This window comes from Saccopteryx bilineata, chromosome 5 (assembly GCF_036850765.1).
Source record: "Saccopteryx bilineata isolate mSacBil1 chromosome 5, mSacBil1_pri_phased_curated, whole genome shotgun sequence".
NCBI classification, from domain to species: domain Eukaryota; kingdom Metazoa; phylum Chordata; class Mammalia; order Chiroptera; family Emballonuridae; genus Saccopteryx; species Saccopteryx bilineata.
Window position 1 is genome coordinate 18,312,996 of NC_089494.1, and position 275,233 is coordinate 18,588,228.

The window sequence follows — 275,233 nt, forward strand, 5'->3', positions numbered from 1 at the left end:
AAGAGGTGTGAAGAGGAGCAGGAAGCATCAACTAGTAGTAGTTGGCTTCTCATATGTGCCTTAACCAGGCAAGCCTGGGGTTTTGAACCAGTGACCTCAGCATTCCAGGTTGACGCTTTACCCACTGCACCACCACAGGTCAGGCCATACTCATTCATTCTATGAGCATTTGTTCAGCAGCACATCCAATGTTCAAGGACGTACATGTGTGCTTATAAAAATGTGTGTAGAGATGAAGCAGACTTATGGTGTGTAAGTATCAAGGGCAAAGAGACGAGCATGAGACTGTTTAAGACACCCAGCTGGGCCTGACCAGACGGTGGCGCAGTGGATAGAGCATCGAATTGGGATGCGGAAGACCCAGGTTCGAGACCCCGAGGTTGCCAGCTTGAGCGGGGGTCCCCAAACTACAGCCCGCGGGCCACATGCGGCCCCCTGAGGCCATTTATCTGGCCCCGGCCGCACTTCCGGAAGGGGAACCTCTTTCACTGGTGGTCAGTGAGAGGAGCACATTGACCATCTCATTAGCCAAAAGCAGGCCCATAGTGCCCATTGAAATACTGGTCAGTTTGTTGATTTAAATTTACTTGTTCTTTATTTTAAATATTGTATTTGTTCCCGTTTTGTTTTTTTTACTTTAGAATAAGATATGTGCAGCCTGACCAGGCAGTGGCGCCGTGGATAGAGCATTGGACTGGGATGCAGAGGACCCAGGTTCGAGACCCTGAGGTCGCCAGATTGAGTGCGGGCTCATCTGGTTTGAGCAAAAAGCCCACCAGCTTGAACCCAAGGTTGCTGGTTCCAGCAAGGGGTTACTCGGTCTGCTGAAGGCCCGTGGCCAAGGCACATATAAGAAAGCAATCAATTAACAACTAAGGTGTTGCAACGCGCAATGAAAAACTAATGATTGATGCTTCTCATCTCTCTCCGTTCCTGTCTGTCCCTGTCTATCCCTCTCTCTCTCTGAAAAAAAAGAAAAGAAAAAAGAAAAAAATAAGATATGTGCAGTGTGCATAGGGATTTGTTCATAGGTGTTTTTTTTTATAGTCTGGCCCTCCAACGGTCTGAGAGACAGTGAACTGGCCCCCTGTGTAAAAAGTTTGAGGACCCCTGGGTTTGAGCAAAAGCTCACCAGCTTGGACCCAAGGTCACTGGCTTGAGCAAGGGGTTTCTCAGTCTGCTGAAGGCCTGCGGTCAAGGCACATATAAGAAAGCAATCAATGAACAACTAAGGTGTCGCAACGAAAAACTGATGATTGATGCTTCTCATCTCTCTCCGTTCCTATCTGTCTGTCCCTGTCTATCCCTCTCTCTGACTCTCTCTCTGTCTCTGAGAAAAAAAAAAGACACCCACCTGGGGAAGGGAGGTATGAGATTTTTATAAGGGTCAATGAAGAGGCAGCTGAAACAGAAACCAAGACTGAGGAAAGAGGAGCGAGTTAGGAGAGGAATAGAGGATTGCAAAGGACTTTATTATGGCCCTAAACTTCATGGTGAGAAACTGAGGCCCAGGAAAGTTTAGGCAATGTGCTGGACTCCCTTATCAGCAGCAGAGACAACCAGGGCCTTGCACTCTCCCAAGCACTGTTTGCTCTGCTTTGGAAAGATTATAGAGTAGGGCTCTGAAACAGTGGATGACAGTAAGGCAGCTGAGGGCATAGGGCACAGCCCTGTACCTGACCTCTGTGGGATCCTTTTCTAGTGAGGTGTATCTCAGTCAAGGCACAGAGTAAATTAACAGTGTGAAATGATGTGATTTTAAGTGTGCTGAGATCTGGCTGCCTCTCATAGCTCCCCAAACACCCCTCAACTGCCTAATATTCTACCATTAGTGTTTATTTATAGCTAAAACTTTAGTTCCATTAAAATGAAATCCTCCTTAGTGATTACCATAAATGCCAGGATAGTGGTTACTTTGGGGAAGAGGTAAGAGTTGTGATGGGATAAGGCACAGAGCTGGCTTCTGAAATAGCTGGCCAAGTTCTACATCCAGTTCTGAGTGCTAAAAAAGGTCTTCACTTTATTTATTTATTTATTTTTTTCATTTTTCCGAAGCTGGAAACGGGGAGGCAGTCAGACAGACTCTCGCATGTGCCCGACCGGGATCCACCTGGCATGCCCACCAGGGGGCGATGCTCTGCCAATCTGGGGCATTGCTCTGCTGCAACCAGAGCCATTCTAGTGCCTGAGGCAGAGGCCACAGAGCCATCCCCAGCACCCGGGCCATCTTTGCTCCAATGGAGCCTCACTGCAGGAGGGGAAGAGAGAGACAGAGAGGAAGGAGAGGGGGAGGCGTGGAGAAGCAAATGGGCGCCTCTCCTGTGTGCCCTTGCCGGGAATCGAACCTGGGACTCCTGCACGCCAGGCCGACGCTCTACTGCTGAGCCAACCAGCCAGGGCCGGTCTTCACTTTATAATAACTTACTAAGTTATACATTTTCTTTATGTAGTTTTCTATGTTTGTGCTATATTTAAAAAAAAAGGGTTTCAATTTTTTGCAATTGGTAATTTCTGAAGTCTTCCTTTTTTTTAAACAATTCACACCTAGGTTGAGTTTATCATACTTTACCGAGAGCAGGTTTTGATAAAAAAAAAAGGCGTATACAAAGAGAGGAGGAAGAAGAGGGAGGCCACCATGGGGAATAGAAATATTAGGGAGATCAATATTTAAACTGTGCTGATTTCAAATTAAAAAAAAAATTTTAAAGATTTTATTTATTCATTTTAGCCTGATCAGGCAGTGGCACAGTGGATAGAGCATCGAACTGGGATGCAGAGGACCCAGGTTCAAAATCCCGAGGTCACTGGCTTGAGCACGGGCTCATCCAGCTTGAGCATCGGCTCACCTGCTTGAGCACAGGGTCACTGGCTTGAGCATGGGATCACCAGATCCCCATCATCACTGGTTTGAGCCCAAAGATTGCTGGCTTGAAGCCCAAGGTCACTGGCTTGAGCAAGGGGTCACTCATTCTGCTGTAGCCCCCCCCCCCCCGTCAAGGCACATATGAGAAAGCAATCAATGAACACCTAGAAAACCGCAATGAAGAATTGATACTTCTCCTCTCTCTCCCTTCCTGTCTGTCCCTATCTGTCCTTCTCTCTGTAAAATAAATTTTTAAAAAAGATTTTATTCATTTTAGAGAGGAGAAAGACAGAGAGAGAGAAGGGGGGAGGAGCAGGAAGCATCAACTCCCATAAGTGCCTTGACCAGGCAAGCCCAGGGTTTCGAACCGGCGACCTCAGTGTTACAGGTCAATGCTTTATCCACTCCACCACCACAGGTCAGGCTGATTTCAGGTTTTAATTGAGACCGTGTTTTTCATGCTTGTCTCACTCTCCCATTTCTACTTCCTCAATGTCATCATGTCCTTATTTTTCCATGCTTCACCTTCACATTCCACACTCTTCTTCAACACTCTAGGATTATATATGGTTTACCTCTTTCTGAGTTACTAAAGCATTACCTAATTGCTGCCCAACTTCCTTACCTTCTGGGTGTTTTTTGAGTATTCTCATTCATTCTGGAGTTTCTGGGACAGTACAGATCTCAAATATTCCGTTTCAGTATCCTCATAAACAGTGTTCCCAGATCATGTGTTCTGATTTTGGGCGCAGGCATCTGGAGACCTTCATAGAATAACTCCAAAGAATGGCTTAAAAACATGTCCTTGCAGGATGCTCTTTAGATCAGGAAGGGAGAAGACAGATGGGACAGATGGCCCCAGGCACAGGAACTGTCCATCTGGTTTGGTTGTTTCTACTTCCATAATGATCCTGCCCCTTCCCCCACTGTTGTCTATTATTAACAGATGCAGAAACCTGATCCGCAGCAGCAGCACGGGGACTTTCTGGGAACCATGCCCAGTAATGGCCCAGAAGCCTTAAATTGAAAGAAAGGTTCAGCTGGCAGATGAAGACCTAAAATCTACACTCTCACGCTGCCACCCAGACAAGCCTAGACCCTACCTCTGACCACCAGGAGAGATAACCTAACATTTTTTGGAGGAACAGTAAGGATAGGGAATAAGAGATAAGTTTCCCAGCACATTCAGTCAAACTACTCACACTTCTGAAATAAAGCCCATCCTCAGTGGTCAAAAGGCAACACAAAATATTAATACTAAATTTCATTTAAAAAACAATCAGTGAGACTACCTATAGAATTATAGCAGCATGTATAACTTCAAAAGAACAGAAAATGAACCACAGACTAAGATAATAGAAGATAAAATAAAAAATAAAAACTGTGTAACATTCCATAAGGGACCTATCAGAAAAGGTCGTAAAACAAAATACAAGTGTGTGCTATTTGTAAGACTCATGTATACAAAAAAGTATCACTAAAAGGTTGAAAGTTAAAGGACCATATCTAGGAATGGGAGGACTCAATTATGTTCTTATTCAAGATCGCCTTGGCTGTTTTGGCACTCTGCCTTTCCATACTAATTATAGAATCAGCTTGTCAGTTTTCACAAAAATAAACTTGCCAGGATTTTACTTAGTTGAGTTTAACCAGATCATTTTGAGAATGACATCCTTTTACACTACTGTGTATTGACAGTTGATTTTTGTTTGTTTTTGTTTTTTTTGTGGCAGAGACAGAATCAGAGAGAGGGACAGATAGGGACATACAGACAGGAAGGGAGAGATGAGAAACATCAATTCTTCGTCCTTAGTTGTTCATTGATTGATTTCTCATATGTGCCTTGACTGGGCGGGGGGGGGGGGGGGGCTACAGCAGATCGAGTGACCCCTTGCTCTAGCCAGCGACCTTGGGCTCAAGCTGGTGAGCCTTGCTCAAACCAGATGAGCCCGCGCTCAAGCTGGTGACCTCGGTCGGGGTCTTGAACCTCGGTCTTCCACATCCCAGCCCGACGCTCTATCCACTGCGCCACTGTCTGGTCAGGCGACAGTTGATTTTTATATACTGACTTTACAAAATTCAATTCTAAGAGACTGTAGATTCTTTTAGATTACTGTATTTATGTACACAATCATGTTGTATTTTTTCCCCTTTATAATCTTATCTTAGCTCACTGGCTGGGAGCAGTATAATGATAAATGGAGGTGTGATAGCAACATCTTTATTTCATCCCTCATCTCATGTAGAATGATTTAAATATTTTACCAAAAATGACTTCAATGAGGGTTATTGTAGTGATTCTTGGGGGGGCACTTTTGATTAGATTAAGGATGTGCCCTTTTATTCCTGGTTTTCCAAGTTGTTTTTTTTTTGTTTGTTTTTTTTTTTTTTTTGCATTTTTCAGAAGCTGGAAACAGGGAGAGGCAGTCAGACAGACTCCCGCATGCGCCCGACCGGGATCCACCTGGCACGCCCACCAGGGGGCGATGCTCTGCCCATCCAGGGCATCACTCTGTTGCGACCAGAGCTGGTCTAGCGCCTGAGGCAGAGGCCACAGAGCCATCCCCAGCGCCCGGGCCATTTTTGCTCCAATGGAGCCTTGGCTGTGGGAGGGGAAGAGAGAGACAGAGAGGAAGGCTCGGCGGAGGGGTGGAAAAGCAAATGGGCGCTTCTCCTGTGTGCCCTGGCCGGGAATCGAACCCGGGTCCTCCGCACGCTAGGCCGACGCTCTACCGCTGAGCCAACCGGCCAGGGCCTCCAAGTTGTTTTTTTAAAATCATGAATAGGTATTGAATTTTATGTTCTTTTCTGCATTATCAGCGGTTCTCAACCTGTGGGTTGCAACCTCGGTGGGGTCGCCTAAAGCCATCGGAAAATACATAATGCATATCAGGTATTTACATTCTGAATCATAACTATAGCAAAATTACAGTTATGAAGTAGCCACCAAAATTATTTTTTGGTTTGGGGTCACCGCAACATGAGGAACTGTATTGCGGGGTCACAGCATTAGAAAGGTTGAGAACCACTGATCTAGATGATTGTGTGATTTCCCCTCATATTGATTATGTGGTGGATGACACTGGTTAATTTTCAAGTACTGAATCTTGCATTTTTGTAGTAAACCCAAGTTAAACATGATACTTTATTTTTATATAATGCTAGATATGATTTGCTTATTTTGTCTAGGGATTTTCTATCTACATTCATGGGAGTCTGGCCCCTGGCTTTCCTTTTGATATCCTTGACAGCTTTTGGTGGCTAGGTTAAGTAACTGAGTGTTCCCTTTTTCTAGTCTCTGGAAATTTGAGATTGGTGACTATGAGAATGTCCCTTTCCATTTCTAACATTGTTGATGTTATTTTTTCCTGATCAGTTTACTAAGGGTTTTTCAGTTTTATTGATGTTTGCAGAGGAATGCTATTTGGCTTTGTTGATTTTTTTTTCTTTTTTCTTTTTGTATTTTTCTGAAGCTGGAAAGGGGGAGAGACAGACTCCCGCATGCGCCCGACCAGGATCCACCCGGCACGCCCACCAGGGGCGACGCTCTGCCCACCAGGGGGCGATGCTCTGCCCCTCCCGGGCGTCGCTCTGCCAAGACCAGAGCCACTCTAGTGCCTGGGCAGAGGCCAAGGAGCCATCCCCAGCGCCCGGGCCATCTTTGCCCCAATGGAGCCTTGGCTGCGGGAGGGGAAGAGAGAGACAGAGAGGAAGAAGGGGGTGGGGGTGGAGAAGCAAACGGGCGCTTCTCCTATGTGCCCTGGCTGGGAATCGAACCCGGGTCCCCCGCACTCCAGGCCGACACTCCACCGCTGAGCCAACTGGCCAGGGCCTGGCTTTGTTGATTTTATTGTACATTTGTTTTCTAAGTCACTGACATGTTTTGGTATCCTTCCTTCCTTTTTGAATTTGCTATTCTTTTCCAGTTTCTTGACGTGAAAACCTAAATCATTGACTTAGCTTTCTTTTTATGGTGTGAATTTAAGGTAATGTATCTAAGTACTGCTTTACCTGTATACAAGTTTTGACATGGCATATCTACATCATTCAATTAAATTTTTTTCCCCTAATTTCCTTTGTTATTTCTTCTGTGATCCAGAGGTTATTTAGAATTGTACTACCTGTTTGTTTTTATTTACAGAGACAGAGGGAGAGTCAGAGAGAGGGATAGATAGGGACAGACAGATAGGAACAGAGAGATGAGAAGCATCAATCATTAGTTTTTCATTGCGACACCTTAGTTGTTCATTGATTGCTTTCTCATATGTGCCTTTACCGTGGGGCTGCAGCAGACCGAGTAACCCCTTGCTCGAGCCAGCAACCTTGGGTCCAAGCTGGTGAGCTCTGCTCGAACCAGATAAGCCCTCGCTCAAGCTGGCAACCTCGGAGTCTCGAACCTGGGTCCTCCGCATCCCAGTCTGATGCTCTATCCACTGCACCACCGCCTGGTCAGGCTGTACTACCTGTTTTTATTTAAAAATTTTAACTACCTGTTTTTAAATTTATTTTTATAGTTTAGGATTATGCATTTAAAATTTTTACTGAATTTTATGGGTTGACATTGGTTAATAAAATTATAAAAGGTTCAGGTGTACAATTTATATCATCTGTATATTGTACTGTGAATTCACCACCCCAAGTCAAATTTAACTTCCATCACCATTTATCCCCCTAAACCTTACTCTTCTATTTCCTTTCAGCCCTCTCCCCCTCTGGTATATTTTATTTTCAATTCCAGTTTACATGAATTATCCTGTATTAGTTTCAGATATAGTGGTTAGAAAAATTATGTAACTTAGAGTGGTCCTGCTGCTTAAAGTACCCATCCGCCTGGCCCCATACATATCACGTTATTGACTATATTCCTTATACTGCAATCTATATCTTTGAGGCTATTCTCTAACTACCAATTTGTACTGCTTAATTCCCTCCATCTTTTACATGCAGCCCCCCAACCCTATTCCTCTGAAAACTGTCAGTCTGTACTCTGTATCCGAGTCTGTTTCTGTTCCTTAGTCCTCATACAAGTGAAATCATATGGTATTTGTCTTTCTCTGTCCACCTTATTTTGTACTACCTATCTGTTAAACAGTTAGGATGTTCTGTTTTTTTTCCTAGCTTAATCTCATGTGTTCAGTTCAGAAAACATTCTATTACATTAAATTGAGCTTGCCTGATGGTACAGTTAATGATCAATTTGGGTAAAATGCTTCCAGTTTAATTAAAGAGTATATATATTGTTGATTGGATGACAATTAAGGTAGGTTTGCTGTGTTGTTCAACTAATGCTATATCTGCATTTGAAATAAGTATATTAAAATATTTTTAAAAATTAAGTTCCACATTCAGGAAAGAAGTATCGTTAACATTCTATGGTATCCTATTGCAGATGTGTTTCTTGGGCTTTTTGATAGTAATAATTTTGTATATCTCCCCTCTTTCCCAGCCACTGAGCAGCAAGAATAGTGAGCAAGGAAATCGTATATGGATAGTAAGGAAGGCATGCTCTGAAGGCTACCAATGCCTCCCTCTCCTTGCCCTGTTCCACCACTGAACCAGTCACAAGCCCTCTAAAGCCTTGGGAAAAGAAGGCGGAAACAGAGGCTGGCTCTGTCCCACTGAGAGTCCACAAATAGGCATAAAAACTCTGGAGATGTTCTCTAAGGCTTGAATCCCAGAAGAAAATGAATATTAAAGTAAATACCAATACTAAGTTCTGGGCAATACAGCCAGGAGGAAAGTTCTATTCCAGCAGGAGATATTTTATCAAATAAAAAGTAGCAATCCCAGTCTCCCAAACAGCTTTTCCACGTCAGCAGACTCTCCCAAATGACCTATCCACAAAGGAACCATTACTGCCTGCCCTCTTGGCAGGGCAGTGAACTTGTGTAGGTGGACAGAGGGTAGAGGCAGGGGTGACAATGATCACCTGTCCATCTATAGTGACAAAATAAAATATTCAGTTTAAAGAAAAAAATGTTTTTATAAAAACAGAAGCATGTTTTATTTCAATCCTGTTGAGGGAAAGGGATGAAAAACACAAAATGAGGGGAAGGGTCGGTCTCTTTATACACACATAACATTAGGATCAACTACAAGGAATAATACCCATTTCCATCCCTCCCCTGAAACTCTTTATGTGGGGTCCAAGGCCAGCTGAAAATAGATGGAACAAGAATTAAGACACTATCGGCACAGTAATATGCCCAATGCACCGCGAGATGGAGAGAAGAGAATTTCCTATGGGCCTCAGCTGCTTCCCCAGTGGAGGGGGAGTAAGAAAACTTTGGCTCAGCAGGAAGGTGGTTGGCAAAAACCAGGGTTACCCTAGCTGAACTCTCCAGATACAAACTATGGGCTGAAGGGAGTCAAGACATCTATCCAGTCCATGCTTTTTCTGTTTCTCCAGGACCTCTTCTCTTCAGGCTTAAGATTACTAAGAGCTGGCTATGTTCTCTTCAGTTTGGAAGGCAGGGGAATAAGTGCTTAGCCTACCCTTCCTACATCTAGGCTACTTAATTACAACTTCTTGGCTCTAAAGAGACAGAAGCCAACTAACAAGGCCGGCTCCCTTTGTGAAAGTCGGCTTGAAAGAGCCCTTGTGTTGGCAAAACTGCCTCTGCAAAGATTTCTCTGAGCTTGCCTCTTATAGACCCCTCAAACTTGTTCAGAGACACCAACTGTGTAAATGTGAACAGGATATACTTGGTCTCTCTCTAGAATTCGATTAATAATCCCATCTGTGATTGGAGATGGCGATAAGAGAGAGCAGGTGTTGGTAGAAGGAAGGACTGGATTGTGAACAGAGTCACCTAAAGCTCCAGGAAGGGGGATCCTCTAACACAATATGAACAGTGAAAAATCTTTTAGTGGCAACCCTGTAATTCCCATAGACCAAAAGGGAATGTGTCAAAAGAAAAAGAAAAACAAAGACTGAGTGGACTAAGAGGACTCAGTCCTCTATCTTAAATCTGAATAAAATTAATTCAGCTAATACTGCTTCAAGTACAATCATGAAGACAGCTGGAGCTGCAGAAATTCAAACTATAACAAATAGGACCAAGTAGCCTATCATCTTAATCCCAGGCACCTCCCTTTTAAAAGTCTTCCAGAAAATATCTTTGAGGACTTGAATTGAAGGTGAGATCCAACGCCGTCTCTCCTCCCTCAATACAATACCCTGCAGGACAGCCTGATGAATTAAGACGTCTGTTTTAAGTTTAACTGGAGGAAAATGAAAAGGGGGAAAGCACTGAGATTTGAAAAAGCTAGCAGCTGAAGCCAAAAACAGGGTTAAGGTCTTCGTGGCATCCAGAACGAAGGGTAGAAGACCGGGAAGGGAAAGAGGCTCCTGCTGTCCTTTGGCATTGTCCCTTTCCCCTGTCTCCCATTCCTCCCAACAGTTCATGCAGCTATTGGCCTGCTAGAGGGGGTGTAATGCCCAGACCAACTTTTTATTGAGCTTATGCAGCTAACAGACTTGTAAACAGTGCCAGTCGACAAAGTTTTGCTGAGTATTACAGCTTGTGTCCACTAAACACATCTCTCTCTATCATTAAACAACAAAAAACACCAAAGTAAACAAATATTGAGAGAGAAAGAAGAGACACATCTTGAGTCTTCCAGGAAGGCAAAATAAAAAATGCCACATGGCTTGGTCCCAGGCGTTCACCATGCCTAGACTGCTGCCATCACCACTGCCTCCTCTCCCTGCCAGCGGCTAGGTAGAGGTGGGGGAGAAGGGTTGTCTTGGGCATGCTGCAAATACAGCATTTGCTGGTGTTGACACCCTTCTGGGGCTGTGGTGGCAGACTGCTGTCAGAAGCCCATTTCCTGGGAGTAGCAGGAGGAGCCCAGGTCCTCAAGGCAGCCTGAAATGGCAGCTCACACGCCTCAGTTGGGGTACCTTGCCCCTTTTCTCCAGTGCAGTTCAGCAGTGAAGTTGTCTATTCCTGGTCAGCAATAAAACCTGAGCTGTTTTCCTTGAAGGTTCCCCCTTCCTTCCCCAACCTGTGGGGTCCTGGGAGGGTCGGGGAGGATCACTGAGGGGGCAGGGGGATACCCCGGGGATCGGTGACCTGGCCCTCTTGCAGGTTCTTCACCAGTTGTGCAAGCCAGCGTTTCGTTGTGGTGTCATCTTTTAGCACCTGGGCAAAGGTCGTGTCCTTCAGCTGGTCAGGGAGACACTGCCTGAGTGCTTCACGTGCCCTACATCAGAAACAAACAGACCAACCAGGGAGACCAACAAATAAACCCACAGGGGACAGGGAAGAGTTCCCTTCTTAGACATAAATATACAGAATCCTGGGAATCTATGGCTCTTGTCAAATTACTTCTAAAAACCATTAAAATTCTTTAAAGCTTCTATTAGGCAAGGCACAGGCTTAGAGATCTCCAGGACCTGTAGTCTGCACACATTTTCAGAGATGCCCCAATATAGAACTTCATGACAAAGGAAAATGGAAGAAAATGGTACAATAGTTCAATTCAAACTACTTTCTGATTTATTATAGTAAATATTGCCAATATACTCATATCAGAAATATATGGGTTATATCGTAAATGAAACATTTCCAAAATCAGTACATTAACAGGGAGTATCATAGTATGACAAATTAATCGACTTAAATTCTAAATCAGTATAAATTTGTGTCTTCCCAAAAACTGCTTCAGTTTATAGTTAAAATCCTTAATAAGAGATGAGCAAAAAACAAAACTATGGTAGCAAAATTATCAGATGAATTTTTTTCATGTTTCATTTTCTTTAAAAGACGACCAGCAGAAAGTCAAATCTGAAAACCTCAAAAAGGTGACTGTTAACTACAGGAGTGGGCAAAAGTAGGTTAAATTAGCAGCCATCATTACCTAAAAGATAAATCACAAGTAAGGATACAAAATAACAATAAGAAGATAATACAAATAAATAATAGTTAATAAATAATAATAAAATTTTAAGAACTCACAACTATAAACCTACTTTTGCCAATCCCTGTATAAGGTAGTTTTAAGCAGTTACAACTCTGTACAAGTAGAATTTCAAATAAACACATTTTCAAACTTTGGTGAAAATACAAACCACTGAAGAACAGGACAAAATAGTCAAAGAAATAGCTAGGGCTTGAATAACCTCAGTGGCGGGAGTTCACATTAAATCAAGTTATTCTCATTCCTGGGAACACAAAAATCACCCCATTATGTGGTCTAGGAGAATCTTAGTAAGTGGCTTTCAGCATTAATTATGGATTTACAAAGCCAAAGGTCAAAGACTTCTAAAGTGCATTATACCTACAATGAATGATTTCTGGCAGAAACATTATAAGCATAGGGAGATAAAATAATTAGCTCAAGAACTTTACAGGAATCAAGCAGAGAATTGAAAATACATCAAGAGCCCTTTGGGCTGTGTTCCCTTCTTAAGAGATCTTTGAAAATATTCTTCTCTTTCTGATCAACTAGAATAGCAATAAAAACCTCAAGTCACAGGATGTGATTTGAGTCCCCTAAGTTTCCCTGGGAACTATCTGAACTCTCTGGAATTTTAGAGTAGAGTACAGAGTTATAGTGGGGAAATAAAATTCTGATGGAATTTTTTAAATTCAGCATTTCAGATTTTGAAAGAAATTTATCAAGTTCTATCTCAAACAAACTAAACATAGTTATATTGTTTCCCTGTCCTAAAGATATAGAAGCTATGCCATGAGATGAAGCAACCATACACAAGAGTATTTCCCCCAAGTCCTATAAATCCTGTAAATGTTTACCTGGGATTATCTGAGAGTCGAAGGTAACATCTCACTACATGCTTCAGCAGACGGGCAGAAGGCTCTTTGGATAGCTGTAGGACCATCTTGCCCTGTTTCCCCCAAAATGGGGTGGGGTAGGAAAAAAATAAAAAGCAAAACAAAATAATCCTAGTTGATGTTAGAGATCAGATATTGCGAGAATCTTTACCCAAGGTTCCAGGGGTGTAATTTCCAGTGGGATGACTAAAGTTACACAGTTGCTCAGTGTCAATTGCAAAGGGACTAAGCTGTGAGGTCAGTACTACTGCAAAGAGGGTAAATAAAAGAACTTACCAAGATCATGGCAACATGGGAGAAACGTTCATATGTCTGACATATATAAGCCAAACCGGTGTCATCTAAGAGGATCTTTTGGAGGATGAATGTGGCAACCTGGAGTAAAACAAAATTAAGGCGTCTAAAACATCACTCAGACTTATCTTCTAGCTGTCAATTCATCTCCCAGGAATAACCATGAACCAGAAAATTAAGTAGAGACCGTCACATTATATACATCTTACTTTGTAAATGTACAGTACAAAAAAAATAAATATTACCCTACTGAACACTTACTATCTGCCAGAATTTTTCCTAAAGGCATAAAATATGCCTTACTTTATTTTCATAAGCCTATGAGGTAGGTACTATTGTTATTCTCATTTTATTTATATCAGATTCTTAAAAGGAGAAACTATCTCAGTTATTGAATAATTACTATGTGTCAGGTATAACTGATAATCAATAACTTGCCAGGTTAAGATCCCAAGTGACAAAGCTATTAAGTTGCAGAGTTGAGATCCAAAACTAGTCTGAATACAGAGACTCTTCTCTTTTCCATGGGCCAAGATGATTTTAGAGATTCAGTTCTGCCCCATCTTTTCCAAATGAGGGAAGGCTTTTCCTAGTCTCAAAAGACCTTTAAGAAATAAGATTTTAAAGAATCCCTTAGAAAATCGTTCCAACAATAGTAGAGAATATCCTCAACTTAAGCTTGTTTAACTCTTATAACAGAAGGAATTTAAAAACTACTAGTTTAATTCAATTCGAACCATTACTACAATGATTCTCTTCTTTGGCTGCTCATCAGAACCAACTGTGGGGAATTATTTAATTTTACTATTTTGCTGGGATAAAATAGTTGGCTAATAATGGCTCCCAAAGATATGCAGGTCCTAATCACCAAACACTGTGAATGATACCTAATATGGCAAAAGGGACTTGACAGATATGATTAATCTTGGGGGGAGATAGTCATCCTGGATTATCCAGGCATGCCTTAAATGTAATCACAAGTGTTCTTGTAAGAGTGAAACTCAACCACAGAGGGGAAGGCAAAGTGAAAGAAGCAAAAGAGTGACTGAACATGCTATAGTGTTGGCTTTGAAGATGGAAGAGGGGGGCATGAGTCAGAGTGCAATTCTAGAAAAGGCAAAGAAAGTGACTCTCCTTAGAGCATCCAGAAAGAATGTTACAGACATGCTGACTTTTTTTTGCTTGGTGAAACTGACTTACAATTTCTGCCTTGCAGAGCTATAGAGAATCAATCTGTGTTGTTTTAAGCCATCAAACTTGTAGCAATTTTATTATGGCAGCAATAGCAAACTAATAAAAACATATACACAATAAAAAGTTTAAAGTGTACAAAATGCACTAATCTTAAGTGTATCTTGCAGAATTTTTACCTATGCACACATTTATGAACCACAACGAGACTAAAATATAGAATATTTATTTCCAGCACTGTAGCAGATTCCCTGTGTCTTTTCTCAGTCAATATTCTTCCTGGAGAGGTTACCACTATTCTGACTTATCCCCATTGACTGGTTTTGCCTGTTGTTGAATTTCACATAAATGGAATCATATAGTATAAACTCATGTGTCTGGCTCCTTTTGCTCAATAAAATGCCTATAAAGTCATCTATGTTGCATTTATCAGCAGTTCATTCTTGCCAATTACTGTGTAGTTTATTTTGTGACTACATTACAATTTATTTTATGAGTAAAACTGCTATAAACATTCTGTACATGTGTTGATGTACGTAAAAGCTCCTTTCTCTTGGAATGTTCCTAAGAGTGGGACAGCTGGGTTATGGAATAGGCTTATGTTTATAGTGGATACTGCCAAACAGCTTTCCAAAATAATTAACCTGTACACCATGAAAAAGTAGCTCAAGAACCAACACAATGTAGAATCTAATTAAGTTAAAAGCACATACTGTTTTAGAAAGTTCACTTCCAGATTCCATAATACGCAAACACAAAGGGATAATTTCTGTTGTCAATAAAAAGTTGATTACTTCCTGCTCATCTGTTTTCACCAAAGCCCCTAAAGAAAATATAGACAAACAAAAGGTATTTCATTTAGGCTTTCCAATTAAAATGAACTTTGTATCGTTCACCCAGATAGCTGTGAAACTTAAATAACACAGAACACAAACTATGGTTTATTATGTCATAGAATCAGAGTCATACCCAGGTTAAAAAAAAATGAAGAAAAGCACAGGTTGACTGTTACCGGTCACCATGAAAAGAGCAGGAACCTAAAGGAACCAAGTTTGGTCCATCATAGAGTTAGCAGCAGTTTAACTATCTCAAGTACTTTTTTTTTAATCACTCTTGGTCGACAATCATATGATAATTATCACTATCCATTCTCTATTTATTTTAGATAAGATAACAGAAATCTATATCAGTATTAAAGTATATTCCTACATAGCAAAGAAAGGGTGTCAGTCTGAATCCTACCTCACAATACATATAAAATAAAGATTACTTCCTGATTATTAATTGCCCCTCTTTCCTCAAAGAAGACAAACATTGTGGGTATATCCAAACAAGAAACACACATACACCCACCCCTGTATTCTAACCCTGGTTCCACAACAGTTTACCCAAGTTTGATAAAGTTACCTTCTCTTTGTAGGCCTATTTATCTATAAAATGATAGTTGGAACAAATGATTTATTTTTTTTTAAATTATTATTTTTTAAATATTGACTTTGGCCAGAGAGGAAAGGGGAGGGAGGGAGGGAGGGAGGGAGAGAGGGAGAGAGGGAGAAAGAGAACATCAATCTGTTCCTGTATGTGCCCTGACCAAGGATCAAACTGGCAACCTCTGCACTTTGGGCCGATGCTCTAACCCAGTGGTCCCCAACCTTTTTTGGGCCACGGACTGGTTTAATGTCAGAAAATATTTTCACGGATCGGCCTGTAGGGTGGGACAGATAAATGTATCCCGTGACCGAGACAAGCGTCAAGAGTGAGTCTTAGACGGATGTAACAGAGGGAATCTGGTCATTAAAAAAAAAATAAAACATTATTCAAACTTAAATAAAAATAAAACAAAAAAAAACCCCACGAAAATAATATGTTATTTATTCTTTCTCAACAGACCAGTACCAAATGGCCCACAGACCGCTACTGGTCCGTGGCCCAGGGGTTGGGAACAACTGCAACAAAGCTACCCAGCCAGGGCACAAATGATTTCTAAATTTATCCCAATTCTGCCTGACCTGTGGTGGCACAGTAGATAAAGCGTTGACCTGGAAATGCTGAGGTCGCTGGTTCGAAACCCTGGGCTTGCCTGGCCAAGGCACATATGGGAGTTGATGCTTCCAGCTCCTCCCCACCTTCTCTCTTTCTCTCTCCCTCTCTGTCTCTCTCTCTCTCCTCTCTAAAATGAATAAATAAAATTAAAAAAAAAATTATCCCAATTCTATTATTTTGTTGGTCTCTTAATATGGTAAACCACACTGATTTTTGAAAGGTGAACCAGAATGTACTTCCAGGATAAATCTCACTTGGTCATGATGATCTCTTTTTATATACTGCTAGATTTCATTTGTTATCATTTTGATAATTTCTGCATCTCTGTTATAAGGGATATCGGCACATAGCTTTCTTTTCTTATAATGTCTTTTTCTGGTTTTATTATCATAGTAATGCTGATCTCACCAAGAGTTTAAAAGCCTACTCTCTGTTCTGGAAAAGTTTTTGCAGAATTGGTATTATCTATTCTTTAAATTTTGATAGAATTTACTAGTAAAGCAATCTGGGTCTGGAGTTTTCAAAGTTGGAAGGTTTTTACCTACAAAAATAGCTAATAGATATAAGACTACTGAGTTTACCTTTCTTTCTTTTTTGGTATTTTTCCATAGTGAGAAGCTGGGGGTGGCAGACAGAGAGACTCCTGCATGTGCCCGACCAGGATCCACCCGGCATGCCTACTAGGGGGCATGCTCTGCCCATCTAGGGCATTGCTCTGCTACAACCTGAGCCATTCTAGCGCCTGAGGCAGAGGTCATGGAGCCGTCCTCAGCACCTGGGCCAAGTATGCTCCCATGGAACCTTAGCTGTGGGAAGGGAAGAGAGAGATAGAGAGAAAGGAGAGGGGGAGGGGTGGAGAAGCAGATGGGCACTTCTCTTGTGTGCCCTGGCCGGGAATCGAACCCGGGACTTTTACACGCCAGGCCAACGCTCTACCACTGAGCCAACCAGCCAGGGCCAAGTTCATCTTTATTTCTTGAGTGTGCTTTGGCAGACTGAATATTTCAAAGAATTTGTTCATTTCATCTAAGTTGTCAAATTTATGAGTATAAAGTTATTATTCCCTTATTATCTTGGTAATGTCTGTAGAGTCTGTTATTACATACCCCTTTTTATTCCTGATATTTGTAATCTGTGCCTTCCTTTTCCCCCTCAGTTTGTCTGGTTAGAAGTTTATTAATTTTATTAAAATATTTTCCAATAAAAAATTGGGAGTAGGTGAAATGAATAAGGATGGTCAAAAGGAATACATTTCCAGTTACTAAATAAATAAGTTCTGGGGGATGTATTCTACAGCATGGTGACTGTAGCAAAAATATTCAATTGTGTATTTGAAAGTTAAGAGAATAAACCTTAAAAGTTCTCATAAAAATAATGTAACTGTGTGGAGATGGAGGTTAACTAAATCTCTTGTGGTGATCAATTTCCAATATATACATGTATCAAATCATATTGTATAAAACTAATACAATGTTATATGTAAATTATATTTTGATTTAAAAAAAAATAAGCCTTTGGTTTCATTGATTTTTTTTTTTATGCATTTTAAGAGAGGAGAGGGAGAGACAGAGGAGAGACAGAAGGGGGGGAGGAGCTGGAAGCATCAACTCCCATATGTGCCTTGACCAGGCAAGCCCAGGGTTTCGAACTGGTGACCTCAGCATTTCCAGGTCAACGCTTTATCCACTGAGCCACCACAGGTCAGGCGGTTTCATTGATTTTTATCTATTGTTGTTTTTTTTTTATTTTACCTACTGAACTACCAGTTTATTTAATTTTATTTATTCATTTTAGAAAGGAGAGAGAGAGGGAGAGAGAAGAGAGAGATAGAGAGAGAAGGGGGGAGGAGCAGGAAGCATCAACTCCCATATGTGCCTTGACCAGGCAAGCCCAGGGTTTCGAACCGGTTTATCGATTGTTTTTCTACTCTCATTTTCCCTGATGTCTATTCTTTTTGTTTTTAATTTATTGATTGATTTTATTTATTTTACTTTATTTTTTTTCTTTACAGGGACAGAGAGAGTCAGAGAGAGGGATAGATAGGCACAGACAGACAGGAATGGAGAAAGATGAGAAGCATCAATCATCAGTTTTTCGTTGCGACACCTTAGTTGTTTATTGATTGCTTTCTCATATGTGCCTTGACCGCGGGCCTTCAGCAGACCGAGTAACCCCTTGCTTGAGCCAGTGACCTTGGGTCCAAGCTGGTGAGCATTTTTTATTTTGCTCAAGCCAGATGAACCTGCGCTCAAGCCGGCAACCTTGGGGTCTAGAACCTGGGTCCTTCCACATCCCAGTCCAACGCTCTATCCCCTGCGCCACCGCCTGGTCAGGCCTGATGTCTATTCTTTATTTCCATCCTTTTGTTTGCTTTGGCCTAATTGGCTCCTTTTTCTTGTTTCTTAAAAAGAAAGCTTAAGATATTTGATTAATGACCTCTCTTCTTTTCCAGTATAAGTATTTAATGCTACCAATTTCTCTCTGAGCCCTGCTTTAGCTTCACTGTACAAATTTTGATATGCTGTTTTCATTTTTATTCAGTTTCAAGTATTTTCTAACTTCTCTTATGTATTATTTCATTTATATTCAAACTTGTCTGATAACTCTTGAACTCGAAGCAAAAAGTCTAGGTCCAAATTTTCACCTTCTGCTTATTCTCTCAACTGACTTGGGGAAACTGAGTTTCAGAATATGTATGTAAGGATGAATGAACAATTGGCTTAATATTGTCCAAGTATTTTATTCACCCCTCCACTGTTAACTTTATCCTACCATCTCATATCTGAATCATCCAACCTCAATAGTAAAAAACCCAAAAGAAATAGCATGACTTGAATCAGAATTAAAAATATAAATGTTTTCTTTTGGCTGGAATCATGTTTTAAATCCTACATGAAAATCTGTATAGCTTAAAAGCAAAAAAGAATATACTGGAAAAAGTTTCTAATTAGAATAACACTTGGGAGATTAATAATAGCATTTATTTGGAGTATAAGAAGTAATAGTTACTCCTTAAAAGTAGAATAAACCAGACTATGCAGTGGCGCAGTGGACAGAGCATTGGACCAGGACATGCATGGAAAACCCACGTTCAAAACCCTGAGGTCGGCCCTGGCCGGTTGGCTCAGTGGTAGAGCGTCGGCCTGGCGTGTGGGGGACCCGGGTTCGATTCCCAGCCAGGGCACATAGGAGAAGCGCCCATTTGCTTCTCCACCCCCTCCTCCTTCCTCTCTGTCTCTCTCTTCCCCTCCCGCAGCCAAGGCTCCATTGGAGCAAAGATGGCCCGGGCGCTGGGGATGGCTCCTTGGCCTCTGCCCCAGGCACTAGAGTGGCTCTGGTCGCGGCAGAGCGACGCCCCGGAGGGGCAGAGCATCGCCCCCTGGTGGGCAGAGCATCGCCCCTGGTGGGCGTGCCAGGTGGATCCCGGTCGGGTGCATGCGGGAGACTGTCTGACTGTCTCTCCCCGTTTCCAGCTTCAGAGAAAAAAAAATACAAAACAAAACAAAACAAAAAAACCCCTGAGGTCGACAGCTTAAGCATGGGTTCACCAGCTTGAGCACCAGGTCGCTGGCTTGAGCGTGGGATCAAAGACATGACCCCATGGTCACTGGCTTGAGCCCAAAGGTCGCTGGCTTGAGCAAGGGTCACTCACTCTGCTGTAGCGCCCTGGTCAAGGCACATATGAGAAAGCAGTCAATGAATAACTAAGGAGCCACAACAAAGAACTGATGCAACCTGTGGTGGCGCAGTGGATCAAGCATCAACCTGGAATGCTGAGGTCGCTGGTTCAAAACCCTGGGCTTCCTCGGTCAAGGCACATATGGAAATTGATGATTCCTGCTCCTCACCCCCTTCCCTCCCTCTCTCCCCCCCCCTCTTTTCTCTAAAATGAATAAATAAAAATAATTAAAAAACAAAAACAAAAAACTGATGCTTCTTATCTCTCACTCTTCCTGTCTGTCCCTATCTGTCCTTCTGACTCTCTGTCAATAAAAAAAAAAGTAGAATGAAATGTCTCAGAAATGTATCCTAAAAATACTATACAGTACTTTTAAATTATACTTTCTGAGTCATAGTTTATAACCATAGGCATGTGAACACAGACTAAACATGAAAATAATAATCTAACAAAATAGCTTATATAATCAATGTTCTTATTGTTTAGTTAGTACATAAGCAAAACTATGAGAACATAATTGAAAACAGAAAAGGTAACTGGAAAAAAAGCTTGTATGTATTTACATTTCACATATCCAAAAGTAGTTCTTTACTATCCAGGAGGCTGAGATCTGAAATAGCTGATATATTATTTTCTTAAGTAAAAATGTATTTTGGGCACATTTCCCATAGTAAATATATATGGAAACATTAACTTGAGTATGCAAAAATTTAGGTGAAATAGAAGGTAGACTCTTAGAGTTAAGAAAGAACAATTTAGAAGACAAAATAAAACAGAATTCAAATTCTTATTCCTAGAATTATAGTCTTTATCTGTTGACTGAAGTTCTTGTTTTTTATTCTCCCTATAATTCCAGTAAACATTTATATAATACGCTGAATTTAATTCTAAATGTTGGGCCTTACTAACACTCAGAATGGTACCTGGTAAGAGCCATCACGTTCCTGATACTCATTTATTAGGGAAAAAACAGACTTAATCTAAAAGACAAAAACAATTGGTGAACAAAAGCTGTAAAAGACTGGACAAAACACCCAAGCGAAGACCACTTTTATAAATTAGTACTTCAGGCTTGCCATACAACCCTAATGACTCACCAATAACTCCAAGACTGGTTAGTCGAAGATATTCAAAGGGACGCGTTTTGCTGACAGTGTGCAAAAAGGGGTACAAAAAAAGTGGGATGTGTGCTGCAAGAAATGCTGATCTGGAAGAAAAAAATAATCAGTCAGAGCCCAGGATTAACTTCTAAGGATTATAAACATTCAGATTTCCAGATGGTTCATTTTGTAAGGCTTATAACCTAGATTGACCAAGAAATCTTTAGGAAAGACTATTACTGATCATTAGCCTAGACAAGAGGCTTTCAACTGGGGCGATTTTGCCCCTCAGGGACATGTGGCAATGTTTGGAGATATTTTTGGTTGTTACAACTGAGGCGGTGCTGTTGGCATCCAGTAGACAGGCTGCTAAACATCGTACAACGCACAGGACAGCCCTCTCCGACCCCCTCTTCCACCACAAAGACTTATCAGCTCAAAACACCAATGGTGTCAAGATTAAAAAACCCTAACGCAGGCTGACAGTTAAGAGAATACATGATTTCCATCATATCAGCACCAAGTACCTTAAAAACTGAAAATAGCCAACTACAGATCTTATTTATTTATTTATTTTATATTTTTCTGAAGTGAGAAGCAGGGAGGCAGAAAGACTCCTATGGGCGCCTGACTGGGATCTACTCGGCATGCCCACTAGGGGGTGATGCTCTGCCCAGCTGGGCTGTCGCTCTGTTGCAACTCGAGCCATTCTAGCACCTGAGGCAGAGGCCATGGAACTATCCTCCGTGCCTGGGGCCAACTTTGCTCCAATGGAAGCTTGGCTGCTGGAGGGCAAGAGACAGATAGAAAGGAGAGGAGGAAGGGTGGAGAAGCAGATGGATGCTTCTCCTATGTACCCTGGCCAGGAATCAAACCCAGGACTTCCACACACAGGGCAGATGCTCTACCACTAAGCTAAGTGGCCAGGGCCAGCCAACTACAGATTTTTAAAAAATTGATCATAAAATGCAATCAAGTGTCCATGAGATTCTCCTAGATGCCTTCTCTCACTTAATTTATAGCTGAATAACAATATTCACAGGTATAGCCAGACAAAACCTTATAAACCAAGACAACAAGGCAGCCATTATCAGGTTGATCTGCTATCCTTAAATGTATACTCTTTGTTTTTGTTAAGAGAATTTCAGATATGCTAAATATTCTATAAACATTTTAATCTTCAACTAATACCAGGCAACTAATATAAAATCAATCTATTACTTTATATTATTTATGATTAAATTTTGTAGGACAGCTAATACCCCCAATTTTCATTTTTTAGTGAGAGGAGGGGAAGCAGAGACGATTCCTGCATGTGTCCTGACGAGAATCAACCTGGTAAGCCAACTTGGGGCAAGGTTCTGCCCATCTGGGGCCTCTGCTCCGTTGCAACTGGAGCCATCTCTTAGTGCCCGAGGTGGAGGCCATGGAACCATTCTCAGCACCCAAGGCCAACTCGTCAAGTCAATCGAGCCATGGCTACGAGAAGAGAAGAGAAAGAGGGAGGGAGGGAGAGAAGGAGGAGGGGTGCAAAAGCAGATGGTCGCTTTCCCTGTGTGCCCTGACTGGAAATCAAACCTGGGACATCCACAGCCTGGCTAATGCTCTACCACTGAACAACTGGCCAGGGCCCTAACACCACTCCCCCCACCTCAATTTTTTTTTTTGATAGAGACCGTGAGAGAGTCAGAGAGAGGGACAGATAGGGACAGACAGACAGGAAGGAATAGAAATGAGAACAATCAATTCTTCATTGCAGCACCTTATTTGTTCATTGACAGGGGAGGGGGGGGAGGACTACAGCAGAGTGAGTGATCTCTTGCTCAAGCTAGCAAGCTTTGGGCTCAAGCCAGCGACCATGGAGTCATGTCTATGATCCCATGCTCAAGACAGTGACCCTGCACTCAAACTGATGAGCCCGTGTTCAAGCTGGAGACCTTGGGGTTTCGAATCTGGGTCCTCTGCGTTCCAGTCTGACATTCTGTCCACTGCACCACTGCCTGGTCAGGCTAACACTCCAAATTTTTAACACTCAAAGTAGTTTTGCATTTTTCTTAAGTGCTTAAAAATAATTGTCTTAGTAACTTCTCTAAAGCTCCTAGAAGGCCAGTGCCATCTGAGCACTCAGATTTTATAAGGAAACTTGACAGAGGAAAGACTTTAATAAGATGACTATTGAGTATCTTAGGGCCATAAAAGCCACAAAGTAGATTCCTGAACAAGACTTCTCTTTCTTTTTTTTCTTTTCTTTTCTTTTTTACAGGGACAGAGAGAGAGTCAGAGAGAGGAATAGACAGACAGGAATGGAGAGAGATGAGAAGCATCAATCATCAGTTTTTCATTGCAACACCTTAGTTGTTCATTGATTGCTCTCTCATAAGTGCCTTGACTGTGGGCCTTCAGCAGACCGAGTAACCCCTTGCTGGAGCCAGCGACCTTGGGTCCAAGCTGGTAAGCTTTTTGCTCAAGGCAGATGAGCCCATGCTCAAGCTGGCGACCTCAGGGTCTCAAACCTGGGTCCTCTGCATGCCAGTCCAACGCTCTATCCACTGCGCCACCGCCTGGTCAGGCCAGGACTTCCCTTTCAACTTGCATATTAATTCTCAACTTTTACAGAGACGGTCTAGAATCCTGTGTTAAGATTCTGATGTCTAACTTGGGATTGGTGGAAAATATGTTGGGTTGATATATTTACTAATGCCACATACTGCCTCACACATGGCATAGTGATGCCTACCATGGATTCAGAAGTGACTATATGCTTGATCTTTCTGGAGATGTGTATACCAATGCTTTAAAATTCATTGCTATGAACAGTAAAAAGTATATGAGACAATGGATATTATTCAACCTTAAAAAGGAAAGGAATTCAGATATATGCTACAATATGGATAAAACTTAGAACATTACATTAAATAAGTCAATCACAAGAAGACAAATATTGCATGATTCCACCTATGTGAGGTGCTCAGAGTGGTCAAAATCAGAGACAGAAAGTATAATGGTGCTGACAGGGACTGGAGGAATAAACAGTTATTATTTAATGGATATAGTTTTAGCTTTATGAGACTGATGGGCTGCCTGCTGCGCTCAGAGGGCCGCTGTAGAGTGTTAGCTTTAAAAGATGACCAGTTACAGAGATGGATGATGGTGATGGTCAAACATTATAAATGTATATAACTACTACTAAACTGCACATTTAAAAATGGTTAAAATGATAAATTTTATGTTATGTATATTTTACTACAATAAAAAAGTTAATTATAAAAGAACATGTTAAATAATATTATACTGGCCCTGGCTGGTTGGCTCAGCGGTGGAGCGTCGGCCTGGCGTGCATAAGTCCCGGGTTTGATTCCCGGCCGGGGCACACAGGAGAGGCGCCCGTCTGCTTCTCCACCCCTCCCCCTCTCCTTCCTCTCTGTCTCTCTCTTTCCCTCCCGCAGCCGAGGCTCCACTGGAGCAAAGATGGCCCGGGCGCTGGGGATGGCTCCTTGGCCTCTGCCCCGGGCGCTGGAGTGGCTCTGGTTGCGACAGAGCGACGCCCCGGAGGGGCGGAGCATCGCCCCCTGGTGGGCGTGCCGGCTGGGTCCCGGTCGGGCGCATGCGGGAGTCTGTCTGACTGTCTCGCCCTGTTTCCAGCTTCAGAAAAAATACAAAAAAAAAAAAAAAATACTGTTACTACATTAAAATTTCGTAAATTAGAGACCAGAAATTCTTCAGGAAAAAAAACCCAAAAGGTAAATGTGGATCCTGAAGAACCACACCCCCACACACGGACTCTTATTATATGCTCCTCCTGTCATCATTCAGAAAAAGCTAAAGGCCACATTCAGTACAAACTACCCCAAACAAACTCACTCAAAGCACTTACCTGGTTTCTGGGTGTGATGCCACACACTGCAGTAATGCCAGAGCATTGCAAACTCTGTTAGACTGATGTGCTGTCAAGGTAGGTGGGTTGATAGATGGATAAATATTTACAATTTCCTAAAAAATGGAAACCAGCATCAGATGAACAAAGAAAACATTATAAAATTAAGTGCCATATTAAAGCAAAACACTTCTTAAAAACCCTCTTTATTCCACATATCCTATAAGAACTGAATTTAGATTTTGATAAATTCAAAAATATACTCCTATCCTTCATCAGAAACATACTTGATCAAGACTATCTGTGACATTTCTACATGTCTCTGGGAAGATTTCTATTGAGGCAACTGTGGTCACTGATACATTTTTTATATCCTGCATTTGTTGAGGCTTTCACTTTTGAGAAACTCTTACATTTAGAATCTCTCCTTTTGTCAACACCCTACTTCAAGTTATTGTGATGACGTAGCTGGCCAGAAAATGTTAGTAAATCAACCAGTGACTTATAAAGAAGTTGGAATTTGGTTAGGTAGCAACTGCAAAAAGAACATGGATATGCAGTGAATATATATATCAAAAGGTGATGATTTGTTAAATATAATTTTATTTTAATTGTAAAAATTTTACATAGAAAATATTCCAATACAGATGATATATTATAGAATTGTGCAACTGAAACCTGTATAATTTTATTAGCCAAAGTCATCCAAATAAATTCAATAAAAATTTTTAAGAAAGAAAAAAAATATTCCAGTAAGAGAGATTAAATTCTTGGCTACACGCAGTAGGGACAGAATGTGAAATGACAACAGATTTGAAAAGCTAACCTAAATATTCAGTATTTTTAGCCTGACAGGCGGTGGTGCAGTGGATAGAGCGTCGCATTGGGATGCGGAGGACCCAGGTTCGAGACCCCAAGGTCTCCAGCTTGAGCATGGGCTCATCTGGTTTGAGCAAAACTCACCAGCTTGAACCCAAGGTTGCTGGCTTGAGTAAGGGGTTACTTGGTCTGCTGTAGCCCCATGGTCAAGGCACATATGAGAAAGCAATCAATGAACAACTAAGGTGTCACAACGAAAAACGAATGATTGATGCTTCTCATCTCTCTCCATTCCTGTCTGTCTGTCCGTCCCTATCTATCCCTCTCTCTGTCTCTGTAAAAAAAAAAATCCAGTATTTTAGACAATACTTTAAAGGATGATCATTCCCTAGACTACACCTTATCTTATTCCCTACCAATGACCATTCTGGCAGAAACAAATTTTAGTTATTAGTCTTTAATGTACAAGTGTACCCACCTTTAATCCTACAACAATCTTTAACATTTTCTTTCCCCAGCATATACCTTGCAGTTCTTACACCTGCTTTCTGCCTTCCTGCCACTGTCATGTAGTCCTGTAGTACTCCTAAAGCTGCATTTCTCAGTGTATTCTTAGACCACCTGCATCAGAATCACCTGAGAGCAGGGGATGTGCTTGTTAAAAATACAGATTTTAATTTCAGCCTAAATAAACCAAATCTCTTGGGTAGAATCCAAGAATCTATATTTTTAATTTTTAATTTTAATTTATTCATTTTAGAGAGGAGAGGGAGACAGAGAGAGGAGAGACAGAGAGAGAGAAGTGGGGGAGGAGCTGGAAGCATCAACTCCCATATGTGCCTTGACCAGGCAAGCCCAGGGTTTCAAACCAGCGACCTCAGCATTTCCAGGTCGACGCTTTATCCAATGCGCCACCACATGTCAGGCCCAAATCTATATTTTAACAAGCACTTTAGGCATTTCTAAAACAGATTCTTGCAAATGCCAACGTTTAAAGACTCATCTTACTAATGTCTTCAAAATTATTTGGGCAAAGGCAGAGAATTACAAGTGTTATATACAGAACTGAACTACATATCACATGGATATATACCCACCTGTAAAAGTGCCGCAATAGTACCAAACGAATGCCACAGCATGGGTGCGAGGTCAGGAACAGATTCTCGCTTCTTACTTAGCTCCAGCAAAGCATTCTCTCTTGTCTCAGGACTGGACAGCTCATTGATCCACTGGTAGATCTTTTCTCTATCCACTTGAGCCAGTGCAGTAGGCACAGGCTTCAAATGAAAACAAGAAAGTAAACAAGTGAGCTTCATTAGAATCAAACCAAGTCTTGTTCTGCAGTAGTGCTTTAGAGGGAACATACTTTTCATAAATACCAGAGAAATTTTTCTAAATATATATACTTGAATAAACTAGTCAAATTTATCAAAATTTAAAATGCAAATACCCTTTAATAATTCCATTTTTACAAATTTATCATATAGGTATACGTGGGCTGCACTGAAGATATACCAAGATATTTACTGTCACACTGTTTTAAAAGCAGGAAACTTGATGCCTGACAAGGTGGTTGCGCAGTGGATAGAGTGCTGACCTGGAAAGCTGAGGACCCAGGTTCAAAACCCAGAGGTTGCCGGCTTTAGTGAGGGTTGACCTGGCCTGAGTGTGAAATCATAGACATGAACCCATGGTAGCTGGCTTGAGGAAGGGGTCACTGGCTCAGCTGAAGCCCGCAGGTCAAGTTGTGTATGAGCAAGCAATGAACAACTAAAGTGCCACAACAAAGTTGATACTTCTCATCTCTCTCCCTTCCCCACTATCTCTCTCTCTCTCTCTTTTTTTTTTGTGGCAGAGACAGAGAGAGTCAGAGAGAGGGACAGATAAGGACAGACAGGGAGGGGGAGAGATGAGAAGCATCAATCATCAATTCTTCATTGTGGCATTTTTTAGTTGTTCATTGATTGCTTTCTCGTATATGCCTTGACTGTGGGGCTACAGCAGACCGAGTGACCCCTTGCTCGAGCCAGAGACCTTGGGCTCAAGCTGGCGACCTCGGGGTCTCAAACCAGGATCTTGCGCATCCCAGTCTGATGCTCTATCCACTGCGCCCCTGCCTGGTCAGGCAGATTTCTTGTTTTGGTTGTGTTTTTTTAGCAAGAGAGAGAGTGGGCCTGAACAGGCGGTGGCGCAGTGGATAAAGTGTCGGACTGGGATGCGCAGGACCAGAGTTTGAGACCCCGAGGTTGCCAGCTTGAGCGCGGGCTCATCTGGCTTGAGCAAAGAGTTCACCAGCTTGGACCCAAGGTCACTAGCTTGAGCAAGGGGTCACTCGGTCTGCTGTAGCCCCTCGGTCAAGGCACATATGAGAAAGCAATCAATGAACAACTAAGGTGTCGTAATGAAGAATTGATGATTGATGCTTTTCATCTCTCTCCCTTCCTGTCTGTCTGTCCTTATCTGTCCCTCTCTCTGACTCTCTTTCTTTCCCTGTAAAAAAAAAAAAAAAAAAAGAAACTTAAAATAATGCCAGAGAGAAATAATAAATTAGCATAATTATCCTATCTTTATAAAGTAAGGGCCAGAATGTCCTTCAGAATAACTTTTTCAAAATGGAAGTGAACAAGCAAAGAGAAGTTAGGCAATCTGCTTAAAACTTCAACAGCAGAAGGGAGGAGAGTGTTTGAATTAGATCAGTCGAGTACACAAGGTTCCTTTACTTGACAAAGAGGAGGGCATCTGGGAGTCCAGCACAGCTTCAACAGAAAGATATAAAATAACTAATGATGCTAGTGCTTAGCTGCAAAGTGATGGAAAAACAAGGGCTTATAGATGTTAGTTTAGCCCTGCCAATGAATTTCAGTATGGGAAAAAAATATTTTAAAATTGATTTTAGAAAGAGGAGGTAGAACAGGGGCCAGTTCATTGTCCCACAGACCGTTGGAGGGCCACCACATATAGTGCTCCTCTCACTGACCACCAATGAAAGAGGTGCCCCTTCCAGAAGTGCAGCAGGGGGCCGGATAAATGGCCTCAGGGGGCCGCAGTTTGGGGACGCCTGTCCTAAGGTTTACCTTTGGTTGTTTTAAATCACTAACAAAACATTCATTACAGAAGAGCCACAGTACCAGAAGATTTGTAGTTATATTAATCTCAAGCAACCTCTGAGGCCCATAACAAAGTGATCTTTTACTCTTAAGAGTACCAAGGCTGGGCCCTGGCCGGTTGGCTCAGCGGTAGAGCGTCGGCCTGGCGTGTGGGGGACCCGGGTTCGATTCCCGGCCAGGGCACATAGGAGAAGCGCCCATTTGCTTCTCCACCCCCCCCCTCCTTCCTCTCTCTCTCTTCCCCTCCCATAGCCAAGGCTCCATTGGAGCAAAGATGGCCCGGGCGCTGGGGTTGGCTCCCTGGCCTCTGCCCCAGGCACTAGAGTGGCTCTGGTCTCCACTGAGCGACCCTCTGGAGGGGCAGAGCATCGCCCCTGGTGGGCGTGCCGGGTGGATCCCGGTCGGGCGCATGCGGGAGTCTGTCTGACTGTCTCTCCCCGTTTCCAGCTTCAGAAAAATACAAAGAGTACCAAGGCTGGCCTGACAAGGCAGTGGAGCAGTGGATAGAGCATCGGACTGGGATGTGGAGGACCCAGGTTCGAGACCCTGAGGTTGCCAACTTGAGCACCGGCTCATCTGGTTTGAGCAAGGCTCACCAGCTTGAGCCCAAGGTCGCTGGCTCGAACAAAGGGTCACTTGGTCTGCTGTAGCCCCCCCCCCCCCCCCCCCCCGTCAAGGCACATATGAGAATGCAATCGACGAATAACTAAGGAGCTGCAACGAAGAATTGATGTTTCTCATCTCTCTCCCTTTCTGTCTGTATCTGTCCCTTTCTCTGAGTCTCTCTGTCTCTGCCACACAGACACACACACAAAAAGTACCAAGGCTGAATCTGGGAGCAAATTTAACCAGTGAGTGAATCTCCTAGCCAATCACTGAGCACTTTGTTATTCTTATTTAATCTTTAGATAATCCTGTGTTGTATGTATGCCCTTATTTGTGAAACAAATTACTTTCAACAGTGGCAATGGAGATGTTAGGATGCATTTTATAGAGAATGACAAAAGTCTACTATCCTGTACATTTCTAACATAATAAAATACTATTCAAGTGTTAAAATTTGTTAACTTTCCAAATTATCACAAATTCTCCCTCTTGTGAATGACATCCTGCATTTACATGTGACCATATTCTCCTTTGATAGTAATGTCTCCCTAGCTGAGTGATGACGTACCTGTTATTTTATTTTATTTATTTAATTTTTTCATTTTTCTGAAGTTGGAAACGGGGAGAGACAGTCAGACAGACTCCCGCATGCACCCGACCGGGATCCACCCGGCATGTCCACCAGGGGCGAAGCTCTGCCCACCAGGGGGCGATGCTCTGCCCATCCTGGGCGTCGCCATGTTGCGACCAGAGCCACTCTAGCGCCTGAGGCAGAGGCCACAGAGCCGGCCACAGAGCCATCCCCAGTGCCCGGGCCATCTTTGCTCCAATGGAGCCTTGGCTGCGGGAGGGGAAGAGAGAGACAGAGAGGAAAGCGCGGCGGAGGGGTGGAGAAGCAAATGGGCGCTTCTCCTGTGTGCCCTGGCCGGGAATCGAACCCAGGTCCTCCGCACTGTTATTTTTTTTTTAAAGATACACACAAATATAAAGTTCCCTCATTAGGCAAAAAGTAAGCATGTTTTCAAGTGGCTTAATTATTGCAGGCTTTATTGCATATATTATTCTAGAGCATGACAAACACCATTACTGTCCCTTTACCCAGATCAGAATAATACAGGCAGTTTACTCTAATGGAACGCACAAAAGATTGGGAAAGAGGCTACTCAACTTTTCTATGCTTCCTAGTAACCAAATATTTATTCTAGTGAATGAGTGGTGCAAGGGAACTTGCCAGAACTTTTGTGTAGTCCAAACTGCATAACAGGTCTAAGAGTATCTAAAAGTTCAAATTTAAATACATGTTCGAGTCCTGCAAATTTAACAGAAGAAACATGAATTCAGTATTTACTCTAATAAACCACAGCTTTCATGGCTGTTCAAAAGATGCACTAGGGAGCTAGTGAAAATAAAAGGAACTGATTAGGTATAAGATTTGGGGAGGCCCAGGGAAAAGAGTAGCTTGGTGTCCAAGTATGGAGAAGACACTACTAGATTTTTTTTTTTTTTTTTTTAATTTTTATGAAGCTGGAAACAGGGAGAGACAGTCAGGACAGACTCCCGCATGCGCCCGACCGGGATCCACCCGGCACGCCCACCAGGGGCGACGCTCTGCCCACCAGGGGGCGATGCTCTGCCCATCCTGGGCGTCGCCATGTTGCGACCAGAGCCACTCTAGCGCCTGGGGCAGAGGCCACAGAGCCATCCCCAGCGCCCGGGCCATCTTTGCTCCAATGGAGCCTTGGCTGCGGGAGGGGAAGAGAGAGACAGAGAGGGAAAGCGTGGCGGAGGGGTGGAGAAGCAAATGGGCGCTTCTCCTGTGTGCCCTGGCCGGGAATCGAACCCGGGTCCTCCGCACGCTAGGCCGACGCTCTACCGCTGAGCCAACCGGCCAGGGCCGACACTACTAGATTTTGAGATGGACAGACAAGCCAACCTTAGAAGAATCCTTTGTTTAACCTGCCCCCACCCCCTATCAGCAGCAACCTCATCTTTTTTAAAAAAATTCATGTTAGAGAGAAGAGAGAGAGAAGGAAAGAGAGAGAGAGGGAAAGAGAGAGAGAGAAGGAAAATAGGAGCAGGAAGAATAAACTCTCATATGTGCCTTGACCAGGCAAGCCCAGGGTTTCAAAGGGCGACCTCAGCATTCCAGGTCAATGCTTTATCCATCGCGCCACAGGTCAGGCAGCAACCTCATCTTGACATGCTTCTTCCAAATTTGAAGCTTTATCCACTGTGCTACCACAGGTCAGGCAGCAACCTCAATTTGACTGCTTCTTCCGAATAGTGCACATAATTAGGGATCCCCTCCAAAAAAGCTAGGAAACGGGGAACACTGAGAGATAAATAAAAGGTACCTCTCCACTTTGAAGAGTTGCAAACACCTTAGAAACATGGTGACACAAGGCAGAGATGCCACTGGATCTAGAAATGAGTTTTCTATAGCCCAATCACACTATGCTCACTTTTTATACTTAAAGATAATTTTTTGGTTCTCTATTTGGTACTTGTGTCATTTTGCCTCATAATGCAATTTCAGTATGTTACTTTCTCCTTAGTCACTTCACTTTGGTGAAACAGAAAAAGTGGAATGGGCACTTAGAAAAGTGTGCTCAAATCATATGATCCTGTTTTTCTATTATGGCTAAGTGTTCTCAGTAGCCACCTCCTTCATCTACACCCCTCATTCAGTCAAGTATCCCAGCCCTTATTTGGTGCCAGGATCAGGGGTAACCATGTAAACAGGACCCACATGACGGCCCCTTCAGTCCTCAAGAGGGAGTCAGACAACAAGCAAGTGAATGAATATAAAAATTACAAATTAGGCCCTGGCCGGTTGGCTCAGCGGTAGAGCGTCGGCCTGGAGTGCAGGGGAACCGGGTTCGATTCCCGGCCAGGGCACATAGGAGAAGCGCTCATTTGCTTCTCCACTACCCCCCCCTCCTTCCTCTCTGTCTCTCTCTTCCCCTCCCGCAGCCCAGGCTCCATTGGAGCAAAGATGGCCCCGGCGCTGGGGATGGCTTCTTGGCCTCTGCCCCAGGCGCTAGAGTGGCTCTGGTCTAGGCAGAGCGAAGCCCCGGAGGGGCAGAGCATCGCCCCCTGGTGGGCAGAGCGTCGTGCCGGGTGGATCCCGGTCGGGCGCATGCGGGAGTCTGTCTCTCCCCGTTTCCAGCTGCAGAAAAATACCAAATATATATATATATATATATATATTACAAATTAGAGTCAGTACCATAAGGGGTATTACTTTAACAGAGAAAAGTCAGGGGATACAGAACTACTTTTAAAAGGATGGTAGGGGAGGCCAACTCTAGGGAGTTTCAGGCAGAGACCTGAGGGAAAAGGAGCCAGTGATGCCCACCTGGTGTGTGTGTGTGTGTGTGTGTGTGTGTGTACCCGTAAGAGGCAGGAGTAGGGCGGGTATTCCAGGAATGGAGATTAGAAAGTGCACCTTGAGTGGAAAAGTGCTCTAGAAGGTATGGCAGAAGGGATGCACAGCAGCCAGTGTAACTGCAGCCTACCGAGTAAGTGACATAAAAGGAAACTGTAAAAGTGGGTAAGAACCAAGGAGGACCTTGTCTGTCATGGCAATGAGTCTGGATTTTCTCTATATGCAATGGGAAACCACAGGATTACTTTAGACAGGTGAATTACACGATCTGTTTCTGAAACACCACGCAGGTAAAACGAGATGTGTGGGGAAAGGTTTTAGACGCATTTAGCCTAAATGGGCTCTGTTATGCCCAGCTAGTCAGGCATAACAACTGTTCACTTCTCTGGGTCTCCGACTTGCCATCTGTAAAGCATGTGGTTTGAGCCAGAAGCCATTCCCTTCCCGCGGCGCCGTGCCCAGGCAGTGAGTTCCGAGAACCCTGGGCCCTGGCAGATCGCTCACGGGATTCCCCTCAAGCCCGCCGACGCCCTCGGTGCAACTGGCATCCGGAAACTGTCGGTCTGCGCAGGGAATGAATGGTCTGTCCGGGCCGCGAGAGGTGCTCCAGGCGCCGAACCAGGCCCCGGGGCCGAAAAACAACGCGAAACGCCGCGCGAGAAGCCACGAGAGCCGGCCGGCGAGGAAAGCGGGGACGGGCTCCATCACGGCCGAGGCGCGGCGAAGAGAGGGGGGCAGGGACCTCGTGGGTTGAGGTCAGGAGGAGCTGGACTGCGGGCGAGGAGAGGAGGCCGAAACGCAGGGCTGAGGCGGGGTTCTAGGCCGAGGCCGGGCGGCCTAGTCACTTACCGCAGCCGTCGCCAGACTGTGCATGTTGGGAGCGGCCGCCGCTCTATTCCCACTGCCGGACGTGCCCCACTCACGTCCCCACTTCAGCACCTCTGCCGCCAAAGATGAAGAGCCGCCGCAGCCGCCATCCGCCTTCGACTCGCTCCGCCCCTTCGCAGCCCTATAACCTTACACCGCGGGCCCCACCCACACAACCTCTTCCCGCCTCCTAGCCCCAAAGTATGTCCTTGGCCTTTTAAGATTCAGGATCTAAAGGACATCCACCACCTGTTAGTCCCCGCATCCCCTGAGAGGTATTCCCAGAGCGGGGCGTGAACTCCGACCCTACTGGAAGCCAGTGAAGGGCGGGAAAAGCCGAGTTCAGGAGGACAGGTAGTGCGCATGTCCCATAGAGCTGAGTAAAAAGGAAACGGTAGAAGTCGAAAGTGCGTGAAGGGGGAATTGCGCATGCGTACTTCCGTCAGGATGGGGCGGGGCTGCCTTGGCGCGACACCACTCGGTGGTGAGGCGGAGCGAGGGCGTGGGTGGGGCGGAGTTTTCAGGCTTGCGCGCACGCGCCTCGTCCGGTCGCGTCGAGTGTGCGTGCGTGCGTTGCGTGTTTGCGTGTGGTCACAGTTCCCGCCATCAGCCGCTCTCCCTGACTCGGGGGAGCGAGCGATTCCTCTTCTTCGTACTTGGCGTCCTTCCCTTTTTTCTTTCCCATTCCTCCCCTCCGCGCGGACTCCGTGCTTCCGGCAGGCCTGTCGGGGCTCCGGACTCTCAGGCACAGGTAAGACGGGCCCAACGAGCTTCTCAACTGAGCCGTTTTCCCCAGGCCCCCTCCCCCCTGCCCCGTGCGGTCCGCCCACTCGGCGTTCACTTCTGGAGTTCGCCCCGCTACTGCTCAGCCTGCCCCCTCCCCTCGACGCTCCTCTGGCCTTACCAGTACTCCACTTGGGTCTTCCCTTAACGCTTTCCTTCTCTGACTTGATCTTTGCTGTCACTCTCCGCAACCTGAACATGTCCCGTTTAGCTAGGGACTGTCGCCGTCCGCCACTCTCCACTCGCCCCTTAACAAGGCCTGCTATCTAAATAAGGGGAACTTAAGTTGCCGCACATCCATCAGGCCTTGGACAGGATACTCTTTCCCTCTCTTGACAATTCTTCACCTTTTTTCTCCTAAACATTTCTTACTAAAGGCATGAATTGTGTTTTTGTCGTGCATTTGATTGCTCGCTGTCTCTAGCCATCAGATCAGGTTGTCAAGTCTTAAATTTATGATCCATGAAAGAAAATGATAATTGATGACAAGACCCTGTGTTTTGGAGAGCTGTAGTCGTTTTGTGGTAATTCTTCCAAAATTTTGGCTCCGTGTAAATGCCTTTTTTGGAGTGACAGTATCTAAAAATTATCTCTTGAAGAGACAGACAACTAAGGATGTCAAGTAGGCAGGTGGATATATTAGGTTGGAAGTCAGGAGAGTTCTGGGCTGCATATACAGATACTGTTATATGTCACCTGCCGCGTTGATGGTAGTAATCAAAGCTATGGATGTGGATGAAACTGTCTAAAGAGTATAGTGCTTGAAAAGAAGGGGACCTAGGATGGAACACTAAGGGATTCTTGGCATTTACTAACTGGATAGAGGAATACAAGTCTTTTAAAAGAGATGGAAGAAGTAGGCAATGGGGTTGTATTCTGCTGAAAGGTAAAATTGAATGAGGACTGAGAAGCCTCGTGAAATCAAAGTAATGAATCAGTGATCATAGTGAGACATGTTCAGTGGAGTAAAATGGAATATCTGGGGTCAGTCCTAGAGTTCTCTTTTCTTCCCTTTCCACCCTAAGCATTACACTCCACGTACATATTGATTACTTAAGAATTCTTATTTGCAGTGTGTTCCCTGTGTTTTCACCTCAAGATCTAAATAGCCTGTCTGCTTGACATCTCAGCTAGTTTTTTTTTAGAAATTTCAAATGTAACATGTCTAAAAACCAAAGTTGTTTTTTTTGTTGTTTTTTTATTTTTTTAGAGACAGAGAGTCAGAGAGAGGGATAGACAGGGACAGACAGACAGGAACAGAGAGATGAGAAGCATCAATCATTAGTTTTTCGTTGCGCGTTGCAACACCTTAGTTGTTCATTGATTGCTTTCTCATATGTGCCTTGACCGTGGGCCTTCAGTGGATTGAGTAACTCCTTAAGCCGGCGACCTTGGGCTCAAGCTGGTGAGCTTTTGCTCAAGCCAGATGAGCCTGTGCTCAAGCTGGCGACCTCGGGTCTCGAACCTGGGTCTTCTGCATCCCAGTCCGTCGCTCTATCCACTGCGCCACCACCTGGTCAGGCTAAAAACCAAAGTTTAAATATTTTCCTTCATACCCAAATTCTTTTCTCTTCCAGTATCTCATTTCATTAAGTGATGTATCCATTACGGCTTCTACAGGCTAGACACTTGAAAGCCATTCTTGACTTCTCTGTCAGTCCATGTATTCATACCCTCTTCAACTTCGGTTTATTCTATATGTTTGACTCCATTTCTGTACATCTTCAATATCACTTTTCTAGTTCAAGCCACAATCTTTTTTTTTTCTTTCTTTTTTTTTGGTGGAGAAGCAGAGAGAGAGAGAGAGAGAGAGAGAGAGAGAGAGTGGAAGGGAGAGAGATAAGAATCATCAACTCATAGTTGTGTCAATTTAATTGTTCATTGATTGTTTCTCTTATGTGCCTTTACCAGAGGTCTAAAGCTGAGCCAGTGATCCCTTGCTGGAGCCAGTAATCCCTTGCTAAAGTCAGCGACCTTGGGCTTCAAGCCAGTGACCTTTGGGCTCAAGCCAGTGACCATGGGATCGTTTCAATGATTCCACGCTCAAGCCAGTGAACCTGCACTCAAGCTGGCCACCTCGGGTTTCGAACCTGGGACCTCAGCATCCCAGATTCGTGCTCTATCCACTATGCAACCACAGGTCAGGCTCAAGTCACAGTCTTCATTCACCTGGACTTAATGTCACTGGTACCATGTATTCTCATCCATAAAGTGGAAATAAACTTTACCATATTGGATTGTAATAAGGATAAGTGAGATAACCATAGTAAGCACAGGGCACACAGTAAATAACCAGTAAGCATTGTTATGCAATTGTTTTCATAAGCCGAATCACTTCAGTACTTCCTATCTGGTTGTCCTGTTTTCTTTTATTCTTGCTTTATTCTCTCTTCTCCCTAAACCCAAACAAATCATATCACTTGTCCATTCAGCAGTAACATATCATTTTTCTGCTTAAAAACCTTCAGTGAATTTCTCATTACTGTTAATTACATTTAGGGTAAAAAATTCACAGTCCTTACAATGGTGTACAAGATTCTGCATAACCTGATTCTTTCCTGTGTTACTAGCTGCATCTTGCACCATCCTCCTTTCCCTCTCTAAACACCAGTCACACTGCTTTTCATTTCCTCCATCACACCAACTTATTTTCTATCACAGGCCCTTTGCACATTTTGTTCTATTTGCCTGGGTTGTTCCAGCATGACCATCCTTCAGTTAACTCATTCTTCACTTTTCAGCTTAATTGGTGCTTCCTCAGAGAAACCTTCTCTTGATGCTTTCTAACCTCTAACTCCCAAGTCTTAAATCAGGTGTCGTATTGTAATCTTTTCTCATGCCCATCATTTCATATCGTTTTTAAGAACCTGTAATTATGTATTTACTGATGCGATTATTTAAAGTCTTTTGCATGCTAGAATATAAGCTAGTAACTATTTTTACTTTCTGTTTCTCGGAAATTTACTAAATGAGTAAGTAAACTGGAGCTTGCTGTAAGAACCACCATGTCTTTTGGAAGCACCAGCTTACTGATAAGTCTTGTCATTTGAATATTCACTCAGCAGACAAATCAAAGGACCCAAAGAAAAAACCCAAAGTGTTTTCCTGGCCTAGGATGATTTTACATTTTTATGTCATAAAATCATTTAGATTGTAGACTCTTTGAGTTGGAGATAAACTTTATCTAGGCTAACTCTCTTTTTCAGCCAAATCACTAATTATATTTCTGCATTTGTTTTATGGATCTTTTTAAGAAAGAAAGCTCTTAAAAATCAAAGCAGTGATATATATTGATATATATATAATATATGTATATATTTTTAAACAACAGGTTAAACCATGAAACCAGTGAGGATGATGTTGCCATAAATAGATAAAAGCAAATGTTATATTTAAGTAAGTTGGTGATGATAGATGTGAAAAAAATATTAAAATTTAGTAATCTGTGTAGAACAAGATTTTTATTGAGTATATAATAAAACAAAGTAAGTGTATAAATGCCAAACACAGAGGTACTAGGATTTATTTTATAGGAAGGGATGAGCTGTTAAAAATCTTCGGAAGAAAGTTTCAGTTAATCAAGTAAAGTTCTCAAGATATGCTGTTCAACACTGTACCTATAGTAAACAGTACTGTATTATACACTTATAATTTTGTTGAGAGAATAGATCTCATGTTAGATATTCCTAACACAGTAAAATTAAGTTGAAAAAAAATGTTTGGGAGGGAATTAGCATCAATGGCAAGTATTTAGCACTTACAAAGTGCTTATTATTTTGCAGTACTAAAGAGGAGAGGACAGGTCCTCCTATCTCTCACTCCCTAAGGAGACAGCTAGTGCATATTTTCTTTGGTAAGAGATAAAAGGAGTAGTTTCTTAGAAAGGGTAAAAGATTGTTTGGATGGAAAAATCCTGAGGGAATAGAGACTGCAAAGTGGTTTCTACAACCACTTTCATTGATGAGAATACAATGTGGTAGTGGTTAAAAACATAGGTTCTGGTGGTTGACTTACTTTTGTCTCTTACTGACTGTATCCATGGATAAATGATACATAAATAGATAAAAGCAAATGTTATATTTAAGTAAGTTGGTGATGGTAGATGTCTTTAAGCCTCAGTTTCCTCATAATAATACCGTCCTTTAGGATTGTTGTGAAAAGAAATGCATGTATGGTGCTTAGCACTGTGCTTAGTAAATGTTGTGTAACAACGTATAGATGGGAGTGGTGGCAAGTGATACGTTTTTGATTAGGGTTGTAGTTATGGAAAGACTAAGTTTTAGATAAATGAGAATGAGGTTAAAGCTCATGGTAAGATTTTTGCCTAAATGATGGTGGAAGGAAATGTGTAGGAAAGCCTGAGGAGCCTCTTGAAGGCATGGACTATATAATTTTCACTTTTTTTTTTTTTAGACTTTATTTATTTATTTTAGAGAGAGGAGAGAGAGAGAAATGGGTAGGGAGAAGCAGGAAGCATCAACTCGTCATAGTTGCTTCTTGTATGTGCCTTGACCAGGCAAGCCAGGGATTTCCAACCAGTGACCTTAGCATCCTAGGTCAATGCTTTATCCACTCTGCCACCACAGGTCAGGCCAATTTTCACATCTGTATCCCCACCACAGTGATATAAAATCGGAATAGCTCAATAAATGATTTTTACTAAGTGAACAAATGAGTTTAAAGTTGATGTTACAGTTTTCAAGAAGGCATTGAGAAATTTGAGAGATGCCTAAATTTGAGAAAGATATCTAAAAGTTAGTTCTGAAACTAAGTTTATCCACATTTTGAAATCTGTAGCAGCACAGCAGCACATGGTGGGAGTGGTATATTAAGATATAAGATATAATAATGTAACAATGTTTATTAAGTCAAAAAGGATATATTCTTTTTCATGGTCTTCTTAGTTCCAAAATGTAGCATGTACAAGTAAACCAAGACACAAATTAGTCAAGGTGCAGCTCCTCCTGGAGTCCGTCAATTTGCACACAAGTAGATTCCTAATTTCTCCCTGTGCGTGGGTGCCTGTGTGTGTGTGTGTGTGTATCCTGAGCATTATGTTTTAAGTTTTTTTTTAAGTTTAAGTTTGTGGTTTTTAAATAATGAAAAGGTTAATCTTTGTTGTATAAATTATCCCTTTAAAGATAATTTTATTTTTGTGAAATGAATTCTTTTTAAAAGGCACATTTATATTTTCTTTAGCTGAGTTGATGGCTTCTGGAGAACTGGGATAGCTGCAGAATATGAATAGTTCCCCAAGAAGATTGCATTGCCTTTGGCACAAGCATCAAAATAAAGGTGAATTGTTATTAGAGTTTTTCAGTAAAAGTCACTGAACAGTAAGTAATGTTTTTATTTTAATTATATGTTTCCAAGAGTATGAATACTGGCAAGAATTGACACTTTTATTTTGTAGTAACTTTTATGCTTTAGCGTGCTTGCTTTCCCATAGAATGCCTTTCTGAGTAAGGATATTTTCAAAGCAGTACCTAAAGCATTAAAACATCTGTCCAGGGTATAGAAACATTTTTAGCAATGTTATTGAGCTCTTATAGAATGCTCAAAGTTGAACATTAATTTTAATAATTGTGAAGAAATTTAGGGAAAGGAAAATCTATCTGGCTGTACTTAAAGAATAAGTTTTTATTATATTTTGTCTTCATAATATTTCGATAGTGAATTAGCATTACAGAGTTCAAAGAAACCTTGTCTTTGTCCTAGGTTCATAGAAAGTTTAATGATTACAGGGTTATGCTGAATACTGAGAAAGAAACTTAGTTTTTTTTTTCCTCTTAAGTAGGACAAACACTGAAAATATGGTGAATATACAAAAGTAGATACAGTTAATTCATTTAGTGCAAGAGCAGATGATGGGAGTAAATTGAGACATTAAGGAAAAGTTTTATATTACTGGTTCTGCCAGTTTTGTGTCCTGTACTTTTCACAGGATTTTTTTTTCCTTCAAAGAGAGTTTGCTAGTAGAAAAGGGTTAGGAAAATGTTAAATACCTGAAGTAAAATTTTATATACTTTTTTTTTTTTTTACAGAGACAGAGTCAGGGACAGACAGGCAGGAACAAAGAGATAAGAAGCATCAATCATCAGTTTTTCGTTGCGACACCTTAGTTCATTGATTGCTTTCTCATATGTGCCTTGACTATGGGTCTTTAGCAGACCGAGTAACCCCTTGCTCAAGCCAGCAACCTTGGGTCCACGCTGGTGAGCTTTGCTCATACAAGATGAACCTGCACTCAAGCTGGCGACCTCAGGGTCTCGAACTGGGTCCTCCGCATCCCAGTCCGACACTCTATCCATTGCGCCACTGCCCGGTCAGGCAAATTTTATATACCTAATCAAAACTCTGTATCCAGTGTTTGAGAATTATGTAGCAAGAAACAGAAGTAACCAATAAAGTTATTTCTGATGTACTGTACTTTAGTGAACTTCGAATTCTTCACCTTGAATTTTTTTTATTGATTTTAATTTATTGTGTTTACATAGATTCTAGTGTTGCCTCGAATGCATCACTCCTCCCCCATATTCCCCTTAACATCTCCCTTGTCCCCCTCCTCATAGTGCCCTCCCCCCTTCCCTTTCCACCTTGAATTTTTGTTAAATCCAATATTTTATAATTTAAATGAAAGGAGGGGAGATAGACTCCCTTGTGTACCCCAACTGGGATCCACCCAGTGACCCCCATCTGGGGCCATTGCTCTGCCCATCTGAGGGCATGCTTGCAACCAAGCTATTTTTTAGCATCTGAGATGGAGGCTCCACAGAACCATCCTCAGCTGATGTGCTAGAACCTATCAAGCCATGGCTGTAGGAGGGGAGGAGAAGAGAGAGGGAGGGAAGCAAGAGGAGGAGGGGTAAAGAAGCAGATGGGCACTTCTCCTGTATGTCCTGAATGGAAATTGAACCCAGGACATCCACACACCAGGTCGATGCTCTACCACTGAGCCAACTGGCCAGGCACTTGCATGTTAATTCTTTTCTTCATAAATGATTTTTTTCTTGTTGAATCTTAAGATAAGAGAACAGCTGTGCGTTTAGTGGAAAAGTTCAGATGTACATAGAAAAAGTTTACGTGTTCAAAAGATGAGTTATATGTACTATTGTGCATAGTAAAGAACTTAGTAAATATAACCCTATATTGGTCATATAAAAGAGATTTATGGTTCCATTATAAGTTGTTGTATATTTAACAGTAAATTGAATTAAATCGATATACTGATTTATTCATTATTTTTTGTTGTTTGTTATTCTTGAATAGTGAGTTTGTTTCTTGCATGTCAGATACTGTCCTAATGGGGATGAAAAATTAAAGAACGTATTCCCTGTCTTTATTTATTTTTATTGATTTTACAGAGGGGGCAGAGCGAAAAGTATCAACTCTAGTTGCTTCACTTTAGTTGTTCATTGCTTGCTTGTTGTATGTGTCTTGACTGCACAAGCCCAGGGTTTTTAACCAGTGACATCAGCATTCCAAGTTGACACTCTCCACTGCACCATCACAGGCCAGGCCATTTTCACTGTCTTTAAATAACGGAACCTAGGTAGAGAGAGAAAAAAGGCAAACAGACAGTTTATATAATATAATGTGATGAGTGTACTTATTAAAGTAAGCACAGAGTTCAACAGAAAGATAGAGAAACATTAAACAGGCTTAGTGTGGATATGAGGTGAGAGAAAAGTGAAAGGTAGCTAGGAAAGGCTTCTTAAAGAAGATAACGTCTAAGTTGAGCCTTGATTTTATAGACCGAAGAAATTATGGGGGATGGGGAAAAGTACATAAAATCCTGTAGACATCAATCACAGTATGTGCAAAGGTATAGTGGCATGAGAACATGTGGCTTTTTTAGGGAAGTTAAAAGTGCTGTATTTCCCTATGTATTGATACAAGATGATCCCATGTATAAGACGCATCTTAATTTTGAGGACCAAAATTTGAAAAAAAAACAACAAGTATTACATAAAATTATTGAACTCAAGTTTTATTCATCATAAAATTCATATAACTCATCACTGTCAAAACTCCCATCTATTAGCTTGTCCTCATCCGTGTCTGATGCCGAATCACTGTCTTTAACAATGAGTGCAAAAACAAGCACGAAAAAGTGGGAAATGCAAATAAAAAAATCTACAACTACTGTATAAGATGCACCCAGTTTTTAGACCCCCAAATTTTGGGGGGGGGAGTGAGTCTTATACATGGGGAAATATGGTATGTTCCCCTGTTGAGTTACTAGGAGGATTAAATTAGTACACATCAGATGGCTAGATTTGGAGAGCTTGTTGGGAATAGGTAAGCAGGTCCTGGATCATGAGGGAGGTTTATGTCATATTAATGAGTCTAGATTTTGTTGTGAAGCAGTGGGGAGTTATTGAATAATATTAAGGAGGAAGATGATGTGATTTGATCTGTAGTTCTTTTTTTTTTCTTCTTTTTTTAAAATTTTTTTATTTTTTTATTTTTCTGAAGCTAGAAATCGGGAGAGACAGTCAGACAGACTCCCACATGCGCCCGACCGGGATCCACCCGGCACGCCCACCAGGGGGCGACGCTCTGCCCCTCTGGGGCGTCACTCTGCCGAGACCAGAGCCACTCTAGCGCCTGGGGCAGAGGCCAAGGAGCCATCCCCAGCGCCCGGGCCATCTTTGCTCCAATGGAGCCTCGGCTGCGGGAGGGGAAGAGAGAGACAGAGAAAGGAGAGGGGGAGGGGTGGAGAACAAATGGGCGCTTCTCCTGTGTGCCCTGGCCGGGAATCGAACCTGGGACTTCTACACGCCAGGCTGACGCTCTACCACTGAGCCAACTGGCCAGGGCGATCTGTAGTTCTTTATAAAGATGCCTGGAAGGTATATGGAGGTAGAATTGACAGTTCTCTACCTTGACCTTCCATCTCCAATTCAATACTCATAGTCAGCAAGAGAGAAGTCAAAGATAACATTCATTTTTCTCGGATGGGCAACAGGGGGACAAAGGGGCCACATATTATTGGCTGTGCTGAGAGACAGAGTGGAAAAAATCTCAAGGACATATTCAAACAATGAAGCACCAAGTTATTAATTGCCATAAAAGGCATTACAAACACACATTACTGGCCTACAATTCTTTACTTACTGGTTTAAGCAAAATGTCATGTTAATAGACTGGTTATAAACAATAGTAGACTCTGTTGCTTTGTTGGATTCATATACCCAGCAAATTATACTATCTAAATCTGGCCACAGTAACCATTCAAAAAATTTGATGAGATGAGTGAATAATAATAGAGGACTTAGTACCTTTTAACTATTCAAAGTGTTTTTACACTTCTATTTTTTTTTTTTCATTTTTCCGAAGCTGGAAACGGGGAGGCAGTCAGACAGACTCCCGCATGCGCCCGACCGCGATCCACCCGGCATGCCCACCAGGGGGCGATGCTTTGCCCCTGTGGGGCGTTGCTCTGTTGCGTCCAGAGCCATTCTAGCACCTGAGGCAGAGGCCACAGAGCCATCCCCAGCGCCCGGGCCATCTTTGCTCCAATGGAGCCTCGGCTGCGGGAGGGGAAGAGAGAGAGAGAGGAAGGAGAGGGGGAGGGGTGGAGAAGCAAATGGGCGCCTCTCCTGTGTGCCCTGGCCGGGAATCGAACCCAGGACTCCTGCATGCCAGGCCAATGCTCTACCACTGAGCCAACTGTTCAGGGCCCACTTCTTTTTAAATTGTATTCCATTCTTCGATTTACACAGTATCTAGACGCCTCACACTAGTGGTCCTCAGTCTGTACCATGCCTACAAGTGGGTTTTGTTTTATTTGTAGCTTTCAAAAATAACTTTGAATTCATTGCCCATAATTAAAAACGGGTAGTTTTACATAAATATTTCTATGTCATTTTCTTGAAAAATTAGATGATTTGGCAATGCTAGGTCACTGTTTTCACATGATAAAATTGGCTAAATTTGAATACCAGTTTTTATATTTTGTCTGCCTAAGTCATTTGTGTGACCTGCCAGGCCCCTAGAGGCAGTTGAATTGGTAACCTATTTACCTGTTAACTTATTTATCTGGTACCTTTGCAGAAAGAGGTGTTGCAAACAAGGAATAAATTCAGAAAGGGGACACTAATTTCATTCATATTAAGGCTGGAGTCTGATGAGTGCCTAATGCGTGTTATTTAATTCTGCAACACTATAGTATTTGCTGTTTCTATCTTACAATTGAGAAAACTAATTGTTAGAAAAAATAAGTTACAAATTAATAAGTGACAGAGCTGGCTCCTGGTACCTAGACCCTAGTATACTATAATACTTAAAAATAAGTATATATTTAATAATGATTTTTTTGTTTTAGAGAGAAAGAGGAAGAGAGAGAGAGAGAGAGAAAGAAACATTGAATTGTTCCAATTATTTATGCATTTATTTGTTAATTCTTTTTTTTTTTTAATTTTTTTTTATTGATTTTAGCCAGAGAGGAAGGGGGAGAGAGAGAGAGAGTTACATCGATCCGTTCCTATATGTGCCCTGACCAGGGATCAAACCAGTGACCTCTGTACTTTGGGCTGATGTACCAACCAATGGAGCCATCTAGCCAGGGCCTCATTTGTTAATTCTTGTATGTACCCTGACTGGGGATCAAACCCACAGCCTTTTCATGTATTGGGATGATGCTCTTACCCAACTGATCTACCTGGCTACTTTTTTTTTTTTTTGGAATTTTTCTGAAGCTGGAAACAGAGAGGCAGTCAGACAGACTCCCGCATGCGCCCGACCGGGATCCACCTGGCATGCCCACCAGGGGGTGATGCTCTGCCCATCCGGGGCGTTGCTCTGTCACGACCAGAGCCACTCTAGCGCTTGGGGCAGAGGCCAAGGAGCCATCTTTAGCACCTGGGCCATCTTTGCTCCAACGGAGCCTCGGCTGTGGGAGGGGAAGAGAGAGAGGGGAAGGAGAGGGGGAGGGGTAGAGAAGCAGATGGGCGCTTCTCCTGTGTGCCCTGGCCGGGAATCGAACCCGGGACTTCCGCACGCCAGGCCAACGCTCTACCGCTGAGCCAACCGGCCAGGGCTATCTGGCTACTTTTTTAAAACTTTTCTAGTAAAGCTGTTTTGGCAGATGTAAAATTTAATGATTTAAAGTAAGAATCTGTATTAGAGGCATTGTTTTTAGAGACTTGAAAAGAGTGTGAATAAAATTTGTTTTAACTTTATATGTGATATGATCTGCAGTTCATAATAAAGATATCTGGAAGGTATATGGAGGTAGAATTGTATAATATACATACTGTTTGATAGCACTCTGTGCTGTTACTAGAATTATGTTGCCCTGGCCTTTTGGTTCAGTGGTAGAGCATCAGCCTGGCCTGTGGAAGTCCCAGTTCAATTCCTGGCCAGGGCATACAGGAGAAGCACTCATCTGCTTCTCTATCCCTCCCCCTCTCCTTTCTCTCTATCTCTCTCTTCTCCTCCTGCAGCCAAGGCTCATTGGAGCAAAGTTGGCCTGAGCGCTGAGGATGGCTCCATGGTCTCCTCCTCAGGTGCTAAAATGGCTCCAGTTGCAATGGAGCAACACCCCAGATGGGCAGAGCATTGCCCCCTAGTGGGCATGCTGGGTGGATCCCAGTCTGTTGCATGTGGGAGTCTGTCTCTCTGCCTCCCCACTTCTCACTTCAGTAAAATACCAAAAAAAAAAAAGCAGAATTGTGTTTACTTGTTGACATTTGGTAGGCTAGTTTGAAGAGACTTAAACATTCTATCATTTTAAGCCATTTTTAAATATTAGAAGTTTATTTGGGAAATTTGAATATTTATCATGAGTAAAATTGAGTCTTTCCAGGAATGGCTATATTAAACATAAATAATAGGTGGTTCTTAGGAAGAGAGGTTTTATTGTTAGTTTGTTTTCCCTAAAAATAAATGATTTTCTCAAATAATTCCAGAAGTTAAACTAATTAGATTATTCTTACAGATTTGAATTCATTTAAAACCTTTTGTACATGTGGATATGCTTAGACTGGTGATGTGATTTGGTATTTTGGGAGGAACTCTATTCTAAGAAATGGTGTCAGCTGACTGAAAGTATTTTTTACTTATATTTGAAATGCAAGACCTTTTAGCATTCATGAAGGAATGTAAAAGTTGGCCATGTTGAGAATGCAATCTTTAGTATTTCCAATTGGTATGACTTTAATGGCAGCAATATGATTTGTTAATGGTGCAAAAGGCAAAATTGAGGCACTGATAGGCTCAGGTGCTGGACACATGGCAAAGAAGAGAATATGTACAGAAGAACTAAAGGTTGGTTAGATTTAGTGGTTGCTTTAGCTGTCTTTCTTACCCATGCCAGCCAGCCTTTGAGGATACTTAATAAAAATGGGCTTTATGGAAATGGATAAAAGGACATAAGATGGTTCATCAAATGTTCTCTTTCAAATTCTTATTTTAATCACTAGTAAATTGTAACTTTATTTTTTCCCCTTAGAATCTGTGAGGTGAAGGTGTATTTTTGCTTTATACTTTGACTAGAAGCTATTTATTTTTAAAGAAAGTATGTCTACTCTGAAGATACATGGTCCTATCAGAATTCGAAGTATGCAGACTGGGATTACAAAATGGAAAGAAGGATCCTTTGAAATTGTGGAAAAAGAGAATAAAGTCAGTTTAGTAGTTCACTACAATACTGGAGGAATTCCAAGGATATTTCAGGTATTACCAAATTTTGTTTGACAATAGCTCTTTAATCACATCTTTTGGTGAATAGCTGTTCTGTGCCATACTAAGTATTATACAAGCCCTCCTGCTAGCTTACTATTTCTTGTTTTTGATTTCTAGGACACTGATAGTGTTATGTTCATATTTTGTAAATTATTTAGCAACGTTGTTGATACTGTATAATAAAGAGCGGAAAGTAGTCACCATTATCGAAAAGAAAGCTGGTGGGAGGAAGATGAGAGGAACCAAGTTGGGATACTATTTAAGTAATTTTAAAATCACATTAGGATAACTTTAGTTATTCTCTTTTTCTTCTTTTTTTTTTTTTGTCTCTTAACATATATGATAGATTCATCACTATTTAGTGTTAACTTTTAATAGAACTTCTTAGTGTTATCTTAATTTTTACTTTCTAAATAATTTCCAGAGTGGTGGTATGGACCATTCAAAGATGATTATTCAGGGTCATCCTTACAACTTTTTTCTGCTAATTGTAAACTGTTAAAGGATCTTAGTATTTTATCACTGCAAAAAAATACATACTTTTGTTTTCACTTGTATACTTTATTTTTAACTTGTACAGCCAAGAACTGCTCATCTTGATATGAATTGAAGAATATAATGTTTTACTGACAATTTTCTGCACTTTAAAATTCTATATTTGTTCCTTGAAACCATGTCAGCACAATAAATTAAAAAAAATTTTTTTAATTCTATATTAAATTATGCAAAAGTATATTTATTCTAAACCCCTGGTCAGCAAACTGCGACTCAAGAGCCACATGCGGCTCTTTGGCCCCTTGAATGTGGCTCTTCCACAGAATACCATGTGTGGGCGCTGCCTCAATAAGGAGTGTACCCACCTATATAGTTTAAGTTTTAAAAATTTGGCTCTCAAAAGAAATTTCAGTCGTACTGTTGCTATCTGGCTCTATTGACTAATGAGTTTGCTGACCACTGTTCTAAACTATTCTGTTGAACAATTTATAATTTTATGTTTGAGAACCTGAGCTAAGGTAAAATTTCCATTTGTTTTTGCTTTTCCACTATGAAAATAAATTGCTTATGATTTTGTGTATCAAAGATAAATATTGGCTGACTGGTGGTGGCACAGTGGATAGAGTGTTGACTTAGGATGTTGAAGTCCCAGGTTTGAAACCCTACAGTAGCTGGCCTGAGTGTGGGCCCCCCAGCTTGAGCACATGGTTGCCAGCTTGAGTGTGGGATCATCGAATGATCCCCATGGTTGCTGGCTTAAGTCCAAGGTTGCTACCTTGAGCAAGGGTTTACTGGCTCGGCTGGAGCTCCTGGTCAAGGCACATATGAGAAGCAATCTGAAAAACTACAGTGATGCAACTCTGAGTTGATGCATCTCATCTTTCTCCATTCTTGTCTGTCCCTTTTGCTTAAAAAAAAAAGAGAAAAGCTAAACACTGAAGATATTCTTAAATAGATTAGAAGTGGTGACATGGTTACATGGGTAATAGAAACAGTGATAATTTTCTGCCATGTACATATATTTACTAAGTGTCCATCTCAATGAAAGATTTTTTGCATTTGCATAAACAAGACACTTGAAAGCCATTCTTCTCGCTCATCCTATGTATTTATACTCTCTTCAACTTCTGTTTATTCTATATCCAATATATGTCTTGAAAAATATGTATATACATATTGTATATATATATATATATATTTTTTTTAGCGGGAGTGGGATGGGTGGAGAGATACAGACAAGAAGGGAGAGACGTGAGAAGCATCAACTCATAGTTGTATCACTTTAGTTGCTAATTGATTGCTTCTCGTACATACATGCCTTAATGCTGGGGAGGGAGAGCTTCAGCTGAGACAGTGGTCTCTTGCTCAAGCCAGGGATCTTGGGTTTAAGCCAGTGACCCTGTGCTTGCCAGTGACCTGGGGTTTCGAACCTGAGACCTCTGTCCCAGGTTGATGCTCTATCCACTGCTCCACCACTGGTCAAACTAACTCATTAGTTTTTATAACTTTATAACCATACCTGAAAATATGCAATTCCCTACCATAAAAATAAGACTGCTAGGGTTACAGTGTAAAATAAATTTTAATACTATGTGTTTGCCTCTCCTAAAAGTGAAACCTTTGATTTAAATATGTCAACGAGAACTTTTGGTTTTGGTGCGGGTGTGAGGGAACAGTGTAGGGAAGAGTAAGAAATGTTACTTAGAAAATATAATGTTTAGTAACCATTATACAACTTACTCTATACTTCATTAGCATATTTTTAATGATAAGATAATTTTTCTTTTGTGTTGATCAGTTAAGTCATAACATTAAAAATGTGGTGCTTCGACCCAGTGGAGCAAAACAAAGCCGCCTAATGTTAACGCTACAAGATAACAGCTTCTTGTCTATTGACAAAGTGCCAAGTAAGGATGCAGAGGAAATGAGGTTGTTTCTAGATGCAGTCCATCAAAACAGACTTAATGCAGGTGAGTGCTGATTGTCCTGAGATCTGGCATTTGTGGTTATAAAAGAATATTACTAGACTGTAGACCAATTATCCCTGGAGAATATTTATGCAAAAATTGTCACAAAATACTAGCAGACCAAATTCAACAGCACATTAAAACAATTATACTGACCAAGTGGGACTTATTTCTGTAATGCAAGGATGGTTTAAGATATGAAAAAAAAAATCATTATAATACACCAAATTAACAGAATGAAGGACAAAAATCATGTGATCATCTTGATGCAGAAAAAGCATTTGTAAAATTCAACACCCTTTCATTGCAAAAAATTCTCAATAAACTAGAACTAGAAGGAAACTCCCTTGACATCGTAAAGGCTATATATGAATGCCCACAACTAATATCACAGTGATGAAAAACTAGAAGATTTTCTTCTAGGATCAGAAACAAGGCGAATATGCCCTCTCTTACTACTTCTTCTATTTAGCATAGTACTGGAAGTCCTTGCCAGAGCATCCTTTACCCCAGCAATTCTTATTCTGAGGAATTTATCCTATAAAAATTGTGCCATTAATGCAAATATGTGAAAGGATGTTCAGCATTGTTTTCAATTTTCAAAATTAAAACATTCCAAATATTCATCCAAATATTCATGGGAATTGATTAAAATATTAAGTACCTTTTAAAAATATATATACAAATTCACATTTATACTATATCTTGCATGTTTTTAAACTAGCATTGACTTACTTGGAATAGAAAGCATTTGTCCCACTTTCTGAACTTACAGAGAATGTTTTGGAGTGTACATTGTTGGAAATCTATTTGTTATGGTCTGACATATTTTCTTGGTATCCATTATCAGTGTTCATCCCATAGACATATAGTGAATAACTTTTCTGTAGTGTTAAAAACCAAATATTGACATAGGAGAAGTTCAAGCATTTTCATTTTGCATTTAAACTTTTGCCTTATTACATGGTCCCAAATTTTTGCATGTTATTTAATTTTCTGCTTGAGACTGGCTCTAAATTTTAATTACTATTTATATCAGATGTACTTTCTATTCAGAAAGACTTGGTTAATAGCATTTTGATTTATTTCTGTAATATTATATGATAATAATGACAAATCTCTTTATTAAAATAAGTGATTTGGGCTTTGTTTCTGCACCAGCCATGAAACCTTCTCAGGGGTCTGGTAGTTTTGGACCTATTCTGGGCAGCAGAACCTCACAGAAGGAAACCAATAGGCAGCTTTCTTACTCAGACAATCAGGTATGTTCATTTGAATCTTTTTAGCTCTTTTAAAAAATTATAATCTTAGACATTCTATAAGGTAATTGCAAGAAGTAGAATATAGACTGTAATACCTAATAATTTTGGCATTGTCACAAGGGTATTTTCCACATACCTTAAATTTACCATTTTAGCTATCTCAATCTCAACTATTCTTATGGAAGTCTTTCTAAAATTTATCTCCTTTTCCCCTTACATACAGTTCTACTGAACCACTTAACCTTTGCTCGATGTTTCATGGTCATCATTGTGAACTGCAAGTAAAGTGTAGTTTTTAAAAGCATAGTTTTGGAGTTAGATGTGGATTGCAGGCTTGGTGCTGACACTGACTAGCTGTGGGTCATTGGGAAAGTTCCTTAAGTATGCTTAGCCTTAGTACCCATCTGTAAAATTGAGACAACAGGCTCTGGCTGATGGCTCAGTGGATAGAGCATCAGCCCAGTATATGGAAAGCCCAGATTTGAGTCCCATTCAGGGCACACAAGAGAAGTGACCATCTGCTTCTCTCCCTCTCCTTCTTCCCCACCTCTCCCTTTTTCCTTCCTCTCCCTCTCCCTCTTCCCCTCCTGCAGCCATTGGCTCAATTGGTTTGAGCATCAGCCCTGGGCACTGAGTATGGCTCGGTTGGTCAGCCTCAAGCGCTAAAAATAGCTCGGTTGACTTGAACATCGGTCCAAGACCATTAGATCCCGGTTGGGATGCATATAGGAGTCTGTCTCCCTATCTCTCCTCCTCTCATTTAAAAAAAAAAAAAATGAGAGCAATAATATTTTTTTAATAATTTTATTTTATTTTATTTATTCATTTTTAGAGAGGAGAGAGAGAGGGAGAGAGAGAGACAGAGAGAGAGAGAGAAGGGGGGAGGAGCTAGAAGCATCAACTCCCATATGTACCTTGACCAGGCAAGCCCAGGGTTGACAGCAATAATATTTTAAGGGTTGCTGAGAGGTAATGTGTGTGAAAGTTCTTGGTCCACAATACCATATTCTAACAACCTGATCAGTCTTTGCTGTTACTGTTTCTGTGATGCCCTTTGTTTCTCTTCCATGTTATGAACTTTGCCCCTACAGTATAGGATACCAAACTCTTTTGTTGAAGTCTTCTATTTGCATTTTAAATAGTTTTTCTTTCATAAATATTCAGCTAGCTATGAGACTTACTGTATACTACTGCAGTTTAGCAGTCCTCTTTTAATTTGTTTTACCAAGGGAAAGCAGGCAAAAAGAGAAACTTTGAAACTGCTGAATTTTATTCGGCTGTGCAGAGAGGTAATTGCTTAGTCCTTTACTGGGATAAACATTTTTGGTACGTTCTTTGTTATAGGATGGATTTTTTATTTTTTACATTTTAGTTGAGGTATAATTGACATTCAGTAAATTGCACATAATTAAAGTGTACAGTTTGAAACATTTTGGCTCATGTGTACATAGCTGTAAAATCACCATCTTAACCTAGTAAACATAGCCTTTCCCCTTTGTTATCCTTCCCTCCCTCTTCGGCTCCTATCCCTAGGCCACAGCCAGTTTGCTTTCTGACACTATATGTTAATTTGTATATTCTAAAGTTTATGTAAATGGGAAAAGTGTGTAATTTTATTTTGTCTGGCTTTTTCATTCAGAATAATTACTTTGAGATTCATCCATTTATAGGGGGAAATTTAAACTGTTGGAATATTTAAGTGCGTATTACGTATAGCTGAAGCAGATGCTTATACTTCACAAATAAGGATCCCTGTTACTGGAATTATAAAATCAATTTTGTGGGTTGTGACTAGCATTAAATAAAAAAGGAAAGAGTAGAATAGAAAAGGTATTATGCATAGTAAGGATAAGTATTGGTTTCTGAAACCTTTGTTTCAGTTCTACTTACACATGTTTGTAATAGATTGCAATGTAAATGTCTTACTTTGGGGTCAAAAAAGGTTGAAAATATGCTAAACAATATGCATATAGTATGCAATCATTTCTGTAAGAAAAATAATTAAATAATTGATTTCTGTTTTCATAAAGAAGCAAGGGGTGGGAAAATGAGAAGAGGGTGGATGGCGTTGGGGTGATAATGAGATTTCTTAGTATATGGTTTTTATAACAGTATTTTGATTTTGAAATCTTGGAATGTATCATCCATTAGAAAATAAATTTAACTTTTTTTTGTGGCAGAGACAGAGTCAGTCAGAGAGAGGGACAGATAGGGACAGACAGGAAGGGAGAGAGATGAGAAATATCAGTTCTTCGTTGCAGTTCCTTAGTTATCCATTAGTTGATTTCTCATATGTGCCTTTAACAGGGGCTATAGCAGACCCCTGTTATATATATATATATATATATATATATATATATATAGTGACCCCTTGCTTGAGCCAGCTACCTTGGGCTCAAGCTGATGAGCCTTGCTCAAACCCGATGAGCCCACACTCAAGCTGGCAACCTCGGGATCTCAAACCCGGGTCCTCCGCGTCCCAGTCCGACACTCTATCCGCTGCGCCACCGCCTGGTCAGGAAGAAAATAAATTTAACTTAAAAAAAATTTTTTTTATCTACTTATTTTGACAGAGACAGAGAAAGAGAGACAGACAGACAGGAAGGGAGAGAGAAGAGAAGCATCAATTCTTTGTTGCTGCACCTTAGTTGTTCATGGATTGCTTTCTCATATGTGCCTTGACCAGGGGGCTACACCAGACTGAGTGACCCCTTGCTCAAGCCAGTGACCTTGAGCTCAAGCTGGTGAGCCTTGCTCAAACCAGATGAGCCCATGCTCAAGCTGGCAACCTTGGGGTTTATGAACCTGGGTCCTCCGCGTCCCAGTCTGACGCTCTATCCATTGCGCCATCACCTGGTCAGGCAATATATTTAATTTTTTAAAGTGTTCATTTAGATAACTCAGATTTTTTATTTTTTTCTATCCTGAGATTATAGAAAGTTATTAGAAATATCTTTCACAGAGAAATCACATAGCTCTTATTATAGGATTATAAAACTTCTCTGGTAGAATACTGGTTGAAAGTGCTGTTTCCCAACTAATACAGGGCATGGCAAAAGGAGATTTATAGTTGTGAGTATGAGAAATGCAATTTATTCCATTATTATTATTAATTACTGTGTTATTTTCCATACGAACAACTATAAACCCACTTTTGACCCTCTGTATTTTTTTATAGAGACACAGAGAGAGTCAGAGAGAGGTATAGATAGGGACAGATAGACAGGAATGGAGAGATGAGAAGCATCAATCATTAGTTTTTTGTTGCGCATTGCAACACCTTAGTTGTTCATTGATTGCTTTCTCATATGTGTCTTGACCGCAGGCCTTCAGCAGACCAAGTAACCCCTTGCTGGAGCCAGCGACCTTGGGCTCAAGCTGGTGAGCCTTGCTCAAACCAGATGAGCCCGTGCTTAAGCTGGCGACCTCAAGGTCTCGAACCTGGGTCCTTCCGCATCCCAGTCCGATGCTCTATCCACTGTGCTACCGCCTGGTTAGGCGACCCTGTGTATTTTTTTATTGCTGTTTTCTTCTACATGTTCTTGCTGTATATCTTTAGGGTAGTAGACTTTGTGATTCAGCTCTGCCACTGATCTGTATCTCACTTTCATTTTCCCCATTATTACATATATTTGTTTAATTCCTCCAAACTGGAACCCCTTCAAAAGTCATATGAGGTACGTATGACTTGGCATTTAAGTTGTGGCGACCACATCTCATTGTTGCTCCTTTTTGTCACACTTTGTCACTTTTCCCAGTAGTAATGGAAAAAATAGAAGTCAGAAGGAAAAGAGGAAGACAAAAAATGAGATGGATTGACACCATAAAATAAGCCATACATGTGTCTACAGAAGCTGAGCAGGGCAGTTGAGGACAGGACATCACTGATTCATAGGGTCACTAGAAGCTGGAGACTACTCAACTGCACGCTACATACATGTCACTTTAATTTATTGTAATTGTAATTGGATTTTTTTTAAGTGAGAGAGAGGGAGGGAGACAGAAAGAGACAGAAAAGGCTAGAGATGAGAAACATCATTGCTTAGTTGAGTCAATTTTGTTATCAATTGCTTCTCATACATGTCTTGACCGAGGGCTCCAGCTGAACCAGTGACCCCCCACTCAAGCCAGCGACCTTGGGCTTCAAACCAGCAACCATGGGATCATATCAGTGATCTCACGCTCAAGCTGGTGACCCCTCACTCAAGCTGGCAAACTTAGGGTTTCAAACCTGGGACCTTTATAGAGTCTCGGGTTGACGCTCTATTCACTGAGCCACCACCAGTCAGGGTCTAATTGGATTTTTTTAATCTAAAGACTTATTTTCATCCTGGTGAATTGAACTATGTCTTATGTATGTGAATCTTTTTTTATATATAATCAATAATTCACAGAAAATTCCCTTCTGCTTCTAGGTATGTTGTAGAATTTTTTAAGTTTACAAGAGTACTGCAGGGAATAAAGTGTTGCTCTATTTATTTATTTATTTATTTATTTAGAGAGAGAGAGAGAGAGACAGGAACGTCAGTCTGCTCCTGTATGTGCCCTAATTGGAATTGAACCAGATGAAGCTCCAACTAATAGAGCTATGTAGGCAGGGCATGGTTGCTCAATTTATGATACCATACTTTGGAATCACCTAGAGTGCTTAAAAAAAATACTGATGAATGGACTTTATCCCAGACCAGTTAGGTTAGAATCTCTAGAGATGATTCTCTAGTTGTGGGTATTTTTTTTAAAGTTCTCCACTTGAGAATCACTGGTTTAAAAGTATGCCAATTAATTTGAAGATATGCTATCTCAAACTTTTTTTTTTTTTAGACCATGCACTTTTTACTTAGAACATTTTTTTTTTTTTGGTTTATTTTATTTATTTATTTATTTATTTTTTATTCATTTTAGAAAGGAGACAGAGAGGGAGAGAGAGAGAGGAGAGAAGGGGGGAGGAGCTGGAAGCATCAACTCCCATATGTGCCTTGACCAGGCAAGCCCAGGGTTTCGAACCGGCGACCTCAGCATTTCCAGGTTGATGCTTTATCCACTGCGCCACCACAGGTCAGGCTGCTATCTCAAATTTTATTCTTACAGGCCTCTTCAAAAAGAGGAAGTTTGGAAATTAAAGATGATACTCCATTTCGAAGAGTTATTGGTAATCCAGGTCGAGGATCGATAAAGACTGCAGCAGGAAGTGGAATAACTATCACCCGGACAATTCCCCCTTTGACGTCTACATCAACACCTCTTAGGTCAGGGTTATTAGAAAATAGGTATGAAATATGTTTTTTCTTTCTTAGTCATTAGCTGTGCCTGTTTATAAATGTCTTCGAGGTCTTTTAAAGGGACTAATAATTTGAGGAGAGTAAAGGAGATTGTCCAGTGAGTAAAGTTTGTTAGAAGAAAGTATAAAGTGCATTTTTGTTAGGTAGTTAGTATTTATCTTATATGGTGTATATTAATGATATACATTGAGTGTGCAGATATTAAGTATAATAATTTTTTTTTGTATTTTTCCGAAGCCAGAAATGGGGAGGCAGTCAGACAGACTCCCACATGCGCCCGACCGGGATCCACCCGGCACGCCCACCAGGGGGCGATGCTCTGCCCATCCGGGGTGTTGCTCTGTTGCGATCAGAGCCATTCTAGTGCCTGAGGCAGAGGCCACAGAGCCATCCTCAGCGCCTGGGCCAACTTTGCTCCAGTGGAGCCTTGGCTGCGGGAGGGGAAGAGAGAGGCAGAGAGGAAGGAGAGGGAGAGGGGTGGAGAAGCAGATGGGCGCTTCCCCTGTGTGCCCTGGCCGGGAATCAAACCCGGGACTCCTGCACGCCAGGCCGACGCTCTACCACTGAGCCAACCGGCTAGGGCCAAGTATAATAATTTAAATCGGGTATAGAGAATTAGATAGCAGTAGTCACAGTTCCTGTCCTTGAGTGTGTTTGTTTATACTTTTTAATAGTATGAATTATAGCTTCTTAAATTACATCATTTTCTCTGTTATCTCTAGAACTGAAAAAAGGAAAAGAATGCTGTCAGGCTCAGAATTGAATGAAGATTACCCTAAGGAAAATGATTCATCATCGTAAGTTGCTTTAAGAATCTTTAATGCCCTAGATCAGTATTTCTTATATTGGTAATTACAACCACTAGGGAGATAGTTCAATTTATGGGAATTCTGAAGATAGAAGAGCAGAATTTAAATAAAGTATTTTAGTGGAAGTAGATTGTAGGCTCAATAAAGAGAGGATTTGATTGTAGCTATTGCTTTGCTATCATTGTACTTCTCCCATTGTAGTTTGTTGGGGTTTTTTTATCTGTAGTAGTTAGAGGAAGGATAGAGCTGAAGAACTCTAAATAAGTGTTTCTTGTTGTCTACTTTTAGTGCGAACCCCTTTTTCCCCTCTTCCTTTTAGGTGTAAAAATTTATTTTTACCTTATTCATGTGAAACATTAGTTTAGGGGTAAAGGATATAAACTCTACATAGACTCTAAGCATGGAACATCAATCTTATGGAACTATTCTGGATTAAACCCAAGGGTATACACCTGCAGCAGGATAGTCACTAGCTCACACCCTCTTCTTCCTCATGGGAGGGTCCTTTTTTTTTCTACCTTCTAGTGGGAGAAAACATAACACTGTTATCAGCTAATACCTCAGTTAACAGAATAAATCAATTGATAGTTACCTGGTATTCAAGTTCAAGAGATCACTATAAAGGAATTGGGAAAAAGCTGAAAAAACTTTATACATTAATTGAGATCTTGGTTCTGCTGCTGTAATACATGTAGAAATCTAGGTAGATAATAGGACTAGTATGGTATCTGAAAATACAATCACCCTGGACTCAGATTCTTTTTATCTTGTTGATCCACTGTCCTTAATAGCTTCCAGTTTGTGAACCAGGGTAGCTGCTTCAGCCTCTGCTCTCATGTCCACACTCCTGCTGCTGAGAAGGGAGAAAGGAACAAAGGGAAGGCATTCTACTTTTCTTTAGGCTGGAAATTGTACACACCACTGTTCTGTACATCACATTGACCAGAACTTAGTTGTGTGTATATAGCAAGTTATAAGAAAATTCAGTAAATATACATAGCCCAAACTTTATGGTAATTGCAGAAGGGTACAATGGCTATTTGGGGACAACTGATAGGTTGCTGTAGTTTACTCTTTTAGCCACAGAAATACCTCTGTTCGTTACTTTCACATACGTTGAACTCCTCCCCTCATCCTAATGGAGACAGCCTCCAAGCATCATTTAGGCCTTGTGTCTAAGACCAGGATCTCTGGATGATGTGTAATCCTCTCCATAAGGTCTGGATGGGCTTTCTTTGACCATGCACCTCATGGTCTGGTACCTAAAAACTAAAGGGCAAGTTAATTGATATTTCTCAGTCCTATTTCCATATACATATTAGTATACAGGCATATCGCAGATATATTGTGGGTCTGGTTGCGGACCACTTCAGTAAAGGAAATATCGCAATAAAGTTACACAAGTTGTTTTGGTTTTCCAGGGCATGTGTTTACACTATAATAAGTGTGCAATAGCGTTATGTCTAAGAAAAGTAATGTGCCTATCTTAATTAAAAATACTTTATTGCTAAAAAATGCTAACCATTATATGAGCTTTTAGTGGGTCATAGTATTTTTGTTGGCAAAGGATCTTGCCTTCAATTTGTGAAAAACTGCAGGGTTTGTGAAATAAAAGGAGATATGTCTGTACATTACTGAAGTAGGCACAGGATATCCACAATAAAAATTTACATTTAGGAAAGATAGGAGTAGGAAACTGGAGGAGTCACTGGTTCATAGCAGCAAAAAAAATCTTATGAGGCAGAAATTGTGAGGACAGGGGAGTAAATTCTTGATTAGCCCATGTAGCAGTGTCCAGGAGAGGCCCTTGTTCATTGTACTTCATGTGACTCCTGGCTTTGTCCTCTCATAGATTCCCTTTGTCTGTTATTTTTCAAGGCCATAACTGAAGGTTTGGGAACTATGTTCTTCTTTGGGGTCAGACAGCTTTTGTAGCCTGCTTCATGCTGGTGCTATTCTGGAAGAAGTGTCTATAAAAATGTAGAAGTTTTAGAAATCTAGAAGTTTTTGTAAAGGTAGAACAAACAGACTTTTATAGGGTCCAGAAAAAATTTGGATGGCTATTTTGGGGTTGGTTTAATAAAACTTAAATTTTGGAATAATTTTAGATTTACAGAAAAGTTAGAGATGAAATGGAATGTTCCTATGTACCCCTCACCCAGTTACCTAACATTAATATCAAAGTTTTTTCACAAAATTACTTTTCCATTTACCTCTTATCATTACCTCAATTTGAGAATCAGAAGCAATTGGATTTTTTTTTTTTGGTCCCATATGGTCTCAAATTACCAGACAATTTCATTTCTAGGTCATTGATGCCTGACTAGTGTTAGCCCAGTGGATAGAGCAATAGAGCATCAACCTGAGGCCCTAGGTTTGAAATCCCATGGTTGCTGGCTTTAACGTGGGCTCACCTGGCTTGAGCGTGGGCTTGACAGCTTGAGTGTAGGATCACTGAAATGATCCTATGGTTGCTGACTTGAGCCCAAAGGTTGCTGGCTTGGAACTCAAGGTTGCTGGCTTGACAAGGGATCATTGGCTTGGAACTCAAGGTTGCTGGCTTGACAAGGGATCATTGGCTTGGCTTGAGCCCCCTGGTCAAGGCACGTATGAGGAGCAATCAGTGAACAACTAAAGTGAGGCAACTATGAGTTGATGCTTCTAATCTCTCTCTTCCTCTCTTTCGCTCTCTCTCTCAAAAAAAATAAAAAATCTAGGTCATTGGCAAAGAGAAATGTATTCTTTTCTATCCTTGCTTGCAAGCTGGCTAGTGCTTGCCCAAATTTATTTGTCTCAGATGGGACCTTGCCAAAGGCAATAAGCACTAACACCGACCAATGTTCTTAATTGTCTCAGTCTTTTTCCTTTAGAGCTGTATACATTTGGCAAGTATGAGGTCTGCCTCCCAAGACATTACTATAAATATTTTGCTGCTCTATAACAAGTCACCAGCTTTCCAGTCTGTAATATTTGTGTCCGTACCCTCTACCTTCTTGCTGAGCTAGTGTTACATATTTTAGGTTTTTTATGGTAACATCCCACTTCTAGTAACAAAATTTGTGTTTTCTAGGTTCAGTTGTAAGGAGCGAAATTTACTCTAGCTAGTTTACTCACAAAGGTATTTGCATAAAATGAGTATTAAGTAACCTACAGAACCATTAGGAAAGCTGAAAAAGTGGGCTCTGGATTAAGCTTTCAGGAATGATATTTGAGAGCCATGTCCCAGATTTGGTCATCAAAGATGCTCTTGGTTATCATGAAGCTTGTAGCTGAATTGGAGACTGTCATGAAATCTATCATCTGTAGAACTGTGCTGCCACCACCTAGGTTGGAAATCCTCTACAGAAAAAACAGACACCTCCAGTATGACGTTTGCTATCGTAAGTGGCAGAACACATGACTTCTGACTTTTACTTTCCGGATATTGTACAAGTACATGTGTGATTGCCTTATCTTAAATCACATCCTAAACACTAACTTCGAGATGTAGTTTTTGTTTTGTTTTGTTTTGTTTACAGGGACAGAGAGAGAGAGAGGGATAGATAGGGACAGACAGACAGGAACGGAGAGAAATGAGAAGCATCAATCATCAGTTTCTCGTTGCGACACCTTAGTTGTTCATTGATTGCTTTCTCATAAATGCCTTGACCACGGGCCTTCAGCAGACAGAGTGACCCCTTGCTCAAGCCAGCAACCTTGAGTCCAAGCTGGTGAGCTTTTTGCTCAAGCCAGATGAGCCCACGCTCAAGCTGGTGACCTCAGGGTCTCGAACCTGGGTCCTCCGCATCTCAGTCTGACTCTCTATCCACTGTGCCACCACCTAGTCAGGCAGAAATGTAGGTTTTTTTTAGCTCTTTGGCTTCTATAGAACAGGGAGATGCACAAAAGGTGGTTGTGATGGACTGCTGTGTGTCAGTTTCACCATATTCATCACACTTTGGGGAAGAAGTCCCGATTGTTCCACTTAGAATTCTGTTTGATGAGCCTTAAATTTTTTGTCATTGTTTTGGACTAATACTTTTTATGCCATCACACTTAGATTTTTTTTTTATTATTATTAAAATTTTATTTATTTTAGAGAGGATGAGGGGAGAGAGAGAGAGAGAGAGAGAGAGAGAGAGAAGGGGGAGGAGCAGGAAGCATCAACTCCCATATGTGCCTTGACCAGGCAAGCCAGGGTTTTGAACCGGCAACCTCAGTGTTTCCAGGTTGACGCTTTATCCACAGCACCACCACAGGTCAGGCACACTTAGATTTTTTAAAGTTTGAGTTTCCTAGAAGCAGACTTTGGATGAATGTGGTTGGGAAAGTGTCTTATTCAAAAAGTGCTCATAGGAGAGACCAAAGACAGAGAGGGAAAGGAGGACAGGAAAAAGGCTGGTGCCAGTTAAGGAAATGATCTTTGGTAGAGGTCCCACAGAGGGTAGGCCTCATCCTGATCCAGCGGAGCACTCTGGGCTTGTCCCAGCCTTAGGTAAGGAACATGAGCCTTCACATTCCAACACTGCATGGCTTTGCTTAACAGCTGCCTGGGGCTTTTGGCTCTGCCCAGATGGGATTATTTGAAGTTAGCCAAAAGCAGTCCTCTGAAGAAAAACTGCAAGTGCTGGCTGTTGAAAACATGCACTGTGGAAATGTAAAAAGTATATAAAAAGGAATCTGAGGGGCTCTGATGGAACATCACTGTTAGTTTTATTTCATCTTGTCACAGATACAGTGCTCTCCAATTTCTGGGTGAGACTTAATAAGGTTAGAGGAATGAGCTACAGTCCTTATTGCTACAAATAGCCTTGAGGCTATACCTGATGATACATCATCTTCTACCGTCCATTCTAGATTTGCTGCATCTTTCATATAAAAAAACTTCTGCTGGTCTTGGTGATTTGCCTGGTGGTATGACTGAGCTCTTCATTTCTTGGGGATCTAGTTAGTTACCATGTAGTTATTAGGCTGTGGTTGCCATAATTGCCCAATCATAGTAAAATTGAGCATGAGAAAAAAAAAATTGAGCATGAGAGCACTGAGATTCCTAGTGAATCTCCTTTACTCCAAGATGATATATGTATAACTCAAGCCCAGGTTTTCCTCCTCTTTTAATTAGTCATAAGGAATACTCATAATGCCTGTTCTTGTAATCTATTCCTGCTTACTTAGAGCTAATCCTAGATGTACCACTTCGTTTTATGATGAGTTACTGTGGTGACTACCTGATTTGACAACTTCATTGATATGATAGCACCAAGCTAATGATGGCTAGCTCTGGTTGCATAGTCCCTTGATAACTCATAGTCAAATGCTCAGTCTCTTCCAGGGCCTAGTAATATGCCAGGAGTAGTATGTATACTTTACAAATGATGTATGATTTTCTGCTGTATAACGTTGCTCTCAAATCCTAAGGATCTGAGCTACAACTACCCTTGGGAGAACAATTCTACGCGATGTCTTTGTCCTTAAGTTGATAACTGGCTTAACTGAGCCTATCATTTTTACTCTTGAGTGAATCCATACTCATTGCAATAACCAGTAAATTCTATACTCTATGATTATTCTTTACCTAATATTACTTGTATCAGTTATATATTGCTATATGACAAACCACTCTAACCTTAGTGGCTTAAAATAGTAACTCATGAGTGCTTATAAGTTAACGGTCACTTTAGTGGTTCTGGTTATTTGGGCCAGGCTTGACCAATTGTGGCTGGATTCTCTCATTTTCTCATGCATCCTTGGTCATTTGGTGGGTTGTGCTAGGGACTGGCTGGTTTAGGATGGCCTCTCTTGTATGACTGGCCATTGGCTGGCTAGTGGTTGGAATAATGAGGGTAGTTAACCATGTGTCTTTCGGTATCTAGCAGGTTAGCTTGGAGTTATTTACATAACAGTGGCAGGGTTTCAGGAGAGGGAGTAGAAATTTGCAAGGTGCCTTAACCCTTATGATCCGGACTTTGTTATGTTTGTAACATTATTTTGGAAAAAAGAAATCACAAGGCCAACTTCATTGGGAAAGATACGGCATTTCTTGATGGGAGGTGGGCAGCTTGGGTATAACAAGGGAACTACTTTGGGACATTTTTTTAAACAACCTTAACCTGTTTTAAATGTATACAGTTAATAATTTTTAGTAAATTCATTGGGTTGTGCGGTCATCACTGTCGTCTAGTTTTAGAACATTTCTCTAACTCCAAGAAGATTCATCATGCAATCTACCACATTTCTTGATTGCTTGAGATACTGCATGAGCCATATTCTCTAATATTTTATCCCATTCCAGTTCCATGCAGATACACTGGATAACAGGTCTAATCATCAGCAATGGGTTTTCTGTTTCCATCGCCAAACAAGTGATCCAATTCCAGAATCCTGTCCTTAGAGGGTGCTTCCTGTTTCCAACTGTTGTGGTTCAAGTTCCCCAGAAAGCACACCCTGAAATGGAGATTGGTGTGCAACTGATTTGTTAAGGAAGTATTCCCAGGGAATACCAGGAAGGGAATGGGGTGAACAAGACAGTGCATGCAGTACAGGAAATGAAGCCTGAGTGGGACTCAGACTAATCCTTAAGGAAAACAAAATAATAGAATATTATTAGGGATAGCCCCAGGTATTGCTTTCAGAAACATAGCTAAATTGGTATGTGAAAGAGAGAGTACAAAAATGTGGTCAGAGGGAATTTGGAGCATCTAATTTGTCTGCTACAGGATTTATTCATGATGATTCTCCTAAAGTAAGCACTTTTAATCAAAGCAATGAGCATTTATCTGAATGAACCCACTCTACTTAATACGTTTAGGTATTTGGGAATAATAGAGGGAGCAGTGGGGCTTAAAATTTTTAACTTTGTGTCTTCATGAACTTAAAATATATTAATCACTATGAATTTAAGTGACATTGACATTTAGTAGTATTTCAAATCTATAGACTATTAGAACGTTTCGGTCTTGTTTATTTGTTTTACTTTTTAAACCCATGTAGTATCAAGCTTGAATAATTTACTTCTTAAATGATTCTTTTGGGTTTTTAATAGGTAAATAATTTCATCTTCTCTAGCTTTTGACTAAAAATCTATGTAATCTTGCTGTCTCTGGTTTGACTCTAGAAAAAATAAAATTGCTCCTTCATTTTTGCTTAATGACTAGGATATGGATTAGATTGGCTTTTTTTTTTTTTTTTTTTTTTTTTTTTCAGAGAGAGAGAGGGATAGACAGGGACAGATAGACAGGAACGAAGAGAGATGAGAAGCATCAATCATTAGTTTCTCATAGTGTGTTGCAACACCTTAGTTGTTCATTGATTGCTTTCTCATATGTGCCTTGACCGCAGGCCTTCAGCAGACCGAGTAACCCCTTGCTGGAGCCAGCAACCTTGGGTTCAAGCTGGTGGGCTTTTTGCTCAAACCAGATGAGCCCGCGCTCAATCAGGTGACCTCAGGGTCTCGAACCTGGGTCCTCTGCATCCCAGTCCAATGCTCTATCCACTGCGCCACCGCCTGGTCAGGCGGATTAGATTGGCTTTTGACTTGATAAACGAAAGCTTGTTTTCATGATTCTCATTTGTGTAAGTCTCTTACCTCTTGAGGCTTTAACACTTTGTAGCCTAACTTCCAAGCAAATCCATGAATTCACTTGAAAGTTAAATTTTTTAATAACTATTTAAGATTAAGACCTATATCTTTACACACCTATATATATTGAATTAAATTATTAACTTTAGGAACAACAAGGCTATGACAGATCCCTCAAGAAAGTATTTAACCAGCAGTAGAGAGAAGCAGCTGAGTTTGAAACAGTCAGAAGAGAATAGGACATCAGGTAAGTATTTGGTCTTTATATAAGATATTTTTTATATGAGATGTTGTATTAGATTACAAATAAAAATCTAGCTGGGATATATCTCTCTGTTATTCAGGAATGCTCCACAATTCGGTACTAGTTATTGGGCACCAATTTATACCAGTACCCTGCTAAAATACTTTAAAAATATTAGAAATATAAGGGAACTTGTATTTTGTTTACAAAGAATCTAGACTTACTGTCTTCCCTATTTAACTGCCTAGAATTAAGCTCTTTCATTGTCAAGACACCTGGACCATAGAATGAATCCAAGGAGTTAAAGTGGTTGAAATTAAAGTTCATTGGTGTTGCCACTTATTAGAAGTTCTTGAAGGTCCTGCAATGATTGCCTAAGCAATTGCTTAATCTCACCTTTACAAAATCTAAAAGGTAGACTGTCGGCCCTGGCCGGTTGGCTCAGCGGTAGAGCGTCGGCCTGGTGTGCGGGGGACCTGGGTTCGATTCCTGGCCGGGGCACATAGGAGAAGTGCCCATTTGCTTTTCCACCCCCCCCCCTCTTTCCTCTGTCTCTCTCTTCCCCTCCCGCAGCCAAGGCTCCATTGGAGCAGGGATGGCCCGGGCGCTGGGGATGGTTCGTTGGCCTCTGCCCCAGGCGCTAGAGTGGCTCTGGTCACGGCAGGGCGACGCCCTGGAGGGGCAGAGTGTTGCCCCCTGGTGGGCAGAGCGTTGCCCCTGGTGGGCGTGCCAGGTGGATTCCGGTCGGGTGCATGTGGGAGTCTGTCTGACTGTCTATCCCTGTTTCCAGCTTCAGAAAAAAAAATAAAATAAAAAAAATAAAAATAAATAAAAGGTAGACTGTTCATGAATTTTTGTCAGTATTTCCTACTTAACCAATCTCTCTGCTCCTCTGAACTAATCAGAGACTCAGCAATCTGATGTTGACTTGAATATTATGTCAACTTGAAATTAAATTGAAGCGAATTAAAATATAGCATGATTTTGATAAATTGAGAGTTTAGGGGAATTCATTTGATCAGGACCCTAGGAATGATCTCCTTTTAATCCTTTTAGTGGTTCAGAGTTGTGACAGTGGGTTCCTACAGAAAGAAGTAGTGCTAATATAATTCTTTCCTCTCAAATAATAACACAATATGTAAACTCCACGTACTGGTTTTCAGCTTTTATAGTCAACCTATGGTTAAAGCTGTAATAAGCCTTAACAATGTTAAAATTAAGGTACATCTTTAAAAAGTTGACGTGGGAGAGGAGCGTGAAGGAAGTGGACAAGTGATAAGAAGGTTCATGGAACAAAATATAGAAATTTTAAGTATGTTAAAGTATAAAGTTAATCGCTAGAACTGAACTAACACAACTAATGATTGGAGGGAAGTAAATAAAGAGTGGAGGTGGTGATTTTTTCCTAAAAGGGATAACTGATAATCTTCAAAATGAATAAATTTAAAAAATAGTAGAAACAGTATCTAGTGTTTTGGAGGAAATCAGAAAAACTAGGTTTAAAAAATGGATAGAAATTAGGGAAATTTGGAGGTCTTTGGAGTAGGAGAGTATTCTTTTTTTTTTTTTTTGTATTTTTCTGAAGCTGGAAACGGGGAGAGACAGTCAGACAGACTCCCGCATGCGCCCGACTGGGATCCACGCGGCACGCCCACCAGGGGCGGCGACGCTCTGCCCACCAGGGGGCGATGCTCTGCCCTCCGGGGTGTCGCTCTGCCGCGACCAGAGCCACTCTAGCGCCTGGGGCAGAGGCCAAGGAGCCATCCCCAGCGCCCGGGCCATCTTTGCTCCAATGGAGCCTTGGCTGCGGGAGGGGAAGAGAGAGACAGAGAGGAAGGAGGGGGTGGGGGTGGAGAAGCAAATGGGCGCTTCTCCTATGTGCCCTGGCCGGGAATCGAACCCGGGTCCCCCACACGCCAGGCCAATGCTCTACCGCTGAGCCAACCGGCCAGGGCCAGGAGAGTATTCTTTGCTATTATAATCTTTTCTACAGTATTTGATCTTTTAACATTTGTATGATGTTGATTAAAAGAGCTATATAAATAGACTCCGTGCATAATTATATTAGTAATTGGACTTAAGTGGTTGATTTAGGAATTGAATTGTTCCTGTGTTTGTTCATTTTATAGGGCTTTTACCTTTGCAGTCATCCTCCTTTTATGGTAGCAGATCTGGATCCAAGGACTACTCTTCTGGCAGCACTAATCTAGACAGGTATGCATTGGTTATACGTACACCCTGTAAAGAACTCTAGAACTCTCTGCAGAATATTGAATGGTGGGTTAAGCTGTGCCGAATACCCTTCTTTCTCTTCCATATCAGCTTCTGTAAGATGTATCTTAACTTCAACATTGTTAAGACTTACTACATCTTTAAGTATACTCTGAGTACTGTAATTTAAAATAACAAACTTAATGAGACTCATTGACTCAACATTTTAGTTAGAAAGTACTCTACAAATGTTTTAGTTTTTCTTTTTAAAATTTTTCAAGAAATGAATAAACTGAGTTCTAGGTAGATTTGTACTGAGGCCACAGATTGTGACTGACAGTGTAATCAGATTCTAGACCAGTGTGTTCTCCAACATCTCAGTGATGAGAATAGTTAGATCTCAGCAAATTGCCTTTATTGCCTGTGGAATTTTTAAGCTACCTACCAAAAGTTATTTTCTTTAAAAAAGTTTCACAGTAGTGGAAAAGGCTAGTCAGAAATTTAATTGCTAAGTCTATAGATATAAATTTTTTGAGATTTATTTGATATAAATATGTAAGATAACTTCTAGGGACTTGTCAAGAAGGCATGAATACAGAATGCAGCACAGAGAAGCAATAGTAAATTTAAAGAGAAAAGTGAGGTAGTAATAGTATATAATATAGTATATAATGAATGATCTATTAAGTCATATTTTGGTTTTTCCTAGAATTTAATTGAAAGTAACATCTTGATCATTTGTATAAAATAAGATACCAAAAGAAAATGTCATCTATAAAAGTAAAACAGACTGACATTAACAGCAATAGAAACAGAATATGCTGGAGTAATAGCATCTAATAATTCTATACCCAGCTAAATTATAATTGAAGAATGTAGATACATAATGCTATTTTTAGGTAATACAAAGATTATTTGTTCAGAAAACTGAACAAGGAAGGAGTAGCAATAAATAGCAATCTGCAAAATAATTTTAAAAGTGAATTTTAAAATCTAAATACTTTTAAAATGTATTTTTTTGTATAACTAATAAATGCATATGGTGAAAACTTCAAAAGTTATAAGTTGTGAACACACCATGAAGCAGAGCGGTCCCGAGGACAGAGGCAGCAGCTGCCTCCTCTGCCGCCCACCGCTGCCAGCGATGGGGCTCATTCCAGCAGCGGCCCCGCGCCTCCCGGGCCGTGCACCCAAGCTGCTTGGGCGGGGGGAGGCCCGGATCCTCCTCCCCTTCCTCCTCTGCCCTCCACCCCCTCCTCTCTCCCTGCCTGACCCCGGCCCCCCCCCCCCCCCCGCCTCAGCCCCTCCCCTTCCCACCACAGCCTCACTCAGTGTGAAAACTCTGGCCTTCGCTTCCTCCTCCTCCAACTTGGACACCGGCGGAGCCTCCCCGCCCCTGCGGAAGAAACCCTGAGCCTCGTGGGTGGAGGGAGCAGGAGAGCCCTAGGCTTCGGCAGGCAGAGCAGGCCTCTCCCCGCCGTCCTCGTCCTTGTCCTTGTCGTTGTCGTCCGCCTCCTCCTCCTCGGTGGTGGTAGTGGTGGGACTCTCCCCGGCTGCTGCCCCTTCCGCTGCCTCTGCCCTCCCCTACCGAAGTAGTGGCCACAGCCTGGTCAGCAGCAGCATCATGCAGGCCAGCAAGTCAGAAGGAGGAGGAGGCGGTGGAAGAAGAGGGCGAGGGGGCGGTGGGAGCCGGGGCCAGGGTCAACGGGCTCCTGCCTTCCGCCCCCTCCGCTGCCAGCAACAATAGCAATAGCCTGAATGTCAATAACTGGGTCCCCGTTGGGGCTGCTGCAACCTCCTCTTCTTTGGCCACCCCAGAACTGGGCAGCAGCCTCAAGAAGAAGAAATGGCTCTTCCAGTCGGATGAGGACATCGTTAGGCTAATAGGACAGCACTTGAATGGCTTAGGGCTCAACCAGACTATTGATCTCCTCATGCAAGAGTCAGGATGTCGTTTAGAACAGTGGTCCCCAACCCCTAGGCTGGGACCCGTAGCGGTCCGTGGGCCATTTGGTACTGGTCTGCAGAGAAAGAATAAATAACATGAGATGTTGTCAGAATAAATTTAAATACAACCTGAATAATGAGGTTATTCCTCATTTAACTTAGCCCAATAAATATAAGTTCGACAATTATATTTAAAAATACCACAGTTTTTACGTCGGTCGCATAATTTTATTTTGTGCATTTATCCGTCCCACCATAAAGGTCGGTCCATGAAAATATTTTCTGACATTAAACTGGTCCGTTGCCCAAAAAAGGTTGGGGACCACTGGTTTAGAACGTCCTTCTGCTACCAGATTCCAAAATCATGTCATGGAGACTGGGGTAAGGCAGAAAATGACCTGAATGAACTAAAGCCTTTAGCATTCTCCTCATGCTATTGTGGTAAGAGGCACACTTGAAATCTCTTAAACGCTGTTGGGAATAATTGTGAGGATGAAATTTTTGCTGCTGTAGCAGAAGTACCTTGAGGACAGCAAGGTCCTGGAGACCCTTCAAGTCCTACACTGTGAACAGACGCTGCTGAAGTATAACCCAAAGCGCATTCACGTTCTCAGTGGGTATCTGGTGTGTAGCCATGCAGAAGACCTGCATGCGAAAGCAGAGTGGGAAGGCAAAGGAACGGCCTCCCGATCCAAACTGTTGGACAAACTTCAGAACTACTTACCACCGACGGTGATGCTGTCCCGCAGCTTTTACAGACTCTCCTGCGGCAGGCGGTGGAACTGCAGAGGGACAGGTGCCTATACCACTATACCACACTTGATAGTAACCTAGATTCTGTGTCTCTCCTTATAGATCATGTTTGTAGTAGGAGGCAGTTCCCATGTTATACTCAGCAGATACTTAGGGAGCATTGTAATGAAGTGTGGTTCTATAAATTCTCTAATGATGGCACTAAACTAGCAACAGGATCAAAAGATACAACAGTCATCATATGGCAAGTGGATCCGGATACACACCTGCTAAAACTGCTTAAAACATTAGAAGGAGATGCTTATGGTGTTTCTTATATTGCATGGAATCCAGATGACAACTATCTTGTTGCTTGTGGCCTAGATGACTGCTCTAAGTTTTGTCTTTGGAATGTACAAACGGGAGAGCTAAGAACAAAAATGAGCCACTCTCATAAAGACAGTTTAACAAGCGTGGCATGGAATCCAGATGGGAAACGCTTTGTAACCGGAGGTCTGTGTGGGCAGTTCTACCAGTGTGATTTGGATGGTAACCTGCTGGACTCCTGGGAAGGGGTGCAGGTGTAGTGCCTTTGGTGCTTAAGTGATGGCAAGAGTGTTCTGGCCTCAGGCACACACCAGCAAATCCGGGGATACAACTTCAAGGCTTGATAGAGTGCTTTAGTCTGAAGAGTATACATTGGATAGAAAAGAATTTCCTTCTTTTGTTTCTCCAAATTTCCACCTTATTTAGCTTGAGATCTTTGCAGCGTAGTTCATGGATTTCTGGCCTTGCCTGTTGCACAGTATATACAGATTCAGATGATAAACCAGCGAACTATGTCAAAAGCACTCAATATTACGTGTGACAAAAAGTTTTGTATACTTCTCACATAGCTTGTTTACCTGTAAAAGAATTAACAGCACAATTTTTAAAAAAATAAATTAAGGCCTGACTAGGCAGTGGCGCAGTGGATAGAGCATCAAACTGGGATGCGGAGGACCCAGGTTCGAGACCCCGAGGTCGCCAGCTTGAGCATGGGCTCATCTGGTTTGAGCAAAAGTTTACCAGCTTGGACCCAAGGTCTCTGGCTCAAGCAAGGGGTTTCTCAGTCTGCTGAAGGCCCGCGGTCAGGGCAAATATGAGAAAGCAATCAGTGAACAACTAAGGTGTCACAATGAAAAACTAATGATTGATGCTTCTCATCTCTCCGTTCCTGTCTGTCTGTCCCTATCTATCTCTCTCTGTGTCTCTGTAAAAAATTAAATAAATAAATAAGTATAGGAAAAAAGAAAAGTTATAGGGTGCATGCAGTGAAAAGTAAATCTCCATTTGTTTCCTAACTCCCAGTTGTTCGTTTTCTCTTTCCAGAGGCAACTACTTTAATATCCTTCCAGAATTATTCTAGGCATCTAAATACATTTGCATAGTTTTTATAAAATGAGGATATGATAGCATTAATAGCAGAATAAAAAAAATAGACAATAAAAAATACAGGAGTGGAGGAGAATACATAGACGTTAAAGTCTCATTTTCTTTTTCTTGTTTGAGAGGATGCCACAGTTAAGTTAGTCATATTAAAAGGTTAAAGATGACTTTCTCTTCTGGCCAAAATGGAGTAAGAGGGACCAGATTGTCCTGTTGTAACTAAAAACCTGAATAAATCATAAAACAGTGGATCTTAGGACATTGGAACAGAAGCGGTGAAGGATATTGATCCCTGAGAAATAGGAAGTAAATGAAATTAGCCTTCTGTCTGCTCCGAGGGAAAGTTCTTCCAAGAGAAAGTTCTCAAGCTGTCACACAGAGGGGAAAGCAAGTAGAGCTTTGAGCTTTTCCTGAATTCAGGAAATGGAGCTAGGAATCCAGGGAGGCCAAAGCAGCTAAAATCCACAGGGTATCAGAGGGGAAAGCTTCAGAGAGAAAGAATTGCAGAGATCTGCAGAGGGTCCACCTTGAGTATTCAGTTGAGTGCTGATCAGCTTATGCAGGGGAGAAAACTACCCAAGGCCAGGGAGAGAACCACACAAAAGAATCTAAGGGGATAATAACTAGGGAATTCACATAATGCCAGGCATAGTTCCTGTTCTGAATAGCAGTTTGAATGTTAAGAAATATCTTCATTAGTGAGGAAAGCTATCCCTAGAGTAATTATTACTCTGATTCCACATAACAAACACTAAAAGCAAGACCCAAAAAGATCAGGCTATTTCCAGGTGTCCTAACCACATCACAGAAAAAATTTAAGAATGTATACCCAGCACTCGACAAGATAAAATTCACAATGTCTGCCATTCAAGGAATCGTTATTAGACATACAAATGAGCAGGAAAACACAGCTCCTAAGGAGGAGAACAATTAATAAATACTGACTGAGAAGATGAAACTAGTAGACATGGAAATTAAGTTATTGACCCAAATAATTAATAATAATATCTATAAATATACTAAATATTTTAGTTTGAAAGAGACTGATTTTTAAAGGAAGAATACTATTTTTTGCTATTTAAAAGAGAAATAACTGTAATAAAAAGATGCAGAAAGCAAAGAGATGAGAAACAAATACACCTTTCATTGTCCAAACTACAATATTCAGGAGTGCACTAAAAGGGATAAAACTCAGAAAGCTGATACAGTTTTTATAGAAGAGGAATGAGGTTGTCTTTGGGAAGAGGCTTATAGGTTTTTTGACATTAATGATTGTAACATAGGTATTTGCTATATAAAAATTCGTTAAGCTTGCCTGGCCTGTGGTGGTACAGGGCTAGAGTGTCGATCTGGGATGCTGAGGTCACCAGTTCGAAACCCTGGGTTAGGCTTGCCTGGTCAAGGCACACACAACAAGCAGTCAGTGAACAACTAAGGGGACGCAACTATCAGTTAGTTAGTACTTCTCACTCCCCCCACTCCTTTCTCTATAAAATCAATAAGTAAAATCTTTTTTAAAAAATAATTTGTTAAGCTCCACATTTCACTTTTAAAAATATTGAGAAAACATTTTTTAGAGCAGTTTTAGGTTCACAGCAAAATTGAGCAGAAAGTATAGAGAGTTCTTATAAACCTTCTGTCCCCACACACATGCAATTTCCCTTACTTTTGACGTCCTACACCACAGCGGTACACATTTGATTTCTATACACTTTTTGTTATCAGTATTCTATTTTACAATTTTTTTTAAGTAACAGAACTAAACAGTGGCTAACAGATGGCCTAACAGTAAGTCATTTGGAGACAATCGTTTTTTCCTTATAAAACAAATCATATTCCTACTTAATGACATACAGAAAAATTAGCATCCAAGCAGATTAAAGACCTGAATAGGAGAGAAAAGAGGTTTTAACACTTAGGAGAAAACATAGGAAAACATTTCTGTGACCTTAAGCTACAGAGTAATTCTCCCCCCCCCCCCTTAATTTTTAATTATTTATTTATTTATTTTTACAGGGACAGAGAGAGAGTTAAGAGAGAGGGATAGATAGGGGCAGACAGGAACGGAGAGAGATGAGAAGCATCAATCATCAGTTTTTCATTGCGACACCTTAGTTGTTTGTTGATTGATTTCTCATATGTGCCTTGACTGCGGGCATTCAGCAGATGGAGTAACCCCTTGCTGGAGCCAGCAACCTTGGGTCCAAGCTGGTGAGCTTTTTGCTCAAGCCAGATGAGCCCATACTCAAGCTGGCGACCTCTGGGTCTCGAACCTGGGACCTTCCGCATCCCAGTCCGACACTCTATCCACTGCGCCACCGCCTGGTCAGGCCAGCGTAATTCTTAAACAAGACACAAAAATTGAAACTATAAAAGGAAAATGATAAATTTGACTATGCAAAAACTTGAAACTTAACCCTTTGAGTAGTGAGTTTTTAATTAACCCTTTGATTGAGGACACACATGAATGTTTGTACTAGTCAAAGGGTTAAAAATATTTGATAGAGGATTAGAATATAGACTGTAAAAAACTACAAATCTTTAAGAACCCAAAGTAAAACCCAAAAAGCAATTCAGAGAAGAGTAAACAATTATAAAAATATGTTTAACGTTAGTAGTATTCAGGAATATAAAATAACAGTGAAAGAGCCTGACCAGTGGTTGTGCAGTGGGTAGAGCGTCTACCTGGTACTCTTAGGACCAGGTAGAAACCTCAAGGTCGCTCAAGGTGGGGTCGCCATGTTGAGCATGATCCCATGGTCACTGGCTTGAGCCTAAAGGTTGCTGGCTTGAAGCCCAAGGTTGCTGGCTTGAGCAAGGGGTCACTGGCTCAGCTGGAGTCCCCCCCCCAACCCCCTGTCAAGACACATGTGAGAGGCAGTCAATGAACAACTAAAAGTGATGCAACTATGAGTTGATGCTTCTCATCTCTCTTCCTTCCTGTCTCTTGCTTGCTAAAAAAAAAACCCAAAATACAATGAGACCATGTTTCACTCATTAAATTGGTAATGATGTAATAGAGACCGTTTAAAGAAATGTAAACTCGCTATTGGTGGAAATATAAATTGGTACAGCCTTTTTGGAAAAAGACACTAGCTAGGAAAATTAAAAATACTCCTAACATTTTCACTTCTCAGTGTATAAACGAAGTAGTTCTCAAGGAGATTGAGAAGAATGTTGGTTGTGTTATTTTTATGATAGTGGAAAAGTTAACTGCCCAGATGTTTTCAAGACTAGGTAAACTAATGTGTGGTATCTATTAAGTAGATAAGAGTGAATACAACATGAAATTATATTTATAGTTTTTCTTAAGTCATTAACGTGTATTATTTTTATTGTAGGTTAAATAGGTACAGTATTGTATGCCTCTATCAGCTGACTTGAATTTGTGGTATTTTCCTCAAACGATCATTATTACTGATATTTCCCCAAATTTAGATTTTCTTTTTCCTTCAACATTGAATTGAATTATCTGAATCTCCTAGGGGGAGAAAAGCAGCATTCAAAATTATTTTGTTTCTTTTCTATTCCTTTTTATAGGACTAACATTTCAAGCCAAACTCTCTCTGCCAAAAGAAGTTTGGGGTTTCTTCCTCAGCCAGCTCCTCTTTCTGTTAAAAAACTGAGATGTAATCAAGATTATACTGGCTGGAACAAACCAAGAGTCCCCCTTTCCTCTCACCAACATCAGCTACAGGGGTAGGTAAATTCCTTTATTTTGCTGTCTTAAGTGTGTTTTGATTGGTATAAAAAAGAATGATGAAAGGAATCATATTAAGGTAAGTATAGTTATAAAATATTTGCTCACTTATTAAAGATTTATTACATCTGTAAATAATAAGTCATTATCTGGTCTCAGGAGTTCATTGAGCTAGATGTATTAAAAGTCTGCTTTTATAGATGAGGTAAACAAATCTTGGGGAAGTTAAATAACTTGCTCCAGGCTATACAGTTAGTAGTACAGCAGTAGTAAATCTAGGCAGTTGGAGTCCACTTGCATTCATAACCACTGTGCTGTATTACTTCTCTGTTCCCTCATTTTTTTCGTTCCACATTAATCATGGGTGTCCTCATATTAATATATAACTTTCAACCCAGGTCATATGCGTTTAGAGTTCCCTTTTTAAAATTATAATCCTACCTAGAACGAACATCCTTATATGCGTATGTTTTTGAAATTTGTTGGAACTTTTCTATAGGATATATTCTTGAAAGTGGAATTAAGACTAAGGAAGGCACTTTGAAATTATTATTACTCTCCCCTAACTTACCAACTTGTTTGTTTGTTTGTTTTTGTATTTTTCTGAAGCTGGAAACAGGGAGAGACAGTCAGACAGACTCCCGCATGCACCCGACGGGGATCCACCCGGCACGCCCACCAGGGGCGACGCTCTGCCCACCAGGGGGCGATGCTCTGCCCTCCGGGACATCGCTCTGCCGTGACCAGAGCCACTCTAGTGCCTGGGGCAGAGGCCAAGGAGCCATCCCCAGCACCCAGGCCATCCTTGCTCCAATGGAGCCTTGGCTGCGGGAGGGGAAGAGAGAGACAGAGAGGAAGGAGGGGATGGGGGTGGAGAAGCCCATGTGCCCTGGCCGGGAATCGAACCCGGGTCCCCCGCACGCCAGGCCGACGCTCCACCGCTGAGCCAACCGGCCAGGGCCCGTTTGTTTGTTTTTTATTGTCGTTTTTAAGTGAGAGAAAAGGAGACTGACACCTGCATGTTCCCCAGCCAGGATCTACCTGGCAACCCTTGTCTGGAGCTGATGCTCGAATCAGCCAACCTGTCCTCAGTACCCCGGGCTAACGCTCAAACCAGTTGAGCCACTGGCTGCGAGATGGGAAGAGAGAGAGAAGGGGGAGAGGATAGGGGAGTGAGAAGCAGATGGTCACTTTTCATTTGTGCCCTGACCAGGATTCAAACTGGGGACTTCTGCATGCCGGGCTGATGCTTTATCCACTGAGCCAACAGGCCAGGGCCCCAGCTTGTTTGTTTTTAATCTCACTCAGATTACTGTGTTTTCAGTTTTTAAGATTATAATTTTACTTGAATGAGTGGTATTTGACAATTTGGCTTATCCATGGTAGTTTATATGCTTCCTATCTTAGCAGAAAACAGCATAAAATTTGCAGTGGAAACATTTCATTTCTCTGCTTACCTGTTCTTTTCTCTGAGCCGCCTCTTTTCTGCTCTGTCTTCTAAAATGTTTACCTTTCGCCTGACCAGGCGGTGGCGCAGTGATTAGGGCGTCGGACCGCAATGATGAGGACCCAGGTTCGAGACCCTGAGGTCACCAGCTTGAGCATGGGCTCATCTGGTTTGAGCAAAGCTCACCGGCTTGGACCCAAGGTTGCTGGCTCGAGCAAGGGGTTACTCGGTCTGCTGAAGCCCCACGGTCAAGGCACATCAATGAACAACTAAGGTGTCGCAATGCGCAATGAAAAACTAATGATTGATGCTTCTCATCTCTCCGTTCCTGTCTGTCCCTGTCTATCTCTCTCTCTGACTCTCTCTCTCTGTAAAAAAATAATAATAATAAAATAAAAAATTAAAATATTTACCTTTCAATTTAATTCTTAATTTCCTTTGTTCTTCTGCCTGATTGGTCTGCCTCAAATTATTAACTTGGTGTCTTCTTACCAGACAGTATTCTTACTTTAGTCTTATCTGTCCCATTTTGTGACCATTTTTTATTCAGATCTTGTCTCTGCCTACTTGATCTTATTTTTCTCATTTTTATTGCCTCATTTTGTTTATTTTAAAGTCTACTTCTGGTCTCTGTCATCTACCTCCTTCAGAGTCTTTTGATGTCCTCATGAGTTACCCATTGTGCTTCAGGCTCCCTGTCAACTTCAGTGTTTCTTTATTTTTTGTATAGTACCTGTACCCATCTCCAGAAATACGGCTTTCCTTTTTTCAGACTTCTTCCAGGAAAGAGTGTACTATTTCAAGAAGGCTAAGCCCTCAGGACAGAGGACTCCTAACAAAAAAACAAACAGTAGAGAACTGCCAGCTCTAGAGGATATTGGAGGCTACCTGATTCCGCTGTTCCTCACAAATCCTCTAAAACACAAAATGTGAATGAGGAATGCAAAGGAAAGTATATATAACCTTCAGCATTACTAGGAGACAAAGAATACTATCACCTTTCATTTCAAAATTATTTCCTCCAGCTTGGCATACTTGAAAGCATGGGTTGGTATAAAATCTATGTTTATTCTTTCTTTCATCAAGTTTTTTGGAAATAATGTTTAATCTTCCTTCTAAGTAGAGAACCAAACCAAGTTCCAGCAGTGTTCTTCTCATTTCCTACTGCTTTAAGCCTGTGGGTGCTGACAGGGACAGGATGCTAATAAAGTTAACACAGGGGGGTATGCTTGAATTGAGTCCACAGTGAATAAGAACATAAAAAAGCAGGCCATTTTCATACAAAACTAAGAGAAAAATATTAAACATGAATCAAAAAATTAGGACAATAAAAATTCTATCCCCAAACTGACATGAACTGTAAGGAATTGTTAGCACGCAAAACTGAATTACCCTCAAATAAGCATTTGGAGATATGAAAACACTATGAATCAGGAATTCAAACTAAGAATCAAAATGGGCAGTCAGGAATACAATGACAGTTGTTTAAACTCAAAAGAGAGAAGAAGAAAGACAATATCATATTAGAAATAAAGTTTAACCCTAGCCAGGTGGCTCAGTGGATGAAACGCCGACCTGGAGCACCAGAGTTCACAGGTTTGACTGGTCAGAGCACATATCAGAAGCAGTCAATGAGGACACAATTAAATGGAACAACTAAGTGAAATGAGTTGATGTATCTCTCTCTCTTTGTCTGTCTCCCTCTCCCTCCATCCTTCCCTACCCCCTTCATTACCCCCCCATCTCAGTGGAAGAAATTAAGTCTAAATTAAAGGTCCCCAAGGGAAAATAAATTCAAATGAAAATTTAATAAGGGTCTTTGAAGGTAAACAAAAATAATCAAGGAGGGAAAATGAGAAAAGAAATATAAGTGGTCAGAGAGAAAGCTTTTGAACTGGATAACAGCCAAGGAACGTCCCAATTACATATAATTAGAGCCCTTGATGAAAAAACTCAAACACTGAAACAGACTAGTATTTAAACTGGAACCCAAGAAAGCTTTCCAGAAACAAAATTACTGAATCTAAAAATTGAACGAGCCCTTTGGGTACCTGGGAAATTGTATGATCAAGATATGTCTTAGTACAACTATTAGACTTTTAAAGATAAAGGCAAGAAAAATAGACACCAGACTTTTCAAAGTAATCATTTGAAGGAAGATAATAAAAAGAACATCATTTTCAAGAAGCTTGATGAAAGAAAGGATAAACATAGACTTTATGGTAACCTAAGCTTTCAAGTATGCCAGCTGGAGAAGCTAAGTTTTGAAATGGAAGAACCAAGAATACTGTATAAGCATGCTCTTCCTGAGGACTCTACCGTACAAGCTTCATCCAGCCAAGAGGTGGTGAGGGAGCGTTGACAGGGTAAACGGTGAGCATTCCAGATAGTCAACTAAAGAGCTAAGACTAAATAATGGGAACACATATAGAAGGATGGTATATAAACACTAAATCTCTGACAGAGGAGTATAATTGTAACTAAAAGAAAATGGAAGGAGAGAAAGGGAGAAAGAGAATAACATAATTGTGTCATAAGTAATAGATATGAGTCAAAGGATGTCATTTAAAATAGAATAGTATTAAGAAACGAGAGTTAAAGGTATTATAAAGAAGTATACAGATATAACTACTAAAACAAAGAAAAATACAAATATTTCTTAGAACGAAAAGAAATATTTCTAAAACACACTAAATAGGTAAGTAAAATTATAAAATAGCACAGTTGAGTCCAAATATATCAGTAATATCGAAATGTGAATAGGCTAACTCATCTAATTAAAATATTTTCAAGTTTGCTCAAAGAGCAAAAAACAACTGTATGCTGTACAGTAGAGATAATCCTAAAGCAGTGAGTGATTTTAAAAGTTACTAAAGAAGAGGTTTAGCCATCTAATGGAAACAATAAGAAAGCAGAGATTGTACTCCTGATACCCAATAAAGTAAAACATGTAAGGACATAAAAGATTATATGTTGTATAAAATACTATTAGATATTTAATATTTTACACAATATATAAATGGATTTTATTTTAAATTATAAAATATGTAAATTTTATGTATTAAGTAAAATATATAGGTAACTTCATTTTTGCTATTTTATATTGCTTAGTTTTCAAGTTTGCTAATAATTCCTCCTGTGCATTATTTGCTATTAGTCTCATTTATAAAATTTTCTTCAAATACTGTGTTTTTGATCTCTAGAAGTTTAATTTGGGGCTTTTTAATGTCTTCCATTTCTTCATTTTGTTTTTGTTTTCCCTCACATCCTTGATCATGTGAAGCATATTTATAATAACTGTTATAACATTTATGCCTGTAATTGGGTTTCATTGTTTTAATACTTGCAGTTAAGTTCTTTGAGGTCAAATCTAGAGTGACCTTTACTCTAAGGCTAATTTAATGCCTTCCCTAAAGCATGATCCCTTTGAGGTCTCTAATACCCCATGAATTCATCTAGTTCTGTCCCTCCACTCTGACTGGTGGCAACTCAAACAATTTTAGGTCCTGCATGGGCTCTGGGGATTGTTTGGCTAGTAGCTCCCCTCCCCAGTAATCATTCTTTTCCTTGAAGTTCTTATCTGGTGTCATAGGATTTCGCCCTAAGCATGCACAGGTTGGTATTCATCTGAATGCTCAAGCAGACTTCTCTGTAGATATCTGGAGCTCCCTCCCCTTGGGTCCAGAAATTTTAGCAATCTCAGCCTCTCAAACTCCCAATTTCTTTCAACTTGGTAAGATTTCTGAGTTCTTTTTGGGTACCTCTCCCTGGACTGCAGTTGACTAATTGTCTTCAGGCTGAATGAAACCCAACATAATGGTACAGCTCACACTGTTTCCTTTCTCTTAAGGATCACAGTCAGGGCTGCCCATTGTCTAGTATTTTGTTCATTTTTCTTTTTTCATTGTTTATGGTGGTAGGATAATTCCATACCCTGATACTTTCTCCTAGTGGGAAATAGAAGTTCTCAGGGATGTTCAACATTGACACCACCGGTGATCAATACAGAAATACCATGTGCCTCTCTGGATGTGATGCCCTTGTAAGGATAGTATCGCTGTGCATTACTATGTGCTCTTCCAGTGTGGGCTAAATCTCATCATGAGGAAATAAAAAACCCAATATAAGGAACATCCCATTAAAAATCAGGGGTAGCCTGACCAGGTGGTGGCGCAGTGGATAGAGCGTTGAACTGGGATGCAGAAGGACCCAGGTTCAAGACCCCGAGGTCGCCAGCTTGAGCGCGGGCTCACCTGGCTTGAGCAAAGAGCTCGCCAGCTTGGACCCAAGGTCACTGGCTCCAGCAGGGGGTTACTCAGTCTGCTGAAGGCCCGCCTTGGCACATGTGGAAAAGCAGTCAATGAACAACTAAGAAGTCGCAGCGCGCAACGAGAAACTGATGATTGATGCTTCTCATCTCTCTCCGTTCCTGTCTGTCTGTCCCTGTCTATCTCTGCCTCTGTAAATAAATAAATAAATAAATGAATAAATATCATTTAAAAATCAGGGGTAGCCTGGGCCCTGGCTGGTTGGCTCAGCGGTAGAGCGTTGGCCTGGCGTGCGGGGGACCCGGGTTTGATTCCCGGCCAGGGCACATAGGAGAAGCACCCATTTGCTTCTCCACCCCCCCTCCCTTCCTCTCTGTCTCTCTCTTCCCCTCCGCAGCCAAGGCTCCATTGGAGCAAAGATGGCCCAGGCGCTGGGGATGGCTCCTTGGCCTCTGCCCCAGGCACTAGAGTGGCTCTGGTCGCGGCAGAGCGAGGCCCCGGAGGGCCAGAGCATCACCCCCTGGTGGGCAGAGCTTCGCCCCTGGTGGGCATGCCGGGTGGATCCCAGTTGGGCGCATGCAGGAGTCTGACTGTTTCTCCCCGGTTCCAGCTTCAGAAAAATACAAAAGAAAAAAGAAAAAAAAAATCAGGGGTAGCCTGATCAGGCGGTGGTACAGTGGATAGAGCATCAGACTGGGATGCGGAGGACCCAGATTCGAAACCCTTAGGTCGCAGCTTGAGCGTGGGCTCATCTGGTTTGAGCAAGGCTCACCAGTTTCAGCCCAAGGGCGCTGGCTTGAGCAAGGGGTTACTCGGTCTGCTGTAGCCTCCTGGTCAAGGCACATATGAGAAAGTAATCAATGAGAAACTAAGGTGCCGCAACGAAGAATTGATGGTTCTCATCTATCTCCCTTCCTGTCTGTCTGTCCCTCTCTGTCCCTCTCTCTGTCTCTCTCTGTCTCTGTTACACAAACATACAAAAAAAATCAGGGGTAGAGAGGGACTGTGTTCCTCACAGATGTCTATGTCAATAAAGAGAAAGCTGAAGAATTATTCTAGGTTACAAAAACTAAAGAGAAGTGAAAATTAAATGCACTGTGTTATCCTAGGCTGAATCTTGTATTTAGAAAAAAAATGCCATAAAGAACATTATTGGGTCCATTGACAATTGGATTAAAGAAAATATATTAGATAAGATATATTAGCATTAAATTTTTTAATGCTGCAACTGTACTCTGGTTATATAAGGGAATGTTTTCTTATGAAGTGCACCCTAAAATATTTAGAGCTAAAGGGGTATGATTTCTGCACCTTACTATCAAATGGTTCAGTTAAAAAAAATAGTGGTATGAAATGATAGGGCATATAGTTCAAAAGGTTACAATTGAATCTGGGTAAAGAATATTATTCTTGTCCAACTTTTCTAAAAGTTTGAGGATAATTTTGAAATAAAAGTTTTTTAAAAATAGGTATTTTGGAACAATGTTTAGTAGTACTCATTAAAGGTAAACACACAACATATACAGAGTGGAGCAAAAGTATGTTTACAGTTAGTATGGAAAACAATACAATGATTAATAAATAATAATACAAGAGTAGTTTTGCATGCTCACAACTGTAAACCTACTTTTGCCACACCTTGTATTCTGTGGTTCACTGTTTCTACTAAGAACAAATAGCTCTTTGGCTAAGTTCTCAGTCCTTTTTAGAGTTCATTTGAAAGTGTACAATTCTCCTGGAAATGAAACTAAGTTGTTACAATGTTATAATGCAGTAGTTCTCATATTGTCCCCAGACCAATGGCATCACCATCAACTGGGATCCTGTTAGAAGTGCATATTTTTGCAACTTCTTTGTCCATAATCAGAAACTCTGTAGTTGGGGCCCAGTAATATGTATTTTAATGAGCCCTCTAGGTGATTCTGATGCATGCTATACTGAGAACCCCTGCCCTAGTGAACATGCTTCCCAAACTACTGTTTTCAAAAGTATTATTTTTTTCGTTTTCAGCTTCTCAAACTTGGGAAATACCTGCTATATGAATGCTATTTTACAATCCCTATTTTCACTCCAGTCATTTGCAAATGACTTGCTTAAGCAAGGTATCCCATGGAAGAAAATTCCACACAATGCACTTATCAGGTAACTGTTAATGTACTTACTGAGCTGAATAATCTTTTACCTTACTGATTATAGAATAATGGAGTCAGACACTTAAAATTTTATGTGCCATGTTAACAGTCTTTAAAATATCATACATTCCATGTTTTGTAATACGTGCTAATCTGTTCTCTTTTGATTTACCAGACGCTTTGCACACTTGCTTGTTAAGAAAGATATATGTAATTCAGAGACCAAAAAAGATTTGCTCAAGAAGGTTAAAAATGCCATTTCTGCTACAGCAGAGAGATTCTCTGGTTATATGCAGAATGTGAGTACCAATTGTTTCTAAACATTTTAGAGATAAGTGTGTGGGAATTGAAATGATTTTAGAATTACCTGATTTTTATTTTAAATTAAGATTTGTGTACCTATGTATACAAATATGTGTTGTGTTCATTACAGTTTGAAAATCTCAAGAGTTCTCGTAAGGTTCAGTGTGACTCTTCTGTGTATTTTATTAATACAGATGTGGGCCCTGGCTGGCGGCTCAGTTGGTTAGAGCAGTGATCCCCAACCCCCAGGCCGCGGACTAGTACTGGTCCGTAGGCCATTTGGTACCAGTCCGCAGAGAAAGAATAAATAACTTACATTATTTCTGTTTTATTTATATTTAAGTCTGAAGGATGTTTTATTTATTTAAAATGACCATATTCCCTCTGTTACATCCGTCTAAGACTCACTCTTGACGCTTGTCTCGGTCACGTGATACATTTATCTAGCCCACCCTAAAGGCCGGTCCGTGAAAATATTTTCTGACATTAAACCGGTCCGTGGCCCATAAAAGGTTGGGGACCACTGGGTTAGAGCATCGTCCGATACACCAAGGTTATAGGTTTGATTCCTGGTTAGGGCACATACCAGAATCAACCAACTGAATGCCTCCCCTCCCCTCCCCTCCCCTCCCCTCCCCTCCCCTCCCCTCCCCTCCCCTCCCCTCCCCCCCCCCCCTCCTCCGCCTCCTCCTCCTCCTCCTCCCCCTCCTCCTCCCCCTCCTCCTCCTCCTTCTCCCCCTCTCTTCCACTTCCCTCCCCTCCCCTTCCCTCCCCTCCCCTCTTCCTCCTTCCCCTCCTCCCCCTCCTCCTCCTCCTCCCCCCCTCCCCTGCCCTCTCCTCATCCTCCCCTCCTCTCCCCTCCCCTCCCCTCTCCTCTCCTCTCTCCCTCTCTCTTTCTTTTTCCCCTCTCCTTCCTTTCCCCCCTTCCTCTCTATCTAAAAACAGTACTACTACTACTACAGATGTGATCTGTCAATACAGAACTTGGGCTGTTGTAGCTACAAAGGCTGTTTTTTTAAATTAACTTAAAAAAAAACTAAGAAGTGATTTAATCATGCATGTTACTCTCACTGATGGTAAAATATATAAATTCATCATTGATTTTTATTCACAAAATATATAGAGTAAATCTGACCTTTTAAATATGTTATTGACGTCCAGTTGTTTCATTATATAGACCACAACGTGATAACCTATTTTTTGTGACAAAAAAATGTTTTGATCTGATTAAAGAAATTATGCCTTCTTAGGATGCTCATGAATTCCTAAGTCAATGCTTAGATCAGCTAAAAGAGGACATGGAAAAATTAAATAAAACTTGGAAGACTGAACCTATTCTCGGAGAAGAAAATTCACCAGATATTTCAGCCACTAGAGTGTACACTTGCCCTGTTATTACTAATTTGGAGTTTGAGGTTCAGCACTCCATTATCTGTAAAGCGTAAGTAGTCTTCAAGAAACTTCATTTTCCTTTGAATTCTTTATGTCAAGTGATTGAAACTCTTCTGAAGGTTTTAGTTATCTTCCTATGTCATGGAAAAACAAATATAAACAACTTTTTTCAGTGTCATTATCTTCTATAGAAATGCTTGGTGGTGTGAGAACTTAGGAGTACTTAAATAGTTTGTTATAGGCTTTATAGTGGTAACAGTTAATTTTGAGCTACCTTTTTTTGGGTGTGTGTATTAACTTTTTTTTGTATTTTTCTGAAGCTGGAAACGGGGAGAGACAGTCAGACAGACTCCCGCATGCGCCCGACCGGGATCTACCCGGCACGCCCACCAGGGGTGATGCTCTGCCCCTCCAGGGCATAGCTCTGCTGCGACCAGAGCCACTCTAGTGCCTGGGGCAGAGGCCAAGGAGCCATCCCCAGTGCCCGGGCCATCTTTGCTCCAATGGAGCCTTGGCTGCGGGAGGGGAAGAGAGAGACAGAGAGGAAGGAGGGGAGGTGGAGAAGCAAATGGGCGCCTCTCCTATGTGCCCTGGCCGAGAATCGAACCCGGGTCCCCCGCACGCCAGGCCGACGCTCTACCGCTGAGCCAACCGGCCAGGGCCAGTGTGTGTTAACTTTTAATCACTGTGGAATATCAAGTTTTTTGGGAATAGTTGTTCTTTTTACTCTGAAAAGACTTATTAGTTGCTTATTTTGTTTAACCAAATTGTTTTTATTAAAAATGGGTGTTTATAAAATAGATCAAAATTTGAATTTTTTTTTTTTTAACAGGGCCAGAGAGAGAGTCAAAGAGAGGGATAGACAGGGACAGACAGGAACAAAGAGATGAGAAGCATTAATCACTAGTTTTTTGTTGTGCGTTGCAACACCTTAGTTGTTCATTGATTGCTTTCTCATATATGCCTTGACCACGGGCCTTCAGCAAACCAAGTAACCCCTTACTTGAGCCAGTGACCTTGGGCTCAAGCCAGTGAGCTTTTGCTCAAACCAGATGAGCCCGCGCTCAAGCTGGCGACCTCGGGGTCTCGAACCTGGGTTTTCCGCATCCCAGTCCAATGCTGTATCCAGTGCACCACCGCCTGGTCAGGCTGAATTATTTTTAATTTCTGTAATGTTTTTAAACTATGTTTACATTTGTTACCCAAATTTACTTTCTACATTTAATCAATTTCCATGCTCACTATATCATATGAAAAGGTTCTATTTTGATTAATTTTTCAGTTATTAATAGTACATCTCCGAATACTGTTTTTCAAAGAGAGTAGAAATCTTCACAGTTTCTATATACGTGAGAATTATTCTGTGGCTTTCATACATGACTTAATTCAGAATATACAATACCTTTACCTCTCAACATGTTACATATACTGTTTCATTGTATTTTACTACTCTGTGTCACTTGGTAGAAACCTGATTTTCTGGGTAATCTTTTTCATACTGAAAATCTTTTTTATTATGGAAATTAACAGTTTCAGAAAGTTTACATTTAGGTATAGACACTTCTTAATTTTGCTTTTAACATGATGGAGCTTTTTAATCTGAAGATTCAATATTCTTCAGTTCAAGGAAACTATTATCTAAATACAGCTTTCTTCCATTTGTTCTGGAATTTTTTTTAGAAATATTCAACTTCCATATATTGGCTCTCTGTTCTCTGGCTTTCATATTTGTTTATTTTTCGTAGGTTGCTAACAATGGTATTGTTCACTGAGGTCTCTTACAGCTCTAACATTCTAGTATTTTTTACTAGAATTTTGAATAGCCATGTGGAATGTGGGCACTATAAAGATAGTAATTTTTCATCACTAGTGTGTAACATTTCTTCCCTTCATGATTTCTTTAGCCTTTTTCCCTCCAGTAGATAAATTATTTTTTTTTCTTTTTTTTTTTTTAATTTTATTTATTCATTTTAGAGAGGAGAGAGAAAGGGAGAGAGAGAGACAGAGAGGAGAGAGAGACAGAGAGAGAAGGTGGGGGAGGAGCTGGAAGCATCAACTCCCATATGTGCCTTGACCAGGCAAGCCCAGGTTTCGAACCGGCGACCTCAGCATTTCCAGGTTGACGCTTTATCCACTGCGCCACCACAGGTCAGGCGATAAATTATTTTTTAAAGAAAAAGTCGGGCCTGACCAGATAGTGGCACAGTGGATAGAGTGTTGAACTGGTACACAGAGGACCCAGGTTCGAAACCCTGAGGTCACCTGCTTGAATGAGGGCTCATCTGGCTTGAGCACAGAGTCACTAGCTTGTGCGTGGGATCATAGACGTGACCCCTAGGTCACTGGCTTGAAGCGCAAGGTCGCTGGTTTGAGCAAGGGATCATTCGCTCTACTATAGTCCCCGCCTCCATCAAGGCACATATGAGAAAGCAGTCAGTGAACAACTAAGGTAGTGCAACAAATAATTGACTCTTCTCATCTCTTTCTTCCTATCTATCTGTCCCCATCTGTCCCTGTTTCTGTGTCGCAAAAAGAAAAATTCTGCCCTGGTCGTTTGGCTCGTAGGATAGAGCATTGGCCTGGCATGTGGACATCCCTTGTCAGGGAACACATGAGAAGCGACCATCTGCTTCTCTTCTTCTTTCTTTCCCCTTCTCTCTCTCTGCTCCTCTTGCAGCCAGTAGCTCAGTTGGTTTGAGCATCAGCCCCAGGCACTGAGGGTAGCTCAGTTGGTCCCAGCTTTGGGCTCAGGCACTTAGGATAGCTTGATAGATTTGAATCTAGATGGGGTTGCCAGGTGGATCCTGGTCAGGGTGAATGAAGGAGTCTGTCTCTCTATCTCCCTTTCTCTCGTTAAAAAAAAAAAAGTCCAGCCTGACCTGTGGTGGCGCAGTGGATAAAGCGTCAACCTGGAAATGCTGAGGTCGCCGGTTCAAAACCCTGGGCTTGCCTGGTCAAGGCACATATGGGAGTTGATGCTTCCAGCTCCTCCCCCCCTTCTCTCTCTCTGTCTCTCCTCTCTCTCTCTCTCTCTCTCTCTCTCTCTCTCTCTCCCTCTCCTCTCTAAAATGAATAATAAAAAAAAAAAGTCCAGGTCTTAAAAATACAGCTCATCTTCTTGTAAAAGCTAGAAAGCCCGTCTGCCGTTAATATATGATATGATATGATATGATAGGATATGATATGATATGATATGATACGCAGCCATCCGTCCCTTTCTTCTAGTTCACTTTCCAAACAAAATTTCTTGAAGTCAAAGAAAGAAGCAGTGTTTTTGATTGTTATTTCATTTAGTTATGGGAGTACCAACCAAATTTCTTTTGATAGGAAAATTTCAGTTGCATCTGATAGAAATACCCACAGGCAGCACAGGGAGAAAGAAGCCCATCTCAAAGCGGTAGCTGCCACACTGGGCCATCAGCATCAGTTAGACACTCCAGTGGTGCAGCTCCCCATTGTTCGGTGTGCAGTTGAGGTGTGTGCACCAGGGCATGCAGTGACGTGGCTCATGGAACGTAGGCATACCAGCCAGCCAGGCTGAACAGTGAGTGACCCAGGAGTTTGGCAAGTCTGGGAGGCAACAAGGTTCTGTGGGACCACAGCCCCAGTGGTACAGCTGTCTTCTCAAAGGCCTTGTCTTAGTTACTTTCTTAGTAATTTTCTTTAAGATAGTTCTTGAAACACAAAATGGTTTCTGGCTCAATGAAGATTCCATAGACCTTATTCCTCAAGTTGTAATTTTTCATAGTTTGGCAAATGTACCTATTTTTTTGAACTATTAAAATAGTTTAAATTGACTGGTTTTCAATTGTCACATGGCATTTTAATATATTAATAATATATTCTCAAATATGAAGAATTAAGAATTGTCCATTTGAGGAACTTAAAATATCTAAAATTAAGTACTTAATATTCCCCATAAAACCTCCTTTTGCGGTCTTCCATATTTCAATAATGACAGTTATAGAAATGTGAATTCCTTTTTTTTTTTTTTAATTTTTCTGAAGTTAGAAGCGTACTGGGAGGCAGTCAGACAGACTCCCACATGCGCCTGATGGTGATCCACCTGGCATGCCCACCAGGGGACGCTGCTCTGCCCATCTGGGATCTTGTTTTGTTGCAACTGGAGCCATTCTAGCACCTGAGGCAGAGGCCATGGAGCCATCCTCAGCGCCCGGGCCAACTTTGCTCCAGTGGAGCCTTGGCTGCAGGAGGGGAAGAGAGAGAGAGTAAGGAGAGGGAGAGGGAGAGGGGTGGAGAAGCAGATGGGTGTTTCTCCTGTGTGCCCTGGCCAGGAATCAAGCCTGGGACTTCCACACGCTGGACTGACGCTCTACTGCTGAACCAACCGGCCAGGGCTAGAAATGTGCATTTCTTAACTCTCTTCTTTCTCTTGTATCCCCCTACATTTAATGTTAGCAAATCCTTTCAACTCTTCACAGTACATCTGGAATCTGACCCCTTTTACTGCATCCACTGCCACTGCTCGGAACAAAGTTACTATCATCTCTTGCCTGGATTGTTGCAGTTCCTTCTAAACTGGTCTCTGTGTTTCTGTTCTTGTCTCTCTGTAGTCTTTATTTTTTCTCTCTCATTGCTCTGACTGGGGATTGAACCCACAGCTTTGGTGTATCAGGACAGTGCTCTAACCAACTGAGCTATGCAGCCAGGGCTTTTCTGTAGTCTGTCTTAAACACAGTAGTCAAAGTTATCCATTTCGAATGAAAACTAGTTCATATCAGCCCTTTCTTTGTAAACTTTAAAAGCTGAAATCTTTACCATGATCTACAATTCCTCTCTTCCAGTTAACTCTCTGACTTCCTCTCCTGCCACTCTTCCCCTTGCTCATTCTGTCCAAACCAAGCTAGGATCTTGAATGCCAGGATCCTGGTACCTCAGGGCCTTTTCATATTTTAAGAAAGTACTTAAATACTTGCAATTGCGGTTTTACCTGTGTTGATTTAATAAGGGTTAAAGTAAGGATATCTTAATGTATATTTCTTATGCATAGTCACAGTCTGTCAGTTCTATGGGGGGAAGTGTTTCTGAAGTATATTTGTACTTATTTTGTATTGCAGTTAGGCTTCTGAATACTTAGATTTGCCCTCTTTTATTCTTACAGATGTGGAGAGATTATTCCCAAAAGAGAACAGTTTAATGACCTCTCCATCGACCTTCCTCGAAGAAAAAAGCCACTCCCTCCGCGTTCAATTCAAGATTCTCTTGATCTTTTCTTTAGGGTAAGTAATATTTTTTGGTATTTTCACATAACTAAATTTCATGTATCATAGATAATTATACTATTTGAATTTTATTTCTTTAAGGCAGAGTTTGCACAAAACTACTTGCAGGGAAAACAAATGAGAAATATTTAAGTTGTATTTATTTTTAAAAGCTTAATAAATCTAATTATTAACTCAATAAGAAAAGAGATAGCTTACATAAATTATACATTTAACTGAACAAGTGTTTTAGACAACCTTAGAAGCAGTTAATTGGTTGGCTCAGTGGTAGAGCGTCGGCCTGGCATGCAGGAGTCCTGGGTTCGACTCCTGGCCAGGGCACACAGGAGAAGCTCCCATCTGCTTCTCCACCCCTACCCCTCTCCTTCCTCTCTGTCTCTCTCTTCCCCTCCCGCAGCCAAGGCTCCATTGGAGCAAAGTTGGCCCGGGCGCTGAGGATGGCTCTGTGGCCTCTGCCTCGGGTGCTAAAATGGCTCTGGTTGCAACAGAGCAACGCCCCAGATGGCAGAGCATCGCCCCCTGGTGGGCGTGCCAGGTAGATCCCGGTCGGGCGCACGCGGGAGTCTGTCTGACTGCCTCCCCGTTTCCAACTTCAGAAAAAATACAAAAAAAATTAAAAAATAAATAAAATAAATAATAAAAGCAGTTAATTGTCAACAAATATCCATGTGAAGCATAAGAAGTGACACATGCTAAAATTTGATAACTGAGTTAAAATTAGAGATACTATGTAAGTGAGTACACTAAGATCTGAGGAGTAAAAAGCACTGTATGCTTTCCTTAGGTTGTATGTACCCTCTTAGAAACAACACAGAAGAGTCATGATTATCCAGAGCTGTAAATAAGTATTTATGTTTGTGATACACTGTTACAGATATTCTGAAGCCTAATTGGACCTGTTGTGTAGTAGTCCTTATAACTGATGGAAATTTTTCAGGATCACCCTTTGTCCTTATAATAGTGGTTCTTGTTTTGTTGTAGCAAATGGACAGGAGTGTCTTCCTAAGGTTAAAAAACTTTTCTGTTCTTTAAATGATGAACACTTAGCTCTACTCAAAGATAAATACCCTGCTTTTCTTTTTGTTTTCATCATTCCTGACTATTCCTTTTATTATGTAGAATTTGAAGCTTTTCCTGTGTATCTTTACCCCCATTTTTTAAGGATTTCTTGTTTCAGTTTTCTCTAGGTAATGATATCCACCCCAAACTTTGGTTCTTTTAGAACAGTTGCTCTTAGTGGGCTGTTACCAGAAGATTGAGTTCCATTATAAGAAAGGGGTAGAGTTACACCTAACAAACCAGGAACTCCGCCTAACCTGAAGGTGATCGTATCTCTGTTGTGGCCAAATTTTAAGTCTGGATATACTCGTGGCAGTGATTCTTGTATATTCATGAGGGAAAGGTTGAGAATCTGCTACTGTAGAATCTAGTTACTGTCATAAATTGTGATATTTCCTTGGTAAAGATGGAAATTAGGAATTCTAAAATAGAACATGATATTATAACTATATTTTGAGGATTAGGTCTTAATTTAGTAAGGTTTGTTACTCTAGACACAAACTAATTGGAGCTGTCATTCCACTGAAGTAGTAGGACTAGAGAAGATTAGTAGCATCTAATGGGGAATGCTGATTCAGCTTCATCCTTCTTTATTTTTTCCTCTTGTCTATTTACAGGCAGAAGAACTTGAGTATTCCTGTGAAAAGTGTAGTGGGAAGTGTGCTCTTGTCAGGCACAAATTTAACAGGCTGCCCAGGTAAAATTAACTGCTCTTCAGTTTTTCTCCTTTAAAGTACTAAAAAATATTACAGAATTCGTGAGGTTTACCAGAATGGCTTGGTTAAAAAAAAAAAAGGGTCAGCAAAGCTGAGCTATGAAGAGGGTAGAGGATGGAAAGCTAGAATGCAGAAGAAAGAAGGAGGATTTGGATTGTTAAAAGAACTTCAGAGTCCCAAGTAATGGCGACAAAAGGACCTGGTTGGTGAGACTGAAATAGTGATAGAGCATAGCTAGATTTTTAATTCAGTAATGTATAATATTCAGTTATAATTTGTTCTGAATTGCGCTGTAGCCCCGCCCTCTCTTATCCCAGATTTTTAGTAAAAATCTGCTACAGACGCGTGTATGTGAAAATAAAATAGGAAGAGTAATTTTCTGCAATTCGTGCATTTTTTTATTCAGAGGATTTTATAAGTTTGTAAGTTTTCTTTTTTTTTTTTTCTTTTTTGTATTTTTCCGAAGCTAGAAGTGGGGAGGCAGTCAGACAGACTCCCGTATGTGCCCAACCGGGATCCACCCGGCATGCCCACCAGGGGGCGATGCTCTGCCCATCTTGGGGCATCGCTCTGCCACAATCAGAGCCATTCTAGCGCCTGAGGCAGAGGCCACAGAGCTGTCCTCAGCAAACTTTGCTCCAATGGAGCCTTGGCTGTGGGAGGGGAAGAGAGAGACAGAGAGGAAGGAGGGGGGAGAGGTAGAGAAGCAGATGGGCACTTCTCCTGTGTGCCCTGGCCGAGAATCAAACCCAGGACTCCTGCATGCCAGGCCGACACTCTACCACTGAGCCAACCGGCCAGGGCGTAAGTTTTCTATAATAGAATTCTAGGCCCTGGCCCGTTGGCTCAGTGGTAGAGCGTTGGCCCAGCTTTTGGAAGTCCTGGGTTCGATTCCTGGTCAGGGCACACAGGAGAAGCACCCATCTGCTTCTCCACCTTTCCCCCTTTTCTTTCTCTCTGTTTCTCACTCTTACCCTCCCGCAGCCAAGGCTCCACTGGAGCAAAGTTGGCCCTGGGCGCTGAGGATGGGTCCATGGTCTCCACCTCAGGTGCTAGAATAGCTCCAATTGTAGTGGAGCAACGCCCCAGATGGGTTAAGCATCGCCCCCGGGTGGGCATGCCAAGTGGATCCCATTCGGGCATATGCGGGAGTCTGTCTGTCTGCCTTCCTCCTCCCCTTGCTTCTCACCTTGGGAGGAGGGAATTCTGGGTCCCGGCTGGTGGCTCAATGGATAGTGTCTGCCCAGTATATGGACGTCCCAGAGTCGATTCCCAGTCAGGACACACAGGAGAAGCAACCATCTGCTTCTTCCCCCTGTCTCTCCTCCCTCTCTCCCCTTTCCTCTCCCATAGCTGGTAGCTCAGTTGGTTCGAGCATGGCCCAGGGCACTGAGGATAGCATGGTTGGTCCGAGCATGTCAGTGCTGAAAATAGCTTGATATTAAGAGCATTGGCCCCAGATGGGATTGCCAGATGGATCCCAATTAGGGTGCCTGCCGGAGTCTGCCTCACTAGCTCCCCTTTTCTCACCTAAAAAAAAAATTCTGAATTAGCAATGTAGTTTTCTACAAACAAATGCAGAACCAAACTAGTTAGAAAAATTATGTGATTATAGGACAGCTTTTAGTTCTTTCCAAGAATAGATCTGAACCACAAACAAGGTTATTATTAACATTAAGTATTTATATGGCACTTTGCCTGCAGAGTGCATTACTTTTATTAGCTTCAAATTTTCAAAGACTTAGTGTGGAGTTTCTGGAACCTAGCCCCTGGAGACTAGTTCTTTTACCATCCATAATCTCCTTTCTAGAAAATGAATTATTTTTAAAAAGTGACTTTCTAAATCATAACACTTATTATATTGACCACAGTCTGTATTTCTTATTTAAGAGACTTTTTTCTGCTACTTGTGAATGTCTTAAGGCAGGAGTGTGAGGGAACAAATATTAGGGCGGCAAAGGATTATTGCCAGCTGTTATTAATGAAGAAAACTGTTGTACAAGTAAAAATACTTGCTTGACCTGGCAAGCTGAATGTCTGTTCCCTTTCCAGTTTTCTAGCTATTTGGTCTTGCAAGTGAAAAAAAAATACTGAGGAGAATTTTTCTCCTTGGGTTCCCCTTCCCCTGTGATGAAGGTTAATTTATTCCAAACTTACACGAAATAGAAGGCATTGTATTATGAATCCTAATATTGGACTTTCTTTATTTTTGTTCATTTCACTATAAAGCCAATCTACTATTCTTTTTTTTTTTTTTTTAAGCAATAGAGACAGGAAGGGAGAGAGACGAAAAGCATCAGCTTGCAGTTGCAGCACCTTAATTCATCAATTGCTTTCTCATGTGTACCTTGACCGGGGGCTACAGCAGACTGATTGACCCCTTGCTCAAGCCAGCAATCCCTTGCTCAAGCCAGCGATCATGTCTGTGATCCCATGCTCAAGCTGGCAACCCGCGCTCAAGCTGGTGACCTTGGGGTTTGAACCTGGGTCCTCAGGATCACAGGTCTTCACTCTATCCACTGTGCCACCACCTGGTCAGGCTCTATTATTCTTGAAGGGTCTTGCATTTTTATCAAATCTGTTCATTTCTAGTCCACTTCATCTTTATAAATCAGTGATTTTTATCTGGGACATCTGTCTTTCATACTTATTTTGGTATGATTATTTGAAAATTTAGTCAAAATATTTGACATCTGATATTAGTTTTAGTGTCTTCACATCAGTTGTATTTGTGCTTTCTGAAGTTGTGAGGTTAAGGTTATAAAATGTACTTTTTTAAGAAAAATACAGTTGATGACTTCAATCTATAAATTTTTGAGTTTGTGGCTTCTCTCATGGTATGTGTATATATATGGCAAGAAAAGAATTTTCTGTAAGTCAGACATTATTTTTGCCTAGAATTGAAGTCTATTCACATAAGAGTTCTAAAATTCAGTTGTTAAAGTGTTCTCGTGTACTGTAAAGTATATCTAGTCCATCAGGCAAAGATTGTGTTCTGTATCAGAGGTGAAAAAGTTGCCACAATAATGACTAAAAGAAGTGTTCTTATAGAGCTCAAAGCCTTTTCAGACACACAAATCAGATGTGCTGTGAAATTTTTTTTTTCCATGGATTGAGAGAGGGAGGATGGGAGGGAACAGAGAAGCCTTAACTTGTTTCACTTAGTGTTTCATTTAGTTGTATAGTCATTGATTGCTTCGCCCCTGGAGACTAGTTCTTTTACCATCCATAATTTGCATACATGCCGTGAGTGGAGATCAAACCTGTGACCTCAGTACTCTGGGATGATGCTCTATCCACTGACCTTCTCAGCTAGGGCCACCTGAAATTTTTTTAGAGCTTCTAAGTGGATAAAATTTTTCTGTTTCTGTCTTAGCTTTCTTCAGAGAAAGTGCTACTGAAATAAGAATATTTCTTATCAGAAATCATCTTGAAAAAAATCAGTATTCAACATAGGGCTGTTTTAACACTTCAATTAAAATTATAGGCCCTGGCCAGTTGGCTCAGCAGTAGAGCATTGTCCCACTGTGTGGATGTCCCGGATTCGATTCCCAGTCGGCACACAAGAGAAGCACCCATCTGCTTCTCCACCCTTCCCCCTCTCCTTTCTCTCTGTCTCTCTCTTCGTCTTCCACAGCCAAGGCTCCATTGGAGCAAAGTTGGCCCAGGCACTGAGGATGGCTCCATGGCCTCTGCCTCAGGCACTAGAATGGCTCAGGTTGCAATTGAGCAATGCCCCAGATGGGCAGAGCATCGCCCCCTTGTGGGAATGCCGGGTGGATCCCGGTTGAGTGCATGCGGGAGTCTGTCTCTCTGCCTCCCCGCTTCTCACTTCACATCCCCCCAAAATTATATAACACCTATTTTCTAAAACTATATAACATTTGCCTGACCTGTGGTGGCACAGTGGATAAAGCATTGACCTGGAATGCTGAAGACACCAGTTTGAATCCCTGGGCTTGCCTGGTCAAGGCACATATAGGAAGCAACTACTACAAGTAGATGCTTCCTGCTTCTCCTTTTCTCTCTCCCTCCCTCCCTCCTTCCCTCCCTCCCTCTCCCCCCCCTTCCAAGAGTCAGTAAATAAAATCTAAAAAAAGGCCCTGGCCAGTTGGCTCAGTGGTAGAGCGTCGGCCTGGCGTGCAGAAGTCCCGGGTTTGATTCCCGGCCAGGGCACACAGGAGAAACGCCCATCTGCTTCTCCACCCCTCCCCCTCTCCTTCCTCTCTGTCTCTCTCTTCCCCTCCTGCAGCCGAGGCTCCATTGGAGCAGAGATGGCCCGGGTGCTGGGGATGGCTCCTTGGCCTCTGCCCCAGGTGCTAGAGTGGCTCTGATCGCAACAGAGCGACGCCCCGGAGGGGCAGAGCATCGCCCCTGGTGGGCGTGCTGGGTGGATCCTGGTCGGGCACATGCAGGAGTCTGTCTGACTGTCTCTCCCCGTTTCCAGCTTCAGAAAAATACCAAAAAAAAAAAAATCTAAAAAAAAAGAAAAGTTTAAAAAAATTGTATAACATTTAAGTAAATAATTTAAGAATTTAACCCGTTATCAATTAACATTTAAAAATTTAGTGTTCTTGTCTGATGTGGGGGTTGTTTGTTTGTTTGTTTTTGGTGTGTTTTGTTTTTCTATGAATGTTAGAAGTATTAGTATTTTACGTTAATCTGCCCGTTACCTGCCCAGAGCAGGTTATCATTAAATGTTCATTGGCCAAGTCTTTAGTTTAGCTCTTTCGGTCAAGAGCTACCTAACATGGTTGGTTGCTGTGATCTCTTTTTATCTGTAAGAGAGCTATGTTTATTATGTACAAACTAGTAATGTCATCATCTCCTGTTTTTAGGATCCTCATTCTTCATTTGAAGCGATATAGCTTCAATATCACTCTCTCACTTAACAACAAAATTGGGCAGCAAGTCATCATTCCAAGATACCTGACCTTGTCATCTCATTGCACTGAAAATACAAAACCACCCTTCACCCTCGGTTGGAGCGCACATATGACAATGTAAGTTCTCGAGAGAGCATTTCATTTGCTTTGCTCTTAAAGTAGAAAGGCTTTAATAACTGATCAAAAGAATGACTGGGCAAAATAACACAATTCCCAGGTAAAATCAGACCAAGAAGGATATTTTAATTTTGCTTTATTTGGGGATTTTGTGTTTAATTGCTGTCTCATTAGAATAATTGTAGTAATAAATTGAAGTAATAAAATACTTAAACAGAATTCTTCTAAGTACATTAGTTGTCTTTCATAATAAACTCCTTTTCAGGTAATGCTGTTACACTTTTAGATCACTTTGATACATGTTGGGAATATAAACTTAATTTGCATCCTTTTAGAATTACCTGAGCACTAAAATAGTGATTCCTGCATTCTCTCCCTAGAGGTTTTATTTCATTAGATCTAAGATAGGACTTGGGGATCAATATTTTTAACAAATGCCTTTACTAACACTTTGGGATATACAAATTTTAGAAACAGTATACTAAATGTTATGCTGGGGTCCCAAAAATAGATTGTCTTCATAAGTGTATTGTTATCAGTGGGAGTAAAGAACTTCAGTGGCTCCTAGAAATTTTTACATGAGGCAAGCAGAGGTAACCTTTAATTTTGAGTTTGCTTTGTTGTGTGGAATAGAAAAACCTTAGGACTTATCTGAATATTGCTCTTTGTTCTACACACTTGCATTACTTTGGAGCCATACACTATAGTCCTTTTTTATACTTGAACTGTAGTTTGATAGAGTCAGAAAGCATATAGCACTTTATAGGTAAAAGGATTTTAGAGATTTTGCCTAAATTCCTAATTTTACAGAGGCAGTCCAAGGAGATTAAGTAATTTTCTTAAATTCATATGGTTAGCAGCTGGAAAAGTCAGAATTTATTTATTTGTATTTTTCTGAAGCTGGAAACGGGGAGAGACAGTCAGACTCCCACATGCGCCCGACCGGGATCCACCCGGCATGCCTACCAGGGGCGACGCTCTGCCCACCAGGGGGCGATGCTCTGCCCCTCCGGGGCATTGCTCTGCCATGACCAGAGCCACTCCAGTGCCTGGGGCAGAGGCCAAGGAGCCATCCCCAGCGCCCGGGCCATCTTTGCTCCAATGGAGCCTTGGCTGCGGGAGGGGAAGAGAGAGACAGAGAGGAAGGGGGGGGGGGGGTGGAGAAGCACATAGCACTTCTCCTATGTGCCCTGGCCAGGAATCGAACCTGGGTCCCCACACGCCAGGCTGACGCTCTACCGCTGAGCCAACCGGCCAGGGCCAGAATTTTTTACTAAAATAGAATAATAAGACATTTCAAAAAGTAAATGAACTAACGTGAATTGGTATAGTTTTATAAAAATGTATTTCTCCTTGTGTTAATTGAAGTATATACTACACCATATGAGTTTATACTAAAGGCCTTAATGGATCTACCTACTAATAAAGACATGTTCCCAGAGACTTGGTGTTTCTAGATTTTGACTTAAGGCTTTGTTGAAATAGATGTTTTGGGTTTTTGTTTTGTTTTGGGTTTTTTTCTTTGATGCAACACCCTTTGCTGGTAGAGTTATTACTCTTTCTGGCAGCAGCACTGTATCAAACAATGGCTGAGGGCTCTTAATGAATGGTCACAGGCCTGAAACCAGGCTATCTGACTCTGCGATTTAATAGCTTTCTGACTTGGGACAAATTCCTTGACATGTCTGGAGAGAAAATAATAGGGTGGTTGTGAGTATTAAATGATGTGAAATACATGCATTCTTACTACAATGTCTGACATCTTGTAAGTCCTCAAAAAATGAGAGCTATTATTACTTTATTGTTTCAAAGTAAAGAACTAACACAGGATAATTTTTCCCAAAGTTGTTCTTTTCAAATGCCTTACAGTTGACTTCGTTTCCAGTGCTGTTTATTTAGGTCCTTGGATCAAGGAGAGGGCAAAGATGGTATTTTGTTTTCTCTTTTGGCCTCCATTGTTAGTAATAGTTGTATAATTGTTTGCTTTTCAAGAGGATATGTAAGGGTCTGTAGTACAGAATAATTCATTTTATAAGGTAAATATATATTTTTAATAATGTAATTGTATACATTATATATTTTCTAATTTTCTGATAGTTCTAGACCATTGAAAGCCTCTCAAATGGTGAATTCCTGCATCACCAGTCCTTCTACACCTTCAAAGTGAGTTGTATTTCTTGTATACCCAAAACTTGTATTTTTAAGGATTTGGCTTACCCTAATTTCCAAGATTATCCCCTTCCTTTTTCTTGTTTCTCTTTTTGCATGATAATTGCTCTGTATTACTATACTTTGGAATTTTCCTGAATCTGCTTTAAATTATAATCTAGGGTATAACAACTTTTTAACAGTGAAACAATTTCATATGAGCCACTCAAAATTTTGTTTTAAAACTTCTTAAATCATCTGTTAATATATAATATTTTCATCCTGCATCTCTAGAAATTGATTGATGACAAGGAATTTTAAGAGTTGAAGGACTGAAATAACCTGTGTTGGTGTAAAGCACCATTCCTCAAAGATACGCATGAAGATCCCAAAATATCTTGGTGCTTGGTTGCTAGCCCGTCTGGGACTTCTTGTCTTAGACACTGAACTGGAGCTATTGTAAAAGGAGACAGAAGAACAAACACATTGATTGGAACTGTTCTACAGATGTTTTATTTATTTATTGCTTAAGACCAAAGTTTGTCCAAGAAGGGAAACAAATACTTTTTTTAATATACCTCCTTTATGAATAAACTAGAACCACGGTTCCTAATGAGACAATTTTAAATGACTTGCTTGTCATTGGTCTTTAAAATAGTTTTTCTAAAAATTTGATGTCCCAAAGTACTTTTAGAGAAGAGACGCCTTTGTTTAACGGCTGGGGGGGGGGGGGCTTATATAACCATAAAATGACATTTGGGAATTGCTATTTTCTTTTCCTCCTGTTAATTATTTTTCAGTGCAATTAAAACCAGATGACTAACATGACTAGAAATCTGAAATGGTACCGATATGAATACTCTTGCCCGTTCTCAAGATACAAATGAGCAATACCACTTGGCTGCTTAGAAAGTGAGCAAGTGATGCATTTACAGGATGAATATTTTTCATTACCACAGGCAAGCTGCCTTCTGCGAATATAGTAACTATTAATGGAATGCACTCTTTATGTACTAGATCACTGTAGTTTCAAGAAAGATGATTTCATTGAGCATCATGATATTTGGCATGGTCATCTGTTCTCCAGGGTCTATCAGTATTAGAATTTGAGAGTTGGTCAATAAAGGATGATTAGGCCCTAGAAGACCTGTCATGCCGATCAAACTTAAAAGAGGCTGAGTCATGAACCAGAATACCTTTGGTTTTTCTACAGTGTCTGTATTCACATGTGACCCTGGTATTTGGGTAGCCAGGTGTCACCCTCATTCAGCAAAGTATTTACATAGATAAACAAACTAATATGTTGAGTTTTGCTTGGTGAGCATGAAATCAGAAATGAGAAAAATTAAGATGGCTAATTGGCTATTTCTAAGTTATACTAAAAACCTTTTGTAGACATAATGGGAGGCTGTTCAGGCTGGAGCGCAATGATATGCTGGCTGCTCTCAGCTGCAGACTGTGTTTGGGCTAATCATTGACCACTTGCCTCTTTTCTTTGATCTACATTGCTGTGCAGTTCTCCTGGTTTCCATTGTGGCCTCTTATTTCTTGGTGCCATCATTCTATATGTTTATTTATAGTTTTTACATTTAGATTAATTGCATTTTTCCAATTCCATTTTACATCTTTTTTTAGTCTAGCATATGAATTTATGTTAACCTCCATCAAAGGAAGTTTGTGCTCTTTGACCTTTACCACTTTTTCCTTTAATTTATTTTCAGCTCACTTGGAAGCCAACACAGTAACACCTTACTTATCTAGTATCATTGAAGAATAATTGATATTCTGTATAAATGAATTTTTATATAACTGAACCTTGCCTTTTTAAGATTAATCTTAAAATTTTTTAACCATTTTAGGTGGTTATATACACTGTGATCTTACAGAATTCCTTAAGATCTTAAAATATACTGAAGATAACTTAAATATATTGTAATGACTTAGAACCAACATTGTGAGTATCGGTTGCTGCGCTCTTTTAACATGATAATGCCTTCAGACCGTATTACCCTACAAGACAGTTTACATTAAATGACTTCCTAGTTCTTTATTGCCCTATTTGTGGTTATTCTCTCTCATTTCTTAGCTCTCATTTCTTGATGAACTTGCTACATTATTTTAACATCATTTCCTGGGAAAGAAGGGTCCCTGTAAAAGAGTCAAGTGCATAGGCTTTGAAACTGCTGCCTTTTTCAGAAGCCTTTTTTTTTTTTACTTTTGAATCCCTGTGTTCTGGAAGGTACAGGTTGCCAGAAGTCTGGCCTGCATATAAGTGGATAAGTGGAATGTTACTGTTAATTTTAAAGTACATAGATCATAATTTAAAAGATCAAAAATTATTTCTCATACTCTATTGTCAAAAACATTTATTCATTGCTGTGTCTGCATGCATTCAATAGAGTACTTGCTTTATACAGACAATAACAAACTTCTTTGGGGCCTGATCATTAAAAGAAAAAAGGCACAAAGTGATTGATTTACTGATGATATATAATAGCATAAGAACTAATTTTCAAAGCATGACTCTTGGAGGGGGGCAAAGGTAATGCTTAAGTATACCTTTTATATCTTTTTTTCTGTTATTTTCCATGTAGAAAAAGATCTTTGTTTTATTTTGGTATTTAGGTATCAAAAGAATAACAAGGACAATGTTTATCAGACTTATATAGGATTTTTTTCCCCCTTGAATTACAGGAATTTCCCCTTCAAATCCAGGAGTTCATTGGTTTTGTGCCTTGATTCAGACAGTGAGGATGAGCTAAAACGCTCTGTGGCCCATAGCCAGAGAGTTTGTGAAATGTCAGGCTGTGAGCAACAGCAGGAAGACCTGGAAAAGGTAAGGAATTTCTCATCAGAGTATCTTACAAAGATTTGTATAGCTCTTACTGTTCCAACAAATGCTTTTTATAACCAGCGTCAGCAAACTTAATACACAGAATAGATCATAAACTTAATGGATCTGTTCAAACACCAATTTTCTGGGGTTTTTTTTTTATCATTTTTAAATTTCCAGTTATAGTTGAAATACATTATTATATTAGTTTCAGTTATATTAACTGCAGTTATTAGACATTACATAATTTACTAAGGTGATTATCCTGATAAATCTCATACCCATCTGACACCGTACATAGTTATTACTATATTATTGACTGTATTTCCTGTGCTATACTTTATGTTCCTTTGACTATCCTGTAACAGCCAATTTGCACTAATTTTTTTAATTGATTGAAGAGAAAGACAGGAAGGGAGAGAGAGAGTGATGAGAAGTATCAACTTGTAGTTTTTTCACGTTAGTTGTTTATTGACATACCTTGACCAGGGAGCTCAAACCAAGCCAGTAACTCCTTGCTCAAGCCAACAACCTTGGGCTTCAAGCCAGCAACCTTTGGGCTCGAGCCACTGACCTTGGGACCATGTTGATCGTCCCGCACTCAAGCCAGTGACCTCAGAGTTTTGAACCAGGGTCTTCAGCATCCCAGGTTGACATTCTGTCTACTGGGCCTCTACCAGTTAGGCTAATTTGCCCTTCTTAATCCCTTCACCTTTTTCACCCATCTCCTCAACTCCCCTACCATCTGGGGACCATCAAAATGTCCTCTGAGTCTGTTTCTGTTCTGCTTGATCATTTATTTTGTGTTTTAGATTCAATGTTGAGAGACATGTTTATTGTTATTTTATTCATATTTGTTATCTTATTTTCTTATTTTTTCCTTCTTGTTCTTAGAAAACCCTTTAAAAGAATGGTTTATTTATTCATTTTAGAGGGGAGAGAGAGAGAGAGAGAGAAGGGGGGAGGAGCAGGAAGCTTCAATTCCCATATGTGCCTTGACCGGGCAAGCCCAGGGTTTTGAACCGGCAACCTCAGCATTCCAGGTTGACACTTTATCCACTGCGCCACCACAGGTCAGGCAAGAAGACCTTTTAACATTTCATATAATACTGGTTTGTCGGTGATGGTGTCCTTTAGTTTTTCTTTTTTAAGATTTTTTGTTATTGATCTTACAGAGAGAGGAGGGGCAGGGATGAGTGAGAAGTATCAACTCATAGTTGCTTCCCCTTAGTTGTTCATTGATTGCTTGTTGTATGTGCCTTGACTGGGCAAGCCCAGAGTTTCAAACTGGCAACCTCAGCATTCCAGGTCGACCCTCTATCCACTGTACCACCACAGGCCAGGCAGCTTTTTCTTGTCTGGGAAGCTCTTTATCTGTCCTTTGATTCTAAATGCTAGCTTTGCTTGGTAATCTTGTCTTATTAATATAAAGTTGGTTTTTTTTTTTAAGACTTTTGTTGTTTGTTTTTTTTACAGAGACAGAGAGAGAGTCAGAAAGAGGGACAGACAGATAAGAGAAGGATAGACAGGAACAGATAGGAACGGGGAGATGAGAAGCATCAATCATTAGTTTTTCATTGCAACACCTTAGTTGTTCATTGATTGCTTTCTCATATGTGCCTTGACCGTGGGCCTTCAGCAGACCAAGTGACCCCCTTGCTCGAACCAGCGACCTTGGGTCTAAGCTGGTGAGCTTTGTTTAACCAGATGAGCCGCACTCAAGGTGGCAACCTCAGGGTCTCGAACCTGGGTCCTCGGCATCCCAGTCCGACGCTCTATCCACTGTGCCACCACCTGGTCAGGCTTTTTTTTTTTTTTTTTAATTGATTTTTAGAGAGAGAGAAGGGGGAGGAACAGGAAGCATCAACTCCCGTATGTGCCTTGACCAGGCAAGCCTAAGGTTTTGAACCGGCAACCTCAGTGTTCCAGGTCAACACTTTATCCCACTGCGCCACCACAGGTTAGGCAATATAAAGTTTTTAATTTGATTTTAGAGAGAGAGGGAAAAGAGGAGAGAGAGAAACATTGATTTATTGTTCCACTTATTTTATGCATTCATTGGTTCATTCTTGTATGTGCCCTGACCAGAGATCAAACCCTGGGACAATGCTCTTATCAACTGAGCTACCCAGCCAGGGCCTGGGGAGAATAATTTTGATTATAGGTCCTTGCTTTTCATCACTTTGAATATTTTTTGCCAGTCCCTTCTGGCCTGCAAAGTTTCTGTTGATAAATCAGCTGACAGTCTTATGGGATCTCCCTTGTCGGTAACTAAGTGCTTTACCCTTGTTGCTTCCAAGATTCTCTCTTTGTCTTTAACCTTTTGCATTTTAATTATGATGTGTCTTGTTCTGGGCCTCTTTGGGTTCATCTTGTTTAGGACTCTGCACTTCCTAGACTTTTATATCTATTTCCTTCACCAATTAGGAAAGGTTTTTTTTGTTATTTTTTCAAGTAGGTTTACAATTTCTTGCTCTCTTCTCCTCCTGGCACCCCCATGATGTGACTGTTGGTATGCTTGATGTTGTCCCAAAGACTCCTTACACTATTTTAATTTGGGGAAGATTCTTTTTTTTTTCCCCCCTGTTCTGATTGGGTGTTTTCTGCTGCCTCCTTATCTTACAAATCTCTTATTTGATTCTTGGCTTCATCTACTCTACTATTGAGTCCCTGTACTATAGTCTTTGTTTCAGTTAATGTATTCATTTCTCACTGGTTCTTTTTTTTTTTCTGTCTCCATTTTTATGTTTCTTATCTTTTTATTGAAGTTCTTCCTTAGTTCATCTACTCATCCCCTGAATTCACTGAGCATCCTTAGAACCAGTGTTTTGAACTCTGCATCTGGTAGATTGCTTCTCTCCAGTTTGTTTCATTTTTCTGGAGTTTTTTTCTGTTCTTTCATTTGGGTCATGTTTTTTTGTCTCCTCATTTTGGCTGCCTCCTGTGTTTGTTTCTGCTATCCCCTGGGCTTTGTAGAGTGACCTTATGTATTAAGTGTCCTGTAGGGTCCAGTGGCCCATCCTCCCTGATCACCTACACTGAGCAATTGGGGTGTGTCCCCTGTGTGGGCTGTGTGCACCCTTCTGTTGTAGTTGAGCCTTCATTGCTGTTGGAATGTCAGTAGGTTTACCCTCCAGGGCTGATCAGCTGCCAGGGCTGGCTGTTGCCACTGACCACTGTGGAGGATCAGCTATGCAAGGGCCCACCCCACAGAGCAAACCTACTTCAGCAGGGCTCCGGTGCTCGCTGACTCCACCCCTTAAGCATGTTGCTTGTGGAGGTAGTTGGGTGGTGATGCTTCAGCGTATGAAGCTGTCCACTGGGTGCACTGGCTCTGTCTGGGGCCTCCCAGCAGGTACAGGCCAAGGTCAGCTGCTAGCTGTATTCTGCCTGGGGCCACCTAATGATTTTCAAAGCAACCTGCAGATGTTTGCTACTTGTGCTAGGCTTGGGGGTGCCCAGACAAGGCCAAACTGTGAACCAAGGCCAGCTGCCATTAGTGCTGGGCCTGGGGCCACTTAGCAAGATGCTTGTTTGAGAAGTTTTAGGAAAATCTGAAGCATGAGCCAAGATTGCCATTGTGTAGAAAAGCTACTGGAAACAGCTTGAATAGTTGGCAAAGTTGGGTGTAGCAGGGCCTCAGGGAATGACCAGGGTGAGGTAGACTGTGTGAACCAGGTTGATGGAGTCTCAGATATGGTGCCTGCCTGCCAGCTCTCAGGGGTTCATCAAAGGAACAATGGCCTCTGCTAGTACTTCTGTCTGAGAGAAAGCTGCCCCCCAGCTCTTCCCTTGATGCCATACTATTCAGTTCCTCCCCAAAATCTCTGATGTCTTTCAAGCTGCTGCCACAGTGCTAGATCTCAGAAGGAGCAAGTTCGAGTAAGTCCATACACAGGCCCTTTCAGAGGAACTGCCTGGGCTCCCACTAGTTTTTACAGCTAGAAGTTATGGAGACATCCGTTCCTGGCATTAGAACCCTAGGCTGGGAGAGCCTGGCTTGAGGCTGGGATCCCTCACCCCTCAGGAGTACCTCTGCAGCTGAGAGATCCCGCCCAATTTTTAGCCACCCTGTGCAGGTGTGGAAGCAGCCTGTTGTCTCTGTTCCTACCAGTCTCTATGTGGCCTCTTTTATTCCCTAGTTGTAGGACATTCATTCAGCCAAATTTCCGGTGGTTCTGAATGACGGTTCTGTAGTTTAGTTGTAATTTTGATGTGGTTTTGGGAGAATGCAAGTACCACGTTTACTGTGCCACCATCTTGACCTGACGTCTCAAACACTGTTTTTAGAGTGTGCCTTCTGTAGCTACAGAACCAGTCTGTTTCAGGATGGATTGAGACTTGGGTTTTTTTTAGCGAGAGAGAGAGAGGGACAGACAGGGAAAAAGATGAGAAGCATCAGCTTGTAGTTGCGGCACATTAGTTGTTTATTGATTGCTTTCTCATATGAGGATTGACCAGGAGACTTCAGATGAGGCAGTGACCCCTTGCTCTATCCAGCAACCTTGGGCTCAAGCCAGTGACCATGGGATCATGGCTATACATTCAAGCTGGCAACCACACGCTCAAGCTGGATGAGTCCATGCCCAAGCCAGTGACCTCAGAGTTTTGAACCTGGGTCAATGCTCTATCTATTTTGCCACCATCTAGTCATGCTGATTGAGACTTTTTTTTTTTTTTTTTTAAGCAACTATTTTTTTTGTTTTATATATATTTTTTATTTATTCATTTTTAGAGGAGAGACAGAGAGAGAGAGAGAGAGAGAGAGAAAGAGAGAGAGAGAGAAGGGGGAGGAGCAGGAAGCATCAACTCCCATATGTGCCTTGACTGGGCAGGCCCAGGGTTTTGAACCGGCAACCTCAGCATTCCAGGCCAATGCTTTATCCACTGCACCACCACAGGTCAGGCGAGACTTTTTTTAATTGAGGTATATAATTGACATATAACACTGTGTTAGTTTCACATGTACAACATAAGGATTTGGTACTAGTATGTATTGTGAAATAATTACAACAATGTCTAGTTATCATTCATTTCTGTACAGTTACCAAAAGAATATTTTTTTTATGATGAGAACCTTTAAGATTCACTTTGTTAGCAACTCTGAAATATGCAATACAATATTAACTGTAGTCACCATGCCATAAATTACACCCCAGGGCTTACATATTTTTATAACTGGAAGTTTGTACCTTTTGACCGTTTTTACTCATTTCACCTACACACATACACCCCTACCATCCTCCTCTGGCAACTACCAATCTGTTCTCTGTATGTGGGCACTTGGGGTTTTTTGTTTGTTTTTTTATATTCTACATATAAGTGAGATCATGTGATACTAGTCTTTGTCTTATTTCAGTGAGCACAGTGGTCGGCAAACTCATTAGTTAACAGAGCCAAATATCAACAGTACAATTAAAATTTCTTTTGAGAGCCAAATTTTTTAAACTTAAACTATATAGGTAGGTACTTTGTTATTAACTTAATTAGGGTACTCCTAAGCTGGCCAAAGAGCTGCATGTGGCTTGCGAGCCGCGCTTGCTGACCACCGATTAGCCTAATGCCCTCAAATCTATCTATGTTGTGAAAATGTCAAGATTTTCTCTTTTCTTTTATGGAGATACATGTGTGTGTGTGTGTGTGTGTGTGTGTGTGTATCTTCTTTATCCATTCATCCATCGATGGACACTTAGGTTGTTTCCAGGACTGAGACTTTTTTTTTTTTTCATTTTTCTGAAGCTGGAAACAGGAAGAGACAGTCAGACAGACTCCCGCATGTGCCCAACCGGGATCCACCCGGCACGCCCACCATGGGGCAATGCTCTGCCCACCAGGGGGCGATGCTCTGCCCATCCTGGGCGTCGCCATGTTGCGCCCAGAGCCACTCTAGCGCCTGGGGCAGAGGCCAAGGAGCCAACCCCAGCGCCCGGGCCATCTTTGCTCCAGTGGAGCCTTGGCTGCGGGAGGGGAAGAGAGAGATAGAGAGGAAAGCGTGGCGGAGGGGTGGAGAAGCAAATGGGCGCTTCTCCTGTGTGCCCTGGCCGGGAATTGAACCCGGGTCCTCCGCACGCTAGGCCGACGCTCTACCGCTGAGCCAACCGGCCAGGGCCAGGACTGAGACTTTTTAAGAAATGAAAGTTGTTGTAGATAAATTGCTTTCTCTTGTAAATGTTCAAAGGTACTTTTACATATTGGTCCTCAAATAATTACTTGTATTATTTGGTACTGATTATTAATATGGTGGAACCACAGTAAATATTTTACATCAACAGGCTAACCACATAAACTAAAGGTTTAAATAATGGGTGTGCAGGCATAACTACATCTATCTTGATAGTTAATATAAATACTTTGAAAATACAAGCTTTCCTAGGGGTTTGTGTCATCTCGTGCAACTGTTTGATTTTAAAGCTAGAGGTAGTTTATGGTAGATCACCTTGAATGAGAAATCATGAAAAGTCAGAAATTCTCCCCAAACTTCTGAAAGTTATTCAGAAGATAACTTCTGAATATTTATATAGTTAATATATTTTTGTTATTATCTTTTATTAAAAAAGAATAAGGAATAAGGCCTGCCAGCATTTAAAAGAAATACTAAATATAGTGACAGAATATTTACAGTGTAAGTCACATATCTCTGAAAGAAAATACACCAAAAATACAGTACTACATCTGATGGATTTTGAATTTTTTTTCAGATTTCTACAAAGAAATGTGATACTTATTATAACCAATAAAATAAACATATATTCTTACATAGTTATTATTAAAAGGATATTTTGTCAGTGAGTTTATATATTATTGATTATAAACAACCTAAAAGCATCAAATAAAAGAAACTTTTTAGAAATAAACTTCTCATTTTAAACTCTAAGATTGCTATATTTGCAGGCATTAAGGTTTCCTCTAAAAGTAACTCTCTTCTTCAGGATTCAAAGTTATGCAGAATACAGCCTGATAAATCTGAAACGGAAAACTCAGGATTTGATGGAATAAGCGAAGAAGAACTTCTAGCAGCTGTTTTGGAGATAAGTAAGAGAGAAGCTTCACCATCTCCGAGTCATGAAGATGATGAGAAACCAACCAGCAGCCCAGATACCGGATTCGCCGAGGATGATATTCAAGAAATGCCTGAAAATCCAGAGCCTATGGAAATTGAGAAACCCAAAACAATTGCAGAGCCAGGTAGGTTTAATGAAGATAATCTGTTAAGGCACAGCTGTGTTCCAAAGCTCTGTAGTGACAAATGGCTTCTAAATACAGTGGTACCTTGAGATACGAGTTTAATTCGTTCTGTAACCAAGCTCGTAGTCAGTCAATTCGTATATCAAACAAATTTCTCCCATTTAAAATAACAAATAGATTTAATCCATTCCAGCCCTGTGAAACATCCCCAAACCATCCTAAATTATGAAAAAAGACATGTTTTTAATTAAGAAACACACATGTATACTTTACCAATGCATAACAATACATATCAAATAAAAGAAAAACATGTTATTTAGTACTGTATTCTTACCTTGGAGACAGACGAGTGCGGCTAGCGGAGGTGAATGGCAGAGGCAGACAGACGGAGGGAGGAAGGGATGCAGGCACTGAACTGTACTTTCTTTACTTAAAATGAAACCACAAAAACTTAATTGTAAAAAAATGCACTTAACTTTAAACTTAACCTAAGCTTAACATGACATATTTTTTATTTAATCATCTCCTGTTTTTGCCTTTTTGGCTGCACTTTCGGCAGGACTTTTGAATAAAAATCTATCTAAAGAGGTTTGCTTTTGCCTGCCTTTTAAAATGTTACGCAAATGTGACAAACAAGTGTTATTAAAAAGTGCTGAAGCATGACCAGTTGAAACTTTTTCTGGTGTTTCTTTTTTTTTTTTTTCCTAAGATTTTTTTTTCAGAGACAGAGAGTCAGAGAGAGGGATAGACAGGGACAGACAGACAGGAACGGAGAGATGAGAAGCATCAATCATTAGTTTTTCATTGCGCGTTGCAACACCTTAGTTGTTCATTGATTGCTTTCTCATATGTGTCTCGACCCTGGGCCTTCAGCAGACCGAGTAACCACTTGCTCGAGCCAGCAACCTTGGGTCCAAGCTGGTGAGCTTTCGCTCGAACCAGATGAGCCCGCACTCAATCTGGTGACCTCGAGGTCTCGAACCTGGGCTCTCTGCATCCCAGTCCGATGCTCTATCAACTGCACCACCGCCTGGTCAGGCTCTGGTGTTTCTTTTCAGTGAAACTTGAAAGCTTCTCCCACATTGCCAGCATATCTTTAATTTCACTTGCAGAAATCACTTCCTCCGACTCTACCTCCTCCTCACTACTAATCTCTTGCAGAAGCTCCGTTTGTTGCATCATCTGTAGCTCCTTCAACTCCTCAGTTGAGAGTTCCTCCTCATATTCATCGACGAGCTCGTTTACCTCGCCCTCATCTACATCCAGACCAATCGACTTTTCAAGAGACACAATCTCCTCCAATGCTTCTACCTCGGTCTTGGTCTCTGGTTCGAATCTTTCAAAGTCACTGTCTGCAACAACATCAGGCCATAACTTTTCCCATGCCGAGTTCAAGGTTCTTCTTGTAACCTCTTGCCATGCCAAGTCAATAATGTGTAAACATATCACGGTGTTGTAGTGATCTTTCCAAAACTCTTGAAGGGTTAAAATTGTATTCTCAGTTACCTCAAAGCAGCGGCAGAATAAGTGCTTTGTGTAAAGCTTTTTAAAGTTGGAAATGACCTGCTGATCCGTAGGTTGCAAGATTGAAGTCGTGTTGAGTGGGAGGTAGAGGACTTTCACTAATTTGAACTCATCAAGAATGTCATCTTCAAGACCAAGTGGGTGGGCTGGAGCATTATCAAGGATTAGTAATGCTTTCATCGGGAGTTTACTTTCTTGAAGATATTTCTTCACTGCAGGACCAAAGACGAGATTTACCCATTCAATAAAAACTGCCGCGTAACCCATGCCTTAGCATTGGCATGCCACATAACCTGCAGTTTTTCTTTAAGAATCTTGTGAGTCTTAAAGGCTCGAGGATTTTCAGATTGATACGCTAGCAGTGGCTTTACTTTACAGTCACAGCTAGCATTTGCACACAATGCAAGGATCAGACGGTCCTTCATGGGTTTATCACCTGGCAGCTTCTTCTCTTCTGCGGTTTTGAAAGTCCTCCAGGGCATTTTTTTCCAAAACAATCCTGTTTCGTCACAGTTGAACACTTGTTGGGGGATGTAGCCTTCCTTTGCGATAAGCACAGCAAAACGTGTGATGTACTCCTCAGCTGCCTGAACGTCAGCACTCGCAGCTTCACCATGCCACACCACCGAGTGGATGCCAGATCTCTTCTTGAAATTTTCAAACCAGCCGTGACTTGCCTTAAATGTATCTTCTGCTGCCTCTTTTGAGGTTGATGGTTCTTCTTCAAGTTGCCGTAAATAATACGTGCCTTTTCGCATTTTACAGTCTCCGTCACTGTATCTCCTGCCAGCTCTTTCTCTTTCACCCACACCAGCAGAAGCTTCTCCATTTCTTCATGGATATTTGTCCTTAATGGGACAGAATTGTAGTTCCTTTCGCTGGATTTGCGCTTTTGATGCCATCCTTTTGTTTGCAGATGGTAAAAATTGTAGATGTGTTGCAGTCGTACAACCTTGCCAGTTCAATCACTCATGCACCGCGCTCATGTTTTTCTATTATTTCTTGCTTTACTTCTATCAACATCAATCTTTTCTGCTCACCACTGACCTTTACACACACTTTCTTCGGCCCCATGATAGCACACCAAAAAATGCTAGTAAAAAAATGCAAAAATGATGCAAGAATGATTATAGTGCACAAGATTCAACTTGATTCTATGGGTAACACGTGAGAAAGAACGAGATGCTTTTGTTGTGCTGCCGATGCTGGACCCATGTGCCAATGTGCCAACTAGCAGCAGCTTCCCAAATAACGATTCGCATCTTGAAATTTTGCTTAGATCTCAAACAAAAATACAGACCGAGTCGCAGCTTGTATCTTTAAAAAAAAATTTTTTTTTAAATGTTGGTTTGCTCGTATCTCAAGGTACCACTGTAATGGGAGGTGGGATGGATCTGTATAATGTGTAACAGAGTTAATATTTTCATGCTTTTTTTAACAGTTTAAAAAATAAGAAGTAAATAATGTATTGTCCAGAGTCTAACAGTAAAATATGCCATATTCCTTTATGTACATAAAAAGAAAGTATTTTTATGTGCATTTAATGTTTGTGTTGGTTTTTGGTCACTTTTCTTTCTGAAGTGTGTATAATTCATTTTTCTATATCTGAATTTGTACCAAGTTTAATGTACAGTTCCTTCAAATCCCTTATATAAAATGGCATAATGTTTACATATAGTGTATGCACTTTCTCCCATATACTTTAAAATCATCTCGAGATTATTCCTAGTACAGTACTTGGTCATGTGACATTATGACCTGTGAATATGGTTGTTTCTTCTTTTCCATCCTAACCATGGTGCTTCTGGTGATTGGTCAGGTTTCATAACCATTTTGCTGTAGATTAGTGGATCTCAACAAAGGGCAGTTTTGTTTCCCGGGGACATTTAACAATGTCTTTGATTTATCTGTTATTTTTTGTTTGTCCCAACTGGAGAGAGAGATGATACTGGCATCCAGTAGGTAGAGGCCAGGGATGTTGCTAAACATTCCACAGTGCATAGGACACCCCCCCCCAACAAAACATTGCCCCACCCAGAATGTCAATAGTTCTGAGACTGAGAAGCACTAGTCTAGATGTAGTAAGATAAAATTGTATGTCCCAAGCAAACCATGTATAAATTTGGGGTAAATTACTCTCTGAACAGTAGATGTCACTCTGATCCAGAGGTTTCAGTTTATTAAAGAGGATTTCCCAGTTATGTTTGTTCTGCTTCCTCAGATCCAGCCATTTTTACTGAGATCACTAAAGATTGTGATGAGAATAAAGAAAACAAAACCCCAGAAGGAACACAAGGAGAAGTTGATTGGCTTCAGCAGTATGATATGGACCGTGAAAGGGAAGAACAAGAGCTTCAGCAGGCCTTGGCCCAGAGTCTCCAGGAGCAAGTAAGAGATATTTATATTGCTACTTTTTCATGTCTATCTTTCCCAGGAAATAGGATAGTAATAATGATAACGTGTTTAGCATTTCCTATGTGTCAGGTGTTGTTCCAGGGGATTTGAATACAATGTTACCAATCTGCCAAAACAAAACAAAACTTCTTTGAGGCCTTGCTGTTGGGCTTGAAACAGAAACATTGATTTTCTGTTTTTGAAAATCCAAAGGCAATAAAATATATTGTTGGTTACTTCCCATTACAATAATTTATCACATGCTAAAGCAGGATGGGTTATTAGAGGTTATCTCAGTCCAACCTTATTTTGCAAGCTGTAGAAACAGCCAGTATAATACAATATTATGATTGTGTCATTAATATATATATATATATATATATATATATTTTTTTTTTTTTTTTTTTTTTTTTTTTTTTTTTTTTCTGAAGCTGGAAACGGGGACAGACTCCCACATGCGCCCGACCGGGATCCACCCGGCATGCCCACCAGGTGCAATGCTCTGCCCACCAGGGGGCGATGCTCTGCCCCTCCGGGGTGTCGCTCTGCCACGACCAGAGCCACTCTAGCGCCTGGGGCAGAGGCCAAGGAGCCATCCCCAGCGCCCGGGCCATCTTTGCTCCAATGGAGCCTTGGCTGCGGGAGGGGAAGAGAGAGACAGAGAGGAAGGGGGGGGGGGGTTGGAGAAGCAAATGGGCGCTTCTCCTATGTGCCCTGGCCGGGAATTGAACCCGGATCCCCCGCACGCCAGGCCGACGCTCTACCGCTGAGCCAACCGGCCAGGGCCAGTTATTAATATTTTAACACAGTGTATTTGTTTTGGTCATTTTCTCATAATATAAGTTTTTTTCCTTTGAACATAAAATTCTTAGTAATATCTGAAATCTAGACTTTAGTCATAAACTAACATTTATCTGCTCTTTTATGTAGTAATCTGTTCATTAATGAGTAGTGAGTTTTTTTCATACTCACTGACCCCTGGGAGTGAGTTTCTTTTCAAAAAATGAAATTCCAGTTACAGTTTTAATAACTTAAAATCATGTTTGTGTGATAACCAATTTATGGAAACAAGAAGAACATACATTTGATCATACTCTGGATGGTCAGGAACCACGAGGACCTACGTGAACGTTCATACTACTCAAAGGGTTGATTTTTAGTATTATTTATGTTTATATTTGCCAAAGCTGGCTGATTTGCATTGTTGGGGTCTTCGTGGTATCTGACTATAAGATGGTATTTTCATGCTTATCTAATCCTATGCAATCCAAGTAATACAAATTTACCAAGATTCCCTAGAATAAATGTATAGTTTTAATGTTTATAAAAAATTGTATTAAGAAATTTAATTTCACTAAAACAATGGATCTCTAGTTTAACTGTACATTAATATTACCTGGGGAGCTTTAAAAAATACTGGTGCCTGGCTTGTTCTGCCTCTCAGAAATTCTGATTTAATTGATCTGGGCTTTGGTCTGGGCAGCTAGATTTCTTAGTTTTCTTTTAAAAAAAAGGAATTTTTAAATTTTATCACTTGATTCTAATGTACAGCCCAGGTTGAGAACTGCTACTTTAAAATCATTTTAGAACCAACTGTTCTTTATTTTTTTATTTATAAGAAATACCTCCCTAATTATTTTACAAATAATATATAGTGATCATTTGTTATTGAAAACTTATTTTTAATGTAAAAGACTAAGGTCTGATTTCTTAATACACATCTCTCCCAATCCCACATTCAGTGTCACATCGGTAGCTTAGAATTGTCCATGATATGGGAGTACTTACACCACGGACATTAGCAAATACTATGTACCTATAGTATATATTTCTTGTCAGCTGACCCACTTAAAACTAACATGGTAGAGCAAAAGAGGTTTATAGTGTTTGTATGGAAATAATACAATAATTAATAAATACTAATACAAGAATAAACTGTTTCATGTAACCACAACTGTAAACTACTTTTGCCCCACCCTGTATTTTGCTTAGATGTGAGGGTAGGGTTATATGACAAAGTTTTTTTAGTTTCGTATACCTGCATCATTTTGTTTATAACTTAAAGGTAGTCTCTTTCTGGTTTCAGCATAGACTTTATTTACTTGGATAAGTTTAAGTAATCTTATTGTCTCTGTTGTGTTATGAACATAGTATTTATTGCTTCCAGTACTATAATGCAGAATCGCTCATTCTGAGCTTCTCATAAACAAGTCTAGAATTGAGAAAAGTATAAAATAGTTCTTTTTAAATTATATATTTTCTTCATGTGTTGTCTGTAAATTGTGTTTTCTCTGAAGATGAGAAGGAAATTGTTTATAGTCAACATTTAATTAGTCATCTAGTTGAGACATTTTCAGAGGTATTAATTTTTCTAAGAGAACTTCAGAAGTATTAGAAAGATAACAGTTAAAGCATTCATTTAGTGTTTATCAAGCATCTATTTTGTATCTTGGTTTCTTCAGCAAGAACAGAAATAGAAATCTGTAAATACTGTCTTGTGGAAACTATTGTTTATCCTGCTGTCATAGACTTCAGGTCAGTGGTGTGCTAGAGTCAGCTCACTATCAGCTCAGGAGAGCCGGCTATACACATCTCTTCCAATCCCACATTCAGTGTCACATCGGTAGCTTAGAATTGGCCATGATATGGGAGTACTTACACCACGGACATTAGCAAATACTATACAAAGAGGGGAAAGAAAAGAGAGCAGTTTGCTAAGTATCTGCTCTGTGAGAGGTGTCTCATACATGTAAGAAGAAAGGGGATTATATCATAACATATTGAATGGCTTTTGGTTGGCAAACCAAATGTCACTGACTAGAAGAGACAGCATGTAAGCCTTTTTAATCCCCAGGGTTGTGTTTTAGGACAGTGTTGGAAAAAGTAAAGAACTATTCCACATTCTTCAATAGGTCATGTTCCAAACATCCATAAAATTATGGAAAACATTATTAGTATATACTTCAAGAGCAGCTGATTTTATCCTCACTTAATAAGTTTAATCGATACCTCTTTAAGTACCTTAGTTGTGTTCTTGTCCTTTTAGGAGGCTTGGGAACAGAAAGAAGATGATGACCTCAAAAGAGCTACAGAGTTAAGTCTTCAAGGTGTGGAGATTACTTTAATTACATTTTTTAAATGGTGAAATGTGTCACACAGAAGAGCATGTAAAATGTACTTGTTATTTTTAACAATAATAACAAATTTGAATACCTCTCAGGTAAATAAATAGAATCTTAGAAGTTAACTAGATACTCCTTCCTTCCTTATCCCTTCCAAAGGAAACAGCTGTTTTAATGTTTCTGTTCATTAGTAGCTTGCTTTGAAAGAATTAAATAGCATGGACAATTCATATGTAATCCATTTGTTTGTTTGTTTTGCAACAGAGAGAGGGACAGATAGGGACAGACAGGAAGGGAAAAAAATGAGAAGCATCAAGTCTTTGTGGTACCTTAGTTGTTCATTGATTGTTTCTCATATGTGCCTTGACCGGGGGCTACAGTAGAGCAAGTGACCCCTTGCTCAAGCCAGCAACCTTGGTCTTCAAGCCGGTGACTTTTGGGCTCAAGCCAGCAACCATGGGGTCTTGTCTATGATCCCACACTCAAGCCAGCAACCCCACACTCAAGCTGATGACCTCGGGGTTTCGAACCTAGGTCCTCTTCGTCCCAGTTCAACACCCTATCCACTGTGCCACCGCTTGTTTCCCCCAGATTGCTCTGTCCTGTGTGTTTATTATGGTCTTTATATTTCTGTTAGAGGCTTTCCTCAGATACTTGGTAATCCTTGACTGACAGCTCATGGTTAAGAATAGGGGACTAAAAAGATGATTGGATACTGAACAAATGAATAACTAGGGCTAGTCAACTTTCAAGTTTTACAGGATAGGACTGTTTGGAGGAGGATATTAACATTTTATCCTTTCTCTTGGGCTGGTCAGATTCCTAAAGAAGGGTTTTTCTAATCTCTTGCCTTTGCCTAGAGGTGAAAGATGTGACTGCCAGAGTTCTGGAAGCCAAGTATGAGAATAGGGCTGAGCCTGACCAGGCGGTGGCGCAGTGGCTAGAGCGTCAGACTGGGATGCGTAGGACCCAGGTTCGAGACCCTGGAGGTCGCCAGCTTGAGCGCAGGCTCATCTGGTTTGAGCAAGGCTCACCAGCTTGGACCCAAGGTCACTGGCTCGAGCAAGGGGTTACTTGGTCTGCTGTAGCCCCACGGTCAAGGCACATATGAGAAAGCAATCAATGAACAGCTAAGGTGTCGCAACAAAAAACTAATGATTGATGCTTCTCATCTCTCTCCATTCCATCTGTCTGTCCCTATCTATCCTCTCTGAGATAGACTCTCTCGCTGTCTCTGTAAAAAAAAGAAAAGAAAAAAAAATAGGGCTGAGGTAGAGGAGGGGCAGTCATCGTCAACATTCAGTATGCAAGCTGTCATCTACTCCTGCTTTCAGTATGGTCCTCATGGCCTCCCCTGTGCTTGACACCCCCCAATCCAGAGACTGTTTTACCCGTTTCTACAGAATTAAGCTCTAGGCTTAGGTCATTGCCTAGCAGCACAAAGTGGGGGAAGTGGATCTAGGAGTCTGTTTCTCAGATAACTTTCACCTAATCCTTATTTGTATCTCCTAATTAGCCCAGTTTCAGAGGTATCTGGTATTTCCAAGTTGTCTTTTGAAGATTCTGTGAGGTAAATTGGATTGGTGCTCAGTTTTTCCCTTATTGGTTTAGGATGTGGCTCTGGCTTCCTCAGATCTGCCGAGTCTATCACCCATCTACTTTTCAGATTCCAGTATTTTGAGGTCATAGTCTTTTTTCCTGTTCTTCCCATTCTTAGGTGTTCATGGCTTTTAAACAACTCTGTATTATGCGTTAGTGGAATTATATTTCAAAGCAAAAAGCCATTTATGTACAGATTCTCCTGTGATTATTTAAAACCATTAGTTAAGATGAATTCTTCCATTGGAAGCACTTTATTAAAAAATGGATCTTGACTTATTTGTGTAATGTACATATTTAGGTAAAATTTAGGAGTTAAAGGTTGAATTTCCATTATTTTTGTTAAATTTCAAAAAACGATTTTATTTTTTTTTTATTACGTGAGAGGCAGGGAGGCAGAGACAAACTCCTGCATGCACCCCGACTGGGATCCACCCAGCAACCCCACCCCCCACCCCTGCCGACCTGGCGATGTTCTGCCCATCTGGGGCTGCTGCTCTAAAGCACCTGAGGTGAGGCCACGGAGCCTTCCTTAAGCACCTGGGGCCAACTTCACTGGAACCATTTGAGCCATGGCTCTGGAAGGGGAAGAGAGAGAAAAGAGGGGGATGGTCACTTCTTTTGTGTGCCCTGACCAGAATCGAACTCAGGACATCTACACACTGGGCCGACACTATTGCTAAGTCAACCAGCCAGGGCCTAAAAAATGATATAAAATTAAAGAGAATGAAAGGGTATTGACGCTTTTGTGAGATCATTTCTATTTGCTGATATTACCTACATGTTCACCATGTACTTCAAATTTGTTTAAATATATATAATGTGGGATTTAATAAAATTGTATTATCTTTTAAAATTGCATTCTCCTCTTCAGTTTTATTCCTTGAGTTATATCCCCTTTCATATACTAAATACATTTAAAAGGAAGAGGAGCATTCCTTTTACAGATTTTTGGTGCCTGAATTACTGGTCTCAGAGTGGGCTGGGTGAATTGGAGCCCTAATAATAATATGTCTCATGTTCCCTTTGGATGATTAAATGTACATGCAAGCTGTTTTTTATTTTCCTAATCATCTCTTTGTGTCTATTCTAAGAAATTTTACAAGATTTTGTCTTTGTGCTCTTCAGAGTTTAACAGCTCTTTTCTGGATTCCTTGGGTTCTGATGAGGACTCAGGAAACGAGGATGTTTTAGATATGGAGTACACAGAAGCTGAGGCTGAGGAACTGAAGAGGAACGCTGAGGTGGGCGGTCTTTCTCCCGAGTTGTGCTGTCCAGCAGTCCGTATTACCCTCCTCTTTTCTCACCCTTCCACAGCCGTCAGATGGGCTTTACTTTCTCTTGTCCTTTGCTCCTCATTTCTTACAAGATTCAAAACGAAATGAAACAAAAACAAATACATCCAGACCACCTTATGTGCAGTTAGGTAATAAACGAGTAACATGGCTTTCCAAGTGCTGTGTATATTAAATCGCCTTTAGTTCCACCAGAACCATAAAAACTGTTGAATTGATGATGTTAACTAGAACACTTTGGAATAATTTATTTCTTTTCCCTTAAATAATTGCTTTCTACCCATTTTCCAGATTTTTTGTAATTTTAATTACCCAGGATCCCCCTCTCCTAACAAAACGACTGTTAGTATTTTACTATATTTTTTTTGTTATTCCTATTTTTGAAAAAAAGCCATAAGACTGACCAGTGGTGGCACAGTGTATAGAGAGTTGACCTGGATCCCAGGTTTGAAACCCCGGAGTCACTAGCTTGAGCCCAGAGGTCACTAGCTTGAGCAGGGGGAATCACTGGCTCACCTTGAGCCTCTGGTCAAGGCACAAATGAGAAACAATCAATGAACAACTAAAGTGATGCAACCATGAGTTAATGCTTCTCACCTCTATCCTCCCTCTCTCCCTTACTGTCTCTCTCCCCCCCAAAAAATAAATAAATAAGCTATAGAGCATCAGTACAGTTTTTATTCTGTTTGTTAAAGACTAAGTATATATAGGCATTTTATTTTTAATGACTTTGCTTTATCTCCTCATATGAATATACTATTTATTTAACTTTTCACTAACATTGAGCATTTAAGTTGTTTTTTCACTATAATGAATAATGCATTGAGGAACTGTGAAAGATTGTATGTTTTCTATATTTAGGATTTTTTTTCTTTAAATCCACAGAAGTGGCCCTGGCCGGTTGGCTCAGCGGTAGAGCATCGGCCTGGCATGCAGGAGTCCTGGGTTCGATTCCCGGCCAGGGCACACAGGAGAAGCGCCCATCTGCTTCTCCACCCCTCCCCCTCTCCTTCCTCTCTGTCTTTCTCTTCCCCTCCTGCAGCAAGGCTCCATTGGAGCAAAGATGGCCCGGGCACTGAGGATGGCTCTGTGGCCTCTGCCTCAGGTGCTAGAATGGCTCTGGATGCAACAGAGTGATGCCCCAGAGGGGCAGAGCATCGCCCCCTGGTGGGCATGCCAGGTGGATCCCGGTCGGGCACATGCGGGAGTCTGTCTGATTGCCTCCCCGTTTCCAGCTTTGGAAAAATGGAAAAAATAAATAAATAAATAAATAAATAAATAAATATTAAAAAAATAAATCCACAGAAGTAAATGACTGCATCAAAGCTCATGAATATTTTAATCATTTCTGGTTTACATATAGCTATACTTATTGCCAGAATAGTACCTAGTGTATCTCTAAGTTTTGTTTTATTTTTCTACTATTTTAATAGCATTTAAAAAAAATATTTTAGCCTGACCAGGCTGTGGCGCAGTGGATAGAGTGTTGGACTGGGATGTGGAAGACCCAGGTTCAAGATCCCGAGGTCGCCAGCTTGAGCGCGGGCTCATCTGGTTTAAGCAAGGCTCACCAGCTTGGACCCAAGGTCTCTGGTTTGAGCAAGGGGTCACTCAGACTGCTGTAGCCGCCCGGTCAAGGCACATATGAGAAAGCAGTCAATGAACAACTAAGGAACCGCAACAAAGAATTGATGTTTCTCATCTCTCTCCCTTCCTGTCTGTCCCTTTCTCTCTTTCTCTGTCTCTGCCACAAAAAAAAGAAAAAAAAAATTAAATGTAAATGCCCATAATCCCTATAGCAAGTCTTCATTTTTATTTCTGTTTTCTAGTACTTAACCATTAACATACCTATTTCTGTAGACCTATGGCTATTTTATGTGTATTTATGAGTGTTTGAAAAACAAGGTGATATGTTAGTAACCCAGGTGACTTTTAAAAATAACCAAGTAGTATTGTATTGAGTTCTATACCACTAACTTTAAGTATTACTGGGTCTATTGTTGGTTTTAGCTTTTCGTTATTAAAGATAATGCTACAGTAAATAACCTGATGCATTTGCTCTTTTCTTCTTTTGAATTATTTTTTTAGGATACATTCTTAGTAGAGAATAGAATTCATGGGCCAAAAAAGATAAAAAATACCAACCACTGGATATTTTATTGAATCTGACTACACATACACTAAAACTTAGCCGTATCCGCTTTGATAATAAATTTAAATTTTAGTGTTTTTCTTTTATTCAAATGAAGAATTAAAAGTCACGCCCATTTCTGTTTTCCAGACAGGAAATCTTCCTCATTCCTATCGGCTCATCAGTGTTGTCAGTCACATTGGTAGCACATCTTCTTCAGGTAACTGGACAAAATGATGTCAGCATTTTATAAATGAAGGAGCCAGCATTTACTCCTTATTAGGTTGCTGTAGGCCTAGCTTTATGAAGTGTTAAGTCTAATGCATTAAGAAAAACTGAAAGCTTTGTCAAATAAACTTGTCCTGGTATAGTATATTTCTCCTTTAAATGTTTATACTTGTTTTTTGAGTGACTTTTAGAAACTTTGGGGTAGGGACAAGATACATGGGGGTGGGTGTTTCCTTCTGAACCTTCCTATACATGAAAAACATTCAAAAAAATTTAAAAACCTCAGTTCAAGGCCCTGGCCAGGTAGCTCAGTCAGTTAGAGCTTTGTCCTAATATGTGGAACAACAATGTTTCTCTCTCCCTCTCCCTCTCCCCCTCTCCTCCCCCCACCTTCATCTCTACTATCAATAAATTTTTTTTAAAAACTCAATTTTAACATTTTATTTATTTCAGGTCATTACATTAGTGATGTATACGACATTAAGAAGCAGGCATGGTTTACTTATAATGACCTAGAGGTATCTAAAATCCAAGAGGCTTCCGTGCAGAGTGATCGGGATCGGAGTGGTTACATCTTCTTTTATATGCACAAGTAAGAAACCTTTTTTAGATTTAAAGCTATGGGCTAACAATTACCTAGTTCTTTCTTCCCTTAAGAATAAAATGTTTCCGCCTGACCAGTGGTGACGCAGTGAACACAGGATACTGAGAACCCGGATTCGAAATTCCGAGCTCTCTAGCTTGAGCATAGGCTCATCAGGCTTGAGCGCAGGATCACCGGCTTGAGCATGGGATCATTGACATGATCCCATGGTTACTGGCTTGAGCCCAAGGTTGCTGGCTGGAGCAAGGGGTCACTGGTTTGGCTGGAGCCTCCTGGTCAAGGCACATATGAGAAAGCAATGAACAACCTAGGTGATGAAATTCACTTTAGATGAGTTGATGCCTCTCATTTTCTCACCCTTCCTGTCTGTCTGTCTCTAATACTAAATAAAATAAAAAAGAAGAAAATGTTACCATCATTTATTTGGTTGATAATTTTTGGTTTTGTTATCTTTGCTTAGGGCTCTTATCTTATTTCCTTATATAAGTCCAGACTATTTTCTCTCTTAACTCAGCATTAATTCATCACACAGTAGCATCTAGGTATAAAACTTAAAACTGTTTTATGATAGAAGCTGTCTTACCATAAACTTTTTTGCTCTTCTGGTTGTATCAGCTAGAAGGTCTGAGTTATATCAGTGGAAGCTATATAACATTCTTATGAAGGCTGGCTCTTGCCAGCTTTCTTTGTCCTAGTGTTCTCAAAAATCAGCACCTGGGGGTTAAGATGGTGATCAAAGGAATGAGCTGTTTATTTAATAAAATTTTGGCACCAAATGGGATTGTGCAGGCCTTATCAGTATCTATTTTCTGTCTCTTCTTTGGCTTTGCTCACTGAATGTGTATTTTTGTTTTATTTTAGGGAGATCTTTGATGAGCTGCTGGAAACAGAAAAGAACTCTCAGGCTCTTAGTACGGAAGTGGGGAAACCCACTCGTCAGGCCTCGTGAGGGACAAACTCCCGGGTTGGCAGTGTGCACTGCATATTCTCCCTACTGTCACCCACTCACCTTTCCTCTGCCTGAGGAGAATTCGGAACTCTGCTTGATGCGGGAGCAACAAACAGCTCAGGGCCAAACCAAAAGACGAAAATTGCAACTAGGCGGAATGCTCCATGCTTATTGTTTTAGGGAAACTTTGGTCTCACCTCTATAGCTGATTATCTTCTTTTCCTCTTATAAGAGTAGCACTTCTTTTTGTCTTAGAAATACATGTTGTAAATATATATGTATATATATGTACATACACACATATGTGTAGAATGAATGGAGCCTTAAAGAGTTAGGGTGAGCCACCAGAGGATGCCTACTCAGAATTAGTAGCACAGCAGTTTGCAGAAGAAATGAAGTTGTCAGTCCATTCATCTGAGAAATGTGTGGAGATATACATATCAGTTGGCATTAGTTTCTATGTTCCTTGAGTAGTTTCACTCAAGTCTGTAATCTTTCATGTGTGTTTCTTATTAGTAAAGTTCACTGGAAAATCAGCTCTCCCTGTTACACTAATGACAGTTTGTCCTCCTCACAGAGGAGGGGTATTTCTGCCACCTGACTTGGGGGGCTTTATAAAAAAAATTCATGAATTTGTTCTGCTTTTGCTTGTTTACATGCAGTCCCAAGAAATGGATTGTTGGTGCTCAGAATGTGTTAAGGTCCCACATTTGGTATTCATTGTACACTTTGTATTTTCTTTAAAGAGACTTCGCATAGTATGTTCATTGTATTTCATCTATATTGTTATGGTGGTGAAGATAGAATCTTTTTTTTTTTTTCCTGTATCATTCTTTTATGGAACAAGCATTATCCTAATGGTTCAACCAAAACTTGAAGAGGCAGAGAAATAATATTGCCCAAATTGGGACTCCTGAGCGAGAATACCTAGGGAAAGGAAGAATGCTAGCATCTCTGTCTCAGAGAAGTCAAGAGGAGTGTTCTTGTGTTAAAGCTAAAACTCTGGACCACTGAAGCTAAGAGCCCTGCTACAAGTGTGAAATAAGTACACGGGCTATAGGATAAAGCTTAAACATTTAACCATTCACTGTCTGGCTTTGCCCTTAAAACAGGGTGGGAATTAAAATGTGATTGGTTTAGTCGATCACAAGAACTAACGCATAACAAAGGTGCATAATATATTTATCTTTTTAGGTGCTTTGAGTTGAGGTTAAATGGGGGTACAACATTAAGTGCTATATTAGTCACTCAGTTGACATCAGCTTGGTTAAGCAGCTTGTAAAACCATATAAAGAATGAGTTTGAGAATAGAATTCTGTCCAAAAAATAATTTTGTGAGCCCAGTGATCATTAGGATCATACAGAGTTAAATATAGCAAAATGAAACCTTCAATATTTTGTTTCTTTTTTCTTTCTTTTATTGTTAACAAGATTACCCATTTGTTCTGAGGTCGGGACAAAACCATATCAGGTTTTCCAGGGGAGAAAACATTTTTAAGTACATCACAGAAGATGCAACATCTTCTCTGGAAAATTGCCTTAAGAGAGCTCCCGCCCCACTTTTGAAACTTGTTCTGCCATAGTAACCTATTCTAAAATTTTAAATCTTTGCGTTATAAACAGCCCCAGCACTTTCGCTTAACTACTGATAAAAGCTTAGCCTCCTACCATTTACTTAGATATTACTCTAGTGAAGGTTTCAGGTGGTATGGTGGTAGGTTATGCAGTAGTAGTATAGAGCAGGGGAAAGTATTTGTTTTAAAAACTAGACTTTGTTTTGTTTTCACTGGGGAACCCTTGTTTTTTTCTTGAAAATAACTGGTTTTCTCATACAAATGAAGTGGTGGTCAGAGTTTTTAGCTGTTTATTACTTCCCTTCCCTGTGTCTGCTTGAGAGGTGCCATTAAAAATGATTGGGAATGATTCGAAGTGAGAGGTACATTAGGGTATAAGAAGAAAATGAGAAATAATGCCACAAGCCTAGAGTGCCCAGGTTGACATGCTCTTCATGGCTTGCGTGTGGTGTGTGGGTTAGAAGCACTCTCGGCTCAGAAACCTAATTTGACTTGATTTTCATGTTTTGGGCCGGACTTATTAGAGGAATGAATACAGGTTGCTGGGGTAGATGAGTTATCTCGCTGAATTTTCCTTGATAGCTGTTCATTGTTGTGGCCTGGTCAGTCTCTCTCTCGCCCTTCACTCCTTTAACTGTTAACCCTTTTACAGTTACTTTCTTATTTTGGTTTAGTGAAGTGATTAATGAATACGGATGGAGATTTTATTTTTACCTGGACCATGTTGATGGGGTTTGTTTTTGGTTTTGTTTCTTTGAAAATGGTAAGTAAATAATATTTTTTTTGTGCAGTATGATCAGTTTTGCTCAGAATCAGAGGATGGGGTATTGAGCATGTTAAATGGGGACAAAGTGCTTCAGTTCCAGGCAGCCTGCACAATAACTAACTTCCCTATTGAAAATACCGCCGGTGGTTTCATTTCTCTAAATGACATTGAATTGGAACCCGACAGCACTTAGCTCTGCATACATCTGATCTTAATTGGAATATTTTTGGAAAGGAAAACTAAAATTCAAACGTGTTGATTCTTATCAGCTAATGTTGTTACGGAGAATTGGAAGTTGCATGTGGCCAAATAAATCTCTTGTCACTTTAGTAGCCATGACTATAATTTAAGCCTGTGAGAACATAGACTGTTTTGTAGGCAATATATTTATATGTGTGCACACTCATTTGTTTCAGCAACATAGAAAAGAAATAAATTCATGACTTGTTCTATTTATGTTTTTATTCTAAAAGCTGTTTGTTTACTTGCCATGGTATGTTCGTGTCAGGCCCAATTTAATGGCTCAATAGCAAATGTAACATGTAAACGTGTTTACATTTTAAGAAGAATGCAGTGATACTTAAATATCAGCTAACTCTGGGAGGCAAACATTAGACTACACATGTCTTTCTTTGATCTAGTGTAAAATTCTTATAAAAAGAGAAGCTTTAATAATTAAAACCTCAGCAAGAAAGTCATGACTTGACTTATCCTTCTATTCTTCACTTACCATTGTGTAGCTATATAAACATAGCTACAGCTACAGATATAGTTGCATAATGAAAGTTATTTGAAAACAAGTAAATTAAAGAAATTCTTGGCAGTATCTCATATATAGTTGAACATTATGAGTGCAGAGAGAGCATTGGGGGACAAGGTGGGCACATACAGAAAGAAGGTAGTTTATAGACTCATTTGTGGTCTGAAGAGAGATTACAGTAAATAAGAACATAGCCCTTGCTCACTCTTCACTGCCCTCTTAAGTGACACATTATATGCTCTTAGTCATCCAACCTTTTTTTGACCTGTTGAATTGACCCCCTTAGGTAGTGTTTTAAATCAGGGAAGGAAACAGCTAGATCTCCAAGTACACATGGATCTTGTATATATGTGGAGATTTTTAGAAAAATTGCCAACCCTGTACCAGTTGCACGTCACATAAAATGTCCCCACAAAACAGATTTGTCCTTTTCCACCTCCCATCTTGCTTTACACTAAGTAATGCTCTCTTTAAATGTGTATGAAAACCAGATTTCTGCCCTATAACATCTAATGCATTACTTGAAAATCCTAATTTTGTCTCTATTAATAAGAGTTATTAACATCTGAAAAATATTTTTTTTAATTGGGAAACTGTAGTTTATGTTAGGCCTTGAGAGTTTTGTGACAGAATTCTCTTGCTGTGTCTCACCACAATCATTGACTCCTTTACGCATGCTTTGATTACTAGACTTCAGGCAGTCTCTTTAGTTGTATCATATTTATAAAGAATGAGGACATTTCCCTCTCCATGTGTGCTATGTGTCCGAGGTTTTGAAGTTTTAATACAAAGTGTACCGGTATGACTAAGCAACTGATTTTGGTAACATTGGACTTGAAGTCTTAAAGTACAGAGGTTTGAAGAACAGGCACTTACGCCGGTGTAAGAAGAGAGAGGATTAGGGTCTGGATTGGGACCCAGCTTTGTTAGGTCAGATGCCAAAACAGAAGAGCACTCGACTGAACTCGCCTATTCAGAATAGGGGTTCGCAGGGGAAGAAGGGGACCACATGGGGTTGTCCACACCTGTGGCCCCCAGCTGCCCCTCCCTCTGACTGCTCTGGCCTGTTAGTGTTTGTGCTATGGAAAGGAAACTAGAAGTAAGCTTCCGACACTTTGCCTAATTGAGCCACTACCAGGTTTGCTGGCAGCTTTGGCCACATCTGTGAGGTGATTTTCTTTTTGTTCAGAGTGACTTCTGGTTCTAATTCTTTATGTTTTGTTTTGTATGGAGCGGCACTTTATCTGTGTTTTAGCAGAACTGTTCCTCTGTATCCATTACAGTTTTTCCTTTTGATTTCCTTTTTAAATTATGCATAGAGTTTTTTTTTCTTTGTGCGTGTGAAATTAAAGCCTTTATTAACCTTGTGTAAGTTTGACTTATTTCTGAAAAGAACATATTCTTGCAGACACATACAATGGTTGTTGAAGGGGTGGAAATCACCTGCTGGCCTTCGGACTTGGACTTCCGTGCAGCACTGTTAAGCCCTAAAGGAAATGGGATGGCAAGCCCACTGTGACGGAGGGTCCGGCTGTTTCGCCTGAGGAGCCTCTGGGGCTTTGCAGAGGTCTGGGGAGCAGTTTGTAAACCAGCCACGGCCTTTGCTGTGCTCTTCCTTTGCTTATTAAGAGGAGGTGGAATAGCATTTGCATTTCATACTTGCCTTTCTGCCTCAACCTAAGCAAGTATTGTGAAGCCTACTTAAGGCCATCTCCTAGGTCATTCAGCTCTTTCAAAGAGGGGATTCCCTTTAACTTACAGCCCGAGGAAGGCAGTGAGGAAAGCATATGTGACAAGAAAAACCATTACTCTGGGAAAGGGGTAAAACCGAAAAACCCTCAGCCTCCCTGCTGCTGCTACAGCCTGTGGAAGACTCCTCGGAACAGATGGTCCCTGGAGTGTTTGGCTGCTCTTCTAAGAAGGGGAGGCTCTCGAACTGGATGGTTAAAAGTGATGCCGCACCCAGGGGTAGAAATGGAACCGCTTTCTCGAGAGCCGGGATTGGGAGCACTGGCCCTGTGGAGGAACCATCTTTCTGGAGGAAGAGCTTTGTAAACAAGCGTGGCCATAGCCTGCTGCCCAGATACAAGTGCAAAATCTCAATTAGTAAAGGATTGATACCAGCCATCAGACAAAACTGCTTTGCAACCACAGCCATTCTTCTCAAAATAGTCCTTTTTCTTTCTTGAGGTTTTGTTGCTTCCATCGAGGTAAGGCAGAGAAGGCACCTGGAGTCATCCCAAAGGCCTTGCTGAAATCCTCAAGGGACAGGTGCTCCTACAAGAGAGGGACCCAGAGTCAAGATCACATTCTTCCCCAAGGTTTGCTTTTGCTTTGATGAGTCATAATAGGTGTGGTATAGCAATCATATGAAGAGCAAAAACAGGCACTGTTAGAGCCAGGACAGGGATGGGGGGGTACTGAAGTCCAAGAAATTTGACCTCTGTATTGGGAATGTCATAAAAAGGGTGGTAATAAACGTGAGGTATATTGAGCTTTTCCTTTGACCATGGTCAAGCTCACACTACTAGCCCTGAAGTAAAAGTTAGGACGTGACTTCGTTTGGTCAGAGTTGCTTCTCTTTCCGGGTCTTAGTTTTCCACCATAAAATGGGAGAGATTTCTTAAAGGCCAATTTTTGCTTCTTTGCAATGTTTTTATGGGGAATGAAAATGTTACATATGAAAGGATATTGGAAACAAGGTCTCATGTTCACATATCTATCTATACTTACCAAACAACCTACAGCTAGGAGTCGCCTTCCTAGGCCTAGGAGTCTTCAGCTATAAAATGAGGGGATTGCTTGACATGCCCTTTGCAGCCAGCTAATATGAGAGTGATACTATTTCAGGCAAGCTAAATGCCATCAGGTACATTCAAGTAAGAACCCCAAATTAAAGCTGATATAAAACAGCACTCCAGCGGTTATCTCGGCTCCCCCAGGCACCAGGAGGGAACCGGATGGGGCGAATGCATTGGGTTTCTTTTCCAGTACAGGGAGTTGCTCTGGGGAACACTTGGCTGACTCCCGCAGACAGCCCTGAACTGAACAGCTTGGTAAACCTGCAGCTGGATTGCAAGCTTACGTGGTTGTGATGCCCCAGTTCTTGAACCTGTCATTAGATTTGCCTCTAGCCCCTCAGCATTCTCCTCCTCAAGGTTCTTGGGAGCCCTACCCACTCCCCCAGGCAGGGTAGTGGAGTGCCTTGTTTTGAAAGAAGAGTACATATTCGTGAATGGTTTGGGCATCAGTAGATAGGGAAGAGCTGCTTATGCCAAGTCTAGCATTCCCCTACCTTGCCAGGTTCCTCACAACTGTCTGCAGTGTCTGGTCCATGAGTGGGTTCAGGTGCCATCTCTGGCCCCCCCCAGGCTGGCTCTGCAAGCTTGGTGGAGACTTCTGGACTTTGACCCCTAAGCTAGATAGCAGGGACTGCCTATCCCAGTGGACTTATATCTTTCTTCTGGCCCTGTTCTTGAACCCTGCAGTCCTGCCAGCTCATTAATGACCTCACCCATGCCCACATCCGCCTCTCTCTGGCTTACTCATTGGTACTCAAACACAGATTACCCTCTTGCTACTGCCTGCAGCCAGACCCACCACTTTTCATTGTCACTGAAAAGTAGCCAGAGGTCTGAAGACCTCTCCTGCCCTCCCCTCTTGGCATTGAACCCACAAGAGTATGCTATTCCCATGATTTAAAAAAAAAAATCGACAACTGATTTTTTTAAAAGGCTCTAAGACTTCTTAGACTGCTTCTATTATGTTGGGGTTGTGTTGGTTCTATTTGCTTCATTCAAAATTAGCAATCCATTTAGCCTCCAGTCAATCAACTGGTTCAATAACTTTGGCTACCCTTCCCTGTAGAAATCCTTTCTTTGTGCCGCATGATGTGATGGTAACACTGGGACTCAGAACAGTTTGGTAACCGCCTGCAGCTGGATTGCAAGCTTAGATCTGGTTCTTGGTCTGTCTTTGCTACTAACTAGATATGTCACATTAGGCAAGTCACTTCCCTTCTCTGGACCTGTTTTCTCAGGAGTAGCAAAAGCAGATACAGCCGACATTTATAGAGCACTTTAAATGCCATGGGCCTGGGCAAATCATGTTTGTAATATTATTGTGAATAATATATTGGGATCTTTCCAGTATGGTGAGGACACAGGTGGGCATATCAGGGAGGGAAAGCATGAACGTGGTCTCCAAGGTGAAAGGCAGGATGCAATGCTCTGGGAACAATACACTTCCACATATATAGATCCCAAACCCCTAACGGTTGACTTGGGTCTTCTTGGAGAAATCGGGCATCTCTCTTCTGTACATTCATTCATTCATTTGTAAGACTTCTTTATGGCTTATTATACACAGAGTAAACTTTCTTTTCTCTCAGTATCCCATCAAGCTAGACTTGAAGTCTATTTTAGATCTTCATGAAGTGGGAATGAATATTAGAAATGTGTTTTTAATAAGTTCTTGCCAAACTCTCCGCCCAGGTGGTCCATGCCAGCTGCAGCGGCAGCTACCAGCCAGCCCCAGCGCTGCCCTGAATCGCCTGCCCACCAAGCATATATTTCAACCCGGATGTCTCCAGGGTGCCTCAAACCACGTGTCTCCCACTAAACTCAGAGAATCACACAATTTTCCCCCCTCTTTCTCACCCTTTATCTGACACCAAGTGTCATTAATTTTACCTCCTAATATTTCTCTAAACCATCTCCTTCCCTTCACCTTCCGCACCAGCACCTCTATTCTAAGCTCCCATCTACCTCTCAGCCTAACTTAGGGCTGCGGTTCTTGCCACCTTCCAATGCGTTCTTCACTGAGCTGCAGACGTAAACCTGACTGACTGCCCCCCTCCTGCTTCACCATAATAGCTCCTTCCACTTTCAGGATGACACCACTGTCCCTAACACGGGTAGCATAGAGAGCACTGCTCAGTTCAGCCCACCCCGCCAGCTGGGTCGCCCAACCCCAGCAACCCGCATGCTGCCAGCATTCCCACGCTGCAGTCCGCCCTGCGCTTTCTCCTGCCTCTGGGCTTCGTCTGTGTGGTTCCCTTCTCCAGAAATAACCCACTCTGCCTGAAAAATTCCTCTTCGCCTTTCAGAAGGAAGTTGCTAAATCAGGTTGCTTTTTGTAATAATACACGGCACTTATCTTCACTACAATTAAATAGTGTAATCAGGCCCCCTTTCATCTCCCCGTACCGACAGTAACTTCACATGAAGGCAGAGGCCAGGTATGTTTTCTTCACCAGAACACCCCCAGCACCTAGTCCTCAGCAGGGCACCATCGGGGGTCAATTAGTGTTGTCCGACGAATGGACAAGCATTCACCCTTCTGTCCCCTTAAGCCTGACCCACCTCCTTCCTGCTGGGGTCCACACCCTTAGGGAGGTCCTCCATGGGCTTGTTCACCAACTGCTCCAGGGGAAAGATGGGTAGAGGCCCAGAATTGAGGTTGCTGTTAGCATTGAACACGTCCGGTTTAGGGCTTGTGATCTCCTAGGGAAGGAAAGGAAACCACTGTTACTTCAGCTGGTTTGTGGCTACCTCCCAGGCTGTGTCCTCTCTGCAGTCAACATGGACCCTCGGACACCTCCTTCTAGACGCCTTCAATGACCCCCAGCGGCCCACCGACATACACATACACACACTCATAATAACACAACACATTAGATTGGACCCATAAGCTAAAGCTTGGTGGTGCGTATCCAACCAAAGCCAGTTGACTCAAGATGACTATTTTGTTCTATGACATATTAACTTCTCGATGACTTTCCCCCAGACATTTGAAGTCTACCTAGGACATTTATGACTTTCTTTCTCTTATCTGTTTTGAAATTGTCATCTGTACAGTCACATAGCCTTGACTTATCTATGCTTTTCTGCCTATACCATCAGTCTAATAAAAAAAAAGTTTATGAATGCCTCAGGGTTCTCAGCCTGTGGGTGGGGCAGAGGAGCCATGTGTGTTATCTGCCAATTACATCGGGGAGCTTCGGAAATCGCTCCCGTGTCCTGGACACATTTCTGCCAAGTCAACTTGGCTTTGCTTCCCCTGCAACTTCTCAAAGGATAGGTTTTGCTTTCATGTTTCCATAGCTCAGGCCTGGATCCAGCCTACATATATTTCTGTAACTAGCTGAAAGACTGAAGTTATTCTGCCTGTAGAAGGGACCTCAAGGGGGACAATAGTAGAGAAATCATTATTTATAATGACCCCCAGTGGCCCACGGACATACACATACACACACTCATAATAACACAACACAGTAGATTGGACCCACAAACTAAAGCGTCATCTAGGGACTAATGGCATCAAATTCCCTGGACCCTTTATGAAAAACACACATATTCCTGGGTCTCAACCCAATTCTGTAAACCAGAATCTTTGGGAGTGGGACCTTGGAATCTCCAGTCTCCTATGTTTCCCTCACCCCCAGCACCCCATTACCTGACTCTTATGCATGATAAAATTTGGGAATCATTTCACTAGTGAATGGAAAAGACAAAAGAGCTGGAGACACTGAAGTGAAACAGCAAGAACTGCCATGAGAAGTGGGAGGAAATGGTGGGAAGGAAGGCACAGGACACCGGCATCTTCTCTGGAGCTTCCTCAGCCCTGGCAGGTCTGACTATGGTCACATGTTCACTGCTAGACCCAGCCACCTGCCCCACACTCACAGAAGTGATCTGGCTCCAGTCCCCAGAGTTGTCAAGCTCCATCTTCAGGTCCTCATAGGATTTGGCATTCTGCATATAAAGCAAGTAAGACATTAGACCTGGTTTTCAACAGAAGACACAAAAGACCCTTTTCCTTCTAGAGTTGAAAGAAGGCTGACCTAGGGCCTGGGGCTGAGGAAGGCAAGAGGGAGCTGGGCAGAGGCTGGAGGAAGGTCTCTGAAAAAGGAGGCTGGATGACGCTGCCACGGAGCAGGGAGAGTAGAAGGGACCATGAGGGGCCCCAACTCCATGTCCCCGGGGCCTGCACCGAGCACGGCACATCCTGAGCTTCTGTTAGGCTGAATCAGTGAGTGAAGTCTGAGAGAGAAGCCAGCACAGACTCGAGGTGAGGGAAGGCTGCTGAGATGTCGGCGTGGGACCCTGATGTGGAATGAAGAAGTTCGGGCACCTGGATTTGCAGCCGTGAGATTTGTTTGAATCCATCCTCAAGACTAAACTCAGCCCATCATCCACTGAATCTTTTAAATGTATTTGAGGAAATTAATCAAAACTGTTTCCCTGACCTGCCAGTTTAGCACACCCAGAGCCACCAGGCCAGCACTCGCTCTAACCTCAGCCTTCCTCCTTCCCGCAGAAACCTTTGTGGGGCTCCACCTTGAGGGCCTGCTTTCTGCTTCTATCTGGGGCCAGTTTAGGAAGTCTGACTCACCGTCTCTCAGGTGAGGACCACCTGCATGACCCGTTTTGCTTAGAATTTAATGCCACGAAGACATCGGTCTGCCCTTTAGAACTGACACGTTTCTTTCTGTGAGGTTGAGGACCCACCAGCGCTGTTCCGTAGAAGTGTCAGTGAGGGTGGAAATGTTCTCTTTCTGTGCTGTCCAAATGGCAGCCACGAGCCACATGCGGCTATTGAGCACTTAAATTGTGGCTAGTGAGAAATCGAATCTTTAATTTTCTTACATTTTAATTAATTTCACCTGTGTGGTAGCGCAGGGGATAAAGCATCAGCCTGGAATGCTGAGGTCGTCAGTTTGAAAACCCAGATTTGCCTGGCCACATATGGGAAACGACTTGATGCTTCCCACTCCCTGACACCCCCTACCACCTTCTCTCTCTCTCTGAAATCAGTAAATTTTAAAAAATTCTTCATTAAGTTAATTTAAATTTAAGTAGCCAGTACGGCTCTTAGGACTAAGGTCCAATACCTTTGAGCTAAATCTAGTGTACAAGCGAGGTATTGTCATTAGCCTGGGTTTGTTTTTTTTTGTTTTGTTTTGTTTTTGTATTTTTCTGAAGCTGGAAACAGGGAAAGACAGACAGACTCCCGCATGCGCCCAAACGGGATCCACCCGGCACGCCCACCAGGGGGCGTGGCTCTGCCCACCACGGGGCGATGCTCTGCCGCGACCAGAGCCACTCTAGCGCCTGGGGCAGAGGCCAAGGAGCCATCCCCAGCATCCGGGCCATCTTTGCTCCAATGGAGCCTCGGCTGCAGGAGGGGAAGAGAGAGACAGAGAGGAAGGAGGGGGAGGGGTGGAGAAGCAGATGGGCGCTTCTCCTGTGTGCCCTGGCCGGGAATTGAACCCAGGTCCCCCGCACACCAGGCCGACGCTCTACCGCTGAGCCAACCGGCCGGGGCCTAGCCTGGGTTTTGATAGACTTTCTTTCGTCACCTTCACCCAAGGGTTCAATGGTCCTAACTGCAGCCCTCCTTTTCATTTGAAGGCCCCTCTAACCCCTTTACAAATATATCACATGTCACCTATCACAACAGAACAGAGAAGCCCGGGCGTCCACCTTGCCCTGGGGGGGAGGGGTATCATGAAGAAGCCACCCAGAGACGTGCTGGGTTGTAAGGACCAGGGTGGGTTGGGGCCACTCACAGTCCACTTGAAGGGATCCCACGCCAGGAACCAGCCTGTGAAGGTTGGGGGCTCATGTCCCTGCTTCACCACAATGATGGGGGTCTGCGGGTCCCGGCCGCTGGGGTGCGTCTTGAGGTATTCCTGCACCGTGGTGGCGGCGGCCTTCTTCTCTTCCTCGTTGGCATGCTTCCCGATCCAGAAGAAGACCTGCGGAGAATGGGGAGCCCCGTCAGTGCTTCCTGTGCCCCTGGCCCACGGGGCTGTGCCTCAGGTCACCCGGGCTCAGGTGTCCAACAGTGCAGCCTGGCCTTAGACAGGCCCCTCTGGCCTTGACTTTGCATATGGGCAACGAGGAGGTTGGACAGAGGCTCTCTACTTTCATATTCTCCAAATGTGTGTTTTGGCCCTCAAAAACACTCCTCTGTCACGTGAAAGAAATTGGACTTTGGGGAAAGATACCTCCTATGCAGCATAGGCTCCTGTGTTCATTATACTGCTTCCAGGAAGAATGTATATGGGAGCCAAGAAAACATCAAATCTACTCTATCCCTAAAGCCACTATTTCTTGGCCAGGTCTTGGTCCTACCTGGTCCCAGACGTCAAGCAGAAATACATCATCCTCTTCCAAGTCATCCTGATTGAAGTCAGGGATTTCTGTGGCCAGGAAGCGCCCAGTCTGGTTGGAACATTCAAAGAGCCGGGGGGTGACGACCGTGTTTTGCTCCTGCAGTCTGCAGGATGGAGAGAAGATCATGTTGGCAGGAGGGAGGTATGGGGAAAGGAAAGTCAAGGACACAGAACTCCGAGGGAGGGACTACAACATGGAAAGTCCACTTCTTAGGAAAATGCTGCTTCTGATCACACAAAAGGTGTCCCCTCTCAAGAGTCTAAGAGTGTTCCACGGAAGAATTCCCACTGATTTCCCAGGACATGCATTCCAGTGGCTCTTCTCTAATCCTGTTAGGAAGTTCTTTCTGATACCTTCCCTCTATTCCTCCTGCTGCTACTGCAGTACATGCCCTTTGGCTTTTGAACCAGAGGTCATGAGTCTGCTTAAGAAAAACCATTTGAAAGAGTTTACAGTTGGTGCTCCTCAGCATTCGGGTCCTGTGTCAACTCCAAAGGGCAGACTCAGTGGGCTCTGACAGCTTCCCCCCAAAGGGCAAACCTATAGCCCCGCCCCTTTCTTTGAGCTGCCTCCAATAGCTGTGAACTCTCTTTGCAGGGAAACAACCCCACCAGGCCCCAGGCAGACCACAGTAAGCAGGACAGACACAGCGCTGTGCCTAAGAGGTTCCAAGGGCGTGGACTCTCCTGACTCATCCTGTGGCTCAGGGGTTCAGGCACACAGGGTCCTCAATCCATGCCCACTGCAGGCGCTGGGCCATGAGGGTGGAGGTGCTGAGAAGCTCTCCAGCCATGGAAGGTGAGCTGGGGGCAGTGGGACCCCATAGTCACTTACCTCTTGGTGTTGGCATAGGGTGCCTTCCCACCCAGGGCCATCCAGAAGTTGGCTGGCTCCTGCCCCTCCACCACCACTTGCTTCTCCGTCCGGGAGATGGTGTCGGCAACCATCTTGGCCATCTCCCGCTCATCTCCGCTACAGCCCTAAGAAAAGGGGGGCTGGCGGTGCTGGGGGAGACCACCTCTAGTGCCATGCTGACCCACACCCTTCCGCCACATGCACTGAGCCCCCAGGTCTGTGGGGGCTCCCACGGATTAGGAGCCTGAGCACATAGCTGACGCAGGGATGGTCCTCCCATCCTGTCCTCTGCCCTGACACTCCAAAGAATGGCAGAGGAGGCAAGATCACCTTCACTGTCCTTACAGGGCAGGGAAAGGACTACAAGAGGCCAAGAGTCCTCGTTACAGACAGATGGAGAGGCAGTGACAGGCACAGAGAAACTGAGATAGAGCCTAAGATGTACAGACAGAACAATACGAGGACAGATAGGGCTGGCCAGAGACAAACAATGAGATACTGACTCAGACAGAGGTAGGAATCTGAGGGTGGCCAGACTCACAGCTGCAGAGGGGACAGGGCTCGAGGCAGCCAAGAAGCAGGTGGGCAGGGCCCGTTCAGCCAGAGCCGCCCACCGTGACCCGGTCGGCTCCAAGGCAGGGGGACCTACACACACCTTCCCACACCACAGGTAACAGCAGGACTGGGTCTTGAGGATGAAGACATCATTGGAGTTGAGGGAGGTGGCCCGGGCTGGGACCTCAAAAGCCTTGGTGTTATTGGTGCTTGTTCCGCGGACCTGGAACAGCCGTGTGGAGGGCACGGGCTCCTGGTTGTTAGCCCGAGAGGTGCCTCCCTGCAGGGTGTGAGGAGAAAGCAAGAGGAACTTCATAAAGATGGGGAGGGGGGTTAGAGAGGTGCAGAGAACCAGAGGGGAGAAGCGGTTGGGGCAGGGTCAGCCTGCCCCTCCAGGTCCGCTGATCCAGCGAATGAATCTTTCCAAAACATTTGGTCATGGCGCTTCCCTCCTCAAAAACCTTCTGCAGCCTCCCGCTGCTCATAGACTACACCCAGCTCTTCAGAGGGGCCTTGGAGGCGCAAATGGCCTTTCCAGATTTACTCTGCTCTCTCCAAACCTTCCAGCTTACCTCGGCCAGGCTTCTCACTGTTCCCCACAGACCCCTTCCTCTGGGCCTTTTTCCTTGCTGTGCTCCTCAGCATCGCATGCCCTCCTCATACCTCTGCTCAGCTCTTCAACTGACCCCAACGTCAAAACCTCCTCCAAACCCCTTTTCTCCCAGGAACCCCACGCCTGTTCCCCGATCGCTGTATTCACAGTCTCCTTTTAAATCAACCTGTGTTCCTGGCATTTAACCACATGGTGCCACAGACTGTTCACTGCTCTCTCAACAAGGTGGTAAACAGTGTCAGCGTGGCATTCTGCTCCTCCCTTGGCCCTTTGCAGAGAGAGCTGTGTACTTAGTAGATGGTCAATGAACAGACTGTTGCTTAAATGAATGCAGAAGGCATTTCACTACGATGGAAGGCACTAATGCAATTGGGACAGGTCCATCATTTAGGCAAATCTAGCCAAAATGACTTCCTTTGTAAAGGATCTGAAGAATTGGGGTGAAGAGGGGAACAGTATTTGTACATGCTAAGGTGTTCCTTACATGGATTTTTTTAAAAGCACTGAGTGGCTGTTACCAGTTCCATGTGGGTGATGGAAACTCAACAGTCCTCTCCCACAGAGAATGGGCTCCACCCACAGCCCTGGCCCCGCCCCTGACCCCTCCCCATCTCCTGGATGCCCACCCCGCCTCAGTTGCCCTCAGTTATGGGTACTGAAGGCTCCTCAGTCCAGCAGCCACACCTGGTAGACCACCATGCGTCCCTTGAAGATGGACATGAGATGAGGTGGCTCCTTGCCCATCGGGACTCGGATTTGGACCGGCTCATCGTTGTACTTCTGATCCAGGATGACAGCTTGATAGGCCGAGGCCGCGATTTCATCCTGGCTGGCCTGGCTGCCCTGGGGGCGGCAGAATGGACCAGGGTGAGATGAGGTCAAGCCCTGATTCTGACCCCACCCCTGGCCTCAGCAACAACTCTATCCCCAAGTCTGACCTGGCCTCAAACCCAACTGTCTTCCCTATCAAATCCCACCTTGGTTACAGCCCAAACCCCAAACTGACCCAGATCTCAGTTCTCATCCCAACCCTACACCCAGTCCTTTTCCAGCCCCAGCCCAGCCCAGCCCACCTGTAACCCCAGCCTTGACTCCAAACCTCTCCTCACTGTACCTTTTCTGGGGAAACACCATGGTTACCATTCCCCTTGCCCCCAGCACCCAAGCATCTCCCTGCTCCACATCTGGGCCCAGAAGCCCAGTCAGAGCAGGTGAAGGGGAAGTGCAGGAAGCCACAGAAATGGGAAGAGAGACTCAAAAAGGGAAAAGGGTTGTGGATGGGGGTCCTCAGTGTCAGCGGGATCTCACAGCCAAAGTAGTCCCAAGATAGAAGAAGGGTGAACTCCCTATGACCAGGAGTATTCAACACAAAGTGGATGGCGACTAGGCAAGGGTACAGTGGGTAGAAGCGGAGCTGGCTGTGTTCTGGACAGGGTGGGCAGGGCCTTACCTGCCAGATGTAGAGCAGGTAGTGAGCCTTCTCACCGATGAAGTAGGTATAGAGCAGCAGGTAGCAGTCGCCCCCATAGAAGTGGCCCAGCCACTTGGACTCCACAGGCACCGGCTCTAGGTTCTCAATGCGCCACACCTGGGGCCAGTACCAGGCTAGTGTGAGGTCCAGGACAAACTCTACCAACCTCTCCCACCCAGAGGCGGGTCTCCTTCCCCTGGCCATACCTGCACCTCCCCACTGCCGTCGTCTACCATCTTCTGCTGGGCAGCAACCTGAGGCTGGACGTGCATGGATGTGGCATCAAACTTCACCTGCTCCACCTTGGCTGGAGTGAGGGGAATCATGACACTGAGTGTCACTCGTTGAGGTCCCCAGATCCTCACAACAGCCCTGAGTGGTAGCTATAATCCTTAGACCCATTTTAGAGATTCTGAAACTGAGACCAAAGAGATTTAATAACTTACCCCAGGTTACCTGTGGCAGGGTTATCAACAGAACCATCCCTCCCTGTTCCTAACTAAGACTCTTGCTCCACCAGGGCACCCGGGCGGCCAGGAGAGGGACAACCCTTTTATCCTCCCCAGGTGCCTGGCACCGAGCTTGCCCTCAGCCAGTATTGTCTGGTGAGAGACTGAACTATTTGGTTTTGAGGGAGACCAATAGCATTCCAAATGAAAGGACATTCTCAGCTCCCATTTGTGACACCTCTTGAGTTTATCCATGTCCCCTTCTGTCCCCATACCAGCTGGGCAGCACAGACCAAGGTAAACATGCCCATGGAAGAGGCGTGGCCAGGAAGGAGGAGAGGAGGCAGGTCTGGGCCCTCCCTCCTGGCCCCACTCTCGGCTCCCAGCCAGCCCTGCTTGCTTGGCCCTTACCCACGGAGCCCACGCTGTGGGTTTTGCCCAGGCCTGCGGTGCGGTTGGGCACTGTCCACTTCTGGAAGAGCTGCTGGAAGACGGCAGATTCGGCCCCATCGTTCTGCACCTCCACCTGCGTGCTCGGGGGGTACTTCTTGGCTTTGATGAAGTTCTGGGAAGAGAGAGTTGACTGGGGCTGTGTCCCGCCCCTAACCTCCATCCCTCAGTGCAAGCCTGGCTCTTACCCCAGTCAGACCTACCATACACCTACTCCTGGTCCTGAGCCCAAACCGGAACCCAACCCTAGTCCCAATGCTAAACCTGCTCTGGTCCCAACCCCAAACCAGACCTTACACTTGACACCACCCAAACCTACCTCTGACCCCCACCCCAAGGCCAACTCTGATCCCAAACGTGACCCCGTCTCAATTTTAACCCTGGCCCTCAGCCCCATCTTCAACCATGAACCCAACCCTCAATCGGATGCTGACTCTGAGCCAGTTCAAGTGACTGACTCCAGCCCAACGGTGACCCCAGACTCTGACTTGGCCCTGTCCCATGCTGACCCCATCCTCTCTGGGAAGGACAGCCTCTAGTTTTCTCCCTCCCTTCTCTAAACCCAGCCTGAGGTCTGTAGGGAAAACAGCTGTGATTAGGCTTGCTCACTTGTTTTCCGGCTGCAAGCACTTTGCATGATTAGTGTGTGAGCATGTGACAGAGAGCCACGTGTGTGTAGCCTACATAAGGCTATAGGTACTGTCCCTCAGAGGGGTGGCTTTCCCATTTGCTTGCTGTCCACCCCCTCCACCATAAGAAGCAGTTTCCCCGTGCCTGTTCGCTAGCCCGCCTCTATGAATCCAATAAACGAGAACGGCCCAACGCCTTTCAGCTCCATGGTTCTTCTGTAGTCTGCCTGAATCCAACATGAACCCGCCTGGCCTCAGCCACCAGCATTACAAGATAGGAACCCATACCCTGAGGAAGCCCTGGGGCTGCCTGGTGGGTTGCCTGGTGTGCAGATGGCCACAGAACAGACCCTCAGGCCCCCAGCTGGGTGAGGCCCAGAGCTTCCCCTGGTCCCAATGATGACACGGCCGCCATCGCCCCAGTCTGACCCCGCTTCCTTCTCCCCGCTGGACCCTGTTTCTCTCCCCTCTCCTGACAAACCCCTCCCCGCCCCCATACCCACCAGGGCCTGGCTCATGGCTCCCTTCCTCTCCTGGGCGTTGGCCTTCTTCCCCTTCCACACGTAGATCTTCAGGCCCCCCTGGTCCAGGATGTAGCAGTCCTAGAGGGGAGGAGACCCAGGATGAGAGCCCGGGGCGGCGCACTGGGCTGGGCAGCTGCTGGCACAGGAGGTTTAGGAGGGAGCGCGGGCAGAGTGCAGAGGGCAGGGAGCCAGGGCTGGGGGCCGTCCAGACCCTCTCACCTCGTGACTGAGCATGTCTTGTGTGAGTGGCCGTGTGGCCACTTCTCTGACCACCAGCTTTCCCTCTGAGTCAGACACGCTGCAGGACAAAGGTACGTCATGGGTCAGAGGGGTCTCACGCCTCTCAGCCAGGGCACCCCGAAGTCCCCCAGCGCCCAGGAGGGGCCCAGCTGGGCACGCACTGGTACAACTTGAGGGCAGCCTTGAGAGCAGGCTCCACCACCGTGTCCGGCACGGCTGCCCTCAGCTCCCTCCTCTTGCCCAGCACGTGGTTCATGACCTCCATCAGCTGCGGGGACTCCTTCTCCTTGTCCCCGTCCACCACTGCCACGTAGGTCCGCCCACCTCGCTCCTGGTCTCGGATCTCCTTGGCCAGGGTCATGCCCTGCAGGGAGGCCCCAGGTGACCCATGAAGCTGGCAGGTGACAGGGCAGCGCCCACCGCCCCACACCACGCCAGAGGACCACAGCCCCCCCCCCCCCCGCAGCAACCCCGAGGGGTGAGGCACCTCCCTTTTCTCCTTGGAGAAAAGCACCAGGTGCGTGTGAGGAAACCAGGTGAAAGCCCTTTGGGAAAGCGGGTGTCCTTATTGGCGGAATCCGTTGCAGGTAGCCTTGTGGGTCTTCATTTTTGGCATTGTTTGAAATTTGTGACTTTTACTTCACAGTTTTGGACAAAGCTGAGCTCTGAAAATCACAGTACTCTGTCTCTTTGCCCATAGCATACTCGAACACACACGCACACACGTGTAGACACAGCTTCGCATGTGCACATATACAGTGTGCTTTGTGCACACACACACACACACAGATAGTACACAGACACCCGCCACAAGATGAACAGTCCACATGTGCTCTCTCCCTCTCTCTCTCTCTCTCTCTCACACACACACACACACACACACACACGACCTGGCTAACCCTCCTCAGCCTCAGCCCAATGTCCACTGTTCAGTTATGGGCACTGAGTCCCAGGCCCCCTCCCTCCCAGGGATGTCTGTCGCTCATCCAGGCCCATATTTCTGTCTCCAGCCCAGCTCCTGCTCTCACCCCATTTATCCAGCTCCCACGACAGCCCCACTGTAAGATGTATAAAACAACTCGAGATTTTCTTCCCAAATCTGTTGCTTCCTGATCTTTCCCATCTCGGGAGAGGGAACTCTCCATCCCTACAATTGCTCAAGCACAACGCCCTGCACTCCGCCTCACTCTCTCCACCCTCATTCGACACCCAAATCCAGTGGATCCCTCCTTCCCAGGCCAAGGAGCTGGGGCACCTGCCCCTCCTCACCTTACTGACAGAGGGCTCCCTGTGTCCCTTCAGCCCCTTCATCTCCTTCTGTCCCTCAGAAGACAGAGGGCCTTCTATAGCCTCCTTGTCACCGAGGACAGACCCGAGCCCTCTTCCACAGCCTTCTTTCTGACCACAGAGCATGCCTCTGCGAGACCTGCTCGCCTCCTTTCCAAGCCCCCTGGACCCGCCGTCTGAGGCCCTGGCTGCTCTGGCAGTCACCTCTCCCAAGCCATTTCTCTCCTACCTTAGGGCCTCCTCCTCCCCACCCTCACCAGCTCCCAGAAGCCTTCCCAGAATCCTCAGAGCTGCATACCCCACTCCTCCTCGGCTATTCCGCTCATGTTTGTTCCCCCATACACTGGATGACTAGCTGGACGCCAGAGCCAGGGCAGGGCTCTGCCCACTTCATTCTCCATTGGGTCCGGCGCTTGACAGAGGGTGTGGCACACAGCAGGGACCCATTAAGTCTCAGGGGATTAGCCACAACTGTCCCTGCGACTCTAGCAAGCATACCTCTCCCCAAACACAGGGAGACTTTGGTCCACCTTCAAACAGCCGGCCCGGGCAGTCAGGGCAGAGAGGCCTGGGGACATGCGGGTGGGCCGGCCAGTCTGTGGGGGAGGCAGGCGCGGTGTGCAGGAGCTGGGGAGGGGGGAGGGCGGGGCTTGGTGGGAGCAGTCCTGCACCGGCAAGCTTTACCCTGAGTCTCTCCATGCGGTTACTCTCCGGTCCGTTCCACTGGATGATAAGCTTCCCAAGGTCCAGGAGGAAAACGTCCCCACGATTGAAACTCTTCCAGGACATCTCCACCTGCAGAGCCACGGGGGAGGTGCAGACCTGACTTAGCCTCCATCCATCGTTCATCTTCTCTTCCCCATCGCCTCCCTGTCCCCACCCCTCCCCTCCTCGGCGACTGGAAGGGGACAGGAGGCCATGTCCTGGGACTCTGGCTGACGCCCACCTCTCCAGCTACCACGTTCCTCTTGCCCTTCACATGCAGCAGGCGCTGGACATCGCTCGAGTTGGTCTCCACGTGTTTCATGCCGGAAGCCACGCCCCCCTTCCGAATCCTGAGAAGAGAGGTGAGCTGACCCCCAGAGAAGGCTGGGAAGTGTGACAAGTTGCCTGTCTGCCATGGGGCCATCTGAGGGCTGGGGCTGTGACTAGGGTGAGGTGCATGAGGCCCCTCAGGTGCCATCTTCAAGGAGACATTCAGTCTTAGGGTCATGCAAGTGTAAGGTTGGCATGTTGCCTATATTTGCAGGACTGGCAGTGAGTGCCTCCTTAACGTTTGTACCCTAGTCTGCCTCATTCACTTCACCTCAGTCTCTCTTCTGCTGAGAGGTGTTCAAAGACAGACGCATAGTAATGTGGAAGGATAGGACAGGACTCTGAGGGCAGGGATTGAAGAGAAAGAAAAGAAGGTAAGAGTCCATGGACTAAATTGTGTCCCCTCCCAAATTCACATGTTGAAGGCCTAACCTTCAATGTGATGGAATTGGAGATGGGGCCTTTCAGAGATAATAGATTTAGAAGAGGTTTAAATGAGGTCATGGGGGTGGGGCCCTTATGATGGGATTAGCGTCCTTATAAGAAGAGACATCATAGAGTTTCATTCTTTTCACCACACGAAGACAGTGAGAAAGTAGCCATGTGCAAGCCAGCAGGAGAGCTCCCAACCAGCAACTGAATCAAAGCCGGTACTTTGATCTTGGACTTGCCAACCTCTAGAACTGTGAGGAAATTCATTTCTGTTGTTTAAGCCACCCAGTCTATTTTTATTTTTCATATTTTCTGTATTTTTCTATGGTTGCCCAAGCAGACTAAGAAAAGAGAGGTGCCAGCTCAAATGCCCAAAGGAGTGAATTCTGCTGTAAGTGTGGGAAAAGGGGGAGCAGCAAGACAAAAGGGAGGAGTGGGGACTGTGGCTAACTGGAGAGCTCCTGGCCTATCCTATGGATCAGTAGCAACTTGGCTCCTGACCACGTTTCCACAGGAAAAGTTCAGAGGCTAGAACTTCAGACTGTTCAAGGAAATCTGTAATGTGGGTTTTAGTGTGAAAGGCCTGCTCTAGAGAGAGGAGCAGTCATTTGCCGGTTGGTTAGAGGGGAGACTTGATGTGATGCCTTGAAGGTTGATTAATGAAAATTCATGCTACACGGTTACAGAATTTCAGGATGGTGTTTGTCTGGGCAGCCAAAGACAACACCTGGAAGGATGAAAACCAAGGACAAGGCAGCAGCAGAAATGGGGGTGGGGAGTGGAAAGGTGAGCACAAATCACCCTTATGCCCCCCCCAGCCTCAGGCTCCCTCCCCGCTCCAGCTCTGTCCCCCAGCCTACAATGTTCCTCCCAGCCCTGGTCCCACTCCCCAGCCTGCAGCGTGCCCCTCCGTACACAAGGCCCCGCTTGAAGTAGCCTCGGAAAGCCTCGCTCTCATTGCCCTGGACCTCACGATGCTGGACAGCCCGGCCCTTCAGGAAGTCGTCCATCTGTGTGGTGTAGATGGCAGCCGCCCCTTGCTCGTCCTGGGATGAGGCCTGGCCGATCCAGTAGTGGATGTCATAGGACAGGCTGCTGCCTGTCTTGTGGATCTAGGGAGAGGGGGGATGTCCACTGTACCTGAGACCCTGGGCTCCCACAGCCCTCTCCTGCCTCCCTGCTTTGAATGGTCTCTCACGCACATGCGGCCTGGGCCACAGATGAGCCCTGAGTTGTGGCTCCAGCTCTTCCATAGACCCTCTGAGGCAAGGGGCAAGTGGCTTCCCCCTGGACTATAACAGCATTTCCCAAAGTGATGTGCATCAGAGGTCCATGGGGTGATTAGGTGATATACCAACAAATGTATATATGAAATTATTATGTAAATATTTTATGGCTACTTTCTGTTTGGGACATGGGACAGTTTTGCACTTGTGGTAATAATATAGAGTTATATTTTTAAGTAAATGTATTTAAATGTTAAAGGTGAGTTATATAAAAAATGATACAGGCCCTGGCCGGTTGGCTCAGTGGTAGAGCATTGGCCTGGTGTGCAGGAGTCCTGTGTTCAATTCCCAGCAGGGCACACAGGAGAGGCGCCCATCGGCTTCTCCACCCCTCCCCCTCTCCTTCCTCTCTGTCTCTCTCTTCCCCTCCCGCAGCCAAGGCTCCATTTGAGCAAAGTTGGCCCAGGCACTGAGGATGGCTCCATGGCCTCTTCCTCAGGTGCTAGAATGGCCCTGGTTGCAACAGAGCAGCGCCCCAGATGGGCGGAGCATCGCCCCCTGGTGGGCATGCCGGGTGGATCCTGGTCGGGCACATGCGGGAGTCTGTCTGACTGCCTCCCCGTTTCCAACTTCAGAAAAATACAAAAAAAAACCAAAAAAAAAAAACAACAAAAAATGATACAAACACATTTATAATAGTACTGGTGGTACCAGAATGTGGCCAAAACCAAGAAGGTGATATGGAGATGATGATGAATTTTGGAAATGTGGAGTCAAGGCAAGGTGACACTCCATCAGCTCAGTGGTCCCCAAGACTATAAATACACAGAAGGTCACCTCATCTGGGAGCTCAGAGGCCCCTAAGCGGGCACCTGGGTACAACCCGTGAGGACTGTCTTAGGGGTCAAGCCAGGCCAGCTCTTTCCACTGTCCCAGCCTCACATTTCCTCCCTGACAGCACAGTGGGCTTTGGTCTCTGCTCAGCCCCCACCCCTGCCTACCCCGCACTCACAGCCAGGACAACGTAGCAGTCACCATCGAAGAAGCTACCAAAGGTGCTGGGAGGAATGGGCACCATCTGCATGGCCTGGGGAGAGAGGGGAGCTCAGAGGGGCCGCCTGGACCTCCCAGGACCCCCACCCCCACCTCCTCCTCCCTCAGGCATAGAAGTTGGTGGAGAGCTGGGAGGAGGAGAGATGCGAGGAGATAAAGGAGCAGGAGGAAGAAGCTGATTTGAGGAGAGGGGCAGGGGCACTTGAGGGACAGGCACCAGGGGTTCCCACACCAGCAGGGAAGGACTGGGGGACAGTCAGAGTAAGCCCAGGCCTCTCCTTCCCTCAGCCCTCGCATCCCCCATGTCCAGGCAGACCTTACCTCGATCCTCCATATTTGTATCCCAGGGGTGGTGGTGTTGAGGGAGCCTTTGACTTGAGTGCTCAGTTTGGTCATGGCGGCAAGCCTAAGGGGGAAAGAGCCGTGAGGAAGGCCTGAGAGGCTGGGAGTGCCCTGGGGTTCAGGTGCTGCCCTTCCAGCCCAGCCCTTAGATCTCTCAACTCTGCCAGGAGCCAGGGCTCAGGGACCTGGGGGAGGAGAGGGAGGTTGTCTCCTCTCTGGGCCCTAATTCAGTGGTCCCCAACCTTTTTTGGGCCACAGACCGGTTTAATGTCAGAAAATATTTTCACAGACCGGCCTTTAGGGTGGGACAGATAAATGTATCACGTGACCGAGACAAGCATCAAGAATGAGTCTTAGATGGATGTAACAGAGGGAATCTGGTCATTTTTAAAAAATAAAACATCGATCAGACTTAAATATAAATAAAACGGAAATAATGTAAGTTATTTATTCTTTCTCTGCAGAACGATATCAAATGGCCCATGAACCAGTACTGGTCTGTGGCCCAGGGATTGGGGACCACTGCCCTAATTGGCTGAGAGCCGAGACCCAGCTCTGATCTTGTCACTCTCTTCCTCATACATCTACCCTGATTCCCTACCACCTTCTTTTTCTTTTTTCTTTTCTCTCTTTTTATTTTTTTAGTTAAGTGAGAGGTGGGGAGGCAGAAATAAACTCCTGCATGCGCTCCAACCAGGATCCACCCAGCAAGCCCCTACTGGGAGATGTTCTGCCCATCTGGGACCACTGCTCTGTTGCTTGGCAACTGAGCTATTTTAGTGCCTGAGGCAAGGCCAGGAAAACATCCTCAGCACCTGGGGCCAACTTGCTCAAACTGCTTGAGCCATGGCTGCAGGAGAGGAAGGTGGGGAGAGGTGGTGATGCAGATGGTTGCTCTCCTGTGTGCCCTGCCCAGGAATTGAACCCAGGGCTTTCACACATTGGGCTAATGCTCCACCGCTGACCCAACTGGCCAGGGACCCTATCACCTTCTGAATAAAGCCCCCACTCCTTAGCCTATTACTCAAGGCTCTTCTTTATCTAATCTCAAATTGTTTTTCTTTTTGAAAATTTTTTTATCAAAACTTGGTTTTAAAAAATCAGTTTATATATATATATTAATTTTAAAAAATATTTTATTGATTTAGAAGAGAGAGAAAGGCAAGGGGGAGGAGCAGAAAGCAACTCATAGCTGCTTCTTGTGTGTGCCTTGACAGGGCAAGCCTGGAGTTTCGAACCAGCGATCTCAGCATTCCAGCTAGATGGCCTATTCATTGCACCACCATGGTTCAGGCCATACAGAATTTTTCTTAATTTAAAAAAATTTATTCTATTGATTTGTGACAGAGAGAGGCAGGGAGAGAGGGGTGGAAGAGAGAGAAAAGCATCAACTTTTTGTTCCATGTAGCTGTGTATTCATTGGTTGCTTCTCATATGTGCCCTGACCGGGCATAGAACCTGTAACCTCAGTGCACTGGGATGGCGCTTTATCCACTGAGCCACCTGGCTAGGGCACAGACTTTTATTTTTTAAGGAAAGCAAAGAATAATAAGAGTTGAAAAGTGCATATACCCTAATGAATGGAAAAAGCAGGTATTCAAACAAATGCTTTATACGTGAAGTTCATAGTATTATTCACAATAGCCCCAAAGGTAGAAACAACCCAAATGGCCAACAGCAGATGCATGGATAAAAAAAAAGGTTATATATTCCCACAATGGAGTGTTATTTATCTATAAAAAGTACTGATACGTGCTACAATATGGGCGATCCTTGAATACATTATGTTTGGTGAAAGAAGCCAGACCCAGAAGCCTTGTATTGTATGACTCCATTTATATGAAATATCCAGAACAGGCAAACCCATAGAGATAGCATGGTTGTCAGGGGCTGGGGGGAGAGGGAAATGGGCAGTCACTGCTACTGGGTATGGAGTTTCCGCCTAGAACTAGATAGAGAGGTGAGAGTCGTGCAATGTTGTGAACGGGCTGAATGCCACTGGATTGTATGCTTTAAGGTGGTTAAAATGGTAAGTCTGGCCTGACCAGGTAGTGGCACGGTGGATAGAGTGTCGGACTGGGATGTGGAAGGACCCAGATTCGAGACCCCGAGGTTGCCAGCTTGAGCGCGGGCTCATCTGGTTTGAGTAAAGCTCACCAGCTTGGACCCAAGGTCGCTGGCTCCAGCAAGGGGTTAATCAGTCTGCTGAAGGCCCGCGATCAAGGCACATATGAGAAAGCAATCAATGAACAATTAAGGTGTTGCAACGCGCAACGAAAAACTAATGATTGATGCTTCTCATCTCTCTCTGTTCCTGTCTGTCTGTCCCTGTCTATCTCTGCTTCTGTAAAAAAAAAAAAAAAAAGGTAAATCTGGCCTGACCTGTGGTGGCGCAGTGGATAAAGCGTCAACCTGGAATGGTGAGATTGCCAGTTCAAAACCCTGGGCTTAAAAAAAAAAAAAAAAAAAAAAACCTGGGCTTGCCTGGTCAAGGCACATATGGGAGTTGATGCTTCCTGCTCCTCCCCCTGTTCTGTCTCTATCTCTCTCTCTCTCTCCCCTCTCTCTCTAATAAAAATGAATAAATAAAATCCAAAAAAGTAAATAAATAAATAAATAATTTTAAATGGTAAATCTTATATTTTACCAAAATAAAAAAGTACATGCAGCAGTTTTCTGTCCCTCCCCAGCTACCCTGAAACAGCCCTCAATTACTGTTCTGCTGGCCCACACAGTGTAGACTCCACAGGGACAGCAGCCGGTTTATTTGCTCAGCATTGAACTCCTCGGCATCTAGCACAGTGTGGCACTTTGCTGGGTTGGGTGGCTGAAGGAATGAATGACAGTGAACCACCCTCCACCCACTGAGCTGGAAGGGACCTCCTTTTTCCCAAGCTGCTTCTATGGGATCGTTTATGGTGCTTTCGGTTTTGACCTGTAGCTGTGTTCTCCATTTTGGTCGCTCACCAGAGTAACTTTGGGAGCTTTTAAATAATACAGACGCTCAGGTGTGCAGGCCACTTCCCCTGGGATTCTGATTTAATTAGGCCTGGACAGGGGTACTTTATTTTTTTGCCTTTTGAGAGGTGAGGTATGGTTGCTTTTATTTTATTTTTTTACAGAGACAGAGAGAGAGAGTCAGAAAGAGGGATAGATAGGGACAGACAGACAGGAACAGAGAGAGATGAGAAGCATCAATTCTTTGTTGCAGCACCTTAGTTGTTCATTGATTGCTTTTTCATATGTGCCTTGACGGGGGGGGAGGGGGGCTACAGCAGACCAAGTAACCCCTTGCTCAAGTCAGCAACCTTGGGTCCAAGCTGGTGAGCTTTGCTCAAACCAGATGAGCCCGCGCTCAAGCTGGCGATCTCGGGGTCTCAAACCTGAGTCCTCAGCATCCCAGTCCGACACACTATCCACTGTGCCACCGCCTGGTCAGGCGAGGCATGGTTGCTTTTAAAACTTCCGAGTGATGGCCTGACCTGTGGTGGCGCAGTGGATAAAGCGTCGACCTGGAATGCTGAGGTCGCCGGTTCAAAACCCTGGGCTTGCCTGGTCAAGGCACATATGGGAGTTGATGCTTCCTGCTCCTCCCCCTGTTCTCTATCTCTCTCTCTCTCTCTCTCTTTAATAAAAATGAATAAATAAAATCTAAAAAAAAAATAAAAAAAAGTAAATAAATAAAACTTCCGAGTGATTCAGATTATACACCAAGGCAGAGGACAACCTGAAGCACTTCATCCTTGGTTTCCTGCCCCTTCTGACCAGGCTGGAGGCCACCCCATTCCCCACCGAGCCTACCACCAGCCTGGCACAGGGTTACCCTCCACAAGTGCTCCTTGAACTAATAATTCATGTTGAATAAAAAGTCACGTGCCTCCTGTGGATCCAGCTTCATGATGACAGTCTGAAATCTATCTAATCTCTCTCTGCACCTTGACTCTGAGTCACCTCTCAGAATAATGACCTGCCCTTTTACTACCCAGAAACTCCCTCTCTGAGTCCTGAGGGGTGACCCCTCACCCTGGTATTTTGGAGTTTTGGGGCAAGGTCTCCCTGCCCAGCACCTGAGGTAGCACCCCCTCCAGCAGATCGGGGCCACCTGCCGATCGCCAGGGCAGGGTCTGCAGGAGCCCCTGGTGTCGGTTCTCTGTGAACTCCTCCGTGAGTTCAACCCACAGGGACCCTGGGGCTCCCAGAACTACTGGTTCAGTAGAACCAACGTGCGTACAGAGGAAGAACGTTTTACTTGAATCACCACCGTGGTTGACATCCCCCCTTTTCCAAAGCATATTCTTGACACTCACTAGCTGAATGAACATGGACCCTATTTCTTCATCTATGAGGGTGGGGGGTCAACTAGATGATCTCTAATGTCCCACTAGGGACATGCTCTGATTCTTGGAGTGAACAGCGAGAGGAATAAAGGGTAGACACGAGGAGGTGCCTCTTGCCCATCGCAGGGGAGAGTCAGAGGGGCGGGGACTTGGAAAAGCTGGTGCTCTCCTTTAGAGAGAGGTCATGACTGGGGACCTCCAGCAGCCTGCACAGATAGATCATGGGGAGCTCCTCATGGCCAGGGGTGGGCAAGGGGATTCAGGGGGGGCAGCTCCGAGAGCCCCCACGCCGCTTCCTACCCTCCTCCCGTGTCCTGTTCCCGCGGTTCCCTTTACCAGGAGCCCTCCCCAGCTTCTTCACTTGGCTAACATGTTCTTCCAGGCTCAGTTTAGATCTCACCGCTTCCAGGAGACCCTCTCAGAATCCTCAGGCTAGTTTGGGGTCCCAAGGCATCTTGGACGGATGCCTCTCTTGCCCCCTAGACAACATGGTGATGAAATGATCTGTTTATAAGTCTGAGCTCCTGTAGGCCAAGGACCTAGGTGTTTGTCTAGTCTCCAGGTCCTAGCACAGAGTAGGTGCTCAGTATATACTCATGAAGCTGAAAGACTGAACTGTGGAATGGAAGGGGGCTGACCTTCTCAGGACCTTGGTTGGAGGGAGTCAGAGTTCCTGCCTGGCTAGTCCCCATATGTCCTTCCTTCTCTGCCGCCCTGTTGTCCTCAGAGTTCAGGCTCCAGAGAGCCCTGGGGGCTGTCACTGCTCTTAGTCCTCAGGCAGGCAGTTCTGAGCTGGACAGGGATGTGGCAGTGCCTGAAACAAGGACACCTTCCTGCTTCCTCAGGCCCATAACAGCAGAGGAAACGGACCCCCCCCCCCCCAGCCTGCAGTCTCTGCCCCCTCGCACCTGAGGATGCCTGAGCCAGCTTCCTGGGAAGGGGGTGGTCAGTATGTCTAAAACCCTGCTCTGAACTTGCCTGCCCTCCTCCCATTTCAGCTGAATGGAGCCATAGCGGCTGGTGAGGCCAAGGGGATGACGGGTCCCGGCGGAGGGGAGATGGGGCACAGGTGAAGGCTGGGTTGCAGAGTGTGGGCCAGGACCCAGTGCCCAGCCCCCTGTGCCTGTCTTTTCCCATTCAATCCCTGGTGGCTATTGTTCACACCCTAGGATCCAAGAGACAAGAGACTTGAGGTCCCAGGAGTGTCGGGGTAATGGTAACACAGAGAAAGAAACCATTTCAGATGAAGAAATGGGTATAAAGAGGTGGTCGGGGTGAAATCAGGGTGACCAGTTAGTCCTGCTATGCTATGCTCAGGACTGTCCGAATTTAAGTCTGAAAGTCCCGTGTCTCCAGACGCTCGGCAGTCCGGGATGCTGACACCTGGAGCGGGTGCAGGCTGGCGGCAGTGGGGTCTGAGGAGCAGCTGTCTGGGGCGGAGCCTACACAGTCTCTCCTTGGGGGCCAGAGAAGCCCTGCAGGGCTGTCTGCTCTTCCCAGACTCTCCCGAGAGCCGAACCTCCCCCTCGTCACGGCTCCACCATGCTCCGGCTGAAGCCAGGTTACCAGACAGAAGCCAGGGACCCTATCCTGTCCTCTCCCACCACCCATGGTCCCCGTGGGCCCCCTCAGGGTTGCCTTACCTGGCGGGAGGAGGCAGCTGCCACCTGGGAGATCTCAGGGAGTTGTGGCAAGCTGACCGCAGGAGAGCGACCTTTGTCCCCCCCCCCTCCTCTAGGAACTGCCTTCACCATATAAGGAAAGATAGGGCCCCTGGGAGAGAGAGAGAATGGGTGAGGGGGTAGGGAGGCAGGTGTCTGTCAGGTCCCTGGGAGCCGGGAACCCAGGGACACCCTGCCAGGCAGAGCGAAGTGCCTCACCCTGGGCTGCTCCTGCCCGGGGCCCAGGCTCTCACTGCAGGTGGACAGCATGAACCAGGAGAGGTCCTTCCTCCTCCCAAACCAGAAGAGGAGGCTCAGCAGACCTCCCTCCTTCCCTGGGGGAATGGCTCATGGGCCAAGGGAGCCCCAGACCCAGAAATGCAGGGTCAGGGGTATGCACTTGGGGTCCCTTCAGGACAGATGGAACCCTGGCACCCTTAGAGGTCTCTTCTACTGGGCACATGACACTCCGAGGGGGCACAAGGGTCCTCCTTGTCTCTCCCCACACTTTCAGGCTCCACCTGCAGTTTTTATGAGCTGCCATAAACCAGCGCCTTTGGACTCTGTCTGCCACCCTCTCCCGCAGTCACCGTTTCCATTTCCGACTCCGGATCCCCAGGGTCCCTCTCGTCAGGATGGGAAAGGAGCAAGCTGGTTCTGCTCACAAACTCAGCATCCTGGGAAGCTGCCTCCCTACCTCTGTCCCTGCAGAAGTCCTCCTGTCACCCCTAAACTCAGGTCCTCTGGACCGGTGAGCTGAAGGCTGGGCGAGGGAAGCCCCTCCTCCTAACCACACCTTCCTGAGTCCCTGGAGACCAAATGTTATAGGTGTGCACATGTGTGTGCATGAGTGAGCGTGTTCGTGCACAGTCTGGTAAGAGGAGTGAACACATGACAGGTGCTATTTTGTTTTTTAAAATAAGTTTTGTGAATAAAAAGAAGTATATGTTCACTCAATTATACAAACAGGCAAAAAGGAAAGAAAAAAACCTCATCTATCATTTTACTAGAGGTAATCCACAGATAAATCACTGTGGTTTATTTTGTTGTATTTCTTTCAATTCATTGTATGTCAAGACATAGGCTGTGTGTGTGCTCCATATATATATAATATCTACCGATTGATCTATCTACACCTATATGCTTTTCTTCTGTGACATTTGTTATTCTGTAATGTTTTAACTGTCCCATGGCAATGCATTAGAGAGACAGCATAGTTTGTGTAACCAATAGCTCATTTTCATATCCAACTATTTAATAATACAAAGAATGCTGTAGCAAGTATTCTTTTTTTTTTTTTTATAATTTTATTTTTTTAATGGGGTGACATCAATAAATCAGGATACATATATTCAAAGATAACAAGTCCAGGTTATCTTGTCTTTCAATTATGTTGCATACCCACCACCCAAAGTCAGATTGTCCTCTGTCACCTTCTATCTTGTTTTCTTTGTGCCCCTCCCCACCCCCTATCCCTCTCCCATTCCCCCCTCCCCCCCATAACCACCACACTCTTATCAATGTCTCTTAGTTTCACTATTATGTCCCACCTACGTATGGAATAATACAGTTCCTGTTTTTTTCTGATTTACTTATTTCGCTTCGTATCATGTTATCAAGATCCCACCATTTTGCTGTAAATGTTCCGATGTCATCATTTCTTATGGCTGAGTAGTATTCCATAGTGTATATGTGCCACATCTTCTTTATCCAGTCATCTATTGATGGGCTTTTTGGTTGTTTCCATGTCCTGGCCACTGTGAACAATGCTGCAATAAACATGGGGCTGCATGTGTCTTTACGTATCAATGTTTCTGAGTTTTTGGGATATATACCCAGTAGAGGGATTGCTGGGTCATAAGGTAGTTCTATTTTCAGTTTTTTGAGGAACCACCATACTTTCTTCCATAATGGTTGTACTACTTTACATTCCCACCAACAGTGTATGAGGGTTCCTTTTTCTCCACAGCCTCTCCAACATTTGCTATTACCTGACTTTGTAGCAAGTATTCTAATTGCCAAATCTTTGCCATTAGATTGCATCTATTATTATTTCTTTAGGATAAACTCCTAAAAGTGGGATTGCTGGGTCAAAGATGCGAATAGGCAAATTGCTTTCCAGAAAAGTTGCATCAACTGGTAGCTCATCGTTCAGGACAGGAGACAGCCTGTTTCTTCACATTCATCCCAGCCCTGGGCTCCCGCTTCTAAGAGAATCTCTGTTTGTCAATTTGAATGTCAGAAGAAAATAGGCCTCATGTTGATTTATATACTTTTATTACCAGGAGGGTAGACCGTTTTAAAATATACTTCTTTGCTATGTCTTCTTTTGTAAATTTTAAAATAATTTGTTGAGTTGTTTATGTATTTTAATGTGTTAAGGTTGATAACCTGCTTGTCATTTTTGGGATTCTTTACTTTGTTACTTGCCTTTTAATTTAGCCTCAGGGTTTTGTCTAAAGAACCTGTTTTTAAAAATTGATTCCAATTTATTACAAAAATGTCAAAAATAGAAAAGTATAAATAACAGGCCCTGGCTGGATAGCTCAGCTGGTTAGAGCATTATCCTGATATACCAAGGTTATAGGTTCGATCCTGAGTCAGGGCACACAGAAGAATCAACCAATGAATGCATAAATGGGTAGAGCAACAAGTTTGTGTTTCTCTCTCTCCCTTAAATTAATAAATAAATATGAAAAAGAGAAAAATCAGAATTAAATAAAATAGAATAATAAACACCAATGGACTCAAGAATTCTTATTTGCCATATGTGTGTATATTTAGAAGGTAAGTTGCAGATATCGATATCCAGCCCACAATATTTAGTTGATCGCTCATCTCCTAAGAATGAAGATTTTCACTTTCATAACTGTAATATGACTTTATGAGGTGTGTGTGTGTGTGTGGCAGAGACAGAGAGAGTCAGAGAGAGGGACAGGTAGGGACAGACAGACAGGAAGGGAGAGAGATGAGAAACATCAATTCTTTGTTGCGGCTTCTTAGTTGTTCATTGGTTGATTTCTCACTTGTGCCTTGACCGTGGGGCTACAGCAGACCGAGTGACCCCTTGCTCGAGCCAGCGACCTTGGGCTCAAGCTGGTGAGCCTTGCTCAAACCAGACGAGCCCACACTCAAGCTGGCGACCTCGGGGTCTCGAACCTGGGTTCTCCACATCTCAGTCTGACGCCTTATCCACTGCACCATCGCCTGGTCAGGCAACTGTAATACGATGAGATTACAAATTATTTTTTTATTGATTTTAGAGACAGAAACATCCATTTGTTGTTCCAGTTATTTATGCATTCATTGGTTATTTTTTGTACGTGCCCTGACCTGGGATGCAACCCATAGCCTTGGTGTATTGGGACAAAGCTTTAACCAACTGAGCTACCAGGCCAGGGACAAATTATCTGTAGTATCATCTTCTACCCAGTCCATGATCAAATATCTCCAATTGTACTCACAAAAACTTTAACAGCTGTTTTTATTGATTCATGATCATATCAAGATCATGCATTTCCTTTATTATGTAGCTTCATTATTATTATTATTATTATTATTTTTGCATTTTTCTGAAGCTGGAAACGGGGAGAGACAGCCAGACAGACTCCCGCATGCGCCCGACCAGGATCCACCCGGCACGCCCACCAGGGGCGTTGCTCTGCCCACCAGGGGGCGTTGCTCTGCCACGACCAGAGCCACTCCAGCGCCTGGGGCAGAGGCCAAGGAGCCATCCCCAGCGCCCGGGCCATCTTTGCTCCAATGGAGCCTCGCTGCAGGAGGGGAAGAGAGAGACAGAGAGGAAGGAGAGAGGGAGGGGTGGAAAAGCAGATGGGTGCTTCTCCTGTGTGCCCTGGCCAGGAACTGAACTCGGGACTCCTGCACACCAGGCTGAGCCAACCAGCCAGGGCCGCTTTATTATTTTTTTAAAGCATTTTATTTATTTTGTGACAGAGACTGAGAGAGTCAGAGAGAGGGACAGACAGGAAGGGAGAGAGATGAGAAACATCAATTCTTCGTTGCGGTACCTTAGTTGTTCATTGATTGCTTTCTCAGATGTGCCTTGATCGGGGGCTACAGCATTGAGTGACCCCTTGCTCGAGCCAGCGACCTTGGGCTCAAGTTGGTGAGTCTTGCTCAAACCAGATGAGCCTGCACTCAAGCTGGTGACCTCAGGGTCTTGAACCTGGGTCCTCAGCATTACCAGTCCGATGCTCTATCCACTGTGCCACTACCCGGTCAGGCTGTAGCTTTATTTTTGAAATCTAGAACAGATCCCAGCTAGTTTTCTGACACTGACTTACCTGAGTCAAGGACAGTTGTTGTTTTTTTACTGAGAGAGCGAGAGTCAGAGATAGGGATAGATATAGACAGACAGAAACAGAGAGAGATGAGAAGCATCAATTATCAGTTTTTTGTTGCGACATCTTAGTTGTTCCTTGATTGCTTTCTCATATGTGCCCTGACCATGGGCCTTCAGCAGACCGAGTAACCCCTTGCTCAATCCAGCGACCTTGGGTCCAAGCTGGTGAGCTTTGCTCAAACCAGATGAGCCCACGCTCAAACTGGCAACCTCAGAGTCTCGAACCTGGGTCCTCTGCATCCCAGTCCAACACTCTATCCACTGCGCCACCGCCTGGTCAGGCAAGGACAGTTGTTTTGTAGAATGTTCACACTGTGGATTTATCTCAGTCTTTGTGTGTGTGTGTGTGTGTGTGTGTATATATATATATATAATTTTTTTTTTTTGTATTCTCTGAAGCTGGAAACGGGGAGGCAGTCAGACAGACTCCCACATGTGCCTGACCGGGATCTACCCGACATGCCCACCAGGGGGCGATGCTCTGCCCATTTGGGGTGCTGCTCTGTTGCAACCAGAGCCACTCTAGCGCCTGAAGCAAAGGCCATGGAGCCATCCTCAGCACCCGGGCCAACTTTGCTCCAATGGAGCCTTGGCTGCAGGAGGGGAAGAGAGAGACAGAGAGGAAGGAGAGGGGGAGGGGTGGAGAAGCAGATGGGTGCTTCTCCTGTGTGCCCTGGCCGGGAATCAAACCCAGAACTCCTGCACGCCAGGCCGACGCTCTACCACTGAGTCAACCGGCCAGGGCCTATATTGCTTAATTTTGTTCCTCTTCCTCCTGGATTTCCCACAAACTGAAAGTACTGCTAAAGGCTTGAAAAGTCCTGGTTAAATGATTTTTCAAAAAAATATTTGGAAAACCCAGCACTTCTCAAACTGTAATAACACAAGAATCACCTGGGAATCTTTTTAAAATGCAGAATCTGATTTAATAGGTCTGGGGCGGGGCCTGAGATTCTGCATGACTAACAAGCTCCCAGATGAGGCTGATGCACCTGATCTGCGGACCACGCTTTGAGTGGCATGGGCAGAGCTGATGCTGTGAACTTCACATTGTACTGCTCCGGGGGTCTACGGTGTCAAGCTGTCCCAGCATGAGTAATGCGGTTTGCTCCCTTGGTTACTGCCAAGTATGCCCACTGTAAAGGCACATTCTGATCATGACTTTGTGATCAGAAGTCATCTTGGGGTGATAATTTGGCACTGGCAATACAAAAGTTTTAAATTTTTTTTTTAAAGTTTTAAATTCTTTATTTACCACTTTCTACTTCTCATTTTGGAATGACTTGAACCTCTGTTTTCCCCATAGCATCTGTGTAGCTCACTGCTGTACCCTAGTGCCTGGCAGAGTCACTGCGCAACGACTAAAGGAAAGACATGTAATTTATGAGTTCTATTTTGATGTTTACAACGTTGGACTTTTTAATTTTAAACTGATTTTCATTAAAAAAAAAGTGTACTTGGTAAAATCACTCAAATAATAAACAGATGTATAGTAAAAACATGTCCCACCCTGGCCAGGTTCTCAGTGGATAGTGTCATCCTGACATGCTGAGGTCACAAGTTCTATGTCTGATCAGGGCACATAGGAAAAGCAATCAATGAGTGCACAGTTAAATGGAACAACCAAGTGGAATGAGTTGATGCTTCTCTCTCTCAAATCAATTGAAAAACATTGTTTAAAGGTGTTCCTCCCATTTTAGGTGACTCCTACCCAGTCCCCAACCCTGCAACCCAGGATTAGTGACAATTCCCACTTCTTGTTACTCTGAGAACACAAAAGTATATATGTATATTTATGTTTAAAATTTTTTTGAGCCTGACCAGGTGGTGGTGCAGTAGATAGAGTGTCGGACTGGGATCCGGAGGACCCATGTTCGAGACCCCGAGGTCGCCAGCTTGGGCGTGGGCTCATCTGATTTGAGCAAAAAGCCCACCAGCTTGAACCCAAGATCGCTGGCTCCAGCAAGGGGTCACTAGGTCTGCTGAAGGCCCGTGGTCAAGGCACATATGAGAAAGCAATCAATGAACAACTAAGGTGTTACAACGCGCAACGAAAAACTAATGATTGATGCTTCTCATCTCTCTCCGTTCCTGTCTGTCTATCCCTCTCTCTGACTCACTCTCTGTCTCTGTAAAAAATTAAAAAAATAAAAATAAAAAAAATAAATTTTTTGAAAAATGGTATTGCTGAAAAAAATAGAAAAAGAAAAATGGTCTTGTTGGCTCTGGCCAGATAGCTAAGTTGGTTAGAGCACTGTCTCAAAATGCTGAGGTCGCAGGCTTGGTCCCCAGTCAGGGCACATGTAAGAATCAACCAATGACAGCATGAATAAGTGGAACAAGTCAATGTTTCTGTCTCTCCCTTCCTCTCTAAAAGTCAATTAAAAAAAAACAAAACAGGCCCTGGACCAGCTCAGTTGATTAGAGCATCATCCAGATACACCAAGGCTGCAGGTTCAATCCCCAGCCAGGGCACATACAAGAAACAACCAGTGAACGCATGAATAAGCGGAACAGAATGATGTTTCCCTTTCTCCCTTCCTCTCCCTAAACTAAAGAAAGAACAAAAAACAGTATTGTCAAATCACTCTCCAAAGTGGTTGTACCAGTTTACACCCCTGCCAACAGTGTAGTATCAGGTGCCCGTTTCCTCTGCTGTGTGTGTCTGTGTGTAACAGGCCAATAGTGAGTATCCGTTCCACACTGGGCTCAATTAGACATTTTTGCAGTTGTCATCTCCAAAGCACTCGTTCCTCTCCACCCGTCCCCGAGCCGGCCAGCCCCACAGCTTCCTGCCGGGTTTATCTTCTATTTCACACCCATCCTCCCTTTCTTCCCTTTTCACTTGACCCGTGCCCCAGCTCGTCTTCATCCTCCATCCTCCACGGCTGTGGTCTCCCATCCCATAACTGACTTTGCTTCCATCGTGAAGCCACAAGGATTGAGCACACCCCTCTCCTGCTCAGTGTCCCTAGTGTCCCCCCAAAGGCACACACCACCTACAAGAAAAAAGGCCACTCCATTGTTCTGCCTATAGATCTATCTGCATTATCTGGCCCCTCCTGCCTCCTGCGGCGTCATTTCCCGTCCTCCCCTACTGTGTACAATCACAAAATTGTCATTTCCTACATTCCCTACTGTGAAGGGCTCCTGGTCTCTGGCTTCCTTTCTGGTGCTTCTCCTTGCTCAGGCCACCATCACCTGGATCGCTCCTCCTTCTCAAACTCATCACTTCCTCGGAACACATTTCCCTCACACCCCAGGGCATCCCAGGCGGGCTGAGGTACCCCGCTGTGCTCCTGGCCTCCCAGGTTCTCTCTTGCACTATATCTGCAGCACTTCAGGCTTTAGATAGTCTGTTCAGGTGTCCTTCCCCAACTAGGTTGTGAGTTCCTTGAGAGCAGAGGCATGCCCTAGTCACGGTGTGTCCCCGGTCGTTCCTGGCAACGTGCCTGGCACATAGGAAGTTTGCAGATACATGTGGTTAAGTTGAACTTCATGTGGGTGAAGGGTGTGTGGGTGGTGGTGGTGGGGAAAGGCTGACTGCGGTCTCATTCAAAGTCGGGAGCCCTAGTGACTCTCCAGCTTCTGTGGGCCTCTGGGATGCAAATCTCTGGGACTAGTGTCTGCATGGAGAGCAGGAAATCCCGCAGGACCCCTGAGAAGGAGGGTAGAGGGCAGAGGCAGGCCACTGGATATTAACCCTGCCGTGGCTGAGGCTCCCCTCAGACCGGGGCTGATGGAACTGACCAAGGGCTCTGCAGGTTCTCTTGCCAGGTGGGTGCTTCCCAATGATTTCCAGCAGAAAAAAGGGGTGGGGGACGAGCCAGGGAAAAGGGGAGGCATCATACACTTGGTAGGTCACCCTCAGAGACCCGGGGCGGGAGGCAGATCAGCACGTGGGGCGCCAGGAGGCCAGTTGGAAGCTGGGTTCACAAGGGGAAGTGGGGTGGGAAGGTAGGATAGCTGGGGATGGGACAGGGTCAACCTTTGGGAGAGGCAGACCTCCCTTCTCTCCTGTGAGTGTGGGGGAGTGGGGCAGCGGCCCACCCCCGGGAGAGGGGTGAACGACAGGCGCCCCTTTCCCCTGCCCCCGGGGTCGGGTGGGGATGGGAGCAGGCGGGGTTAGAGCCCAGCGCCCGGAGGCCGCGTCCGCAGGGACGGAGAGGCCTCTAGTGGCCACCTTGGGAAGAAGAGGGCGGGCCGGGAGGGCACTTCCTGCCGGAGCCCGGGGCTGCCCAGTTTTTGCAAAGGAAGCGCTGCCACGGCCGGAGGGGCGGGGGCAGGAAGTGGGCCCGAGGCTCGTGCAAGGGCGCGGCCAGCGGGAGGCCGCGGAGGGCTGCTGGGGGAGGGCGGAGAGCCCCCCGGAGGCTCCGGCGCAGGCCGTTCCCGCGACACCGCCAGGGAGGCCTGCGTCAGTCTTGTTCAAAGTTCTTCCGTTTGCAGTTGAACTTGGCTTCCCTGTAACTGGCCCGCTCCCACCTCCACCCTCTGGGGCCTCACGCACTCCTCCCCTCCGCTCCGGGCCAGAGACCACACCCCTCCCGTCTCCGAATACCTTCCAGGGGCCTCCCCTAGGGACGCATTTCTGCTTAGCTTTAGAGCTAATCTTACGGAGTCCTCCAAGTGCGGCATTTAAACAATTCTGCAGAGTGCCGATCTCCATTTTGCAGGTCAGATAACTGAGGCTGAGAGAAGTAGGAAAATTAAACAGTACTTAGATCATTCTTGCACTTTCACACTTGAAGCCCCAGGGGAGTAGGGCAGCCTCCACCTTCTCCTCCACCACCTCCTCCACCACCACCACCAACCACCTCCTTTCCTCCCTCCAAAGGGTTTGCTTAAGTGGGGCATGGCTTCATAGGACACACTCTCCCACTTCAATGCCCTTCCCCAATAACCACAGAGGCAGGATGGGGGGGTCTGGCTTTCTCTTTAGTTCTCATCACACTGAGGGGCTCTACATCACAGAGAAGGCACTTAAATGGGTGAGTCACTGGATTCAGACCAGCCATGTCCTCCCTCCCACCCCTGGCTTTCCAGGGGGATGGAGGGAGAGGAACAATGACATGTCCCTTTGACACTCCCCCTTGGCACTGGTACGTGGGTCCCCTAACTGTTAGGATCTGGGGCAAGCCCAAGGCCTTGACCTCCAGATTCAGCATTTGGGGGAGGGGTTCCAGGTAAAGGAGGCAGAACTGGAAGGCAGGATGTCCTGGGAGCAGCCCCCAGCCAGTAGGGGATGAGGCAGGGGGCTGCGGAGGGTGGGTTGGCACAGAAGAGGGGTGTAGCTTGGTAAACCCCATAAGAAGGGTCCCACCTCCTACAGATCCCCTAAAGGCACGGGTGAAGTATGGGGTGGGTGGTAGAGGCACCTGTTAGGTGGTGTAGAGATCCCTCAAACACACTCAGCTGGTTGGCCTACCACAGGCTGGGCACAGAGAAGGTGCTCAATAAATGTTTTAAATGAATGAATGAAGCAAAAAGGGTATAGGGGACAGAGGATAGGGCCTGGGGCCAACTTGTTTCATTCAGAAGATAGTTTAAAAATGTTAAAAATCCTTTCCCTCCCTCCCCCCAATTTATGGGCCCAGGAAAGGGGAGAGGAAGGGGTGTTTCTACCCCAACCTTTCCCTCTCCCCTTTCCCTAAAAATCTATATACACATATACATATTTATATGGCACCACAAAGGGGTCCTGCCTATGCTCCCACACTCAGAGCAGGGGAGCCAAGCCCCAGGGCCTCGGGGTGGTCAAAGTAGACATGAGGGGTTAGGGCTTGGGTGATGTGGGGAGCAGCCCTCAGCTGCTGCTGAGCCCAGAAAAGATGGACTCTTCATCCTGAAGGACAGACCCCTGCTGCCTTCACAAGTGGTAGCAGATCTTCTCCCCTCCTGACCACCCTCCTAAGCAGGGGTGGTGGGCTCTGTATCAGCCCCACAGAGGAGGTAGGGAGACTGGTTCCTCCCTCACCAGCAGCCTGGAGACTATTCCAGGCAAGAGCTGACCCGATCTGGCCTTGGGAAAACCAGACGGGGAAAAGGGCTCTATGCAAGGCACTTGGTTGGTGTCCACTGTTCCCAGGCTGGGGGCCCAAGGCATGGGGCAGCAGGAACCCTGCCCCCTCCCCCAAGCAGAACCGGAAAGGCCAAGGGGCTCAATTTGGCAGCAGAGAAACATGGCAGCACAGAGAGAAAGGGGGAGTGGCATGCAGGGCCCCTCAGGTCCCCCAAGAAGAGGGAGGAGGTTCTAAGGCACTGACACAGGGACCCAGGGTCTCACTGCCCTCTGTGCGGCCTGCTACCCCCTTAGCAGCCTGGCCAGGCTGGTGGGGGAGACACCCATGTCCCATGGCACTCAGGTGGCCAAGGTTGCAGAGTTGTCTTAAGGAAGAGTCCGTGAGTGAAAGGTGTAGGTGTGGTTAGGGGCAGGTCCTGGCCCCAGGGCTCCTCACTAGCTGCCAGGCCGGGGCTGCCTGAGCACTGAGTACACGTCATCCACTCGGCTGAGCTGCTCGAAGAAGGGCAGGAGGTCGTGGAGCTCTGTGTCACTCATGTTGTCAAACCACGAGGCCACCGGTACCTGGGCAAATGGGCATTGGGTCATCACCCTGGACACAGAATATGCAACCCATCCCTGAGCACCCCCCCCCCCTCGGTGGGCCACCTCCTGGAAAGCCCTTACCCAGCTTTCAAACATTTTGACAGCAGCCCCCAGTAAATCTTGTCTATCTACATAACAAAGCAACACTTTCCGAAAGGATACTTAACCTAACTGTGTACAAAGCACTCTGCTATTTTGTTTTATTTTTTAATCCCAACTAGGACCCACTAAATCATGTCTGTGACCCACTAACTGGTAACAACTTAACTGGCAGCTTAAAAATTGTAACTGTTCCAATGCCCAGGCGGGACCCAGCCTACTACACACAGTCGGAATGGGCGGAATAATCAATAAAGCATGAGGCAAGTGGACACAGGTCAATGAGAGGGAAGAGGAGGAATGAAAGGGACACCGCCCAACTTGGGAGCAGGGGCAGGCAGGAAGCCTGAAGGGACTGACCCCTTTCTTGGTTCTCAGCCCCCTGTCCAGGGCCTGGCACTTACAGCGTTGTCCGGATGGAAGACATAGGAAGCAGGCGAGTTGTCCAGGATGAGCACCCGCCGCAAGTCTCGGCCCAGCCTGCTCAGGTCTTTCACGTAGTTCCCGCGGTGGAAGACACATGACTCACGAAACAGCCGTGCCCGGAAGGCCCCCCACTTGTCCAGCAGGTCAGCTACTGGGTCTGCATACTGCGGATGGGAGGTGAGTCATCTGGGGCCAAGGGTGACCCAGAGGTCACTGCCCAGAGGCCACAAGCTAGAGAGGAAGGCAGGGCTGTCCCAGGAGCCTGTCAGGGGGTGTGGGACTCACCTTGGCCAGGCTGGCAGTGAAGAGCACGCACTCGAAGAGCTCGCCCATTCTCTGGAGGAACTCATCCACATGGGGCCGCTTCAGCACGTAGACCTGGGGGGTGGGCCAGTGAGGGGACTGCTGGCCCACAGGCTGGGAGTAGGGGGTGGCGGGGGGGCTGGGAGGGCGCCAGTGAAGGAGGCAGAGGAGCACAGGCGGCAGGCTGGTCTCAGGCCCTGCGGGGGAGCTCCACTTGGCCAGCCACCCCAACCGCTGCTAGGGATACCACCACTCTCTCAAAGAAGGATCAAAATGAACCTCTGACTTCCAGGCTTCTGCCTCAAGGGGAATCACTAATTCTCTGGCTTCTCTGGCCCTTCCCCTACCATGGCCTCAGGCAAATGGAGGGGCCTAGGGGCAGCCCCCTCACCCCAAGGCTGCAGGGCACCGGCCCCCGAGCCAAGTAATGGAGAACAGGCTGGACAGCACACAACCTATCCTGAATTACTTGAACTGGGTTCCGGGCAGGGTGGGGTAAGGAGGTGCCAAGAAGAACTCCACTCCCTGCAGACCTCACTATAGTCAAGTCCCTGAGGGCCTGTGTGACCTGGGACAAGTCTTACACCCTCTCTGGGCCTCTGACATTCCACATCTAGCAGAGACCTATAACAAGCTCTCAGGACTGGTGGGAGGAGCCTGTTTGAATGCAGATACCAAGCCCACTGCCTCCCCCCAGTACCCAGCCCCTCACCTGGTGGACAACCCCATCGATCTCCACTGGGATGATGAAGTCAGCATTGTTCACTGGCTACAGGAGGGAAAGAGTGGCTGGAGTTGGGGCAAGGCCTGCCCAGACCGCCCTCCCAGGCCAGGGCAGGCCCCCTCAGAAACCCAGGGCTGGGGGCTGCTGGGCACGGCCCACCTTGAAGGAGCTGTGCACCAAGGTCTCATCCAGGTCGATGACCACGCAGATCTTGTCTGAGTCCTGGGCCTTGGCCTCGGGGAGCAGATACTGGACTGGGGTCTGCTGTGGGGACGAGTGGGGCTGGCTGGGGGCACCTCTCTCACACCCTGGTCATTTCTCCTACACAGGTCTTCCCTCCCACAGCCCTCACCTGGCGATCGACAGGGACATAGGCAGAGACCACCCTGATCCCAAGTTTGCCCCTGCCAACTCTGGAGCCCGAGGCAGGCCGCCTAGCTCTCTGGGCCCTGCTTCCCTATCTGGAAGCCAAGGCAGAGAATAGATTCCGCCAGTGACAGGGAAATTCAGAATTCCCTGGGTGGTGGTCTTAGCGATTTCAGGGTACAAGCTAGGCAGTCCTGGGATGGCTCCACTCTCCCCAAACTTTCCAGGGCCTACAGGCAGTTCAAGAAAACCCTTTGCCCCTAAACCCCCTCCAGGGTGGACCCAGGTGCCCCTACAGCCCTCACCTGGTCACCACACACCTTAGGAACAGCTCCATTCTCCTCCACGAGCAGGGGTGCCCCGCTGTGCGTGGGCAGGGCCTCCCCATCATCCCGGCAGACACAGCAGAAAAGGGAATGGAGGATGCCCCGGCTCCGGGGCTTCTGGGAAGCCGATGACTTCTGGTCACCTGAAGCAGAGAGGCCCAAGGTGGAGGCGTGCATATGTGTCCAGGTGCCAGCCCCTGGGCTGCCAAGGTCTGGCGATACCCCATTCATCGAGGGAAACACACTAGGGTGGCTCTAGACCACCCCTCTGCTCCCCACAAGTCAGTCCAGTGTGGGCACAGAGGTACCACCATTAGGGAATAGGCTGGCTGGAGAAGGTACCAAGAGCGCTCTCTCTTCCTCCCAGCCTCCATCACTGCTGAGGGCTCAGCCCCAGGGGGGCGCCTTCTGCCACCCACTTTACTTGAGCGGTCCCTGCTCAGTCGGACCCAGGAGGGCTCCTGCCCTCCTTCCATTATTTCAGCCCCCCATGAGTCCAAAGTCCTCACTGCCGCTGAACCCAGAGGCAGGGGGTGGACCTGGGGCCAGTGTCCGGCAGCCATCTGCCGGTCCCGCCTCCTCCGCCCCCACCCCGCTCTGCCCCCACCTCCAACCTAGAGCTGGGTATGCGCCACCGGCTGATTGACGGGCCCATTCTCCACCGGCCGCCGGCCCCCGGACAGAGCTAGGCTCAAGCCAGAGGTGGGCATACCTGGAAGGACTGCCTAGCCTCTGAAGTCACCCCCGGGACAGGGAGGGCCAGACCTCAGGCCCCGGCCCGCCAGCGCCGGGGAAGCCTGCCGAAGCTGGCGGCGCGGCTTCCCCGGTCGGTGCATGTGTGCACAGGCCCGGCGCCCAAGCAGTGGGGCCCCAGGCAGCCGGGACGCCGCGTGCCCGGCCCAAAGCATGGGGCTCCCCGCGGGCGCGCTGGCGACTCTCAGAAGTAGTTCCTCTCTGCGCCTCTGAGGGGCTTGGCGCCTCCACGCGTGACGCGGAAGTTTGTGAGGACCGTGGCTGTGTGTTGGCGGGAGATCCTTCCACCCCCCCCTCCCCAACCGGCTGTCACCTCGGCGCCCTCCCCCGCGACCTGACCGGACCAAGACCCAGGGTGGGTGGCGGGGCGGAGTCTCAGCGGGTGGCCGTAAGGCGCCCTCTCCAACACCCTCCATCTCCCAGCCCCTGTGGCGCTATTGGGGAGGGGGAGGCGGAGGGGGCGATCCTCGGCATTGCGCATTGCCATCCCGGGAGACCCTGGAAGAGCCCTATTTCCACTCCTGCCTCAGCTTCCCCACCTTGGGCAGACCAGAGCACCCAAAAGGCGCCAGACCCCGCCCCGCGTCTCTCAGCCTCCCCGAGTTCAAACTCCCCTCTCCCTCTCCGGCTGGGAGCTTCGAGCCCCGCCAAGGCGGGCGCTCGGGGCGCGGGCAGCGGCTGCCCGGGGGAGGGTCTCGGCCCCCTTCTTTTTCCCCCCTGCGGCGCCCTGGCTTCGGTCCCCTCCGCGCAGATCCATACCTTTGCCCCGTAGCGGGCCCCGTGCCTCCTCCTTGCTGATCTGAGTAATGACGGCCGAGCTGTCCATGGGGCCGGGCGCGCTCCGCTCCGGCTGGACTCTGGCCCCGGTGCCCGGCCTCCCCCCCGGCTCGGGCCGGAATCGGGGCGCGGGGGGGAGGGGAGGGGTGGGAGGGAGGGATCCCCGTGAGCTTCGGAGGGGAGGGGAGCCAGGTTCTTAGGGGGAGGGGGAGGGAGGGGGCGCGGAGGAAACTTTGTTACAACATGGAGTTTCCTCCCCGCAAGGCGGATGCAAACATGGAACCCGGGCGCCGTTTCAAGGCTCCCCCTTAAAAGGGCAACGGCTTCGGCGTGACCTGGACTCTGCCGCGGCTTTCATCACTTCTGGGGCCGGCGCGACTCGGCGGGCGGAGAGGCGGGCCCGGCCCGGTTCCTGCCGCGCTCCAGGGGGCGTCGCCTCCTTTCCTGCCGCCCGCCCGCTGGGAGTCTCTGCGACTGCGTGGCAGGCCCTACACCCGGCCTACAGTTACAGGCCGCCCAGCGCCAGGGACAGGGCTCGCCCCGCCCGCTCGGAGCGCCCACGCCAGGGAGTACGGGCGGGCAGCGCGGCTTCATCTCTGCTCATTCCAAGGATCATGGACAAGCTGCTTCTCGTTTTCTCATCTGGGAAATGGGACGAATGCTATCTGGTTTATAAAATAAGCCTTCTCTCTGATGATAGCAGGGGCTACTTTGCAGGAAGTCGTGAACGAGCGGTAGTTCTTTGCTTCCTCCAAGCGACTGTGCACACACAATCATGCTTTTGACCAGACCGTACCCTCAATACCAGCCGCAGTCCTGGGGCCAGGTTACCTGCATTCCTAGGGCGGGAGGATTCCAACGTCCTGCCTGGGATCTCCAAGCCCACCCTTTTCAACTGGCCCACCTGACGCACCGCACGTCGGCCCCAGAACTCGCGCTATCACCTGTTGTTCCCGCCAGGAGGCGCCCTGGACCGCACTGTTCCCTCTACTTGGAACGCGCTTCCTACACCTACCTCCTTGGAGCCAATCCCGCCGACCTCGATGAAATGCCACTGTCTTAAAATGGTCTTCCCAGACACCCTCCTCTACTCCCTCGCCGGCCGCTCTGATCCGGGGGGGTGGGGGTGGGTGGGTTCTGGTGGCGCCCGTACATTGGTTGCTATATCATTAAGGGCCCAGTGCCCAACTGTTGGGCCTGACACATCTTTGGAGGCTTTTAAACAGCAGTTCCACCCAGGTCCGGGCAGAATCACACTGGTCAGAACTGCGTCCACGCGGATTCTTCACGAGGGAAACTCCCGTGTTCTTGGCTCTGAGGATGAATTTCTTTTTCCTGTTTATTGTTTTTTTCATTCGTTATTATTTTGTGTTCACAATTTAAAAGACAACGCCAAGCCTTGACAAACAATCCTCGGCACTTCCTTCCCCCGGAGGGCGCGTCCAGTACCGTCCAGCCGCCAGTGCGAGCGCCGCCGCGCACGTCCCCTCGTTCCCGCTGGAGGGGGAGGCCCTGCGCGGGGGTGGGACCCGTGAAGAGCAGCGCTTCCCTGGAGGCGCTCTGAGTGGTTCCCTGCGACTGGGCTGCGGGGACGGTGACTTTGGGCTGACTCCCCCCCCCCCCCCCGCGAAGCTGGACCCCAGTGCCCCCTCCTATGGTTACGGACCCCTCATTGCAATTTAAAAAATGTCCTGCTGTAGTTGTTGTTTGATTTTCAAGGGGTCAGGGGAGAAAGAGAAAGAGAGATTCATCGACTTGTTGGGCTTTCTTGTATGTGCGGAGACGGGATCCAACCGTTAACCTTGGCGTATTGGGACAACCTGTAACCACCCGAGCCGCCCTCATTGCATTGAATCATAATCGCCAACAAGTGGCAGGCACTTCGTCTGGGTTCCGCTCCGGCTGCGTTCTCCGATCTCACTTACTGCTCAGACGACCCCTTCTAACCCCATTTCACCTTTGGGGAAACTGAGCTCTGAGAAGTGAAGCGACTTGACCTGGCTCTGCAGCCAAGGCTGAGGCAGGATTATGGCCGCCGAAAAGAGCCTCCTCCCTCCCCTTCGGACCGCCCCCGGGGCAAGGACGCAGCTTGATCCCCGACACCCAGTCTGCACTGACCCCCAAAGGAAATTGGTGGCGAGGAGGGAGTGAAGCCTTGCCCTCGCCTAAGCAGGGCAGCTCGCCCTCCTCTTTCCCCTTGTCTCCTCTGTGAAAGCCGAACCTGGCCGGGTGTCCCCGGTGAGGGTCAGAGGACCTAATGCGGGGATAGGGCACAGGGCAGGGCCGCTGCGCGCCCCGCCCCCCATACACACACGCACACGCACGCTATTCCCCAGACCTCCCACCCCCCCAAAGCCACCTCTAAACCCTTTTGAGTCGGGGCCTCTTCCCCTGGGAGACCTGCCCTTTTCCCAGGCTCCCAAGCACGAGGTCCCCCGCTGCGCAGGGTCTAGGGAACTGTGGGGACAGAGGAGCAGGTGGAAGTGTTCTATGGAGTTTTTTGGGGGGTGTCTTCGCGTTTCCTCACTGTGTGTGAGGGGGGGGTGTCGACACCCAATACTGTCCCATCCTACCCCAGCAGCTGGAGGTCGCCTTGCCCACATAGTTGATTATCTTTTAATTAATTTAATTGATTTTAGAGAGAGACAGAAACATTGATGTGTTGCTGTATGTTCCCTGACCAGGGATGGAACCTTCAACCTTCACGTTTCAAGACGACACGCTAACCAACTGACCTATCTGTCCAGGGCCACATGGTTTATTTTTATCTTTTATGGGTTTGCACTTGAAGAGGAAGGAAGTCACGGGGGCTGTGAATGGGGAAACAACAGGTTCCGTCTGGCACTGTGGACAAGTGTCTTCCCCATCCAGCAGGCAGCTTAACCCGGGTCGCCACACGGGCTTGAGAAAGTGTCAAGGGTACAGTGTGCCCAAGGCGGGAGCCCCTGGGCAGGCTCGTTCCAGGCTACTTCCAGCCTGAGGGGCTCACATATAATCCACACTCCCTCAAGTTAGATCTGAGCCTGAGCCTGGAGGCCGGAGGACCAGAGATGGGGGCGAGGCTGCACTTTGTAGGGGTCTCCCTTGACCTGAAATGACTGGCCTTGGCCTGACCTCCTCGCTAACCTCTGGCCCACGGTAACCCCTTAGCTGGCCCTTTGATCTCCTCCCCTCCCCGCATTTCTTGCCTCCCCAGATTCTAAGTCCCAGGCTTAACTATAGGTGGGACCAGCCTGCTCATTCCCTTTCCTGCTCCAAGAGATCTAAGTGCTACGCAGATCAGACGCAGGTCTTTGCTTTCGCCCACTGATACCCCCCCACCCTTGGCATGCTCGTCACTTCCTTGATAATAGCTTTCAAAAACCGTCCAAGGGCCTGACCTGTGGTGACGCAGTGGATAAAGCGTCGACCTGGAAATGCTGAGGTCGCCGGTTCGAAACCCTGGGCTTGCCTGGTCAAGGCACATATGGGAGTTGATGCTTCCAGCTCCTCCCCCCTTCTCTCTCTGCCTCTCTATCCTCTCTCTCCTCTCTAGAAATGAATAAATAAAAAAAAATTAAAAAAAAAATAAAAAATAAAAACTGATGATTGATGCTTCTCATCTCTCTCCGTTCCTGTCTGTCCGTCCCTGTCTATCCCTCTCTCTGACTCTCTCTCTGTCCCTGTAAAAAAAACAAACAAACAAAAAAAAAACGTCCAAGGGCCTTCTTTGACCCTTGCCTCACTCTTTTCCAAGTGTGTCCCACACGCACAAGGTCGTTCCCCATCCCACTGTATAGTGATTTGTTGTTTATTTTGTATAGGGATTTGTTATTTATCACGCACACACACACACCCTCCCGCTGTAACTGCTTGAGAGCAACCATCTTCAATTCGGAACTTTGCCTCCCTCTCCCACTAGACTAGCACAGGGCTGGAGCCTAGTTAATGCCTAATCAGTGAATAAACCAGAGAGGTACAGGGAGGTACAGCTGGTGGCCCCCTTCAGGACGCTAGAGAAGGGGCTAGGAGATGCCTTTTTCTATTACCCAGCCCCCAACCACCCCTTCTCGCATGGGTGCCATTTTCTCTGGGGCCAAGTACGGGGTACGGAACTGGGAGGCTTTTTTGCTCAGGTAAACCTCTCCCACCGTTGCTCTGGCTGAGCCAGACCGATCCCTGTTCCGTCCCTTCTTGAGGGCCCCACTGACATCGTTGCCGTTTTAAGAAAGAGGAAATTCTTCTTATAAACAAGTGCCCCATCCTGAACGCGGAGCTTGCCACGCCGGATCCTCGGGAAACTGGAGGTGCTTCCAGGCACAGCAGTCGCTCCAGGCTCAACCCACGGGAAAAGTACGGCGGCCTCTCTTCATCGCTGCCCTCTACAGCCAGGGGCTGGCGTCCGAGGGACTAGAAGAGGCCGGAGTAAGGACTTGGGGAGCCTAGAAACAGCCCAGGGAGCGTCTCTAAAGTGCGGCCCCAGCATGGGGCGAAGGTGTGTCGGGCGGCTCCCAGCAGCTGAGGGGGTTCCCCGCCCACACAGCTCTCCCCTCTACAACCTTCTCCTTGTCTGGGCGGATTCCGAGGCCCCGGGCGCGAGGCCCGAGTACCCTCCCTCTCTTCTCCGGTCGGGAAGGGTGCGGCCGTGGCAAAGAGTGAAGGCGCTCGGAACCGTCCCTGCCCCTAGGGGGAGCTGGGAGTCAGCGCCCAGGGAACGTTAACTGCGCGGCGTGGGAGTCGGGGCCGCCGGGTTCCCTGGGGAGATGACAAATGAATTGGGCCTCGCGGGCAGGGACTCTGGGGTTCATTATGACCTGGCCCGTGAAGGGGGAGAGAACAGCTCCGCTTTACTGAATGGAAAATAGTTTGCTGGTGGACAAAAAGGCTGAGGCCACTCCAGCGAGAGAAGACATTGGATAGAGTAGGGAGCTCTTGACGGTTCAGGGATTTCGTGCTTTCCCGGTTTCCGTTCCCCTGCTCTTTTGGGGGAAAGAGAACTAGCGTTGATTTAGCATTCATCAAACTCAGATATTTTAAGTGTGTCCTGTCCCCAACTGGGTGGGTCAGTCTGTCAGGTCACTCCTGTAGGTGCTCGATAAATACTTCTGGAGTTTAAATTTTTTTAAATTTTTATATTTTCAAATTATAAGAGAAAATTTAGAAAGTTACAGAGGTAGTAAAAGTAAGCAGTAGAAAAAATGAGGAACGGAAGCAAATTACAGAGGCAAAAGAAGGTCCTTTTTTTATTATTATTTATTCATTTTTAGAGAGGAGAGAGAGACAGAGAGAGAGAAGGGAGGAGGAGCTGGAAGCATCAACTCCCATATGTGCCTTGACCAGGCAAGCCCAGGGTTTCGAACCGGAGACCTCAGCATTTTTTATCCACTGCGCCATCACAGGTCAGGCCCAAAAGAAGGTCCTTTGGAGCTTAGAAAAGTACACTGGAGAAGAGCATTGGACAGGGAGGTAGTGGGGGGGGGGGGCATGCGCCCTGGATCCTGTCTTTTGAGGGTTTTAAAGTCTGGAGGGTTTAGGGGAGGCTCTCAAGATTATTCATCAGCTTTATGTTGATGAGCCAAAATGAGATTTATTTGGGATTTCATCCATCCTTGAGTGTGGTTGGCATACATGGCACTTTGTGATTTAAGCTATTTACCCTTCGGTTGGGGAGGAGAAGTATAAACCATTTACTCTCTTTTTTCTTTTTTAAACTTTGTTTATTGATTTTACAGAGAGGAAGAACAAAGAGATCAACATGTTGTTCCAGTTATTGATTCCCACATGTGCCCCGACTAGGGATCAAATCCCTCAACTTTGGCATATCTGCACGATGAGCTACCTGGCCAGGGCCTAAAAACCGATTTTACTCTTAAATGTCCTTGGCTGGGGAAGATTGGGTTTACTAACCGGCTGTAAACTGCTTGGCTGTTTGACTATCTCAGTTTCTCTATTCCATGTGTCCCGGCTTAGTAGCCTGTCTTATCCCCTCCTCAGAGACTTCCGCCCCTGACATCTTCTAGGGGTGATGAGGGAGGATGGTCAGTCTTCAGTAACTGCTTCCTGCTGACAGGGGCCGTTTTCCGTTCGTGTATAGGATATGGAAATCTCTCCCTGACTGACCTAAAGAAGACAAGGGAATGGGATCTGAGACTGGGACAGAGAGGCGTTAGCTGATTCTTCCAGTGTAGGGCCAGAATCCCTGAAGTATCCCCATCTTGGTATGGAACTGTATCCAGAAGCAAAGTTGGTAGATTGCTCAATATTTCATTGACTCAATATGTAGTCCTGAAAATAAGTCAGTTCAGTTAAATTGTTGAGTCTCATTTCGGGAGGCGGTGATGCAGATGGGCTTCCCAAAGTGAGACCTATAATGTGCAAACAAGCAGTCAGGAATTTCATAAAGGATATGCTGGATGGACCCAAGTGTCACCTGGGGATGGTCCGGGTTGGTTGTAGGTGGGTGACTCTGTGTCCAGAGGGCAGGTTTACCTTCCACATCAGTGTTGATGAGGTGTGTTGTTGTTGTTTCACAGGCAAAAGTTTATTTAAAAAGTCACAAAGGTGGGAAAAGTGAGCCACGGAGAAAGTGAGCCAGCTGGGCTGTGTGGGCTCAGGGAACAAGTTACAAAGGCAGAAGAAGGGCCCTTGGCGCTGAGGAGAGTACACTAGAAAAGAAGATTCAAGTGGGCATGCTCTGGAGAGAGAGCCCTGGAATTTTGTTTTTTTAAAGTCCCAGTGCCAGGCACAGTATTAAAATGCTTTACACTCATTGCAAGTTTGGTGTTGTCTCATTATACAGATGAGGACACTGAGGCCTGTACGTTAATCACTCGACGTACTTGAAGCTAGGAAACAGCAGGTCCCTATGGAACCCAGGTTGGCCTGCCTCCAAAGCTCCCATTCCACCTGCTGTCTCCACATCCTTTCCCCCACCCCCATCGCCAGCAGGCCAGTCAGCCCCTTATTCCACCCCCAGCTGGACCCAGAGGAGAGCTCATCTGGAGGGCTCCTGCTCCTCTTCAGGAAGCCCGTACAAGAAGTGTTGATGGGAACGGTGGGCCAGCAGGCTGGCTCCGTGGGCGATGAAACAGGTCCAGACCTGGGGGAGGGGTGAGTATGAAAACCAGCCCCCCGGGGAAGCCCCAGTCTGTCCCCTCCTCTCTCCACCTGTTGCCTCCCCTTCCTTCTTGCCTTCCCCATCCCCAAGGCACCTGCTGCCCCAACAGTACCAGGTAGGTGGTGAGGCCCAGGTAGGGGAGGGCCAGCAGGGCGACGAGGCCGAAGTAGGCGGGGTGGGAGAGGCCGTGCAGGTAGCTGACCAGGAAGTAGAGGTTGATGGTGCAGATCAATATCATGATTGAGGACGTGATGGTCTTGCTTAGCCTGGAGGACAGGAGGGAGACTCAGGACGGGCTGCATCCCCTCCTCCTCCTCTTCAGTACCCACAGCCAGACTGAAGCGGGGCTGGGGAGGGTGGGGAGCCGACAAAGCCAGTCTCTGGGCTGTGGGGCCTGGAGCAGACCCCGCCCATCTCTGCCTCCTGGGCCCTCCAGGCTCCACACTGGTGAGGTTTGGCGAGAGCAGATTCTAAGATGGGGGTGAACAGCTCAGGGTCTAGAAACAGCCCCTACCCCCATATTTCAGCCCTCACTCCCCCATTGGCTAGCTGTGTGACCTTGGAGACATTCCTTACCCTCTCTGAGCTGATTTGGATAATGGGAATAATCATGTTAACCCTACCTCTGGGTGGTTGATTGTGAGGATCCAAGGAGGTAATGCGAGTCCAGGACTGTGATGCGAGTACTCACCAGCTGTTGGTGAACTCCCGCATAAGGGTGGGCATGCTGGTGAACGTGAGGATGGGCAGCACAGCGAAGGGGAGCTGGGGAGAACAGGCGGGGATGGGGCTGAGAGACCCGCCCTAGGCGTACAGTGAGGAAGGGAGAGAGCCGGGGCTCCTGTCACCCGCTGCCTGGCTGTGTGTCCTTGGGCGAGTCTCCTAACCATTCTGAGCCTCAGAGTTTCCACCTTTGTGCCTTCTAAATTTGTGGGGCTCTAGAGCAGAAAGAACAGCTGGGGGCAGTGGTCCCAGGCTGCCTGAGTTTGAACCTTAGCTGTGCCACTGGTCACTTAACTGTGTGCATCAGTTTTCCAAGCTGCAAAATGGGGATAACGGTGGTTTATACCCCTGGGCTGGCTGTGGGATTATGAGTCTTGTTGGCAAGGTGTGTTTACATTGTGCCTGGAAGGTGGGTAGGCTCAATCTAGTGGCTGCTGTGGTTCCTGTTTAGCTCTGCAGGGGGCAGGGTGACAAGGGTGCCCTCACCAGCAGGCTCTGCAGCACGTTGAGCAGGTCATTGAGGCCTGACAGGTCTCTCAGGTCCCGGAAGACGGCCACGAGCACGGTGGGCAGGATGGCGCAGGAGCGAGTGAGGAGGACCCGGGCAAAGCGCGACCACCGCAACTTCAGGAAGCCCTGGAGTGTGGGGTGGGCGCTTTTGTGGCTGGGTGCAGGACAGGGGATTCCAGAGGTGGGCCGCCGTCTTCCCTCAGCCCATCTCATACCTGGAGGAACCCTCTGTTTTTGCATCTCTGAACTGCGGGCCACCCTGTCCCTAGCTGACAATGGACGGGGAGAAATTAGGGAGTTCTCCTCCCGCAGTTGACTGCTGAAGACTAAAGAGTTTTGGGGGTAAGGATCCTATTAGTCCTGGGTCTGCAGCCGTGGGTCAAGCACCTCACCTCTCTGAATCTCTGCTTTCTTGTCTGTAAAATGGGGCTTATAATGGCTGCTTTAGGATCTGGTCTACTTTAAGGATTAAGAAAGCCCCAGTCGGAGCCCCAAGTGGTATGCCAGGTGATCTCGCACCCCTGGCCCCAGGCCCCACCTCCATCACAAACTGTCCCGCGTAGGTGCCAGTCATGGTGGAGCTCTGCCCCGCAGCCAGTAGACCCACCGCCCAGATGTAGAGGGCTGCAGGGCCGAAGATGCAGCCCAAGATCACGCCCTGGAGGGAGGGGTGTGGTCAGACCTGTGGCCTCACCCCTCCGTGTGTGATCCCGCCCATTAGTGGGCGTGACAAGGAGCCAAGCAGCTCATCCTTCCATCCCCGCCACCGGCCTCCAACTTACCCCTTGGTAAATGTCCACATCCACTGTATCGTTGTTCATGGGGAAGATCTTAGCGTAGTCATGGAGACTGCTGTTGGCACAGATGTTGAACTGTGGGCACCGGGGCAGGAGGAGAGAGATGTGAAGCGCAAAGTCTCAGAAGCTCAGACCACCAGCTGGGCCTTGGCCAGGGGTTGAAAACTGGTGGCCCCTGAGCTGTGTCCGGCCGGACATATTTTGTTTGGCTAACAAGTTATTTTTTCTTTCATGTGAATTTACTGTTGGGTTTGTAGGGCCGGCGCCTCCGCACAGAGACGATTGGCTGGCAGTGACTCAGGCTGCCCCGCAGTTCCCCCTGCCTTACATGGACCCCGCTCCCACAGCCCTGTGACTGGCCAGGTCTGGAAGACAAGGTTTTGCCCTTCCTGTTTAGACCTCTCTCCTTGTGTCAAGGAGCAGCATGAGACCCAGGGACGGGTGTAACCTTGAAAGGTCACATAACAAGGCAGTGGCCGTGCCCATGTCCCTGGAGGCCTTGCCAGTCCTCTCCCATGGTGATAAGCACCCAACAATGACCAGCAGTTACTAGAGCCTCATGACGGAGACCCACTCAGAAAGGGAGACGGGCACAGATCCCAAACCCCGGAGTTCCAGAGAGGAGCTAGCTGGCTCCTTCTCTTTCAGAGTCAGCTCAAACGTCCCCTTTCCAAGAGTCCTCCCCTGACCACTGGGGCTAACGTGGTCTCTCTGTCATCACACCCCCAATGACATTTCATCACCTCCTTTATTTCCTTCACAACTCTGTCCACACTCTTCCCTTCTGTACTGATTTGTTGATTTGTTTCCTGTCTGCTCCCTGCCCTCCAAATTTAAGCTGCAAGAGGGCAGGGTCTTTTATATCATTGACTGCTGTCTCCCCAGGGCCTAGGACACTGCCTGACACATAACAAGTGCTCAGGAAGTACTTGCTGAATGGACGATGGTTTATCTGCTAATGAAGATTATGAGGAGAGAGGAGGACTCACAGATGACTGGCTGCACACTCCCACTCCACACTCATGGTCAGGCGTCCGCTCCTCCCAGAATGTACTCACTGCAGTTTGCTGGGCAAATTCTGCCCAACCTTCCAGTTGCGACTGGTGTGCTGGGTCCCCCAAGATTCGGCTCCTCCCTCCCAGCTTCCCTTAGATGTCTATGCCTTGCAGCCCTTTGTGTGGCCCTGACCCTCAAAAGTCTGCCTGGAGGAAGGGGGTCCCAGGCTCCCTATCCGACCATTGCCTGGAGAGTGGGGCGGAGACTCAAACGGCTTCGCAGCATTGCCGGAGTCCCCAGCAGGGGGGCGATGTGGTGTGTCTCACCGCGGCCTGGTTGGTTTGCTGGTAGAAGGCCTGCCCAAAGACAGCCACAACAAAGAGGTTGATGAAGAAGGAGACCGACAGGGCGATGGTGGCCTCAATCAGGAAGTACATGTTGGCTTCTCTGACATCAGCCCGTCGGGTCCGGTCTATCTCTCGTGACTATAAAGGTCAAAGGGAAGGAAGAACTAAAGTCTCTTAGAATCGCCCCAACATGCGCCACCCCCACACTTCTAACCCGCTCTTTCTACAGCCTCCTCGGTAGCAGTCTGGGGCAGGCCTGGTCAGCCAGCCCCCCCCCCCACATGCCCAGTTTATTCCTCCCCAGGGCCCTTGCCCTTCCCTCTGCTTAGAATATCTTCTTCCCCATCTTCCTTCCCATCCTTCCTTCCTCAGAGGTCACCTCCTTGGAAAGGCTTTTCCTGACTCCTTTTCTAAAGTTCTCTGCTCCTCAGTCATTCTCTGGTTTGTTTCCTTCAGAGCCCCTTGCACAACCCGTAATTCTTCCCATCATTTGTCTCCTGGCTCTTGGTCTGGCTCCCCACTAGGATGCAGGCTCTAGGAAAGCAGACGGCTTGTCTGTCTTTTCATCATTGTCTCCTGGATCCCGGATCCCAGCACACAGTAGGTGTTCTATGACTATTGAATGATTCACTTCCCACCTAAAAGCTGGAAGGCAGGAGCCAAAGGGGAGGGACTCCAGGCTTGGGGGTGGGACGCTAAGGGACCAAGCATCTCTCCCTTCCTGTCCCTCTGCAAACCTTGACCAGGGACGAGTGCAGGTAGATGTTGTGGGGCATGATGATGGCACCGACGATGCCTACGGCCTGCAGCAGCTCTGGCTGGCCACAGCCCGGGCAGGAGGGCAGGAAAAGGTCCCGAAGAAGTGCTCCCTGGGCCGGACGCGCCACAACGTACTGTGAGGAGGAGCCTGGTCAGGACAAGCCTTGTCCCCCGGGAGGCCACTCTCACCCTCCACCGGGACCCTGGCCTCAGGCTCTGCAGGGGCAGAGAGACAGTGGCCTTGGTGGGGGGTGCTGCGGCTCTGGCTTCCCACCTCATAGCCGAAGGTCAAGGCCATAATGGTAATGAGGAATCCAAAAAAGGCTTCCAGTTTCCGCAACCCTAGGGAGAGAGCCAAGGAGCAGAACACTTAAAAACAAAAAAGCAAAAAACTTACAAGCAAGTATTAATGATGAAATCTTGAGTACTTTGTTCCAGGCACTGTGCCAAGTGCTGACATATATTATTACATCAGTGAATCCTCGCCACAGCCGCCCTATGACATCTGGGCTATTATTTCCCCCATGTTATAGGTGAAGAAATCGAAGTCTGAGTAACTTGCCCAAGGCCACACCAGATGAGAAGCGCAGGCCTTTCCCTGAACAGCAGAGCATCAGCGGGCTCCGACATTCCCTTGCCCGCCCCACAGTGCAGCCCCCTCCTGGATGAGGGGCATACCCACCGTAGTTATCGAGGAAGAGGAAGACGAAAGTATCCACGATGGTGATGAGGACGCCACCCCAGAGAGGGATTCTGAAACCAGAGTGGCCTGGGTCAGCCCAGCCTGGTCCAGGGGTCCCAAACTCCTACTCTCAGCCCTGAGGACTGGTGAAATCTGAGCACCTGGGGGCAGAAATCTAAGTGGCCCCAGAAAGCTACAGAGGAAGGGAGTGGAAGTGTGCTGGGGATGGAAGATGGCACAGAATAGGAGAGGAAGGACCCAGATGGGTGGGGGACCAGTACGGCAGGAAGCTTGGGGTTGCAGCCTGAAGCCTGCATGGTCACTGACATCTATCTGTGTGACTTCAGACAAATCGCTTTGTGTTTCTGGGTCTCTGTTTCCCCATCCAGCAAATTGGGCAACAATGTGAGTCAGAGGGGACTGCAAATGGTCAGGGGAGCATAAGGCCCGAGAAAGAAGCAGTAGCTGTTCTCAGCCGGGGACTGAAGCGCCGGGGCCCCGGAGCAGTACCGTCCAGCCGAGAGCAGACTGAAGGCGATGGCTGTGCCGATGACCTCTTGCATGTCCGAGCCCACAATGGCTAGCTCGATGGTCAGCCAGAGGAGGGTGCGGGGCACCTAGGGGAGGCAGCAGCCTTCATCAGGGCCGGCAAGTTGTCTCAGCCCTACAGTTACCTTTCCATACTTAGCACCGTCGTGCTGGGCTGGAAGCCTACAAACTACATTTGTAAGGCTGCCTGGCCAGCTGGCTTCCAGTTGGGCTTGGCAGGAAACACTTATGGGAGATTGAAAGGCAGGGAGAAGTCATTTCCCCCTCTGCTTCTGGCTGTGGCTCCAGCAAGAGCACCAGGCAACCTGGGCTCCAGCAGCACTGCTGGCCATTTTGGCAGAGGGAGAGGGTAATATTCCCAGAAGCTTGGCAGCCAATGATGGCTCTTGGACTCCTGCCCGACAGCTTTCTGACCTCTGGGTGCCTCCTTCCCTTGATCGTCCAGCCCCTCCAACACCTTTGTGACTACATCCCTGCATTAAATACCTTTGAGATGTCTAATGGTGAAAATTTGGTTTTCCTGCCTGGACACTGGCAACTGCCAAGCCCTCAGTGTCCACCCCAGCCGATGACCATTCCAAGCTGATACCTACCTAATTTTTACTTTGGATGAGTCACTCCTCCAGGTTTCAACTTCCCCTTCTATAAAATGAACAGGGCACGTCTAACATCCCTCTTTGTCTGCTGCTAGTTTGAGCCTCAGTGTTTTCATCTATCGAATGGACTGGTAACACCCCGCATGAAGTGATGTATTTATTTGATTATGGAAGCTGTGAGCGGCTGTTTTGGGTTTGGGCCCTGTGGGTGTCTCCTGTCCAGGCCCACCAGGCTCACCTTAGGGTAGTAGAGATGGCAGATCTCACCCAAGTCCTTGCCTGTCACCACACCCAACCGGGCAGCGAGTCGCTGGCAGAGCAGGCCCAAAACTGTGGCCCACAGCAGCACCCAGAGCAGCTGTGAGAGGCAGGGAGAGGCCGTCAGCCTGAGGGGTCAGCCTGCGAACCCCGGGTTGGTGGCGCCCTCTAACCAAGGACACTCCTTGGGGAGATAGTGGGGGAAATGGAGAAGACCAACCTCCCCCACCCCATGTACCCCACACGCTGGCAGGGACACCCGGGGACCCTTTCCAGCCCGTTTGAACTTAACATCTTCTCTCAGGATCACCAGCTGTGCAGGCCACTCTGGGGAAATATGGCCAGCTGGGGTCTCCACCTACTGAACCTGGTCACCCTCCCCACAGGCTTCCAATTCAATCACTTTGAATCCAGCCACAGCACCAGCCTGCAGGTCTGACTCGATGTTTCCAGGGTCCAGGAAAGCGATGCTCATGAGGAAGCCGGGTCCCGTGAAGGCCCACAGCTTCCTCAGGCTGAACGTGCCCTGTGGGTGGGAATGGGGTGTGAGCGGGTCCTGATTATAGGGGCTGCAACAGCTGGCCTTGACCCACCCCAAGGGGTTCATCAGACCAGCCTGGCCTCTGTTCTCCACTCCTGGAGCTGTACCCCACAGGGGTAGTGGAGGACATGGGGTGGGAGGACCCAGTAGGATTTGCTGAGTCACAGTCCATCCGGCACATGCCGCAGCCTGACTACATCTGATCAACTACCTCCTGCAGGCTCTGTCTCTGCAGATCCTCCAAGCTCCGACAGGGGGTTTCCTGGGGTCAAGCCTCCCTCTCTAGTTCCTCCCTCTCTAGCCCTTTGTCAGACCCTAGATTCTCTTCTCTGGAGCCCACTGAGCTGAGGGTCCCCTTACGCCCATTCTAGGGCTTGATCTGGCAGCCTGAGATCTGCTAAAGATTCTGGAAACGCAGGGTGACAGTGTCCTAGAAGCCAGCCTGCCGCCTCCTTCAGGTCTCCCAATGCCCTTTTCCAGGTCCTTTCCTTTAGAGCAAATTCTTGAACGTGACCGATAGTGGTGCAGTGGATAGAACATCGACCCAGGATGCTGAAGACCCAGGTTCAAAACCCCAAGGTTGCCAGCTTGAGCACAGGCTCACCAGCTTGAGCGTGGGGTCTCTGGCTTGAGTGTGGGGTCAGAGACATGATCCCAAGGTCGCTGGCTTGAAACCCAAGGTTCCTGGCTTGAGTGAGGGATCACTGGCTTGGCTGGAGCCCGCAGGTCAAGGCACGTATGAGAAGCAGTCAGTGAACAACTAAAGTGACACAACTATGAGTTGTTACTTCTCAACTCTCTCCCTTCCTGTCTGTCTCTGTTTTTCTTGCTAAAACAAACAAAACAACTGCACAAAAACCCTTGAAGCTCCAATTGAATTCACCCCAAGTCCCTTTCCCTTTATTGAAAAGCTGAGATTTACCCAGAAAGCCACTTGATAATTTTTAGACAGATGATGATCTAGATCAGTGATCCCCAACCCCTGGGCCACGGACTGGTACTGGTTCGTGGGCCATTTGGTACCGGTCCACAGAGAAAGAATAAATAACTTACATTATTTCCATTTTATTTATATTTAAGTCTGAATGATGTTTTATTTTTTTAAAATGACCAGATTCCCTGTTACATCCGTCTAAGACTCACTCTTTACGCTTGTCTTGTAAGTTCGACAATTATATTTTAAATACTACAGTTTTTACACTGGTCGCATAATTTTATTTTGTATATTTATCCGTCCCACCCTAAAGGCTGGTCCGTGAAAATATTTTCTGACATTAAACCGGTCCGTGGCCCAAAAAAGGTTGGGGACCACTGATCTAGATGCTGGGAAAAGAAGCAGGAGTGGGACGGTTACACTGTCCATCCCTGCTGACCAGAGCTGGAGGGACTTGGCATGGTCTTCAGGAGACGCCCCTACCCCAGCCGTGAGACTTCCCCTAGATGGCCCTGTCCATCCTGAAAGATCCTAGGAAGTTTTCAGCATTCCTACCGGTTTTGTTTCCGGGATAGAAATCTTCTCACTCAGGTAGGTTGCTCTGGGAGGCGTTTGATGTGGCCCTGCGCTGGGTGGGCTGGAGATGGAGCCATAGCTGGGCCCTCTGGGCCTTTGGGGACCCCTGTTATCTGCAAAAGGCCCCATGAGGCATGGTGAGTGACCTGCTTCTTCCTGGTGGCCATTCATCCTCCTCCCCTGCCTCCTCCTGGCAAAGTTCAGAATCAAGGCCCAACTGAATAGGGACCCTTGAGTCCCCTCTGGGTCCATCCCCTTCACCCCTTGGCCAGAGTTCCAGAAGGTGTGGGAAGTGGAGCCTTCAGAATTACTCTCCACCCGTGTGAGTGCAAGATCACCAAAGCCAGATCGCTCTTGCCACAGAGGATGTGGAGAGGGACACTGGGCTCTGAGGAAGGCTGCCTGGCACTGACTTGTGTGCCCCTTGGCCTGCCTCCTGCCTCCTCCACTAGCCAGCGAAGTTCCAGGGCCCCCAAGTGCACAGAGATCAGACAGAAGAGACACTATGCTCTTTGGGATGCAAAGAACCCAACTCCAGGCTAGGGTCCAGACCAGGACTCTCATTGAGGACCAGGGACTTCCTTTGCCTCCTTGTCTCTCTCCAGCCCCATCCCTGGAGGGGGCTACTCACCTGTCATGAGGAGGACAGGGCGAGCACCTTCTGCATGTGAGCGGCGGGCTGGAAGCTGCTCCACTCGTGTTCCCTCTCTGGATGCTGCTGCCCGTCAGTGTGTGAGCCCACACCCTCCTCGTGGAGCCTGGCTGTGCTCGCACACGGGCATTGTGAAACACTTTCCAAAGGCAGAAGTGGCCAGCTCGGGCGGAAGGGTCTGGCCAGTCGCTGTGTGGATTTTCCTTCCCCTTCTGGCCTGAGCCCCACAATACCTTTTACCCCCTTCCAGACACCCCATGTTCTGTGCCTCTCAACTTAGCTCTGATTTCAAGACATTTCCTGCCGCTTGGTCATTCATATCCAGATCACTTGACTGACCCCACCCACCTCCAGTCAGGCTGATTGGGTAGATGGCAGGGAGGGAGTCCTGATGGCTCTCTAGGCTTCAGTTTTCCACCGAATTTTCCATTCATTCCTCAGAGGAAGAGCCCTTCTAGACATTGCCACAGGGACATGCATCTAAGAGTCAGGCCAAAGAGATCCTTGGAAGAAAAGGGCAGTGGTGTCCGCCTCTGCTCTCTCCCTTCCCCAGGCTTAGAACCACCTCCCACCCCAGAGGCCAAAGACAGAGCTAACGCGGCGGCTGCACCCCTCCTGCCCAGCTCTGCGACTGTCTGGGCCAGCGCCACCCTCTCTGCCCTCCAGCCTAGACTTCCGCCTACCCCTCCTCATTTCCTTCTTCACCCCTCGCCCTGTCAGCGCCAGGGTAGGAGACAGAGGGTATGTGCCTTGCACCTCCCTGCGATTCCCCCGGCTTGGTGGGGGACTGAGGCAGATGGTGGCCAGGTGGACCCTATGAGAACTGGGTGCTGGAACCAGACAGAGGAGAGGAGCTTCCAGAAGTGGCCCTGCTGGTGGATAGAGTGCTGGCCTGGGACGTGGAGGACCTAGGGTCAAAACCCCAAGCTAACCAGCTTGAATGTGGATCGTAGACATGACCCCATGGTCTCTGGCTTGAGCCCAAGGTCGCTGGCTTGAGCAAAGGGTCACTGGCTCTACAGGAGCTCCCCCCCCCCCAGTCAAGGCACATATGAGAAACAATGAATGAACAACTAAGGTGCCACAACTATAAGTTGATGCTTCTCATCTCTCTCCCTTCCTGTCTGTCTGTCTCTCTCAAAAAAAAAAAAAAAAAAAAAAAAGGCCCTGCTGACCACACTCTTGGAAGGCCCTGGAGACAAGACGAAGCCCCTGAGGTGAAGACTGTCCCAAGCCCCTGAGAATGAGGAGGAACAGAAAAAGGAGTCTCTGGAAAGGAGTCCGCATCCTCAGTGAACCGGCAGAGACAGAAAAAGTATGTGGAGGACTTGGGGCAGATCGCGGGGTTACACGACCACCACGACGGCCCAGGGAACCCCAGAGAGTCTTCGAGGCTGTGACAGGGTTGTGCTTAGAAACACCCAGCAGACCTATGAGTGGCATCGAGAATGTTTCTTGGGGGAACGACAGCGGTGTTTGAAAGATCCTGATTGGTTGGCTCAGCTAGTCATCACACATGCCCCGGCTGCATATGTGTGTGGTACACAGTCAGAATAAGCCCTAATCCGAGAATGTGGTGTCAGACTTGGGGGACATGGAATCCCAGCTGCCGCTCAAGGGTCCCCTCGAGCATTACGGCAGGCTGGGATGGACCTGGAAGGGTTGGAGCCAGCTGTGGAAGTCATGTGCTTCGGGCCCACACGCTACAATGACATGATGACCCTGGGGAGACTGCTGGGGTTTGAGGGCGAACTGCTCAGGGGAAGCTCTTGGAACAGCACACATTCTGGGTTACAGAGCTTGAGGCTGGGGGGCCTTCTCTCCTCCTGGGCTTGTGAGCGTGCGTCTTCCTCTTTGAGCAGAGGCCCGGGGAGGAGGAGTGCAGGGTAGAGCACAGCCCGGATAGGTGTACAGGAGCAGCATCAAGCTGAGCTGCTTTGGACTGGCAGGAACCTCCCAGCTGACCATTGCCGCTCTGCGCGGACCTGCAGGGGGCTGGAGGGAGGGGTCCAGCGCCATGTCCTGCAGAGGGAGGGGTCCAGCGCCCTGTCCTGCAGATGGCAGACCCTGCAGTCAGCCAGGCCTGGATCGAGTGAGTGGCTCAGATCCAGCAGGGCTTTCTCAACGCATTGCAGTCCCCCACTGAGCACCAGAGAGGGAGACGGGAGAGCCAGAACCTGACCAGCAGCAGCCTGGGATGGCCGGGAGGGAGAGCCAGAGCCTGACCAGCAGCAGCCTGGGATGGCCGGGAGGGAAGCCTGGGGGAGTTCAGCCTGGAGACCCGGCCCAGGGCAGCACCCGCACACACCCATGGGTGGGTCTCCCCTCTCTGCTGTGCTCGCCCAGAGGGGAAGTGGTCAGAGTCCTTGTCCCCCTGGACAGCCTGGGACTCTCCTTCAGTTCTACCCATTCCAAACACCCCTCCCAGCCAGGCCAGACTTGCCGAGTTGGGTGAAGACCAGCTGTTAACTAGTGAAGGCTGTGGCGGTGGGGTGGGGCTGACTCAGCCACTCTCTTCCCCTAGGGACTTCAGGGCCCTCCTCCCGCCCTGCCCCAGAATTCCTCCCTCTGGGTGTGCCTGAAGGGTGGGCAAGGTTGGGAGTAGTGTTCACTTGGGGGAGGGAACCTGAACTCGAAAGGACTTCTGTCTGTCCCAGGAGCACAGGCTCCTTCCGTGCCCTCCCCCACGCGGGTCCCACGGGCCCCACAGCAGGAGGGTATGTGGATGCGTGGGAGGGCTGGTTCAGGGCCAGAGAGAAATTATTGGTTTTGTTTCTGATTTTGTTTTTTTCTGTTTTCTGAGAATAAAGGTTTTGTTATATCAATATATATATAAAATAAAATAAAAAGAAAGAAAAAAGAAAGAAGGAAAAGAAGGAAGAAGGGAGGAAGGAAGGAAGGAAGGAAGGAAGGAAGGAAGGAAAGGAGGGGCACTGGAATCCTGGTTCTGGTTCTGCAAGACTTATTTACTTGAGATTGTCACCAGATCGTGTCCTCTCTCTGAGCTTGTTTTCTTCTTCAGACTTCCTAAGAGGTTAAAATTTAGATGCCCGAGAAGGCCAGGCAGGTAAGATAGACTATGCGATAGGTTTGAAATAAGAAAAACAGTGCTAGCTCAGTGTTGCATGACAAATGATGCTGAGCCCCTATGCCAGGGGGGCAGTAGGGAATGGTGGTGACTGTAGCAAAACAGAAGTCAGATACTATTCTGTCTGAGGAGGGCAGTGTCTACAATTGCCATGTGCATCCACTGTCACCGTATCTTCTGATTCGTCAAGGATGCTGGACATTTTGGAATTTTATGCAACATAGTTTTTTTTAACAATAAGCTCAAAAACTTTGAAAATATTATATAATTTGAACAAAACACCCTTATGAACTAGATTCTACTTGAGAGTTATCACCCTGTAACCCCCAGATAAATGGTGAGCAAGACCTTTCTAGCTTCCAGTGTCTTCCTCTTGCCAGCTTCTGTGCTCCCCTCCTACCCAAGGTCTTCTCCCTCCCATGCTCCTTAAGTCTCCTACCCCATGGTTTTCTTTTCTGTCAGGAAGATTCAAAACCGGGATTGTGTAGATTGTCCAATCCCAGAGACTGAGACCTCAAGTCCCAGAGAAAATCAAGTCAGGTTCTCGGGCCCAGACCTGATCTTGGATGTGATGTATCCCATGTTGAGTCAAAAACTTTAGCCAAAGCTTGAGAACCCAGGGTCTGGGGAGGCAGCCACTTCCCTGACTCCTCGTTGATGGGGGGAGGCTGGAAGGACTGGGAAGTGGGGAAGTGGGTGAATAATGGATCAGAGAGGAGACAGCAGCATCACGATTTGTCACTGTGCAATCCTATTGCTCAAGTTCCTGTCACCATCCCTGACCTCTAGGTTTGCACACATTTCCCAATCACTACCTTTGGTTCATGAGGGGATGGCCAGGCATGGGGCTGCTGTAGTTACCTTGTGTTGGTTCATTTTTAGAAAGAGATTGAGAGAGAGAGAGAGAGAGAGAGAGAGAGAAAGGAAGGAAAGAAGGGAGGGAGGGAGGGAGGGAGGGAGGGAGGGAGGGAGGGAGGGAGAGAGGGAGGGAGGGAGGGAGGGAGGGAGGGAGGGAGGAAGGAAGGAAGGAAGGAAGGAAGGAAGGAAGGAAGGAAGGAAGGAAGGAAGGAAGGAAGGAAGGAAGGAAGGCCAATTTGTTGTTCCACCCATCCATGCACTCACTGTTGATTCTTGTATGTGCCCTGACCAGACATCAAACTTGCCATATTGGGACAGCATTCCAACCAGCTGAGCTGCCTGGCCAGGGCCATGACGGTTAATTTTATGTGTCAGCCTGACTAGCCCTGAGGTGACTGGGTATTCAGTCCACCATTGCAGGCGTGTTGTAGAGTGTTCGTAGGAGACCAACATTTGACTTGGTAGACGGCAAAGCAGACTGCCCTCCCTGTCACGGCTGAGCCTTACGCAGCCAACTGAAGGCCTGACTATGACAAAAGGCTGAGGAGGGAGAACTCTTCTCTCTGCCAGACTGTCTTTGAACTGGGATACTGGACTTCTTGTGCCTTCAGACTTAACTTCAACTGGAACACACATCGTGGAACTTACCTCTCCTACTTCTCAGGCCTTCAGACTCAGGCTGGAATGATATATGCCACTGGCTTTCCTGGGTCTCCAGTTTACATGGATCTCGGGGTATCTCAGCCTCCATACTCGCGTGAGCCAATTCCCTATGTATGTATATATGTATGTATGTATGTATGTATGTTCTGTTTCTTTGAAGAACCATGACTAAAACAAGTCCCTTCTTCTTTGTGTCTTTTATGGGGCCTTACTTTTATTTTTCATGGCCACTGCAAAGCTTTTATTACTAAGCTGTCAGCATCCTGTTTGAGGCTAGTTTTACTAGTGGTTATGGCACATTTGTCAGCAAAAAAGACGTTTACTCAATAATCTCCTTTCCCCTTTTTCAGTAGCAGGTTTTACTTTTTGTTTTTAATGTTTTGCATATCCTGTTTCACTTTACAGTACATTTGATTATAGTGCACATAATTTCAAAACAGAACAGTGGCCCCCTGGGCACTGAGCTTCTGATCGATGAAAGGAAGTCCGGTCAGTGCTGGTGTCACGGGGTTTCCCTCAGCCCTGTCCAGCCATAATGGCACTGCATAGCACCAGTGAACAGTCTTTTTTTTTTTTTTTTTTTTTTGTATTTTTGTATTTTTCTGAAGCTGGAAACGGGGAGAGACAGTCAGACAGACTCCCGCATGCGCCCGACCGGGATCCACCCGGCACGCCCACCAGGGGCGACGCTCTGCCCACCAGGGGGCGATGCTCTGCCCACCAGGGGGCGATGCTCTGCCCCTCCTGGGCGTCGCTCTGCCCGACCAGAGCCACTCTAGCGCCTGGGGCAGCGGCCAAGGAGCCATCCCTAGCGCTCGGGCCATCTTTGCTCCAATGGAGCCTCGGCTGCGGGAGGGGAAGAGAGAGACAGAGAGGAAGGAGGGGGGGGAGAGTGGAGAAGCAAATGGGCGCGTCTCCTATGTGCCCTGGCCGGGAATCGAACCCGGGTCCCCCGCACACCAGGCTGACGCTGTACCGCTGAGCCAACCGGCCAGGACCCAGTGAACAGTCTAAATAAAACCACCACCACCCCCCACCACCCCCAGGGAAAATACTACACTAGCAGAGTCAGTCTTGAGTCAGATCTTTATTTGGTGATCCATACAGATATCTTCTGGAGTCAACTGCCTTCATTTTTTTTTTTTTTTTTTTTTTTTAGTGAGAGAGAGAGAAAAAGAGAGAGAGAGAGACAGGTAGATAGGAAGGGAAAGAGATGTGAAGCATCAATTCTTCATTTCAGCACCTTAGTTGTTCATTGATTGCTTTCTCATATATGTCTTGACTGGGGGGCTCTAGCTGAGCTGGTGACCCCTTGCTCAAGCCAGCGACTTTGGGTTTCAAGCCAGCGACCTTTGGGCTCAAGCCAGCGACCATGGGGTCATGTCTATGATCCCCTGCTCAAACCAGCGTCCCCCCCCCCACGCTTAAGCTGGTGAGCCCGAGCTCAAGCCAGTGACCTTGGGGTTTTGAACTTGGGTCCTCAGCATCCTAGGCCAATGCTCTACCCACTGCACCACCACCTGGTCAGGCCTGCCTTCTTTTTTCATCAGTTCATTTCTTTTCTCATCTGTCAACTCCATTAATTCTTCTCTTTTATCCTTAAAAAATATGACTGCTCCATCATCACAGAGCTAAAGAGGCCAGACATTCAGGGTAGAAACTTTAGGATTCCAGTCCAAATCCTGATGAATATCAAGCACAGAAATATCTCAGGGAAAACTCCCTCTACCCTTGGAAAATTCAGTATCTTCCAAAGGAATTCCACTGATTTCACAAAGCCTCTCTCGCAATTCATCAACCTTCTCGCTTTCCAACACAACCTCTGAAGGCCCCTCCGTCCTGACCAGACCGCAAGCTGTGACGCGGATTGCATCGTCTCCACCCCATCAGGAACTTCAGGGAAAACCGCTCGGTTGCTGGAAATAGTACTATCTTCTTCATAAACATGGCAATCTGGCCCTGGCCAGTCGGCTCAGTGGTAGAGCATCGATCTGGCTTGCAGGAATCCCGGGTTCAATTCCCAGCCAGGGCACACAGGAGAAGCGTCCATCTGCTTCTCCACCTCTCCCCCTCTCCTTCCTCTCTGTCTCTCTCTTCCCCTCCCGCAGCCGAGGCTCCATTGGAGCAAAGTTGGCCCGGGCGCTGAGGATGGCTCCTTGGCCTCTGCCCCAGGCGCTAGAGTGGCTCTGGTTGCAACAGAGCAATGCCCCAGATGGGCAGAGCATCGCCCCCTGGTGGGCATGCCGGGTGGATCCTGGTCGGGCGCATGCAGGAGTCTGTCTGACTGCCTCCCCGTTTCCAACTTCAGAAAAAACAACAACAACAACAAAAAACCCCATGGCAATCCAACAAGACAGTGCCAGGATTCTTCCATTTTTAAAATTGTTTTATTTATTTCAAAGAGAGAAGAAAGGAGAGAGAGAGGAGAAAGGGGAGGGAAGAGGGGGAGAGAGGGAGAGAGAGATTGAGCCATTTGTTTTCTACCCTGGCTGGATAGCTCAGTTGGTTAGAGCATTGTCCCAAAGCACAGAGGTTGCAGGTTCAATTCTCTGTTAGGGCACATACAGGAACAGATTGATGTTTCTCTCTCTCTCTCTCTCCATTCTCCTCTCACTAAAATCAGTAAGTAAATTAAAAAAAATTGTTGTTCCACCCATTTATGCATTCATTGGTTGAGTTTTGTATGTGCCCTGACCAGGTTTTAAACCCACAACCTTGGCATATTGGGTTGATGCTCTAACCAACTGAGCAACCGGCCAGGGCCCCTGTGTTTTTACTTAGACAAAATCTGTCAACACTGAGCTCTAAACCACATTGCTCCCTGAGGTGAGGAATTGAGTCCTCTTTAGCAAACCCAGCATCTGGCAGAAACTTGCATGGCTTTTGTTCACTGAATAGAAGCTGGTACACTTTAACTCTGGATTCTCCTTTTTTAAGTGCTTTCCCCAGTTTAATTGTAATCTTATTGTCATCTGAAAATGATGAAAGTGCCCCATTCAGACAGATGCTCTCAATCTCTTGATTGCTGGCATACACTCAAAAGACCCTGACGTGAGAGCTCAAAACTTCAACAAAGGGCTCTAAGTGCTGTTTGGAAATGGTCAGAGTAACTATGCTTTTAAATTAAATTTATTGGGGTAACACTGGTTAACATAATTATACAGGTTTTAGGTGCCCAATTCTATAACACACCTTTGTATACCGTATTGTGTTTACCTTAATTCTTTTTTTTTATTTTTTTATTTTTTTTAGATAGAGAGGCAGGGACAGAGAGACAAGAGCATCGAGCTGCTTCTGTATGTGCCCTGATGGGGGATTGAACCAGCAACCTCTGTGCTTTAGGACAGTGCTCTAACCAACTGAGCTATCTAGCTAGGGCCACTCCAATTCTTTCTTTCTTTCTTTCTTTCTTTCTTTCTTTCTTTCTTTCTTTCTTTCTTTCTTTCTTTTTTTTTAGAGACAGAGAGAGAGATAGACAGGGACAGACAGACAGGAACAGAGAGATGAGAAGCATCAATCATTAGTTTTTCGTTGCGCGTTGCGACATCTTAGTTATTCATTGATTGCTTTCTCATATGTGCCTTGACCGTGGGCTTTCAGCAGACTGAGTAACCCCTCACTTGAGCCAGTGACTTGGGCTCAAGCTGGTGAGTTTTTGCTCAAACCAGATGAGCCCACGCTCAAGCTGGCGACCTCGGGGTCTCAAACCTGGGTCTTCCACATCCCAGTCCAATGCTCTATCCACTGCGCCACCGCCTGGTCAGGCCCCCAATTCTTTTATCGGCATGCACCATTAATCATTTATCTCCTTCCTGGAATCTTCAGCTGCAGCATACAGTTCTGCTTTGAAGTATATGTACTGCATTTCCTCCCTGCTCGTGTCACTCTCCTCACATTCCCCGTCCGACCCAGAGTCTTCGTCTGCTGTCTCCCACGTCTCCTTTCCCCTCCATTTAATGCTTTAGTTATTCTACTACTCATGATGCTCCGAGTCACGTCCATTAGCCCAAGGGATCTGAGCATTATCTGCATTGCACAAAGTGTCACTGCTATGACTGGCGCTAAGAACATCACTGTTCACTGAACCTGTACTCTTGTCATTATTCACATCTGAGTCTGATCGTTCTTCAGACCGAAAATTTTCAGAAACCCGAGTCTGAATATGCTGTACAAGTTCTCTATTATCCACTGATGCTGAAGCGTCTCTCTCATTGAGAGGTGATTTGGTGTCTTCAAAGGGGCCTTACCCATAGCTAGGAACTCAGGAAATGTAATTGATTAATGACTGATCAATACCTGACACAACCTCTAACTTAACCATGATGGAGAAGTGGTTAAGAGCAGAGGATCTGGGCAGAGGATCAGAAAGCAGGCAGCAATGAGAGCTAGAGCTCCAGAAATCTGCACAGCGGTCCCCTGGGACCTGGGGCTGTTGCTGCGTAAGGAACCTGCCATGCGTGGGGTGAAAGTTCATGAAGCCCAATTCCCATAAAATGGATCAGAAACCTAAATGTAAATATAAAACTATAAAACTTTTAGAAAAAAAAGGAGGAGAAAATCTTTAGGATCTATGACTAAATGATGACTTGTTATAGAGTTGACATCAAAACCATGACCCATACAGGGAAAACCCGAGAAATTGGACTTCCATCAAAATGAAAAACTTTTGCTCTGTGAAAAAAAACCCTGTTAGCCTGACCGGTGGTGGCACAGTGGATAGAGCGTCGGACTGGGATGCCGAGGACCCAGATTCGAGACCCTGAGGTTGCCAGCTTGAACGTGGGCTCATCTGGTTTGAGCAAAAGCTCACCAACTTGGACCCAAGGTTGCTGGCTCGAACAAGGGGTTACTTGGTCTGCTGAAGGCCCATGGTCAAGGCACATATGAGAAAGCAATCAATGAACAACTAAGATGTCTCAATGCGCAATGAAAAACTAATGATTGATGCTTCTCATCTCTCTGTTCCTGTCTGTCTGTCCTTGTCTATCCCTCTCTCTGACTCTCTCTCTGTCTCTGTTAAAAAAACAAAACAAAACAAAACAAAAAACCCTGTTAGCCAAACGATGGTATATCCATACCATAAATATACTCCCGAGCCTTTACCCCAGAGAAATGAAAACTTCTGTTCACATAAAAACCTGTATATGGCCTGACTTCTGGTGGCGCAATGGGTAAAGTGTCGACCTGGAATGCTGAGGTCGCCAGTTCAAAACCCCAGGCTTGGCCCTGGCCGGTGGCTCAGCGGTAGAGCGTCGGCCTGGCGTGCAGGGGACCCGGATTCGATTCCTTGCCAGGGCACATAGGAGAAGCGCCCATTTGCTTCTCCACCCCCGCCTCCTTCCTCTCTGTCTCTCTCTTCCCCTCCCGCAGCCAAGGCTCCATTGGAGCAACGATGGCCCGGGCGCTGGGGATGGCTCCTTGGCCTCTGCCCCAGGCGCTAGAGTGGCTCTGGTCATGGCAGAGGGGCACCCCGGAGGGGCAGAGCATCGTCCCCTGGTGGGCAGAGCGTCGCCCCTGGTGGGTGTGCCGGGTGGATCCCGGTCGGGCGCATGCGGGAGTCTGTCTGACTGTTTCTCCCCGTTTCCAGCTTCAAAAAAATACAAAAAAAAAACAAAAAAAAAAACCAGGCTTGCCTGATCAAGGCGCATATGGGAGTTGATGCTTTCCGCTCCTCCCCCTTTCTCTCTCTCTGTCTTTGTCTCCTCTCTCTATAAAAATGAATAAATAAAATCTAAAAAAAAAATAAAATGAAGATAACTCTTTAAAAACAAACAAACAAAAAGAACCAAACAAACCTGTATATGAATATTTATAGCAGTTGTATTCATAATAGCCAATACTAGAAACAATCCCTATTGTTCTTGAACAGAAGAATTGTTAGACTAACTACAGTACAAACCTCAGATAATTATTCAGCAATAAAATTAACAAAAACTAGCCCTGACCGACTAGCTCAGTAGATTATAGCATTGTCCTGCTATACCAAGGGTGCGGTCTTGATGCCTGGTCAGAGCTTATGCAAAAACTCAACTAGCCCTGGCCGGTTGGTTCAGTGGTAGAGCGTCGGCCTGGTGTGCAAGAGTCTTGGGTTCGATTCCTGGCCAGGGCACACAGGAGTAGCGCCCATCTGCTTCTCCACCCCTCCCCCTCTCCTTCCTCTCTGTCTCTCTCTTCCCCTCCCGCAGCCAAGGCTCCATTGGAGCAAAGTTGGCCCGGGCGCTGAGGATGGCTCTGTGGCCTCTGCCTCAGGTGCTAGAATGGCTCTGGATGCAACAGAGCGATGCCCCAGATGGGCAGAGCATCGCCCCCTGGTGGGCATGCCTGGTGGATCTCAGTCGGGCGCATGCGGGAGTCTGTCTGACTGCCTCCCGATTTTCAGCATAAACAAGTGGGACAACAAATTGATGTTTCTCTCTCTTTCTCCCTCCCCTTTTTCTCTCTAAAATCAATCAGTAAATAAAAATTTAAAAAAATTTAAATAAAAGGAACAGCCTGACTGGGCGGTGGCGCAGTGGATAGAGCGTTGGACTGGGATGCGGAAAACCCAGGTTCGAGACCTCGAGGTCACCAGCTTGAGCGCCGGCTCATCTGGTTTGAGCAAAAGCTCACCAGCTTGAGCCCAAGGTCACTGGCTCAAACAAGGGGTTACTCGGTCTGCTGAAGGCCCATGGTCAAGGCACATATGAGAAAGCAATCAATGAACAACTAAGGTGTTGCAACGCACAACGAAAAACTAATGATTGATGCTTCTCATCTCTCCGTTCCAGTCTGTCTGTCCTTGTCTATCCCTCTCTCTCTGTCTCTGTAAAAAAAAAAAGAAAAAAAGAAAAGAAAAGAAAAGAAAGGAACAGAAACTATTGACTCATACAGTGAACTTGGATGAATTGCTAGAAAATCATGCTGAGTGAAATAAGTCAATTTCAGAAGGTTATATATCCCATTCTTCCATGTTTATAACATTTTTGCAATGACAACATTTTGGAAATGAAGGTCAGATTAGTGGTTGCCAGCAGGTGGAGATGGGTGAGATGAGGGTTAGAGGGGGAGGTGAGTGTGATTATAAAAGTGTAACTGTAGTGTTGCAACTGTTCAGTATCTTGACGGTGGTGGTCTCTCTTTTTATGTCTCTCTTTCTCTCTCTCTTCCCCCCTGCAGCCATGGCTTGATGAGAGTGAGGCCTCAGGAACTGAGAATGGCTCCAAGGCCTCCGCCTGAGGTGCTAAGAAGAACTGGTTTGCTGAGCAATGGAGCACACCCCAGATGGGCAGAGCATTGCCCCCCAGTGGGTTGCTGGGTGGGTCCTGGTCAGGGTGTATATGGGAGTTTATCTCTCTGCCTCTCCTCCTTTCACTGAATAAAAAAATAAAAAAATAAAAAAAAACAAAAGTTATACATGTAGAATTTAGCAATATATTAAAACAAACAAATAAAAGCCTTGATATCTATGCAACAATTACACTTCTCAGAATGTATCCTTGAGAAAATAATTATTGACATATTTAACTACAAGGACGTTCAATGCAGCACTGTGTATAATAGCAAAAACAATAAAAATTAAAAGGCTCCCCAAAATGCTGGGTAGTGACAGGGAAATATTTTCAAAATATACTGTTAAGCGAAAGAGACCATTAGAGCACATGAAAAAGTTACAAAACATGGGAGATTGGGGTGGGAACTAGGGAAATTCTAGCTTTATCTGTATGTTACCTAATGCTTGAAACTTTTCAAGGATGCAATTAAATATTACCAGTAACTGAATATCAACTACTGTAAAATTTCTTTTTTTTTTTTGGTAAAATGAAATCCCTTGGAGCTGTAAAGAAGAGAGTAAACATTCTATATAGAAGTGTTCAACAGAACCTGACCTGTGGTGGTACAGTGGACAGAACACCAATCTGGAACACTGAGGTCTAGTTTAACCCTGGTCTTGTGGGTCAAGACACATATGACAAACAATCAATGAACTACTAAAGTGAAGCAACTATGAGTTGATACTTCTTATTCTTCCCCCATTCTCTCTATTCTCTCTGTAAAATAGATATATAAAGTCTTTATTTAAAAAGTGTTTGAGCCTGACCAGGCGGTGGCGCAGTGGATAGAGCGTCGGACTGGGATGCGGAGAACCCAGGTTCGAGACCCCGAGGTTGCCAGCTTGAGTACAGGCTCATCTGGTTTGAGCAAACTCACCAGCTTGGACCCAAGGTCGCTGGCTCGAGCAAGGGGTTACTCGGTCTGCTGAAGGCCAGCGGTCAAGGCACATATGAGAAAACAATCAATAAACAACTAAGGTGTCACAACGAAAAACTGATGATTGCTTCTCATCTCTCTCTGTTCCTGTCTGTCTATCCCTCTCTCTCTCTCTCTGTCTCTGTAAAAAAAAAAAAAAAAAAGTGTTTGACAGTAAATGCTAAACAAACACCAGCCACCTTTATGCTAGAAAAAAAAAGTAGAGACTATTTGGCAAAACCTTAAACGCAGCCACCTCTAGGTGGAGGAATTGAGGTGAATTCGCTTTCCCCTCTTAGCTTATCACCCTTTTCTAGGTTTTCTCGAATGAACATGTATTTCTTTCAAAATAGGGGAAGGAAACAATAAAATATATTATTAAGAATTCTTTAAAACTCAAAAAATATATACATAAAAATTCTTCAAGGCTCAAGTGACAGTTCTCCATGAAGCTGGGTCATAGGCTAGCCCTTCCCCACCCACCAGCAGCCTTGTAGATACTGGTATATTATCCGCTAGAATGCCAACTTCTCCGAGTCCCTCCTCTCACAACAGCAGGTTCCACGAGTGAACTGATGGAGGGTGCTCCTCCTGCCAGCTGCCTTAGGGGAGCTGGCCTCCTGTTTGTTACTGAGAGGCAGCCAGCACTGAGCAGAAACAAACCCCGGGTAGCTCGACAGTAAGCGAGGAACCTAAGGGAGGTGATGATCACCTGTCCATCCTTTCATTTCTGGAGCTGGTGAATGGGGAGCCCGCACACGCAGTTTGTGGGCTGTGGTCTGTTAGTGAGAATGGGGAGGGAGGTGCCGCGTGAGAGCGGGCAGCGGGTGTTTGGGAGGCTCTGCAGGAGATGAGCAAGGCCACTGGTGGTCCAGGTCCCTTCTCCATCCCGCCCCCCGACGTCATCTGCTTTTTCCCCCTGGGGCGGGGACAGTTTGGCTAAGTGGTGTCCAGAATGATTCTAGGGCCAAAAAGCCCTGCCCCTGCACCCCTGCTAACCTAGTGACTAAATATGGGTTTTGGAATTTAACCTCCAAGTTTGAATCCTGCTTCCCACCCGCTAACTCTACGAGTTACTTCACCCTTCTGTGCCTCTATTTTCTAATCTGTAAAATGGGGATAATGATGAAAATAACATTTAGAGAGAAAGGATGAAACTCGCTCGATAAACGACGTTAATGGTTCCTTTTATTAGCCAAGACGCCACACTGGCCAGGGAAGGTTTCGGTTCGCACGTGCGGGAGGGCCCCGTGTATTCCCATCCAAACCGCAGTCGGGAACCACGCCTCCCGGGCCTCTTCCGCCCGCGCCCAGCCGGGAGCCCCGGCTTCCTGCCCAGGACCCGCCTGCGGGGCCCCGGCCGGCTAGCCTCACTCCCGGCCTAGCTGCACTCAGTGTCCTGCCAGCGGAAGGGGCTGGGCGGGTCCGAGGAGCGCAGGGAGGGGCTGGGCCGGCGCCGCGCCGCGAAGGAACCGAAGAACTCGGCGGCGAAGGTGACCACGTCGGCCGGCTGGCGCAGCAGCAGGAAGAGCATGAAGTCGGAGACGAGCGCTTCAGCGTCCGGGTGCTGCTGCAGATAACTGGCGTGGCTGAGACGCAGCTGCTCCTGGCGGGGACCGAGCCTGAGCCGGACCAGGGACCCCCCGCATCCCGGGAAGCCTCTCCCTACTTTGCTTCAAGGAAGACTTAGGGACGCCGGGGCTTCCCAGCGCCCTGGGGGGTGTATTGCAACCAGGCACGGAGAGAGATGTGTAATGGGATTTATGCGGAGGGTGGGGAGATGGGGACCCCCGGCTGGCTGCAGCCTCTCCTCACCTTTCGTTCCAGGAACCTTGAGTAGAGCTCCATGTCATCCTCCCACGCCAGGGGCTCCTTCTTAAGTACTGGAGGAGGCTCAATCTCATCTGGGTGCAGAGGGAAGAAGGCTGTGTATCCTAGAACCTTCCTCGTATACACAGGAGTGCCCAAGAACACCCACATTGCAGGCTCAGGTTAAACTCCAGGGTTCTGCCCACAGGGACAGAGTTGCTGGAAGTGGTTCCCTGCAAAATGATCCTCCCCTAATTGCCTTGGGGTCAGGGGATGGAAGGCAGCGCTCCGTTAGAACCCATAGCACACTCAGTCCAGCCCCTGCGCTGTGGACAGCCCGGGTTTTCCCACCACCACCCCTCACTCTCCCATCAGCTGAGGCTTCGCTCACCCTCTTCCCTCAAGATGGGCATCTTGGTGATGACGCAGCAGCCAGGAGAGCCCACCTGGACTCTCTTGGCCAGGTGCCTGCAGTGCAACAGACGAGAGGTGTGCATCTTCCTAGACCAGCCCACTTCCTTGAGCGGCAGACGATCTGGGCGCTTCCCTTTACTGCTGCCCTCCCACTTATCTTTGAGTCCCCAGGCCAGGCGCATTTCTCATTCCCCAGATAACGGCCCCTGCTTTGCAAACTGGGCACTGTTCCTGCCCTTGGAGGTGCACGCTCCATGGGGTTCCATGACTATGCCAGGCTAGACTGAGACTTTTAGAGTTGTAAGAAAACAAAAAATCATGAGACTCCTGATATGTGACATGCAAAATAGAAACAACACACTAAGTTAATGAATTAAGGAAAGCCAAGGATGTTCTAATTACTGTTTTTTGAGTAAGTGATTAAGTCAATACCTCTTCGGAAATTTCAAGAAACAAATTCTCCCCTTCCCCAATTTTCTCATGGTTTGGTATTTGTACTTTGCTGATGACAGCTTGGCATTGTGCCAGAATGCCCCTCCCAGTATTTTATCAGGTGTTGAGTTATTCAAACCTTAGTGCTTTTCATGTTACACCCCACACCCCAGTGACAGCTGAGTTAGTTATGCCTTAGGTCCTGTGGCATTGGCGTGAACGTCCTCAGCCATTGAGGGTTCTTTGGTGAGGTTTGCCGGACACCCCCAGGATCAGGAGAATAAGTGAATAAATGCAGAAAAAATGAATGATGTGGTTAAAGCAGGGGCACTGAGAGCTCAACAGCAACTCTTTGTGGTGGTGTCTCCAGAAACAGTCAGTAGTCTTCCTTCTCCGTGTGGCCCTCCACGGCTGAGCACCCAGGCTGTGCTCAACACTGCCCCCTGACCCCGCCATCAGGAGCTCACCCATCGGGCAGCAGGTAGAACTGGCAGGACATGGGGACGCACTCATCCGAGTGTATAGTCTGCTCCACGATGAACACCTCTGACTCCTGGTGGTCCACCTGCATGACCTGGAAGCCCAGGGCTTGCTGGCAGCAGCCAGCATGGAAGGAGGGAGGTGAGGTGGATGCCACTAGGGTCTCCTCCCAAATTTCTCCCAGGCCCTTTTCTCTACCTTCCAGCTTCATTCCTTGTTCATCAGTGACAAACAACTCTTGACTGTCCAGACACTCAGGCACCACAAGATTTGAGTTGTGCCCCCAAAGTTAAATTGGGGGTTCCATCATAGCCAGTTCCAGCCTGCTCCTGCCCCAACCCCTCCCCTCCCCTTCCCTCTCAGTGAACAAGTTGCTTCTTGTTGGCAGATTATGCCACAAGGATGAGGATCAACCAATTAGGTGTGAGCGCGCCTGACCAGGCAGTGGCCCAATGGATAGAGCATCGGACTGGGATGCGGAAGACCCAGGTTCGAGACCCCAAGGTCACCAGCTTGAGCGTGGGCTCACCTGGTTCGAACAAAGATTCACCAGCTTGGACCCAAGGTCGCTGGCTCAAGCAAGGGGTTACCCGGTCTGCTGAAGGCCCATGGTCAAGGCACATATGAGAAAGCAATCAATGAACAACTAAGGTGTTGCAATGCGCAACAAAAAACTAATGATTGATGCTTCTCATCTCTCCATTCCTGTCTGTCTGTCCTTGTCTATCCTTCACTCTGACTTTCTGTCTCTGTAAAAATAAATAAATAAAAAAAATAAAAAAATTAGGTGTGAGCGCGTGCGTACGTGTGCGTGTGTGTTGGGGGGGTGGGGGGTGAAGGGGTGCTGTGTGGGGGCAGAGGGTAGTGAGGTTCTGGGGGGGACTAGATAGAGATTTGGGGCCCCCTTAGACACTTGCAGCTGCAAGCAGGATGCCCTGTTAGAACTAGAACTAAAACCCCTGTTGTGGGCCTGGCCAGGTAGCTCAGCTGGTAAGAGCATCGTCCCGATATGCAAGGTTGTTGCAGGTCGATCAAGAATCAACCAATGGGCCTGACCTGTGGTTGATAAAGCGTCAACCTGGAAACACTGAGGTTGCCGGTTCAAAACCCTGGCTTGCCTGGTCAAGGCACATATGGGAGTTGATGCTTCCTGCTCCTCCCCCCCCCCTAAAATAAATAAATAAATAAAAGTAAAAAAAAAAAAAAGAATCAACCAATGGCCTGACCTGTGGTGGCGCAGTGGATAAAGCATCGACCTGGAAATGCTGAGATCCCCGGTTTGAAACCCTGGGCTTGCCTGGTCAAGGCACATATGAGAGTTGATGCTTCCAGCTCCTCCCCCCTTCTCTCTCTCTGTCTCTCTCTCCTCTCTCTCTCTGTCTCCCTCTCTCTCTCCTCTCTAAAAATGAATAAATAAAATAAAAAAAAAACAAATTAAAGAATCAACCAATGGCCTGACCAGGCGGTGGCGCAGTGGATAGAGTATCGGACTGGGATGCGGAGGACCCAGGTTCGAGACCCCGAGGTTGCCAGCTTGAGCACAGGCTCATCTGGCTTGAGCAAAGTTCACCAGCTTGGACCCCAGGTCGCTGGCTCGAGCAAGGGGTTACTCGGTCTGCTGAAGGCCCGCAGTCAAGGCACATATGAGAACTCAATCAATGAACAACTAAGGTGTCGCAACAAAAAACTGATGATTGATGCTTATCTCTCTCTGTTCCTATCTGTCTGTCCCTATCTATTCCTCTCTCTGATTCTCTCTCTGTCCCTGTAAAAAAAAAAAAGGTAAAAAAAAAGAATCAACCAATGAATTCATGAATAAGTGGAACAACAAATTGAATCGATGTTTCTATCTCTCTCTCTTTCTCTATCTTCTCCCTTCTTTTCTATCTCTAAAATCAATTAATAAAAATAAAAAATAAAAAATCCCTTTTATGGCTGTGGCCATGGGGAGAAAAGTGCTAATGTAAAACACGTGTTTCCAAGAAAATGACACAATAGCATGTGCCTGATTGTGTCAAACACATTGCTATTTGTTGGTGGTGATAAAAAACACTAGAATGTCATTTACGAAGTTGATGAAATCAGCCCCAAAGTATGTGTTCAGAGGCACGGCTTTAAGATCACACAATGCAGGGAGTTCTAGATAGGTAAACTATGAAATTATAGCCAAAATAAAAGGGGAAAATATTTAAGTATACTAGGAAATATTGTATTTCCTGATGTTAAAAAATGTCTTTAAAAACAGCCCTCTACTGCCTGACCAGACGGTGGTGCAGTGGATGGAGCATCAGACTGGGATGCAGAGGACCCAGGTTTAAGACCCCGAGGTCGCCAGCGTAAGCATGGGCTCACCAGCTTGGACCTAAGGTCGCTGGCTCCAGCAAGGGGTTACTCAGTCTGCTGAAGGCCCAAGGCCAAGGCACATATGAAAAAGCAATCAATGAACAACTAAGGTGTCACAATGAAAGACTAATGATTGATGCTTCTCATCTCTCTGCATTCCTGTCTGTTTGTCTCTATCTATCCCTCTCTCTGACTCTCTGTCTCTGTAAAAAAACAAACAAAAAACAGCCTTCTAACTGCCTACTCTAGGTGGTGGTGCAGTGGATAGAGTGTCAGCCTGGGATGCTGAAGACCCAGGTTTGAAACCCCAAGGTTACCAGCTTGAGCGTGGGGTTGCTGGCTTGATGGTGGGGTCATGTCTATGATACAGGGTAGCTGGCTTGAAAGCAAGGTTGCTCGCTGAAACCCAAGGTTGCTGGCTTGAGCAAGGGGTCACTGGCTCGGCTGGAGCCCCGGTCAAGGCACATATGAGAAAGCAATCAAAGAACAACAAAGGTGCCACAACTATGAGTTGATGCTTCTTCTCTTTCTTCTTTCCTGTCTGTCTGTCCCTGTCTGTGTTTCTCTATCGTTCTCTCAAAAAAAAAAAAAGAAAAAAAAACAACCCCCACCCCCCAAAACCAGCCTTCTACACTGTTTATTTTTCCAGGACTGACTTTTGTGCAAGAAAGTATTGCTTCTCTCCAGTGCTCACCTTTTGGTCCCTCTTGCTCACTCCACCTGCCCCACACTTGACTCTCTCTGACAGATGTGCTCTTACTTTCTCCTGCCTTTGGAAGCCCTAACCCGTCGCCCTGGTTTTATCCCCATCCCACCCCTCTTCCGTGCCACAGTTATCTCTTCTCCCACCTCAGCCTTCTCCTGCCCCTTCTAGTTTGCCCCCAGGCCAAGCCCCTCGCCCATGGAGGTCTCTCACATAAGTGGAATAGCAGAGTTTGCCATCCGTGTCTAAGGCCAGGAAGCGGGCATTACTGGGCACCATCTTCCTCCAGGCCATCACCCTCAGCAACAGCAGGTTGGCAGCCTCGGAGATGAAGCCCGCAGTTGAGTGCCAGGGGAAAAATGTCACTTCGGTCCTCACATCCTGTTCAAGACAAATCTGGGTTGGGAACAGGGAGCCAGAAAGGGACAGGGAAAGTGGGGAGGCCAGGGGTTGGCCATGTGGTCCTCGCTGAGCCCCCACTCCAGGCTCCTGGCCTGACACGATCTGGCCCCGGTTCCTGGTTTCAAGAGGCTGTGGAGTGCGGCTCCCACACGGCTCCCCTCACCTCACCCTCCTTGATACTTCTGGTCATGGCCAGCTGATCCTCCTGCTTCAGCAAACTCGTCTTCCGTTCCATGGGGAGGATGTGGAACTGAGGGCCGGAGCACAGAGGGGAGACTCAGGGACTCACCGGACTGTAGAAGAATGGGACCTCCCAGAGGTGACCTTGTCCTTCTTTATAAATGAGAAAATTAAGGGGAGATGTGTGTGTGTGTGTGTGTGTGTGTGTGTGTGTGTGTGTGTGTGACAGAGAGAGAGAAAAGCGGGCAGATAGGGACAGACAGGAAGAGAGAGAAATGAGAAACATCAATTCTTTGTTGCAGCACCTTAGTTGCTCATTGACTGCTTTCTCATATGTGCCTTGACCAGGGGTGTCAGTGACCCCTTGCTCAAGCCAGTGACCTTGCGCTCAAGCTAGCAACCTTGGGCTTCAAGCCAAAGACGTTTGGGCTCAAGCCAGCGACCATAGGGTCATGTCTGTGATCCCACGCTCAAACCAGTGACCCTGCACTCAAGCTGGTGAGCCCGTACTCAAGCCGGCGACCTTGGGGTTTCGAACCTGGGTCCTCTGCATCCTAGTCTGACGCTCTATCCACTGTACCACCGTCTGGTCAGGCAGGGGTGATTTTTTTTTTTTTATTAAGTGAGAGGGAGGAGGCAGAGACACAGACTCCCGCATGAGCCCCGACCAGGATCCACCTGGCAAGCCCCCTATGGGGCAATGCTCTGCCCATCTGGGGCCGATGCTCCGTTCCTTGGCAACCGAGCTATTTTAGCACCTGAGGCGAAGCCATGGTGCCATCATCATTGACCGGGGCCAATTTGCTAGAATGAGCCATGGCTGTGGGAATAGCGGGGGTGGGGGTGTGTGTGGAGAAGTAGATGGTCACTTATCCTGTGTGCCCTGACTGGAAATCAAACTTGGGACTTCCATACACAGGGCCGATGCTCTACCACTGAGCCAATGGGCCAGGGCCAGGGGGAGATTTGGATGAAAAACCTTCCATATGTAGGAAAGCCCACGAACAGAAGTCATATTATAGTGCAGTATAAAATTAAAAGCCAAATGCACTTCACATACAGGGTTTAAAAGATGGGAATGGTTTCTATGGGAAGGTTCTTAGGCAAAAGTGATTTCCAGTGTGTAAACAGGTCATGTGCCAGAAGTTAGTTAGGTGGCTGGGGCTGGTTGTGAGGGGCACAGAGCAGGAGAGTTTGGAGGCAAGGTGGTGACAGGCCCTTGGGAAAGGCCAGACTCTGGGCACATGAGTCAGCCCACGTGGCCCTAGAAGATGCTGGACTCTCAGACTGGAGGGGGTCGGGGAAGGCCTGGACCCAGAGTTTACGTATTAGGACACGGTCATCAGAAGTAACCTGAGCTGCCCCAGTACCCTGGATGGATTGTTTTCCAAGTTTTTGTGGTAGGTATTGCAGGGTAACTGTGAAAGAGTTAGGGTGATACTCTCTTGAGACCCCTCCCTTCCTCCCTCTCTTTCTCCCGGGCCTCTATTTTCTCACCCTGGATTGGGGTCAGTGTTGGGGGGCCCAGGAGGTACCTTGATGAACTCCTGACTATGTTGTTCCATGATCTCCAAGTTCCACGAAAGGTAGCCTGTGGTGAAAGGCAGGAAGCGGCACCATTGCAGGGGGGGCGGGTGGTGGCTCAGGCTGGAAGCCTCAGGTATAGAGTGGTCACAGGAAAAAAAGCTCGAGTCGGTGGCTGTGATTGACCTCCTGTCACCAGAACCTCCCACACACCCTCTGTGTCTCATTCTGGCCCTAAAGTCAGATCTAAGGGTTGGTCCTCAGTAAGGTCCTGGGAATGGAGGAGGGGAGGTGGAGGAAGGATGGGGTGACGGGCAGTAGACAGCAGGAGCTCTACCCAGGAGAGAGTTTCCGCAGAGCATTTTGTCCATGAAGCCTCGGCTGAAGGCGTGCACGAGTGGACAGGACGACATGGCACCCATATCATCTTCGTGTTTCCCTTTCTGCACCTCGATGGTCAGCTCTCCCTGGGGCTCCCCTGTGCTCGAGACCATGGCCAGGGTCTCGGAGAAGAACAGCATCTGCAGCTCCTCCTGCCCTGGAGGTGAGGGACCCCATGGGGACAGATAAAGCCCTAGCTCATAGGCCTCAACTCTCTGACCCCCCTGGCCATCGGGCGTCCCACAGTCCCCATCCACGCCCTCCCTCTTCATCCATGTTCCCCAGGCAGCCCCTGCCTCCCCTCCACTGGCCTCTACAGCAGCCAGCAGGGATGACACACCCCAGCCACCCCCATGTCCCTGGGGGCTTCCCCTGAAGAATATTAGCCCTTTCTGAGTCCCAGGAGAGTCATGTTTGGGACAGATGTGGCCATGCCCCCCCCCCCCCACACACACACACACTGCCCAGGCTCACTGAGGGAGCTGAGGAAGTCAATGGCTTCAGCATTGGCCTCTGGGGGTGGCAGACTCTCTGGGGCTGAGGCCTGCTGGTCCTTGGCTTGGGGGTCTATGGGTGGAAAAAAGGCTGAGCTGGTAGACCCCCGGAGAAAGAAGACCCCCAGAGAAGGACGGGGTGGGCTGTGGTCCCGAGAGCAGAAGCCTCCAAGGCCACCTCAGGGCAGACTGTGAGGGAAGGAGGGCCCTCCCCTCTCCGGCCCCAGCAGCCCGCTTCCCACCTTTGGATTGAACTTTAGAAGACATGCTGCCTGCTGCCTGCAAATGGTCTGTATTCCGCTGTCTCCATGGCAACTGGGTGCTAGTTACCACCTCTTAAAGGGCCATCAACCCACTTCACTAAATACCCAGACCTTAGAGTAACTAGTAGGAACTGCATGTGGGTTCTGAGATTCAGCCCAAGCCTGACATATTGTCCAGCAGAGGGAGCATGTGACATTCTTAAGAGGAATGGGAATGACCTGGATTATTAGAATGACTTTAGACATTGTGGCCCTGAGTCCGAAATGCCCAAACAGGCAGAGTCATGTACGTAGAGCTACACTTTGTGGTCCTAGCACATAACAATAATGGTGATACAGTGACAATCGTATTACTGAACAGGGGACCTGGCCCTTCGGGTCTGCCTAGGGCCAGCAATAATATGTGAGTTCTTGACTTTGTGCTGGAAAAATTTCACAGCACAGGAGTAATTCCATGAAAGCTGGGGACAGTGAAACAGGGAAGGGCCTGGGATAGAAGCAGCAACAGGAGAGCCCAGGCAGGTCTGCTCCGGCTCCCTGGGCAGTCAAGGGAGAGGGGCCTTGGAGACAGGTTCAGGGGGTGAGCCCGCGACAAGCTGCCGCTGCCATGGCTCCCCTGGTTGCAAGCCTCATAGGGACCCTTGGAGTCTAGGAGATACATGCCTGTGGGGGAAGAAGAGAAGGGAAAGGCGAGGGCGTGCTCACGGGAGGGAGAGCGTGTTGGATCCTCCATCCTAAGGTGTTTTAAGGGTAGAGAGCTTAGGGAAGGTCCCGATAGAGCATTCATCAGCTCTCCAAGCGTGTCCTTTTAGGATCGTGGTCTCCACTGATTGGTCAGTGCCAGGCACGGGGTTATTTGTCAGTGCAGCTGGTCTTGAGGTTATTTGTGACATCACTTGTCTGATTTTGCTGCTTTCCCCTGCGCAAGAAGCTGAAACCTAGATGTTATCCTTAGGGGCCTGAAGCGAAACCTAGATGTTATCCTTAGGGGTTAATGCTTAAGGGCTATTCTCTGACCCCTTGTTCATTCCGCTGCTAAGGGGGTTTTACCCTGCATGACTAGCAACATGCCAGGGGAGGAAAGGTCAGGGGAGGGTCCAAATCACAGGACCAGAGATAAGAAATCAGAGTGATCTAAACCACATGACCAGCCAGATGCTTGCAGAGGAAAGGTTACCCTGGGGGTGAGATCCTTGGCTTCCCAGTTTTAGCTGTTGTCAGGCACCTGGGGCTTTCTACCCTGGTGACCTTCTGTGTCTGGCCTATAGTCCTTGCTCTGCCCTGTCTGTCTAACTGCCTACCACAATCACAGCAAACACATAAACCATGCTAACCCTAGGTCAGGCACTGCTTCATAGAGCCTCATGCACATTATCTCAATCTTCAGAATAACTCTGTGAGCAGGTACTTTTTTCCCTCCATTTTATGGCTAAGAAAACTCAGGCACCAAGAGGTTAAATGTCTTTCCTAGGTCACACACCTAGTAATTGGCAGAGCCAGTATCAACCCAAGGCAGTCTGGCTCCAGAGTCACAGAGAATTCAGAGAAATGAAGCCAAAGAGGATATATTGACTCTAAACTAATGGTGTAGCCCAGGGGTCTCCAAACTACGGCCCGCGGGCCACATGAGGCCCCCTGAGGCCATTTATCCGGCCCCCGCTGCACTTCCAGAAGGGCCACCTCTTTCATTGGTGGTCAGTGAGAGGAGCACAGGATGCATCCACACCCTGTGCTCCTGGAGTACTGTATGTGGTGGCACCGCAAAGTGCGGCATTGCTCACATACAGTACTACTTGCGGTGACGCGGGACGCACGTGTCACGGGTCCTGAAGCACGTCATATCACTTGTTACGGCTAGCAGTGACAAATATGGAACCGGACATTGACCATCTCATTAGCCAAAAGCAGGCCCATAGTTCCCATTGAAATACTGGTCAGTTTGTTGATTTAAATTTACTTGTTCTTTATTTTAAATACTGTATTTGTTCCCGTTTTTTTTTTTTTTTTTTTTTTTTTTTTTTTACTTTAAAATAAGATATGTGCAGTGTGCATAGGGATTTGTTCATAGTTTTTTTTATAGTCTGGCCCTCCAACGGTCTGAGGGACAGTGAACTGGCCCCCTGTGTAAAAAGTTTGGGGACCCCTAGTGTAGCCCAAACCATGGTGGCTCAGTGGATAAAGCACCAACCTGGAATGCTGAGGTTCCCGGTTCAAGCCCGGTCAAGGCACCAACGGGAAGCAACGACAAGTTGATGCTTCCTGCTTCTCCCCCCTTTCTCTCTCTCCCTCTCTCTAAAATCAATAAATAAAATCTTAAAAGGAAAATAACCTAATGGTGCTGTAACATGGGTAGTAATGAAAGACAAAGGCTTGAAAATTGATGATCTGATCCGCCGGAGAGTGTTGGAGTCTGTGTTGTAGTGGCTATAGAGAAGGGCTCAGCCTGATAGGGTCACACAAAAGAAAAATCTTGGGGGGTAGCTGGGAAAAATTCCCCCCCTTTCCACTAATACAAGTCTTATTTGTAGATAGAGAGCTAAAAGAGAGAACTCAGAATAAGCTGATCTGAGCAATTCGGTTTCTTCCCCCCAATTCACCAGCTAAACAAGTTACTTCTAATGCCTTGGGAAAGCTGAGCAAAACTGACAAACGGCCAGTTATAAAAAAAGCCAAGGGATGTAATGTATAGCATTGGGAATAGAGTTAATAATATTGTAATAACTATGTACGGTGACAAGACAGATGGCTACTAAGACTAATCAAGGTGATAGTTAGATATATAAATATCTAATCACGCCCTGGCCGGTTGACTCAGTTGTAGAGTGTCAGCCTGGCGTGCAGGAGTCCCGGGTTCGATTCCCTGCCAGGGCACATAGAAGAACCGCCCATCTGCTTCTCCACCCCTCCCCCTCTCCTTCCTCTCTGTCTCTCTCTTCTCCTCCCGCAGCCAAGGCTCCATTGCAGCAAAGTTGGCCCGGGCACTGAGGATGGCTCTATGGCCTCTGCCCCAGGTGCTAGAATGGCTCTGGTTGCAGCAGAGCAACGTCCCAGATGGGCAGAGCATTGCCCCCTGGTGGGCATGCCGGGTGGATCCCGGTCCGGTTCATGCGGGAGTCTGTCTGACTGCCTCCCCGTTTCCAACTTCAGAAAAATACAAAAAAATAAAAAATAAAAATAAATAAATAAATATCTAATCACTATGACATACATGTAAAACTAATATAATATTGTATGTCAACTATAATTTCAAAATAAATAAATAAAAATCTTGACATGAAATCATAGTCACTTAAAAAGGTATGTTTCTTACTCTTCCTCCCCCTGACTCCCATATCACTTGGGAAGGTAATCTTCCAATCGCTTTTTACTGGGTAATTATCTATCAACTTTAGATAAGTTTAGAATTATGTGTAGAACTGCTTAAGAGAAACTAACAGTGTTAATGTTTTTTTGTGTGTTATATTGTGCATATGCAGTATTTCAAGTACTTGAAATGTTTAAAATAATTTGGCATGGTAGGGTGCTTAAGAGATTAGCCTGGAGATTCTAATTTAAATCAGAGAGTTGAATAGTTGATTTAGACTGTTCTTTGAAGTTAAATTCTAATTGGGATTATAAAAACATTAAAATACAAACAAATCTTCAAATTTACTATATTTATAATACATATTTACTTATTAGATTGCAATAAAAGTACTTGGGAAGTTGGTTTGTCAGTCAATTGCTTTATTTAAAAAAGTTTTAGGCCCTGGCTGCTTAGTTCAGTCGGTTAGAGGTCATGCCAAAATGAGGTTGCTGGTTGGATCCCTGGTCAGGGCACATGCGGAAAGCAGTTAATGAGTGCACAACTAAGTGGAACAACAAATGCTTCTCCGTCTCGCTCTCTCTTTCCCTTCCTCTATCTCTCTCTCTAAAATCAATCAGTAAAGGCCCTGGCCGGTTGGCTCAGTGGTAGAGCGTCAGCCTGGCGTGCAGAGGTCCCAGGTTTGATTCCCGGCCAGGGCACACAGGAGAAGCGCCCATCTGTTTCTCCACCCCTCCCCCTCTCCTTCCTCTCTGTCTCTCTCTTCCCCTCCCAAAGCCGAGGCTCCATTGGAGCAAAGATGGCCCGGGCGCTGGGGATGGCTCCTTGGCCTCTGCCCCAGGCGCTAGAGTGGCTCTGGTCGGGGCAGAGCGACGCCCTGGAGGGGCAGAGCATCACCCCCTGGTGGGCAGAGCTCGCCCCTGGTGGGCGTGCCGGGTGGATCCCGGTCGGGCGCATGCGGGAGTCTGTCTGACTGTCTCTCCCCGTTTCCAGCTTCAGAAAAATACACACACACAAAAAAATCAATCAGTAAAAAAATTTAAAAATAAATTTAAAAGAGAACTGAGTTTGCTTACTTGGTTAGAGCATCGCTCTGGAGCATAGTGGTTGCCGGTTCGATCCGTGGTCAGGGGACATACAGGAACAGACCAATGCTCCTGTCTCTCTCTCTCCCTTCCTTTCTCTCTAAAATCAATACATAAAATAAAATAAAATACAACAACAACAAAAAGAGAGAACTGAGTTCTTTTTACTTTACTTCCTCCTCCAGCTTTATTGAGATGTAATTGACACATAGCAATTCCTTTTATTTTTTTTTATTTTTATTTTTTATTTTTCATTTTTCTGAAGCTGGAAACAGGGAGAGACAGACAGACTCCTGCATGCGCCCTACCGGGATCCACCCGGCACGCCCACCAGGGGCGACACTCTGCCCACCAGGGGGCGATGCTCTGCCCATCCTGGGCGTCGCTATGTTGCGACCAGAGCCACTCCAGCACCTGAGGCAGAGGCCACAGAGCCATCCCCAGCGCCCGGGGCCATCTTTGCTCCAATGGAGCCCTGGCTGTGGGAGGGGAAGAGAGAGACAGAGAGGAAAGCGCGGCGGAGGGGTGGAGAAGCAAATGGGCGCTTCTCCTGTGTGCCCTGGCCGGGAATCGAACCCGGGTCCTCCGCACGCTAGGCCGACGCTCTACCGCTGAGCCAACCGGCCAGGGCAGCAATTCCTTTTAAAAAAGAAATATGGGAATCTATTTATATATAGGATGAATAAGTGTAATATAAACTGCCTAAAGCAGTTTTTTTTAAACGTAAATGTTTATATTTTAAAACTGGCATTTTAAAAAATTGAATATTAATTGTTAAAAGCCAAAGTGAATAATGAATAAGCGTTTCTGCACGTGAGCCATCAGTGACTTTAAGAAAATTCACAGTTGCTTTGGAAAGCAATTTATAGTTCCTCAAAAAGCTAAACACGGAGTTACTGCATGACTTAGCAATTCCACTCCTGGGTTCATACCCAAGAGAATTGAATACATCTGTCTATGCAAAAACTGGTACACAGATGTTCATAGCACCATTGCTCATAATAGTCAAAAAGTGAAAACAACCCTTCAACTGACGAGTGGATAAGCAAAATGTGGTGTACAAACCCAATGGGAGATTATTCAGCCATAGAAGGAATAAAGTAGTGATACATCCTACAACTCAAATGAACCTTGCAAACATGTTGAAAGAAAGAAACTGATCACAAAAGACCACAGATTGCCCGATTCTGTTCATATGACATGTCCAGAACAGGCAAATCCAGATATAGAAAGTAGATCAGTGGTTGCCTAGTGTGGGGCGGGGTGGAGACGTGGAGGCTGGGAGAGAGATCAGATGAGCACAGGGTTTCTATCCGGGATGACGAACACGTTCTACAATTAGATGGTGGTGATGGTCGGACAATTGTGCCTATACCCAAACTGTACCCTTTAAAAGGTTGAGTTTTGTGTTATGCAAATGATAACTCAAAGTTGTTAATAAAAAATATCAATAGATTTATTTATTATTTTTTATTTATTTTTTTACAGAGACAGAGAGTGAGTCAGAGAGAGGGATAGACAGACAGGAACGGAGAGAGATGAGAAGCATCAATCATTAGTTTTTTAGCCTTTTTTTTTTTAATTTTTATTTATTTTATTTATTCATTTTAGAGAGGAGAGAGAGAGGGAGAGAGAGACAGAGATGGGGGGAGGAGCTGGAAGCATCAACTCCCGTATGTGCCTTGACCAGGCAAGCCCAGGGTTTCGAACCGGCGACCTTAGCATTTCCAGGTCGACGCTTTATCCACTGCGCCACCACAGGTCAGGCTCAATCATTAGTTTTTGTTGCGCGTTGCAACACCTTAGTTGTTCATTGATTGCTTTCTCAGATGTGCCTTGGCCACGGGCCTTCAGCAGACCGAGTAACCCCTTGCTGGAGCCAGCGATCTTGGGTTCAAGCTGGTGGGTTTTTTGCTCAAACCAGATGAGCCTGCGCTCAAGCTGGCAACCTCGGGGTCTCAAACCCGGGTCCTCTGCATCCCAGTCAGACGCTCTATCCACTGCGCCACCGCCTGGTCAGGCAATATCAATAGATTTAAATAAAATCTTAAATAAAGCAAACCCTATTGCTTTCATATGTGAATTACATGAAGTTTGATAAAAATCCTTTTGATTATTAGGACGACGTTTAAAATAAAAAGAGCAAATTGTAGTCTAGAGGCTCTTGAAGAGGGCAGTTTTCTTCCTGTTGTCCCCTGCCTGTTGGAGCTCTCCCCCATCCACCACGACCAATCCTTGGTCAGCCCCTCTAGCCACCTCCTGGAGTCCACGTTCTCAACTCTCTCCCCCTCCCCCAGCCCCTCCTCTGTGGGGCTGGCTGTTTCCTGCCAGCTGCTGGGGGAGACAGCAGTAGGGCAAAGTGAGTCACAGAGGACCAACACCAGCTTGTTGTCTACTCTTTGACCCTCTGGAAGCGATCTACCAAGGACCTTTGCTTTTGTTTACCCCTTAGGGCCTGACAGCCAGTGGAGGGATAATGTGGAGTGGGTTGACATACTAGCAATGCGGTTGTGGTGGGCAGGCTGGCCTCTCTGAACCTGTAACGTGGCCAGCCTGGGCCCTCCCAGCCACTGGGGTGGTCATCCACTGAACAACCAACCACCACTAACGTAGAGCGGGCTCATGATGTGCCAAGCTCCGCAGGTATTAACTCACTTAATCCATACAACCATTTCTGAGGTGGTGTCAGTATCTTCCCCATTGGACAGGTGAGAAATGGAGGCACAGGAATGTTAAGTAACTTACCTAAGGTCACCCACTTAATAAATGGAATGTGTGGATTCCAACTCAGGTGGGCTGGCTCCAGAGTCCATATTCTCAACCATTTTGTTCTATTGTCCTTGATGGACTAGCCCCAAGTTCATTAACGACAGTAGGAGGAGCTCTGGATAGAGCTTTGTTAGTTAGAGCATTGTCCCGATATACAAAGACTGCATGCAGGTTCGACCCCCGGTCAGGGCACATACAGGAACAGATAGATGTTTCTGTGTGTGTGTCTCTCTCCCTTCCTCTCTCTAAAATCAATAAAAACCAAAACCAGCCTGACCAGGTGGTGGCACAGTCGATAGAGCGTCGGACTGGGATGCAGAGGATCCAGGTTCGAGACCTCGAGATTGCCAGCTTGAGCGCGGGCTCATCTGGTTTGAGCAAAGCTCACCAGCTTGGACCCAAGGTCGCTGGCTCCAGCAAAAGGTCACTCAGTCTGCTGTAGCCCCACCGTCAAGGCACATGAGAAAGCAATCAATGAACAACTAAGGTGTTGCAACGAAAAACTGATGATTGATGCTTCTCATCTCTCTCTGTTCCTGTCTGTCCCTATCTATCCCTCTCTCTGACTCTCTCTCTGTCTCTGTAAAAACAATAACAACAAACAAACAAACAAAACAAAACCAAAACCAGAACAGCAAGAGAAGAGAGAGGCTGCCACTGTGCATCCCCTTCAGTTCTCCCAGGCCCTGCAGAACGAGCTTGGGGACGTGGGTCACCTGTCCGCTTTACCCACGGCCGGTCAGAGGCAGAACCTGTATCACTATCAGGACCAGTCCAACTCCAGTTCCTTTTTCCTTCTACCACCCGTCCAGCTTTAGCCAGAGCCTAGGGTTTACTGACCTTCGGGATTAGGTTACTATGTGCTTTCAAATGCTCCATTTGTGGGCAGGCCTCGGAGGACTGAGACCACCTGCAACACACACACACACACAGGTCTCTTCACGTCTACACGTCCCTTTCTACAACGTCGCTTTTTGTGTGTGTGTGTGGCAGAGACAGAGAGAGTCAGAGAGAGGGACTGACAGGAAGGGAGAGAGATGAGAAACATCAATTCTTCTTTGCGGCTCCTTAGTTGTTCATTGATTGCTTTCTCATATGTGCCTTGACCGCAGGCCTTCAGCAGACTGAGTAACTCCTTGCTGGAGCCAGCGACCTTGGGTTCAAGCTGGTGAGCTTTTTGCTCAAGCCAGATGAGCCCGCGCTCAAGCTGGCGACCTCGGGGTCTCGAACCTGGGTCCTTCCACATCCCAGTCCGACACTCTATCCACTGCGCCACCGCCTGGTCAGGCAAGCCCAGGGTTTTGAACCGAAGCTCCTTGTTCTTTACTTGTCACTTGCTCCTGAAAGGGTTCTGGTTCTGACTCACTCAAGCTTGTCTTCTCCATTGGAAGAGGAAAAACTGAGGTCAGGAAAGAGACTTATCCAGGTCACTTGGATGGTAAGTGACAGAGCTGGGATTACAACCCAGGAATCTAAGGCCAGTGACACCTCCTGTCCCACAAGCAAGGAGCAGGTGACCGGGGGGTTGTTACTGGTCAGTCCCAGCTTCGGGAGAAGCATGTGCCATCGTTGAGGACAGACGCCATGGTGCGAGGATCACTCACGGCCCCGGGAAAATGTGTCGCCAGCCTTAGAGAACCATCACTCAGTGCCCCTCAGAGCTAGGCATACCCAGCGTGACCTGGCCCTGGAGCTTGCCCGGTCAAGACAGCAGTGACACCGAGACAACTGCAGAGCACAGTCAGCTGTCTTTCTTCAGGAAGGTGAGGACCATGGCCCCTTCCCCCACCCCCATCCCAGGTGCAGCCCTGACCCGGGGCAGCCTGGGCCAGTGCCACGGTCCCCGACCTGGGGTAAGGAGTGCTTAACAGAAGAGGCAGAGGTACAGCCAGGGGTGGGAAAACCAGGCCTTGGGCTGGCCCCAGAGAAATGTGGAGCTAAGCCAGGGCTCTGGTCTTGAGTCACATCAGCACCATCTTCAAGAATTCTGCTATAGCCAAGTGTCACCTTCGCTTATTTTCCTGTTTCAATAAATATCTTTAATTACTGTCTTGAATTGAAAAGTGGTGTCACTTGTCAAAAATATTGACCTCAAAGATAAATACAATGAAAACAAAATGATGTTGATAAAATTTATCTCCAGATAGTGGTGTCGGGTTCTGAGAGAGGCATTGGCCCTTTGAGCAGTACGAACGTTCATGTACGTCCTCGTGCCTCCTGACCATCCAGAGTACGACTGATTTATTTTAAAAATGTGTAAGGCAACGTTAAAAAAGGCAAATGTATGTTCTTCTTGTTTCCATAAATTGGTTATCAAACAAATATGATTTTAAGTTATTAAAATGGTAACTGTAACTAATTTCATTAAAAAAAATACTCCTGGGGGTCAGTGAGCATGAAAAACACTCACTACTCAAAGGGTTAAAGAGAGGCCAAGGCCTTGCCCTTATAGTGCTTTTCACTGCTGCACTGTGACCATGGAAACCATCCCCTTTGTGGCCAGGGTACACTTGTGCACCTCAAGCTTTGGAAAACAGAGATAAGCCCAGAACACACGAGCCATGGGAGGATATAGTCATAGTGTTGTTTTTGGCCAAAGTTCTTGAAGTAGCTTCAAGCTGGAGGACCTGTAACCCAGACAGAAAAATAGAAGCAGCAATAAAGACAAGCCCACTGAGTGACCAAGCCTCTATTAAATCATTCATTCATTTAACATTTATTGAGCGCCTACTGTGTGCCAGGCACCGTGCTAGGCGCAGAAATACAGAGATGCATAAGATACAGTCCATGCCCTGAAGGATTCACAGTCTGGAAGGGGAGACAAACATGTAAACAAGTAAAATACAGTGAAAAGTGCCACACGAGAAGCATTTACAAAGAGCAGAGGTAGCCTGGAGGGGAGACACATGGGAGGTTGTCTTCCTGGAGGAGGGGGCCTTTGAGGGGGATTGCGAGAGATGAACAGGTGTTTGCCAGGCAGACAAGGCAGGAGAAGCAGGGGAAAGGCATTCCAGTCTGAAGAAACAGCGTGAGCAAAGGCACAGAGGCAGGAAACTGCATGTCTTGGGATGCAGGGAACTCTATTCTGGAAGTATTGCTAGAATTGGTACCAGAGGCTATGGCTGGAGAGGGAGGCAGAGGCTGGATGATGAGGAGAAATTGAGGGCAGGGGGCATCTTGGAGGCTTGCCAGAGGTGAGCAGAGCCTGAGGGAAGGGTTCTCTTCGAAGGAAGAGAAGGCCCCTGGCTGACCCAAGGTCCGTCTGCTTGAGGACCATAGGCTTCCTCACTGTGGCCCCAAGGGGACCTGGACCCGAGACCAGAGAAGCTGAGCTGAGGGAGGGCTGAGCAGAGAAAAAGGGCCCTGGCTTGGGTCCTGGAAGCTGCCATGTACTCGAGGGGTCTCTGCTCTCAGACTTCTGATTTCTGGACTCGGCTGCACAGACCCCTCCACCCAGCCAGAACGGGGCCAAGGATCTAATGAGAAATGACACAGACTGTTCTTGGCAAACTGCAAGGGCCAGATGAATGTCATTAATGACTAAAAGAGGAAAGGGGTTGAGAACAAAGCAGAAGTTCGAGGAAGGCAGGAGTTATTAAGCATAGGGCCACAACGAGAAAACGGCAGCGGCCATGGCAGACAATGGCTCTCTCTCCCCTGGAAGGGGCCCTACTGGCCCAGCGCAGGGGCAGAGGCCAGTGAGCAGGCCAGGCCAGCCGTGCAGGGAGCCTGTGCCACCTACAAGACGCTGGGCTAATATCCCAGCAGCCTCTGCTGTCTCTTTAGCCTGAGGTCAAGGTTTCCTTGGCAACCAGGACCCTCCCTCTGCCAGGTTGTAGGGAAGTCACTAAGGCAGAGATTGGCCAAACACAGACTTCCAGCCTCTTCGTCTTTTTCAGAAATGGCTCTATTTGAAAGATGCCCTTGTGGGTGAGGGGTGGGGCAGGGCAGGGCAGAGTGGGGAGGCTGGGGGAGGAGGGGCAGTGCCTCAGTAAACCAGGGGTCTGAGTGGAGACTTTCCCAGCCACCTCTCTCGGTCATGGCTCCCGCAGCCCTGGGATTAGTGGCTACCGTGAGGGTGAGGCCTCCTGAGGGAGGGGCTCACAGCAGCCTCCATACCCTCACTACCATCGCAGGAACAGGGGAGGGAGAGGGGACCCGTCCAGTTAGGTCTGGAGATGGCCCGAAGCCCCCCCTTTCCTGTTACCCTTCAAAGCTCAGCCTCACCCCATGGTGTCTCCAAGCCTTAGAGCTGTCCCCTTTCTCTGGGCCTCAAGATCTCCCCACCGTGTCCCTCCTCTCCCCTTGACCAGTGTCGGGGAATGATGACCGCTGTGGGTGCCGATGGAGGGTGTTGGTAGTGATGAGGATGCCGTGTGCGGGTGATGAGCGGCCTCCCCACCATGTGGTGGGCTGGGGCGGGCTGGGGGGGGTCACTTGCTCTTGTGCAGGTCCTTTAGGCGGCGGAGCTTCTCCAGGAGCTGGGCCCGGGAGTCGCCGTCGTCCTCGGTGGGGCCCAGGCCTGGGCCCAGAGTGTCCTGCAGCACCAGGCAGTGGGTCCTCAGGAAGGGGTTGTAGGAGCGCTCCTCTCCCAGGGTGGACGGGCACTGCGGGGCCAGAGGCAGCGGCTTTGGTGGGGAGAATCTTCACAAGCCCCCCCCCCAAGGGAATCCCGCCTGCCCCGCCCTAGGTCCAGGAGTTCTCACTCAAAGACCCATGAAGCAAACCTGTCAGAGCTCTGGGCCGGGCACAGAGGCCCTGGCTCAGCAGGAAGAGACAGCTCTGGGGAGCGCCCTCGCAGCCCTCGCAGCCCCAGCCCCACGGGGCCCCCAGCCTCGCACCGTGCTCTTGCGCTCCATCCGCTGCCTCTGCACCCACTGCATCTTCCTCTCCCGGGCCAGGTTCTCAGGCTCCACCACGCCCGCAAAGCCCAGGTTCTCCTCCGCGTACTCATGACCTGGGGAACCCCGTGCAGGCAGAGGCAGGGTGGAGAGGTTGATGTGTGAGCAGAAAAAGTCCTTCCTACCCCGAGGCCCATGGTACTGACAACCGGGAGGAGGGGCGGCCCTTCCCGGGGAAAGGGGGCACAAGTCAGCGGTGCGTGAAGAGGCAGGAGCCAGGCCCTGGCCGGTTGGCTCAGCGGTAGAGTGTCGGCCTGGCGTGCAGAAGTCCCGGGTTCGATTCCCGGCCAGGGCACACAGGAGAAGCACCCATCTGCTTCTCCACCCCTCCCCCTCTCCTTCCTCTCTGTCTCTCTCCTCCCCTCCCGCAGCTGAGGCTCCATTGGAGCAAAAGATGGCCTGGATGCTGAGGATGGCTCCTTCGCCTCTGCCCCAGGCGCTAGAGTGCCTCTGGTAGGACAGAGCGACGCCCTGGATGGGCAGAGCATCACCCCCTGGTGGGCATGCTGGGTGGATCCCGGTCAGGTGCATGAGGGAGTCTGTCTGACTGCCTCCCCACTTCCAGTTTAAGAAAAATACAGAAAAAAAAAAAAAAAAAAAGAGGCAGGAGCCATTCAGGGAAACCACCGGGCAGGTAGCCAGGAGGCCACATTCTAGCTTGACTCTGCCTCTGCCCAGCTCTGTGACCTCAGTCAAGTCATGCCACCACTCTGAGCCACAGTTTTCTTTGGCAAGCGGAGAAAATAATCCCACTAGAACAAGGGTGTGTCTCCAGTGCCTAGAACAGAGCCTGGAACATGTTAGGTGCTCAAGAAAGTGTGAACGAATGGCTGAACTGAGATAGTCTGAGGATTACCTGAGATAGTAGAGAATGTTTTAGAAACTGTGGACATTCACTGTATGTATGTATGTCTGCATGGACATGCAGTGTACATATATACATATGGTCAGCTGGACATACAGTGTGTGGATATGGACGCATACATGGATACAAGCAGACTGGATTTATTGACTTCTCCTCTGATAAGCAAAGGCTATTTTCTGTCCTAGGCTCGTTTGGAGCCAGTATTCCAAAAACAAGGGAGCTCTGTCCCCCTGCTACAGTGGGCTCCCGGGAGCCACCAGAGGTGGACTGTGTCACTTCTGGGACAGAAACTGGGCCTGGGGGGGGTACTCTGGGAGCAGGGGGGCCACTCACCGGGCCACAGCAGAGTGTCGTCCCCCAGATCCAGCACAGTGTCCAGCGAGCTCAACATGGTCTCGGCAGTGCCCTCAAAGGTCCGTCCTGGTGGGGGCAGGGATGTGTTAGAAAATTCAAGGGCAGCACAGTATGACACAAGGTAGGTGAGGTGGGGCAGGGCCCAGCTGTGCACCTTGGGTCACTAGCCCTGAACCGTGCCCCTGGGGGCCGGGCCCAAATAGTCACCCCCAACAAAGCCCTTGGGAAGGCCCCCATGGCCCGTCCTGACATGCAGATAGAGAGGGGGAGCCGAGCCGTCAGGCTGGGTTCTCAGAACCCCACACACGGCCATGCTGGGCTGCTCCTTTCCACAGAGCACCTCCCTCTCTGCTGCGCTGCCCTTCGGCCTCCACACAGCCTATGGCTTGCGGTCCGCCGACCACGGCGCCACTCTCTCACGCAGGGTTCTCAGGTTTGTGTAACCTGGTCCCCAGTCACTGTATCAGAGAGCCAGGCTCTACCCGGCGGAAACAAACACCCTGTGAGGTCTGTACTCAGCTACAGGCATTGTCTCGTGCTAGCCAGCCCCTGTGAGAAGTCGTGAGGGTATAAAAAAGTTGGAGTAACACAGGTAACTGTTACCCCAAATCAGAGTAACTGCCGAGGCAATGTCTGTGCCAAAGCTAATGCTTTAGTGCATTGCACGGCGCTGTGGCTGTCCTTGGGCCCCTGCCCTGGGCTGTCTCCCCTCCTCCTATCTCTTCTCCTCCGTCGTCCCCTTGGAGGAACTCACCACAGCCAGAGAGGAAGAGCAGGTCTCCTGAGAAGAGGCAGGAAGGACCCTTGTAGGGCTCCCCGTCCAGCAGGTAGACCAGATGGCCTTGTGTGTGGCCGGGAGTGGCTAGAGCCCGGATCTGAAGCCGTCCCACGCTAACCACGTCTTGATGACACAGGGGACTGAGGAGCAAGGCAACGGGGGAGAGAAGGTATAGAGCTTACACCATTCTGGTCCTGCTGCACCCCAGGCCCAGGGGGCTGGGTCATTGGCAGGAGTCAGGGCTTCCACACCAGAGAGAGGAGGTACCCTCAGTGTAGGACTTTTGATCCAAACCCTCCCCTCTGAAGTCTGTTTTGGGGAACCCTGGCTAAATCAGCTGGCAGGTGGGCAGTGCCAGTCTTCAAATGGGCTGTGATCTGCTCTCTAAGGGCCAGAAAGAGCATCAGGAAAGATCCAACTGCTGATACTCCCAAAATACTGAGCTGAAGGATAGGCAGGGAGCCCACGGAGGTGCCAGCCCGCCCCTGGGTCCGGGACTCACTGGGTGAGGTAGGGGATGCCATCCTGAGGGCTCCCGTACACCCGACAGTCCTGGTGCCGCCGGCTGAGGTCACGATTCCCTCCGCTGTGGTCCCTGCAGGACGGCAGAGCCAGGGGTGCTTCTGAGGGGCAACTGCACGTGGCCCCCTTGCCTCCTCTTTCCCCATGGCATCTCCAGGCCTACGAACCCTGAATACCCCTGGCTTCAGGGCTGAGCCAAGTGGTCCACACCTCTGGGCCTTTGTTCAAGCTGTTTCGCTGCCCAGAATGTCATCCCCACAACTCGCCACCCGCGCCTTCCTCCCATCACCTGGCCAGTGCCAACTGATCTTTCTAAGGTGGATTTCCTCAGCTCCGGGGTCATCAGCCTCTAATTCTTCCAAGTGGATCTGATCATGCCCCACCTGGTGCCTCCCAACCTCTAAACCCTGTGGCCACAATTGCCATCGTTTGTCACTGTTGTACACTTTCGTGAAGAGTTGTCCCGTCTATTGGGCTAGAACCTTCTTGAGAAATCACAAGGTTTGTCCGTGCCCAGTGCAGAGTTGGCATCTCATAAATGCCCGTGGACTGAGAGAGAAATGCCTGCCCTGGCCCCCTCTGGGGATTCAGGAGCCTGAGAAGTGGAGGAGTGGGAGGCCCACCCCGGCCCCTCCCTCTCTGCCAGTGCTCGGTACTTCATGAGGAAGGTGGGTGGCCTCCGTCCTGACTTCCTGAGCCCCAGCCGAGCCTGACCTGATGCGGTCAAACCTGGCAAGCTCAGCCGGAGCGAAGGTCAGCTCGGGAAGGTCATCTGCACCCAGACAGCCCAGCCCAGCCCCTTACCAGTGTTTGTGGGTGCAGAGAATGGCAACCAAGGTGACACCCTCCTTTTCGATGAAAGCCTGGAGGAGAGAGGAGTTACTGAGACTGAGAACAGGACGCAGAGGGAGGCCTGAGGTAGAGAGACAGGGGCTTGGGGGCTGTGCAGAGAAGGAAGGGGGGGTGGGGGAGGGAGAGGAGATGGAGCTGGAGAATGAGAAAGGAGGAGGAGGAAAGCGCTGGGGAAGGGAGGGACAGCTGAGACCCAGTATGAGCACCTGGACAAGGGTGGGGTGGTGGGAGAGAGGGGGAGAGAGAGACTTGTGGATGGGCAGACATAAGAGAAATGCACACACAGGAATAAGAAATGGGAGGGAAAGGTGGCGAGTCCCGGATACTGACCGACAGAGGTGAGGAGAGGAGAAAGTGGACCAGAAAGGGGGTTACAGAGGTCGAGAGAGTGGAAACCCAGTAGGCCCACAGTCTTGGGCCAGCATCGCTCCCTCTCTGGCTCTGGTCCCCTCACTGCTGCCCTCCCCCTCTCCTCCAGCCAAGCCCTGGACACCGAGCCTCTCCCAGGCTGTGGTTGTGGGGGTCTCTGTGCATGTGCATGTGCACGTGAGGGTCTGTGTGTGAGTGCATGTGGAGGGGGCACATCCCAATGGCAGAGGGACCAGGATTAGCCCCTCTCTAGAAAGGGGAAGTCGCCCCAGCCTCAAGGTGACCCCAGGGGCCCCTGCGCCTCACCTGCACGGCCTGAGGGTCGGAAGGGTCCACAGCCACAGCCAGCCGGGCCTGGGTGTCGATGATGAGGTAGCTGTAGTTGTCCGAGAGGACAGGGATGGGAAGCACCTTCACTCCTGGGAGACAGAGATGGTCTGTGGGTGAGGCAACGGACCTGGGCAAGGCGTGGTCGGGGGGATGTGACAGGGAGTCAGGAGGGTGAGTGGACACGTCTGGGGGCGGTGCTGGCCCAGGGCAGCCAGAGCTCACCATTGAAGAGACGAGGCTGGGTTCTGGAGTGCCCTTTGGGGTAGCGATTCCGAGCCCTGCGCAGCTGCTGCCGGTAGAAAAGATACCCAAGCCAGGTGCGGGTGTACAGGCTGTACCTGCAGGGAGGGGTGTCTGTGCTCAGCCGCCAGGCCCCGACCCTCCATGATGCCCAGGCCCCGACCCTCCATGATGCCCAGGCCCCACATCTCCACGCTCTTGGTCGCCCCGAGTCTACACAACTTCACCATCACTTATTGGGCGTCTACTGTTTGCCCTGCTCGGTATGCAGGACCAGATAGAGAATGAGACAAACACATCCTCAGTTGGCAGCCCATCAGGGGAGAAGAGGAGAATTCAGACAGACTCCTGGACCGTGAGGGGTTTTTACAGCGAAAGGGGAGGAGCAGTTAGACAGCTGCAACAGGTGAGAACTATATTTCAGAAGGAGCAGTGGTGCCCCGCAGCGATGCCGGGGAATGCTGAACCAGATTCCTCAGCCCCACCTGAAAAAGCAGGTCTGGGGCGGGGCTCAGGAGTTTGCATTTTCTAACACCTCCTGGTGATGCTGATGCCACTGGTCCAGGGACCACAACTTTGAGAACCAATGGGGTAGAGGAAACTATAACAGCAGACAGCGGGGCTTGTTTAGGGAAACTGGAAAGTTCTGTTTGGCTTTTTGGTGAAGGAATCAGGGAGAGGTGAGGCTGCATGAGCTGACCAACTTCCTCTCTCCTCTGACCACCATTTCAGGCCATCCCAGGCCACACAGTGACAAGGAAGCAAAAAGGAACGAGGAGGCTGTGAGTGACAGAGCCCTGCAAATAAAGAAGGCAGCATGCAGGGCCTGCTTCACAGGTGTGCGACCCTCGCTTGGTTTAATGCTCTGCTGTTGCCATCTTGAAATCCTTAATGATTTTACCTTTGACCTTGAGTCAAGTCTGATGGGTCAACGGAATATGCACACAAGCAGAAGTGGTACACACAATACGTGTATGTTCTGTTCCTTGCTGCCCCACACCCTTCCCGTGTTCACAATGCCCCATGAGCACAGAATGCTGGCAGACCTACTATGTGCAAGAACTCAACAAGATTCAAAGTGATAGGAGAGTGTGCATCTACGACTGAGAGGCCACACTTCCAGTTCAAGCCAGAATTCGCTTCCAAGGCATAGAGAAAGCAGTGGTGTTCTAAAAAACAGAAACAACCGAGGAACCCTACCACATCCTTCCTTACTCATGTTACATCCCTGTACGATTTGACCATCTATGTTGTAAATCAGGGGTCCCCAAACTTTTTAACACAGGGGGCCAGTTCACTGTCCCTCAGACCGTTGGAGGGCCGGACTATAAAAAAAATTATGAACAAATCCCTATGCACACTGCACATATCTTATTTTAAAGTAAAAAAACAAAACGGGAACAAATACAATATTTAAAATAAAGAACAAGTAAATTTAAATCAACAAACTGACCAGTATTTCAATGGGAACTATGGGCCTGCTTTTGGCTAATGAGATGGTCAATGTCGCAGATGCGACATACATCCTGTGCTCTTCTCAATGACCACCAATGAAAGAGGTGTCCCTTCCGGAAGTGTGGCGGGGGCCGGATAAATGGCCTCAGGGGGCCGCATGCAGCCCGCGGGTCAGGCCGTCGTTTGGGGACCCCTGTTGTAAATGATGCCACCGAAGGAGAGGGAACAAGGGTAACTGATCTGTCCTCTGCCTTTCGTCAGTCCGTCCTTCCTCCCTTGCTCATCGGTACAGTGAGCTGGTAGAACATGAGAGTGTCATGAGGCGAAATAAACACAGTTGAATTAGTTCTGTGCAGCATTCCAATGTTCTGGCCAGAACAGAATATATATCCCCTCACAAGCTAAGAAATGCGCATCATGTAGTTTCGGTGATTCCACATGTGAGTTAAATGTCCTTACATTTGTATTTAGAAATGGCATTGTATAGCCCTAGTTGGGTAGCTCAGTTGGTTGGAATATGGTCTTGGTGTACCAGGGTTTGACCCTAGTCAGGGCACATACAAGAATCAACCAATGAATGCATAAATAAGTGGGACAGCAAAGCAATGTTTCTCTCTCCCCTTTTTTTTCTCTCTCTCTCTTTCTAAAAATAAACAAACAAACAGATAAAACTGGTATTGTATAGTATAACAATAAATGGTAAAATTCATGCTAATAATTTAGATATTTAATTTTTCTTTACTTAGAATGACACTAGCCTGACAGGCGGTGGTGCAGTGGATAGAGCGTTGGCCTGGGATGCACAGGACCCAGGTTTAAAACCCCGAGTTCATCAGCTTGAGTGTGGACTCTTCTGGCTTGAGTGTGGACTCATCTGGCTTGAGTGTGGGCTCACCAGCTTGAATGAGGGGTCACTGGCTTAAGTGTGGGATCATAGACATGACCCCATGGTCACTGGCTTAAGCCCAAGGTCACTGGCTTGAGCAAGGGGTCACTGGCTCAGCTGTAGCTCTCTGGTCAAGGCACATATGAGAAAGCAATCAATGAGCAACTAAAGTGCCACAACAAAGAATTGATGCTTCTCATCTCTCTCCCTTCTTGTCTGTCTGTCCTTGTCTGTCCCTCTCTCTCTCTCCCTAAAAAAAAAAAAAAAAAGAATGACACTAAATAGCCAACTAAAAACATCACGGCAAGTCAGAGAGATGGTAGAAGAAAGGAAAAGCCTCACATTGCAGTTCCTGGTGTGGCACTTCTTTCCTGCTTTCCAGAGGCTCAAAACTTCATTTTACAGAGCCCTTTCCAGCAAGGAAAGGAGCTGCCTCAGGCCCTGGCCTCTCAGAAGGGAAACTGAGGCTGGGGTTAGGGTTACACAGCAAGTCAGCCAGAAAGGGCGCAGGGATCCTAGCTGATTAAGCCAGAGCCAGAAAAACCCAGGTGGAAGCTAGATGGTGGACTCAAGCTCTCTCCAGGCATTTTACTGTGTCTCTGTGGGGGGTTAGGGCGGTGAGGTGCAGGGGCGCCTGCTCTTTAGGCCTTTCATAAAGAGCTAGCTGGTTTGTATGCGAACAAGTCCATCAAAACCAAGCAGGTCTCCCTGACAATTTGGTAGAAATCGTTTACTAAAGTTGAATCATTGTGCCTGACCAGGTGGTGGCGCAGTGGATAGAGCGTTGGACTGGAATGCCAAGGACCCAAGTTTGAGACCCCAAGGTCGCCAGCTTGAGCGTGGGCTCATCTGGCTTGAGCAAAATAAAAAATGCTCACCAGCTTAGACCCAAGGTTGCTGGCTCGAGCAAGGGATTACTCGGTCTGCTGTAGCCCCACGGTCAAGGCACATATGAGAAAGCAATCAATGAACAACTAAGGTGTTGCAACAAAAAACTGATGATTGATGCTTCTCATCTCTCTCTGTTCCTGTCTGTCTGTCCCTGTCTATCCCTCTCTCTGACTCTCTCTCTCTGTCCCTGTAAAGAAAAAAATAAATAGATAAACTTAAAAGTTGAATCATTGCGACCCTTAACTTATGTGTCCATGCACTTGTGTTGACTGGGAATTTTGACACACACTGGAGGGGTTTTGTCATTCTTCGTGTCTTTATATCCATTTTAAAGAGGCCTTCTTTCTCTTTTATTTTTATTTTTTTAATAATCTTTTTTAGCCTGACTGGTGGTGGTGCAGTGGATAAAGCACTGACTTAGGTTGATTGACCGAGGTTGCTGGTTCGAAGCCCCGAGGTGGTTGGCTCTGAGTGCAGTCTCGTCAGTCAGCATGGGGTCGCTGGCTTGAGCAGGGGAATTGTCCACATGATCCCGAAGCTCATCAGCCTGAGCCCAAAAGGTCACTGGGCAAGGCACATATGAGAAGCAATCAATGTACAACTAAAGTGAAAGCAATTCTGAGTTGATGCCTCTCACCCTTTCTTTCTGTTCTTGTCTCTCTCTCGTTCTCTCAGTCAAAAAATAATAATTTTTAATTTTTTTTTTTGGTTTTCTATTTGATTTTTAGAGAGCAGAGAGAGAAAGAGGGGGGAAAAGCGGGAAGCATCAACTCACAGTAGTTGCTTCCCATATGTGTCTTGACCTGGCAAGCCCAGGGTTGACTTCAGCATTCCAGGTCGACACTTCCTCCACGACACCACCACAGGTCAGGCTATTTTTTACAATTAGAGTTTACATTTAACATTATTTTTATTAGTTTCAGGTGTACAGCATAGTGGTTAGACAATCCTACACTTACCAAAGTGTTCCCCCTGATCTTTCTAGTACCCACCCAGCCCCACACACAGTTATTACAAGATTATTGACTATATTCCCTGTGCTGGACTTGGCATCCCTGTGACTATTTTGTAACTACCAGTCTGTTCTTTTATCTTTAAATCAGTTTCAGCCACTTCGTATATACTTTCACTCATTCAACAATATTCAGTGAGGCTTTGCTATTAGCCTGCTCTGGGCGCACGGTGAGCGGGCAGTCAGCGCCCTCTTGCAGCTGACATTCTAGTGGGACTGACAGGACAGTAAACAGACTGTCAGGTGCAGATGACACAACAAAACGGGGCAAGAGGACGGAGGATGATGACAGGAGCTGCTATTTTAGCACCGTAGTCAAGGAAAGCCTCTGTGGAAGTGACTTTCCAAGAAGTGAGGGAGCCGGGCTGCGCGAGGACCCGGGGAAAGCTCACCAGAACGGGGCAGAGGGAGAGTGCGGAGCCCCCGGCGGGGGGTTGGGGGAGTGGGAGCTGCTGGTCCTTGTGGGTGAGTGAGTGAGGACAAAGAGTTGGCCCGAGAGAGATGCCCATCCTCAGGGGATTGGTTGGAACAACTTAATTATCCCGGATTGGATTCTAGATCAGAAAAAGAACATTAGCGGGACAGTTGGTGAAATTTCAGTAAGATGTGGCGAGTTGCTAATAATTTGTATTGAGCCCCAGCAGGGCAGCTCAGTTGGTTGAGTGTTGCCCCCCATACTCTAAGGTTGCATGTTCAATCCCCGGTCAGGGCACACACAAGAATCAGCCAAGGGATGCATAAGTAAGTGGAGCAACAAATTCATGTTTCAGTCTCTCTCTCTCTGAAAATTAATTAAAAAATACTTTTTTTTAATGGCGCTACCAGGACTTAGCCCTGCAGGACTGTGTGAAGATTAAGTAACACAAAACAAGGTAACAAATGGTAATTAGTCAAGGCCTGGCAGGGAAAGTGTTGAGCAACTGTTGCTTCCTTCCCACATTCAGCCAGGCGCCCCCACAGCTGCTAGCAGATGGCTGTCCACATCTGGGAGGGGGTGCACAATGCTCTGTCTTCCTTTTTCTGGATGCTCATGATATATGTGCTTTGTCCCCCAGTGAAGGTCAAGATCCAGCAGGGCAGGGTCTGTGCATTAAGTAGCTGCAGTAAACAAGGCCCTCTCTTTCATTTGCTTTATTCAGCAAATATTTACTGCACATGCCGGACAGGGTACAAACCGCAGAGAAAGAGGCAGCTGGGTCCCTATCAGCATAGTGACTGGAGGGACCAACAGACCCAACCAGAAAACCAATCAGCAAACAAGCAGTTAACTCTAGCTGGCCACGAAGGAGGGTAGCCAGAAGGGAAGAGGTCTTACTGTGGGCAAGGGGGGCAGGGACAGCCTCTCCTTTCAGGGCAAACGGAGCTGGGAATGGAAAGATAAGAAGCAGCCAGTAGCCCAGACAGTGGGTGGTGCAGCACCAAGGTCCTGTGGAAGGCAGGAGTGGGGTGTGGGTGCGTGCTAGCAGTTCCTAAGAGGCCTAGGCAGGGCCCAGGGGCTGAGAGCACTGGAGAAGAGGTCAGCAGGCCTGCAGGGGCCAGGCCGTGGAGAAGGGGTGGCAGATTGCTGGCGGCTTTGAAAGCGGGGAAGCACGTGCTTCAACTTCCCTTTTTAAAAGCTCACTTGTCTGCTGTGTAGAGGGTGCAGTGAAGGGGAGCAGAGTGGAAGGTGGCAGGGGAAACTGAGTCACGACGGGGGAGAGAGGGTGAGGGCCTGGATTAGAGGGGGTGTTGACCTGAGACCTGTGCCCCACCAGCTGCGGTCGGAGGAGCAGGGTGGCCTTTGTGGGCCTGAAGTCTGGGTCCCAGTGCGGAGCAGGGGATGACAGGCCCGGGGCATGGAGGCATGGAGGGGTCTGAGGACCCAGTAACACTGGGACACCCATCCCAAGCCCCCAGGGTTAGTCTTCCCTGACAATGACTTCCGCATGACTCCTTACATCTGCCTACATATTGGCCGAGTCACAATCACCAAGGTCCAAGCCATGCCTGTCCGCTCTTCCTCCTGCTGCCTCTCATCCTGGGAAACGCCGGGTCACCCTCCCAGTTACACAGCTGGAGCGCCGACTTCACCCTCACTCCCTGGCCTAAGCCACCAAAACAGAATTTCTCTCAAGTTCACCCCCCCCCCATGCCCCACCACATGGGCTTACCCAGGAACAGGCCCTAGAAGTTCTTAGCTTGACCCTTATGAAAGCCACCGTTACACAGCTCTTCGCCTTCGGTCCAAACCACAAGCCACTGGCCAGAAAGCACCATGTTGACCAAGCCCCACTCCTGCACAAAAGCCTTAGTGGCTCCCCACTGCTGAAAGGAGAGTGTCCAGCTCGCAGTGAGGCCCTCTGAATCAGGACCGAGACAAGTCTCTGCCTCCTCCCCTCTGGGCGGCCTAGTGGGGACCCTGTGCTTAACAAGCATAAACCCCCAAATGCCCACCAACACCACACTGGCCAAAGAAACAGCTGAAGACAGTCAGACCAGGGAAAACCACACAGCCAGGAAGACAAATTCCAGAGCACCAGGTCCCCGCGTGCACAAAGTTCAAACGTAACATCGAGCTAACAGACATGCTGCAGAGAAGACAGTCTGACAATATTTATTAAAGATGCCAAACCGTGCGAAAGCATCATCTGTATTGGTCAGGGACACAGACACACAGTGGAAAGAACCAAGAGGCAGAAAGCGGGGTGCACGGGGGCTTCACAGGGTCTGCAATATTTTCTTGAGCTGGGCAGTGAAGAGATTGTTATGTCTTCTTTTCAGTACCTGAAATAACTCATTAACATTTCAAAGCTACCATCTTCCTGCAGGTCTCTGGCCTGAAATTCCCTCCAGCCCTTCTCTACTTCCTGGAATCCTAAGCTCCCCTCAGGGATCAGCTCAAACCCTTCAGCTCCTGATGACCCCAGCAGAAGGCCTCCTTCCAGAAAGCATCTGGAGCCCTCAGCCAGTCTCTCCCCACCCCTCCACGAGGAGTGAACCCCTGAGAGGCAAGGCCTTATCAACTTCTACCAGCACCATAATCAGGACCACTCAGAGGGCAGGCGGACTCGGCTGGAGACCCAGCCTGCTCCTCGTAGCTCCTCTGCACCCTCTCGGGTACCAGCAATCACACAGCACAGAACTGGCACTCATGAAATCCTTAGAGCCCAGGAAGGTCGAGGAGGGCTGGGCAGGCAGGTATTAAAGCAACTGGGCACTGAAAAGGGGCTGTGTACTTGGCATACTGTGCAGCTGTTCCCACGCCAGGCTGTGGACACTGTGGAGCCCAGTGGGGTGTTCAGTACTCAAGTTCCAGCCACCTCTGGCCCTTCTCTCCCCTCTTCTTTTCACCTAGCTGCTTCCCAGTCCCTCCCCTCTCCCTGCTGCACCCACACACCTGGCCAACCAGGGTGCTCTGCTAAGCAGGTCACCTAGACCCAAGGGCATGGGCGGTGCTGTCTCACTGGGCCACAAAACCCCAGCCTCCCCGGCTCTGGGATCTGGACCCAGGGTCCCTGAAGTAGAGGAGCTGAAGGGAGTGCTAGACCGGGAGGCTGCAGAGGGTACACGGTACCAGCTCTTCCCACCCAGGTGAGGGTGCCTCTCTGGAGCTCACTGGCTCATCTTTAGTAACTGTGGCCTTTTCCAGAGCTTTCCTTGACCCCATCTGTGAGCAGCCCTGTCTCCTATCAATTATCTCCTGTCATCCTCCAAACAACCTACAGCAGTGGTGGTCAACCTGGTCCCTACCGCCCACTGGTGGGTGTTTCAGCTTTCATGGTGGGCGGTAGCGGAGCAACCAAAGTATAAATGAAAAGATAGATTTAACTATAGTAAGTTGTTTTATAAAGATTTATTCTGCCAAACTTAGTGAAAATCTGACATAAAGTACTTGGTAAGTGATTATTATTATATGGTTTAACTTGCTGTAACTCTGCTTTATAAATTTTATAAAGTAAAGTTACTTCCCTACTTAATAAATCACCATTACTGTCTGACCTGTGGTGGCACAGTGGGTAAAAGCATCGACCTGGAACACTGAGGTTGCTGGTTCAAAACCCTGGGCTTCCCTGGTCAAGGCACATATGGGAGTTGATCCTTTCTGCTCCTCCCTCCCTCCTCTCTCTGTCTCTGTCTCTCTCTCTAAAATGAATAAATAAAATCTAAAAAAAATAATAATAATAAAAATAAATCACCATTACTGTGGAACCGGTGGGCGGTTAGAAAATTTTACTACCAACAGAGATACAAAAGTGGGTGGTAGGCATAAAAAGGTTGACTACCCCTGACCTAAATAACAGCAGGTACTATTATTTCCCCCACTTCACAGATGAGGACAGTGAAGCCCAGAGAGGTAGGCAGGATTTGCTTGGGATCACAGAGCACTGGGGGGTGGGGCAGATATTCCCTGGCGTAGCCTGACCCTGGAGTCCACACTCTTAACCGCTAAAGTCCTCCCCAAACCCCAAATAAGGTGCTAGGATGAGATGAGTGGGCTAGAACTATTTCGGGGCAGATCTAAGTCCTTTGAGAGCCTTTGCTGAGAAAAATGATCCAGGCACACAGCCCAGGATCTGGCCTCTGGGGCTCCTGGGCCACTAGTTTGGGCTCTTTGAGATACAGAACCCTCTGACACTGTGAATCATCTCCCAGGACCAGCTCATCGCGTATGCAGCATTTTGCCACAAATGCAGAGGGTCAGAGACTTCAGTGTAAGACACCTGAATGGGGAATCCCTTTCAAATCTGCGCTCTAAGATTTAGGACTGGGTTGAAGTTTCCCTGAGGAGTGTCAGGAGCCAGATGCAGAAGACAATTTAGGAAAAAAGAACAAGACCCTGAATGGGGAAACGGGAACGATGAAGGAATCACTGGAAAGAACCTGTCCTGTCTCCCAGCCCACCACCGGACTGGGACGTCACTGCCCCATGGAACGGGTCTTACAGCTTCCTTCCTTCTGCTGCCAGAGACAACAAGCAGAGCCCAGCAAGTCACTGTGACTTACAAGATGACATTGACACCCCAGGGTCAGATGTGGGATTCAAACTCTCGGCCATGGGGTGCCTGGGCATGGTCAGAAGGCTGGGATCTAGAACGATCCAGGGGTGCTGGCTAAACAGGGTTTTGATCTTTTTCCTCCTTCAGACCCCTTCCACGTTCTGATTCAACATTTCTGGGGCCCGGAACTACCCACGGTCTCCTCACCAAAAAGAAAAGAAAGTTCCTTAATTGGCCCTCTGGGACCCAGGCGGGAGACAGAGAAACCACTCTGCGGGGTGGGGCTGGGGCACTGGGCGCGCGTGAGCCCTGCAGTTCTTCTGAGGGGCCCTCCCTCGGGGCTGGGGCTGCGGACACAGAACCAGCCACCCAAGTGAGGCCTCACGCGCACTGGGCAGGAGTGTGGCCTCTCTGAGTCTGAACAGCTAGCCCCACGGGAGGCCGGTGGGGACAGCGAGACACAGCCTCGCCCCCTTAACCTCCTCCTCAGGCACACAGCGGAGAGCACACAATGAGCTCTTCTTCCCCTCCTCCCTGAAGGGCCGGCTCCCCGTCCTGGGCAGCCCCGGGACAGGCCTGAGGGCTTTCGGGTGACTGTCCTACCTAGGCCCTGGCCCACCCTCAGGACAGCCGGGACAGGAGGGGACAGTATAAAGGGGGGCTCTGCATCCAACAGCATGACCTGGAAAGCCCCTACTTCAACCCCTCCTTCTTCTGGTACTCCCTGAACGACCCTCATTCCTGGTGTGGCTCCAGATTCCGGGCAGGAAGCAGTTTGGGATTGCCATCTCATCTCCCCCGGTCCCGGCCCCCAGGTTTTGTTTGCTTTTGGTTTTGGTCTGTTTCTTTTGGCTTTCCCTACTCTCCCTCAGGCCCTCTTGGTCCATTCCTGTGGGTGTCCAGTGGGGGGAATCAGAGCTTTGAATAGCTAACGCAGGACCCAGCCAGAATATGCAATGAAGGCTTTGCGTCTCACCAGCCACAGGGCATTCATTCTGAAACCAGACCCAGAAACGGTATCCGAGGGCTGAGAGACCCAGCAGGCCACCGGGACCCAGGGCTCTCCTGGAGCGATGACCTGCTCCCCAGGCCCAGGCGGGACCCAGAGCAGCTCAACGTGTTCCTGTTCCCGTTCTCAGAACTGAGGAAACTGAAGCAGATGAGCTAAAAAGACCCTAGAGGGTGAGTTTTCTGAAGCTGCCAGCAGGCCTGCTTACCCAGGCCCAGGAGAAGGGCAGTGCCTGGATGTGGTCAAAATACAGGCCTGCAGTGTCTCACCTTTGTTCTGTTTCTACACGTTTCCTAAGCTCTTTATCACTTTTAATAAATAAGCACTTATGTAGTGGAAAGAAAAGTACAGGCCGGCCCAGGAGTTCACAGGGCTCGTGTCTACTGTGTCCGTGCCCACCCCGGGCAGGGTCGTCCGCAGACTTCGATACCCGATCCAGACTGTGCCCATCTCTCCCAGAGGGAGGAGGAGCCGCCGCGGAGGGCTCTTGGGGAGGACCAGAGGCACAGCACTGCCTGGACCGCTTCTGTCCCCTTGCCCCACAATCCCAGGCCACCTGCCCAGCCCAGCCCAGGTCCCTGGGTTTTGTCTGGGGTTGACTTTGGTCTGTTTGTTTTGGCTTCCACCCCCACCAGCCTCAGGTCTTCTTGATCCAGTCCTGCTCCCTGGGCCAGGCCTGCGGGAGTGCAGTGGGAACACCTAATGCAAGAAAAGCAAGCACGTGCAATGAAACCCTAAGTGTAGAGGACACCGAGGGGCTAGTCTGGAGGCAGAGATGAACTTGGAGTGGCGAGGTTGGACAGGAGTCATAACAGAGATGGCACCGGGGTCAAGCTTTTCCTTATTCATTAAAAAGACATTTCCTTCTGTGCAGGCACTGTTCTGAAGCTGGGATACAAGTAGTGAATAAAATGTCAGCCCTCACACAGCTCATATTCTGGTTGGGGGGAAAAACCTCAACAAACCAATAGAAAGGGCAAGAAATCAAGTATGTCATATGGTGACATGTACTATAGAGAATAACAAAGCCAGATGGAGGCGGCAGAGCGCAGGGTGCGGGTGTTGCTATTTTTCTATGGGGTGGTTAGGGCAGCCTCTGTACTCAGATGAAATCTGAGTGGAGACCTGAAGGAGGGGTGAGGCAGCAGGCCATGTGGTCATTTTAGGGAAGTGACAGAAGGGCTTGGAGGTGAGACTACCTGGGAGTGTTTGAGGGACAGCAAAGAGCCCGGGTGACCGAGGCAGGACAAGCAAGGCGCGGAGAAGAAAAGATGACGTGGTGGGTGAGCAGGTCACAGAGGGCCTTTGAGCCATTCTGGTGGGATCTGAGTGGAGAAGCAGCCCGTTTCTAAATTAACCTTGAACGTTTTCATTCTGGTGGGAAGTAGAGAGGCTGAAGGAGTGGTCCATTCAGGAGGTCAGATGAGGGCTGGCTGACTGTGGGTTGGCCCCGGATGGGAGCAGTTGGAGGTGGGGATGTGTTCAGATTTTGGACATATTTTGAAGATGAGCTTTGAGGATACAACAAAATTTGACAGGTAGAGTGCCAGGAAAGAGGAAGGTCTGACAGGCTCTCAGAAGTCTGGAAAGAGCACACAGCCTGGAGAGGATGGAACTGGGCAGATCTGAGGGGGTGCTGGGGGCCCCCAAAGGCCTGGGCGAGGGTGTGGCTGGGGGAGGGTGGCCACCCACCCAGAGCCAGGGTTGGAGGCTAACCCAGCAGCAGGGGGAAAGCTGCGTAGGGGAGAGCAGAGGGCTCGCTGTGGCTGTTAGGGCTGCGGCCGCCAAGGCCCCAAGGCTGCAGAGGAAAAGGACCCTGCCGCCTTCTGTAGGCTGTGTTGGGATGCCAGCCCACCGCCTCGACCCAGTCTTCACACGGGCCACAAGCAGGTGGGTACTTCACCCAAGGGCCCTCGGCTCGGGACTCTTGTCACCCCTTGAAATCAAGCCAATGGACCTCAAGGACCCCAGAAAAGGGGCTTCCTGTCATAGAAATGGCCCAGGCCAGGTTTGTCCTGGGACAGCTGGTTTTACTTGGATGAGAAAGGTTAAGAAAGATCCTCTGCATCTAGGAATGAAGATGAGGCTTGGCCAGGGAGGGAGCAAGGGCTTTGTCAGCTAAGACTGTCCAGTTCCAAGGCTGGCCGCCATCCACTTTCTCAGCTCTGCACAGTCCCAGCCACGCGTGAGCCCAGCCTTGCATCCCATTCACGCTCATTCTGAAGACAGAGGCTCTGCGTAGGGCCACGTTCTGCAGCCCCCCCGCCCCTCCCCCACAACACTGAGAAGGCAAAGGGCCAAAAGGGAAGCTGAGGCATAAACCAGGGGGTATACATGGAAGAGCCCGGACTCTTTTTATTTTATTTTTCAAATTTTAAGAGAAAGCTCATTTAGAAAGTTACAGAGGTAGTAGAAGTGAGCCAGCTGGGCTGCGTCGGCGCAGGAAACAAGTTACAAAAGCAAGAGAAGAGGCCTGACCTGTGGTGGCGCAGTGGATAAAGCATCGACCTGGAAATGCTGAGGTCGCTGGTTCATAACCCGGGGCTTGCCTGGTCAAGGCACATATGGGAGTTGATGCTTCCAGCTCCTCCCCCGTCTCTCTCTCCTTTCTCTCTCTGTCTTTGTCTCTCTCTCTCTCTCCTCTCTAAAATGAATAAATACAATTTAAAAAATTAAAAAAAAACCAGGTTTACAAAAGCAAGAGAAGAGCCCTTGGAGATTAAGAGAGAGAAAGGCAGAGAGGTAAGGCGCCTGGGGAAAGGAGGAGGGAAGGGGAAGGCGTGGGCCTGCTCCCGAGAGGGTGCAGGGAGCCCTCTCTTGATCCCAGCCTCCTTAAGTGTACCCTGTCATCCTGGGGAATTTGTCATGCCCCGATTCCTGCCACAGTTTGGGACCCTGTTCACATGCTCCTTCCCTCCCCTACTCCTGAGAACAGCCACCAGACTGTGCTCACATCTGTGACCTCACAATCCCAACCCAGGGCAGCTAGGGGTTCACTGAGCGAAGGGATGTGGGATTTCTTGATGGGTGGGCGGGCAGGACAGGCTTGGAAGACAGGAGTGGAAGTATATAAAGGAAGCTCCAGAGGGAGCCCTCCCAGCACCATCTACCCTCTCCCCCATTCCCCATGCTACAAAATGAGCAATGCTAAAAAGCATGCTCCAGTGGCGCAATCGGTTAGCACGCGTGGTACTTATACAGCAGAATGAGCAATGCTAATATTTCCTGAGCACCTACTAGGCGCCAGGCCCTGGGCACGTATGTGCACAATTTTATTTGATCCTCACAGGAGTCCTAGGAGACAGGCACCATCACTATGCCCATTTTACAGATGCAAATAACTGAAGTACAGAGAGGCTGTTAATTATCCAAAGTCACATGGTTGCTAAGCAACAAAGCTAGGATTCAAAAGCAGACTGGCCCGACTCCTCATGCTATGTGCTTTACTATACACACTGTCTCCCAGACCCTGCAGAATCCCAAATGCATGTGTCTACCTCAAGTTAGCCTAGATCTACCCTCCACTGTGCCGTTTTCCCCATCCCGGGACAACTGTGGTTATGTCTGAGGAAAGTTCTTCCTGAAATTGTCCAACACCAGTAATTCTTGTTATAACAATAACATGAACCATCTCTGCTATCCCAGGCATTATTTAGTCCAGTATTTCAATTGCTGCTTTTCACCTCCCAATAGACTCCTCTGTAGTCCTCTCAGTCAAACTTTTAGGGTAACAGGGCCCATGCACTCCACCCCTTCCCATCGTGTCCTGTCCTATCCCGCCCCTCCCTCTCCATCCTTCCTGGAGGCACCCCCACAGCATCAACACCTGCTCATTTCCCCTAGCCTGTTTCCTGCTCACACCCCCCTACCCCTCCCAGCAGCCAGTGGCTTCTCCCCCCAGGGACTGGACCGATTGTTTCCCAGACCTTGGAGGGGCAGGATCTGGAACTCGGACTCCAGGCACGCCCTTCTGCTCTGCAAATTTGGGGAGTGGATTCCAAGGCCATCTTGAAATGTAGACACAGGAAGACCCACAGGAATAATGAATTCGAAAGAAGCTTTCTGAGAATCCCAAATTTGAGGACTGGGAAACTCCCAGATCCAAAATTCTAGGAAGAGCGAAACCGTCGGGATTCTGAGAAGGCAATTTGGAAATTCTAATCTCAGGACCTCTGATTCCAGTTCCTTGTGGAAACTTCTATTTTCTACTTCCTCAAGCTGTTTGTATATACAATGACTTCAACGTTACCAATTTTGAAAGCTAGAAAGTAGATTTAAAAATCCCTCCCCAAATAAAATGGTAAAATTTCCAAATATTTTGTGGGGATAAAAATGTTTTAAAATCCCAAATATGAAAATATTTAAATATTTATAAATTTCATTATTTTAATGCTATTTGCAGAACAATGGTGACTGGGTTGGTGCAGAATGTTTGGGCTATTAGAAATGTGAATGCGCCTGACCTGTGGTGGCGCAGTGGATAAAGCGTCAACCTGGAAACGCCGGTTCGAAACCCTGGGCTTACCTGGTCAAGGCACATATGGGAGTTGATGCTCCCTGCTCCTCCCCCCCTTCTCTCTTTGTCTCTTCCTCTCTCTCTCTCCCTCCCTCTCTCTCCTTTCTAAAATGAATAAATAAAATAAAAATTAAAAAAAAAAAAGAAAGAAATGTGAATGCCCCATCAAACACACACACGACTCCGCCCTCCCCACGGTTTTCCAGTTTTCCCCACTAGGCTCTTCTATGTCTGTGTCTTAGACTGAGTGGGAGGAGAACCCTGGTCTGGGATACCTGGGGTGTCCCAGGGAGGAGGACTGAATTGTACATTGTCTTCTCCAAGCTCAGGAAATTTCCAAGCTTAGGTCCTCCCCTGAAACTGGCCTGTGGCAAGGGCTCCCACATTTCCCATCACCAACATCACCTTCCTTAAGCTGGGGCTTGAGGTCCTGAGCCCTGCTAGCAGTGGGAAGGGGGACAAGGACTCTAGAAAGTGTTCTTGGGGTTCCTTGCCTGCCTCTCAGTGTCTCAGTGCAGAACAGAGCTGGCCCAGGAAGAGGCAGAAGTAGGGGGATGGGGAGGACATCCCCATAAAAAGTCATTGGAAGGTTAGTGAATCTTAACAAGTCAAACAAGACAAATAAGGTCGGATTTCACAGCCGGAGGCTTCCCACACAGCTCAGGATAGGGAAAAAAAAAAAAAAAGTGGACAGACTGACCTGCAGAAAAGAGCTTATATGGTGTGGTGAGGAGTTGGGTGATGGGGAGAGGAACAAGGACACGTGGAAGGAGTTGGCGGTTTCAAATGACACTTAGATGGTCCGCAGCATTCTCTGTACCTGCCCACCGAGGCCTTCCCAACTCGGGATACTGCACCGACCCTCCTTTTCCAGCTCCCTTTTCTCTGGCCTCTCACCTGTCTCTTTTCTCCAGATGTTCCCACACGACCCATTTCTGGCCACCCTGGCCTGCTCCACCAATCCTTTTTTCCCCAGCCCATACCAATTTTCCAACTCCCTTCCCTCTCTTCCCCCCAAATCAATGGTTTCTTTAGCCCTCTTCTCCGAACGTTCTTCTCTGTGCTTGGATCCCCCAGCCCTTGCCGCATACTAACCCTTAAGCCTCCCGCAGCCGCCGCCTGTCAGTCCCCTTTCCCGAGCTCCGCATCCCGCCGGAGACCCGCACTAACCCGATTCGGAAGAGCAGCCGCTTGCTGCGTGCCATGAACAGGCCGCGGAGGGTCCGCCGCGCTCGGCAGCTGCGGGGGCTCAGGAGCAGGACGAGGACAAGGAGCAGCAGCCCGCAGCTGGCGACCCACAGGCAGGGCGCAGGCCAGCCTTGCCAGGCCATGCTGGGGGCAGGCGCCCGCAGCTGCCCTGGGGGGCGGGGCGGGGCGTTTCTAGGCAACGGCACGGCCCAGGCCCCCAAGCGGGAAACCTAAGGGTTGGGACCCCACCCCCTGCGCTGGCACGGGATGTGGGGGGCGTTTCGGCCCCGCCCTGCCATTGACTCGCGTTAGAAGCCGCCACCTTGCCACCCTCAGTGTGGCGAACGCCTCCAACGCCAACCCGGCGGAGGCGGCCTGGCCCCGCCCCCTGCTGCCCGCCAGGAGGCGGGACCCGAGCGGGCCGCGGACCTGCAAGCACTAATCCCTGCACAAGTTCGCCAGAATCCTGCGAAGGGACCTAGGCTTGCAACCAGTCCGCCACACAACTCTCATCTTCCCTCCTCTACAGAAACTCTGGGAGAGGCCTTGGAATGGTCCTCTTGATGAGAAATCTTAGACTCACATACTTTTCAGCTGGAAAGAACTTGAGACATCATGTGGGTCAGCGGCCATTCATTCATTTATTCATTCACGTTATTTTTCTACGTCCTAGCGCCAGGCACTGTACTAGGCTCTGAGGATACAGAAGGCAAAGATACACAGTCTCTACATTCTCAGAGCCTACAATCTAGAATCTAGTAGAGAAACAAACCAAATAAGCTGACAAACATAATTATATGTATATGTTTATATTTATATACTCATACATATATGCACGTTATATTTACATGCATACATACGTGTGTGTGATTAGGAGGCAACGGTATGGAGGACAGAGGACCAACTTAAATAAGAGAGGGCCTCCCTGAGCAGGTGACATGTAAAGCCATGCTCTGAAGGATAAGAGGCCACAGAGGCTCAGAGAGAGTGACTCTACCAAGGTTACGCAGTAATGGGTGGCAGAGACAGGACTAGGACCAAACTATTCTGACTCTCAAGACCTGCGGAATTTCTACATCACTACCCGCCACCCAACCCTCACTGTTAAGGTCCGTGGGATGGAAGTAGAGATGTAAGGGCGGGTGGAGTGACATTTACAAATTTGGGCAAACCAGAGCCACGGCTGCACTCCTTCTGGCTCCAGCCCCAGCCCTTCCCCCAGGAAGGGAAGGAAACACTGCAGTCAATCTAGCTCTATCTCCCACTAGGAGATGTTTGGAGGGAAGCAGGCGAGATGGTGCTCTTGTCTTCTTCCCTGTGACCTGCGCTTTTGCCTGAGAGAGGATGGATAACCGGACACCGAAATCACACATATTCTCTCTTTTTCTGCACTCTGATTAGGTCATTGTATCTAAAGCCTGAGTCCCCAGTGTGGGGAGTATAGATGTATAGGATCCTCATGCACAATGAATTGGAGACCTCACTCCATGCCCCACCCCAAAAGCCCAACAGATGGGTTAAATTATCCCCAAACTGAGTCGTAATTCCAACACCTAATCCTGGGTTTCATTCAGAACCCCCAGACATGAAGTTTCTCTTATATGGATACATCTTGAGGGCAAGAATCTATAGCCTGCTCCCTCCCTGTCTCCTTGTCTACAATTCTTCTCAGTGCCTGACGCATAAAGGGCTATCAATAAATAAGACTGATTTTTTTTTTTTTTTTTTTTACAGAGAGAGAGTCAGAGAGAGGGATAGATAGGCACAGACAGACAGGAATAGAGAGAGATGAGAAGCATCAATCATCAGTTTTTCGTTGCGACACCTTAGTTGTTCATTAATTGCTTTCTCATATGTGCCTTGACCGTGGGGCTACAGCAGACCGAGTAATCCCTTGCTCAAGCCAGCGACCTTGGGTCCAAGCTGGTGAGCTTAGCTTAAACCAGATGAGCCCACGCTCAAGCTGGCGATCTCAGGGTCTCGAACCTGGGTGCTCCGCATCCCAATCTGACGCTCTATCCACTGCGCCACCGCCTGGTCAGGCAAGACTGAATTTAATTAAACCCGGCCCTTAGCTTCTCACCCAAGTGTGCTGCAGAGGAAGCAGAACAGGGAGGGGAGAAGACTGACAAGCTAATTTGCAAAAAGCCCTTCCAGGCTATTTCATTGTACATTTCTAAGTCTGTGTCTATATATGCAAAGTGAAGAATTGTGAAGCCTCATCAAAAGTCATTGTGAACACACCTTTCTGCAGATAAAGCCGTGCCAGGTATTATATTGAGAAAGTAAAACACAGTCCCTGTCATCTGAAACAGGAAATGCAGGCTCAAGCAAGAGCCATCAGAGGATACCGAGAGAACTGAATTCTAATCTCAAACCACACACACACATTAACAAGATTACAGACAACCTGAGATGCATTTTCTGAAATACTTGGAGCCAGGACAGGACTGGGGATAAGGAGTGAGGGTGGGTGTATTAAGGGACTCATGCAGCTTTGGGAAGCCAATCCCTCCCCTCCTCTGGACTGTTCTGGAAGACTTACAACATCTGCTCCAAATCTTTTTTTCACCTTTGTCCCGTGAGAATCTTCTGTGCCCGCCAGACTGATGCCTCATTATTCACCCCCTCCTGCACTTTGTACCTTAACACGTAAGGACTTGCATTTTGCTTGAACCCATCATATTGTTTCGCACCCTCAAGACTTTGCATGTGCTGTGCCTTCTGCCTGGAGTGCCACTCATTCTTTGTTCCCCAAAGGCTCAGATCAGGTATGCTCTCTTCAAGAAAGCTTTTCTCCAGCATTCCCACCTCAGCATGAGTTTAAGCATGTCCCTCACCTTGTGCCAATTGTAGGTCTATTGTTCAATGTAATACTCCATGCTATGAGTATTTTTTTGTTTATCTCAGAGTCTAAAGTCTTGTAGACTTTATTGTTTTCCCTTTTTTTTTTTTTTTTTTTTTACAGAGACAGAGAGAAAGTCAGAGAGAGGGATAGATAGGGACAGACAGGAACAAAGAGAGATGAGAAGCATCAATCATCAGTTTTTTGTTGTGGCACTTTAGTTGTTCATTGATTGCTTTCTCATATGTGCCTTGACTGCAGGCCTTCAGCAGACCAAGTAACCCCTTACTCAAGCCAGCGACCTTGGGTCCAAACTGGTGAGCTTTAGCTCAAACCAGATGAACCCGCGCTCAAGCTGGTGACCTCGGGGTCTCGAACCTGGGTCCTCTGTATCCCAGTCCGATGCTCTATCCACTGCGCCACCGCCTGGCAGACTATTGTTTTCCTTAAGAGTAGGGACTATGATTAAATTTTTTTTCATCTTTGAATCTCCAGTGCCTAGCATGGTGCCAGACACATACTAAATTCTTACAAATGTTCCTTGAAATGTCTGACTCCAAGATCCCTGTTTGATGGAGCCAAGCCTATCTCTTCCACATCGCAGATGCCATCTTTCCCTTTATCACCATGAACCAATCCCACTATTCCTGAAACGTGCCAAGCTCATTCCCACCTCAGGGCCTTTGCTCATGCTCCCTCCACTCAAAACACTTTTCCCCCAGTTCTCTGATGCAATAGGGCGGCCTGTGCACAGGGAGTCAGAACAAGCCGGGTGGCTGCCCATATTTCATAACAGTAGGGAAGGCTGCAGGAGAGCCATGTCTGGGTCCCATACTCTCCCGGTCTTTGCCCATGACCTCCTCCCCTGAGTAGCTTGATGGGTGCTGCCAAAGCTAAGGTTTGCCTCTGGTTCTCCTAGAAAGAGACCCATTAATAACCTGGGTCAGGCAACCGGCGATAGTGCAGTTCTGGCCTGTGATGTGGTGGTTTTAGAGCTTAACTCACAAAAGTCAAGCCTCCTTCCAGGTTCCTCGGGTGGGGGTGGGGATTCTTGAGCCTGCTCCTGATCACTTGCCATCTTTTTCTGTCTCGGGTGTCTGCTTCCTGCCTCCCCAACTGGCCTGGAAGCTCCTGCCTTCATCTTTGCATCATAGCTCCAGCTAAATGCCTGGTGCTTGGCTGCATTCAGGAAACCACAGTGATAATGATGATTAATATAATGAAGATGATGATGACAACAATGACAGCAACGTCACAGTCATAAAGGATCTGAGATGATTGGAGCTGTTTAAATGTTAGAAACAAGAGACATTGTGTTGGACCAGGGTGGAGAAGTTCAGTTGAGAACAGTTCTCTAAGTGCAGAAGCAGTGGCTAGAATAATCTGGCCTTCACTCAGCCCAGCCCCATTCACATCAGTCCATCCTCTCATCTGCCGCCTGCAGCCCGAGCTCACCATCCCAATGTGGGCTTCCCACTGATCCACTGTGCTGCACATGCCAGAGTTCTGGTTTGCTTGGAAACGAATCCCCCTGACATCTTCTGCCTTTTCACACCTTCAGCCTCATACCTTTGTCACATGCTATTCCAGGTCAAGACCATTGTTCCTCCTTTTTTTTTTTTTTTTTTTTTTTTTTACAGAGACAGAGAGAGGGATAGATAGGAACAGACAGACAGGAACGGAGAGAGATGAGAAGCATCAATCATTAGTTTTTCGTTGCAACACCTTAGTCGTTCATTGATTGCTTTCTCATATGTGCCTTGACCACAGGCCTTCAGCAGACCAAGTAACCCCTTGCTCGAGCCAGCGACCTTGGATCTGAGCTGGTGAACTTTGCTCAAACCAGATGAGCCCACGCTCAAGCTGGCGACCTCGGGGTCTTGAACCTGGAACCTCCGCATCCCAGTCCGACGCTCTATCCACTGTGCCACTGCCTGGTCAGGCTGCTCCTCTTTTTTCACTTAAAAACTTCTCTCCACCTCTCCTCATAAGTTCAGCCATGGACCCAGCCCAGGCTCTGAGGAGTTAGACACCATTTTAGTCTTCCTGCCTGATTCCTGCCATCAGCTAACTCCAACAAGTACAGTTCCTTAGGCCCTGGCCGGTTGGCTCAGTGGTAGAGCGTCAGCCTGGAGTGCGGGAGTCCTGGACTCGATTCCCGGCCAGGGCACACAGGAGAAGCGCCCATCTGGTTCTCCACCCCTCCCCCTTTCCTTCTTCTCTGTCTCTCTCTTCCCTCCCGCAGCCAAGGCTCCATTGGAGCAGGGTTGGCCCGGGCGCTGAGGATGGCTCTGTGGCCTCTGCCTCAGGCGCTAGAATGGCTCTGGTTGCAACAGAGCGACGCCCCAGATGGGCAGAGCATCGCCCCATGGTGGGCATGCCAGGTAGATCCTGATTGGGCGCATGCGGGAGTCTGTCTGACTGCCTCCCTGTTTCCAACTTCAGAAAAATACCCCCTCTAAAAAAAAAGAAGAAAAAAAAAGAAAAAAAAGTACAGTTCCTTCAACATTTTAGCTCAGCAGTTCTCAACTTTAGGGGATCTAGGAAGCACACAGGAACTTGTTTAAACAACAGACTCCTGGGCCCCTCTCCAAGAGATTCAGACTCTATGGGTCTGGCTGGGGCCGAGGAATCTTTATTTTGCCTGGTGATCCTGAACTCTGCCTCTGCCTTAGTTCCTGACCTCAATTCCAAGGCCTTCACAATGCAATTCAATAGCTTACTCCCGTGGTCACACCTGTGAGATTTCTCTGGAACGTCTACCTCTGAGAATCTACACTCCAGTGTCCTTTCTGACTCCTTCACTCCATCTCTGGTTCCTCAAACCATCTGTTTTCTTCCAGCCGTCAGCCTCTCCAGGCTATCATTTTCCCTCTCGGTGAGAACTCGGGTTCATCTCTTGAACCACTCACCAGCCATCAGCTTCTTCACTCCCTGTCCCTCCAGCCTTGGCCTACCAACCTTCAGACCTACTTGCACCAATCTGACAATCTACCTTTTCCGCTCCAACCTCATGGAGAGGGTTGAAGAAAACTATTGTCCCACGTGAGTCAGGGCCTCTAAAACTCAGGTTTTACCGGGACCCTCAACATCTGTGGTTGGCAGTGCCTTTACTTGGATACAGTCTCCTCTCATTATTCACAGTTGTTTTTGAAAACACAGGCTCAGCTCCAGTTCCTCTGCTTTCAGCCAATATCCTTCTTGTTTTATTTTATTGATTGCTTTTAGGGAGACAAAGAGAAGAAGGAGAAGAGGGAGAAGCATTCATTTGTTGTTCCACCTGATAGCCTTCTTACAGGAAATAATTTCTGTGCCCATCCACCCCTCTATAAAGTTTGCTACTTACATCTGAATTTTTATTGATTGATTTTAGAGAGAGTAGAAGAGAGAGGGAGGGAGAGACAGAGAGAGAAACATTGACCCATTGTTCCTTTTATTTAGGCATTCATTGGCTGGCTCTTGTAGGTGCCCTGACCGGGGTTGAACCCACAGCCTTGGAGTATCAGGATAATACTCTAGCCAACTGAGCTACTTGATCAGGGCTTTCACATTGAAATTTTTAGAGGAAGTACTATTAGTCCCTCTTGCTCATATCTTCAAGCAGTATTTCTCCATCACTGTTCCACCATAAGAGCAAACAAGGGATCCTTGACCTTGGGTCCCCTTTATAGATTCTGTTCTGCCTTTATCTATTTATTTATTTATTTATTTATTTATTTATTTATTTATTTTAGAGAGGAGAGAGAGAGGGAGAGAGAGAGACAAAGAGAGAGAGAGAGGAGAGAGAGACAGGGGGGAGGAGCTGGAAGCATCAACTCCCATATATGCCTTGACCAGGCAAGCCCAGGGTTTCGAACCGGCGACCTCAGCATTTCCAGGTCGACGCTTTATCCACTGCGCCACCACAGGTCAGGCCTGTTCTGCCTTTATCTTTTTTTTTTTTTTTTTTTTTTTTTTTTTTTTACAGAGGCAGAGATAGATAGGGACAGACAGATAGGAATGGAAAGAGATGAGAAGCATCAATCATCAGTTTCTCGTTGTGGGTTGCGACTTCTTAGTTGTTCATTGATTGCTTTCTCACATGTGCCTTGACCGCGGGCCTTCAGCAGACCGAGTAAACCCCTGCTGGAGCCAGCGACCTTGGGTCCAAGCTGGTGAGCTCTTTGCTCAAGCCAGATGAGCCCGCGCTCAAGCTGGCGACATCGGGATCTCGAACCTGGGTCCTTCCGCATCCCAGTCCGACGCTCTATCCACTGCGCCACCACCTGGTCATCTGCCTTTATCTTAACATAACCGAGTTTCCTGAAAGTCTGCCTTTCTGGGTGTAGTAGATTGCATTTTGGTTCTCAGTTCTGTCTCTCCTTGTAAATATACCCTTTACCATGTGAACATGCGCCGTTTCCATGGAGGTGAAATATATTTCCTCACACCACTGAGGCTGGGCTTGGCTTCATGATTTGCTTTGGCCAATAGAATGTTAGCAGACAAGATATCATTAGAAGTCTTAAATGTGCTATTGTGGTTAACATGGCCTCTGTATCTGTGCCTTTCACCATGAGAACATCCTTCAGGTGGTTGCTGGTGTAAAGAGGATGAAAGACACATGGAGCCTGCTTGACCCCACTCACAGCCTGGAAGCCAGCCCAACCCAGCAGAGCCCAGCCTAGATCAGCTGAAACCCGCCTGCCCACAGATGCATGAGAGGGAAATACATGCTTATTGCTGATGCATCTCAGTTTTGTATTTGTTTGTTGCACAGCATTATTGCAACAATAGCTGACAAAGACAGTGGGAAGAAGAAAGTTTAGTTATTAATGGTGTTGTAAAAATATGGTGCTTGGATTACTGACTAGCTATTTGGAAAAGAAGAATCTAGACATGAACCACCCAGAGTATATCAAAATAAATTTGAGAGGAATAAAGACATTTGAGGTGCTAAAGACATAAAATTAGCCTGACCAGGGGGTGGCGTAGTGAAAAGAATGCCAACCTGGGTGCTGAGAACCCAGGTTCAAAACCCCAAGATCACCTGACCTGTGGTGGCGCACTGGGATAAAGTGTCGACCTGGAAGTGCTGAGGTTGCCGGTTTGAAACTCTGGGCTTGCCTGGTCAAGGCACATATGGGAGTTGATGCTTCCAGCTCCTCCCCCCCTTCTCTCTCTCTCTCTCTCTCTCTCTTTCTCTCTCTCTCAGTCTCTCCCTCTCCTCTCTAAAATGAATAATAAAAAAAAACAACCCAAGATCACCGGCTTGAGTACAGGCTCACTAGCTTGAGCGTGGGTTTGCCGGCTTGAGTGTGGGATCATAGACATGACCCCATGGTCACTGGTTTGAGCAAGAAGTCACTGGCTCTGCTGAGTTCCTGATCAAGGAATGTATGAGAAAGCAATCAATGAACAATGAAGGTGCTGCAACTATGAGTTGATGCTTCTACTTTCTCTCCCTTACTGTCTGTCCATCTTTCTCTTAAAAAAAAAAAAAATACAGCCTGACCAGGCAGTGGTGCAGTGGATAGAGCGTTGGACTGGGATGCCGAGGACCCAGGTTTGAGACCCCGAGGTCGCCAGCTTGAGCGTGGGCTCATCTTGCTTGAGCAAAATAAAAAATGCTCACCAGCTTAGACCCAAGGTCGCTGGCCCAAACAAGGGGTTACTCGGTCTGCTGAAGGCCCGCAGTCAAGGTACATATGAGAAAGCAATCAATGAACAACTAAGGTGTTGCAACAAAAAACTGATGCTTGATGCTTCTCATCTCTCTCCATACCTGTCTGTCTGTCCCTTTCTATCCCTCTCTCTGACTCTCTCTCTGTCCCTGTAAAGAAAAAAAATTAAAAAAAATACAAAATTAATCCTTACAATGTTAAAAAGAAATTAAATACATGTCCAATCTCTGATAGAAGACTTTCTCAGTCTAAAAAAAATAAAAGTGTCTTTCTAATTTTCTTTAATAGGCCTATATTACTCAGAAACAAAAGGCACAGACCACCTGACCTGTGGTGCCCTATATATCATTTCAAATGTACACAATGGTGAGACTGTAAACAGCCGACAGGTCTGACAGGGAAGAGTTAGTTCCGTGAATCTCCGTGCAACTTCTAAGTGGTGACAATGAGAACCCAATGCAATGTGTGATCCTTACCAGCAAATGGACACCAGAGGGAGAACTGAATACTCAGCAAAATAGAATAAAGACTGTAGAGAGGTTCTAAGAGTTAATTGTATTAATGTTAACTTTCTGGTCTCGATACTGATACTGTAGTAACAAGACGTGAACTTGGGAAAGCTAAGTGACAGGTGTGCATGGAATCTCCTTGTATTTTTAGCAAATATTTTGTAAATCTGAAATAACTTCAAAATAAAGTCTAAAAAACCCAGAATACAAAATAACTGGGACACACACAAGTAGAATTGTGTTTGTATGTTCATAAAGGTTTTTTTTAAACAAAACAAAACAAAACAGTATAGGTGTGGCAGATCCTGTTGGTTTACTTTTTTTTTTTTTTTTTTGGTGAGAGAGAGAGAGGGAGGAACAGATAGGGACAAACAGGAAGGGAGAGAGATGAGAAGCATCAGTCTTCATTGCAGCACTGTAGTTGTTCATTGATTGCTTTCTCATATGTGCCTTGACCAGGGGGCTCCAGGCGAGCCAGTGACCCCTTGCTTAAGCCAGCAATGTAGGGCTTGAGCCAGCGACCTTGGGCTTCAAGCCAGCAACCTTTGGGCTTAAGCCAGTGACCATGAGGTCATGTCTATGATTCCATGCTCAAGCCACTGACCCCGTGTTCAAGCTGGCCACCTCGAGGTTTCAAATCTGGGTCCTCTGTATCCTAGGTTGACACTCTTTCCACCGCGCCACTGCCTGGTCAGACAGCATACTTATTATTTTTTTAAGTGGTTTTAGAGAGAAAGGAAGAGGGAGAGAGAGAGAAGCATCAATTTGTTGTTCCACCTATTTATGCATTCATTGGTTGATTCTTGTAGGTGCACTGACTGGGGATCAAACCCTCAACCTTGGCATAGTGGGATGATGCTCTAACCAACTGAGCTACCTGGCCAGGACAGACCCTACTGGTTTATTTTTTATTTTTTAGTAATTATTTTATTTATTCATTTTAGAGAGGAGAGGGAGAGACAGAAAGAGAGAGGAGAGAGAGAGAGAGAGAGAGAGAGAGAGAGAGAGAGAGAGAGAGAAGGGGTGGGAGGAGCTGGAAGCATCAACTCCCATATGTGCCTTGACCAGGCAAGCCCAGGGTTTCGAACCGGCGACCTCAGCATTTCCAGGTCAACGCTTAATCCACTACGCCACCACAGGTCAGGCCCAGATCCTACTGGTTTATCAATACCCATTCTCCACTCCCCTTTTTTCTCTGTTAACTCCTATTTTGCCAGCTCTTCTATGAACTGCAGTAGCTTCCAAGTGAGCTCTTCCCCAGCCCTGGTGGGCGGTCCTGATTGTTCAGAGCCAATCTGTATACTCATTGCCTGGCCAAGTGACTGAGTAGACCCAGGAATGTGACATGATTCTTACCATCAGATAATAATAGCAGATATTTAAATAGCATACATCATGTGCACTGGTCTAAGTGCTTTACATAGACTAAGTCTCATCTCGCAGAAGAGCCCTCTGTGCCCTGGCTGGATAGCTTGGGCAGTAAGAGCATTGTTCTGAAGCACAGAGGTCGTTGGCTTGATTCTTACAGGTTGGTGGTCCTCTCTCTATCTCTCTCTCTCAAATCAATAAATTAAAAATAATTTTTTAAAAAGAGCCCTAAGAATCAAATATAATTGTACAGTATTTCCCCAATAAGAAGATACTCTCATGTATAAGATACATCTTAATTTTGGGGCCCAAAGTTTGAAAAAAAAATATTACATAAAGTTATTGAACTCAAGTTTTGTTTTTTGTTTTTTTTTGTTTGTTTTTGTGGCAGAGACAGAGAGAGTCAGAGAGAGGGACAGATAGGGACAGACAGACAGAAAGGGAGAGAGATGAGAAACATCAATTCTTCATTGTGGCTCCTTAGTTATTCACTGATTGATTTCTCATATGTGCCTTGACCGTGGGACTACAGCAGACCGAGTAAACCCTTGCTCAAACCAGCAACCTTGGGTCCAAGCTGGTGAGCCTTGAAATCAGATGAGCCCGCACTCAAGCTGGTGACCTCAGGGTCTCGAACCTGGGTCCTCTGCACCCCAGTTTGATGCTCTATCCACTGTGCCACCGCCTGGTCAAGCTGAACTCAAGTTTTGTTGGTTTTTTTTTTTTTTTTTGTATTTTTCTGAAGTTGGAAGTGGGGAGGCAGTCAGACAGACTCCCGCATGCGCCCAACCGGGATCCACCCAGCATGCCCACCAGGGGGTGATGCTCCACCCATCTGGGCCGTTGCTTTGTTGCAACCAGAGCCATTCTAGTGCCTGAGGCAGAGGCCATGGAGCCATCCTCAGTGCCCAGGCCAACTTTGCTCTAATGGAGCCTTGGCTGCAGGAGGGAAAGAGAGAGACAGAGAGGAAGGAGAGGGGGAGGGGTGGAGAAGTAGATGGGTGCTTCTCCTGTGTGCCCTGGCCAGGAATCTAACCCGGGACTCCTGCACGCCAGGCCGACGCTCTACCACTGAGCCAACCGGCCAGGGCTGAACTCAAGTTTTATTCATCATAAAATTCATACAACTCCTCAAGCAGGAACTGCAAGTAAAAGAACCTACAACACCCAATTTTTAGACCTCAAATTTTTCAAAAAAGTGTGTCTTACGGTAATTCCCATTGTACAGATAAGAACATTAAGGCACTGAGAGATCAAGCCAATTACTCCAGGTCTCACAGGTGTGAGATGGGGAGGGAATTAGGTTAGAGGCCTTCTAGGAAGGTTTTCCTAGTTGTTGAAAAGGGATATAATGGAACTGTGCTCTTCTCTTGCTCCAGGATGCCGTCATCAGCTCATGATGCCATTTTAGGACTATGAAGGAGCAGTTTAAGAGGATATTCGAACACACTGAAGATGGCAGAGCAAAAATGAGATGCAACTAATGTCTTTGAAGACATAACAAGCCCCTCAAAATAACCAGTCTGGATTACTCAGTCTCCGGACTTCTTGTTATGTGGGATAAAAATTGTCTTTATTGTTTAGGCCACTTCTGTTTATTCTGGTTTTTTTTAATACTTGAAGACAAAAACACTCAAATTAGTACTATGGGTAAAATTTACATTTTAACATAAAGTGGGGGAAAAACAGTATAAAAACCATATAAATCTTGTGTAATTTAATTGATATGATCGCTAAAATAAAAATGCATAGAAAAACATCTAAAATGCTACCAGTGATGATTTTTGATTGGTGGGTTCATGATGTAGCACTTGTTTTCTTTTCTTACATTTAAAAAATATTTTCTGCCCTGGCAAAGTAGCCCACTTGTTTAGTGTTGTTCCCAATATGATAAGGTCAAGGGTTCAATCCCTGGTCAGGATACATGCAAGAATCAACCAATGAAAGCATAAATAACTGGAACAACAAATTGATGTTTCTCTTTATATACAGTGTGTCCATAAAGTCATGGTGCACTTTTAATCAGTCACAGGAAAGCAATAAAAGATGATAGAAATGTGAAATCTGCACCAAATAAAAGGAAAACTCTCCCAGTTTCATACCTATTCAGTGCAGTTCGATGTGGGCTCATGCACAGATTTTTTAGGGCTCCTTAGGTAGCTATCCCATATAGCCTCTACAGACTCGTCACTGACTGATGGCCTACCAGAACGGGGTCTCTCCACCAAACTGCCTGTTTCCTTCAACTGCTTATCCCACCGAGTAATGTGATTCCTATGTGGTGGCGCTTTGTTATAAACGCGCCGATATTCATGTTGCACTTTGGTCACAGATTCGAATTTAGCGAGCCACAGAACACACTGAACTTTCTTCTGTACCATCCACATCTCAACTGGCATGGCCGTGGGCTGCTCCGCTATATACACGGTGTTACATCATCATCTGTGCATGCGCACATGCTGCCACATCATCCTACAGAAACTGGGAGGGTTTTCCTTTTATTTGGTGCAGATTTCACATTTCTATCGTCTTTTGTTGCTTTCCTGTGACCGGTCAAAAGTGCACCATGACTTTACGGACGCACTGTATATCCCTTCCTCTCTCTCTCTCTCAAATCAGTTTTAAAAAATTAAAAATGTTGGCCTGACCAGGCGGTGGCGCAGTGGGTAGAGTGTCGAACTGGGATGAAGAGGACCCAGGTTCGAGACCCCGAGGTCGCCAGCTTGAGCGTGGGCTCATCTGGTTTGAGCAAAGCTCACCAGCTTGGATACAAGGTCTCTGGCTAGAGCAAGGGGTTACTCAGTCTGCTGAAGGCCCACGGTAAGGCACATATGAGAAATAAATCGATGAACAACTAAGGTGTCACAACGAAAAACTGATGATTGATGCTTCTCATCTCTCTCCGTTCTTGTCTGTTTGTCCCTATCTGTCCCTCTCTCTGACTCTCTCTCTGTCTCTGTAAAAAAAAATAAAAATAAAAATGTTGCCCTGGCCGGTTGGGTTCGATTCCCAGCCAGGGCACAGAGGAGAAGCACCCATCTGCTTCTCTAACCTTCCACCTCTCCTTTCTCTCTATCTCTCTCTTCTCCTCCTGCAGCCAAGTCTCCATTGGAGCAAGAGTTGGCCCCAGCGCTGAGGATGACTCCATGGCCTCCACCTCAGGCGCTAGAATGGCTCCAGCCACAACAGAGTGATGCCACAGATGGACAGAGCATCGCCCCCTGATGGGCATGCCAGGTGGATCTCGGTTGGGCACATGCGGGAGTCTATCTGACGACCCCCTTGCTTCTAACTTCGGGAATAAAAAAATGTTTTTCTAACCTTATATGATAGAAATGTGTTACTATTTTAATAAAAAGTATCAAAAGAAGAAATAAAGTATCATTTTATTAAAAGAAGAAAGCAGTCCTCCCTGCTGCCTCTACTTCTCACTTCCCATTTGGTTCATGATAGATATGTGAATTCCAAATTGTCCTTTTGATGTTCCGCTTATCTGTCAGACCTCGTCCTTACTCACTGGACTATCCCTCCTGAGACAGGGATTCCAAGAAGCTGGCAAGTCGCCCCAAGGAGGAGCATTCCGGACATATCAGGACTTTTGATTCAACACCCACTTTGCTCGAGATTCTCCCTTACCCTATAAAATTCAATCTCTAGCTTGTACTAGTTAGTGCCTTTCTTCCCCGAGAAGTGCCCGGCAGGGTTCCTTTCTTCCTTTCAATAAAGTTGCCTGACCAGGCGGTGGCGCAGTGGATAGAGTGTCGGACTGGGATGCGGAAGGACCCAGGTTTGAGACTCCGGGGTTGCCAGCTTGAGCGTGGGCTCATCTGGCTTGAACAAAAAAGAAAAGCTCACTAGCATGGACCCAAGGTCACTGGCTCAAGCAAGGGGTTACTCGGTCTGCTGAAGGCCCACGGTCAAGGCACATATGAGCAAGCAATCAACGAACAACTATGGTATCACAATGAAAAACTGATGATTGATGCTTTTCATCTCTCTCCGTTCCTATCTGTCCCTATCTATCCCTCTATCTGACTCTCTCTCTGTCCCTGTAAAAAAAATAAATAAATAAAAAATAAAAATAAAAATAAATGGCCCTGGCCGGTTGGCTCAGCGGTAGAGCGTCGGCCTAGCGTGCGGAGGACCCGGGTTCGATTCCCGGCCAGGGCACACAGGAGAAGCGCCCATTTGCTTCTCCACCCCTCTGCCGCGCTTTCCTCTCTGTCTCTCTCTTCCCCTCCCGCAGCCAAGGCTCCATTGGAGCAAAGATGGCCCGGGCGCTGGGGATGGCTCTGTGGCCTCTGCCTCAGGCCCTAGAGTGGCTCTGGTCGCAACATGGCGACGCCCAGGATGGGCAGAGCATCGCCCCCTGGTGGGCAGAGCGTCACCCCTGGTGGGTGTGCCGGGTGGATCCCGGTCAGGCGCATGCGGGAGTCTGTCTGACTGTCTCTCCCTGTTTCCAGCTTCAGAAAAATGAAAAAAAAAATAAAATAAAATAAAAAAATAAATAAAATAAATAAATAAAATAAAGCCTGTTACTCTATCTTTTCGGACTCCCTTGGATTTCAACAGTGCAGGCCCCTCAGCTGAGCTTCTGCCCCCAACATTCTGTCCTAATTTGGCTCCAATCCTTTGAACCTCAAACCCATTTATAAACTGTTCAGTTCTTGTCACTTAATCTCTAGGCAGAGCCTTCTTGTTTCTTCACCTCCCCTGTCACAGTCTCTTCTGGGTCTCCTCTCACGTCCCTTACAAGCTTCCCCTGCTGCTGCTGCCGATCACATGTCGGGTTCCCCAGAGTTCACACGTGACCTTTTCCTCCTCTCAGTCTGCATTCACTGCCTCCCCGACTCCAGCTGCTCCCTGATACAGAACTCACTACTCCCAATGAGAAATGTTCATCCTAACTTCCCTTTTGAGTTCCAAATCTAAAAGTCCATCGTTGTTGTAAGGTACCAAAAAGCTAAAAATTGATATTGATATTCAGGGAGGAAAGGTCAGGCTTTCCTATCAGGCTTTCCTGTCCCGTCCCTCTTTAGGGAGGGGAGGGAGAAGAATGTAGAAGTTTCTGGCTTGCGAGAACAATGGGTCGTTCAGTTTTAAATCTAAAATAAAGGTTAACCTAGAAACTTCTTCTTTTTCAATAGGAGGCAAAATTTACATACCACCTTGCATTGACTGTATTTCCTCCCCCTTCCTGGAATCTTGAGGGTAAAATACCTCAAGGCCAGTGAGGGAAGATGAACTCTGAAAGATTTGTAAACATCTTTGATTGTGTTACCTCGAAAGTCTTAATGTTTCTGTGTATCCCCTAACTCGGTGGTAGTCAACCTGATCCCTACCGCCCACTAGTGGGCGTTCCAGCTTTCATGGTGGGCGGTAGCGGAGCAACCAAAGTATAAAGGAAAAGATAGATTTAACTATAGTAAGTTGTTTTATAAAGATTTATTCTGCCAAACTTAGTGAAAATCTGACATAAAGTACTTGGTAAGTGATTATTTTTTTTTAAAGACTTTATTTATTCATTTTAGACAGGAGAGAGAGAGAGAGAGAGAGAGAGAGAGAGAGAGAGAGAGAGAGAAGGGAGGAACAGGAAGCATCAACTCCCATATGTGCCTTGATCAGGCAAGCCCAGGGTTTTGAACCGGAGACCTCAGCATTCCAGGTCGACGCGTTATCCACTGCGCCACCACAGGTCAGGCGCAGTAAGTGATTATTATTATATGCTTTAACTTGCTGTAACTCTGCTTTATAAATTTTATAAAGTAAAGTTACTTCCCTACTTTATAAATCACCATTACTGTGGAATTGGTGGGTGGTTAGAAAATTTAACTACTAACAGAGATACAAAAGTGGGCGGTAGGTATGAAAAGGTTGACTACCCCTGTCCTAAACAAATGTTGCCAGCTCGTACCATGAGGTCATGCTCTCCCCCGCCTGTGTGTGTGAGCAAGGGTATATAAACAGCCCCTGAACTATTTTGGGGACTGTACGATTTGGGTCTGATGCCTCGTGTCAGCCATATGCGGCCGGCATATTTAATAAATCTCCTCCTCTAATAAAACTTTTCAAAAGTCATCTGGACTGGGTGTCTCTATGAGAACTCGATGAAATGAAGTACAGTGCCTTTCAGAATCTTGGGTGCGGTATGTTATGACATCGTCTCACTGGTTATTTCCAGTGGCGGGGCAGGTCTCAGTCTCAGTCTCTGCAGGATCGAATCACGTCTACCCCCTGCTCAAAGCTGGTGTCCGCACAATTAAATTCATGTTGCTTGATTTAGCAATATGGTCTCAACCCAGTTTTCCAGTGCTTGCGCTTCCATTACAGCCACCTGTCCCCCTTTCAGTTGGCCTGCACTGGTCACTGTCCTGGATTTTTTTAAAATTTATTTTAAATTATTTATTCATTTTAGAGGAGAGAGAGAGAAAAGAGGGGAGGAGCAGGAAGCCTCAACTCCCATATGTGCCTTGACCAGGCAAGCCCAGGGTTTTGAACCGGCAACCTCAGCATTCCAGGTCGACGCTTTATCCATTGTGCCACCACAGGTCAGGCCTGTCTTGGATTTTTTGTCCCCTGCTGCTGCCACACCACACCTGGGGAAATGCTTGAAGGCACAATTCTCTGGGCACCTTTTGCCCCAGCACACTTGAGGCACTCTATGTCGCTCCCAGGAGCAGCTGAAACTCATTAAGGCCTGTGTTCTCAGTCTGGGGAGTTTTGCAGGCTCTCCCACGGGAAGGAAAGAAGTACAGTTCCCCCGGGAGACTCATATGCCCTACCTTTCAGTTCAGCTCCTTCAAAAGTAAAAATAGCCTGACCAGGTGGTGGCGCAGTGGATAGAGCGTTGGACTGGGATGCCGAGGACCCAGGTTCAAGACCCCGAGGTTGCCAGCTTGAGTGCAGGCTCATCTGGTTTGAGCAAAAGCTCACCAGCCTGGACCCAAGGTTGCTGGCTCAAGCAAGGGGTTACTCGGTCTGCTGAAGGCTCGCAGTCAAGGCACATATGAGAAAGCAATCAATGAACAACTAAGGTGTCGCAACGAAAAACTAATGATTGATGCTTCTCATCTCTCCGTTCCTTTCTGTCTGTCCTTGTCTATCCCTCTCTCTGACTCTCTCTCTGTCTCTGTAAAATAAAAAAAATAAAAAACCCCAAAAAACCTAAAAATAAATTCAACCTCCTCTTTCAATCCCTTTCTGATCACCACAACTCTTTGCCATGCTGGTCACCACTCTATCTCCAGACTCGGGAAATGTGTGTAACTGTATCTCCTTTATAGGACAGTGACTTCTCTGCAGGCAGAAACATGGCCCTGTGCTTCTTGGTCACCCCAGTGCTTAGCACCCTGCTGGACCTATGCAGGGTGACAAGTGTCTGCTGGGTTGCAGGACAAGGAAGAACGGAAGAAATATGTATGATGGTCTCCTGTGCCCCTCGGCCTGCACCAAGCCCTTGCAAGTGTTATTTCATCAACCGAACAATTCTATAAGGAAGTAATTGTGTCCTCGTGTTAGAGACGAACAACTGGGGCTTGGGGAGGCTAAATAACACACCCCATCACAGAGCTAATCAGCAACAGAGCCGGAATTCAGTCCTGGTTTGATCTGACCCCAAAGTCCAGTCTCTTTCTGCTGAGACTGTGTTGCCCGCCAGGGTAGGGAGTCTTCCAGGAAGCAGATGGCACGCTCAAATTGGTAACTGGAACACAGCTTTATGGAAGGATGACTCTACAAGACTATGGGCAGTGTACAGGAAACTTGAGGGACAGTGCAGTTCCCCAGGGCTGGTGACGGCGGGACTTGGTCACCACCCAAATTGTGTCTTTCCCCTGCTCAAAACATTTCAATGGCTTCCCTACAGGATAAAGTCAAAATCCTCATTGACCCCAAGAAGTCTTGCAGACCTGGCCTTTGCCCACCTCCCCAGTCTCTTCTTAGGCCACGCCCCAGTGTTCACCCCAGACCACACTGGACTCCTTGAAGCTTCCAGAATACAAGCTTCTTCACCTTCCATGTGACCTCCACTACCTTCCCACTTGTACACACACACCACATACACAAATGCTATATACATATACATGCACATACCCCCCCCACACACACACACATTGCCAGTCTGACACAGGCTATTCTTGGATGCCACTTCTCAGAGCAGCGGCCTTGGCCTTTCCATTTAAACGAGGTCCCTGTGTGTCTTAGGGCGCTGAGTCTATTTTCCTTCAGTGTAGGTATTAATTACCATTTGATTTTGTGGGGGCGAGGGGGTGGGAGGAGACAGACAGGAAGGGAGAGAGATGGGAAGCATCAACTTGTAGTTGCAGCACCTTAGTTATCCATTGCTTGCTTTCTCATTTGTGCCTTGACCAGAGGGCTCCAGCCAAGCCAGTGACTCCTTGCTTAAGCCAGCAACCTTGGGCTCAAGCTAGTGACCTTGAGCTTCAAGCCAGCAACCTTTGGGCTCAAGCCAGCCACCATGGGATCAGGTCTGTGATTCCACGCTCAAGCGGATGAGCCTGCCCACGTTCAAGGTGCCGACTTCAGGGTTTTAAACCTGGGACCTCAGCATCCTAGGTCAACTCTCTATCCATTGTGCCACCACCTGGTCAGGTTGATTTTTAAAAAATTGATTTATTTTAGAGAGACAGAGAGAGGAAGGGGGAAAGAGAGAGAGAGAGAGAGAGAGAGAGAGAGAGAGAAACATTTATTTGTTGTACCACTTAGTTGTGCGTTCACTGTTTGCTTCCCTTATGTGGGTATTACCACTTGTAATGATATATTTACTTTTAAGTTTAGTGTTAGTATGCTACCCCCAAGCACACCATCCTGACACCCTGGACTACAAGCTCCAAGAGAGAAGGAGCTGTATTTATTTTATCCACTCCTGTCCCCCCACTGCTTAGCACAGTTCCCAGAACATAGCTGGGCCCTCAGAAACACTTGTGAATTAGTATTAAAGGACTGGGTTTGTGCCCTGGCCAGATAGCTGGTTGGATGTCGTCGTGATATGCAGAGGTTGCAGGTTTGATCCCTGGTCAGGGCACATACAGGAGCAGATTGATGTCTCTCTCTCTCTCTCTCTCTCTCTCTCTCTCTCTCTCTCTCCATTTCTCTCTCTCTAAAATCAATTTTAAAGAAAGTGTAAAGGATTGGGTTTGAGTCCTGGCTCTGCCTCTCCTGGGATATGCCACTTTACTGCTGAGCTCAGTTTTTTGTTTTTGTTTTTTTTTTGTATTTTTCTGAAGCTGGAAACGGGGAGGCAGACAGACTCCTGCATGCGCCCGACTGGGATCCACTCAGCGTGCCCACCAGGGGGCGATGCTCTGCCCATCTAGGGCGTTGCTCTGTTGCAACCAGAGCCATTCTAGCGCCTGAGGCAGAGGCCATGGAGCCATCCCCAGCGCCCGGGCCAACTTTGCTCCAATGGAGCCTTGGCTGCGGGAGGGGAAGAGAGAGACAGAGAGGAAGGAGAGGGGGAGGGGTGGAGAAGCAGATGGGCGCTTCTCCTGTGTACCCTGGCCAGGAATCAAACCCGGGATTCCTGCACGCCAGGCCGACGCTCTACCACTGAGACAACTGGCCAGGGCCAGAGCTCAGTTTGTTTTTAAATTAACTTTTATTATAGCAAATTTAAAACATCTAAACAAAGAGAGGAAAATGTATAATGAGCTGTCATGTACCCATTTCCTAGTTTTAACACTGATCAACTTGTGGGCTTGGTTTCTTTATCTGTAGATAAGAAAGATTAGAGTTATTTTAAAATGTTTTGACCATGACTCACAATAAGAAAGGCATTTTACATCCAGACTCACACACGATACATATATCAATAAAACTAAAGTAAGGTCATACAAAATAATAATGCAGTCATACTTTGGAATCCATGGGGACCCACCTGGAGTACCCAAATCTGCAGATGCTCAAATCCCTAATATAAAATGGCATTGTAAACCCAGCGGCCAGGGCCACCATCAGAGCAGCCCAGCCCTTGCAGGTTCGCATTGGATTCGGACAGTCGGTAAAGAAACAACGGAGCCACTAACTGGTGGGCCATAGTCTTTAATCCTAGCTTGCACCTGGCGGGCAAGTAAAAATACACACTGGGCTCCAAAACCTACTCACATTCAGTGCTCACAAAGCTACTGACTTATCCGAATTTCCTAGAATCAAAGGTTTCTAGCTCACCAGACTTATTCACCTCTGTTCCCCATCTCCTTCCTTCTCCAGCATCAAACTGCACAAACTGGCCTCTCACTCAACACTCTGCCATCTTGGCTGCTTCTCCTAGCCTCCTCCATGTGGCCTCCTCCACGTGGCCTCCTCCTGCTGCTCTCTGCTCATCATCCCAGGAACCAAGAGCGCAAGCTCCCGTTCTACCCCCATTTTATAGTGTAGATTCAAAACCTTTAATCCAATATACAAAATAGGGAAGTCTCTAATACAAAGTCACTTCTCTGAGGCATGATTGGATTGTACCACCCCACATCAAAAAGGGTGGGAAAGGCTTAATCCCAAAACCAAGCTCCAGGCTACAAGGATTCTCAACACACATTAATATCACCTGGGAGAAGGCCTCACGTGGGCAGCGCTATTTTTAACAAAGTGAGCATAATATATTTTATCTGCCCAACAGGCATAGTATCACCTGACTAGGTAATGGCACAGTGGATAGAGCGTTGGACTGGGATGCGGACGACCCAGATTCGAAACCCCGAGGTTGCCAGCTTGAGCGCTGGCTCACCAGCTTGAGTGTGGGGTCTCTGGTTTGAGCATGGGGTTATAGACATGACCCCATGGTCACTGGCTTTAGTCCAAAGGTTACTGGCTTGAAGCCCAAAGTTGCTGGCTTGAACCTAAGGTCATTGGCTTGTAGCCCCCTGGTCAAGGCACATATGAGAAAGCAATCAATGAACACTAAGGTGACACAACGAAGAATTGATGCTTCTCATCTCTCTCCCTCTCTCTGACTCTCTCTGTCTCTGTCAAAAAAATAAATAAAAATAGAAACTTCAAAAATTAGCCCTGGCCGGTTGGCTCAGCGGTAGAGCGTCGGCCTAGTGTGTGGAGGACCCGGGTTCGATTCCCGGCCAGGGCACACAGGAGAAGCGCCCATTTGCTTCTCCACCCCTCCGCCGCGCTTTCCTCTTTGTCTCTCTCTTCCCCTCCCGCAGCCGAGGCTCCATTGGAGCAAAGATGGCCCGGGCGCTGGGGATGGCTCTGTGGCCTCTGCCTCAGGCGCTAGAGTGGCTCTGGTCGCAACATGGTGACACCCAGGATGGGCAGAGCATCGCCCCCTGGTGGGCAGAGCATCACCCCATGGTGGACGTGCCGGGTGGATCCCGGTCGGGCGCATGCGGGAGTCTGTCTGACTGTCTCTCTCTGTTTCCAGCTTCAGAAAAATGAAAAAATAAAATAAAATAAAATAAATGGCATAGTATCTACATACAACTTACTCAATCTTCCCATATTTTAATCATTTCTAGATTTCTTATAATACCTAATTTAATGTAAATGCTATGAAAATAGTTGTTATACTGTATTGTTTAGAGAATAATGACAAGAAAAAAGTCTGTAAACAGTACACGTCAGCAACAACGTAATATTTTCCATCTGCAGCTGATTAAATCCCCTAATGTGAAAACTAAGGATACAAAGGGTTGACTATAGTAAATTATATTCTGATTTTTTTCTAGGGTATTTTTATAACTGTTCCTGTGACCCACTTGATTTTACGAATGAGTCATGACCAGCAGTATGAAAAACACTTCACTGAACATCTTCCACCTGTCTAGAAAATTGTTCGAGTTCTCTTTCCTTGCCAAGTGATAATAGTCAGAGCCTGCTCTCTAGTGGTCAGACTTGTGAACTGATTGTGCCTTCATATAAATAATTTAATTTGGGAACTGATTGTGCTTTCATAAAAATAATTTAATTTGGGAATAAATTCATTTCAGTAAAAAGTACTGAGTGCAGCCCTGGCTGGATAGCTTGGTTGATTAAAGCATCGTCCTGAAGCACAGAAGTTGCCAGTTTGATCCCTGGTCAGGGCACATACGGTAATGGATCGATGTTTCTCTCTCTCTCTCTTTCTCTCCATTCCTCTCCCTATAAAATCAATAAAATAAACATTAAAAAATGTTTAGAGCCTGACTGGGCGGTGATGCAGTGGATGAAGCGTCGGTCTGGGACGCAGAGGACCCGGGTTTGAGACCCCGAGGTCGCCAGCTTGAGTGTGGGCTCATCTGGTTTGAGGAAAAGCCCACCAGCTTGAACCCAAGGTCGCTGGCTCCAGTGAGGGGTTGCTCGGTCTGCTGGAGGCCCGTAGTCAAGGTACATATGAGAAAGTGTCGGGAGCCGATCTACAACTGCTGGCTGACAAGGTCACAGCAGGAGAAGACCCACAGCTGCTGGCTGACAAGGTCACAGCAGAAGAAGATCAAAAACTGCTGATTGACAAAGTCACAGCAGAAAAGACCAACGGCTGCTGGTTGACAAAGTCACCGCAGTGAAGACTAATGGCTGCCAATGGCTGCGGGTTGACAAAGTCACCGCAAAGGAAAGGCACAACGATACTTCCCCCTTTTGACCTTTTTGAATTAATTTGGCCTTATATCCCCCCTTTTTCTGGGTGTGTGCTATCATTTATGGCACAGGGATAATAGTACCGTGCTTTCCCTGTAGATTCGTAGTAATATGTTTGGAAATGAGACAGAGGGTGTGAGTTCCACAGAAAAGCCTGTAAGCCCCTTGAACTGGGCTCATAGACATAAGAGGCTGGCTATGATATCCCTCGTAAAGGGTTAAGTTTGTAGGAGAATTTCTTCTTATTAATCATGTTAGGAAGAATAGATTGTGACTTATGAATAGGTAGGAAACAGTAACTATACACAGAGCACCTTTCAGCCTTCACTTAATTCATCACTTTTCCTCCCTAGCCTTTTCATGTGGTAGAGTAAAGAAACTTTCCATTCTTCTTGCATACCTGACCTGCAGGTGGTGGAACACTGAGAAAAGTAAAGTTAGAACTTAATTAGTGTATGAATATAGTAAATAAATAAAATTTGACTAGACAATAGTATCCTAGACAAGGTAGAGTTATTAATCAGTACTGACCTTTTGCAAGTTTGTATCAATATTGTTATTGCTGTTCAAGTTATTGTATAATTGTACTTTGAATGACTTACCACCTGATTTATAGTTTATAGAAATGAATTGCCTGACCTGTGGTGGCACAGAGGATGAAGTGTGGACCTGAAAATGCTGAGGTCACCGGTTTGAAACCCTAGGCTTGCCTGGTCAAGGCACATATGGGAGTTGATGCTTCCTGCTTCTCTCTCTGTCTCTCTCTTTCTCTCTGTGTCTGTCTCTACTCTCTGAAATAAATAAAAAAATTTAAAAAAAGAAAAGAAAAGAAATGAATTAACTGTTACCTAGGAAATGTAACCATAGTGAAACAAAAACAATGATTAATCAATGTATTCTGAATACCATGTGATTGTAACTTAGTGTGTGTGCATAAAAAGAAAGCTAGACCAGCATTTGGCAGAGATGCCTGGCAGTAAATGCTAACTAGAGAATAAAGAGAAAGAAAAGAATTCGGCTCTCTCACTCGATTCGCGCCGACACCGTCTCTTCCTGTGGGACCCCTGGATCCCCCCCCCCGGGGCTGGACCCTGGCAAGAAAGCAATCAATGAACAATTAAGGTGTTGCAATGCGCAATGAAAAACTAATGATTGGCCTGACCAGGCAGTGGCGCAGTGGGTAGAGCGATGGACTGGGATGACGAGGACCCAGGTTCGAGACCCCAAGGTCGCCAGTTTGAGCGCAGGCTCATCTGGTTTGAGCACAAGCTCACCAGCTTGGACCCAAGGTCGCTGGCTCGAGCAAGGGGTTACTCAGTCTGCTGTAGCCCCACGGTCAAGGCACATATGAGAAAGCAATCAAAGAACAACTAAGGTGTTGCAATGCACAACGAAAAACTAATGATTGATGCTTCTCATCACTCCATTCCTGTCTGTCTGTCCCTGTCTATCCCTCTTTCTGACTCACTCTGTTTCTGTAAAAAATAAAAAATAAAAAAATAAATAAAATGTTTAGAAAGTGCCTGACCAGGCAGTGGTGCAGTAGATAAGAGTGTCAAACTGGGATGCGGAGGACCCAGGTTCGAGACCCCAAGGTCGCCAGCTTGAGCGCAGGCTCACCAGCTTGGACCCAAGGTCGCTGGCTCAAGCAAGGGGTTACTCGGTCTGCTGAAGGCCCGCGGTCAAGGCACATATGCGACAGTAATCAATGAACTAAGGTGTTGCAATGTGCAACGAAAAACTAATGATGGATGCTTCTCATCTCTCCATTCCTGTCTGTCCCCGTCTATCCCTCTCTCTTGACTCTCTCTCTGCCTCTGAAAAAAAAATGTATAAAAAGTACTGAGTGCAGCCCCTAGGGCAGGTATCTGGGGGTGGGTGGGTTCAAGATGAATTATGGCTTACACTCTGACCCCTATAAGCTTCCCCAGATTAACGAACACAGCAAAACTACTATAGGACTGTACTATCCAATATAGTAGCCACTAGCCATATGTGTTTATTGTATAGTTCTTGAAATAAAGCTAGTACAACTGAGAAATTGTATTTTTAAATTATTTAACTTTTTAAAAGATTTTATTTATTGATTTTACTGGGAGGGGGGCACCAGAAGTATCAACTCATAGTTGCTTTACTTTAGTTGCTCATTGATTGCTTGTCATTGTTTGTTGTATGTGCCTTGACCAGGCAAGCCTCGGGTTTTGAACAACCGACCTCAGCATTCCAGGTCGACTCTATCCACTGTGGCACCATAGGCCACACAATAATTATTTAATTTTAATTCATTTAAATTTAAATATAAAAACTAAAAGTTGTTTTAGTTACTGACAAACACTTAAATATGTTTGATTCACATACAGAACAGAACCTGGGTATGTGAATCTACTTTTTCAACTGTACATTTTATAAAGTCTAAATAAACATTCAGTGTTCCTGATGAATATCCAACATCCAAATTGAGATGTGCTGTAAATGTAAACTACATACTACATTTTAAAGACCTAGCATGAAAAAAAATCGCATTAATGAATTGTTATACTGATTAAATGTTAAAATAATATATAAAAATATGTTAGGTTAAGTAAATATAGTATTAAAATTATTTTCACCTGTTTCTTTTTACTTTTTAAATGTGGTTACTGCAAAATTGAAATTATTTATGTGGTTCACAGACATTTCTTGACAACTTTATCGTGTGCAAAGAATCTTTTGTTTTTTCTCCCTTGTGTTCTTTCAAGGTTCTGGAAGGTGTGTGGGGGGGGTGTGTCACCATATTTCTATTACACAGCACTCACTAGACTGGAGATCCTTCTGATATCTCTCCTGTGCATCTTACATCCTTGATGGAGAGGGAAGAAGCTGCTAGAATTCTCATTCAAACTAGGTGGGGATGGTGATATGGGTTAGAAGGTAAGTGTTGACTTGATCTGTAGTAGCGCAGTGGATAAAGTGTCCACCTGGAACCCTGAGGTCGTCAGTTTGAAACCCCAGGCTTGCCTGGTCAAGGCACATACGAGAAGCAACTATGAGTTCTGAGTTGGTGCTTCCCACTTCTCCTCCCACACCCCTTTCTCTCTCTTTAATTTTTTTAATTCATTTTAGAGAGGAGAGGGGGGAGAGAGAGAGAGAGAGAGAGAGAGAGAGAGAGAGAGAGAAGGGGGAGGAGCAGGAAGCATCAACTCCCATATGTGCCTTGACCAGGCAAGCCAGGGTTTTGAACCGGCAACCTCAGTGTTTCCAGGTTGACGCTTTATCCACTGCGCCACCACAGGTCAGGCTCTCCTCTCTTTAAAATGAATAGATAAAATCTTTTTTAAAAAAGTTATATGGAAGGAAAGTGTTGGACATATTGCGGTTGAGATGCCTTTGACCTCATCGCTGATAGCACGGTCCTCGCGGCGGCGCAGCATTGTTACTGGGAGTGCGCAGCAGTGCAGGTGCCCACCCTCACCCCACCCTCCTACAGCAGAATCTGCATTCTCACAAGACCCCCCTGTGACTCTGTTTGCACGTTCAAGTTGGAGAAGCAGTTGCCTGTTACATAGCCAAGTGGAGATACAGGTGGCAGTTCCCTGCTCTTCTTTGCTCAGTGACACAGGACACAAGGTTGAGGCTGAGAGCTCAGAGGAGGCGAGGCTGCAGAGAAGGTGGGGTTTTGAAGAGATTGGAAAAAAAGTGGAGTACAGTAACTACCTAGGACTGGAATGTTAGCAGGAATGGAAGAGTAAAACCTAAGTCTTCCTGAGCTGAGAGTGAGATCAGTCAGCACCTTGCAAGTTGTTCTCCTCCCTTTCATCTGTGTGGGTGCAGAGCTGGGGCTTTGCCTGCCACCGCAGAGGGGAGGACAGAGGAGTGACTGTAAGGATGGGTCTAAGCTGGTGAAGGAGGGAAGTGAGGCTCGGAGGGACAAAGAGGTAAGTTGCATTGATTGTCAATCTCTCTCTCTTTCTAATGCATTTAAAAATTTTTAAATTGAATTTAGAGAGAGAAAAAGAGAGAGAGAGAAACATCAGTTTGTTGTCCCACTTATTTATGTATTGATTGGTTGATTTTTGTGTGTGCTTGGCCTGGGGATCGAGACTACAACCCTGACATGTTGGGATGACGCTCTAACTGACTGAGCTACTTGGCTAGGGCTAGATTGTCAATCTTGATGTGTATCAACAAGGAGTTGTTAGAATCAGGGTCATAGCACTAGAGAGATAGATGGTGGTCAGGGTGAAGGGTGCTTGAAATTGAGATTATGGAGGGGGTGTAGTTATTGGGAAGATTTTCAAATCTTTTTTTTTTTTTAATTTTTCTGAAGCTGGAAACGGGGAGAGACAGTCAGACAGACTCCCGCATGTGCCCGACCGGGATCCACCTGGCACGCCCACCAGGGGCGATGCTCTGCCCACCAGGGGGCGATGCTCTGCCCCTCCGGGGCGTCGCTCTGCAGAGACCAGAGCCACTCTAGCGCCTGGAGCAGAGGCCAAGGAGCCATCCCCAGCGCCCGGGCCATCTTTGCTCCAATGGAGCCTTGGCTGCGGGAGGGGAAGAGAGAGACAGAGAGGAAGGAGGTGGGGGGGGGGGGTGGAGAAGCAAATGGGCGCTTCTCCTGTGTGCCCTGGCCGGGAATTGAACCCGGGTCCCCCGCACGCCAGGCCGACGCTCTACCGCTGAGCCAACCGGCCAGGGCTCAAATCTTTAAAATCAGCTATTATCTTGGGCTGGAATAAGATAAGAGGAAACGGCTGCTGGCCTTTTTGGGACGGTGAAGTTGTTTAGACAAATGCAAGTGAAATATGAGGAAGGGCTTCCTCCTTGTCCAAGAGGGGGCTGCAAATGCTGGGAATCATTCAGCGGGTCAGGATGACCTAGGAGGCCACGGACCCTGGTGGCAGTGGGCAGGGTGTGAGGGCACGCCGCTGGACCTTGAGTCTCCTGAGAGGCAGCAATCCATCTGTCCAGGTCCCGGTTAGTCTTCCAAATGCAATCACACCACTGGCCAAACTGAGCTGGGGTTAATCACTGAATCACTAGGCTTCTATCTCATCAATGATAATAATAATCGACAGTTTTTCCTACATTCAAGCACTTGAAAAACTGCTATTTTTAATCCTTACCACCTTGTATCGTCACCTTCCCTTTGACAGATAAGCTACCAAGGCTCAGAGAAGGTAAGTGTAATAATTCCAATGTCACACACCCACTAAAGTGGTTTCAACAGAACCCAGGTCCTAAAGCACCAAAGCCGGCTGACGATCAGATTCGCCCCGGAGCATCTGTTTCTGCCTCCCCCGGAGGATTCTGATAGAGACCTGGAAAAAGAACCCCTAAGCGAATACTTTCCAAACGCCATTCGGGTGGTTCTGATGGTATGGAGAGATTGGGAAGCGTCACCCTGAGCCCTGGTTGCTGCTCTGTGCCTGTCGGGCTGGTTTCTAAACCAGCCTTCCTCAAATCGCTCTTTGTCTGGGGAGGGAGGAGCTCTTGAACCCAATTCCAGTTCCTCTAGCCTGGTAGAGTCACTAATATCCCCTCACGCCGTTTTTTTCAAGCCCTTCACATAGATGATTCCATCTGAGGCCTCAAAAGTCACAGGAGGTAGGAAAGAGCAGTATGGTTAGACTCATTTACAGTCGTACACCACTTAATGACAGAAGGCTACATTCTGATAAATGTGTTGGGTGATTTTGTCACTGTGAGAACATCATAGAGTGCACTTACACAAATATAGACGGTATAGCCTACTCCACACCTAGCCTATATAGTATAGCCTATTGCTCCTAGGCTACAAACCTATAGAGCACGTTATTGTACCAAACAACAGGAGATCAAATCAAGTATAAGAGAAAATGAGGCAATCAAGACATTTTGTAAGCAGGAGATGGATGAGGCTGCTGCCAGTGTAACACCACACGCTTCATTACAGAACACTCTAAAATGATGATTAAAAGGCCCTGCCTTGGTGGCTCAGTTGATTAGAGCATCATCTTGATGCACCAGGGTTGTGGGTTCGATCCCCAGTTAGGGCACATACAAGAATCAAACAGGAATGCATGAAAGAATGAAACAATAAATTGATGTTTCTCTCTCTCTCCCCTCCTTTCATTTTTCTCTAAAATAAAATTTTTAAAAATTAACAAAAACCTCTTAAAATAAGACGAAATAAAGTGATGTTAAAAAGTATAATAGCCTCACCTGTGGTGGTGCAGTGGGTAAGGCGTCAACCTGGAGCGCTGCAGTTATGGCTTTGGAACCCTGGGCTTGCCTGATCAAGGCGCATATAAGAAGCAACTACTGCTAGTTGATGCTTCCTGCTCACCTCCCCACCCCTTTCTCTCTCTCCTCTCTCTAAAAAAATCAATAAATAAAATATTTTTTGCCTGACCAGGTGGTGGCACGGTGGATAGAGCGTCGGAATGGGATGCGAAGGACCCAGGTTCGAGACCCCAAGGTCGACAGCTTGAGCGCGGGCTTATCTGGTTTGAGCAAAACTCACCAGCTTGGATCCAAGGTCGCTGGCTCAAGCAAGGGGGTTACTCGGTCTGCTGAGGGCCCGTGGTCAAGGCACATATGAGAAAGCAATCAATGAACAACTAAGGTGTCGCAACGAAAACTGATGATTGATGCTTCTCATCTCTCTTCGTTCCTGTCACTATCTATCCCTCTCTCTGACTCTCACTCTGTCTCTGTAAAAAATATAACTAAATAAATTAAAAAAAAAAGTATAATAAATACAGTTTGACTTATGGTGGCACAGTGGATAGAGAATCGACCTGGAATGCTGAGGTTGCTGGTTCAAAACCCTGGGCTTGCAAAGTCAAGGCACATCCGAGAAACAATCAATGAACAACTAAAGTGAAGCAACTATGAGTTGATCCTTCTCACCCTCTGTCTTAAAAATATATATATATTTTTAAAAAGTATAATAAATATATAAACCAGTAACACAGTCCTTTATTATCATTAACAAGTGTTACCTATTATACAGAAGAGTGTGTGCTATACATTTATATGACTGGCAGCCCAGTAGATTTGTTTACACCAGCAGCACCACAAACACATTGGAATATGTTGCACTACATGTTATGTAATATGTAGGAAGCTACGCTATCACTAGACAATAGGAATTTTTCAGCCCAGATTAATCTTATGGAGCCTCTGTATATGTGGTCCATCCTTGACCAAAACATCACTGTTGGGCAGATAAAATATATTATGCTCACTTTGTTAAAGATGGCGCTGTCCACGTGGAAGCTTGTCTCCCAGGCGATGATATTAGTTGCCCTTCCTGCTTGGGATGGGTGTGATTGTATTAATGTGTGTTGTGGGAGGGCTTTTGCACGAAAAGGTTTTTTTTTTGCATTTTTCTGAAGTTGGAAACAGGGAGAGACAGTCAGACAGACTCCCGCATGCGCCCGACCAGGATCCACCTGGCACGCCCACCATGGGGCGAAGCTCTGCCCACCAGGGGGCGATGCTTTGCCCATCCTGGGCGTCGCCATGTTGCGACCAGAGCCACTCCAGCGCCTGAGGCAGAGGCCACAGAGCCATCCCCAGCGCCCGGGCCATCCCTGCTCCAGTGGAGCCCTGGCTGCGGGAGGGGAAGAGAGAGACAGAGAGGAAGGCGCGGCGGAGGGGTGGAGAAGCAAATGGGCGCCTCTCCCATGTGCCCTGGCCGGGAATCAAACCCGGGTCCTCCGCACGCTAGGCCGACGCTCTACTGCTGAGCCAACCGGCCAGGGCCCCAAAAGGTTTTAAAAGGAAGAGAGATCACGTTGTTCCAGGGGAAGAGTGATTACGTTCTAGGAGGAGCCCATGCTGTAGGAGAGCTGAGAAAGGCCACATGGAGCCAGGAGAGGCAGTCAAGATGGAAGAATGCTGAAGAAGCCAGTTTGTGCAGAGTTTTTGCAGAGATAAGGACATGGGAACAGAGGTGAATAAGGCTGGTGAGCTAGAAACCTTTGATTCTAGGAAACTCAGATAAGTCAGTAGCTTTGGGAGCACTGAATGAAAAGGGAAGTGTTTTCCCATTGTGTGTATTTCTTGCTTGCCAGGTGCAAGCCAGGATTAAAGCTAATGGCCCACCAGTTCTTGGCTCCATTGTTTCATTACCATCTATCTGAATCTAATGCAACCTGCATGGGCCAAGCGGCTGTGATGGTGGCCGTGGCTACTGGCTTTACAATCACTATGGCCTCATGGCCATTCAGTGGCAAAGCTATGACAAATCCTCACTCCTGGGACATCCATATCCACCACTTCTACTCCCTATTTATTTTTTTGAGATGGAGAGAGAGGGATAGACAGGGACAGACAGACTGGAACGGAGAGATGAGGAGCATAGTTTTTCATTGCACGTTGCAACACCTTAGTTGTTCATTGATTGCTTTCTCATATGTGCCTTGACTGTGGGCCTTCAGCAGACCGAGTAACCCCTTGCTCGAGCCAGCGACCTTGGGCTCAAACTGGTGAGCTTTTGCTCAAACCAGATATGAGCCCACACTCAAGCTGGCAACCTCAGGGTCTCGAACCTGGGTCTTCCGCATCCCAGTCCGACGCTCTAACCACTGCGCAACCGCCTGGCCAGGTTCCCTATTTTTTATGAAAGAGTTAAGTAATATTTATGGATAAGGCTAATTTTTAGTGGGAAAAGCTCTAATGTCCCGCCACCCCACTCCGCTCTGATATATCAGTCATTCTGCCCTCAGTTTAGAGCAGGGGTCCCCAAACTTTTTACACAGGGAGCCAGTTCACTGTCCCTCAGACTGTTGGAGGGCTGGACTGTAAAAGAACTATGAACAAATCCCTATGCACACTTGTAAAGCCAGCATCTAAGGCCAGGGCCACCATCACAGCCACCTGGCCCATGCAGGTTTGCATTGGATTCGGACAGTCGGTAAAGAAACAATGGAGCCAAAAACTGGTGGGCCATAGTCTTTAATTCTAGCTTGCACCCGGCGGGCAAGTAAAAACACACACTGGGCTCCAAAACCCACTCACATTCAGTGCTCACAAAGCTACTGACTTATCCGAGTTTCCTAGAATCAAAGGTTTCTAGCTCACCAGACTTATTCACCTCTGTTCCCCATCTCCTTCCTTCTCCCTGCACAAACTCTGCACAAACTGGCCTCTCACTCAACACTCTGCCATCTTGGCTGCTTCTCCTGGCCTCCTCCACGTGGCCCTTCTCTGCTCTCTAATGTTAATCTCAGGAACTGAAAGAGCAAGCTTCCGTTCTGCCCCCATTTTATAGTGTAGATTCATAACCTTTAATCCAATATACAAAATAGGGAAGTCTCTAATACAAAGTCACTTATCTGGGGCATGATGGGATTGTACCACCCCACATCAAAAAGGGTGGGAAAGGCTTAGTCCTAAAACCAAGTCCCAGGCTACAAGGATCCTGCCTGCCCACAGCCCTCAGAGACACACATTAATATCACCTGGGTGACGGCCTCCACGTGGACAGTGCCATCTTTAACAAAGTGAGCATAATATATTTTATCTGCCCAACAGGATCCCTGGTTTAGAGTATTAGCATTGCCTCAATTCAATAGATGACAGGCAGGGCTGTGCTGTAGCCAGGAGATGAATGAGACTTTGTCCTTGCCCTCCAGTGGGAGAAAGCACCATATTTACCCCAGGCCGGGTCAAATGCCTCCATTCAGTAAATACAAAGTGCTCTGAAAAAAGGCAACTTCTTGGAGAAAGTGATAAGTGAAAAGACCTCTCTTGGGTGGAGTAAGCACAAGCTCCCAGTGATCAGGCATTCTGCAGGAGGAACCTGTGGAATGCTCAGCCGAGCCCTGGGGCTGGGCTGCAGAGGAAGCTCTGGATCCACAATCCAGTTAGGGTCTTCCCCGCCTACCCCCTCGAACCCCCTGTAAGTTCCCCCCTCTAAGTTCCCCCTGGGCTCTGAGGAACCACTCCAGGGGCCCACCCTGCCAATTTCCCTCCCTTCTTCTCCATGCCTAAAATAAACACCAGCCCAGCTGGATGGGTCTCTTTCGTTCCTCCGACCCCTTTCCTCCTGCCACTGACTGGACGTGACTTTTCTCCCAGGGCAGCGTTGCCAGGAAAACACAAGACACCCAGTGAAATCTGAACTCCAGACAAGCGATGGATACTTTTTTAGTATGGGTATTCCCCAGTAGTGTATGGGACAATGACGCGTATTTACACAAAAAATTACTTGTTTGAAGTTCAGATTTAACTGGTTGTGGATGAAAAAAAGGAAAATGGAAAGAAACCTCACAGGGTGATCAGATCATAAATTCCTAACTGGGCAGGTCATGGTGGGTAGTCATGACCCAGGCTGTAACTCATTAATTTTTTTTTAAATTTACTAATTTTAGAGAGAGAAACATTGATTTGTTGTTTCACTTATTCATGCATTAATTGTTTCTTGTATGTACCCTGGCGAAGGATTGAACCCACAACCTTGGTGTTTCAGTATGATGTTCTAACCCAGTGGTCCCCAACCATTTTTGGGCCACGGACCAGTTTAATGTCAGACAATATTTTCATGGACAGGCCTTTAGGGTGGGACAGATAAATGTATCACGTGACCGAGACAAGCGTCAGGAGTGAGTCTTGGATGTAACAGAGGGAATCTGGTCATCTTTAAAAAATAAAACGTTGTTCAGACTTAAATATAAATAAAACAGAAATAATGTAAGTTATTTATTCTTTCTCTGCGGACCGGTACCAAATGGCCCACAGACCAGTACCGGTCCGTGGCCTGGTGTTTGGGGACCACTGCTCTAACCACCTGAACTACCTGGTCAGGGCCATAACTTCTTTAGTAAAAAAGTTATGACCAGCCTGACCAGGCAGTGGCGCAGTGGATAGGGCGTCTGACTGGGATGCAGAGGATCTAGGTTCGAGACCCCGAGGTCGCCAGCTTGAGCGCAGGCTCATCTGGTTTGAGCAAAAGCTCACCAGCTTGGACCCAAGGTCGCTGGCTCAAGCAAGGGGTTACTCAGTCTGCTGAAGGCCCACGGTCAAGGCACATATGAGAAAGCAATCAATGAACAACTAAGGTGTCGCAACAAAAAACTGATAATTGATGCTTCTCATCTCTCTCCGTTCCTGTCCCTACCTATACCTCTCTCTGACTCTGTCTCTGTAAAAAAAAAAAAAAAGTTATGACCAGTCTGTTTTAAGCCAACCTGTCCATTGTTCTCACACAATGGTTAATACACCTTTGAAATACTATTAATAGAATACCCCTCAAAGGGCATATTAACCTTCAAAAGAGCACAAAATCTTGATAACTATCCTATAATCCAATCCCCAATCCCTTTTCCCAATCTTCTCTTCCTTAATTTCAAATGCATAAAAGAAGATGCAAATTTATTTCCCGGCCCCAGCGTATTCAACAGTTTTTTGTTTCTTTTTTCAGAGACAGAGAGAGAGTAAGAGAGAGGGATAGACAGGGACAGACAGACAGGAATGGAGAGAGATGAGAAGCATCAATCATCAGTTTTTCATTGCGACACCTTAGTTGTTCATTGATTGTTTTCTCACATGTGCCTTGACCGTGGGCCTTGAGCAGACTGAGTAACCCTTTGCTCAAGCCAGTGACCTTGAGTCCGAGCTGGTGAGCTTTGCTCAAACCAGATGAGCCTTCACTCGGCTGGCGACCTCAGGGTCTCAAACCTGTGTCCTCCTCATCCCAGTCTGACACTCACTGCGCCACCGCCTGGTCAGGCCGTATTCAACAGTTTAAACAAGCTCTGATACAAATTTTCTACAGATCTGAATGTTTCCTACATCAGCTTGGTTGTCCCCATCTTTATTTGCTGAAGCTGGTAACCAGGACTGTGTCCTAAGGGCAGTGTTAAAGCCCCTCCCCCAACCTTCCAACCCTTTCTAGATGGCTATTGACAGTCTCATGGCTCCCCATTGCTTTTGGGGTAAAAATCTCAATTCCTGGTCCTCTGCCTCCTTGCCCAGTCCTATTTCTTACCAACCCTACCCACTCCACCTGCCCAGTCCTGAATTGCTGGAACAATGAGCTCTAAACTCTGCTTCATATGCTATTCCCTCTACCTGGAGAGGACCTTCTTCCCTGCCCCTGCAGTGGCTAGGTTGATTCATAAACACCCACTAACACTTGAATCAGGTGATACTGCTCCTAAACAGCCTTTCCAGGAACACCCCCACGCCTACCCCACCCCATGCTGGGTGAGGAGCTCTGTCCTTTGGGATCCCACAGAACTGAATCAACACTTCTTTATCCCAGCACTTGACAAACACAGGACATTGTAATGACCTCATCTGTTACCACTGCCCCTAGACTGAGTCTCTTGAGGACAGGGGCTGGGAGCCTTTGGTTTGTCATCTCCAGAACCGGAAACTCCTGTCTGCTTGGGAGAAAGTAGAGGTTAGGTTAATAATCTGCTAAGGGTCTTACCGATAAGGCCCTTCTCCTTTATCCAGGTGTGAATGAAAAGGGAGTCAGTCAGTAACACACCAGACCTTACAAGCTCAGAGGAGGCCCACCCGCACAGAGGGCTTTATAAACGGAAACCGAAAGTAACCATGAAGGATGGTCTGAACATAAACATTCCTAAATATCAATACAAAGTGAATCATGGAGGGAGGGCTCTCTGGCTCTGGGGGTCAGCCCCCGAATCTGAGCTTTCGCTGCCCTTTCTCTAAAGAAACCTCTGACTCTGAGCCGCTGATATAAAATGAGTAAGTAAATGAATGTTTAGTCAAATAAATGGATGAACAACAATAACAAAAAAGTGAGTCATGGAGGGTAATCATGTCCTGAGCCTGTAGCGGCCTTGACAAAAGTCATTTTTTCCCTAAATGAGACTCTCTTGTCTTCTTGTATCTAAAATAACACACCTTTGGAATGTCAGAGTAATCTTTTTCAGACACCTCAGGGCTTAATCTCCCACCAGAGCAGAGACCACAGAACCCTTCACGTTATCTTGTTCCCCCCCGCATACCATCTCTATGTGCAGTAAACGTTAATTGTTAACTATCCTATACCCGCCAATGTGAAAGAAATATGTGTCTCTCCCTTTTACTTGTTCTCCAGCCCCAGAGTTTTTCCCACTCTGCCTTCTCCGGATCCCAACCCCCCAACCTGCCATCAATAGATTTCATGTGACCCCTCCTTCCAGCTCCTCCTTTGACCCTAATGGGTAAAATAAGCGGCCAAACTGCCACTCTCCTGAGCATTTTCTCAATCCGCTGAGATTTTGCTTCCTGGCAATTATTGTCAGTTTGGCTGAAATCAACTCATAAAAATTCTCTACAGGTTTGGACACTTCTTAGGTTGACTCAGGGATTAAAAAGGGGTCAAGAGAAGGCGTGTCATTAATTGAATGCCTATGGTAATCTGTCACTCTGGGTTTGGTGCTTCAGATGTTCTTTTAAGATTATGGTCTTGATCCCACGATCAGAAAATGGGCTCAGGAGAAAGAGCACGCTGGAAGGTTGTGTGGTTTGTCCGTGCGTGTCCCCATATCCCGCTCTCCCATGGGGCAGATGTGACTGCTGGCTGACAGACAAATCTCCTGGAAGCTGTCTCCACTCTGGAAGTACGAGGAAGTGGAGGGTGCTTCCTGGAGATGGAGCCAAAGTGTAGAGAGCATGAAGGGACACAGGCCATCTGGCCAGATTCTGCAGGGCTCCGCGGGTCACCAAAAGCTCTGTGCTGTGGTAAAGGGATGTGGGGAGGCAGCTGTATCGACACCATGAGCTCTTGCTGGTGATCTCACCTTTTGAGAGGAGACTTTTTTTTTTTTTTTTTCTTTTTTTTTTTCTGAAGCTGGAAACGGGGAGAGACAGTCAGACAGACTCCCGCATGTGCCCGACCGGGATCCACCCGGCACACCCACCAGGGGCGAGGCTCTGCCCACCAGAGGGCGATGCTCTGCCCCTCCGGGGCATCGCTCTGCTGCGACCAGAGCCACTCTAGCGCCTGGGGCAGAGGCCAAGGAGCCATCCCCAGTGCCTGGGCCATCTTTGCTCCAATGGAGCCTCGGCTGCGGGAGGGGAAGAGAGAGACAGAGAGGAAGGGTGGGGGTGGGGGTGGAGAAGCAAATGGGCGCTTCTCCTATGTGCCCTGGCCGGGAATCAAACCCGGGTCCCCCGCACGCCAGGCCGACGCTCTACCACTGAGCAAACCGGCCAGGGCAGAGAGGAAACTTCTTAAAATGAGATTTTTTGTCCCTAGAAATTGAACCTATATTGAAGGGTTGGGGTGGCTGGGGGAGTTTGCCCACCATGATGTCCACCTAGTTAAGTTACATCTATCTACACAAATAAACATACAGTGTGTGTGTGGTGGGGGGAAGGCAATCTTTAAAAAAAAACCCAACATTTCTTTTCTTTTCTTTCCTTTTTTTTTTTTTTTTTGTGGCAGAGACCAGAGAGGGACAGACAGACAGTAAGGGAGAGAGATGAGAAACATCAATTCTTCATTGCAGCTCCTTAGTTGTTCATTGATTGCTTTTTCATATGTGCCCTGACCGGGGGGCTACAGCAGACCGAGTAACCCCTTGCTCGAGCCTTCAACCTTGGGCTCAAGCTGGTGAGCCTTGCTCAAACCAGATGAGCCCGCGCTCAAGCTGGTGACCTCAGGGTCTCGAACCTGGGTCCTCCACGTCCCAGTCCGACACTCTATCCACTGCGCCACCACCTGGTCAGGCCAACATTTCTATTTTTTTTTTTTTTGTATTTTTCTGAAGTTGGAAACGGGCAGGCAGACAGACTCCCACATGCGCCCGACCGGATCCACCAGGCATGCCCACCAGGGGGTGATTCTCTGCCCATCTGGGGAGTTGCTCTGTTGTATCCAGAGCCATTCTAGCGCCTGAGGCAGAGGCCACAGAGCCATCCTCAGCGCCCTGGCCAACTTTTGCTCCAATGGAGCCTTGGCTGCTGGAGGAGAAGAGAGAGACAGAAAGGAAGGAGAGGGGGAGGGGTGGAGAAGCAGATGGGCGCTTCTCCTGTGTGCCCTGGTCGGAAATCGATCCCGGGATTCCTGCACGCCAGGCCGACACTCTACCACTGAGCCAACCGGCCAGGGAAACATTTCTATTTTGATTGGTCTGTAATACACAATCTAAGTGGCAACTTTGTTTACTATGCTTACTAGTAAGCACATTACTTTCCCTTTTGTGTTTTATCAAGTCAACCCTCAATCCACTCAAAAAAGGAAAAGGGTCAGCAGGCTGTGAA

At 46.3% G+C, this 275,233-nt stretch overlaps 7 protein-coding genes, 2 long non-coding RNA genes and 3 pseudogenes across 22 annotated transcripts; 5 read left to right on the top strand and 7 right to left on the bottom strand.

Annotated features, from left to right (window-relative positions):
- Positions 1-8,842: 8,842 nt before the first annotated feature.
- Positions 8,843-34,022, bottom strand: CNOT9 (CCR4-NOT transcription complex subunit 9). 2 transcript variants are annotated; one of them, XM_066280260.1, is made up of 8 exons: positions 33,614-34,022; positions 26,761-26,940; positions 24,845-24,960; positions 20,968-21,077; positions 14,862-14,971; positions 12,940-13,038; positions 12,625-12,716; positions 8,843-11,071 (listed from the first exon to the last, which is right to left on the bottom strand). In XM_066280260.1, the coding sequence occupies exons 1-8, from the start codon at positions 33,635-33,637 to the stop codon at positions 10,903-10,905; spliced, it is 900 nt and encodes a 299-aa protein (XP_066136357.1). In that variant the 5' UTR covers positions 33,638-34,022; the 3' UTR covers positions 8,843-10,902. The 2 variants fall into 2 exon arrangements, with proteins under 2 accessions (XP_066136357.1, XP_066136358.1); XM_066280261.1 differs by lacking the exon at positions 8,843-11,071 and adding an exon at positions 11,086-11,728.
- A 168-nt stretch (positions 34,023-34,190) lies between these two features.
- Positions 34,191-126,778, top strand: USP37 (ubiquitin specific peptidase 37). 5 transcript variants are annotated; one of them, XM_066233329.1, is made up of 25 exons: positions 34,191-34,382; positions 39,614-39,750; positions 46,872-47,095; positions 49,398-49,569; positions 50,728-50,828; positions 55,917-56,095; positions 56,830-56,904; positions 64,624-64,721; positions 66,848-66,932; positions 74,577-74,735; positions 82,462-82,593; positions 82,759-82,882; positions 84,137-84,327; positions 89,401-89,518; positions 91,198-91,277; positions 96,135-96,299; positions 98,397-98,462; positions 101,142-101,283; positions 108,210-108,465; positions 112,211-112,377; positions 115,430-115,490; positions 118,233-118,348; positions 120,681-120,750; positions 121,212-121,350; positions 122,224-126,778. In XM_066233329.1, the coding sequence occupies exons 3-25, from the start codon at positions 46,940-46,942 to the stop codon at positions 122,309-122,311; spliced, it is 2,940 nt and encodes a 979-aa protein (XP_066089426.1). In that variant the 5' UTR covers positions 34,191-34,382; positions 39,614-39,750; positions 46,872-46,939; the 3' UTR covers positions 122,312-126,778. The 5 variants fall into 5 exon arrangements, with proteins under 5 accessions (XP_066089426.1, XP_066089425.1, XP_066089428.1 ...); XM_066233328.1 differs by having other exon boundaries at positions 39,614-39,709; XM_066233331.1 differs by lacking the exon at positions 46,872-47,095.
- Positions 68,074-70,279, top strand: LOC136337905 (WD repeat-containing protein 26 pseudogene; annotated as a pseudogene).
- VIL1 (villin 1) lies at positions 126,742-151,806 on the bottom strand. Of its 2 annotated transcripts, XM_066233334.1 has the most exons (21): positions 151,735-151,806; positions 145,734-145,818; positions 145,372-145,446; positions 144,049-144,245; positions 142,613-142,721; positions 142,351-142,461; positions 140,541-140,743; positions 140,359-140,437; positions 140,119-140,217; positions 138,948-139,101; positions 138,294-138,394; positions 138,067-138,204; positions 137,301-137,459; positions 136,104-136,283; positions 135,428-135,573; positions 134,552-134,696; positions 133,984-134,172; positions 132,098-132,166; positions 130,775-130,915; positions 127,533-127,688; positions 126,744-126,898 (listed from the first exon to the last, which is right to left on the bottom strand). In XM_066233334.1, the coding sequence occupies exons 2-20, from the start codon at positions 145,806-145,808 to the stop codon at positions 127,575-127,577; spliced, it is 2,484 nt and encodes an 827-aa protein (XP_066089431.1). In that variant the 5' UTR covers positions 145,809-145,818; positions 151,735-151,806; the 3' UTR covers positions 126,744-126,898; positions 127,533-127,574. The 2 variants fall into 2 exon arrangements, with proteins under 2 accessions (XP_066089430.1, XP_066089431.1); XM_066233333.1 differs by having other exon boundaries at positions 126,742-127,688.
- Positions 151,807-161,029: 9,223 nt separating this feature from the next.
- On the bottom strand, positions 161,030-166,641 carry CTDSP1 (CTD small phosphatase 1). Of its 4 annotated transcripts, none has more exons than XM_066278895.1 (7): positions 166,476-166,641; positions 164,958-165,106; positions 164,431-164,532; positions 164,260-164,316; positions 163,530-163,622; positions 163,223-163,408; positions 161,030-162,698 (listed from the first exon to the last, which is right to left on the bottom strand). In XM_066278895.1, the coding sequence occupies exons 1-7, from the start codon at positions 166,540-166,542 to the stop codon at positions 162,570-162,572; spliced, it is 783 nt and encodes a 260-aa protein (XP_066134992.1). In that variant the 5' UTR covers positions 166,543-166,641; the 3' UTR covers positions 161,030-162,569. The 4 variants fall into 4 exon arrangements, with proteins under 4 accessions (XP_066134992.1, XP_066134990.1, XP_066134989.1 ...); XM_066278893.1 differs by having other exon boundaries at positions 164,943-165,106; XM_066278892.1 differs by having other exon boundaries at positions 164,431-164,535; positions 164,943-165,106.
- A 3,744-nt stretch (positions 166,642-170,385) lies between these two features.
- Positions 170,386-172,333, top strand: LOC136338381 (uncharacterized). The gene is made up of 3 exons (XR_010731955.1): positions 170,386-170,967; positions 171,740-171,871; positions 172,205-172,333. It is a non-coding gene; the product is annotated as an uncharacterized lncRNA (long non-coding RNA).
- Positions 172,008-182,774, bottom strand: SLC11A1 (solute carrier family 11 member 1). 4 transcript variants are annotated; one of them, XM_066280749.1, is made up of 15 exons: positions 182,489-182,774; positions 181,837-181,970; positions 180,210-180,332; positions 179,787-179,906; positions 178,914-179,020; positions 178,404-178,474; positions 177,996-178,063; positions 177,700-177,855; positions 176,942-177,100; positions 175,605-175,694; positions 175,361-175,480; positions 174,799-174,948; positions 174,281-174,354; positions 173,702-173,855; positions 172,008-172,592 (listed from the first exon to the last, which is right to left on the bottom strand). In XM_066280749.1, exons 1-15 carry the CDS (start codon positions 182,493-182,495, stop codon positions 172,512-172,514), a joined length of 1,614 nt encoding a protein of 537 aa, XP_066136846.1. In that variant the 5' UTR covers positions 182,496-182,774; the 3' UTR covers positions 172,008-172,511. The 4 variants fall into 4 exon arrangements, with proteins under 4 accessions (XP_066136846.1, XP_066136847.1, XP_066136845.1 ...); XM_066280750.1 differs by having other exon boundaries at positions 172,008-172,837; XM_066280748.1 differs by having other exon boundaries at positions 172,008-173,571.
- Positions 175,876-178,396, top strand: LOC136338382 (uncharacterized). The gene is made up of 4 exons (XR_010731956.1): positions 175,876-175,982; positions 176,505-176,644; positions 177,419-177,562; positions 178,255-178,396. It is a non-coding gene; the product is annotated as an uncharacterized lncRNA (long non-coding RNA).
- LOC136306430 (rho guanine nucleotide exchange factor 25-like) lies at positions 182,494-186,085 on the top strand (annotated as a pseudogene).
- A 2,457-nt stretch (positions 186,086-188,542) lies between these two features.
- LOC136306431 (ubiquitin carboxyl-terminal hydrolase 47-like) lies at positions 188,543-191,439 on the bottom strand (annotated as a pseudogene).
- A 5,082-nt stretch (positions 191,440-196,521) lies between these two features.
- On the bottom strand, positions 196,522-204,783 carry CATIP (ciliogenesis associated TTC17 interacting protein). 2 transcript variants are annotated; one of them, XM_066280268.1, is made up of 10 exons: positions 204,749-204,783; positions 204,487-204,579; positions 203,969-204,169; positions 203,643-203,698; positions 202,091-202,177; positions 201,739-201,906; positions 198,467-198,591; positions 197,545-197,621; positions 197,160-197,248; positions 196,522-196,950 (listed from the first exon to the last, which is right to left on the bottom strand). In XM_066280268.1, the coding sequence occupies exons 1-10, from the start codon at positions 204,771-204,773 to the stop codon at positions 196,726-196,728; spliced, it is 1,146 nt and encodes a 381-aa protein (XP_066136365.1). In that variant the 5' UTR covers positions 204,774-204,783; the 3' UTR covers positions 196,522-196,725. The 2 variants fall into 2 exon arrangements, with proteins under 2 accessions (XP_066136365.1, XP_066136364.1); XM_066280267.1 differs by having other exon boundaries at positions 201,739-201,921.
- Positions 204,784-214,614: 9,831 nt separating this feature from the next.
- Positions 214,615-237,431, bottom strand: LOC136306945 (probable hydrolase PNKD). Its single transcript, XM_066233876.1, has 9 exons — positions 237,054-237,431; positions 221,121-221,236; positions 220,875-220,987; positions 220,152-220,210; positions 219,328-219,420; positions 218,802-218,965; positions 218,027-218,113; positions 216,769-216,884; positions 214,615-216,534 (listed from the first exon to the last, which is right to left on the bottom strand). The coding sequence occupies exons 1-9, from the start codon at positions 237,212-237,214 to the stop codon at positions 216,361-216,363; spliced, it is 1,083 nt and encodes a 360-aa protein (XP_066089973.1). The 5' UTR covers positions 237,215-237,431; the 3' UTR covers positions 214,615-216,360.
- Between the last annotated feature and the right edge of the window lie 37,802 nt (positions 237,432-275,233).

Coding starts and splice junctions, on each gene's coding strand:
- CTDSP1 (XM_066278892.1), bottom strand. CDS start 166,542: ATGGACAGCTCGGCCGTCATTACTCAGATCAGCAAGGAGGAGGCACGG. Junction 165,107..166,475: donor GGGCCCGCTACGGGGCAAAG/GTATGGATCTGC, acceptor TCTCTGCTTCAG/GTGACCAGAAGTCATCGGCT. Junction 164,317..164,430: donor TGGTGCACAGCTCCTTCAAG/GTGGGCCGTGCC, acceptor TCCCTCCTGTAG/CCAGTGAACAATGCTGACTT.
- LOC136306945 (XM_066233876.1), bottom strand. CDS start 237,214: ATGGCCTGGCAAGGCTGGCCTGCGCCCTGCCTGTGGGTCGCCAGCTGC. Junction 221,237..237,053: donor CGGCTGCTCTTCCGAATCGG/GTTAGTGCGGGT, acceptor CCCTCCCTGCAG/GTACAGCCTGTACACCCGCA. Junction 216,885..218,026: donor CGACACTCTGCTGTGGCCCG/GTGAGTGGCCCC, acceptor GGGGTTCCCCAG/GTCATGAGTACGCGGAGGAG.
- VIL1 (XM_066233333.1), bottom strand. CDS start 145,808: ATGACCAAACTGAGCACTCAAGTCAAAGGCTCCCTCAACACCACCACC. Junction 134,173..134,551: donor TGCTTGACGTCTGGGACCAG/GTAGGACCAAGA, acceptor CATTCTCCGCAG/GTCTTCTTCTGGATCGGGAA. Junction 130,916..132,097: donor ACTGGAGCCAGATCACTTCT/GTGAGTGTGGGG, acceptor TTCCTTCCCTAG/GAGATCACAAGCCCTAAACC.
- SLC11A1 (XM_066280747.1), bottom strand. CDS start 181,986: ATGGGGCCTTTTGCAGATAACAGGGGTCCCCAAAGGCCCAGAGGGCCC. Junction 175,695..176,941: donor AGCAAACCAACCAGGCCGCG/GTGAGACACACC, acceptor CGGTGCCCACAG/TTCAACATCTGTGCCAACAG. Junction 175,481..175,604: donor ATGTGGACATTTACCAAGGG/GTAAGTTGGAGG, acceptor CCCTCCCTCCAG/GGCGTGATCTTGGGCTGCAT.
- CATIP (XM_066280267.1), bottom strand. CDS start 204,773: ATGTCTTCTAAAGTTCAATCCAAAG. Junction 204,580..204,748: donor TTCTAAAGTTCAATCCAAAG/GTGGGAAGCGGG, acceptor TTCCACCCATAG/ACCCCCAAGCCAAGGACCAG. Junction 196,951..197,159: donor CAAGGTTCCTGGAACGAAAG/GTGAGGAGAGGC, acceptor GGTCCCCGCCAG/GAGCAGCTGCGTCTCAGCCA.
- USP37 (XM_066233329.1), top strand. CDS start 46,940: ATGTCTACTCTGAAGATACATGGTCCTATCAGAATTCGAAGTATGCAG. Junction 82,594..82,758: donor CCACACAATGCACTTATCAG/GTAACTGTTAAT, acceptor TTGATTTACCAG/ACGCTTTGCACACTTGCTTG. Junction 91,278..96,134: donor AAATTTAACAGGCTGCCCAG/GTAAAATTAACT, acceptor TCCTGTTTTTAG/GATCCTCATTCTTCATTTGA.
- CNOT9 (XM_066280260.1), bottom strand. CDS start 33,637: ATGCACAGTCTGGCGACGGCTGCG. Junction 21,078..24,844: donor GCATCACACCCAGAAACCAG/GTAAGTGCTTTG, acceptor TTTTTCTTCCAG/ATCAGCATTTCTTGCAGCAC. Junction 14,972..20,967: donor AACCAGTCTTGGAGTTATTG/GTGAGTCATTAG, acceptor TATTTTCTTTAG/GGGCTTTGGTGAAAACAGAT.